This window comes from Aquila chrysaetos, chromosome 5, assembly GCF_900496995.4.
Source record: "Aquila chrysaetos chrysaetos chromosome 5, bAquChr1.4, whole genome shotgun sequence".
Classification (NCBI taxonomy): Eukaryota; Metazoa; Chordata; class Aves; order Accipitriformes; family Accipitridae; genus Aquila; species Aquila chrysaetos.
The window spans coordinates 48983986-49227778 of NC_044008.1; the positions used below are offsets into that span (position 1 = coordinate 48983986).

Consider the following 243793-nt stretch of genomic DNA (forward strand, 5'->3'; position numbering starts at 1 on the left):
AAATTAGTTGTCCAAGCTCAGGTTGAGGTTTGCTGCTGTTACTCTTATCAATGGAGACTCATTATAACACCTCAATATTAATTCATGTTGCGTGTCATTTTGATGTGAAACTACTTTTTGCGCTGAAATAAATACCTCCTTATGCATTCATAAATATTAACCCCACAGAAAGTTGGTTACTTAGTACAATACATTCCAAAGCAGCAATTCTATGGTTCATAGTGTTATGCATTTATCACGTGCAAAGTTTAGCTGAAGCTGAGAAGTTTAATGTCTATGGCATTTCTGTGTACCAGTACTAAATACTTTGTAAGCCACTATTAATCCTATGAGTAGCTTGGGAAAGAATTTGCAGTAAAAAATATATTATCAAATTTAGTCCTTCTTTCTGTTTGCAAATTGCTTGAACAGATTGTGAGATCTTATTTGTTTGCCATCAGTTATTCTTTATCAAATATTATGGTGAGGAAAACTGAGCCTACTGATTGATCACAAATTGTTTGCTGATGTTGTAAATATATATATAAATATAACATACTCCTGTACATATAACAATTCCATATGCCATCGGTGTGATCCATCACTTCAGAAAATAATATTAAATTCCCTGTGCTGTAATCTTTTTCCAACACAAAATGTTACATTTCTCTAAAATCACTTTCCACATACATTCCTATCAATAAAACTGTTTTTCATGTGGATTCTACTCTATCTAACCACTCGGAGTCTGTCTGTTTAACCCACAGCGACAGTGTCCAATCTAGTGTCAATCAGATCCATGCTGGGCTGGCAGTCTCAGTGGTCCATGTGTATATAGCACTTACAGGGATGACTGGATACATACCGTACTGAAAAATCTCTTTGTCATTAAAGCTGATCTAGGACCTTCTTTACTCTTGTTTACTCCTGATTGTACAGCTTAAGTCTGGTAATATCACGTATTGCTTCCATCTTTTTATTCACACTGGTAAATCATATTAAATGGGGCCTTCTTGCAGACGGTCCCTGTATGTGTACATCTTTGGTTGAAGATAGGCGGTAACTAAAGAAGTTCCAGATTGCAGCAAACCATGGATTCTTGTCCCTCCTGTCATATTGAATACCTAGATATTCACTCAAGCTTTTACTTGAAGTAAGGTCTGGGAAGAGTTGAATTCCCTAGAGGTTGTGCTGAGATTTTTAATTTAACTCCGATTACTTCAACTAACACAATGCATTCACATTTGCAGGGCAGGAAAAGCAATGCTTAAATGAAACTTAATCCCATATTTTGAAAATCTGCAAATGATTTGAACTCTGTTACTTGTCACTTTGGATTTCCTTAAAGAGTAATGGCATGAAAAAACAGCAAGCCACAGTATTCCTTCATAATTTGAAAATATAACATTACAGATAATCGAATGTAATTGTCCAGAGGTTCAAGGAAGCGTTTCCACAGACAATAATTTATGTAACAAGAAAGAAAACCCCATTGTCCACTTAGAAGGGTTAAAGGTGAGGAAGTGGGAATATAAACTATGCTATGCAATCAAATTCTTGACATAATTGCATTTGGGTTTGTGTTTTGTGTGCAAAAACCACATAAAATAATGTGTTCTAAGAGTAATATTAACTTTAAAGAAATCTTTCTGCATGCATATTAGAAAACATGAAAGAAACTGTGCAACAGTTCAAGCATTCAGCACGTTTAACCATTTATGAGTTATTATTAATATTTTATTAACTATTGCTTAAAACAACAGGGAAAAATGCTGCTCACCAATTCAGAGAAAGTAAGTGATCTTTAGTTTAATGATTTAACATATAAGCTTTATGAAATTATGAAACGTGCTGGTTGCTATGGTACACATGCATTTCTCTGACGGAATAAATGGAAAAGTAACATAATACACATTGCATTCTCTTGCATGAAGAATATCATTCCTTTTGGATCCTTCTGAGTCTGTCTGACTTTTTTTGTCTTCTACAGATTTAATTTCCTATCTTTACTCTTTCTTACGGAATAGTATTCTTTGCTCATGGTAAAAATGCATCCAGCAATTGAATCACCCCCTTTTTGAAAGTGGACAACCTTGTGATGCACTTTTTTAAAGTATCTGTTGTGTTTACAGCAGTTGAACTGTGACAGATTTTGAAAGATTGTGAAAAAATATTGCTATTTCTGCCAGCAGGAAGTGTTTCATGAATGCAAAAGCTGTACAGAAAATAGAGCTCAAATTCATACTGTACAGGGTATTTTTACCACCTGGTATATAATACACTATACATCATAATCTCTCCCTAATTTCTGTTTTACTCTACAGGATATACACTTTCATGAACCATTCATAATAATAATAACTAAAACAAATAGTGGTTGTTATTCTGACTGTGATTGTTTTAAAATGTCCAGTAACTACAACAGATCGTGCTGTTTGTTTGTGTAGACTCTGAAACAAATTCTCAGTAAAGGAGGTACAACCAAAGTTACTGGAACATATCAAATAATTTGTGTGCCTGGAATACTAAAATCTGATTGTAATCTAAGAGCTATAAAGTTGGTAGGAAAAAAATCAGAGGACAGCATGTAATAGTAAAGTCATTTAAATGTATAGACAACTCAGAAGAACCTGGGAATATTACAGATAAATGCGTTAGCTAGGAAAGTCCAAAGGCACACCTTTGGCAATGTGTACAAATCATCAAATCCAGCTAAAGAAGACATAAGCATATTCTTAGCACATAACTGAAGAAGAAAAATAAGTGTTGTATGGGTGAATCAGTTCGGGAGAAAAATGCTGGAAGTAGCATGCTAGTAGCAACAAGAGATCATTAAAGTTCCTGATAGTTTTCTATTAAGAAGCCAATTTGCCCCAAATCAGGCATTTCTATTTTTTTACCTGAAATTTTTAGTATGCACAAATAGGACAATCCCAGCAATTATGTTTCAAAAGGGGGAAATGTTTCACTGGTGGAAAATCTGATCAGGACCAAAAAAAATCACAGTGTGTGAATGAAAATTCATCATCAAATGGGGATACTGTCAGTGAGCTTTGGTAGGGCTAAGGGGGAAGCCTGAATCTTTCCTATACAGGTATAGATATAAGTATAAAATACCTAGCACTAAAACTCGTGTATGAGCCAAAGATTGAGAGAACCATAACAATGAAGAGAGGATGTCCACACAAAAATAATGTAAATAACCTGTAGAACTGCCTTAAAGAAGTGCTTTAAGACAGGCAGATGCAAAGTTACTCATCCTGGGATGCAGAAAGCTGGCCAAAATACATTAAGATGAGACCACATCTTTAGAAGACAGCAAACATATATATCCTTCAGGCCAAAGTGTGTCTTGGAGATATCTAAACAGGCTGTAAACAAGCCAACTCATACTGTATATACCAGAGCTACGGCAAAACAGAGTCCTAAACAATCTAATTTATCCTGCTGAGAAGTTTGATAAAAACTAACTGGAGTATCTCTGCGATGCACTACTGTCCATGATACTGATGTACTCATACATTTGTAGACATGACTTTCACATCTAGAAGAGATTTTTTTTTCAATGATGGGTTGTTTCTGCTTGTTTACTAGACTTTCTTAAAGTTTTGTACTAGTTCCTCTGTTCCTCTAGCCAAGAAGATTGAAATAGGTAATTTTCATCTTCAGAAAACTACCCCAGTTTTCTGCTTCTGCTAAAACTTTGTACAAGGCCTGGAATCTGTACTGGCATTATGGGTAACTACTGTTTTCTCTGTGTATTTATCCCTTTGCTTTGTACATGTAAAGTAGTCCACATGCAGACACAGAAAAGGCTAACTTTTAACAATGTTTTCCCCTGTTTTCTGCTATCTCTGTGTGTGCTTAGAGTAGAAATATTGACCTCCAGTTATAATGCTAGCATCAAAGTTCTAATTCAGGTCTTCTGTCATCTAACTTGTCAAAGTGTAGGTATTGCCTCTAACGTGGTGGATATCTTTGTTCTGAGATCTTAGCTGCCACTGCTTTCATGGTTTTCGTCAGATAATATTAATGTTTGGTGGGTATATTTAGATCACATGAATCAGTTCATGTCTGTGCTCATTTGGGTTTGTAATAGCAATTGTAGAACAAAACATGTTTGTAGGCTTGTTTACCTTTTAAATATCTCTCAGTTCTTACACGTATCAAATTATTTTCTAAATTTGTCTCTTGAGAGATGCTTTCTCTTGGTGTCTAGTTCACTAGGGTAGCTGATTTGTCTACTGCAATGGAGTGTTCTTGTTTAAAAGGTTTGAGAATAGAGAATTTAGAGAATTTTTCTGCAGTCTGCACTCTCCTGTGGAATTTTGGCAAGAATCTTTTAAATTAACTTCATGTTTAGGCAGGTTTTATTGTAAAACTGGTCATATATCAACACTTACTATTTGGATTATTATTAAGTGACACCATCTTTTAAAAGAAGACAGGATACTTAGTTGCCCTTTCACTGGTATTTTATGCCTTGAATATGAAATAAGTTTTGACTTCCACTTTCGTACCCTTTTTTAATCTGAAGTATTATCACAAGAATAACAAGCCATTGTGTGTTATTATCTGCTTGGAAACAATTCTGCTATTAATGTCTAGTTGTATTCTGCAATCTGAAGCAATTTCACTTGCATTCACTGAGCCTGATTCTCTAGGGCTCCGAGTTTGATATAATCAGAATAATATTTCATGACAACTTTGCTTAAGGGTACATTGTGGTAATTAACAGTAAATAAAATATACATTAAGAAAGAAGCAGACCTTTCAATTTTCTTTGCAAAACTTTATTATATTCCCTTTTTTACAGATATTCTGTCTTCTGCTTACTTTACACATTTAGGTTAATGTTGCAACTCTAAGAACCACACAGTTCAGGTTTTCTTAAATGAAAGCTGAAATTTCCAAGCATTATTCTGGAAAAAGAATCAAATTGTTTTTCCATTGTATCAGAGCACATAGAGATTCACTTACATGTTGCCTATTCTAAGTTGGAATACTTTAAAGGTAGATATTGTTCCACCATGACAAGGAATAATATTTGAGACACTGAAACAGCTAGTGTAGCTAGAAAGTTCAAGAGAATGTGACTATGTATTTCCTGATGCCAACAGGGAGTAGTAATGAGGGAATAGATATTTAAATAACAGACCTAAGAATTCTGCCATTCCCACTTAAAAGTATGGAGATACTAAAATTTTCTACTTAGAGATTAGATCGTCTGTGGGACACCTGTTTCCCGGTTACAGTAGAGGAGGTTTTGATTGGTTTGGATTACTCTTAAGACAAATACATAGGTTCTAAAGCAATGCACAAAAAAGGTCAGATACATTTGGCAGGAAAAAGAGCACATCAGAACCAACACGCAGTGCAGAAAAGATAAACAGTGCCATGCAAAGAAGCTAAGGTAGCAGGACAGGGTCAGAGACACAAAGCTTGAACCAGTGTATCTGCAGTAGAGAGAAAGAAAAAAAATGCTTACAGGAGATGAAGAGTCATGGGGCAAAACTAAAAAAAGAAAAGGGGGACGGGGAAACAGCAGCACCTAGAGTGCTTAAGAATATTGAGAATTCCAGAGAGCAGGAGGATATCTGCCATATGACCTTAACTGCTTCACAAACTCTTGATTTAAACTCTCTGCAGGAAAAAAGGCTGCTATATTTGCAATTGAGCTATTAGATCACAAACCAATTCAATTGCAGCTCAATCACGGGACCAGCTGCAATATGAGCCCCAGAAACATTGATAATATTACAAATATTACACTAGAGAAATGTAACTGAGAGCTGGTGATATACAGTATATGTACTCTTGAGTCCTGTAAGCAAAAACAAGCTGTTAATAAGAAATCTGTGAAACAAGTAACATTATCTCTCGGAGTCTGTTACAGCTGACAGGCAGAAATACCTTGCTGAGCAAGAGCGTAGCATGAAAAAGAGCAATTTGCTCACCAAGTGCCATCAAAAATACTCCAAACTGAAAGAGGGAGGACAACAGCATCCCAGTATGATGGGGATCATCCACTCTTCCAGCAGCCTTAGTAAAACAATTGAAGAAGGAACAGGCATATCTTCAAAGAAAAGGTGTTGTTACATCTTTGGAAACAAGCACAGTGTGGATCTGCCTCCAAACAGCGGTGACAAAGTTTTTTGGTATACTAGAGGTTGGCTTTGGCTCAGAAACACTTAATAGTGAAGAATAACATTGCTCATGAACAGCCTCTGAGGCGCTCTTGCCTGCTTTGCTAACGTTCAAGAGTGACTATTTTCTGTTAAACTATACAAGCTCTCCTGTCTCTGACAAAGTTTTCTTCATCCTGTGGTAAGTACCTACAAAAACAAGTAACTATGGATGCTTCCAGGAAGCGTTCTAGTTTACACTGAACTTAGTATAAACTGAAGGAGGCACTTTCCAGGTGTTAAGATCAGAGCAGATAATAGTTTCATTTTAGAAAATGGAAAGGGCAAGGAAAAATTTATGCAGTGCTATGACATCAAGTTGCACTGACTTCTAACTAAGAAAAGAAAGAACACAAGGCATGAGTGGAGAAAAGCTGATAATAAGTTTCCCCGCTTTGGACTGTCAATTTGTCCACCCAAACCCTAAGAAAGGTACCAGGAGAAGTATCACCACAAGAATTAAAAGCACCTTAACACTCCAGGCTCAGTTCACTTTCTTGTTAGTGATTTGCATCCATGTTGCTATATCCAGGGTGAGTGTCATCCACAAGGCTGCAAAGCAGGGCTCTTCTAGCTTCTCTTGCTGGAGCCCTGTTGAACTCCATGTGGAAATAAATGCTGATTGAAAAGTATGAGCCGGACTCTAGTCTCCTAGTTCTCACCTGAGAGAAGACTGATGTAATTCCTGCTCCAGTTAATGTTATTTGTACGTATTGAAACAGTATTGGCAGGAAAATAATCTTCTTTTCCTGCTTCTTACACCCCCAAATAACTTCCAACTTAGTAGATCAACAATGAGAATTCAAATTCACTCAGGCAGAGAACAGAACTAGACCTGGATCTCCTACATACTTCAAAATTTACCTAGCCTTTAAGATACTAGAAGAGGAAAGATTGACGAAAACGACTCTGGCTGATTTGTGAATCTTATCCCGAAAATACCCCCAAAAACTATGCAGCAAAGATAATCCAAATCGGTAACTATTTGAGGGAACTAAGTGAAACTGCATCTTTGTTGAATTTAGTGCATGCAAAAAAATAATTCACCCAGGATTTATCTACAATTATGTTTAAAGGGAACTAAGCGTAAATTCCAAGCAATTTAGTCAGTGATATTATAAGACAGACACATGCTCACAACTTGAAACAGAGATATTCTCAAGAAGTAGCAGGAGGGGGGGGAGCATTCTATTTTCCAGTAATGAATGTTCAATTGAGATCATTTATGGGACAGTAAGGGAAATGCAAAGAGTATAGTGACTGACAGTAAAAAGAGATTTCTGCCCCATGCGGTCACAGTATAATTCTGCAAAGGCGACTATAGGATACAAATACACAAGCTGACCTGGCTCTAGTAGATTCAGACAAGAATTGTAATCAGAAAACTGAAGGTGCTACAGTCTACTGAAATGCCCTGTTCAGACAATGTCACACTGCAGTGAAATGTGAATGATTTCTTGCCTAATGGGAATTTCAGCAAAAGATATCTTCTCAGTACCCCCAACACCTTCTGCAGAGTCAGTGGGAAAGGCAGCCAAGAGAAGGGTGGTGATGCCAGAATGGACAGAAAAGGACCCCTCTCTGGCAGTACTGGACCATCACAACACGCAGAAGTTTATAACACAGCCTGCACTGAAACTGATGTGCTCGAACAGGATTCTGTTTCCTCTCCACTGACTGTAGCCCCTGTGGTGGGTTGACTTTTCCCGGCTGCCAGCTGCCCACCCAGGAGCTTGCTCACTCCCCTCCTCAACAAGATGGGGGAGAAAATAAGATGGAAAGTCTCATGGGTCGAGATAAAGACAGGGAGATCACTTACCAATTACCGTCATGGGCAAAACAGACTCGATTTGGGGAAAATTAAATTAATTTCTTGCCAATTAAAAATAGAGTTGGACGTTGAGAAGCAAAGCCAAAAAATACCTCCCGCCCCCCCCAGGCTCACTTCACTGCCTCACCCCAGACTCCTCTACCTCCTCCTTACTCAGTGCTTCTCTGATGGGCTCAGCTGTGCCCCGTGCTGGGACGGTTGAGGAACCGGCTGTGTCCGGCACCGGGCAGCCTCACCCCCTCCTCACAGAGGTGACCTCTGCAGCCCCCCCGCAACCAAATCCTGGAGATGGAAACCCAGCACAGCCTGGAGGAGGAGGAAGACTGCACAAGGCAGCTGAGCAGGGTAGGCAAAGCCAGCGGCCTGGAGGGAGAGGTGCCAGGTGCGCACGAGCGAGCAGGGCTCCAGCCAGCCGGCCTCAGCACCCACGTCAGGCATGGTCCTTCTAGCCGGGTCTGGTTCATGATAGCAATGAGAAAGAAATCAAATGCAATCGCAAAATGGTGGCCAACAGTGAGTCCATTCCCCAAACCAAAGACAGAACAGGCAGCCTTAGCGCTTCGGCTCATTTGGAAGAGTAGCAAGAAGCGGGATTTGGAAACTTGCAAGACGCCACCAAGAAAAATGAAAGCAGCAACAATACTGAGGCAAATCCCCCACCACAAGAAATAACGTAGTGACAGACTGAACCAGCAGGCATGTTTTTACAGGAGAGAGTGCCCAAGCAGAGTGAAAAGGGCTGTGGAAAAAGACTGTCCCTCAGGTGGGCTCTGGGCTGGCAGGCAGAGCTCAGCAGAACGGCGAATGACAAAAGTGGCAGCACTGGATCTGCACGGGCCACTGACGGAAGAGGAAGAAGAGAAGATTTTGGAGGAGATATCGAAGTCAGCCCCCACTGCTTATGGCTTGAAGCCAAGCTGCTGTTGCAGAATCTGAGAAACAGGACTGTCACTAGAGGACTCCCAGCAGAAAAAAAAAAAAAAAAAGTATATATTAGCATCCTCATCCCCTGCACAAGTATCACTTTCCTCTCTAGCAATCCCCTTCCTTATTTGTAGAGGAACCTGTATCTGGAGAAGGGTGTGATGATTTCCTTAATAGATTATGCTTGAAGATAAGATGCAAAATAATTTCTCTTCTATATGCTTTAACTTCCGTTTATTTCCAAAGGGAATATCGAGATTCTGAACTCAGGTTAGAACCACCCAAATCATCAATTTAGTGGCTTTTTTGTTTGTTTTTTTCTTCAGTGAAAATGACAGTAAAACAAAGACATTCGGACTAGACATTATGTTGCAACTCCCCAAATATGAGATTTTAATAAACAACAGCAGCAAAACAGAAGCTGCAAAAAATGAGCTTAAATTTACACTTAAGTTTCAAATTGAAAGCCAACTATCTCTGATGTTGGCTGAGAAAGAGAGTATTCTGCAAGGTCATCATTGCAAAATGTGCGACGACACAAACCAGAAGATTTCTGTTTCACGCCAAAGTCAAAACCTAGGGCTTTTGCCGATGAACTTGGACCCCACCGGGAGTGAACCTGAGTTGTCTGCTCTAACTCTATTGCAGGTGCTAAAGATGAGCAGCGGCACTTTCAAGCGGCGGTTCCTCGAGGGCCTGGACAGGACCTGCCCGCTCCTCGGGAGCCAGGTGAGCCGAGGGAAGCAACCCGTGGGCACGCGTAACGGGAAAGTTCGCCAGGATGCGGAGCGGGAAAAGTAAAAGGATTTACTTTTCAGAGGAAAATCTCTGTTTGATACCCTTCCCCGCAGCTAAGCCAAATGACTTCTTTATTGATCGCTGAAGAGCATTTGCAGCGTCGGCTGGAGCCGGGGCGGGAGGCGGCTCGGGCGGCTGCCGGGTTCCCCGAGATGCGGCCGCGCAGCCCGTCAGGGAGCCCCGTTACGGCCGCCGCCCCCCGGCCTCGGGCGGGTAACCACCGGAGGAGCGGGACTGGGTTACAGCCGGGGGCGGGGGGGTACTGCAAGGGACAAAGGCGGGGGGAGAGGCCCGCGGGGAGGAAGGAGGACGCGGAGAGGGGGCACGGAGGAGAGCGGGGACGGGAAAGCGAAAATAAAGAGGCCGAAAAACGCCGAGCGGTGAGCGGGGCGGGGGGGGCGGCCGGGCCCCGGGCGCTCGGGGGCAGGATCGCGGGCGGGGCGGGTGGGGGCCCCGAGGCGGGACGGGGAGGGCGGGCAGGTGCGCGGGGGCGGGCGGGGCCGCCCGGCGGACAATGGGGCGCGCGGGGAGGGGGCGGGCGCAGGTGCCGGGCGGGGCGGGGCGGCGGGGCGGGGCGGGGGTGTGAAGTGCGGCCGCACGGGGCGGGCCGCCAGCCGGCCAGCCGCGCCGCGGAGTTTGCTGCGCCGCCAGCCGCGCCCGGAGCCGCGCTCTCCCCCGCCGGCCTGCCGCAGCCCCGAGTAAGTGAGTCGGTCGGTCCGTCCGTCCTCCCTTCCTCCTCCTCCTCCTCCCCCTCCCGGCGCCGCGGAATTGGCTGCGGCCGCCCCCTCCCCGCGGTGCCGTCGCCCGGCGCGGAGCCGGGATGCCGAGCGCTGCGCGGAGCTGCGCGGGGCGGGTCTCGCCTCCCGCCCATTGTTTGCGGCGCCCCGAGGCTGGCGGGGGGGGGGCGCTGGGAGCGAGGTGGGGCCGAGCTGGGCCGGGGCCGAGGTGGGGCGGCCGCGAGCGTCTTCACGGGTGTTTCCGTGGGTGTTTTCGCCAGCCCCGAGCTGAAGGGCTGCCGCGGGTCCGGCCGGCGCCCGCCGCCGCTGGTACGTGTCTCTCCGCCGGGCACTTGGGGCGGTTTGGAGCTCGGGGCTGCCGGTGCCGTTAATTCTTCTCAGCTGTTTCTACTTTCCAATTATTCTCTCAGCTGGAGGCTCTGCCCTTCCTACTCGGTGGACTGAGGAAATATTTATTTATTTTAAACGATGTTACCCCGTCTCGGTTGTCTCGGAGCGTAAGCGGGTGCGATGTTAAAGGTCTCTCTCTCCGCAGCATTCATGAATCCCCTTTGCCATCATAAGGCATGTGCATCTAGAGCAGAGTAAATCGGTGAGGTATATGAGGCAAACGTGTACTGTCTGCCAGTGTCTCACTGAACACAGGCACCTGCGAGCACCCTCTCCTCTTGCAAGTCCGTGTCCTGATCACTTTGTTCACTGCGCCCACAAGGGAGTATTTCTTTAGCTGTGCAAGGTAGCGACGGTTCAAAATATCTCGTGTAAGAACTGGTACAACTCTTGACTCTAAAATGTTCTTGTGCATCAAGTGATGCTGGGTGTTAATCTCGGTGGACCCAACGTACCTGACCGCCTTGAATGCTTTTTGTTTGATGGTCCTTGATGGACTTACTAAGTGCATTAGTCTGCCGAGGCTTAGAGTTTTCTAGCCCCTGGGAGCAGCACATTCTGCGAACACCTCTGTCTAATGTGGAGTTTGATTTCAAAGGGAAAATCCGTGGTACAGAACTGGTGTTGTGATTATGGAAAGTGATGTATAATTTCTTTGAAGAAAGAAGAAATCTTGAAGTGATTTATAAAATGGAATATAAGGTTGTTTGCATTTTCAGCCATTTAATCCCTCTCTGCTGTGGTAGCAATTTGTTTTCATTTTCCATTTTTATTGCCCTTTCCCTAATGATTTTCTATTGATTGAATTCCTTTTCTTTCCTATCACTGTGGATGTTGGTCCCTAATCCAATTCTTAACAGCATTTGTAACTACAGTTCAGTTTATGCCCTCGTCTTGAGGAAAAGAAAAAAAAAATCACATAGGCAGTGCCCTTGCTCATTTCACAACTTTGAATTTACAGGATTCACACAATATTGATCCCATTATTGTTTGTTTGTGTTCTCTATCAAATGTTAATATAACTTGGCCCATTTCAGGCAGGTCTTGATTGAGAAGGTGAAATAAAAATGCGTTGGCTGCCTTTAATGATCATTTTAGCTACTCCCATTGTGTGTTCTCCAGTTACAACATGGTGTGAGTTGTAAGTCTGTATATATCTTTTCCCTGCCCCCCCCCCCAATATTTTTCCTTTTCACAAAAATATTTTGTAGTCAGCAAGCCCATTTTTCACATAACTCAGATTTGGTTAAATATGGTGCTAAAATACATAGGATTGCTATGACTTTTTTCCTTCCCTGAGGAAAAGAAGAAAGGAGTTAAGATGTGTATAAGGAAAGGTTTAATAGACAGTGGAGAAGCAGAGATTTCTTTCTTTTGGAAAAGAACCCTTACCAATGTTTATTGAATTTGCTCGTCTGCATGAAGAAAAGAACTGTTGTTTTGTTATCTAGCAGCTGTAGGAAGATTGACAGCTACAAATTGCAAATCTGTGAAGGATCTGTCCATGACACAATTTTTAGTTCATTTAGATAGTTATCCTACACATCTTGTCATTTGCAAAATTATATAAACAAGATCAGTAAGTTTGTGGAGATGATATAAATGCAGTGAATATACTGTAAAGATTTTGAAGCTCTTTGGGATAATTAGCAGAGCATGGTCTTGCCTGAAATATGACATTAATACAGTTAATTTAAATTTAAATATGAACACACCATTGTAAACATTATACTATAAAAAAGAAATACATATTTTGAAACATGCTAGCTCTGTCAGAAGAACGTTAAGTGTAATAGTCTTTTTGTTAAGATAAAGAGAACATCATTGATGTTGTGGCGTGCTTTGCATTTTTAAACAGAATCTAATGAATTACAAACATTCATTACGCTACAGGCAATTGCTGAAACTTCTCAGGACCCCAAAATAGAGAGTTATTTGTATACTGATACTTGCATGTTTTCTGGTTATGGTTTCACTGTAAAAACAGAAATAAATAAAAAAGCTATTGTTCTGAAATTAATTCTCTGCTAGGTCCAAATCTTTTGTTGGTCTACTTCTATCTTGTAAATTTATGTTTAAATACCTCAGTGTGTTCAGGTTATGGAACCTTCTGTTAGGAAGTGTGGGAAAGCTATGGGAGGAAGCTGGGAGCAGTCTTTGTTGGATCTTGGAAGAGTTAAGGACATACAATCTGCTATGGAAAGTCAGGCTTACCAACTGTCTGAGAGAAGGTAGCTGAAATTTTCAAAGGTCAAAACGAGCAATGTGTTAATTTTAAAGGATATCTTGTATAAATATTGCTTATCTTAACATGTCAAGATGCAAAAAAATAAATATTTCTTGGTCTGTGGTTTTATCTAAAGTTTACTTTAACAATTCACTCTTTCTTAAATATGATATTTGTAGCACAGTTCTTCTAATCCTATTCCATTCTCTGTGGATTCGAGAACGAACCAGTGGAAGTGGGCTGTATTTATAGGCCCAAGCCATCTTACAATTTTTGAATGCCTCAGTTCATGACTGTTGTTGGCACTAAACGTTGTGGACTGTCACTTTCCAAAAATGGATTTCTTTGAAACATGTGGGTCTTTGGAGTTCAGTTTCATTTTACCTCCTCTTTGGTTCCCATTTTACCTCCTCTTTGGTTCCCATGTGTGCATGGCAGAAGTGGTGGTCACGGTCAGCAGACAGATGACATGGAGCTCATCACTGCTGTCTGCGTTGACCACCAGCACCGTATTGGGTCAGTACAGATAAAACTAGGTGGTTCCTTTGGGGATGTGGATGGAGTAGGAGGCTGACATCCTCTGCTGTTCACCAAGGATAGCTACTGAGAATTTATTACTGAACTCTGCTGCTATTTACAACTGTTTTGAATTTATTTTTAAATACTGTCTCTTAATCCTTTATCTTGAGAATCAATTCCTGCTGTGGCACTATATTTTTAAATTAACTCAAACCTGAGTGGATTCAAAATGGAGGAGACCCTTTTATAAATGACAATGTTAATGACAGATGACAAAATACGGGTACTGGAGAATACATACCAGTTTATCTGTTGGTTTGTGGTACTTTCCATGCCATACTACAGCTACATTGATTATCCCTAATACTTCAGGTGATTCTTCTGGAATGAATTGCAGTGGAACTGAAGTGGGAATTGCAACAGAGTGTACATCGGCAGGAACTCCAGGTCATAAAACAAGTCCTAGGTTTGATCTGAAGTAATCAAGTATTGTTGATCCTCCAAGGAAGTGCTTAATGCTCATCTCTTTTCCAGGCGAGAAAGCAGTCAGTAAGGATGTCTGTTACATAGGGAGTGAAGCTTTGGAAAAGTCTGTGTCTCAAATTATGGTGATGTTGTGGATGATTTAATTGCGAAGTAGTGTAAATGGTGTATAGAAAACCAGACAAATACTCAAAATGTAATTATAAATTAAAATAAGAGAAGAGAAAAGAACGATGCAGTATTTCTGAAGGCTGATACCTGGCAGTGTTTCTGGGCTAGAAACAAATGTTATTCTATGAAAGAACTAGGGAGTTCTTTTTTTTCTGATGGTATAAAACACCTATTTCTTCCCTTGTAAGCTGAAGATCACTTGACTTTATCATACAATTCAGACATTGGAGACAAGCTTTCTTTGTCGAGGAAGAGTCTTTGTATTTCTCAGTGTGTTCTGCTCCTGTGGCAGGCCTGCGAATGCAGTAAGTGCTTACGATGCTATTAGCCAAGGGACTGCTCCTTTAGCTCAAGTAGGAAAGATCTCCACCTGGAAGAGAGGCTTTTGAGTCCTTTCTTCCAGAGTAGGAGTTCCTATCAGTTTTGCAGTAGTATTTTTAAGCAGCTTCAATTACATATTCTTAACTTTGTTTCACTAATGGGAGCTCACCTTTCAGTCTCTCTGACCTTTTTCAGTGAGGTTAGCTTCCACTGAATCCACCCTGCCTGTTCTGTTAGGTTGTAATTCCCTTTATAAAGTCAACTTTTGCCTTTCTTTATTCTGCCACTTCTGGTTTTGATCATCTTCTCTCAGTTCTCAGAAATATTTCATATTCATTAATCCTTACCTTTCCCACTGATATACCACTGCTGTCTCCCCTAGTCTATCCAAAGAAACCAATTCCTTCTACTCAAACTGTTTGGTTTGCTCACTAGCTCTGAGATCTCTTTACACCTACAACTTTTTCTCCCACTTCAAAGCTAGTCATGACAATGTGATAGCACACATTTTCTTTCTCCAGCTGTAGCATGTGTCTGTAACTAGTATTATGTTTCTGAACTTGAATTTTCATGCTACTAACACTGCACATGAAGTTGTCCCTGTGAAGAGTTCATCCTGACAAGTAGTATTAATATGGAAATTGGTGATCCATCCATGTTCTTGAAGGCCAGCCGAATTGATGCTTAAGGACTTGCATTCTGTGTGTGTGAGAGCAGAACCATTGTGCAGATCATCTAAGAGATGTACGGGATCCTAATTTTCTTTGTTAAAATGTTAACTGGCAAACTGCTGATAGATTCTGTTTGCCTCTAGAACAAAAGGAAGCAGTCTTCTGGAGTTAACAGCCTGGGCCCATTTTCCTTGCTAGCCTTCCAAGGCTCAGAATTCTCTCTTGAGATCTATTCCCTTCTACATATCTTAGTTTTTGTCTACAAGAGGTATTAGAAGGCTCTTTGTCAGAGCCTGAAGTACAGAATTCTGCTTTATTGCAGCTGCTCTAGAAAGGAGTAGTCTAGCCCTGCATTTTCTTCATGGCTGGTAGTTTCTTGCTAGCTCATGATGGGAAATATTATTGTAATTCCAATACTAGCCAAATTTACAAGATCTACTTTAAAAATGCTTTAACCTCATTTATTTGTTGGTGTGGGGTAAGGAAGAGAGCAAGTTCTTCACATGCAATGAAAATGTCCAGTACGAAGTCAGACGTAGCCAACCTGAAAATGTCAGATCATAAAGTTCAGCATTTTTGAATTGGGGTTGAGGTGAGGGAGACCTACTTATACTTTGCCATTTCAAGCAAGTATTGCTTTTTTCACTTTCCCATAATTCAAAAAAACAGGTGAATGAACCTGTCTAAGGCTGTAAAATTAAAAAGAAAAATCACCTTCGGAAGGGAGGGAAACCAACCATTTCACAAAGCAAAAGATCACGATGGGACATTTCAGCTATAAACAAGAAATTACACAAACATTATTAGCATGAGAATGTGGGTTTATAGTGCAAAGTCTAATGAAGTGCTAAGTCCCTTTTTGTTTCATACAAAACATAAAAAGTGAAAAATCTAGGATATGAACAGCAGTCACAGAGTCAAGTATCCAAAATTTTTCAAAACTAGAACGTGTGTTTTCTAGACGGTCTCCAATTAGATCTCTCAATTACATGACATTTTTTTCCAAAAATTTTTTTGTGAAGTGCCCCGATCAAGAGATCTTTGAGTTATCCAATATCCATCCTGTTCTGTGTGTCACCCCCCTCCATTTACTGATTATTGTGACCCTGCTATGAGATCAGATGTTTTAATAGTCAAATCTATTTTCTTACAGTACTTCACAGCTTTTTAATGAATTTTTGAGTAGCAGTACCACCCGGGCTCTGATTGAAACCCTGTAGCCGGTACAAGTATTAAAGCTTTTGCAGGTTGGATTCTAGGCTGTCGTGCTGGTCACTGAAGAAACGAGGCACATGCAATTATTGGTCGTATCTGTTGGATCAAGCTTGGATCAAGGGCCATTCTTTGCATTTCTGTTGTAGAGACAGGATTAGAATCAGTTCTCTAGAGCAACTTCCCAACTGCATTTATCAGTCAAATTTTCCTTCAGTCTTGTGTCTCATTCACTGCAAACCTCTCAGCTTTTACTACAAAAAAAGGTTGGGGATTGCCTATAATTCCCCCCCCCCCTCCGGTGAGTTGATGTGTAAGTCTTCATTACGTTTAGACAAGAGTAAGCAGGCTGAAACTATGAGCAGGCTTGTTACTCCCTGCTCGTGAATGCATAACACTATAATTTTATTTTTTTTTTTAATATTGCTTCTATGTTGCTTTGTGTTAGTACCTTCCTATGCTGTTAAAAGAGGTAAAGATGTTGTGTCTGCTTCCTTAGTCTGTGAGCAACCTTTGAACCTTTGGATCACCAGGCAGGTTTGTGCCACCTGAACTAATGAAGTGTTAAGGAAAATAGCTGGTTCTGCTTGAACTATGTTAGTGGAGAACATGGTATGTACTTTGCCAGACCTACCATTATTCTATTATTTTCCCCAGCAATCTTGGATCCCATTCAGATCTGGAAAAGGATTCCAATTCATTCATCTAAAGTCACATCCTGATGACTGGACATCTCTTTTTTCCACAGCCACATGTTCTTTGCTGTAGTACCCCACATAAATTGGACCTGGTTTCTCGTTCCAGAATGTTCCACTGCTCACCTTCATCATCCCAGTTTTGTTTTCCATTCCCAGCCGCCTTCTCCAGACATCTTGCCCAGTCACTGATTTCTTTTAATGGCCCCTTTCCTCCCCCCTCCTATACAGGTTCACTGATCTCAGTATTTCTTTATTGCTCTCATTTTCACTTCCCACACAATCTCACTTGTCTGCTCTATAGTCTCCTTACTGCTATTCTATTCTGGTAGTGAGTCAACTCTTGTTCCCATTTGAAAACTAACAAAACCCTGCTCTTTCTCCAAATTGTTTGTGGCTGTGAGGAGAGAAGCATTACCTGCTCGTTGCCTAGGTAGCCAAAGCTGTGCTGGTTCCACCAAACTGGGGGAAAAAAAAAATCTGGGGAGACTTTTGCCATGTCCCTGAACATTTAAGATAAAATATGTTGAACACATGCTGAATTTTCAGAGAACACAGCTGTTAAACTCTAAACCCCTACAGAGAATTTCACACACTTACAAAGTAGACAAGCTTTTCTTCTTCCATGTGAAGAATTCATCTCTGTCATTAGGACACGTTAGAAGTGTTATTGTTTTGATCAAATGTCAAGTCTTCCCACCAATGCAGGAAAGCCTTCAGATTTTCTCAGGAAAACATGGCTTGTCCATGTTAAAGCATTCCCATTTTCTCTTACCAAACTGTGAAATTTTGATGAGGCATTTATTGAAAAAGCATAAGAAAAAGGTTTTTTCTTTCCCCTGTGTAAAATGTCAGCATAATGACACTTGTGCAGAACTATACCTAGCTGTACTTATTACAGCATCCTCTAATAGGAAATGTCGGGCGGCCCTGGGTAGGCACACAGCTCCCATCCTACCGTTGACACATCCTGGGTAGTCTGGAATATTTTTCTGTGTGCAGAACCCCAGGCCTGCTAGGATGTGTCTGCGCTTGCACTGTGCAGCACTGCGTTGATAGGAAAGCCAGTTAAGTAAGAAAAACGGTGTGAACTAACACAAGCAGAGTGCTCTACTACTCGGTCTTCTGCATACGGAGTAGCTCAAGAATTCCCACAAAATACTTCTGTACACAGTATACCTGTGAGTGTCTTGGAGGATGAAGCTGGACACTGAAAAGCAATTATGTCTGTGGGTATGCAGCTAGCATATCTATAAGTGTATGGGTGAGAGGGAGAAAATATGTGGTAATGTTGGCATTAGATTTCAGTAGCAGTCGAACTTAAGATGACTGCATTACAATTGGAAGAGATATATATGTTGATGGATAGATGCAGAGAATGAAAGAGATTGCTATGTATTTAGGTATTTATCTTCTTGAAAATAAGATGGAGTGAAGATAAAATGCAGCTAACTCTTAAAGCACTGCAATCTGAGAAGTAACACTGTTCTGTAACCATTTTACCCTGTAGAAATATTCACATACGTGGTTCAGCTCATTATCTGTGAGTATGGAGTTTCTGAAGACGGCAATTAATTGTCAAATGGGGATTTACCTTGTTAGGCTTTCAATTGTTTAAAAAAAAAAAAAGTTTTACAATTTGATATTGTATGTGTTGAGAGGAAATACATAATTTTCACGGGGCTTTTTGCTTTGTTTAAACTGCAAAGGTAGAACTTTTCTTACTTGCGTATTATTTCAGTGTGCTGTGAGCATCTAACATACGTACTCGTTGAGAAATTGTTGAAAATGCTGTTACCACTTTGCTTTCTGGCAGACAGTCTATAATCCAGTTTGTCAAATGAATTTTCTTGATTGCCTTGCAGCATATGCAAAGTACTTTAAAATGTCATAATTACCTCTCTGAAGAGTTGGGGGGGGGGAGACAAAGACACAAAAGAAAACAGGCAAAAATTCAGCTTTCTATTCTTATGTGAGTATGAAGGAAATAGTACTCTATAAAGGCAGCACAAAAGACATGACAGAAATGTTATAATGAGAGCAATCAAGTCCTTCAAAATGCTGGATACTGGTTGTACCATTGGGGTGGGGGAACAGATTGCTGTGTAAAACATTGAATGTGTATTTGGTTTTAGTCAGCAAGCTAAACTTAAACTAACAAATGCACTTGCTGTCTGACTTTCACTTGAATATAAATATTTGAGTTGTCAGTGCTGCAGGACTTTTAAATGTGGAGTGCTTGCTGAAGTCGATGGCTGTCCCTCTGCCGCTAAGTCCGCTGTTCAAAATTGCTATAAAGATCAAAAATTATTTATTTCACTTCTACTACTGTGTTATTTAATGTATTTTAGAATGCATGTAAACAATTGTCATCTTTGGCTTTCTACAGAATTTACAGCTTACACTGACTTTGTTACCTACCCCAAAGCAGGGAGAAATGTTTTTCCTATGTATTATTATGTTTGGGTTATAGGTTGTCTTTAGCTATTGTTTCTTCAATGCTAATTTATATTCTTCTTACCAAAATCATGCTTACAATATTTGTCAGGAATCTGTGGAGGGCAAAGATATAAACTCTTAGCAAACAGACAGGGTTTCACAGAGAAGTGAGAAAACACTTTTCAGGATTCATGGTATGAATTAAGCTGCTAGTTGATTAGCTTTTGCAGCTATTTTTCCAACCACTCAAGAAAGGCCAATGTGTGGTCCAATAAATCTGGAGATCTTAGAGGCTGATATTCCTGTATCTTAGCCTCTCAATTTCTAAAATGTCAGTACTGCTTATAAATCAGAAGATTCTGCTTGGTGTTCTGGGCAGTGTGCCTTTGAAGCCAGGCTGGAGGGAGCACCATGATTGTTGCCTTTTGGCTGAAACCCCTGAGAATTGTCTGGAGGAAAAATTCTGTTGTGTGGGAAAAGACCTTCTCGGTCTGTTGCCAGGAGGTGTCACTACAGCTCAGGAGTAACTATTTTGTCCCTTGAGACAGACTAATAGTTTCAAGGTCTCATGTAAGTGCTGGTGTCATCAGGTGCAATAATGTTCTGCCCTTTATCATATGTCTGAAGAAGGAACCCTGAAATTGTGCAGTCTACTAATTAACATATAGACAAGTAAAGAGATGATGCTAGTGTGTGCTAAATGTGTTGTCCCTCAAAAATATCCTTACTACATTGATGCTGAAATATGCATGCAATGTGATATGTGTACATCCTTTCTTTGTTGCTTACACAGAGCTATCTGATGCAGTCGTTTGTACTGCCTAGGTCCTGTTCGTCTCTCAGGGTTGTAGTAGAATCTCAGCAATCACTGATCAAACGTATTATACTAGAATTAGCATGGCAAGATATCTGTTGAAAACCACGAGGGTGAAAGTGTCAGTCTGAAGGAGATGGAGCCATAAGTTGGTTTGAGAATCATATCCTTAAATGCTACTGATACTGCTCTTTCAAAACAATTTAAATCATTTATTGTAATGCATGAGAAGCTTTTTATTCTCAATCAGTTCTGCACAGCATATTATATGTATTTTATACAGCCTGCTAATGAGCTGAAGACTTGTTAATTATATGTGTGTGGAATGGCATAGCTGCTGAATTATGCACATTATTTTTCTTTACAATGAAGCCTTCCTCTTAACTGTATCTATCCTGGTTGAAAATGTACACCTCTGGTTACTATTACTAACTCATCTACTGTCACTTCATTATCATCAATCTTAGGGTTTTGGTGGTGTGAAGAGTCAGTCTGAAAGCTGGAAGAGTTGGCTAGGCAATAAAATAATACTGTTTAAAAGCAGCTTTCTGTGTCGCATGAAATACCTGTTGGGAGCTTTATATCCACTGAAATAAAAGAAAAAAGTTTAATAAAGGAGTGTAAAATCTGTAATGGTTCACTTCATTTTCTTTCTTTGGCTGTGTGGTTTGTAATCATTACAGTTTTCCTATTTAATATTGTGCTCTTGATGTGGAAAAACAAATAAACAACAACCAAAACTGAAGCTATATGTGTTATTTACAGTAAAATATTCTATTATACCAGATCAGTGTTGTGAGAATTGGAACTTAAGCAGAGATAGGTGCACTATTTCCTTACAAAGATTATAGAATGTAATGGTAAAGCTGATCAGCTGTTTCTTACCTTGGATAATTCCAGAAAGCTACAAAAATTTGCAATACTGGTGATACCAGTTACTTACTAAACAGCATGTTTTTATGTAAACTTAGTGTCTAGTATAGAATTTAAATCATTACATGGAAATAAGATTTTTTCGAAATCCCTGTGTCTATCAATTATTCATGTTAATGAATACTGATATCTAGCTCAGTATCTGTTGAATGGGGATGATGTTTAATTTGCATGTGTTGGGGTCATTCTCATAGACCTAGGGGAAACATGGATGATGAAAGCCAACTGGTATACCTTTGCTTTTATCGAGAGCTCTAACCTCCATTCATATTTACTCTGTGAGGTTGCTGTTGAAGTCTGGCCAAGTAGTGCTCTTCAGCGTATCTGTGTGATCAGAACAGTATGAGTGTATCTTTTAAGCCTCAATTGGTGAAAGATCTGCAAAAAAAGTGAAAACCTGTATGGAAAACTTGCAAAATTGTCAGTTGGACATTAGGCATCTCTGTCACTTCTTAATCTCCCCATGGTGCTTTCAAGATTCATTCTGACATTTAAAGTGGTGGTCTTGATTTAGGAGCCTTAAGTGGCTGGAGATCAGCTTATGTTAGCAGTTTTCTCAAGTCAGTACCACACTACCAGTGTTGGAAGCTTCGGATGTTCTGGGACTTGCTGCTTGAGTATGTGTCCCTTAAAGAGCACTTTGATTTACTGTGCTCTGTCCTCTTCCCAAGTTGTGGGCTATGAGGTCTGCCCCAGGCTGATGAAATACTCCTGCATTTGTGCAGGTGCTGTTGGAAAGCAGAGGTAGTTTAAACCAGGATTTCTATCACGTTGAAAATTATGAACTTAAACAATGTCATGATTGCAGCAAGACTGGCAGGCTGAAAGTCTGAACTGCTTTTCAGTGGCAAACATTGATGCTTTCAAAAAAAAAAAAACAACCAACCAAACGAACAAACAAAAAAACCCCAACAACAAACACCCAAGCAAACAACAAAAAAACAAACACAAAAAACCCACCCCCAACAAAAAAACTCTCAGTTTTCAGTCTAGAAAAAGTTGGGCTTTTTTTTCCCTGAAGATCATAGTGTTGTAAAAGTGAAAGATTTGTGGAAATTGGTAGTGAAAAGTAATTTTGCTGAAGATTTCTAAAACTTTGTGGGGGAAGGAGAAGGTAAGATAAGCAAAGCTTTAATAGTAATATTATACATGTAATAAAAGGAACCACAGCTTTATGTGGTATGTTGTGGTTTTGAGGTTTTCAGTTAGGTGAGGGAGTTGTATATGGCTAAAATTAAGCAAAAGAAAGTCATTGGACTGTCTTGATCACAGGCCCTGGCTACATAAATCATTATTACCTCCAGCAAACAAAGTGTTTGTAATACTGTCACTTGAAAACCCGATCAGAAATTGTGTGTGTTCACACTCAGAGCTGCATTAGTGAACTTCAGACTGAGGGTTTTCTCTAGTTCTTGAGTATTTTTTGTGATTCATAAGCAACTAAAAAAAACCAAACCAAAACACAAAAAAACCTGCATTGTGTCACAGTATATGTGCATCTTGGACACGTACTCACGGGGAGAGGAACAGGTCCAAAGGAAAAAAAAAAATCCTAGATTAGCTTGAAGGCTTCTTCAGTCTTTGTTGTTGTTTATGCAGAGAGCGTTCAAGAGATTTCATTTGTTGCACTAACATCAGGTTGTTTCAAATAAGCCATGAAATGACTATTAGACAGATTATCAGCCTTAAAAGATTATGTGCATCTTTAATCTTAGGTGCTGCTGCAATATAAACACAATAACAATAATCAGCTTAGTTAAGTTCAAGCAGGTGGTCTAAAGGGAAAAGTGCGTTTTCCCTCCATCTTCAACAGTGGAACGTTGATTATGTAGGCAGAAATTAGGGAAATTGCTTAGAGGCGTTTTGAAGTCTTATGTTCTAGGTAACCAGGGTTGTTTTGTTTTTCTGGGTATTCTTTTAACCAACTGATTTCATGACATGACGAACTTCAATTTTCTTATCTTCTTTGTAAAGGAGAGTGGTGTATCATGGCAAGATGGTGAGTAGATTTCCCTTCCTAGCTAGTTGATGACCTTGCAGTCATTCAAGTTTTGTTAATGAAAACAAATTCTTTTTTTTTTTTTCTATCCCACACACAGTATTGATTTTCTCTTTCTGCCTTTGAAACACAGCACCTTTGCAAGAAAGATGACTCTATGATCATTTCCTTCCATTGCATGGAAAGTGGTGGTAGCAGTGGAGCTGAGCTGGTGGCTCTCAGTGGCTTCTTCATATTCTCCCTTGGGTCGTCTGGCTGCTACAGAGCCAATGGGGTGCTGAGGGTTAATCAGACATGTAACATCTTTGTAATTAAGAGTGAGGGTTAGGTCCAAAATAGCTTTTAACCACTGCACATTTCCCAGTAACTTGAGATTTGCCCTTCCATAATAGACACATTTTGTTTTCCTCAAGTTGTTAAATGTCCCAACTAGTTTGTTTCTTTGAAATAAATTACTTGCTTTACTGGCTGTTTGTAGTAGTAAATGTATATGCCAGGTTCTTAAAGGGATATTGATACTGTAACAAACATTTTTTATACCTGGAAATAACTGTAAAACCAAAAAAGGAAAATGGACCTGTACAATTACTTGTGGGGATTCAGCGACTGAATGAGTTATTTTTAAGTGTTTCATTACAGGGCTTAATTAACTGCTTGCCAAACTTTCCAGATGAATGTCAATTGTTCATAAACAATTTGGAGTACAATTTATTGTACTGTCTTGGAGAAAATTCATGTGACCAAGAAAGCGAGGTAAGCAATCATTTCTGTTGTCATTTAAAACTATTTTCCTTTCTGCGGAATTCTTTTGGGTGTTTTCTATGACTGGTATAAAACCATGATAGCTTTAATTTTGTCAAAAGGTATTGTTATTAACATTTATGGCAAAATTCTATAATATATGGCTACAGAAGTAACATATGAAAGAGGCACAGTTTTAAGACTTGGAAATAAAGCCACAGGAGCTATGGTTAACCAGAGGTTTTCAAAAAGCCTTTTTTGGTTTTGTTTTTTTTTTATTAATGTTTTAAACCTAGCTTAGAAAATTACATGGAAATCCCTTGACTTACAGATCAAAAAAATAAGAGGCATGAGATGCTGTAGTAGTAAACTCTGCTACAGTTGACGAGATCAGTGTTCTGGGGTAGGGAATGGAGGAAGGAAGTGGGAGGAGAAGGAAGCCTAAAAGGCTGTTGCACAATCTCCATTGAAGGTGGTCTTTCCTGCATATGGCTAAAAATTCCATTTTCACCCCATGTGTTCAGAGGAAAGCTTGTGCAATTTGCATTTCTTGAATGCTCACTCTTCCTAATTTACATCCAGACAAGTTGTTTCTACATTATGTGGCTTTGGAACAACGCTTAGAAGACTATTTAAGTCTGAATATTAAACTCCCCACAAAGTTTCAAAGTAGGAACCCAGGAAGAATGACTAGTATGTTATAAAAAGCCCCTTCGTATGCCTGAAGTCTCTCTATATGGCAACAAGATTATTTACTACAATATTATGAGCTAATTGATTGATTTCATCTGGCTGAGATGAAAGTACATTTACGACAGTGCATTTTCACACTTTTTGCCATGACCTTGTTTTTGATTCTTCTTTATGGATTGTTCAGATAGAGGTGTCAACATGGTGTTACATTGCAGAGAGCGCCAATATTTAAGAAATGGGGGGGGGGGAATCTTTATTTTCTTTCCCCATGCTGTGACACAAATAAATTGCAAGTGGACTGAGCAAGAGACTGATTCCACTTGAATTGTGGTTGAAGGAGGGCATTTCATCCTTCTGTCTCATGTAAATCCAATTTGATGTTTTGGAAGTGAGATGCTATTTACCCTCATAAAAATCTGTACTAGTTTTCCTCATTGCAATAGGTTTTGCTTATGATAATGTACAACATACTATGTATTTTGTCACAGATTGATTTGCTGGGAACAGAGTGGAAACATAGATTAGTGAGACAATGTAAAGATTTCACACTTCCGCTGCTTCTGTGGCGTTTGTGTTTGAGATAAATGACAGATGCCAGGACACCAATTCTCGTCCTCCATTTACACTTTCTCTAGGCACCAAGGAAAAGATTCAGAAGCCTAAACATAGACATCTAATGCCATTTTAGATGCTTTGGGTACCTGAGACATCTGTCAGGGCTAGCAGGTGTGACAGACGACTTAATGCCTCCTTTAGCAGCAGTTGAAAGCCATGGTGGGATGCCCTCAGGCATCTAAAATAGCACTAGATGTCTATGTTTAGGTACCTGCATTGCTCCTAAACTCTGTTGTAACATGAAGTAAATCAGGTAAAGATGATTTAAACAATTGTATAGGTATGTTTGTATGTGTTTAAGAAATTACCTGGGGTAATCTGGTAGTGGAAGTTGGTGATAAAAATGAGATTTAAGCTAAATTTCCTTTGTATTAGTTTAAATTGCTTTAAAAATTGCTTGTAGTACGACCTCTATGCAAATTTGCAATTGTATAACAAGTGAGGTGGGGGCTTTGTTTTTTAAATGATCAGTTACAAAGCTCTAGATAATCACTTATATTAAACTTGGTGTGTATTGAACTACTGAAGTTGCTGCTTGTAAGCTAACTAGTGTCCAGATGATATCACTAGATGCAGGGAGATTTCCAGCAGCTTGAATAGAAAGTGACTCTTTCATCTAACTGGTGCCATTGTGGAGATAAGACCGTAGTTTGTCCCCCACAACATTGCGATGAGGCAGAGCCTTTGACCAGGGGTGCGCGTGGCAGTGAAGCCGTACGACCAGCGGTGGTCTTGCTTTGCTGTTAGAGTGCCTTCACGCACCCAGGCTGGTACCTGTACGCTGCTGTCGTCCTTCAGCTTTTATCGCAGACAAAAATGCAGGGATTGGGAGAACTGCGGTTCAAGTTCTTTCCTGCAGCAGATGAGAAATAAGGAACCTGTCTGCCACCCCAAAGACTGTGCCTTGGATGTGCTGTTAGTTTAGAAGTAATGGCAGCATTTCTTGTTTTGAGGCGTTTGGTAGCCAGGTAATGTAGGTATTAAATAGATTCAATAAATTCTAAAAAACAGTGTTCTGGAAGTGGTAGTTACCCATTGAGCTCTATGATCAAAAAGAAATTTTGAGTATTCCAGTATTATATTATGTATTTACATTCTCCATAGTTAGTGTATAGTTAAACAATAAGGCACAACAGGTATTAATCCCTTTGAAATATACTCCTGATGTCGGTGGTATTGTTGGGAATGAGCTGAAGGGTGTGTTACTTTACTTCAACTACCTGAGTGGTACAGTAGTCTTTCATGAATTCATTACCTGGGGCCTCTCATTGCTATTACGAAATGGTAATTTAAATAAATAAAATCCTCAAGGAGTTGCTCTTCAATTTACAGGGGATTTTAGCAGAAGTTTGGCATCACTGGTAGCTAGTAAGGAAAATTATATTTTACGTGCTGCATTCTGAAGATGTTTGCTTCATTCGTATCAAGTCTAGCATGTGACACGGTCATAGCTACCAGAACTATCAAAACTACAAAGTATATACACAACTGCAGTCAGTAGTCCAAGTAACTTTTCCCATACATGCTATCCATATTTTATTCTAAGCAAAGCCAGAAATAATTTGTGCTTTAAAAACAGCTAGAGTGGTGAAAACCATAATGCAGTATAAGCCAAATTTTTTTTTTAGAAAGATGGAAAACAAATTACATGAACTATTTTTTTAATAGCGCTTGACGCTTTCCAGTATGGAATGTCTAGTTAAACAGTATGTTATTACAAAGTAGGAGCAGACTTCTTGTTTCTTTTTTTTTTTTGTTTAATATGCAATCACAGTTAGTACAAGATGTTTTTATTTTTAAAATATGGAAGTGTATATATTCATAGGTTTTAACATCTGTTCTTTTCCAATTGTTTTCTTACCAGCTATTCTTAAATATTTCAGAGAAAACCCAAGGGCTTATTAAAATTTTAGTAAGAAAGCTTATTTTTTTTTCAGGGCACTCAAGATGTTACCTCTAAAGAACTATTAGTGAGTTACTTCTTTCTTTTGACTGTAATGATTGTATAATTATACTTTGTCATAAAGAAGATCTACACAGGTTCATTGTTTTTCATCTTTTCTGGGTAAAGGCTAATCTTGCCCTGGAATGTGGACAGATGGGAATAACCACTGTAAGCATTAGTTCTGACTATTTCTGTGCAAAAATTAGTTCTGTTTTTTATCTTGATTTTATTTGGGGGAGGAAAAAAACCATTAAAAAAACCCCAAAACCAACTACCACCAAAAAACCCACAAACCAGTCCATACGTGTCCCACCATGTTCTGGTTGCTGTCTGTATAGTGATAAACTGGAGAACAATGACACAGAGTACTTTCATAGGCTGGAAGTGATGACTGTAAAATTGACATGGAAAGAGAATGCTGTATTATGAGATTTCACAATTAAGAAGCAGGCAAGAATGTATTCACTTGTTATATATTCTTTTTCTTACGGGGTAATATCATGCCAGATGCAGACTTGGGAAGGGTCTTTTCTGTTAGGATCACTGGGATCTTTTTCTTGTCACGTTCATTGTGGGGTATGATCTCTTTCCTAGAGCTGTTTGGAATATTTCTTTTAATTGGTTATTTACACATGAATATAAAATACAGACAAAGCCTTTGGTTTCTTCCACACAGTGTTGTTTCTGACATTTAGGCTTTAGTGCTAAAAATGTCATTTTTGTTTTAGGATTGAGTTATCTGTATTTTGTGGTAGGCAAAGGAGGCTGGGGAAGGGGGTCCCCTTGTGGAACTGGCTTGATAATGTCTGTAATTTGCAGTTATTTCTTATCCTGCTTTTGTACTGTAGTGCTCCAGCATTTCATTAACATGATTTAAAAAACATAAAAGCAAAGTAGCCTGCAATACTGTGACTTGCACAAGTGCGAAAAATGTAAGATAGAAATTTTCACATTAATGGCAAATAGAAATATCAAAAAATTTTGCAATATCTCATAATGAATGGCTAATCCAAAATAACTAAAATAGAACAAAATGTATTTCTTACCCTTGTGAGAAAACAGTTAACTGAAGTATAAGGCTTTATATATCATCCTTAAATTTATTTATTTAAGCTCCACTAGACAGCAGATACTGTCTTGCTATTTATTTATTTAAATATCTAATCCTCTCTTAGTCCTACTAAGCTCTTGGCTGCAAGTTTCTCCTGTAGCGAACTCCCCAAGTTAGTAATGCACTGTGCAAAAAATACTGTCTTCCCTCAATTTTGCATATTTGCCTTCCAATTTTGTTGTATCTCTTTACTCTGTAAGAAATGTCTGACTTAGCTTCTCTGTACAATTTATTGTTCTGCATAGCTTTATTATAACAGATCTTGTGTATTCATCTCTTATGAAAACTAGATATTCCTAGTCTTTAAAGCCTTCTTCCATGCCTCTAATCATTTTCATTGCCCATCCCTGGACCTCCTCAATGTTTTCTAGTGTTGACTCGGGTAATTGCGTTATTGTATTTTCAATGTTTATCCTATTTCTCTATGTACTAATACTTTTCCCCTGCATGTTTGCAGTTCAGATTGAAGCTAATGTGTAAGCAAGACTATGCAAGAGATAGTTCTAGCAAATGGCACTGAACCTCCTTTAAAAAAAGGTTTTAAAAACTATGTGCAGCAAGCTCTGCTGCCTTTCAGATCTTCCTTGCTCCCTCTTCCTTCTGATTTCAGCCAGGACCCAAAAGCACTTACCTCCAGTGCAGAAGGAGGGAGCTAATTCTTGATTCTTGAATCCTACACCCTGGGGGTGTCACTGGCAAGTCTACCCCAGTGCAGTATGGCAGCTGCAAGTGAACTGGTATACTGCCTAGGAGCTGTCAAGAGGAATTGTCCTAGTCTGGCTTCTCTGCTTCCTCCTGCTCATAAACCCATTGTGAGCTACCTCAAGGACTTAAAAGTATGAAAAACTGGCATATGAAAAAAAAAAAAAAAATTGTTTTTTTTTCCCTTGTTCATATCTCTGAACTGGCTTAACTGCAGAGGTCATGCCAGGGGAGGGCTGAATAACCTTACTGATAACAGCTAGTTGTTAAAGCTTGCTTGTGTTGTCCAGGTGCACCCAAAGAGCAGTCCATATTGTTCCTTCTGCAGTGCCTTGCCTTGTGTTTGAGCTTATTAATTTGCTATACTCATTTGTGTTACAATTTACCATGTCTTCTATAGAGGCAGGGTAATTCATTATGTCACTCTGCCTTCATCTCTTTTTGCCTTGGTAACTGCACTCTGGGATACTTAGGAAGTGAAAGACCTAGTAGAATATTTACTGAGGGTCTGGATAGTAAACCAGAAAACTGGTTAGATCATTAAAACTGGTGATCATTAAAATCTGCATGCTTTCACCTACTGACTCAATTCACTGGTGGGGTTTTTTGAGTTTTGTTTTGTTTTTCCTTCACTCTTTCCAGAACAAGAATGTAACATCAGTTGGTCTGCTCCTTTGGTGTAGTTTAGACCTTTCAAATCCTTTCTGAGCTGCGTAAGTAGCAGAATTAATGCTTGTAAAACTTAAAATACTTTGTCTTTCAGGATGAGAGAAACCAGATAAGTGGCAGAATTTTATTATAGACTACCTGAGACCTGATTAAAGCCAGCCAAATCTGTGGCTGCAGAAACCCTTTGAGAGGGTAAGCAGTCAAATCAGTTTTATATGAACCTTAAAACCCACATTTCAGTAAACCAGAAGTGCTTTTTTGTAGCTGTTGTGTGTGAAGTGAGTTCAAAATAATTACAAAAAAGGCCACTGTAGCATATATACTGACGCATGTCAAATTAATCCTTTAAACTGGTTGAGGGCTATTAAAATTGTTCTCTGCTTTCCAAATCAGATATTTCTTTCAGGGAGAAAAAACATAAAGGGCTGAAATTTATTGAACGTAATTAGCCATAGCTTGCAGTGCTAGCTATTTGCTTTTCTTCAGCAAGCTCTAATTCATTCATTTACCCTATACCTGATGATATTACAGATGCTGAAGGAACTTGTGAGGAACTGACATACTATTAAGTGCTTGAGTGGTGAGATGTTTTGAAGCATTTAAAGAAGGGGAAATGTAAGAGGAGAAAGAAATTCCTGAGGATTTTTACAATTATGTGCATACGGGCATCCTACACAATCCATCCTGTAGTGTTCTGATGTTGTTTAACTATAGAATTAATAACTTGGCACACTTCCCAAGAGACATGAGAGTTTGTAAGAAATAATTCTTCTTATGGCATGTTGCTGCCCTTTCTAAAATTGATTTTAAGATGCAAGATACTATACATTATTCCTGCTGTAAGTGTAAAATTATTAACTGTTGGATCGTCATATTTTGACAGACATACTGTTATTCAACAGTTCCTTTATATTAAATATGTGTGTAAGTGTATATACAAACACGAAAAATCTGAATAATAATTGTGAGTAATATGCTAGAGGCTTTCTTTTGAATTTGTCATTGCAATATTCATTGAAGTAGGGGACACATAAAAGCATTTTCAGCCTTTGAGTATGAATCTTCCATATTGTGAGTAAGTCTGTGTGAACTGTGTTTTATTTTGTACATGTATGTATACATAGTACCAGTCTCATGGAGAAAAGGATGAAGGTCTTATTTTAAGCACAGAATAAACTCATACTTCTATATGGCAAGAGTGGATGTTAAGTGGGGAAAGGAGCCATATTTGCAGTAGGGGAATAAATATTCTATTCTTCTAACTTAGTGCACAGAACTGACCTTTCTCATGACTACTTAACTCACTGCAGAAGTGACTTACATGGTCTACAGGGCCTGCGTAACATACACTCTGGTAACCAAGGGTGAAAATTTAATGATCAACACGCAACACCATGTACTGCTTAGAAATGTAATCATTTTTCCATGTGCAGGTCTTGAATTTTTTTTATCAGACTTCCATAGGACTTATTGATCTGCTAAAGAACTAATAAAGAGAATTTAGATCCTAGACTAAAATATGGAAACTGTAGTCATACACTTTGCATGCAGTCAATAGGTGCCCTTCAACATCTCCTCTATTGCTGAAAGCAAGTGTGCAGTATAAAAGAGTCCTAACTCCTCTGCTTAGAGATTACATTCAGTACAACCTAGTAAGGAAGCATATTGATAGAGGAAGGGAGCTGAATACAAAGAGGTTACAGGTGTATTATAAGGTCAGTGGTTATCTCTGCAAAGCACTGCATAGCATCTAGACTATCGCACACTTCATGTCCTCCTTTAGGAGGAAATTATATGGTAAACATAATTTAGGTAATGCCTGAAGACAGCAGATCAAAGTCATTATTGACGTAAGCAGACACAATCCCACTGACACGTCCATTGTGATCTGTAGTTTTGAGGCTTGGTATTAACTCTAAAAGGAGCTAACAAAGCCAGATGAGAAGAATGCAGGACAGCACATGAAATTGATTTTTGACAAGTGAAGAACTGCTCATACTGGAAGAACTCCACGTACACATTGCTTCTTTTTCTTCAGCCTCACGTACAGCAATGCTCTACCATCAGCTTTCTTTCAGGTGATAAATCATTTTGAGGTCTCATCTACTTACTGACTTCTGGTATATGTGGAATGAGGTAGCAGAATCCATCCCAGGTAAACCTAATTATATCTCTCTGTGACTGTGAGAAATCATCTCTTTGTCTCAGAAAAGATTGCGTGTATCTAAGACAACCCTATGAAGCCACAGAAAACCCAGGGAGGGAAGAAACAAACTTGCGTGCAGAAGCATAGTGCTGCCATATTAAGGAATTTGCCCATCCACTTAATAAGGAAGGAGAGAGGCACTGGCAAGTCTCAATGTTTGTGTCTCCTCCTTGTTCTCACAGTAACTTAGAAACATCCAGATATTGTCAGAAATATGTGACCAAATGTGTCCTATTCTAAGGAAATGTTCAGCAAATGTGAATTTGGGGAGACTTTAGGTCTTCATTGAGAAAACACTTCACATGCCATAAATCTCTGTGATTGTATTTGCTAAATAACTTCTATGCTATAGAATAGCATAGAATATAAAAATCAGAGTTGAGATCTTACCTTTAAGGAGAATAGCAAAACTGACTTCAGTTGGGTCAGTTTTCACACTGAATCTCTGGAGTGCTAGAAAGGGAGAAAAATAGTTTCTAGGGGAAAAAAGCCCATACCCAAAGGCAGTACAGAATTTGGAGCTGATGGTGATCCAGTCTTAGTGTTTTAACAATTGCTAGAGTTCTCTGATAGGTCTTCTTATGTGTTTTCTAGAGATTTTTTTTCCCTTTTTTTTATTTGCCTTTGGCCCTGTCACTGCATTGTATTGAGTGTAGTCTGATGGAATTGTGCAACTTGCATGTTTATTGATTGAAATGAAAGTTGAGTTAAAATACAACTGCACAGATTAAAACATAGTATCTTAAATTATTAGGATGGAAATTCTTTTTTTTTTTTTTTTTTTTTTAAATCAAGAGGTAGCTTTATCTTATGCCTCTCTCCTATCTGTCAGTTGTCCTCATGCTCCCATGGTCAGTCATCAAATGCATGATCTTTGGTCTACTGTTGTGGAAGCAAATTGTTACATTCAAGGGACAAAACGAACTGGTTAATATTGTCAAAACATCTGTCAATTTTTCACATTAGGTGCAAATTAAAAGAAATATTTTGCTAAGCAGAGCTGCTAATAGGAGCTATATTAATAATGAAAGATAATTTAACAGCATGACTGCACAAGCAGAACAAGCCTTTGAAAAGGTCCGAACTTATGACTGTGACTGAATAAACCCATTAATTCCTTACACATTTCCATTCTCATTCTAGGCAATCAAAATGAAAATATGCAACTCCTTATTATAGGAAAGGAAGATGTGCTGTATTCAGAATATCACAGTACATACATGGTTGCCTATAAAAAGTCATGCAGACTGGGAACACCGTATTTTTAGATCAGAAAAAAACATGTATTCTGTGGTGGATATTTTGCTTACAGAACTCCCCTTACTGATTGTTTCTGGTGCATCATGCTGAAAACATTTAACAAATTGGAGAAAATAATTAAAAATTAAGAAAAACATACTGTCTTGCTGATTTCTGATGTGCAATGAGGAAACAAATAAAACTACCGAAGCGTTACAGCTTTTGTTCTACTGTTGATCAAACTACTCTTGCATGTTTTACATGTGCTAGTGTAAGATTGGAGGAGTCACTCAGATACATATATACTTGAGAAGTGCTACTGTGATATGTTGATTTGTCACTTTTTTTAAAAAGTCTTTGTAGACAAGTTCTGTCATTAGGTAGTAGACCACAAAGGATGGATCTTTCTTAAAAACAAAAGAACTCATGAATTGCTGGGGCTGGATTTGCAACGAAAGAGTAGGGGTAGATAAAGGGACCTGTAACTGGTTCTCTAATCCTTCATTGTCCATTTCTGACCTGCTTTAACTGAACCAAGGTCCTAAATGACTCTGCATAATTGGGGTCTGTGTTGCTATTCTCTACCCCAGCTATTCTCTCAGTGTAACGAGGGGTAAAAGTCTAGTTCAGCGCTTCCTTATTGCTGCTTATAGCAATTTTACAAATGAATGGGAACTCTTCTCTTGAGCTCTCCTGCCACACCAATACTGAAATATCTGATAGAAGTTGCCTGAATACTTGGTAGACATGAATAAATTTTATATGAAGGGGAAATATGGGGAAAGAAAATGGAGGATAAGAAGGATTACTTTAAGGGGAGAAATGAGGTGTAGGGGAGTAAAGGAGGCGTAAGGAAAAGAATGAAAAATTTACAATTGAGGAAGAGAAGATAAGGTGATAATGGGAGGCGATATACTTTTTAATGAGAAGTAGAAAGAATTCTACGCTGAAACCTGTAAAGTGAAGGAAGGCAAGAAAAAAGACAAATTGAAAGAGGATGGTCATTTCAGTCTCTTAAACTAATAACTTCTCAACCTCTTCCTTTAAAGCTTCCTTTTAATGTCAAGGAGATTAGAGAATACATCGAAAAGACTTGCTGTGAAAGTGGCTGACAGCAATTGGGAAATTCAGAGTTAATGCTAACGCTATCTCTACTAACTGTTGTACTGCTTTGTTACTGGGGTGGCTTGCATTTGCTGTCCAAATCTTTAATACAAGATATATTGTGCTTCCTATCAGAAATAGGACACAGTACCCAAATTGGTACACCAATTACTTCTCTTATCCTTCCCTGTTTAGACTGCTTCAGGTACTTTTAAATGAGAATTTCTGAAATCTTGAAACTAAACCTCTAGTTGTTAGACATGATACTTAAGACCTTGCATAGGGAGTAACTCCTTTTCATTCTGCATTTGATAGACACTTCCCTGCATAGATAATAGAATGGCCCTGAATGAATGCATATAGGGTTTTGCCTCAGGGAGGACAGCAAGGTTAGGTAGATGACTCTGAGTATGATCCTTTGTCTATTGACATTATTTTTAAGCTCTTCTTCCTCAGGCTGTGGCAATATGTACTAAATAAATGATAAACACCATACCTAATAAAGCGCATGCTAACTATTTGAGCTACAGAGGGTGCTTCCCAGGTAGTTGAGAGGTCTGTGTGCATGAACAGTTTATTTGGGGCGGGGGTGTTATCCTGTCACTAATTTTCTCAAACAACTGGTATTCGGGTACTCAGCAGTGGAGATGGATAGTATCTAGTTTATTTAAAAAATAAATCTAAAAATTACTGCAATTCACTATTACACTGTCTGAACCACCCAGCTAGTATCTTGATCCAAAAATGGGAGAAACTGCTGTTTTTCTGAGTAGCTGTATTGCTAGTCCTTAAGTCCTGTCACAGCAGTTTGTCCTGGCAAACCATAAGATTGGTAATGGTAAAAGTGCTAATTTCTTCTCTGATCAAACAGATATACTAACTGATTAAATACTCAGTAAGACTCTTCCAAAGGCCAGTTTTATTGCTTACTTCCAATAAACAGAAAATAAATAGTCTGGGATATAACCCCATATAGCAAACAACTTTGTTAAAGAAATAAAAGTGGCTTGATTCCAGCTTAAACTGTAAGGAGAATATTATCTGTATGCAGAATGTGGGTGTCCTTATTTTTTGATGGATGCCAAAGCAATTAATGTAATTTGCTCACTTGCCACTTTTAGAGCAAAAGAGAAGTTTCGGATGAAACAGTGATAATTGTGTTGTCCTCATTCTGAAATTGATCTATTAAACTGTGAGAGAAAGCCTGTCAGGAGGGTCACTTGTAGAAAAGAAGCATGTTGACCAGTTCAGGTTTATGCTACAGGGAGAACCACATATGAAGATGGAGCTGAAATGACTTCTGAGTCCAAGAGGATTGATTAGTCCACAGACTATGCCTTCCATGTTTAATGTTTCATGCTGTAAATATTTATTACTCTTGTATTTTGTTTATTGTTTCTAAACATAATGAGGTTTTGTAATATAAGCAACCACCCTGCTCTGCCAGCCCCAAAAGAGACAGTGAGTGCAAGGGAAGTGTCAGGAGAAACCCAGCATGCCTATGATGTGACACTTGGTCTAATACATTGCCATGTTATTCCTGCAAAAGTTTGCTAATTAGTCATTAAACTAAAGTTACCCCTACGATCTTGTCAAAAATGTCACATGAATAACGTTCATTCAGAACCAACAGACAAAGATAATAATTTTTTTCAAGCTGTCCGCATAATGTTGCATTATTTTATGTGGTGCCTTTCAATCTCTGTGCATAGTACGTGCCCTTTTTAGCAAGTGGCGTGAACTAGATTTTAAGGGGGGGAAACAGTCCTAGGACTTAAGTGCTAGAATGACAGACCCATGTATAGCCAGGGTTGTTATGTCACTACGTATCCTTCAAGTGCTAATACATTTTACAGTGCTCGCTAGATTGGGTGCAAGATTTGTATAGGGAAGTGTCTGGAGCAAAACTCTGGGTCAAAAAGTCTACGCTGGGTATGCTTAGGTTAGAAAGAGATGGCATACATTTCACACTGTCTTCTGCTGTACCTTCAAAAAAATTATTAGATTATTTTATATGGTACTGTAAACAAGCACTGCTTAGGAGGAAGGGGGACATATGTACCAGCCTTGTGACCTAGCTGCAGGGAGACTCCGGCTGTGTAGAGACTGAGTAGCAGATGCATGGTGTCTACACTTAATGGAATTTCTCTCTGGTTTTAGTGCTATTTTTAACTGAATTAATAGCCAGTTAACTTGCCGCAAGCTACAAACGTTTGTAGTCTGCCCTAGGGGACAGACGTTTGGAGAGTCCCCAGCATAACCTTTAGAGAGATGTTAACTATTCTTAATTATTTGGCTGTTACTTAAAAACATAAGACTTGCTAGACCACTGAGAATCAGCAGGCACCTCTATCTGACTGGGCATGCACGGAGCTCTTGTGGCCAGCCAGGAGGTTTTTCTCTCCACAGACTTGTGACCAAACCTCTTTCAGTGTTACCCAGCTCCAGTTTCAGGGTCATTGTCAAAGAGCACTGAACTTCCCCAGTCATCTCAACAAAGTCTTACATTTGGCACGGCTTTGTGTACTTTTTTTTCTGTGAGAAGTTATGTTTAAAGTTCCTGTCTCCCAGTGCAAAGTTTGGCTATTCCCTTAACTGTGCCTTTACAGTGCTTAGCAGGGTGGCTACATTTAATGGGTTGACTATGGAATAACTACTAGCTTCTGTTGTTTGTTGGGGTTTTTTGTAAACAAAAACGGAACACACACCAAAAAAGAACCCCAAAACTACTCAAACCATCCCCCTCAACTGTCATCAGTTGAGGTAACTTTTAACGGGGGTTCTGTAGCGTATAGCAGCAAGCAGTTACTGTATATCTATCCACTTTTTCTTTGTTTTTCAAAAATGAATGTTGTTAAATGTTAAATGGTGCAGCAAAGAACCATAGACATATTTGAGGAGTAGAGAAAACACCTGCAGTGAGAAATTTGATGAGCCAAGCCAGCGCGTTTTATCAAAAGTTTATTGGGAGATAACTTAAGATGTCTGAAATTGTCATAGGCAGGAAAACAATACACGGAAAGGGTACCATAATTCAATGAAAAAGGACAAAAAAGTTCATGTCTGAAAGAGGACTTTTTGTGTTTGGGTTTTTTGTTTGTTTTTTTTTTTAAATAGTGGGTCTGATTAACTACTGAAACAAGATATTGACAGATGCAGTGAATTTTGTAGGCTGTGGTGGTGTTGGTTTGGAAGCATATGCTTGAGAAAGTTCCCAAACTTTTAAAGCGAGTAGGCTACTGTCAATACTTTTTAATTCTTAGGGATGACCCTTTCCTTGAACTTGTAATTGAAAATACTGAAAGGATGTTATAATTAAAAAGAAAATCCCAGTCTTTGTACACTACCCAAGCATCACTTTGTCATGCCTTGTAGATCACAGTGCAAGAGCCATTGTGTTACTCAAATTAAGGCCTAGTTTAACTGCAAAGCAGATATTTTGGTTATTAGACTCAAAAGTGAATTAAATGAAGGTCAGATTTGCATAGCTAGTGGTCTTTCTGACTTTAAACTCTTCTAAGATGAGGAGGAGGAGGAGTAGTACCTCTCTTAAATCAAAGAATTCATGAGAATTTGAAAGTTCTAAAATCTAGGAAGATCTAAGTGGAATGACTATATAAACTATTTAATGTTCGCTTGGCCTTAGTTATCAAGCAATTGAGAAACATGTCGGTAGCAGCCAGGAACTCTTACGGTAGAACACGTGTGACTGAGAAATTGAAAGAGATCATCCCGGGGGTGAAGGTGGAAAAATCAGCCACTATTGAGAAGGCATGGAAGTGATCAGGTTTATATGGGAAATTTTCATGTGAATGAAATTTTCTTTTTTTTTTTTACTGTGGTATTTTGAGGCTGATTCCACAAAACTTGGAGGAGTAAGAAACATCATTTGTCTCTTCCTTTCAGTCTTTCATCAAGAGGAAACAGGCTATTCATGTCTTAAGTCTATCTGAGCACCTGTCAATCAATTAAAATTCACAGACAATCTACAGACAAAAGCATTTCAGCTGACTCCATGTTGCTGAGTATGCAATATAGTGATGCAGTTGGTGCAGTCAATTTTGAGAACTTGCTTGTGCAGACAGTAGCTTGCCAGTTTTCTGCTTTCTTGCCTTGTGCCTTTTAGCAGTATCCCAAGGGTATGGCTATGTCAATATTCCCTCCCCTCCCGCCTTTCATCTTCTGAAATAGCTGTTAGTTGCTAATATGCCCATTGTGAATCACCGGAGATGCTGATATTCCTGCCAGTCTGTGGGCTCTTGCACACACCATGCCTTTCATCCAGTGGTGGTGCCATGGTGGACAAATGCTCCCTCGCCTGCCCTTCACTTCCAGGAAAGCTTTGGTCCAGCAATTCTGTTCATAAAAGGAAAACTGGTAGCCAAATTATTTTTTATTTTGAGAGCACCTCTCTGGTAATAGTATTTCGCTAAGAAAATTGAAACTGAAATTTTTATTTCAACCTAGTTTGTTCTTTCTTTTCTGTTTGACCTGTATTCAGGTGAGATACTGGCTTCCTCACTGGATTAGACTTAAGGGAAAAAGTTGACGGCAGCTGTAACTCACATTTTAAGACAAACTGGATCCTAAAAACTGCTTATGTGAATGATTGACTGTTGTGGTAGGCAGGTTCTTTACAGAGATTTAGAGATCTGCTATTGTGGAAAAATTGTGCCTTTAATGTGTAGTAATATATGGTAAAGCCAATATTTCTCAGTGCTTTCTGTATGCTAAATGTGGTGTCTGGTAGATGGACATTAGGCCCTGTGATTTGCTCTTTTGCAGTTTCAGCAGCATCTTCAGTGAGAGCAGGATTAGGTCCTTTGTGCATAATCATTTGACTATTTATCAAAAGGCTTGAGTAGTCATTTGGGCATCTGGCTTCAGCAAATGGTTACGGAATGAGAAGCTTGCAATGCATTTCCAATATTTCTTTCAAAGGCAGAGTCAATTTATCATTAAGTGACGTACTGTGCTCTTTACACAATTACCCTTGGGCCTCAACCAACAGCCATTGAGTATGTGGAGAAGCTCCCATTGACTTTAATTAGGGATGGCCTAGTTGTACACTGAAGAAGACTTAATTGCTGTCTAAAGCTAAGGCATAACAGTGAGAGGTACTTTATAACTACCAGAGATAAACAGATACTATTAAAATTATTTGTATGTAAGTAGGAAGTACAATTGTCTGTATAATTCTTCTTACTATTTTTATTACCTGTTATTTACTAATAAATAAAATAAACTTGCATTTAAACTGTTGAGTAACTACACCGTGACTGTACTTTAGTATAACATGAGAGTGGTGCTGTCATACTACCTGATTTTAATTTTTAGAGATTGAACCCCAAGGCATTCTTTTCTTTTGTTTTTGACTGTCTTTGTATTAAATTTAAAAAAGGTAAAATGTGTGTATCTCCAGATACTTCTAAACATGAACTTTTCATTACTTGCATTATTGCTTTTAATGACACTTTTTTTTGTATTAGAAATGTTAAAGAATGGCAATAATTTGCAGTGAAATGGAAGAGACTGGTAATTCAGAGTTCTCCGAGTCCTCTGAACTAGGTCTGGGACATACATTTTGGATACCATAAGGTCTTCCTCGATTTAAATTTTGCAGGGAGGAGACTTTTTCCATGGCATATGACAGTTGAACAGACTGTGGGGTCTTATGCATGTTAAATTCCTGTTAACAATTATCAGAATTACATGTGCACATTCTGATATTAATAAACTAGCTGATACTGCCTCAGATAGCTGTAGATTATTGCCACATTTTATACTCTTGCAGAAATGCCTCAAACTTCTCTCAAACAGTACCTGGTTCTCCAAAGTGTGCATTCATGTGGAATTGTATGCAACCAAGAAAGGAAAACTAGATAGTGAATGCAAAGAATAGAGTGGCATGACCAAAGCAAAAAGCAAGCAAAGTTATTTTTGCTGCAGAGTTACTGATTAATAAGTTCAGAGAGGGCATAAATCCACCAGGAAGAGAAATTATGCAAAATGGGAGTCCAAGCCCAAATTTTTAGATTAGTGGATGAGAAACAGCATGTATGAGATGTTGCATTAAACTTGTACATGACTTGGTTTAGGAAGATTTTTTGGTTGGTAATAACGGTTAGATTTTTGTCATTTGAGTCAAGAGGAGGATAGATTTTCCCTATTGTTGGTTCAAAGGATCTGGAGCAGGGTAGTTTATTTGTGACTCATTGGGGCAGGTATGGTAACCTCACCCCCAAATGCAGAGGTAACTATTCAGAGACAAGATATGGAAGAAGAAAGAGATCCAAAGTTTGAACCGTAAGGTTCTTGTGAACAACATACTGAAGAGAATTAGAGGTAGAGAGAGAATCAGGAGAACACGGGGACAAGGGAGGGAAAGCTGTTGAAGAGCGTATGATCAGTGCTTTAAGCCAGGTCTGAGGGTGAAACAGGTGGCTCAAATATTGACTGTTACTAAGCTTTTTGCTAGGAATTGTGTTATACTTCTAGGAAGAGCTGGGTGTATTAGAAGACAAAAGAGCAGGACAGATGTGACCTATTGGGTAAAATGGTATGGGGATGGCAGTGCGATTGAGGAGGAGGAGTTACTGGAGCAAATGGGGGATAAAGTATGAGTGATGAAAAACTTAATGTCTTGTTGATAGGGAAGATGTGGAAAGCAACAAAGGATGACACAAGGAAAACCAGCTTGTGTTTTGCATATATTCTCTGAAGAAATCGTTAGATGCATAGATAAAAGAGAGAGAAAAGGTTACAAAAGAGACAGAAAAGGTTTTAAAAGAAAGACGAAAAATAGCATAAAGAAGTCCAGGATGACAAGCATAGCATTCTGCCAGGGCAGAGAATTAGAGTATTTTAGCTAGGAAGATGTTGGAGCTGAAGGGCAAAAAGACTTCTAGAAAAAGATGTCAAGTTGGTCGGTTCTTTCCTGCCCAGAATGCCCACAGCAACACGTAATGGTAGAGAAAGCAGATGTTGTGGATGAACTGGGCCTGTATGTTGGCAAACCAGGCATTGCTTTTGTAGGGAAAGAAGAGAGTTGTGGTTAGGAGTACAGCCTGGAGAAAATCAGAAGTTCACAGAAATAGACCTGAAGAAAAAGAGAAGAGAGAATCTTTGGAGCAGAAGAGAAGTCAGCATTGTGCATAGGCTGGAAGTCATTGCACAGGTATGTATGAAAGAGGGGTAGCCACTGGGAAGTGTTTTGGATATGAAGAGACTTGGTAATTTTGTCAGAGCCCTTCCAATTTGGGGACATGTTGCATGTTAACACACACACCAAAAAAAAAAAAAAAGAAATGTAAAATTGGAGCCACTTTTATGGGACCAAAAAAGTAGTTGTGTGTTGTAGTGAAGGTATATTTATTTAGTACCTCTTGGCTATGTAAAATTGCTTTTGGATTGTTTTTAGGATTCTTCATAAAACAAAGACTTATTAAATTTACTTGGCAGCTGTGGGGTAAGATAAAAAATTAAATAAGCTGTGCTTGGTTGGGTGCTTTTTTCCTGGGTTTGGTGTTTTTTGGGGTTGGTGGTTTTGGGGGTTTTTTTGTTTTGTTTTGTTTTTTCCCCTTTTAAACAGTCTTTGGCAGTTCTCCAGCTTTTTTTTTAAACAGATTAGACTAAAAAACAGTGATCACATTTAACATCTTTGGAAACTTTTGATCATATTTGGCTACTATGAATTGTAAGGGGAAGTGTCCCAGAGTCCAGTCTGTGACCTAATTCAATGTAGGTTTAGCGAATGAGGTCTGCTGTCTGGGTTAGACTGTGGCTGCAGTGGTAATTAAGGCACTGAGAGGTGGCACAGTTTCTCTTTTATTGTGTGACATGGAGAGTGTGCTATACTGAGGAGTGTTAATGAGAAGGGAACTGTACTGACTGAATTACTGCTGTTGAGCCTTGCAAACTAAAATAATAGAATTCTAAATAATAGTTAAGTTTTTGAAATGTCACTCTACAGGGATTTTAAACATGAATGGCTGCATTGGCAGGACAAAAATATTTATCTTTTTGGGGAGGGGGTACGTTTTTTTAATGTGATACCTCAGTGTTTTTATTCAGCCTCAGGGGAGTCTCATCGAATTTCCCTTTTTCCTTCTTTGTCCCATTTCAAGTCATTGCAGATTCTTTTTCTCTACTCAAAGCAGTTAGCAAGACTATAAACCATGGTTTATGCACAGGGAACATGCCACTATTTTTTTCTTATTTTGCTGGGGGAAAAAAATAAATTGATTTCCTTTCATTCGTTTCAGCAGTTCCTTAATTCTTTTCAGCTTTATTTGCTGACAGTAGTTTTGCTCTCTCTGCTCCTGAATGTGATACAGCAGTTCAGTTAAACTTCTCCATCCTCATGACTGTAGTTGCTGGTTTCTGCATCCATCTGTGGGGCAGCATCACTCTGAAAAGGGTGCAGGCAGCCTCTTCCAGCAGTACCTGTCTGAATGGTATATGCATATTCCTGTTCACTCTCCTCTCTTTTCATGTCTAAAGAGCATGTCTTCTGTTTCCTTGTCACTTGCAACAACTTCTCATATTTTGAATTTGTTTGGATCATGCTTTATTTTTCTCCTTGAGACTGTTGTCCATTTGTCCTACTGTAGTATGTTAGATAAAATATTGTCTGGCTGTCAATTCCAGACATTGGTGTTCTAGAATAATGACCAGATTAGTCACTCTAATATCTGAAAGTACTGTACAACCACTGGAAGGTTTTTTCCGGAACTGGTTTTTAGAACCAATTAGTCACTTCCACCCATTATTTTAATGAAGAAGTTAAGATTTAAAGAGCTTTTGTTCAATTGGTGTGACTGACAAAGCAGTTTTCTATATACACTATTCAAAATAATATGCTACCATTTCCAGGTTCATATGTTGACCTGCCATCCTTGATGTTAAAATTGGAAAAATAAAGCAAATACTACCTTATAAATATGGACCAGTGTTTTCAGAGGAATAAAAGTAGTAGGCAAAGTATACACTAAAGAGGAATTATCTAAAACAAGGTGCTTGGTGGGTACTTGGTATTGCTACCCATGTAAAAGTATCCTTTTCTGTAGAGTTTTGAATTCCTTACTGAATTTTGAATGTTGAAATATATTCCATCCTCAGTAAACTTTATTCTAGGGCTATAACTTCTTTTTTCTGGCAAACTTTGACTATTTCAGCATAGCTTAATTTTGGATACCTATGAGATTCTCCTGAAAATTTCAATTTCAGTCTTTCCTTTTATTGGAGTCTTAGCTCAAACCTCAGATAAGTTACACATTCTTCCGTTTCATTTGTCATCTTTACTTTCTGACTGAAAAGAAATATTTCATCTCGGTTTTGTTGGTTTGGGGTCCCCCCCCATTATATGCAAGGCTCAGATTTTTGTACCAGATTTACCGTGTCTGCCAGTGTTGATTGAAGGCTATATACTGCTGTTCAGACCTGACTGCTGTCAACTTAAGTGAATGCTTTCTTCAAATACAAAGCAACCTAGAAACTTCTTTGATGTTAAAAAGTGAAACTTTTAGCAAAGTGCTTTAAGTGAAGAGGTTGTTAAGCTGGAACTAAGCTAATGCTTTGTGATCATAAATGTGATGTGTGGAGTTACCGTTTTTCTTCAGGTTGTTCCCGAGTCACTTCCTAAATGCATTAAGGGCAGGCTCAGCACTACCATTTGCTGCTTCAATGCAAATGTTCATCTTGCTTTGGTGAAGTCAGGATCGGTAGCTGAAATTGTTGGCAGAATGCAGCAAATCAGATTTCTAGTTTACTGTGGATTTAATTTGAATTAAATCTAAACATTCTTGCCTCTTTTCTTCTTATCTGCCTTAGCAGTTTGATTGTCTTTCAGCAGCCTTTAAAAGTGTTGTGTGCTTTCTTCTTTGCCCATCGGGTCTGCCTATTTTACTTCACTGTTAATATTATTTTTAAGCCCTCTTTTGAAAAGTTTCTGTTATTGCTGTAGATTGTTTTACTCATAGGTATGTTCTTATGTTGCACTTTTCAAGGGGAATCTATTTGTCTTCACATAGAAATACAGCCTCTGATTTGTTTACAAAAGAGAGGAAAATACACTAAACACTTGAGATGTACTTACTAGTGGTCACTTAAAAGGAGATTTTTGTCAAAGTTGATTTGGTTTGTGCTTAAAAACAATAGTTTGTTTGTTGCTTATGTATTAGAAATTCTAAAACGTGAGACTTGGGCAAATTGAAAAGCTGCCTGCAAGAAGCAGCTAGGTAAAACTGAAGCTAACAGAAATACTTCTGCATTGCTACGACATTTAAATAAAATTGCATTGAGTGTGTTATGTTCTGTTTATTAAGGCCTGAACCTGTAAATATTTGTGCCTATACGTAACTGTTTATTTGAGTAAGGGTTCCTATTTGTGTGTATATTGGCAAGAAAAGGTTCTTGGATATTATAAAAGCTTTACAGAATTGTGGTGCAGATCTTGTTACCTTTATCAAAAACTTTTAGTTCTCTGTTCATGAAAATATAATGTAGTATGTGGCCTAGCTTAACATGTGCTAATTGTTTTGGATTCTTGCATTTTTAAGGGTTAATCTTTTCCAGATATGAGTGAGCATCCCTTGCCCTGGAAAAGATTTATCACAGGACAATTTCAAAACTTTGTAACTCGATTTTTCTATTCACTTGGCTATTTTGTTCTAGGCGCTTAAAATGCAAGGGGCAAATATAAAGGCAGGCTCACTGAATAATGGCCTCCAGCTCCTGAAGGAAATAATTCTGAAGACTATCTAACTAAAACAAGAATGGGATTTTAGGACTGAGTGAACACTTCAGACAGCATATAATTCAGAAGGGGTACCAGTGAGGAAGGAACAGATGTCATCAAAGGGAGGTGGAAAAAAAAAACAAACAAGGAGTGGTGGGAGTGTGCCACTGAGGAGCTGGGAGAGTGATGAAGTGCCTGATTATATCAAAACATTTGAAGATAGAGCTGTAGTATACCTTAGTAGCATAATGTCTCTGTATGTATGCAGCCTTCATACTAAAAATTATGTATGACCTATTAAAAGTGAGAGAGTTTATAGAATGCCCAGCGGAAATCCATCTAGAAATTCAGGCAGTGAAGAAACAATCATCTGGAAATTGCCTGATCTAAGGGAGATTAAAGAAAAATGTTTTTTCAAAGGAATTGGGATTTGTTTTTCTCTCTACACAGGCCCATTATGCAGGAAAAGAGGTGAACCTTAAGTCCAATAAAGAGTAATAGTCAAGAAGGCTCACACTGGGCTCTTTCTCCTCACCCATTTATCAGCTGGCTGTAACCAACTAAGCAATGAGTACACAACCAACAAAAAATGTTTTCAGCCTAAGACTGTGAATGTTCAGAAAGACTAACACATTTACTTAAAAATGGAGAAAAGCACTGTCCTTGCAAGCGTGCCAGTCAGTTCTGGCCTCTAGAGTTTCAAAGGATGAAATTGTCATGGGAGTGTTGATAGTTGGCTCACATGATACTTTAAATGCAAAAGTCTGAAAATTGTGTTAGCTGTATCGGTCAGTGTACTGCTATGCCTATGTAGTGTAAAAAGGAGGTTTTACACTGAAGAAGGAATGTGTGCAAATAGCAGATTTCTGTTCAACAAGTCTCCCCTCATCTATAGATATATTTTTCACTCCTCTGCTTTGGCAGGGTGGGCAAGAGGGAGACTGTTATTTATAGCTGTCATCATGCCGGATGATTCTGGGCACGTAAAATAGCCTAATACCCATCTCTCTTCTATGTCTGTCAGAGTAGGTGTTGGTAGCTGTGTTGCCTTTCCAGGATCCACCTGTAAAGCCCTTTCTTCTCAGTTCATGCCTTTAGTGACATTGAAGACAATGGGGGTTTAATTGCATTGTTTGGGGATGAAGCAGCAGCTCAGAGTAACCAAGGGCCCCGTGGGTCTCAAAAATCTGATATTGATGAGACTGGAAGAAACTAAATTGACTTCCCTGGTTTAGTTTCATTTTGAGACCTAGCAGCCAGTGGATGGGGGAAGGAGGTTGGGGAGCAGTTAGGGGGAGGGAGAGATCACCTTGTTAGCTGGTTACATCTGAATATTTTTGAGGGACAGTAGGTATGGAACCATATATGGCTGTTCTTAAACAAGTACCTTTCTACATGGAGCAATACTTGAATGGTATTCACCACTGAAACTACTGTCTGGATGCGTAAACCTGGATTTCTATGGAGGTTCTACTCTGGTTTGTACCACACTTAGAATTTGTTTTATTTTTATTATATAAATGGTAATAAACTAAACTAGAAGTAATGGCAAAAATGGATGGTAGAGAATATAAAACAGTAGCAGTGTGGAAAGCTAACGTTACTTCTGGCGTTTACCCTCCTGAGCTTTTGATGCTTTAAATGTGCAGCTTTATCATTGCATTAACACAGTTTTCTTATTTGACTCTTAAAAAGAGTAGGATAAAGTTGGCTATGCATATTAATCTAAATTAAGATAAATATTAAATATTCACTACTGAAATGGTAGCTGAAGTATAGCATATTCTACTGAACTCCACCCCTACTTTTCCATGGAAACTATCAATTTATATTGGGGGCCAGGGGTGGTGGTGGCATTTGTTTAAGAAATAGTGTCTTTTTTTTTTTTTCCCCACACAATTTATGTAGGTAACTAAAATACAATGAGCTTGAAAAACATGTATGTAAACACATCAAACAATGTTGCATTACTTTCTCCTCACAACATTACAAGCAGGTCAAAATTAATCTTGCTTGTGTATTCCAAACTCATGTCAGTGGATTTTGGATGCTTAAAGTATGCAGGGTCAAATCCCCATTTCAGTATACAGCTGAATACAAAAATATCAGTTATAATATTAACAGCCCTGACACTAATGGGTGCAAAAACATGACAGAACACAAATTTTCCTTCAGTCTTTTGATTATATTCTAATTCTTTTAAATTCTGTGACTTCATTGCAGGTTACTAATGTATTGAAAATGATGGTCAGCATCTGTCTTGTCTCTTTTATTGCTAATCAAGTTTGATTTGCAATAGTTTACATTATAAATTAGATACTACAAATAAAAACTTTTGTCAGATCTGCATGGGATCTTCCACTGTCTGCTAATGTTTATGAACAGAAAATTAAATGTGCATAGGCTTTTGGCTATACGTTAACACCAAGAGGGATCCCAAGAAAACTTGTCCTTTTTATAGCATAGAAAGCCTAGTACCTGCATAGACACATAATACCTGAGTGTAATTCCATGAAACTTGAGCAGGTAAATAGAAAATAATCTAAGAGAAAAATGTTAATTGAAAAACAACTTACGTGTCCCTATATAGTTTACAGTAACATATGAAATCCAGAGCTGCATGCAATATTTTAATGAGTATGTTCTTTTAGAACAGAGTAATATATTGCTGTGCTACTATTTTATCAAAATGCAAGACTTATGAGAGGAAATAATCGCTTTTGTTTAACAGATGAGTAAATAGTGTAGTGAATACCTACTCTGTCATCAGGTGTAACTAATAAACCTGTAGCAGACAATTATCCTTACAGGTTTTTTTAGCACCTTCCTTTTTCTGTTAACACACATGAACCTAGTAAATTATAAAGAAGTTGAACTATGACGAAGGGGGAGGAAGCTGAAAATACTAAAATGCATTTTCTTCTTTTGCTCCTAAGTAGTAATGAGAAATCTAATAAATAGTAAGAAATGGGAGACACTGTTGTCATGTAATCAAGCTTCACAAGTCATGAATAATCATCTCAAAACACATTGATAGAAACCTTTATTCTTCTGAGTTCTCCAAGATACCTCAGTCTACGCAATTTTTAAAGTGATTTTTACCATGTTAGGGCACTGCTGACCGTCATACTGCATGTCTGTGCAAGGTCAGGAGGGGATGGGGGACGCTCTCCCCTGTAGTCTTGCGGCAGTTACTTAATCAAAGCTACTCTAGCCAACAGAAGTAAGCTTGCAATGGGTGAGACATGACCAGCGAGGAGACCTGCACACTAGCAGCTCCCTCACAAGGTGACATAACCCTTTCAGAGCTGCCGGTAATCTGCAGGGGAGACTAGGTGATGTCCTGCCTCTCCAAATGCTTTGTGGCGTGAGCCTAACGGGTGCCCAGGCTGGGATCTGGGTAGGGGACTGTGTGTGGGGTCAAGATCCTAACTTTCCAGACCAACTCTGTGATGTGTAACCGTAGAAGTAAAACTTGGCCATGGTTGGAAACTTATACTAGTTCGTGCCCTCATTTTTGTACTGAGAGGCTCACTGCAATGTATCCTACATTAAGATTTGCAGCTAAATAACGTTCATAAATACTGTTGGAATTGGTTCAGGGGCAGAATTGGTTGAGCAGTCACCAGTGAAAGGAGAGCCCTGTGCCTTGAACCATGAGGGATAAAACTAAATGAAAGCGGTCCCTCGGGTCCCCAGCGTATGAATGGAATTACAGAAGTCACAAAACAATATTTTTCAATCTAATTATTTTATTTTCTTCCTGAGCACAGATTTCTAAGCAGAACTGAATTTAGACAAAATTGTTTTTCTTTCTGTGGAAGCAGAGCTGTATTTTAATTTCCAAGAAGGGCAGATATATACTGGTATTGTGGAAACTCAAAGGCTACTTTTATAAAACTAACTACCACTTACACGTGAGTATGTAATCTTTGAAGGCTGCATTTACTCAAATTAAAGAACAAATGATGCACATCCAGAATTTTATTCAGTGCAGTTTTGATTGCTTTGGGATGTTTATCTTCGGCAATAAGAGTAAAGTTGATCAGTACAGCCCAGAAACAACAGGTTTTTCAATTTTATCAGCAGGAGAGCTTTGTTATGGGCAACAACTTTAAAAATTATCTCAAGAGGTGGGATTAAGCTGGGGAAATGAAACTAGTTAAACTGAGATTTAATGAGGTTCAGGTAAATCAAAGACAGGAAATTATTGTATTCTTTCAGATTATGTAGCAGGTTTGTTCTTGTAATATAGAACTGGAAAGAAACACAACTTCGTCTGAATAACCTTGTATTCTCTAAAAAGGTCTGCTTTTATATTGTGACATATTAGTTAACAAAAGCAATCATGCAAAAATAGAGTACATTAATGCTAGCCAGATAACTTCTTATTGTGTACAGCTGTACAGGAAACAAATACAAAGTTAGTGTTTAAATTTATCAGATATTTTCCATTAACTCTCTATTTAACAAATGATCAGCTATTGTATGTAATATCCAATCTCCAGAAGTCTTAATGATCGTGGATGTGCACAGTAAGAGATTAGCATAAAATTAGCACTGATGCAGCTATTAAAGAATCTCAAAAGATTCTGATACCCTGGTACATAAATTGGGCTGCAGAATATATCTGAGCTTTGTCAAAACCCCCAGGCTAGCTGAGTTCGAGCATACTTACATTCCCGTGTGGTGTAGTCCCTGTATTCCAACCCCCTGTTTATTACTTTGTACTAATCTTCAAATTCAACAAAATAATGTATAAAGCTGTAGGGGACATGCTCCCAGCTGGTGCATCTTTTAGGATCAAACCTTAAAAAGGATGCAGGTTGCTGAGTGAGTCCTGGGCAGGGGATACTAAGTGTTTTCATATCCATATTTGCTTTTTGAGCACAATGCTCAGGAGGCAGGGAGGAGGGATGGGATTTGGGGGGTGTCCTTGGTTGGGGGGGGGGGGGGGGGGATGTTTGTTTGTTTGTTTTTAAATTTTCTGAAGTTTGCAGTTCTTGCAAAGGTATGCAACAGTCACATTGTATAATCATGTCAGGGTATCTAAGTATATTATGGCTTGATGTTGTCTGGTACTTACTGTAAATCCATCTTTTTAATATAAGAAGCAAATTAACTATTTTGTGATCATGTCCTGCTTCCAGTGATTTCCCTCAACCCTGCTCTTGTCAGAGGGTCACACTGAATTGCAGCTCTTTACCCTATTTCCTCACTCTACTGAATGCTTCAATTTTTAAGATATCTAACAGGACTTCCAGGGAGCCAAGCATATTTTTAAAAGAATCTGTTAGCCCTGTAGGGAATATTGTCACTAAAATGAAATATTTCCAAGACGAAGCAAACTCTTAACATAGTCTGAAATTAATTCTGAATCTTTTCAGCACCAGAGTTTGGGATGATGTGTTTTCTTTCATATTCCTCCCCCATCTCTTCAAACTGGCTCGTTTGTCCCTACTGGATACAACTTCCTGCTACTTGTAAAGCAGTAATTATCCTAATTACGCTTCAGCATTTAAAGCCATCTTCTGGAAGATGATTTACAAGAATTACATAAAAGAGATCTATATACAATGACACACTTGCTTGTTTGGCCTGAAGCGTTTTATGTTTTCCAGCTTAATCGGAATTCTTATGATGAGTAGAGAAGTTCTAATGAGTTTCTGCATGAGCCTGAAGATGCATTCAAAATTGTACTTGGCTAGTTTTTTCTCTATGAACAGCTGAGGTGGTAAAGCAGTCCTTTATTACTCTGACTTGCTATAAGGTATTTATTGTGACCATTTGAGATCACAGTTGTCACCAGTGTGTGCAACAGTTTCCACTAGTTAAAGAGTTAAAAATGAGAAAATACTGAGTGGAAGCTAAAAATAGTATCAACAACAACAGGCAGATTTAAACACTGGTGTGAACCAACATGGGTTTCTTTTTTTCTGAGAGGAGAATTCAAAGAAAGTATGATAATGAGATAATCTACAAAAAGCACTGAAGGATTTCTACCTCTGCTTTTTGATATCGCACAGGTGAAGCTGGGACACAGATTCAGACCTCTGGGTGGTGGGAGGGGAAAGAGCTGTGTGATTTTTTTGATGAAGACACTATGGCAGCATTTGGTTCTTCTTTCTATCTGTTTATCAGATACAGTTATCAGAACAGCTGAAAATGAGTGGTGGGGCAAGATATGGCAGTAGTTTGATTTATGCACATTTGGAGTTTTGTAGTCAAACCCAAGATTAGTCTCAACTTTGTTCTTCATGTGTATCTTGGAAAGTTGGCCATTGACACATAGGCAACATGCATAGTAAACTGATATTCCAAGGTAACATAGTAATGAGAGTCATGATTCAGTGAGCTTGAATCAATCCTGAAAAGGCCATAGGAACATGACAATATGCCTGATGATTTAAATTAGAAGCCCATTTCAAAACACTCCAGTCGTAGATAGAATGCTTTCAATGCAAAACATATTCTGGGTAATTTTCTAAGCTCCCAAACTATAATTCTCATACTATTTCTGAGATACAGTGCTTACTATGGTGCAGTACTAAAAGAAAAGGACAATCTTTAAAAGCTGATTACTCTTTGCTCTTTCAGAAGTCTCGTATGAAAATTTAGAGTGCATCCCAATACCATTTTACTTATTACCTCTCTGTATACACTACTAAGAATATGAAGCATTAACATACAGTAGGTTAATATAAATTTAAAACTGATTAGAGAATCATTTAGGAGCTTTGCTTCTCATAGTTTTTGCCTCTGCCTCTAAAATAGTGACGGGAAAGTGGTTCAGTACAGAAAATCTGGTGGCTTCTCGTGGTAAGACTTATACCAGAAGTGATTGTAATGAAGAGGAAAGTAATTGAATCATCTCTGGTAATATATTCTACTTTCAAAATGTTGAGATTATGATGAAAGGCAATCTAGTTCTATAAAACAGTTAAGTATTTTCTTTAGATGAAACAGGATATGCCAAGCTGTTCTATTAAGTGAAATGCCCTCCTCAAAGGCCTTACTATGTGTTAATGCTAGCACTAGGGAATGGCTCATAGAAAAAATAAAAGATTGGCTGATGCTTTCTTAAAATATAACTTTCAAGCATATAGTGCCTCAGTTTTTTCTCATTGCCGTTAATAGTGGAAAGGGCATTGTGTCTAGTTTTCACGTGATGCTTATCATCAAATATTAAACCTTTCTTACAGGGCAGATTTTCTGAACAGGTATTTTAAATGAATTTATAGAACTACAGAAATACTGCAGCTGCTGACCCAGCAGATGCAAACTTTCACCTACATTTCAGTATTGGTTGAAATCCCATTCTTCCCAACTATGACCTTAAGTTACTGGATGGGGACACTTCAGAAACATTTACATGGTGAAGTTGTGCTCTTGACTGAGTTTGACAGCTAGATGTTCCCACAGCAGGCAAGGACGATACTCCTAATTCTCTATTCATATTAATGCCTCTTAATAAAGAAAAGTTTGCAAAGTAATTGAGATGTAAGTGAGCATACAGATTTCACAGATATGGATTTCATATGGACACACATCTAATGTTTTGAGAGGCAAAATGTAAAAGGAGGACTTTTGTCTATAGGAAGACTTATGAGCACTAAATTGGTTTGGAAAAGGACTAGGTCCTCTTATTATTATGTGTGCAATATTTTTCAAGTCAAATATGACCTCAGAAACTTAACAACAAAATTGCTTTCCAATTCCTTGCTCTTTAGCTTGCTTTCATGCTCGTGCATATTATTTGCCTACGGTGGGTCAAAGTGTCTTGTATTGTGGAAAAAAATAGACAAGAAGTAATGAATTTTCAGTTTATGCATTTATTTAGGAAAATTAAGACTGAAGAAGATTGCATGGCTTAAAGCTTAGCTAGTGGTCAGCATAATGGAAGGTGAAATGTGATATTGACTAATGCAAAGTAAAGCACATTAAAATAATTTCAACTGCTCATAGAGAGTAGAGGCATGTAATTAACTGTAATCGCTAAGGAAAAAGGCCTAGGTATCTCTGTGGAAAGGTCAAATAGATATCCCTTTGAAGTAGAACATGGTGGTCAGGAAAGTTCATGAAGTTGGATAAGCCTAGAGACTGGGATTTTAGAAAATAAATCTGAAAATATTGTAATTCCCTATTTGGAATCAATTGTTTACCACAGTTTTAAATGCTGTATTAGGTTCTGATCAGCCATTCTAAAAACGATATTGTGAAGAAGATAAGGATTGGTGGATTGGTATTCACTGCTGTAGGATATCATTGTAGCAAAAAGCTTAGCAGGATTCAAGAACGGATTAGACGTTTCCTTTTAAAATAAGAACACCCATGTTTACAAAAAATAAGATAGAAACATTTGTAAGAAAAATACCCTAAAGCTTGAAAGACTGAGAAGTCAGCCACTGACTGGAGGAAAGTAGAAAGCAATTTCTCTTAGGACAGTTTTTCTGTTGTAGGATTTCTCTTGCGTTTACTGGAGCAACTCTAGGAAGTAGCATTGTGGACAATAATATTAGTGTTGTTTAGCACAGCAAAGGTTGTGTGTAACTCTCTCCTTCCAGTTTATGGAAGATGTACATCTACGACAGTATTCCTTGTGATGAAAAATACATTACCTTGACTGGAGATATATGTTTACATTTAAAAAACAAATTTAAGCTTGCATTCTTCATTGTAGGGATTATCAGCACAATCAGAGGAACTCACAGAAGGAGCTCATGTTCCCCAGTGGGTTTTGAGGCCTCTTGCTGAGGGTTTCAGTGTTACTAGCACTATAGTTGGACATAAATTTTAGCAAAGAAAATTCAACAAAAAATAGTGTCAACATGAAATCACGCAGCATAGATCCTAGTAAGACTTTTTTTAAAAATTACACCTTTCATTTCTGTAAAGTTTTTCAGAAAATCTTTCCCCTTGTTTCTGTTCTTTGCCACCAATTTTATTTTTTGCTAGACTTATTTTAATTTTTTATTTTTATAAAATGCGTATTTTTTTAATTTAGGTGGCAGCAAAACTGGAGACACAAATGCTGTATTGATACTTTTTTTACTTGAAAATTTTAGAAATATTTCTGCACTTGATTATTCTTATTGAACAAACTATTGTGGTGGGTTGACCCTGGCTGGGCGCCAGGTGCCCACCAAAGCCGCTCTATCACTCCCCCTCCTCAGCTGGGCAGAGGGGACAAAATATAACAAAAGGCTCTTGGGTCAAGATAAGGACAGTTTAATAAAGTGAAAGCAAAGAAAAAACAAATGATGTTACTCTCTACTTCCCATCAGCAGGCGATGTCTGGCCACTTCCCGGGAAGCAGGGCTTCAGTACGCGTGGTGGTTGCTCTGGAAGAAAAAAATGCCCCCCTTCCATCTCCCTTTACTTAGCTTTTATATCTGAGCTGACGTCATATGGTATGGAATATCTGTTTGGGTAGTTTAGGTCAGCTGTCCTGGTTATGTCCCCTCCCAAGATCTTGCCCAGCCCCAGCCTGCCATTGAGGGAGGGGGCAAAAATGTTGGAGAGCCAGCCTTGATGCTGTGCCAGCGCTGCTCAGCAGTAGCCGAAACACTGGTGTGTTATCAACTCCTTTCTAGCTACCCATGCAGAGCACAGCTCTATGAGGGCTGCTATGGGGAGTATTAACTCCATCTCAGCCAGACCCAATACAACTATGAAGAGACAAAGTTTTAACACTTCTTTATTGTCCTGTTTTTTCCCCACAACCTAACTCTTCATTTTTGAAAAAGAGAATTAGTGAGTGTGAGCTTGTTTCGTGATGTATGGTTTGTCTGTCTGGAAATAATGTCAGACCACAGAGCGTTACACTTTGTACCCCGGGTCTGTCTCTGTCACCATGCTAGAGCAGTTCAAACCCATAAGATTTGTTTGAGCTACAAGTTCCATTGGTGTAAAGAGTCCTCAGCCCTTCCCTGAACATGCCAACCTCCATACGTAGAGACCAGATTTGGGGAGAGGTGGGAAAGCACAGATGCAGCTATTCCTAAGTGGTCTACGGTCCCCATAGGAACTTGATGTATTCAAACAACTTCAGGGATGAGACCCAGGCCAAGAAAGCGCTTGCTCGGCTTTTGTTTCCACCCCAGCCCCCTTTCATGCAGCACGTTTGGCCTAGAAGGCTTCTGCTGTAATAAAACAGTGGCAGCTTGTATTCCCCTAACTAGTGTGTTCCTTCCCTTTTACAAAATCTTTAGCTGCATGTGGCATCAAAAGATAGGAAAAAAGTGTCGTCAGTGAACAAACTATTTCTGCTTGAGACTGTGTGAACTCATTAATAACTGGGCCTCAAAAAAGAAAGTGGACATATTTTATTTGCTTACACTTTTCTTGTTTTCTTCCTGTGACAAACTACCTGTATCAAAATAGAGATTTTTATCACTTAGCATTGCATATGGAGGGAGGGTGACTGCTTAAATGATCTTTTATAGTGCTTGTGTTTATTGTATTCATTCCTATTCAGTGACACCCCTTTTTTTGCTGAATTAGCTTTCCTGGAAACAATAAGCAATACTTCCTGTCAATCAATTGGCAGGAGGTGTTGTTTCCAGGAGTGCTGATTAAGCAACACATGGAACCAGATCCTATAGGAATCACTTAGAAAAAACATTCAGGAAGAACATTTTATGAAATTCTTTTGGTGGCTTTGAGTTTTTAAATGAAACATGAGGGAAGGACACAAAGGATGGCAGTGCTTGAAAGCATAAGAGAAATAAGATAGGAATGGAGCCTGTTGCTATAATTTTTCTCTCCTGTTTACTCTTACCTTGTGTAGATCCTTTTGTCTCAAAAGTTGAAATTTCCCATTTCCCCCAGAAAGCTGTAACGGATTCATGTTGTTGCTTTTTCTTTTAATGATGTTGTCATCTTTCTGGAAGTCTATCAGTATCCTGATAACATCACAGCTTGACACCATGCCAGAAATCAATGATGCAGAATTTTTGTAACTTATTTTATTACATGCAAATACACAAGCTGTGGAAGGAGAGGCAGCTGCAGACATTATACACACACTCCTGTCTTCCAGAAATTTCTGTTCCCAACATCTAGTTCCCGGGAATTGCTTCCAAATATAGAGAACAACACAGAGAATAAGTCTTCTATCTGCCACCAGTTTTATGTTAATAATAATAATTAAAAAAAAAAAATCCAACAATTTGTCTTCATAGAAACTAAAAATTTTGCTCACACTATCAAAGAACTCAGACCTGTGTATAATAGTACTTTTTTAATTCCTTAAGACTGAGATTATGTTCAGTGTGATATTAAATAAGGACAGCTGTATGGAGCCCCACTAGGAAATTGCATCTAAATTATTCAGTATTGTAGCCATGCTCATCTTCTTTCAAAGAGACAGGTGAGATCCTGATCTTACAAATTGCTTACTGCTTTGTGCCAACTACCTTTACCTCCTTGCCTTTAAAAACACATACACATTTTTGTGTTGCGCTCAAATTACACTCCTTGGACATACACACGCATAAAGTCTTTTATCACTTGTATTTTGGCTTTGTGCCATAGCTGCTCAAATAATTTGAAGTGCCGCTCAATATTGGCACTGGTCTGTAATCAAGAAAGCACTTGAAGGGAGCACAAACCGAGAATTCCCAGGGTGGGAGGGAGATCATGGCTGTGCAGGGGCAGGGACAGGGCAATCTGTGGCAAATTCAGGTTTGTGCTGACAGCTCTCAGGGGAAGGCAAAACAAATGGAGATACCAGAATTTGCAGCAGGCAAAGGCCGTTGAACATAGCAACCAAGAGAAAGCCTCTTCCACCATTTCTCTACTCTCAGTAATTAGAGGGTTTTGCTTTCATGAGCTGGGCAGCTGGAGCTGATGAGGCTGTAATTTTTTGTGTGAGTAGGCTAAGAACTTGTCATAATCCATACCACATTTGTATTTCTTTAGCAGTTTAATGGAGTGGGATAGGACATAAGACTTTCTGGGGGTAGGGATGGAAATAGGAACTGTTTTCTCTTTAGCATCATGCTGAAGTGGCTTATTATAGAAGTAAAAATGCCGGGCTCTTTGAGGCTTGTGAAATTAAGTGTGGTGAGGGCTTTTCTGAAGCTGAAGAGTTTGGAAAATACCAGATTTCTGAAGGTTTTATTTGGACATGCAAAGCTTCCACTAAGTAGATCCTTCAGTAGCCAGGAGGATCACTTCTGTGGAGCTGTAAGTTCAGCATAGCTGTAGCTGAACTGCAGAGGGGCTTGATGCCTGCTGCGCTGAGAAGCACGGAGTTTTCGAAAACTGATTTGTGAAGCCTGTGTAGCAGAGCTCCAGACAATGCAAATCCACAGGCCACAACCCCACCTGCTATTCACTCAAAGTGTAATTAATGTGAGTTTGGAAAATCAGCAGTGTGTTAGACTTCAAAATGAGGTTGATAATGGAATATTGCTTGTCTACAAAATCAGAGGAAACAAGGAGCATCTTCTGCTGAATAAACACCTGAGGTTTTAATTTTCTGCCCTTCTTATAAAGCTAATGCCTTTTCCAGGTTTAAATTTGCAGTATCAAATAAGTTGCAATTGCCAGAAGTCCTGGCTGTTAAAGTATTCAATAAAATCCTGTAAAATTATTGGAGTGAACAGAATTTTTTTTAAACAGGTTATATGTAATGACTACATTATTTACCCTTGCACAGGGAGACTTACTCTTTTCATAGATCAATCATTTCTTTTTGTTTCCTTGGGGGAGAAGAATAATTTGTGTTTGTTTTTTGTGGAAAAATCAGAACTGTTTCTCACTCCTTGGGTAAAGAAGAGCTGATGACAAATTCATGACAGGTCTGGCCTTAAATGGATAAGGACCCTTGGCTTTTTATTGGGAACTGAGGGAACCCAGAACTAGCCTCCAAACCAGGTCCTGATACTGAGTGATAGATGGTTCTGTCTGAAGTGCCTGCAGCTTCTCCTATGCTTTCCCTGCAGCGACAGAGAGAACATTAATTTTCTGTAAGTGTATTGCTGCAAATATGACTTTAATATAATTCTCAGATGTTTGAGTAAAACCCTAATGTCTTCCAGTAATTCTCTTCTAAATTCTCTTCTATAATCCTGTGTCATTGATGATCGTGGACGGTGACAAATGCCAGACTGTGTTTGATTGCTGTTTTCTTTGGCTCCTGCCTCCAGTTACCTTACTGGTTTGGATAATGCAATATTCCTTGTTAGGCTGTTCTAAGTTTATCATCCTTTATATAAAAGCGGTACAGGTGCTTGATGGATAGGCATATCCAACAGTAGATCTAGAGAGCTGCTAACCACCGGGGGAGGTTGAACATAAAGCTGGAAGCAGTGACCACTGCAGCTGAAGGTATAAACAAATGTGTGCTTGTGGCTTATACGTGCATGGTTTTTTCCCCAAACCATTACTTTGCTGAAGCTAACATTTTTTTCCATTCGTTTCTCCTTCACATACTTACTGCACAGATATCTTGGTATTGCTCTTCTGCTGCATCACTAGGCTTCATTTCCTTTATTTACACTTCCCATTACTGAAATCCAAATCATGACCCACGTGCCTTTGTAGAGTCTTAATGTCCCCTTGGTTCTAAAGTTGCCCTTGCCTTTCTGTTCCTTCCTGTACATGTGTTTCAACCTATGCTTTGTCTCCCTTTTATTCAGTTTCTGTAACTGGAAAAGTAAATGTAGAGGAGGAGCAGATTTGCAATGAGGAAGTTTATCTGCTGTGATTCTTCTATTTTTTTTTAGCATCCCTGCTGGGGAAAAATACTCGAAAGTGCTGCATTTGTGGCTTTAAACAGTGTCCCGGATACCAAGAGAACACTCATGTAGTCACTGATTAGTCTCTACTAGCATAATTGAATTTGGATTTGTAGGAAATTTTGAAGGCTTTCAGGAATGGTAGTTGGCATTAAATTACTTTGAACATCAGGAATACAAGCAAGTGCAGCTGACCATTTGCCATTATGAAAAGCCTGTATAAGCAGTACAGCATCTGAGAGGCACTACTTTGTGAAAAAAAACATTAAAGGGAACAGATTTTCAAATGCAATTGCCACTAATTTCTTAGCTGCTGGGCAGAAAAATAACTGGAACTAAATTTCTATACGATCATACTTAAAATTTCAAGTTAGCAGCCACTGTGAGCATATTACTTCAGAGAATTTAATAGTAAATGCTATTTTGATTTTGGCCAAAGAAAATAATTTATCTGGCTTAATAAAAAATGCTGTACATTTTGCTGTCTGTGAAGAGGAAAGAGACACTGTTTAGTTACTGGCTTGTGAAGATTGACTGTGTTTCTTTTATTATTAAAATAGTTTTGCTGTTGGCCTGTAGAATTCTCTGAATCTTCTGGTGCGGATTGAGCTATCTAAAACAAATTGTTAATGTGATTTTGTTTTGGGTTTTTTTTCTATATTGAAGAGGACCCCTTGAATATGCCAAAGTGCATCCAACCTGGTTTTTTAAATGGATATTGTCAGAACACCCTTGTTCTCTGCTGGATAGGCTTGCATGTTGCCCCACCTTTTCATTTCACATCCTGTCATAGTTGTGCGATGAGAGAGACAAGAGGGGAAGCGTATTGTCCAGTGGGCCAAAAGACTTGTAGGGAAGATAGCAGGAAAAGCTGAGTAGACATATTGCTGAGATGAGGTGTAGCTCCCCACTAAATTTGCTTCTAATTTTTGTAGCAACTTTTTCAAGTGTTCCTTTTTTTCATCCCTCTTCAGACCAGAAGAATAGGGGTGAGAGAGAGGGAATTCAGACCAATATTGCCACCAAGGGCATGGCTGTGGTGCAAGAAGAGAGGGTCAGAGAATACACAGAGGGCCAGATGCTCTCTAAAGATATTTAAAACAGATGGGGTTCATGCTGTTTGGAGACGACATCTTTTTTGTCAGTGGCAATTTCTGTCTTTCACACACACGCTCCCAACACACCCACACATACACCCCCCCACACCCCCCCAGAGGCAGAGTCAAAAGGGAATATATGGGCCCTGCCAGGCAGAAGTCAGAGCAGCCCTGAGCATTGACAGGTGTCACAATGCTTTACGCTGTAAACCTGCTCATAACTCAGAATGCAGTAAAGGCTGCATTTCATTAAGAAAATGAATGTTTAGAAAGAATGAAACAGCTAATCAAATTTCTAGTAAGGGAGTGTTCCCTTACTACATGTTAGTACTGACAAAAGAGGATGCTTTCCTTTCCAGAACTCCTATGAATATTTCCAGTTTTATGGCTTCATCTCTTAGGAGTAGGTGGGGCTCTTACCTAGATAACACTGGCTTTTTTCATTGGGAACAGTAGAATTGCAACTGTTTTCATATTTATCCAAAAGAGCAATGTCTTTTTTTTCCTGTTCTTGTGATGTTTGTCTTGCCACTGTTTTTGTTGTACCACAGTGTCATGAGATTAAAGTCCACCACCTTGCTGTTTACCGTAATCCTAATGCTGGTCTTGATATTTCTGAATGCCTTATAGACATTGTTTTCTTGGCATAGGACTGCTCCCAGAAAAATGGAGCAATCATGCCATGGTTGAATACAGGTTTCAGTCCCTTAATTTCCGTGAGTTGGCAAACAATAGCCCTTTGCAAATTGAGATGCATAATTTAATTCAAATCCTATCTTCTGTAGAATTGACATGTACTGTGTAAGTACTGCAGCTGATAATCTTTCAGAAGACAATTCTGTGACTCTATGGATGGGTGTATTAATGCTGTCACCATTCTTCTACTGAATAGTGTCATTTTATGCGTGTAGTCCTATCGCTTTTAATTGAATAATTTGATGAATGGGGAGGGAAAGAGCTTTCTTCAGGAGAACTAAGATGGTAGCATCAGGAACATGGATTAAGCAATAGTGCTTCAGGGTTAGGAGCATTAGACCTTAATATTCGTGTTATTGCCACTGAGATAAGTATCTGAAGCGAAATTCTCAAAGGTTTGCAAAGGTTTTAACCACACGTGCCATTCAAATCAAAGGGAGTCACAGAGCTAAAACCCCGTGTAATGTTTTGAGAATGTATCTCCTGGGTGTTAATTTCGTCATCTAAAATATATAGCATAATGGATAGTTGCTGCATGAATACAAAGTTTTAAGTCCCTCTAGGGGTTCTGCTAAGAGCACAAACCATGAGAGTGTATCTGAGTTGTTTATGAACAGAAGCAGAGTCCCAAGAGTGATACACAGCTATAAATTCACTCCAGTCTGTGCCTATCTATTGTTATTTGTAATAACAGAGAGAGCAGTTTTCCTCTAAAATGACTTCCTTTAAGAGCTTTAACTGAGGAGCTCTGCTTGAAAATCAGTTCTGGTAGCTGAGGAGCTTTGCTGAAGAAAAAGACTCCATTTTCTCTATCAGTATTTGTGTATTTTATCACACTTTCATTTTGTATTTAACATAGTTACTTAGTCAATTCACATGACTGCCATTTATTTGCAAATAACTTTAAGAATGTATTTTATTTACTGGACCTTATTTGATAATAAATATTCTATTAAGCTGATTATATGTTTTGTTAGAATGTACTGTAAACACACAAGCTATAATGACATACTTGAGACCTCTTCACACAACCAAAATGTTGTGTTGTGTGTTTTTTCACTAAGAAATAAGGGATGAAAAGCCTAATGAACTTTGAGAGGATTCAGTTGCATCCTTTTCCTGACAGCAAACCCAGCTTAGGCCCAGTCAAAGCAAAGGAATAACATATTGCAGAAGACAGATTTGATTTTTAACCTTAGAATTTTCTACAGCAAATTTCTGAGGAGTTTTTATGAACACAGAATTTTATATCAGATCTAATTTGTATTAAAATGATCAAATGTTATTGTAGCTGTCATTATAGTGACCTAAATAGTAGCATATTATTACTCTGTGTTATATTTAGATATAAAAAAAGATACTGTATTTATTCAATGTGTGACAGTACGCATGAGTGCTGCTTAAATTCGTAACACTGGCTGACAAGCATAGCTGTGCAGGAAGGAAAGCCGTGCTTTACCTTGGGGCTGTGGACAGGGAGTGGGCAACGCTAAGCAGCTTCGTGAAACATCAGATTGAAAAGTTAGTAAAAGAAGGACTCTTAGTAGCAAAGAAAGCTTATAGTACTCATGACAACACTGGTCTCTTGAGTCCCTCAGAGAAACAAACTGGACATCTTACACATTGCTTCTGTATTTTAGGTTAGTAAGAGGCCCTGATCTTTGTTCTTAACCTGCACTGGTTTTGGCCACTGGAAGAATTTGCCACTTCCTGCATTTTACGGTATTTTGGGGAGTTACAGTCCTGCTACTATGTTTTACTTGTTGCATATACGACACTGTGGACACAGTCTTGTCCAGCATAATTCTTCTGATAAAGCATTTGGATCACCAGCAATTGGCCTCTTGCTCATTTTGTACCCTTTTTGGTTTTTTGCTTTGTTGTTTCCTTTTTTTGAAGGGTTTACTGAGCAGTACTTTACGCACGCCTTGGGTGTGTGAAGAGGTCTCTCCCCAAACGGCCAGAACTGGTGCCTCTGAGACGGGAAGGACTGGCTCAGAGTTTCATACCTTTGAGAAGTGTAGCCGGTGAAGCATGCACCCTGAGGCTGCTGGGGCTGAAGAAGGCTGGGTGGCCCTGTGTGGCAGTCCTGCCTGCCAGAGGTCCGACAGCATGTGCCTGCTCACCCCTGCTGCGTGGGGCTATTCTAGGTTATCAACCTGCATAAGAAAATGGGGAGGGTGAATCCCACCGTATACTTATTAAAATTAAAAAACCCCAAACCAAATAACAATTCCTGCCCTCCTCCCCTCAACGAACAAAACTAAACCCACCAAACCTGCAGCATTTTTTTGAGATTGTTAACTGGGATCATACTGTGGGGTTTTTTTAACAAAGAAATATAGTCATGTGGTGGGTTGAGCCTGGCTGGATGCCAGGTGCCCACCAAAGCCGCTCTATCACTCCCCCTTCCCAGCTGGACAGGTGGGAGAAAATATAACAAAAGGCTCTTGGGTCAAGATAAGGACAGTTTAATAAAGTGAAAGCAAAGAAAAAACAAATGATGTTACTCTCTACTTCCCATCAGCAGGTGATATCCAGCCACTTCCCGGGAAGCAGGGCTTCAGTACGCGTAGTGGTTGCTCCGGAAGGAAAAAATGCCCCCCTTCCGTCTCCCTTTACTTAGCTTTTATATCTGAGCTGACGTCATATGGTATGGAATATCTGTTTGGGTAGTTTAGGTCAGCTGTCCTGGTTATGTCCCCTCCCAAGATCTTGCCCAGCCCCAGCCTGCCATTGGGGGGGGGGCAAAAATGTTAGAGAGCCAGCCTTGATGCTGTGCCAGCGCTGCTCAGCAGTAGCCAAAACACTGGTGTGTTATCAACTCCTTTCTAGCTACCCATGCAGAGCACAGCTCTATGAGGGCTGCTATGGGGAGAATTAACTCCATCTCAGCCAGACCCAATACAAGTCATCAAGGCCCTGTTGTCAGCAGATGTAAGAGAGGAGGCTTTAAATTCATTCTAGGTCAGCAGCAATAGGAAATTTGTGTGGTTTAGAATAGATATGATTGTGTTTGGACTTCAGTTTCATCAATACTAGAGTGTTTGGTAAAATGTATCTCTTTGGTAATTCTTGAAATTCATTTAACTTACGATTCTGTGAAGTCACTAGTTATCAAAGCAAACTTTCTGTTACTGTGAAGCTCCATAGTAGGAAGCAACTCATAAATACTTCTGTTCATGTTTTCTGGCAGTTGGTTTTGAAAACTAACTGAAAAAGGTTCCATTATCTCCCGGTTATTTCTTCAAGAAATGTTATTCCATTGAAATAAGCAAGTGGACCTAAAATATGATCTTTTCAAAAACTTATTTTGGACTGCTGTGTTTAGTTTGGTGGAGAGAGAATTTCCTAAAGAGGTTTCTGTGATAGCACCAGAGTTGAGTACATGATGTAGGTAGCAGCTCTTTTAAGCGGGTGACTTTATTGCACACATAGCAGTCTTTTTTTTTTTTTTTTTTCCCCTCTTGTGAAGAACAGGGAATAGAAAAAGTATAAAAACAGTAATTGAAAAGGGCAAGTTGGCATAATACACATTGCAGTCAAAAATACATGCAGCGAAGTTTCATATCTATAGAGATATTCAGACTGTGCAAAATCAGTAAAGTGAAAAATGTGGTAGGTTTTTTTTTCTTTAGTTTTTCAAACCAGAATCCTCCTCTGTAAATTCAAAGTGCCTAAGCAACCAGTACAGGAGCTATTCTTTATGTCTTGGCTCCGTCTTGCCTAGGATCTTGCTTTTTAAAATTCTAGTTATTCAAAGGAGGCAGCTCAGACCATTCCATCACCAAGATGCAGTCAGCAAAAAAACATTCAAGTCAGCTAAGTCTTCCCATTCACTTCAGTGCTTGTTAGATTGGGCTGCATGGCGCTTGGCATCTTGCCTTTATCAAACCCCAAAGGCAATTAAATTTCATGAACTTGTAGAAATCACATAATCTTTAAAAGTAGTACTTATTTTCAGCTGTGCAGTATTTCTACATACTCACAGCCTTAATGCTTTATTGCTCTCTTCTTACCTGCTGGCTGTTGTAGAGGAAGCCTTGACTGCAGGCCACCATAGAATTTTTAAAGCGTGTATGTCTTGAGTATCTCCACCAGTGAAGTCCAGCTCCCTCATTCCTATGAAACTTACTTTAAGTATCTTTTTAAAAAATAAATAATGTGATACTAGAAAACATCTGTGGGTAACAATATTATGTTATAATACAAAAACTAATCAAAGAGCTAAGTTACCCTTGTTTGTTTCAGTAGCACCATGTTTGGGTGAAAGCTGTGTATTTAACAGGAGAGTTAAGGCGGCTGCGGTCTCTCCTGATACTGAAAGCAGCAGCAGGTGACAGGGCCTGTCCTGGCTGTGAGCACCCAGCCCTGCTGCTGCCTGCGGGCAACTGGAAGTCCGGGGTCTGCAGCGTGGCTTAGGAAGGAAGCGGCGCTTGCTCAACCCCGTGCCTTGGCTATTCGGTATGGAATGGGGCTTAGTGGTCGTGTTCGGTACTTTTATGTAAGCATGAAAAGCAGTTTTGTGGAGTTTGTTGGTTGTGGGGGTTTTTTTGTTGGTTGTTTTTTGTTTGTTTGGGGGTTTTTTGTTGGTTTTTTTTTTTAAAAAGTCCTTCAGCATCTTCAGGGTGTGAGGGAGGAAGTGTCTGCTCAGTTCCTACGAACTCCTGCGAAGTTTGGGAACTGGGCAAAGCAAATAAATTGGATCCTGGGGTTGATGACTGTAAGACCTGTGAAGCCAAAGCTGTGCAATTGATGTGTGACACTGAGAGTTCATCTCTAAACCATTGCATTCAGATTTACTTCTCTTAATTTAGGCCATTAGCATAGTGAGAAAGGTTAAGCTGACTATTATGAATAGCAGATCTCAAGAACATGTGTTCCAAAGGCTATTTGAAAGTCTACAAAATGTGCCTTAAAGGAGCCAATTCATAAAATATTATTTGGTCTGTTTCCATGGGATTCTTCAAGTATTTCCCACTGATAACCATTCTTTGTGTACAGTTTCTAAGACAGTTTTCACTCTCTTGGAGTTCTTCCACAGTCTTTTGTGCTCCTATTTTTAAATAAGCTTTTTTTTTCTCACTGCCTTTCCCCCCCCCACCTTTTCTTGAAGGGAAACTCCTTTTGAAAATCTGGGAGGAGACAACAGGGAAAAGCTTGCATCTCAGCATACAGTGACTTCTGACCTTAAAAAAAAAAAAAAAAAAAAAAAAAAAAAAAAAGTCATGATTACTTTTAATTTTTTTTTTCCCAAAACTTGCTGGCTATTGCATGATAACCTTTGTTTTGCCCAAACAATTTACTGTTGAGTTGGTTAATGAAAGCTTCCAATAGTATTCAGTACAGTTGACAGTGCAGTGATTGGCATGAAGCAGGAAATGAGATTGTACAGCAGACCTAAAAAGTGGCACAGCATTTGCCAATATTCAGTCTTTTGGTTCATCAAACTTAGAAAAAATATTGTTCTGCTCTAGTGCTCATTTCTTTCACATGACACTAAAATCTTAAAGAAGGTAAATAACTCATCATGGTTTTTGTTTTGTCTTGAACAGACATAGTAGTGCACGTCATTAATAGTGTTGTTAAAGCCATAATCTAGATGGATATATAAACAAAATGACAGAAAAGAGATTTTTGAGAAATAGTCTAAGCATGGGAGCTCATTTCCACAACAGGAACTTGTTCTGGAAGTAAATATTCTGAGGTATTCCTGTAATTTTGTAACTGAATAGAAAAGTTATGTTTGAGGAAAATTATAGGGTTTGTCCAGCAGTATATAAATAATGACTCGTAGCATTCTATGATCTCTGCGATATGATTTTTTTAATGTAAAGAAAGTATCTAGTGTGCAATTATACTTTGCACATAAAAGATGCAAAAAAATTGCACATCTAAAAATTTTACTTTTTAAAGATCTCTCTTGCCTTTTTTTCTTAATTTTTACTGAAAGGACGCAGAAAGATTTACCCCAAATATGTTATTTCCTGCTTAAGTGTTGACTATTAGCACTTAATGTTATTTACCCAGGAGACGTGTTGTATGGTTGTCATCTGATATAAAGGCAGATAGTAGTTATAGTTAGAAATGGCTGCCTGCCATTCTGTTTAAAAGAAGAACTTGTGTGATTTTTCTAAAGGGCTTAAAATCCACATTGAACCAACCTCTAAGGCTGGCAGCGTCAGTATAGAAAAGAGAAACCAAGTAGGTTTATTTAACAGTTTAATCTGCCTAAAATGTGTGTGTCCAATTGTCCATCCCCTTGGAATGAAAATGCTCAGAGAACAGGTTCTGAATTCATTCAGAGTTTATCATCGAGATTCTGCACATCCCTTAAAACCTATTTAAGCTAAAAAACAGCAGGAATGAAAGCAATGTTTGCTCTGATTAAAGATGGCAAAGGTTTAGATTTTCCCAGGAAGAGTACCGGAGTCTACCCTGATTTGCTAACTAGCGTTCTATATTTTCTTCTTTTATGCAGAAATGATCTCAAATATGCATAAGACATGTTAAAAAGTAAGTTTGTGGTAGGGTAGATGTTTGGAGAGGACAGAATCTTGAGGTGTCTAGTATTAATATTTATACAAAATTTAAGTCTCCCTTGCAATTTCTATCAATATTAAGATTTACTGCACTTTCTTTTCCCCTCCCTGGTTCTCCTGGAACAAAAGGAAAATCATTTTATTTGTCAGTGATCGTTTTCCCACATTGAACAGTATCTCACACTGTGAAGTTGTCATACTGAAATTAGAATCTAGCCTGAAAAATATGCAGTGAGAGCAAGCCTGGAAAAATCTATTTTTATACTTATTCTAATCAGTTAAAGAAGTATGACTTAATCTGTGATCCATTGATCATAGGTAGCCCAGTCCATAACCAACAAATTCACTGTATGATTGTGCTTAGAAAAATTAACCCCATTTCTTGCAAGTAAGCAAACTGTGGTGGAAATGTAAAATGAATAGTCAAAGCTTAGGCTAATCTTCACTTGGCTGTAAATGAAGACCATTGTATAAAATGGTCAAAAGATTTTTGTTACATTGACTATGAAAGCAGTGACTTGAAGTATGCCTACTGTTGAAATGTCTAGATATTATCTGAGAATAATCAACGTTATTTGAGAATGAGAAAGAGAAGTCGTAAGCTTAAAAAATTGCTCATCCCCACAGGACACTATTTGACTAAATGCTGACAGTTTTTTCTGGTATGTTATTTTTGATCCATAAGTTTTGGTTATGGTGCTGTATTGGTGTAGTGGTTTGGATATCTCAGGTTGCCACTACATTAGCATTTCAGTTTAGAAGCACACTTTTGAAGTGAATCTGCTAGTCGTTCTCCATGTGCTTCGATTTGCTGATAGAGCAGCTGTGAAGTGCAAACTGAACATCTTTTGCATGAAACTAATCAGAGGATGCACTGCAGGAGTAGACCTTATGCCTTCTAGCTTCTAGTTGGCCTTTGGTCCATGGGACCAGACTAGAATGACTCACGTAAACCAACCCAAAATATACTATGTGTAGATAGTAGGTTCTCACCACAAACTTCAATGTCTATAATTCTGATTTCCATTATTAGATTGTACTTTCTCTGATTCCGCTTCCATGACTCCAGGTGCACCGTAAATTTGTTCCATGGTTGTCTTCCTCCTTGGAACATGCAGGGTACCAGGAAGGCCACACTGAAAAAACAACAGATGTAAAATCCCATGGCAGTGTCTGTGAATTGAATACTTAAGGTTTCTTGTTTCTCTACAGCTTAAGGAATAAAAAGGCAGAAAGTAGGCTTTTATCAGAACAAATTTTGTTTTGATGAACATTCAACTTAATCTTAATAAACAGTTTTGCTGGATCTTTTTTAGCAATTCATCCAGTTACATGTCAAGTTAAATGATACTCAGATGCAATAGTTTCATACTGATTGCACTAACAATAATAGAAAGACTGGAACTTTTGTAGAGTTTCCTTTAACTATCTGAGTCTTACTGTGAAGACAGTGATTTGCATGAAGTGTCCTGATCTAGTCAGTTCCCTGGCTTTCATAATGGGGGCATATTTGGTTGCTTGGTTACCCATTTGAGATGACTGTATTTCAGATAATCATTGATGGAAACGTTACCCAGAAGGTGAGTGAGCAGCATGATGCAGATTTTCAACAGGCCACAAATGTAAAAATAGATCTATGCAAGCAGAAGAGAAATTGTAATAGATATATGTAATTTACATATTTGCTCACACTTACTGAACACGTTTACACGCCATTTGTATATGACACTTTGTTGTTGTTCTTGCATCCTTAAGCTAAAAGGAAGTAGAAATTACAGAAGTGTGTGCTTTAGATCAGCAGGCATGGTGATAATGGATATCCTGTAAGATGTTGAGAGGAGAAATCGAGAAGGTGCATAGAGAAATCAGACTCTTGTAGCTGATTAGAAATCCATTTATTCTGAAGTCTGCAGCAGCTCAACCAATCTTTATTTTGTAAGGAAAAGTTAATTTGTTTATAAAACATGAGAAGTGCAATCTTGAGTATGTGAAATAAAAGATTCATTAAAATGTTGTTTCTGATGAGAGGTGCCAGCTGTTTGACATGACATGGTGCAGCAGTTTAAGATTAAGCCTGCTTAGAAGTGAAGTCATGCTGTACAATACAGTGACATGGAGTGTTTAAATGTCTGACATCTGTTTAATCCCTTTTTTTTTTTTTCTTTTTAAGAAAAAAATTCCATATTTACTAAACACAGCTTGCTAATTTTGCTGTTACAATGGAACTTCCACTGGGATGACTCTAAAGAATTAAGGAGAAACACACAAATATTTCAGGTGACCATTTTAAACTGCTTTTGCTCCATAAAAGCTAAGAAAACCAGTGTGTTCAATGCTTACGATAGTGGCTTTTTCTCCCTGAAGCTTAGTCTCATAGGTCTGAGTGGATATTCAGACAGCAAAGGAAGCTTTTCTTTGATGGCTGAATAGAAGTGCTTGAAAAGATGAAGCATGACCAGAGGAGGAAAATTTTAAAAGAAAACAAACTCAGAATAAATATGATCAGTTTAAAGGCAATCTCAAAAATTTTAGAGATATCTTCAGATATCTCTATCTTCTCTATCTGGCCCATTAAGTGCCCATTAATATTTAAACACTTTAAACTTCAGATTATTTTAATCTGAAATTGATTTAATTTAATTTATTCTAATTTTTAAGATGAGATACAGAAATCACTGATATTTGCCCAGAAATACTGATCATGAATAATTGGAGAGTCAGAATGGCAATTTCCAATGATTTCATAAGGGCTGACTGTTTATAGTAGCAACTCCTATGTTCTCCATACAGGTCTGAGTCTTACTGTGCTAAGCACTGTGGCAATATCTAGCATAAGATACTCTTCATTTGGAAGATTTTAGCATCTGATGAAGACTAAAGGCAATTTATAGGCATAATAAACAAAATGGATGTAAAAGGGAGAATACGATAAAAATGCTTGTGGCTGTCAGCATTTTTAATTTTTGGAAGGGAGAGTTACCAAAGCGTGGGGGACAACCTAGCCATGACTACAGGTTAGTATTCTGCAGTATTTCCAGAAGATGAAGTTGAAAAGGCTTGTTTTCTTGCAATTCTAAGTATTCAAAAATATACATTATTCCCCAAATTATCAGAATTTTGCTGGGTTTTTCCCTCAAGATACAAGTTGTTTGCATTCCAGCTTTTGAGCTTTTAGGGTATACTCTGATTGTTTTCAAGCTCTTGTCTCAGAACTACAAGAGCTAATAATTTCATGTTTGGCTTTTTCTTGAGGGGTTTAGGATTTTATTTTTATTTTTAAGAAAGCAGAGGTTCTCATTTAATCACTTGTCTCCAGGATCTTGAGATTTCAGAAGAGAACTAGATACTGCAGACCTTGCAGTAAAACTGAAATTTAAGAACACAGAGTCCAATTATCCCCAAAATCCATGAAAAAATATTCTGGAAGAGGATGAAGAGTCAAATTCTAGGGATGGCCTTACATAATATAGTATATGAGGTGATAGTGTTAGATCAAAACTGGGATGTATATTCTTTTGAGCACAAACTTCTTGAACTGTAGCCAGTTCAGACGGGTACAGTTTGATTTTGTCACTCACTGGAACTGAGGGATTTCTTGTTGGCAATGTTTGGATAGTTTATGTCTGCATTCCATTTCAGGAAGGGATGAAAACAGAAGGTGGTATAAGTTGGAGCTGAATATAGCTAGCACAATCCATCATCTTCAAATATGCCTGGATCTTTGTGACCCACTTTTGTTACGTTAATCTTTTTTATTTTCTTGTTTAAAAACATGTAACAATCTACTGTCCTGGTTGGCATGTGATACTTTGTTTTCCTTTCAGTCTGTACCAAGGTAGGAAGAGATTTCTGTTAAAAACATATGTCTCTAGTCATTAGAAACCCTACTGCCATATAGCAGCTATTTAGTGTTTTAACTGCAATAGTATTTCTGCCTTATGGGTCTTTGTATTGATTTTCCTTGTGGGAAATTTAAGCCCATCATTCAAGAGTAAATAGTAGAATCAGCTGTTTACAGAGCGAAAGAACAACTTTTCCGACATTAGAAAGGGCAGCATACGCTGTGCCTGGCCTCCTGCTAGTTTTATTGATACAGTTTTGGAGAGCGGTGGCTTTTATGTGCAGGTATCAGGGCCAGCAAATAAAATGACTTTGCAAGTGCATCTAACACACGCTTTGCATTATTACATGACCTGGAGTATAGATACTGCATTGGGTAGTGCTGCCACTGGGGCAGGTGACAGCCCTACTCCTAGGAAAAAGAGTTTGGTTATAACCGTGTGTGTCTGTGGACAAAGGTAGTGTGTTTGTCTTTACTCCTATTTATGATGCAAAATTCTGATGTGTAATTTAGAATCAGTTCTTGTTATCATTACATAGCTAATCCAGCTCCACAAGTGAGATTTTTTGTTTTGTTTTGTTTCAAAATGTGCCTCGTGGGTTCTCCTCTGCTTCCGAAAGCAGCAGTAAAACCCTCATTGACCTTAGTGGAAGAAAAGGTGGACTAACGTCAAGTGCTTGCTCTTTTCTAAATATACTGTCTTTGTGAATCAGTAGAGTGGCAAACTTCTGCAGTGATATAATAGTGATAATCTGCTTACCAAATAAGGAGATATAGAGGACAGCAAATCTGAAATCACATTCTCCATCAAAATTCTAGTCCTGTGGCAAGATTCCTGATTTTGGCAAGTATCTGGAACTTTAAAGGGGGTCCTGAAACATTTAGTTCAGCAAATTCCCATTAATTATGGTAGAGCTGCACTTTGCTGGCCTTTCATAGAATTAGGTTGCTCTTATTTCAGTGCTTATGTATTGAAGATTACCTATATGCAGACTTCCAAGTTTTAAATATTTTGCCTTTTTGTATTGCAGCAGAACATTTAACAGATGTCATTTGTTTTCCATACCAGTGTGGTAACAAGCATAGGCCATCATTTTTTAGTAAAGGAATATTAGTGTATTTATATATGTGTGATATTAGACGGAGCAGTTTTCTTTTAGGAAAAGCACGCTTCACTTTTGCCATAAACTCTTATCTTATTTTAAAGCCTGAATTTACCCATAATTCAAGTCATCATGGAAGAGACTTTACCTGGGATTTGAGTCCTTTGGGCTGTATAAAAATAGGATTATAGAACATCTGGCTGCACAGTAGGAATATTTCACTCTGAAGTACAAAAATAAAACTACAAAAGATAGAGAGAGAAACATTCCTGGCAAGAAATTATCCTTTCTTTATGTTTCTTGTATCCATCAAGCACTAGCATCTTATAGATGGAAGGCAAGGAGACAACGAAAGAAAAACAGAGAGAATTAAAGAGCCACATCATATCATTAATACTTCGGCAGTTTTGACAGCCATGAGTAGCAATGAAAAACACTGCTGTTTCAAAGTCTGCAATCAATAGGGAACTCAGCAGGTCCTCGAAGTCAGGCCCTCAGTTCAAATTCACAGAAAATGAGCATCCCACACTGTTACTGGATGATGATGTACTTAAGAGCAGAAAATTAAAATGATCAAATGTGTTTATGAAATACTCCCCATAGAATTTATTTTTTAAAGTCTATGACTAGAAATGAGAGGTTTTTAAAAGAAAAATTTTATATATATATAAATATATATATACATTTTAAAAAAAGTCTTGAGTTCCAGGAGTCATTTGTTCATATCTTCTTTAGTAATTTTCTGTGTCTCAGTTGAAAACCCAAAGGGAGCATCTACTAGAGCTGAATTTCTATCTTTTTCTATCAAAAAGATATCGCAAAGATCTGTGGTCTGCTGTATTTTCATTAGCACCTCGTCAATCCAAGACTTACTTGTCATGACAGTTGTTGATAGCATAAAATAGTAGCTAATGTCTTGGATATTACTTGAATATCAGTTGTATGGCAATGGAGCAAAGAACCATGTTAATCATTACAAAAATTATTGCTTAATTCCAACATAGAAAGCACTAGAAAAATGTGAAATATTTTAAAACTTTTAATTAAAGCCTTGCAATACCCATTTGAATTGAATGAGTGGTATTTTTACATTGTGAATAAAAAGTATTTATCAGTAGATGTATGAGATATACAAAGAGATAGCTAGGTAATATATTTCATAATTAGGAAGGTATTTTGTGCCTCAGAGTTGCACAAAAATCTGGTCAAGAAAGATGAACTTGCAAATGAGATGTACTTAAGATAATATAGCCTAACAATATCATATAACAAAACCATTGAATATGCCATGATTTAAATAATTTATTTAAAGAAAAATAATGGACCAATTCAGTTTAGAGAGGAAAAAAAAAAAAAGTCCACCAAAAAAAAAAAATACTCTTTGTACTCATCTATCTGTGAAGCTGAGCATAACAGCCCAGGCTGAAGACATGTTACATGTGAGCTTGAGACATGAGAGCAATGCAGGGATTAGCTCCCTGGTACATGTTTTCTTGCCTGTTAGGATGACATTCACCACCTTTAGCTGGTACATGTATTTAAATTTCACATTCTGAAGCTTCACTTGCAGACAGGCCTCTGGTCATACTATTTCCCCCAGTTGGTTTCCTTGCTTCTTCTGCTGTCCAGATAGCAAAGAGAATGAAATGCTGTAACTCAGTCTGATAACACATGGCCACTCTTTTTCTTGCAGAAGTCAGTATTTTCTATGTTAAGGTACTGCAAAAGTGCAGAATTAGATGACCATTTGCGTTGAGTTTGCTAATACTGCAGGGACTATGATAAATTATTGCTTCTGTTTTTAAAGTAAATTACTCTAGAATCGGGTCGTCTCAGCATTTGTGCCTGTACAGTGCTGGCTGGTTTTACCAATTGTCTACTTTGAACGAAGGGAGATTAGAAGCTATCAGCAGGTGTTTATGTGGTGTTCTTCAGTGCCTTCATTTTTACGAAGTGGGAAGCTGAAGCTGGGGTCTATCATGTTCCTCTGTTGTTTAATGTCTACTGTCTTCAGGGAAGGAGGAATGTGTTTCCCAGTTTTGTGTTGACAGCACCGTATCTATGAAACATGTCAATTAAATAAGTTGAAGCAGTCCTGTGTTTATCTCTTCTATGGCTGATGACAAGCTTTTGACTCACAACCACTTCCATTTGACAAAATGAGACCCACTACTTCTAAGAACAGGAATCTCCAGTAGCTTGATGTTCAGCTTCCCTGCACTGTTATGTTTGCTGCCTGCCAGCAACTGCTTGGGCATAATTCAGCCTAAGAAGGTTGCAGAGAACTTCAGCAGAACCAGCATTCCTCTTTGCATAGTGATGCTTCAGTAGTACAAAGTGAGTCTTAAGCAAAATGTCTTGCTCATTTTAGTCAAGCCACCATTATTCCTGGAATAGATAGGATCTTTTAGAATTATAAGGACTTTTATGTAATTTCTTTCAAATTGTTTGACACCTTTACAATATATTAAAGACTTGCTAAGAAAGACAATAATAATTTGTAATAGATGTAATACCTTCTTAGCAAATTTCCTTGCCATATATTTTAATTTTCCATGATGTTTCACCCACGCTACTTAGAGAGCAAAATCTAAAACTGCTGTTGTGATTTTAAATTCTTTTCAATTGAAGTTGAAAAGGTAGATTTTTCTTCAATACTAAAAGATGGCAATTATCTTGAAATGTTCAGACTGAATCTTGCTGATTATTACAGTGATCAGACTGCATTTTAATGCAAGCATAAAGTTAGCATATTAAAACACTTTTTGGGGATTTTAGTTGTCTTAAAATACTAAATAAGAAACAGAAAAGTGTCTTTTTTTTTTAACATGGGCAGTTTTCATTATTAAGCTTTTTCTTGTAGAAGTGTTAAATATTTAGTTAATGTACACATTGGCCTGGATGTCTGTGTAGATATATACATATCACACCAGAAGGGTTTGTGATACATCGATACAGTGATGAAAAAATATTTTGCTGTTTTTTCACTTATTCTCTCTATATTAATTATTTTCTATATTATAGAATCGTAGAATCCTAGAATGGTTTGAGTTGGAAGGGATGTTAAACAGAGCTGAATGCAGTGCTCCAGGTGGGGTCTCACAAGAGTGGACTAGAGGGTGAGAATCACCTCCCTCAACCTGCTGGTCACGCTTCTTTTGATGCAGCCCAGGATACGGTTGGCTTTCTGGGCTGCAAATGCACATTGCTGGGTCATGTTGTGCTTCTCATCAACCAACACCTCCAAGTCCTTCTCCTCAGGGCTGCTCTCAATCCATTCTCCACCCAGCCTCTATTTGTGCTTGGGATTGCCCTGACCCATGTGCAGGACCTTGCACTTGGCCTTGTTGAATTTCATGAGGTTCACACAGGCCCACCTCTCAAGCCTGTCAAGGTCCTTCTTGATGGCATCCCTTCCCTCCAGCATGTCAGCTGCACCACACAGCTTGGTGTGTTGGCAAACTTGCTGAGGGTGCACTCAATCCCACTGTCCATGTCGCCAACAAAGGTGTTAGACAGCACCAGTCCCAATACTGACCTGAGGAATGCCACTCATCACCAGTCTCCACTCAAACATCAAGCCATTGACCGCAACTCTTGGAGTGCGACCATCCAGCCAATTCCTTATCCACCCAGTGGTCCATCTGTCAAATCCTCCCTAACACCATGTCTCTCCAATTTAGAGACAAGGATGTCATGTGGAACAGTGTGAAATGCTTTGCACAAGTCCAGGTAGATGATGTCAGTTGCTCTTCCTTTATACACCAACGCTGCAACCCCATTGTAGAAGGCCACCAAATCTGTCAGGCAGGATCTGCACTTAGTGAAGCCATGTTGGCTGTCACCAATCACCTCCTTATTTTCCATGTGCCCTAGCATAGTTTCCAGGAGGATCTGCTCCATGACCTTGCCGGGCACAGAGGTGAGACTGACTGATCTGTAGTTCCCCAGGTCTTCCTTTTTCCCTTTTTAAAAATGGGGGTTATGTTTCCCCTTTTCCAGTCAGTGGGAACTTCACCAGACTGCCGCGACTTCTCGAATATGATGGATGGTGGCTTGGCTGCTTAGTCCGCCAGTTCCTTCAGGACCTGTGGATGCACCTCATCAGGTCCCATGGACTTGTGGACCTTCAGGTTCCTTAGATGGTCTCAAACCTGATCTTATCCTACAGTAGTGTGGTAGGTTGACCCTGGCTGGATGCCATTCTATCACCACTCCTCCTCCTCAGCTGGATAGGGGAGAGAAAATAGAACAAAAGGCTCGTGGGTCAAGATAAGGACAGTTTAATAAAGTGAAAGCAAAGGTTGTGCGTGTGAAAGCAAAGAAAAACAAATGATGTTATTCTCTACTTCCCATCAGCAGGCGATGTCTGGCCACTTCCCGGGAAGCAGGGCTTCAGTACGCGTGGTGGTTGCTCTGGAAGATGAAAAGCCCACCCCAACCTCCCCACCCCCCGCTTCCGTCTCCTTTTACTTAGCTTTTATAGCTGAGCTGACATCATATGGTATGGAATATCTGTTTGCTTAGTTGGGTCAGCTGTCCTGGCTACGTCCCCTCCCAAGATCTTGCCCAGCCCCAGCCTGCCATTGAGGGGGGCAAAAATGTTGGAGAGACAGCCTTGATGCTGTGCCAGTGCTGCTCAGCAGTAGCCAAAACACTGGTGTGTTATCAACTCCTTTCTAGCTACCCATGCAGAGCACAGCTCTATGAGGGCTGCTATGGGGAGAATTAACTCCATCTCAGCCAGACCCAATACAAGTGGGCAGTTCTTCTTTTTCCCAGTCCCCACCTTTGCCTTCTGTGACTTGGGTGGTGTGGCTGGAGCACTTGCCAGTGAAGACTGAGGCAAAAAAATTGAGTACCTCGGCCTTCTCCATGTCCTGGGTGACCAGGTCTCCCATTTCCTTCTGAAGAGGGCCCACATTTTCCCTAGTCTTCCTTTTATCACCAATGTACCTGTAGAAGTTTTTCTTGTTGCCCTTGACGTCCCTGGCCAGATTTAATTCTATCAGGGCTTTAGCTTTCCTAACCCGATCCCTGGCTGCTCAGACAATTTCTCTGTATTCCTCCCAGGCTACCTGTCCTTGCTTCCACCCTCTGTAGGCTTCCTTTTTGTGTTTGAGTTTGTCCAGGAGCTCCTTGTTCATCCATGCAGGCCTCCTGGCGTTTTTACCTGGCTTCCTCTTTGTTGGGATGCATTGCTCCTGAGTTTGGAGGAGGTGATCTGTGAATATTAACTAGCTTTCTTGGGCCCCTCTTCCCTCCAGGGCTTTATGCCATGGTACTCTACCAAGCAGATCCCCAAAGAGGCCCAAGTCTGCTCTCATGAAGTCCAAGGTAATGAGCTTGTTGTGTGCCCTCCTCGCTGCCCTAAGGATCTTGAACTCCACCATTTCATAGTTGCTGCAGCCAAGGCTGCCCTTGAGCTTCAGATTTCCCACCAGCCCCTCCTTGTGGGTGAGAAAAAGGTCCAGCATAGCACATATAATGATTATTAATGATATTTATCTATAATTATATCATTATAATCTTACCTGTTCTAATACTAAGGACTTCTCTGCTAGGGAATGTTCTGTGGAATAGGTGAAAGCACAGCTGTTCCCTAGCTGAATGTTCTTGTATCTGCTAAGCTTCTCTGTATGAAGGGTATTTACTGTAGACAGAGATTATTACATGGGATTTTTGTGCAAATTGGTAATTTACAATGCATGAAAAAATTATTCTTTCTACATTAACTATTAGCTACTTAATATAGACAAGTTTTGGATTATTTTTAACTATTTATATTACAACATTTCACGGAAGTCTAACTGGGATTGGTGTCCAAATGATGTAGTTAACTGTAAAGTTGTACTAAACTATGATCCTCACTTATAATTGCTTAAAATGTGAGTCATAAAGATCGATGGGATACAAAGATACCAAATGACCTGTTCAGAGGCATATTGGAAGCATGTGAAATATCCAGTAATAGGATTTTGGGTTCCTATAACATGGTTCAGTGTTGTAGGCAGGCTCCTCTTTGCCCTAGATACAGAAAATGTAGTATTGGCCTGTGTTGTATACCCACAGTTTTTTGCAATGGCTTTCTGAAAAAATGAGCCTTGTGAAAGGATACTGTCTGCATCTGTCTCCTTCTACCCTAGTAACTTCTGAACCAATGGGCCAATTTCAGTGACATTAAGCAAAGAAATGGAGAGCTTCAGGGGAAGCTAGTTCTCAGTTCTTCAGGTGGATAAAAGAGAGACTCTGTGGCACTGAGCAAAAAGCTGTGGAAGGAGTTCCTGCTCAAAAGACAGAGGCCTCTGTTTCTTAAGATCTGTGCCCTAACTTATGGAAGAGATCAGTCAGCAGTTGCACCTTACCAAACAGATAGAAGTTGAAGACACAAATCTGCAGAAAAACAGATTGCCTTAGCTGAAATGCTCAAAACTTCACTTCATTTTTAAGCAAATTGAGTGTACATATTACAGGCTGTTTCAGCCAGATCCTTATGCAGCAGCAGAAGGGAAGCCTGAGCAAAGATGTATTTCACGTGTTGCAGGTCCAACTCTCCCTTATCTTAGAGTAGTGACCAGGGCACAGGCTGTACCATTGTAATGCTGCACGTAAGGAGAAGTAGAAGTTTCGTCTTTTGGAGTTCATGACAACTCCAAGAAGAGAAACATGTGGACACATGTGGCATGGAATAAAGAAGAAAAGGGCACGTGGACTTATCTTAAAAAATTACTCAAAAGCCGGGTAATCCACCCAAAATGACCAGTCCTGAAGCTCCCGTTAAAACAGACGTACATAGCCTTCTAGAACAGAGCTGCTGTTTCATGTTTCTACAGAGAGGAAAAATTCCAATGATGAGGATATATTAAACAGGTGATCAGTACTGTGGTGAAATGGTCCTGGGACAAATTCTCACCAATATGCTGAAGTGCACTGGAGTTGAATGAACATTTTCCAGGAGAGAATCTGTCACATAATTTAAAGAACTATAAATTGGAACTGCTCAGTAAAATAACCAAGGAGACTCTTAACGCCCAACTTGTGTCCCTGTGTTCATTTTTTCCAGTTTCTGTATTAATCTAGTTAAGTGAATATCCCAAAGAACTATTTTACTCACTTATAGAAGTAATATTAATAGGGAAAATGTGTGTGACTAAGCAGGTAATAAAAACAGCTCCGAAGTAGCTTCTTCAAGACAACCATCTAAATTATCATTAACAGTTCCACCACTTCTGTTTTAAGTATTTGTCAAGAAAGGCTTTAGTATCATATAACTGTGTTCAATTTATTTATTTTTATCCTCTGCTGTTATTTGCAATTAAATTCTAAAGAGAACAGACGTAACTGTTCAAGGGCTGAGTGCTAATCTTGTATTTAAAAGGGCTTTTTTCCTTGGCAATTGAGTAAGTTCAGCCAGACGTAGGATGCAGTAAAATTTCCAGAGCATCTACTCTGTGCCATAGTTTTTTTATAACTCTGCTTTTATGGTTTTTAAATCTAGAAATGACATGTTTTACATCAAAGAAATTGTACAATTCAGGGGGATACAGAATGCTAAAAAGAACTTGCTGCAAAGTTGAATGCATGTTGCAGTACTGATACCGCAAGTTTGCTAAGTGTTGGGGAAAGATGTTTATATGTGAAGTGGATGTCTCTGTTTCTTGTATTGTTCTTTCTAATCTCTTCATCAAAACTTTTTGTAGTCATACCAATGCAATGTTTCCAGCCTGGCTGCAATAACCATCACATCATGGTGTATGTGTCTTCCACTGGTCATGTCAGAATCAGTTTACAAATATAGTTACTTTAGTCTTCTCTCCTCTTTTGTCTTCTGTAAAGGCACTATGCTATTATATCTGTGGCCATCCATAATTATGTAAGCTGCTGTTTCTAGTACAGTTGAAGTATCATTAACAGATATTTTGGAAATGCCTAAAAAGTGGTAAATGAGATGATTTGATCTTTCCTGCAGTCCCTTTACAGTTACAGACTCTTAATCTAACATGGACCTGAGTGGAAAACTATGAGGGAATTAAGTTGCTGCCAAGAGAATTTTTGTGACATCCCCCCACCCCCCCATTTCTAACCAACTTATATCTGCTAATTTTAGAAGCGTCCTGTGGTATTTGTGTCTGTCTTTTTCTTGAGGCTTTGGCTCTGCAGGGAGTTGCTCAATAACAACTATTTCTAAACACTGATTGCAATCTAAACATTTTGGTTAACTTGGGGCATCTCTGAAAGTACGAACAGGCTATAGGTGTCATTTACAGAGGGAAAGGAGACAGTGGTACCATCTTTTCTTTGCAAAAGAGAAGGGATGGCCTGGTAGCTTAGAAGTGAAGATAGTAATTGCTCGTAACATCTAGACTTCAGCATCTGATTCTGTGACTGTTTCAATGTTTTGTATGGAGGCAAGTGCCTTTCAGAGAACAGCTGGAGGGACAAAAAGCTCCATTCCTCTGTGTTATCCTAACATGAGGTCTCAGCTTGTTTCTAGGCCCTGTCCCAAGCCAGGAAAGAAGGCACTTCAAGATGGGCTTTTTCCATCCAGCGTGATTGCCCTGAGCACTAGCCTAAAGAAAATAATGGAAGGAGCCCTGTCTGCATTTCCAGTTTTATGAATGGCACCTAGGCTGCCATGGGAGGCTGGCAAGGCCAGCTTGAGAAGTCATGCTCTGCCTGACATGCAGTGCGAAGAGACATCACCATTCCCAGAAGTGTGTTTTCATTTCTGTGTCTCTGGACTGATTCATACTGGGACAATCCCAGCACAACTGGAACAGTCTGTGGGCTGCACTAGTTGCTCTGAGCTTGCTTTTATTCCTGGAACTGAGGACCGACAGGCCTGCTGACTGCCTGCAGGGCACGTGAAAGTTGATGGCATGTTAGCAACTCAGAGCTTTGCAGACCTGCTGTGGTTGGTTAGCCCAGCTGCAGTGCAGCATTGTATTTAGAAGGGGTACGTGAGTATTCATGTTGAAACTTGGCTGATGTCTCTTCTTGTTACAAATATTTATTGTTACTAATGTTGCTAATATTTAGTATAGATATCCTTGTTTAATTCGTAAACATAACTGTAAGTTGTGAGTGTAGACATGTGAGCTGATAAAGCCCTCAGCTGAACATGTTTAGGTTGAAAGCAAACTTTGTTGTTGTTGTTGTAAGGAGGTCAGAGATGCAGTATCCTGTTGTTTCAGAAGTGATGCCAGATCCCTAGATAATGTCTGCCCATATGAAATGCAAGATGCATCTGAGCAGGGTAACAACAAAGTGCAGCAGAGATAAAGAACTGACGTGGTTTGAAAGGGATATCCAGTATCATTTTCTGAAAGACTGGATAACATTAGTTTTGAGCCAAACAGGAAAGATAGCAATCTTTTTTTTAAAAGATGTGACCATGTGCTTAACAGCTGATCAATTTGCTACAATACAAAGAATTAGTAGGAGGAAATTAGGAAGAGTAGAGAAGCTTTGTTGGCTAATCCATGGGGGGTTTATGTGCCTTTCTAATTCAGATCTCCATTTTATATTACTCTTTATTTCCAATTTATTGCTCTTTACTGTGCTGTTACCTTTATTTCAATATCATTAATTCATTTTGATCTTAAGCGCAGTTGGTTGCAAACTGCTGTGTCTCTGTTACAAATTGATTTGTCCTTTAAAAAAAAAAGGGAGACAGACAGAAATGTCAAACTTGTTTCACAACGGAAATGTTGAATGTAAGAGTTGGCTCCAATACATTGTCTACCCAGTGGTTCTATGAATAAGTGTTTATAGATTGTACTGAGCTTTCTAGCCAACTCCTAGTGTCTCCTATAATTGCTACTGTAGGAAACAAAAATGTTTGTCTTGAAAAACCAAACTCTTCATTTGAGCTGTGTAAAGCTGCTATTCTACTTTATGTGTAGTTTGCTAAAGAACAATAAACTTACATGTTTAAAGAATATAGGAATACAAGATTGAGTCACCACGAATTTCCTTCCAACTCCAGTGATGGTTGATAATAACATCCTGGTTTATTTGACTTCTTTTAGGCCCCTTTCTGGTTTTTGCTATCTTGTTGGGGGTTGGAAGGGGTGGTCCATATATTGAGCTTGGTGTTTTTTGGGTTTGAGGACATCTTTTTCTTTTTTAAAAAATGTTCTGGGCTTTTTGGTGAAATTCATGGTTTTACTCAGAAACCTCATATCATCTTCTCTGTGTCTACATGCATCCTTTCCACTGTTTCTCCTGTTAGTAAAAAAGGTAGAGGACATTAGTTCAGAAGAAATGGAAAAAAATAATCAGAGAAAAATTGTAACTATATTGACAAAAGTAAGCATTTGCAGCAGGCAAAGTAGCCAGGAACAGCTATAAAAGGTCTATCTGATAGGCGTTAGAAGAATGTGCAAAAGCACATACTTGTGTCTAGCATACAGGATCATGCAAGTGATGAATTTTTTTTTGTCATTCGCATTAAGCAGCTGCATGTGAATTGCTCCATATTGCTTTAGCTGATTGATATTGGTAATTGCCCTTTGAATGTATTAATATGGGACATATGCTAAATCTTTCAATAGCTCAAAGTTATAATCTCTATAAATAAAAGAGTTACTAAATGGTACACAGACAAGAGTCATTAAAAACTCTGAAATATATGCTGTAGAAGCTGGCATTGTTCTACAGTGCCACTCTGCTGCTGCTTTTTAAATAACATGGGTCCTAGCTAAACACACAAAATGGTATACAGTAAAAAGAGGGGAAAAAAATAAGGAAAAATTGTAGACCACCTGCTGATGTGTGAATTGGATAGCAATGCAGGAAATGACATGTGTTAAATTACTCTGATGATAGAAGAAAGAAAAGTTAGAAAGTAAATAATGTATTTTAAAACACTGAATTAGAACATAGCATGTGTTCAATTTGAAATACAAAAGCTGAATTCAATGTAATATCGGCCACTGACATTTAAAGTTTGAACAAATGCAATGGTTCTAAAATTTAGACATGAAGTAATACTCGCAGCATACTGCTATAATGTATGCAAAGGATTAAATATTATACTTTATTAAATTTGAATCACAAGTCTGAAAATCTTTCAGCCTTAAAGTCCATTTGTGTAGGAGTATGTGTGCATGGATGAGTGTACTTCTACATATGAAATACAATCAGATTTTTCTAAAGCTCCATGGACAATGCACTTGTTTCATATGCCAAGTGTCAGATATAGATCTTTGTGCTATGCTTTTTATACACAGGAAAGGTAGTTTTTTAACTTTACCATTTGTATGTGCTATTCAGCACAAAAACTGGAAGGAGAATTCCAGAAGCTAATACAGTCATTCATGTAATGTGATTCCCTCTGTTTATATGATCCTTTAATTGAGACATATTGCTGTGTATCAAAATGTCAAACTCCTATTTTACATTAGAAATTTTAATCGCAAAAGTTGGCAGCTTCTGATACCATGTCACTAAAGGAGGCAGTCTTGGTCATAGCAAAACCTTTCTTCAAAGTCTGTTTGCTAATATGTTATGGTGAAATTTTAGTGGGATGGAGGTGGTGGGACAACACGTGACAAAAACAGAAGTTTAAACTGGGACTTGCTTAGGAAGAATGCATTTAGTGGCCAGAAAGCCCCAAATGCTCTTTCAAGAATGAGGGAAGCTTTGGCTTAAAGGCTACTCTGACTCGGGTCTGAACTGAAGACTAGAACTGATAAGAAATTAATAACAAACCTTGTAACAATGGAAAAAAATTATAATAATCCATATGAAGAAGTCATGAAACAGAAAATTGAAATGGAAAGGTAGAGCTATCAGGAGAAAAGATATAGTTGATATAGCTACAAAAATGGGTAAATTAGGAACAGATCACATCCTAGCTGTGGTTTTGACCTGTTAGTAGACAGAGGTGACAAGATCACCCGCAAAATGACGAAGTGCGTTTACTATTTATTTTCTGTACTGGGAAGGATGCAGGGTAATGTACTTTGATTACGTAAAGAAAGCAAATAGTTTGAAGTCACTTAGTAAGCAAGGAAAATATTAACCGTCATTTAGGTCTAAACAATTGATACAACATCTGTGGATCGGCTATTTGAATGCTCTATCCAGTTCAGAGGTCCAAATTTTTAAGTGATGCTGCTAAATCAAGGAAGGTGCTGAAAAGAAAGATAAGGTGATTATAATGTTTCCTCTCCATGAGAAAGACTCTTTATTCTGTGTATTTTTCTCATCCAGGAGGTAAAATCATAACAAGAATCATCAGTTGGAAACTGAAACATAATAAATTCAAATGAGAAATCATACAGAAGGTGAACAGTGGCGCTGATTAACCTTGAACAAACCCAAAGGAGTGCAGAGGTTTTCCAGCTCTCAACAGACTGAGGTCAGGACTAGGTGCCTTTTTGGAAGGTCACACAGAAGATTTTAAGCTCAATACTGGAGCAACTAATGAAATGTAATGACCTGTAGTATACAAGAGGTCTCATGAATGCCTCTGACTTAAAATGTTCAAATTTGTTAATCTTGGAGGGGTGAGGGAAGTTGAAAGTCTGTACTGGTCCCTATAAGACAGTGGGCCAGAGCTCAGCCGTCAAGCTGAAAACCTGGTTATGTATGCTTTGTTGAAGGGAGGCAGCGGGGGAGGCTGGCACAGGGGCTTGGGGGATGGCAGCCCAGGGGCAATGCCGTGCCACGCTGGCACCGCAAGGACAATAAGCAGCTGGCATTTTGAGGTGTGAACTTCAGAAGCCTTTCTCTTAGTGGCTGTCCCTCGGGGTTGCTCCTGCTCTTCTCCGACTCCAGCTCTTGGCGTACGGAGAGAGCTGCTGCTCTTATGCATAGCTGGAGTCCTGGAAAACTTTAAAACAAACATCTGCCAACAACACATCATTTCCTGTGGTTGTCCTAGCCATGAATTTTTTACATTGCTCTGCCTTCCTTCTTCCACATTGCTAATCTCTGATCATGCTTCTTTCTCTTCTCTTATTCACTGGAGTCCGGGTTAGCTTTAATGTAGAGACCAGCTTGCACAGCTGATCACTGCACCTTTTTTCTTTCTTTTTTTTTTTCCTTGAACTGTATGGAAAGACTGGGTCAAGTTGTTACTCCTGCGCTGGCTAGTTATGCTCAGTATGTGACATTCCTCTACAGTTCTGATTATGCCACGTCCTACTTCATTCCTCAGGCTGTATGCAGAGCCAGATTTGCAGTAGTCTCTTTTTCCTATGCCTTGTTTTATTCAGACAAGCAGATCTGCCCATCTTTTAAATGTTAAGTACTGACATATCTAGAGCACTAGTAATCGGGCTTTTTACTGCTGTCAGCAGCTAGTATCATCTAACACTGTTGTGCGGTGCACCCAGCAGTAAGAAAATGAGGAAACCACAGAAATACAGCTGTGTTCCAAGTTACTCTTGTTTACTACTGCATATAAACACGCATGGCTTTTCTATTTAGATACGCTGTCTGTCTCTCCAGTATTCTGGTAGTTTCTACAGCAGATCACAGGAAGAGCACTTTGAATTGTGTAAACAAAACTGATTTTTCAGTTCTAGAACATTAAATGATCCAAAGTGAAGATTATTTCTGAAAAATTAATATGTATATAAATATATTTTTGTAAGGATTTTTTAAAGCCAAAATTAAATGTTTTGAGGCATTTGTACAAAAAAGTTTGGAAACAAACAGGAATCTTTGACTGGATTCCAGTTCTTCTAGCAAAGTGGTGAAGAAGGTACTCTCCACCCCATTGAGCTCGGTGATTTGATGCTTAACCCACAAAACAGAAAGAAAATATCGTCAAAGAGACTGTGCAATTCTGTTTACACAAATACTGGGAGCAAGTCTGGGATGGGTAGGAGGAGGAATGATTTTTTTTTTTCTTTTTATTTTTTCTCCTCGGGAGCTTGTATCTGAGAAGGAAAGGTGGATTGACACAGAGAGTGGTGTACTGAGAAATGCATAGCCCTCTGAAGTATTGCACTTTTAGCATGAGACAGTGTAAAGGCTGCTTAATAAACAGAAGGAAGTGGGAAACTCATAAAGGAATAAATAATTGAGAAGCAGGTATACCAAAACAGTAATGATAACAGGGCTGTCCCAAGGAGATGGAAAAGCAAATTGTAATTTTGATACCATCACAAAATTATTGAAATACAGAAACAGTGGTGGGTTTGGTGGGGGTTTGGGTTTGGGGGGGGGGGGGTCTTGGGCAGGGGGGGCAGGAATGCAGAAAATATGAGAAGTTTGTGAATCATTCAGAGGTTAATGTTAGTCCACTGGTTGTACTGATAGCTTTAAAAAGGTATTACACGTGGAGGCTTTTATTGAAAAGGTGATGAAATTGTTGTTTCCTACAAAATGTCCATGTTTCCTTTCATTAGTGACAGAACATGTAGGGTCCTGCATCACAATACTCAGCTCAGGAGGGGACCTGTGCGTCTTAATTTTTTTTTTTAGTACTGTAATGATCTGGTCTGAGATAGCAATTTATGTTTAGCAATTCTGATTTAATTTACAACTCAGCTAGAATATAATTATTTTCTGATTATACTTTAGATTTTGTTATAAAAGATTGTTTTTGAAGTTTGTAGGAAGAGGAAAGACTCATAACTTTTTATAGTCAACATGTATTTCTAGAAAACTGATTTTTTTTGCTAATGCAGAGTAGGTCGTGAATTTTTCTGAGTTTTATTTATCCTAATGTCAGAATTGATTCTAAGCTGAAGATAGGTAAGGGTTAATGGATTTCTTTATAACAGATTTTAAATCCTAATGCCTGCACAACAGAGTTCTGTTAATTTGTACTGATGACTGAAAGATTTGCAAATTAGCTAGTAAATATGATTTGAAAAAACACAAACTATGCATCATAAAAGTCAATGCAGTCATTGATTTGGATATTTATTATAAAGCTACTGTATTAGCAAACATAGAGAATAAAGACTTATGAGACATCAGTTTAGCACCATGTTTCTACTTTAAGCAGTTGTTATATTCCTGTACCTCTACTAGTGCATATGTTGTGCGTTTTTTCTCTTGAATACTTGCCAGCAGTATCCCTGAGGGACACATTCAGCCTTATGGACTTTCTGCATCCTACAGGAGATGTGGAGAACCAAGCATGCCTCCTGTGTGTTGGCAGCTCTCACCGATCTTCTTGTCCAGGCCTTCTACTGCCTGTGTTGGGACTCCGAAAACTCCGTTGCTCTACCGTGCAACTTCTCTCTCTTAATTTAGCATTAATTTCATATATTTAATATACTCAGTTCCTTTTTTTCCTTTGTAAATCTCATGGGATCTGTGATAGCATTATCGAGGCCACAAGCCTTGTCCTTTCAAATTGGCTGTGCCAATTCAAAGCAGATGCTGTATGTATCTCTGGTTTTGGGGAGAAACGTATCCCTGGTGGCTGAATAGCACATTTATCTGCTAGGCAGGAGACATCAGACAAAATACTAGAACTCGTGCACTGGCTCCTCAGGACTCAAAGGTACAAGCTCAGGCTTTATTATCTTACGAAAAGCCCGCATCTGCTCTGGTGTACTGTGTATCAGTATGGCTGAGATCTTCATCAGAGGAGGTAAAGAACAGGTGGATTTTCAGAGGCAGACCCTTTTGAAGTACTCCTCTTCCGGGGCACAGTTCCTCTCCTCTCACTCTGATCCTACTGCTGTGTCTCTGTCCGAGATCATTCCTGGGGGCTGGTGCATGCTACAGTGCTAGGAACTGTCGCTGCAGCTCCTGCTCTGAAGCTAACTGCTGCTGGCACAAATTCTCGAGATAGCATAGACTCTTACAGAGTTAATTCATCACTGCAATCATATTCCACACGTTAGCCTGCAGAAATGAGAAATCACAACACTGGCAGACGTGTTTGCTGCTCAAAAACCTGATTTCATGCTGCTCTTCTGGCTTAGTCTTGCCTCTGATGCCAGGGTTGCAAGTCCTGGACTAGCAGACTCGTATACTTACCCAGGAACTAATGGTGTTTCCCCAACCTTGTACACCCTCTCTATCTGCTTACTGTCACAGCTGTCTTGAGGACGCCCACATGCACCAAGAGCAGCAAGTTGCCTGTTGCACTTACAAGTGAACTGTTTTTGAGAGCTATCACTGACGAAAAAAGATGGAGAGATTGCTATAATGTAGCTTTAATTTTTTTCTTCTTTAAACTGGTGCAGTTTCTGTATTTACCGATAGAATCACAGTAAGCAGGACAAAAGGCAGCAGTGTTGCTCACTAGTGGCTTGTTCATCTCTGTGTCTCTAATAAAGCAAAGTTCCCTGACCTGCAAGGTCTTAGGAGACTGTGAAGGCTCTAAAGCTGATGCTGAGTTTGGTGAAGAGGTGCTCCTGTCACTGCGTGAATAGCTTTATACCTTTCTAATTACCAGTAGTAGAATATGTCTGTGGATAGTTACTCAAGAGTTAGGGCACAGTTATTTATAATAACTTGTAATTTCTGCAAGAGGTATTGACTGCATGCATGTAGCTTGGGGTCTTTGGCACATAAAATTCTGCAGCTGAAAATAGAAGTAGGTTGACAGAGGCATTGGTTCTGTATTTCACCCTTTGTGCTCTCAGGGGGAAAAAAACCCAACAAACCAAGAGAAACCTTGGGGGTATGGCTAGCCAAATGTCTCTGAGTTCCAGTATGAGAGACTCGTGCATGTGTATTTAAATAACAGCATGATAAAAGAGTATCTTGTCATTTTAAAGCTTTTCTTTAAGCAGGGAAAAGAGAGCACCAATTTTGGGGGGATGATTCTTTTATAGCAATAAATATCTGAGTTACCTGAGGCACAAGTTTACTGTGGGTTTGGGTCACTGAAGAAACTTTACTTATACCACTGTGCTGGGTGCAGGTGGCAAGGTGCTGGCAGCAGGGGGGCTGCAGGGTCAGCCTCTGTGAGGAGGGCGTGAGGCTGCCCTGGGCCGGACACAGCCGGTTCCAGCCGGTTCCCCAACGGCCACACCACTGGCCACAGCTGCGCCCATCAGAGAAGCTGGTGGTGCCTCTGTGGAAACCTATTTAAGAGCAGGCAGAACCCCACACAGGTGGTGAGGTGTGAGGAAAAAAGTGTGAGGAACAGCCCTGCTAGCACCTGGGTGAGAGAAAAAGCAGGTGGGGGGAAGGTGTTTTAGTCTTTTTCTTTGTTTCTTACCATCCATCTCCATTTTAATTAGCTATAAATTAAATTAATTTTCCCCAAGTCATGTGTTCTGCCTGTGATGGTAATTGCTAAGTGATCTCCCTGTCTTTGTCTCAAACCATGAGCTTTTCCATCTTATTTTCTTCACTGTCCTGTTGAGGTGGGGAATGAGAGAGCGGCTGGCTGGCTGGGTGGCTGGCAGCTGGACAAGGTCAACCCACCACAACTAATTTGTTGTAGGGCTCTAAAATGTTCTGGTTTTGCATCAAAATATGTTCATGGTTTCTGCTGGCAGTACAAAGAGTGTTTGGGTTTTATGACTTCATTCAAAGCAACACAAAAGGAAAATGAGTACAACTGGAAAATCCTTATGCTGCCGAACTGTTTTGGGGTGAGAGATCACAAAGGGAACTGCTGCCTGGCTAGCGAAGCTGCAGTTTGCATAGAGGAACGGGTCTGTCGTATTGGTTGCAGTCCATGGGGGAAATTGCTGTGTTTGGATCTGGGTCTGCTCTGTAAGAGATCAAACCACAAAGTGTCTGGGAATAGCAGTGTCAGAGAAGCATTTAACAGCAGAGCTTGCTTTTGTCTGGCATACTTGAAATGGAGTCAGGGACTACCAGTGATAAAAGCAACACCTGTTGCATCTGAAGAGCCACACTTATGTGCCCGAACAACGTATCTTCTCTGTGAATTGCTGCTGAGGGAGGCTTGCAAGACACACTAATGGTTTCCTCCAGCACTCTCCCCTTCCTTGGTCCAACTGAGTTCATTGGTCACTCTTCAGCACAATACCCAGTTGCAGAAGCTGAGAAGCAACTTTAGTCACAAGGATGAAATTCACCCTTGTGCAACACCCAAGTGGAATTTTAGGCCTCTCTTCACAGAGCTGAACTTAACCCTGGAGGCATAACAACTTCACAGGTAATGCCAAACTTCTTTCATTTTTCAGACTGTACAGTTGTTATAGGGAAACAAAGTAGGTAGAAACTGAGGGATCAAAACAGTAAGCTATGGACATGGCTATTACATAAAAAAGTAGTTAATAGTGTTGCTATGTACATGAGTTACAACTTCCTGATGACTCAATAATATAATCCCTTATTTAATTAATAAATATTTTGAAGAGTATTACAATGTTTGTCACTTTTAGGCTTCTAATAGCTCCCTAGGGATAGGACAGCTAGTTAGATGAGCAGATCTTCTTCAATTAGGCCCCAATTTCACATCAGTATAAGAGCTTCTATGTTGCAGATATTACATATACAATTCAATCCATGTAAAGGGAGGAATGGCTAGTCTGCGTGTGCTTCCTGTTGATTTGCATGGAAAAAATGTAAGGATTAGAGACAAAACTTGTAGAAATAACTTTAAATAACTTTACCATTCATGCAAGTGTCTCAAACTTCTTAATTTATGTATTCTTGATAGATAAACTTGATTAAAATTTTCAATGTAGGACTTTGAATTGTATAAACAAGCTGATTTATTAAGTACATATTTACATATTTTAGTGAAATTAATGTCAGTGGGCAAAAAATATTATCACCTACATTTGAATATGTTACTCTCTTAAAATAATGTTCATTTTCAAAAAAGAAGTGGAATAGCAAGAGACATGGTGTTAGCAGTTAGTAGATGCTAGCATACCTTTTATTTCAGTAATGCTAGCCTTTTCCTGTTCCCCTATTTAAAATGCTGGAATTAGATTACTAATGTCCCTCAAAGGATACTTAAACTAATCAGGAAATATCTGAAAGAGCTTATCTCCTCCCAAAAGGACCTGATAGGGTTGTCCCATCTGCCATGTATTATTTGCAGTAGCAAAAAAGCTTCAAGGACTACTTAACGAGAAAGGATAATGGAATCATATATATTAATGGTCAAAGCCTGAGTAAGAGCTGATGCCCCCTAAAACAAGTTCTGAATATGTCCTTTGGGAAACATTTCCTGCACAGATGTTTTTTTAAAATGTATGAGGAAAGTGTACCAGGCAATACCACTTCCAACATTAAGGGGCTCACATGCGCTTGTCAGGTAGTGAAAGCCAAATCCTGAGACCTATAGCATCCACAGCCTACAGCTTGTACCAGTTTCATTAAAGGTAGAAGGTTTCATTCCACCTAGATAACCAGATCTGATCGCCTTGTATATCATAAATCACTGCATTCCACTTAGTTACAGCAATATGAGTTTTAATAGGTATCTTTAACTGAAACAAATTGCTAAACCATACCCAATCCAATTTGCTAGTGAATGCACCACTCCTCCTTACAGTTTCTGATGGTTAACTTAAGAAAAAGGGAGCTGTATTCTTAACTTTAATTTGCCTTGTTTCAGCTTCTAGCAATTAGTTCTTGTTATCCCTTTCTTCATGGTATTAAAGAACCTCTTTGTAACAAGTATTCTCTCAGTTATGGTCACTTCTCAATCTTTTTTTGTATAAACTTAACAGATAGAGCTCTTGGAATACTGGAGGCCTAAGACCTTCTCTCCAGTCCTCAAAACATTTCTCTGGTTCTCTTTTGCACTTCTTGATGAGTTAGGGTTTCTTAACACTGGATTCCTCTTCTTTAAGAGGAAAAATATCTAGTTCTTTAAATACAATTTTTTTTGAAAGCAGTCATCTCAGACTCCCACAGTATAGACTTACCAGAACTGATTATCATTTGTGTTGACTAAACATAAATAATTTTCACCAGAAAATAGGGTATCTAAACCAAGAATACTCATTCTGGAGTAGTGGATGTTTCATGACGTTTGTTCAGTTCTGTTCTGTTAAAAACATTTTTAGACAGCAAAAAAACATCAAGATTGCAAAATTAAGCGCTCAAAAGGTAACAGATCCTGAAACAAAGATTGCCTTATCCTACTCCTTTTCCTCTCCTCACCTCATGCACACTTAAACCCTGCTGCTTCTCTGGGCACTAGCAGTCAGCACTACCCTAGCTGTAGATCTGGCACCCCGTTTTACACAGGCCCCTTCCAGAATCTCCCCAAGACATGCCCAGTGTATATATCTTCAGATTATTTCGTTTCCAGAAACTAATATATCTCCAATGATCTTATACAAATAAGATCTTTCAAAGGTTTTTCATGTAGCCAAACTTCCATTTTCTTAGGAACAACAAAAGGTACATCCTTAAGCATAATTTAATTTGGGTGTTCCCACGCCAAAGCTCTTAATTCAATAATTGTTTGAAAATGTATTTATACTGTGACATATTGAAGCAAAGTATTTTCAAAAAAATTTAGCTCTGGGCATGAGCCCAGCATAGAAAATGTCTCTTGCTTTCCCAAATACAAGGAGTAATGAGTTGAAAGACCTGGATCACTTGGGCCTCCAAAACTAAGAATCAGCTGCATATTTGCAGATACAGAGCCATAGGCAACAAGAGAATTTTAACACCTGTGAAACTTAGCATTTTCTAAGTGAACTGACAGCAAATGAGGTTTTTCAGACTTGTGTCTTGGGTATAGACACCAAAGTCCTTTACAGATTTTGTCATAAGTGTCCTGAAAAAAACTCAGAAATTCACAGAATCAGCCTTGTAATGAAATTCTAGCTGATAAAGTACAGATGATTCAAGGTTTTTAGAAACCACTTGGCTTCCTACAGTTCCTTAGTCATTCATTGTGATTTCATAGGACAGAAAAAGAATATTCTTCAAAAGGGAAACCGTTGATGGAGTCCCAGATGAAATACATAATTAGAACACCCATAACATATACAGTCTGCTGCTCTTTCACCGTTTGTCTACTTCCAAATTGCAATTGGTTAGTAAAGTTATTTTCATTTTTTTAATGTGTTTTCTACATTGTGGCAGTCAATTTGTTCTTTCTCCTTTCTTTCAGATAGGTTTTAGTACACTTTAACTGTGAGAGTAGTAGGAGTTACCACAGAACATTTTAAGGAATGATATCGACCAATTAGTCCTGATAATTGTCTTGATAAATAACAACTGGAGTCACAGAACAGTGACCAGGTTTGTAGTCCAGTATCAAAAACCGTGAAAAAATTCCAAGCTTTAGACAGGGATGTATTTTTTTATTAATTCTATTAATAACTTATTCAGTAATTTCCATTACAAATAGGATTTTTAAATAAAGAATTCCAAAATTATTAAGAAGTAATGTCTGAAAATTGATGAGTGAAATTACATATTTTATTAGAGGTTTCAGAAAGTACACTTTTCATTTACTTGTTTAAAACATATATAACCAATCAAAAGGCTTTATTTGTCCCCTTACTGAATATAACAAATGAGCATCCCCTTACAGAGGAAGTCAAGGAAAAGCAATTCTTGGCATCAGAAGTTGGGAAGCAATGGAACTGTGCAGAATGCTTCCATTCTACAAAGCCCTCCTTGTGTACAGGTATTAGACTGCCCCTGTGCAGAAGGTCCTGTGATGATATAGTTGTGAGGTATGTCTAAAACCATGCTGCTGCTCTCCCTTTGTAATTTGCTTTAGCTGCCAAGATTTTCTTTTGCACTTTGTCCTCTAGCCCTTCAATGATGGGCTAGGTGAAATATGACAAACCTCTTTTTTTTTTTTTTTTTTCCCCCAAGTTTTGTTTCCTAGGCCAGCGTGTTACACTTTAACTGCCTTGCAAAGGTCACATACTTCTGTTTCTTTGTGTAGCAAATAAGTAAATAGCTTTCAGCATTCTTGAAGCCACAGCAATGTACAAACTTGTTGGAAACCAGTGAACTAAAAATTATATCTAACTGCGCTGTTGTGAATAAAGATTTAAAGGACTGAAAATATTATTAATTATTTCAGTGTAATGTCTTCATACTGAGATGATTAGGATAACAGGTTGACCAGGTATATTTAAGTTTTGCTCCCTTATTTTTAGTATGAGCTTCTCCTGAAGAAGTTTGAATTACGAAGAACAGAATGAAGCAAAGATGTAGTTTGCATACTGAATTTACCTAGCAGGTAGTTCAAATGTTTTCAGGAGAAAATTTGAATATGTATGGAGGTAAGTCAAGGTGAAGGCTTTTGCTTAGAGCAAACCACAAGTGTCAGTAGAGTTTTAGAAAATCTATATATATTTTACCCTCCATTTTCTTCTTCAGTTCCATCATCTTCTGTACAATTGCTGCTAAACTGTGTTTTATTTCATTGAGAAAGGTAGCTTGGGATTCTAGCCTGAGTTTCCCAGCCTGATTGCAAATACATATAGAGGAAGTCTAACAAAAATGAGTTTCAAGGTTCTCAGTTCTGGTCAGGTCCTGGTAGTTTATCCTGATGATTACCCTGTGATTGCCTGGTGTCATTTGAGAGGTCTGACCCATCTGCTACAATCGTGCTACACCAGTGCAGCTTATGTGGTAGCCTTGAACTTAGCGTAAGTGTGATGAGGCAGGATATGAGTGTGCATATACAGGTAATTTGGCTGGTGTTGCAGCCTGAGATTTTCTGCACACCCCTCTGCTTCTCTGGTTGGGGCAGAAAGAGGAGAATCAATGAATTCTATTGGTAGTGCTTTCTGTGTCCTTAACCAAACTGCAGTGCCTTCATCCACGTGCAAAAACTGTGAGAAGCCAAGGTATCCTGTGGGGAGGAAACTGTTGTGAGATATCCCAGACTCCTCCAATGGTTTACTTTCATAAAGGGACTACTCAAGACACTTGATTCTTACTCGGATCCTGTTGTGATTGTATTTGTTGATGATGTCTATATATCTTCATATTTGCATGTGGAGAAAAAGAACCTTAAAACCATACACGTAAAGATACAATATAGCTGCCGTTAAAGCTTTCTTATTGGGGGAAATATCCACTGCTAGCTGATCGTGGCATTTGTCTGTTTTCCTCCTGCCTCTCCAGCATCTATCTGTTGCTTTTTTTTGGCTGTTCTTCATAAGCCTAATTTAAGAGATGATGCCTTTAATGGTGCTCAGAAGGCACCTGTCACATGTGGGACACTACTAAGTGTAACACATAATGATGATAATCAGCCCCAGAACTTGAAATGATGTGATAGTAAATGTGAAGCCTGTAGATTCCCATTTCCTCTGAAACCTGTCAGTTATCTTTAATCTTTAAGTAGAAGAGCTGAACTGTAAGAAGAGCTTCATGTGAAAGATACAGAACGGAAATGAATGCCTGGCTATTAGAATGAATAGGTGTCTAATATCCAAATTATTTCAAGGATATGAAAAAAATCTGAAAAAAACCCTGTTTACAAGTCCATTTTAGCAAGACTCTCTTATTTAGACTCATGGTACTTTATCAGTGCCATATATACTAAAACACACGCAAATGTGACCCATATTATGATTTTGCTGGTAATTATTTTCAGTTACTTTTTAATTACACATAGCCCTTTACTTAAGCAATTTTTAAAAATAGAGATTTTTTTTTTTTTTTAAAAAACTGGAAAGGTATCAAAAGGAATAAATATATTGTTCTGCAAATTCAGCCTTTAACATAATGTGCAAACCATTGGATTAAAAGCAGTAAGTATCACAGGTCAACTGCGCTCACTAATCACTGCCTCAACAAAAGAGATTGACTTTGTTGCTAGCTGGCTGCAGTAAGAATAGTAAATCACTTCATAGACTTTATATTTATTCAGTTCACAGCTTGATCACTGCTGTTTCACCTTTCCTCTGAAAAACAATAATGCTCTTCCCTTTGTCCAGGAAATAGAAATTGCTCATGGAATCTCCTAACTATTTGTTTTAAGTGAATGAGCAATACAGCTTATGCCCACTGGTTTCTGAAATGAAGCGCTGTCATAGCATGGTGGTTGCAATGAATATTTATATTGAAAACTGGGGGGGATTTTTGGTTGGTTGTTTTTGGTTTGGTTTTTTGGGGGTTTTTTTGGTTTTTTTTTTTTTTTTAGACAGCCTCTGACAGATGATTGTGCTTCGTTATGTGTTACAGTTTCTGTACTTTGTTATCTGTGAAGACTGCCATAATATAACTTTGCAGGTAGAACTGTAGGCAGGCATCATGTGAAAGATGAGCCTCCTGGGATACTGATTGCATTACCATGCTAAACAAAATTGCTGTAACAAAAATGTTTAGCCAAATCTCTGTAGGAAAGGGTAACATTCATTCAAATGCATTTTCAAAGGGAATCTTCTGAAATGGAGGAAGTACCTAAATATGCCTTTGAAATAACTAAGTATGGAGACAGAAGATGAAAAATAAGTGTTTGTTGACATCCTGCTTCACTTTCAAGCTGTAGAGTTTTAATTTTATTAAGAATGAAAGTGATGCCCTAAATATTTATTGACACCAGTATGTCTCTGTGACAAAAAGAAAAGTCTTTCTTTCTAGAGCCAGGTTTGGAAAGATAGACTTGGAGGAAAAATTGGGCCTACAGCAAAGAACTGTCATGCTGGGGCTGTGGGACATACAGTTTCTGTGGGAGCGATATAGAGATGCAGGCATATTCTTGTTGGAGCAAATACCCTTCTCCGTTGACTTCGTTAATTCAGGCTCATGTCTTAAAAAAGGAAAAGGCTGCTTCAAATGTGAGCTACAGACAGGTAGGTCTGTAACACCGAGTTTTGTGACTGCTAGTGCATCCTTTTGTAGCCAATCACTAGATAAAAATAAGTTTAAAAGCTTTGCTTTGATTGTGGATGTTTCTTCTCTAGCTCTTAACCTAATAACTTCTGAGTTATAATTTGAATGTGATTATTATCATCTAGTTATGTGATCTGACTCTTGTAAAGAGGAAGAAATGGCTTTAATTCAGAAGTATTCCAGCTCACAAAATGTGTTTTGAAAGGTGCTGAATCCTTGCCTGCATAAATATTTCAGACCCTGTTAACAAAGTAACATACTGCTATTAAACAATGAAATCAAAGGTTTGTGATAGTACTTTGTAAATCAGTGGCAAGAAAAATGAAAGTACAACAAACACACTGTTAATTTAAGCCAGAGTTTCCAAAACTATGTCACACATACAGTTGCATTTAAATGTGTATGTTCTAGACATGTAATTAAGTTGGTTGTGGTACAGCTAATGAAATACAAGCACTGGTTTTCACATACGTCATCCTGAGCATTCGAACTTTAATATATTACTGTGCTTAAGGCAGGGTCTTGAAATACAGGGGGGGAGTTGTTATAGTCTGTTAGTCTCAAACATAGGAAGGCATAATATTGCTGTAAAATGCTATTTCAATACAGAAGTGATAAAAGAACAGCTGTTAAATTAGCTATTATTTTAAATGATAAATTATAGCAAATCACTCTTCTAAAATAAGCAAGTAATAGCCATTCATAAAGTGTCATTACTATTGGGTTTTTCATGCTTTTTGTAATCACCATACTCTTTGTGATTTGCTCTCTAAACTCTTTTTTTGAGCATATAGAGGCCCACCCCTTCAAAGTTAGGGTTGCTGATTTTGATGTCACAAAACACCATTTCAGGAGCTGTCCTTTGGAAAGAGGTTTCTCTGCCTTGATATTTTAGTGTACTTCCAGGATCCTGACTGATTGGCCTATGAGTTGCATTAAATTCATGTATTTGGTAGTTGGAATGTCTGAAGTTTGCATCCTTTTGGAATAGAGGCTAGGTAGAGATGACAGCTAAACAAGCTGCATTATTTTGGAAAGGGCTAATTCTTGGAGAACTGAGGACAGTTTTGTTGTGGAAGAGACTACTAATACTTGAATGGAAAAGAATACAGCTTCAAATAGGTTCAGCTGTACCTGGCCTGAGGTATTAGCTGCTTCATGCTGACAGAGAGAGCATAGCAGAGAACTCTGGCATTTTACCACATACATCTGTAGTAAATGAACCAAATGCTGGAATCATTTTATATGGCAATGAATAAACATCTATTTATTTATATATCTCTTTATAGATATAGAGAGAGATAGATATGCTTATATTTAAATGGTTTTTAAGAATAATGTGGAACACAAGTGCATAGGATGTTTACAGGTGTGTTATAATGAATATTTAGACTGTGATTCCTACAGTTTCTCAGGGATCATTACTAACTCCAGCCTAATAAAAGCATGCCCAAGGAAAGAAAAGCATCCTTGGAGGACAGAGACAGACCTGCACATTCCTCTGTTCTGCAGTCCTAGGCTCCTCTCCTGCTGTAGCAGTGTGTAGGTGTGCTGAGGCAGAGAAGAGCTGCTGTGTGAAATCCTGTACCTCACTGATGTTGTGACTTTACAGTGGAGTCCAGATATTCTTGGTTAAAGTCTGCCTTTGAAAACCACCCCTTTTTCCCTAGCGGGGTGATAACCATAGCCAATAAAAAGCTTTGTCTAAAGGGAAATGAGGGACTTGCTACTCTCTGGGTGGGAAGAAAAAGTAATCTATAAAATGTTTCCATGGTAGTGGTTTTCTATCTCTCTTCCAGGCCTTCAGAATATTCCAGTTTAGTGATACCTGTTATCTGCTTCTACTTCTTCATTTCTTCAACTAATGTGCATTGAAAATGTTCGCTTATCCACCTGGGCTCAATGGAGCTTTATATACCATATGTGTTCCTGTTAAAGGCTGAACTTATTTTTATATTACTTCAGGTTTTCAATTAACCTTGCTTCCATGTATTTCACAGCATTAAAAGCAGTTTAGTGTTAAACAGAACTTGTGTCTCCTCACATCTTCCCTCTTTCCCCCATAAAACTTTAAATGCAGCTTTTCTATGCTGTATGAAACCTTATGATATCTGCGTTATATAACCAATTTGATACTGCATTTACATTATTTCTAGGAAATAACACCAGTGGTAATTTTCCAGTGTTTTACTCCACTGTTAGATGTACTAGCCGGTGTTGCTACACTGAGCTGCATTCCTTCAGTAAAGCATGGACATCAATTTTTATTCAAGGTGGATAGGTAGATGCAGCTTTTTAATGTGTGTGTATACATCTAAAGAAATAAAAAATACTATTATTTTGGAAAATTATGTTAAATTCAATGCATTTACATGGAAATAGGTGAAGAGTTGATTCATGAAGGAGAGCAAAAATAGTGAGAAATCCCATTCTAAAATGTTGTATTTATTGCTACTGGATTTCTTCTGTTGTGTCACACGTATATTTTACACAGACTAATCTAATGGATGTCTAAATTAATGAGTATTTTATGGTAATCCAGTCAGACAAGCTGACTACATTAAGATGTAAAATTAAGCATTGGGTTCATAGTGAATTTTAGGGCATTATCAGTTCAACCATTTGTTACTCTTTATCATCTCTAAATTTTTGAAAGTACTTATCAATGTTTGGTCAAGATTAACGTTTCTCTTGCTAAGGCCTTTGTCTTTGTTGTGCTTGATACCATCTGTGACATACTACTTAGTAAGCTGAAGTTATGGGTGCCATCACAGACCCTTGTGATTTGCAATATGAATTTCATCTTTAGGGAATCAACAATTCTGTCCTCTCAGCTAATTGTTCCCCTCTGAATGCACATTTAGATGTCACTTGAGAATATCTTTCTTAAAGGTTTTTAACTTAGAATTTTTACTTTTTTTCCTTATTCTTGCTCCTTTAGTCTCAAATCCTGACTCTGCCAAAACAGTGTAAATTTCATCTCAATCATTAATAAGAAAATATCTTCATCCAAAAACATCCATTCTCAGTGTCTTACAATAGTTTACTTTCACTAAGCTTTCTGGACCTAAGTGTTCATATTATCCCCAAGCTCTCCTTTGCTTCCCAGGACTATAAATTTATCTTATATAAATCATAACATTAGCTTTCTCAGGCGTTGTATCAGCCATTTGTCTGCCAATGCTTTGAGGGGCTTGCTGCTGCCTCTGCTCAAAAATATATATGCTGAAATCCTTCTGCATTACCAGAAATGTGATAGGATTGCTAGCATGCATCTTTCTATCCCTAGAATGGACTCTTGACCATGAAGAAAATGGAAATTTGAACCCAAATTATCAAATGTTCATGTCCTCACACTGAAATGTGTCCCATGAATATGAAATATTTCACACATTTTTCCTCAAAGTACAAATCATAGGATTTTTCTGAGATAAAAAGCATAGTGGGACAAATATGCCATATCTTTTAGCCAGTTCAAGTGTCGTGTCTGAATGAAAACAAGATATTCAGAGACCTTCTATGGATCTGCAATCATTTTTTAAGTGCTGCAGCTCCATGGTAAATTAAGCTCATCCACATGTCAAGTTCTATTCATCTGTGACAGACACCTTGAGAGTTTTAAATAAAGACCCACTTATGACTTGGTCTAGCAAGGGTGGAAAATGCTCAGCGACTTCTTTGTTGTCTCTCCTCCCTTGGTCTCCTTGCACAAAAGCAAGCAATGTTCCTGAATTGATTGAGTTCAGCATCTGCCTTCTCTCTGAATCTCTCAAAGCCATCAAGACCACCATTCTTATAGATACTTTCTTTGCTTGTTGCTTTGTGCAATAAGGCATTTCCAGCAGAAATCCTGTGACCAAGCTGGCCTCCTCCATGGTGCAGTCATTCTTTTTTTCACTTCTCAATTCCATCGGATGCCTAGCTACTATAATTGAAATCTTCACCCACGGTCCTAATCTCCTCTTCACCACCTTTGACTCATTCCTCAAAGCCTCTTCTCCCACCACAATTTCTTTCTCTGAGAAGGATCTTGACAATTTTTTCCCAGTGAAAACTGACAAATATATGATTTTCATCTTCATAACTCCTCCTTTCACTCATTCCTCTGTTCCTGAAACAGTCCTCTAGCCTGTCACAAGTTATAAAGTTTTCCAGCTGCTATCATCCTCTGCTCATCCACTTTATGCAGTGGCCCCATCTTTTCCCTTTTTTCCTTCAGTCTGTCACTCTCTTCTTCCTCTTCTCTCGCACAATTCAAGCTTGCCTTAGTCTTTCACTTCTTCAGAATGTCCCAGTGCTTACCCCACCTGCCCATATAATAAGCTCTCATCCCTGAATGCATGGAGCACACTACAGTCACTGCCATCTAATTCCCACTCTTTGTAGTCAACAGGTGCTGCTCAAACCAGTCTGTAATAACTTTCTCCAGTCCAGTCAGAGAATCGGTACTCCACCTTTGACCATGTGAACCTATCGGATGTTTCAATATATATTTAACTTTGATAATCTTACTGTAATCCTTTCTTCTTTTGGCTTCCGTGACACTATCCCTTCCTGTGTGTGCTCTTTGGTGAGTCTGCCTTATCAGGTCTCCAGTTGCAGTTCACAGGAAAGTCAGCTTTTTACTTCCTTCTCAGTTTATCCATGAGGTATCTCACATGAAAGCACAAATTCAGCTACCATGTTACTGAGGCGGATTAGGAGCTACGTGGACCTCTGTACTTCAAGCCTGCCTCTTCCTACCCAAACTAAAATCTAAGTCTGTTTCTGTGTAAATATTGAAGTGGTATCTCAAACAAACATTGCTAAAACATTGGTCCTTGCTCTTTCTGCAGAAGCCCTGCCAGTTACTCTTTCTCATGATGTCTATTAACAACCTATCACCTCATCTGTCACCCAAATTCATTACCTGAGCTTTGTCTTCAACTGGGATTTCTCTTAGCCACCACAAATCCAGCTGGCATGTAGTCTGACATGTGGCCTGGCCATCCTTATAGGCTCTTAAATTTCTTGCACTGTAAATTTTTCTCAAATCTCAACAAACATAATCTTACCCAACTCAAATAATGCTGTTAGAAACCTTGTTTTCCTAGTTTCTCTCTTTTTTTGGTCATATTGCTTTCTGACAATAACACTCAGGTGATATGCTACTCTCCCTTTTCTCTTTTAGGCAGATTATTTGTCCTTTCTCTACTCTGTGTCATCTCTCAGTCAGTATGAAAACAGCAGCTTCAACCTCAGTTTGAGTCATGATGTCCTTTTCCTCCTCAACTCTTGTTTTCAAGCCAGGACCTTCACGCTTTCTCCTGTCAAAACTCTTCAGACACTTCTGCAAAACTGGTTCTTCAAACCTCTCCTCAAAATGTGCCTTTGCCAGGCTGCCTGCAAAAAATACTGCTTGTCATAATGGCTATTATCTTCTTTTTTTCTCTTACTTCATACTGACCTATTGCCTTTTGTCCTCAATCCACTGTATAAATTCTTAGAAGTTTTTTCCACTGTGCATTTAGCTAGGGCTAATACTGTGAAGTCCTGGTCCATGAGTAGAACTCGGAGGTGCTGTGGTAGAGTAAACAGTACTGAAGGGAACAGTAAAGGCCAGGAGGAATTGAAGTCATGGCTATATCCCTGCAGAATGGGCCTGGCACGCTATTCTAACAGTTAATATTTTTGGCAAAAACACAGATATGGAAACTATGTCCATGGCCAGATGTGCACACAGAGCTGCCAAAAAAGAGTAGTATACACTGTAAGCTATGCTTTTTTCCCAAATAACGTACACAGAGATGCTAGTCCTTACCTTGGAAAAAGTGAAACACTGAATAAATTCTGGGATCTGCAGCTATGGTTTTGGGGTGATTTAAAATATTGTGAGCTGATGCTTAACCAGCTAAGTCATTCCCTCCAGCACCCTTTTGTTGTAATCTTCCTCCAAAGATATTAAAAAAACAGAAACCTTGGCCAGGTTGTAGTTGATCTAATTTATAAAACATTTTCTGAATATTAAAAGCTAGGGCAATGCACTAGTAGTTTTTAAATTGTGTTAAATATACTGTAAACTCCCAGAAAGAACCTTTCATTGAAGATTATTGTATGAAGATTTGAAGATTAAAGTGTCTAGATTAAAGATTAATGTGAAGTTCACTGGGAAATTGTTTGATGTATAAGGAGCTATATAGTATATTAATTGTGCACTTTTCAAAACTGCCTGAGGGAATTAGACACCCAGTTTTCTTACATGTCTTTGAAAATCTCACTCTAAGGTATTTGTTGTTATGTAGTGAAAATGGTAATATTTTCATTGGAAGCTTGAGTAAAAGAGGAAAGGAGATATGTGGAGACCCTCTGTATTCATCTAGGGCTTGATGTTAGCTCTTTTCAGTTTTTTCCTGTTTTGAATTTGCTCTGTTATTCTATAGAGGCAACTTGGATTTGAGTGCAATGAGTTCATAAAACTGGTCTGACGCAAGAACACTGCTCCACCTGCCTATGTGTTTCTTGTCATCAGTTCCATTTTTTCTTTGCTTTCACTTCAAGATAGTTTTCATGTTCTCCTAAACAGAAGTAATTTGAATAATTTTTATAATAACCATGTAAACCTTAATGAAACAAATGTATACATGTACATATTTGTATTTACAGTATAATATGCATTAATTAAAAGTAACTAGCAAAAATAATTATATGTTATACATGTATTTTGTAAAATAATCCTTTTGCTAGAGTTTTTCTCAGTCATGTTTTTTTGTACAGAAATTTCAATACTTTAATGAAAGAAACGTTCCACATATGGTAGAAATTACAAGTTTGCTTGTCCCTGAAGTGCTGCAATACAAATAAGCTGTTAAATGCCAACTCTGAATGTTATTTTTCAGATGTTAAGAGAGATAATCCTGCACTAAAACTATTAGGAGGCAAATTTATTTGAACTTCAAAACCTCTTTGATCTGAAATGAAAATGAACTGTGTATGAGTGTATGCTTCATTAATTCAGGGTTGGACAATTGTGTGCATTTTTGTTTGTTTTTTCCATGAGGCGTCTTTCTAATGCAGTTTATTAAAACTAATAATGCAGCACACTGTTATTTTTCCTGGTAAAATCTGTTGCATTGCTTTCATAAAAGGACAGTTTCTCTATAGACTGTACCCTGTGGGAATCAATATTCAGGTTCACAGTCACTCAAAAAGTCAACGTGCTGGTGTGTTGCATTCAGATCTATTTTAGTGGTCTTATCATTAAACCTGCAGTAGGCATTTATAAAGTAAGGCTTCCATGGGTACTGGGAAAGTGTGATTAAAAATAATCATCTGTCTGATGAATATTTTCCTCTGACTTTTGGCAGGATCACTCATCTGAATTCGTGCCAGACTCTACAGGAACGCGGATGCCAGCAATTTAAGGATCTTCACATTCGGTCTCAGTGGTAAGGTCTAAAGATGCCATAGTAAACCACATTAGAATATTACTGTTTACTGTTATGTTATACTGAAACTGAATCTGTGTGAAAGATGAAGTACTTCCCCTTGACCAATGCAAGGATAGAGAGATATAAGAACATATATTGACCTGCAAGAGATTTTGCTCAGGACAGAAGTTCTGAGCAATTTTCATCAAACTAAAATCGGAAAGGCTGTTTTTATTGTCCTCTCTACTAATGTAACTGCTCTCAGAAGGTTTGACATTTCACATTTTGAAGAGTGTAACCATTTACAGAAGGATGGTGGGCAGGCTCCAAAGAGAAAGTAAAATGCACAAAAAGAAAATTCAGTAATTTCCTCTTGCTGAAAACTTGAGTAGTAAGTTTTAAAATTACAAATTATTTTCCCCTCTAATGCTACCTTTGTTGTAACTAGTCTGATTGCTCAAACGTTGAGTCAGATTCTCAAATACTGCTGTGGAGACATTGTGAAGGGATGTAATCTGTCTGCATCTTGAAGCTCAGAATTTCAGCTGCAGAGATAAATTCTCTGCTTTGGTAAAAGTGAAGAGGAAGAGGGAACAGCTGAGTCCCACCATACTTTTGCATCAATTTGGAATACATTTTCTAGAAAACTGTAGTTGGGTAGTGTGGAGTAGCACTTTAACAGGAAATCACGTTGGTGTGTAAGTGTTCAGCTTTTGGGGGAAGAAAGATCTAATTTTTAGATTATAATATTGCCTGTGATGATATTTTGGTTAAAATTATTCTCACCATTATGCCACATGCCACATTAAGTATTTGGGGACCTGGGGAAGTAGGAGGCCAGGGGAGGCATACTGCTGCGTGCTATACTACTCCATTTAGCATTGACTAATAGCCGCTGTTAGAGGCAGGATATAGACAGCCCTTTGATCTCACCCTGTCCAGTCATGCTCATGTTGGTTTTAGGTCACTGTGATACAGATGTCAAGTACCACCACTTCCAAGTCCTGATGATTCCAGGCTATTGAAATATAAATTTTTTTGAATTAGATTACACCACAAAACCTAGAACTCTTCTGACATGGAAACAAAACCTGTATTCAGCATTCCTCTAGCAATTTATTGTCATTAACCAAGTACTTCAATAAAATCTCTGCTTCAGTTTAAAGATGTATTCAATAACAATAGCATTCCTGTCCAATCCTGCTCTTTTCACACAAAAATGAGCATAATAATGTGTTATCATAAATCCTTAAGACAGATTACATTTCATTATTACTGGGTAATTTTTCTAATGTTGGAGTGTCTTCCTAATAAAACACAGTATCTCCCTCAGAGCATACTGTACTAATAATGCCCTTTATTAGAAATAAAGGAATACAGCATTCATATCATGTTACTTGAGTACATAACCAAGGTGCAGAACAACAAATTATCAAGGCAGTTTTGTAAGGAAATAATATGATCTTAATAAAACTATTCTAAACTTTTCAGATTATTGTTTGACACTACTAAATTCTGTATGCACTGTAAGTTGGAGAGCTGAAAGTCAATGCTGTTCTGACAGTCAGAATTCATGGAAACTAGAAGTGACTGGTACTGAACTATAGATCTTTTTCCCCTGGAAACAGAAGACATTAATGACCTAGTAAAGGAAAGCAAGAGACCCTCATTTGTTGTGTCTTAACTAAGTCAAATAAAAATCCATTGCAAGTCATCCATGGCCCAGCCATGTGACAAAACTCCCATTCACTTCAGCAGGAGCAATTCAGGTAACGATCATTTAAGCACTGATATAACTGGTTTTAGCTAAAGTTCTTTAGGATCTAGGGGAAAAATTTGACCAACTATAAACACATACAGGGAAAGAGAGAGAAAGTTCCATTTTCATGTTATCAGTAAATGTGTAGCGTATGCCTCAGAAGGATTAATGACCTTCAGGGCATACAGTTGACCAGTTCACTTGTTCCACTGTTACAGAGACAAAAAATAGTTCAATATTCTGTACAATTAAAGGAAAAGTGTGTGTATATGCACATGTGTGTCAAAATGAGGAAAAAAGAGTGTTCCTTCTTACTGCACTTCTTTATTTGACCATCCCTTCACACTTCATTTCAGCCTTTATATGTTTTTTGTGTTCATACTTTATTATATTTTCTTGAGGCAAGAAAGGTTTTCAATGAGAAGTTGATGAATGTCCATATTAAATTGGATCCCCTTTTTTAATTAAGTTCATCTAAATTTAATTTTGCCATTTTACCTCAGTAAACTCATTTGACTCCAGATGTTGAATGTGCTTTTCCTATTCCTGCTCTCACATAATTGTACCTGTAAAAGATTTATGACTTAGAGAGGCATTTCTGAACACTTTTGACTGTTTTCAGCATATGTTTCATGGATGGCTAGTGACATGACCAATTGGCATCCAAAACAACACTGCTCTGCACCCAAGCTTTCTTTTAATAGGATGTTACTTTTATTAGCTTGAACTTTAAACAAATAATCAGTTTAAAAGAAACATTATCAAAGCATTTCAAATGATAGAGGGATATTGTGTTCTACAGAAATTTTAAAAGTGAAACAGAAGTCTTCAGAAGTTATAAGATGCCATAAGAAAAAATATAACTAAAAATTACTCTGATTAAAGCAAACCCCAAAGGATTTGTGGTTTTGGGGACCCCTTCCTTTCATTACAACTGTGGTGGTGAATTGTTTGGTGCTGTCAGCATGGTACTTGAACTTTGTAAATATGGGAAATACATACTCAAGTGCTTATTGGTCTTAAACATTTCAAAATGCTTTTACTAATTTTGCTAACATGAGCAATGACTTTGCAGATTAGCTATCACCACATACTTTTCATATCCTGTCATGACTTCTGCATCAGTGTGAATGGCTCTTATTTTAAGAATTACCCGGAATTTGCTCCTTAAAACTGGACTTATTGAATAACATTGTGTGTAACACATATAAGGCATTGTATCATGAAGGCTCTGGTTCTCATCAAAGAAACAGATACCCCAATTAAACTTTCAGATAATATTAAAAAGAGAATAGTCCAATTGTAAACAAAAAGATGGTTGTATTCTTTTTTTTCTTCAAAACAAAATCACTTTCCTTTAGATTTTTTGCTGATCTAAGCACTTTTTATATATTAATTTGAAATATTTATCCATGCAGTAACCGAATCCAGTTTTGAACATTTGTGTCAAGTCAAGGCTCATAGGATGCAAACTGCTCTAGATGTGATGGGCAATCTGTCACTCCAGGTTTGTTTGGAGGTTTCTTCATAACAAGTAGAATTACCAGTATGAAGTATCAGTAATGCTAACATGAATCAACTTCTCTGTTTTCTTCATTTCTGTTCCTACAAGCCTCCGTAATATAACTTGGCACTTACTAAGGAATTCAAAGAGGTGTTGTTATTCCTGTGGTCCATGTCTTAGGAAAGTGAAGGAGGAAGTGAACCCAGTAGGTCGTGTTTGCACAAGAGATGTCAGTGTCAAGGCAGGCTCTGGAGCAGTGTCTTAATGACTTTCTGTAGGCAGTGGAGGAAGTCAGTCAGGGGAGCTTCCTCAGCCAGAGCAATACCGTAAGCCCTGGAAATTTGGCTCTTCTTTTGTGCTCAGATCATTACTTTGTAGTGAAAGATGATCTTCTAGTGAAAGTCTCACTTCTGTGAGAGTTAGTCTTGGGAATCTTTCTAGTAACACATTTTACTACCTTTATTGTAGTTGATCTCTGTTTCCTAAAAGGACTTTTCTCCATTCATCAATAGAGAGTGCAATTTTGCATCATTTTCATTTCCCTCAGTATTCTTAGTGATGCTGGGTTAAAGTAATTGCAATACATAATGCAATGCAAGTATACACTTATGAAAGTTTTAGCAAAGAAACTCAACTAGTTCATTTAATTTCTAGCAAAAGAAAGAAACAAAACAATCCTCCATTGCGTGAAAAGCTTCTGAGCTTTAAAGGCTTCGTGTGGGAGTCTGGATAGGACCCAAACAAGGAACCACTTCAAAATGACAAAATGGCACAGTTTATGTTATTGTTAAATTGTCAAGATTTGCTATTTATTTGCTGAGATGGTAACCATACAGGGCGTTTTCAAAGACACTAACTAGAGAAGGGTATGTTAAACCTCCAAAGTCTTAAGAATGCCTAATGACTGCCTGCCAATACATCTGAATCCTGCTGTGTAATGGGGGAATGCCTACCATGTAAATATAAAGGGGGTTATTTAGGAGACCCAGTGAGCTGTGAATTATTGCCTAGGTTGTCACAAAAAAAAAAAAAAAAAAAAAAAAAAGGAAAATGAGTTGTGAAGAGGAAAGAACGTGTACTGAGTTCTGAATAGCTTTGTGAGACTTTTTTTGAGATAGATGGGGAAACTTATATATGCTTTCTGCAAAAAGAGATATCTGTTTTGCCAGATTGCAGATGCACCAGGCACCTAGATTACTGTGAAAAACCCATTAAAGAAACAAAACTGGGTTATTTTTATGCCTGACAAATGCATGAATCAGAAGATAATAATATTTGTCCAATAACTGAATTTAAGATCTGTATTGATCCAGCTTCTGCTGAAGTCAGTGGGAACGTTTCCACTGGTTTTAATGGGACTTGGGCTGGACCCTTGGAGATTTAGAGTTAAGAGCTGGATTGACAGGAGAGATAGTAGGGAATACCTCCCAAGCCCCATTGTATTGTGCATCATTAGCACAAAGCAATTGAAATTATAAACTTGGAAATACTTTTTAAAAAAAGTGTCAGTGTGCTGAAGCTCATAATCTGAATCCTGAATGAACAGTATGCAGATCTGTACTGTGTACTTCTACAAGGTTACAAGTATGCAAACAAATCTTTAAAAATGGGAAAAATTTCACTAAATTATTAAGTTTATCTTTCTGTTCCCCTCAGGCACTTTATCATAGACTGAGGCAAAAAAACCCAGGGTAGTAGGATATAAACAGCATGTTGTTTCTATTATATTAAACTCATACAATATCCGTATTTTCTGTTCTGTTATATAGTAACAGGAACTTACTCTCATAATCTTATCTCTTTAAATGGAGTATGTGAGTTCATAAGTATGGTGACAGAAAAAGCATAGGAAATGAAAATAACTTATGTCAGCTGTGTTAATTTTTAACAGCTAGTTCCTTTAAGCAGATCAAGCTGGAAATATTGTCTTGTTTTTCAAAATTGTCTTTTCAAATTAAAGCTTTTTTTTTTTAAGTCCGGCTTTCAGCAGAATAAATAAGATTTTATACAAACAAAGACTGAATAAAAGGGGAAGACTGAGACCACGGGAAAGCATATTTTGTTGGCCTTATTTTTCAATTTAAAAAGTTTGAGATTTTATTGCTGAAAATGAACAGCTGAAATTAACAGGAAAAGTAAATGTTTTTTCATCTACATTTGGAGGTGGAGTAGAATTCTTCAGATCTCAGTAATTGTTGGTAAGAACTTTCTCTGCTGAGCTGAGTGCTTCTAAATTAAATGATTTGTTTTTCAATATGAATAAGATTTTCTTATCAGTCAGCTTACATGTAATCAACTTAAATGCAGTTTTAGAAAGAGATGAACCATGGCAATGTAATTCTCAAGATGAGAAATTAATACCTGATGAACGTCATTCTTCTAAGATAAAAAATAATGCATTACTTTAGCTTTTTTTTTTTTTTTTTTTTTGCCCTGGTGATTCTGTTAAGTGGCAGTTATGGGGTGGGTTCTTGTTACACAGAGAATATTCTCCATATAATGTATACACATACTTACTCTTCTTGTACCATAATTCCATTAGTAGCGAAATATCCTCAAATATCTTAAAGGTTTTACCAATAGAACTGTTTAAGAACACTGAAAATAAATTAAAGATGACAAATTAGGCTAGTCAAAAAGGAAGATGTGGTTTTGAACAAAAACAATGGTAGTCAAATGTGAAGTATGGACACATACTTCAAACCACTACCTTATTTTTGTTAGGTTTCATGTGACAAAAGTGAATGTGAAACAATAGCCTGAAAGTAAACTTTGGCCCCAAAGAGGAGGGAGATATTTATGCTAGTAAGACAAAGTGAGGTAGTACAGAGGATTTGGTGTTAAGCTGAGTTGAATTTCCTTAAAATAGACTGAGATGACAGCACAGAGTCAATGAGAGATCTTGGAAGGGACTGCAGGCAGTTGTTTGGGTGCCTTCCATGCAATGTGGGCTAGTCATTAACTGTAGTGTTAAGAGAAATAGAAAAAGTGGTGTTTGGGACAGAGTATAATATAAAAGCAGGTCAGCATGAAATCTTATATGACACTGTGGTGCTTCATCACTATATGTTACATGTGCAGGAGGGACCTTTTACCAAGGTCCGAGCTAATGGCCCACTGGATCTCCATGTTATGGAGTGACGGCACGTTACTATATCCCATAAAAACAGAATAATTCTTCATTCATGAAAATTATTAATACACAGTACAATAAATTCATTAACTAATTTCTTATTCTTTTTTTTTTCACAGTTAGAGTGCAAACAATAAGCAGTAATTTAAAAAAAAGAAAAAAAAAACCACAACCAAAACCAAACCACAAAACCCTACTGGTCCTCCAATTGTATCTGCTACATGCTAGTGCAGAATTACTAATGAGAACATATTTAGATATAAATAAATCTTTTATCCTCTTTATAACTCCACTGTGTTCCTACAGTGAAGTCATCACACAGAGCTGCTTATGGGTTGAAAGACTCAATAGCCTCTTTTATTTATAATAAATATTGTATACTAATGTTAACAATGTCATTGTGTGATGTCTCAATAGAGGATTATGACTTCATGTAATGTTAGCTTGATGTCTCTTCTCTCCTGTAATGGAGTCAATTTTCCTTACAAAGGAGATGAGAATCACTTATTCACAAACCTTGTAACAAATATTCTATGTACGTACTATGATAACCCAATATTAACGTGGTGCAATGAAGCTCAAAGCCAGGAAATACAGAGTTATAGTTCAGTGCTTAATCTTAATTTAATCCTGTTGAGTGCACTGAAATACACTTTAAAGTTAGAAATCCATATTTCCCCCAAAATAGTATTTGAAGTGTGGGTTACTGCATTTGGTGTAATTCCACATATAGGTATATGGAATATTCCTGCAATGTGCATGACTATAAATAACATAATGATAAAAATGATTTTGTGGCACATAGCTAGTGCAAAGAGAGGATAAAATATATTTATATTAATGAGCAAAGAGTAAAGCAATCTTCCATCATCTACCAGAGACAAACGGCATGTTGGGGAATAGGGACCCATCTCAAACAGCACTTATGCACATGCTTAACCTCAATTATGGCGTCAGCGGGACTTCAGTGCAATCTTAAACACCAGGGAGAAAAAGGAACTAATGCATTGGCGTTAGACTCATGTTTATATAATAATGCAAAATATTAAGTAAACTATAGCACAGTCATTTGTGATGCATGAATATAGATATCTTGTAATATTAACATAATACAATTGGATGCTTAGCTTTTGAACACCTTCAAAATTTATCTGAATGCTCATGAGAGAACTTCAGGCTAAGATGAAAAGCATAAATCCACCTAACAGCTAACAAATAATTCACATAACTGTCTGAAGACATGTTCAGAATACAGGATTTTATGATAACTAAAGGGCAGAATATTCCAGCTCTTATGAAAATACCAGTTCTTATTAGTACAACTTTGCAACTTAACATGAAAAATAAAATTAAACAAGAATTATTCTAAAACAAAACTCAAATAGAAACTGAATCCAAAAGGTGGAATAGGACACATCTGGTAGAAAACAGTTTCAGAACCAATGCTACCATCCCAGTTTTGCACATCTCTACAAAAAATAGATGTCACATTGTATAGGCCAGTGCAGGTACTGAAAATACATGGATACTTCTTACGGAGAAAAGAAGGTGTGATACTTGAGAAAGAATTATTTCTCACTTAAACTAAACCTTTGTCTATATTTTCATCAGAATATCACTTCTAACTGCAGTGCAATCCTGCCTGATCTGTCTGGAGATCTGCAACATGCTAATATTTTTATCTGTTACAAATATCTTATTCAAGAGCTATTATTTCATTTAGTAATTTTAGGAACTGTTAGCTAGATTGTCTTTTTTCTGACAGTATAAATTTGGAGGTATTCCACCCATGTCAGCAGTCAACTTCACATTTACACCAACGTATCTGTAGAGGATTAAGTGTTTGTCCTCTAGTCTATATTTTTGAAGTTTAACTCCATATTCATAACTGTATTTGGAGTTTCCTTTTATTTTCATTAGAGTATGTACTAACTAGGAATAATCTTAAACTACAAAATTATGTGGATTGTGTTGGAGTGAACAAAACAGAGGATGTCTGCATGACACCCTCTGGCTGAAAGAGATGATTGTTTCCTGTGTGCACAAAGGAAATTGGTTAGGAATCCCCTGATATTTTTGCCTGTAGTCACTGGGATGACATGAGCATAGGTTTGAAACGTGTGAAATGAGGGGAGCAATGAACAGATGTAGTTTCAGCTTGTTGACAAGGTGGATGTCAACAGGTATCATTTCAGGCGCAGTGCACAACACTTTTCGTGCTCAGGTGGTGTAGAAGTGTTTACCTGTGGAATTTGTTACCTCTGTGGTGATAGTTCAGCTAAAAAGATCTAGGCTTTGTCCAAATAACTCTAAAAAGACAGGCCTGAGTCTGTGCAGGTCTCACTGTAGGATTCATGGCATCTTAAAAATTTCCATTACCTCTGACATAATTTTGTGTTACTTTACTTCAGTGGGGACTGTTCACCTGCTTACAGTCAAGAATGTTGTAAATGTCTGCAGGTTCAGAGCATTTGACCATAGCTCTTTGGGACACTGCACTGTGCTCAGCGCAGGAGGGGTCAGGCATAACAGTGGCTTGAAGTTTTAGCATGATGTAAATAATCAAGAGAAATGTGAAACTCTAAACTTCAGCCAGCTTTTGAATGATCTTAAATGTATTTATAAAACTGGAAAACCACTATTTTGATGTCATTTTCGTAACATAAAAAATTCTAAATGGATTTTCCTTTGAACTTTACAAATATCTGCTGAAATCATGTAACAGTCCAGCACAAAAGCTGCAGGTTTTGAGAATTAAAAACGAGTGAAAACAGGGATTTTTGCTTTATGAGACCATATTTCCAGTTTATGGGACGTGTTTCTAACTGGACTTCCACCTATCATAACAAACAAGGGCCAAAACTTCTTCATCTGTGAGGTAATTCCCCATTTGTGCAGGTTCGCTCTGGTCATCTTGGTGGACGTGAAAGGAAGAGCCTTGATGAAAAGGCCTGGAGCTCTTGCCCACTGGGTCTTGGTTCTGCTGAGGGTCTGTCTAGGATTGCCCCTATCCCGCGCTGCCAGGCTGTGGTATGTGCAGTAGCCATTCTGCCTGGCAGCAGTGTTAGTGCTGGGCTCAGATTACAGCCTGACTGCACAGCCTCCCTGCAGTGAAAGGCGTGCATTAAAAGAGTCCTTTTATAACAGATAATTAACTTCATGTTTAATTATATGTCCAAAAATTGTCTGAAAATCAATGTTCCAAAAATTAAAAATTAAAAACTAATTCAAATTTTTTAGCTGCTGTCACCACACTCATTAGGAAAATCCTCCAAAAAATTGTCTCTCGAATAAATAAGCCTCCACTTAAATAAAGGGGCCATATTTAGATTGCAGTTCAACATGCAGGAGAATCTTGGCAAATGTTTTCAATTTGGTATGTTATAAGAATAATGTCAGTGGAAAGGCTACTTTTTAATTTTTTTATCTTAAAAAATGGAGAAGGAAGAAAGTTGGCTTTGATAAACAGAAAGGCAGTGCTTTAAATAGCTAGAGCAGTGATAAGGCAAAGAGCTTCTAAATAAATGAGGCGTGAAAATTTTTTTTTAAACTCTAAATTAAAGTTGTGTATTCACCAGAACAGCTTTAAATTTTGTGAAACAGGACAGCAATATATTTTACAGTTTCAAGCAAGGAAGCAGAGTCTTGCCATAATAGAATATGTACTACATTCCTGCGAAGAAGACAATATCTAAAATATCAAATTTTTAAATCAACTTTTTATCAAACAATATCTAACAATATCTAAAATGCTTTCACCTTGACCAAAGAAATTCTGTAAGATAGAAGTAATTTTGATTTTGCCACAATAAAAGAACATCAGAATTTGAGTTTGATAAAACTGTTCTGTTGGCTGCGAATTTTGCCTTTCAACTGTGTTTGATGTGATGTTTGATTCACTTTGCCAAAATATTTCATGGCAAGTATTGCTATTAAATCTTTTATGTTGCAGATATTTTTGTCAACAGACACACAAGGATTGGGTTTTAAGTGGAGTTAATCACTGAACTTGGAGAAGAGAAACACTGGGGGAGTACTTCACTTACACAAACAAACCACCATGCAAGCTTCAGCCATTTCTGTAATTATTACCCTGTTTTCAGAATAGTGTAGGTAAAACATAAAATCTGGCTCCCCTTCTGATCTCTATTCATGTTTAAGGCTTGTAGAACCTATTACAAGAAACGGATAATTAAAATAGAAAAAGCCATGTATTTGCTGCAGCTGCTGGTGTATCAAATCTTTTGAAGTCTACTTCAAGCAATTATATCTGAGCACTTCTTTTGGAAGCCTAAGAAATAACATAGAACTTTCTAAGATATCATTGTTTTCTGACTCTTTCAATTTTTTTGTAAATACTATATATCATTACAATGACAGATTAAATGTTAATCTGTTTTGCCTTCAAAAAACAGACCTTAAAAGGAAAAAGGATCCCCATAGAATAAAGTAGTGTCCTGCCTTTTTCCCCCCTGTACCCTCCAGCGTGTCCAAAACAGTCACATTTTTAAATAATATTTTTAATTGGTGTTTGTGGTTTCATTTTACTATTTGATTTACATTGTAAATTTGGGCATCTCTTAAATGCAAAGGTAAATATATATATTGCAAAGGTGTGGTTCAGTGTTTTTGTTATTACTGTGCACTCAGGTGCATGTAATCACTGAGCATAGATTAGCTCTGTAATAGGAACTGCTAATAATTGTAGACATTTGGCAAGTGATCCCTTTCCATACCAGAGAGGAGAAGTAAGGGCATACTTGTACGTGGATAATACTGAGTAATATTTAGCAGATATTACTGTGGTATTACTGAAACTCTGGCTTATAATTCTTAAAGCAAGATCTACCCTCCATCACCAAAAGCAGTGAGGTGTGGTAGTCAATTGTGATTGGGATGTGGGAGAGAAAATCCGTGACACAATCCAAGATAAGAAATAGATCATAGCCTGACAACAGGGCAGCTCTTGCTACCTAATGAAGCTATAGTTCCTAATGAGCTTGTCGTCCTGAACCATAGAGGATAATGGATCTATGCAATTCCGGACTCGCTTTCCCCATTTTGCAGAGCCCAGGTCCAACTGGGAGGCACTATGACATAAAAGGATGACTGCCATTTCCTATTGCTGACTCTTCAGTTAAAATGATTTGTCCTTGTGTTTCTTATTTTCCATAGTAATCACTACCATAACTCTGTGTCCAGTGGCATTTGACTGTGAAAGTGACACCCACGCTAGGGAATATGTCTAGAAAAGGAGCAGACAACATGACAACTGTTGCTAAAGTAGCATCATTCCTGATGGGTTTGTAGCACTCTATCCCAAATAGGGACAAAAACTTACAACATGGACCAAAAAAGTCAGCAGTCTTAGGCCGTGCAGTTTACCAGGGTCAGCTACAGACCATCTCTAGTTTGGGTTTTGAATAAGGTGGTAGGCGGTGGTCCTGTCTTCCTTAACACCTGTCTGATCAGAAGGACCATGGAGGGCTGAAGTGCAAGGTGGAATCCCAGGTATTGTTTAGGAACTGGTGGCAGGGTACAGCAAAGCATGCTGATGTTCATTGCCTTTCTTTTGGTATGCTGATGGCTCCTTGATGAAGTTGGCATGCATTAGACATGGCTAGGCAGTGCAACATGAAAATCCCATGTGTGGATTGCCACATGTAATCTTTGTTCCCAGACAATGAGGGTTTTATAGGAACTGCTCTAGTCTGGCCTGGCAGCACCCAGAAATGTTAGTTTTCTCCACTGCTCACTTTGGCTGCTGCTGTTCCTGCTTCAGCTATGAGCCAGTAGACAGACCCTGCACCAGTGAGCTCACTATACAGCTGCAGGCAAAAGTCAGGCAAAGAGTAATCCCAGTAAGATTATGAAATCTTAACCAATCCCAGTTGGTTATGAAATTCCTGTGCCAATTCCGCAGCTACCTGGAGATGACAGAAGAGACATAACAGTGACTCTTCCAAAATATATGATTTCATGTCTTGTTATTTTGAGGGAGGTGGTGTGTCTACCTTAAACTTTGGGACTGTGTATAAAAGGGTATAAATAACAGCTCTCTGAGCCATTTTAAACCTTTTAAAATTTGTATTAATCACAAAGAATTTCTGTCAAAAAAAAAAAAAAAAACAATCCTTCCAGTAGAGACATGTCTGTTGCAAGTACTTAAAAATAGATCCCTGAACTGAAATTTCCAAATTAAAAGTTTTATTTCAAAATAAAACATTTTAGCACATGTTTTTCCTGAGGAAACTGATTGATTAGACTCTCTGCTAACCTGTTTCTGCTGTAAGGGCAGTGCATGGTGTGGGAAGCTGGTTCTTCCCATGCAGTAGGTGGCTCTGGGAGATGGAGCTGAAGAGCAGTAGGATGAAAGGAAAGACCCCAACTCATCTGCCCACCTACCAACAGGAGCTGTGGCTTGTGCAAGCCCTGGGGCTTTAAAGAGTATTTCTTTTGAGGGAGCTATCCATGGACTCCTGCATCCTACATTACTTTGTTGTGCACAGAACAGCTGTTTGTATGGCCTGTGTTATACAGCAGAGCCTATGTATTTTTAAAATAAAGGAGAAAAACAGTCCACTTTACTAATCAGTCCCACAAGCATCTGTTTTGGGGACAGTATAAGGGCAGAAATAAGAAAGATGATGCAGAAAATACCTGGTTATTTTTTACCCAGAAACATTTTCCTCCAGGTACACAATGTGGTCTTCAAAGGCTTACTTTAGCCCAACTGGGGATGATACTGGAGTACAGGGGCACAGCATGTGGCCAAGGCTCCTTCAGCTGTCACTTCTGTGGAAGGAGACACTTGTGAATGTAAATCCCTGGATTCAAGTCTTGAGAAGCCCAAACCAATCCAGCAGTGGCTGGGTCTTGCACCCTTGTGACTCCACAGAAATCAAGGCTTGAGTCCATCACCAAGACCTGTTACTGTTGTTTTCATTTTTGCCTGTATCATAACATTCAGATGTCCAGCAGATACAGCAATGCCATGCTGGCATAGATAGGTAAGGAATATTTTTCTGAACAGAAGTGGAAACAGGTGCTCTGTAATGGCTCTGTGTTACCTTGAAAGAAGAGACAGAGAAAATTCAATGTGTCCCTTGCCTGTAAAGTCCCTCTGAGGCTTTAACTTTGTGCACATCAAAAGGTTTTACTCTCCAAAAATTACTCCTCAGTTAAAAAGAGGAAAGGTGCCCTTTGCTACTTTTGCCTAGAGCCCAGTATCTTCTGACATTCCATAGCAGCTGTGGCAATGCTCTGCTTAATGCAAAGAACATCTGGGCTGCCTGCAATTCTGGGGGAGAAGTGTCAAAAGTGTCATAGACATCCTTGAGCAAAGAAGGATCTTCACTTTTATTACACAGAAGTGTCAAAAACAGCATTATTGAACATCAGGTTGCAATTTGACACGCAGACTATAAGTCTGAATAGATGTGACAAAACCCCTTCTAGGAAATTGCTACTTAACATTATTTTTTCATAGTTTCAGATTAGCATTTAAAGAAAAAGAACAAATAGGGAGCAGCTAGGTAACCCTGACAATGAAAGATCCTAGCATTCTTTTTTTGGTGCTTACTTCACCACCTCATTGCTGTCCACTGAGTGACTGAGATTGATGAAATCATTGTCATCATCAGTGAAATGTGCTGCATTGATCCAGCTTCACTCACAAAGCCAGCCTATGTGATGCAGCTAATTTGGCATAATTGAAAGTTCCAGCTCCAGAAGGTCACTGAGCTGGACTCGGGACACTAGTTATCATTTTATCCTTGGAACAGGGTCAGCTCTCCTGATCAAATGCGATGGCTTTGTGTCACACTCTTAATTGCTTCTTCATGGTTTGTGTAGGATAAACCCTGGCTTTCATATTTTGATTGAATTTTTATGGTGGACAGGAGATAATTATCACCTTTTTATGCTAATTTTTTTTTTTTAACTCTGATTAGACCAATATATGGGACTGAACTCTTGTTTCTTACTCAAGCACAGTTCTACTAAGAAAATATTCGTATCAGGACAGCAAATGTCTTTAGACAAGGATGGCAGTGTGATACACATCATTAAGTATTTAATGTACAAAGGAAAACATGGCACTAGTTAAAAGTTTGTTGGAACAGTGATGAAGGCAATGTTCCTCTCTTCTGTTACCACATCTCTGTTTCCCACCTTCCCCTCTTTGTCCATTTTCTGCTGTTCTCTCCTGGAGCTTGAGTGCTGCAAGATCTCAGGCTGAACAAAGTTTGAGACCATGGAGTTAAGTAAACTCAACAGTCACACACAGAGAACAGAGGAGTCACAAAAAGACGTGCAGACAGGCATGAAGACTGGGTTCTCAACTTCTTAGCAATGCCAAGTGTTTCAGCTGAAACTCCTCTGAACAGGGTCCAATTTCCTGATGAAAGGTTGTGCCTTCAGGAAAATGGCCATCGGGCCATTTGCTTCATGCTTTAAGATGGACACCAAAATCCCACACCACTTTCAAGACGCATGGTTTATGTAAGCAATGCAGTATGAATATGCATGTGTAAAAACTGTTTCTCATAAAGAAAAACAGTCAAACACTGAAGTATTTGGAAAAAAAATGTTTCTTTATGCTTTACAGAATCCAGTGGGCAAAGCTAGGAATTTAGGTAGGTCTTACAAGCTGTGTAATTGCTTTGTTGGCCCTTTGCTCACAGTGAAATTAGCAGCATATCTTTTATTTCTTTCCCTGTGTTTGCTGTTAACAAGTCAGCATATCCCAATAGCTCCCATTACTTCCCATTCCAAGTGCAGGTCAAAATGCTAGCTTTCTAACAGTGAATGTCATGTGTTATTTATCATCACAGAAAAAAGTACTTGATAAAATTTTTGCAATAGTTTCTTCTTGCTTTGTTATTCAGATAAGGGGGGTTTTGTGTTTTGGGGGTGTGTTGGTTGCTTGGGGTTTGGGGGTTTTTTGGAAGCTTGCCTTCTACTAGCTATAAAGCAAGCAAAAAAGAAAAGGCACCAAAATGCTAATGTACTGATAAATAAGGTTAAGGACAGCTGTGGTACTCTTGTGGGACACTGGCTTGACATAACCTTTTTGCGGTGGATTGGTATACCTTAATTTCTGAGTTGTTCAAAAGTGATTTGTGGGGAAGGACTTCCACAAAGCAAGCAACATAGAATTGTTACAAGTTCGGTGATATAACATTTTTTATTACAATGAACAACACAATGAGTTAAGATAGTTGGCTTATTGACAGAGTGTAAGACACACAAAAAGCAAATAAATCTTTCTACAAAGTTTAAAAAAATCTAGTGTTTGGACATATGCATAGAAATAGGAGGTAGATCTATATCAAATACATAACTCTTTTCAAAAATAAAGGTCTAATCTAGGCCAAAGGGAAATGACAAGCCATAACGCAATAGTTCTGATTGGTTTATGTTTTGTAAGTCTTTCAAAAGTTTCATCCTAGCAGCTTTTAAAACAAAACTTGCAGTTGACAAATCCCACTGGACTCCTATTTATAGTATTCTAATTTTCAAAGAAAGCAAATCAGGCAACTGTTTTTAACATGAATAATATTGCTCCCAGCATTCTGCCTGCAGCCCACACATTGTGGGTTTTGGCATGATCGTGGCAATTAAAAAAAATAAACAGCTCTTTTTAATATTTTTTTATATATATAAGCTATTGCAGTCAACGCTGACACAGCTGGCAAAGAAACTCAGTGAAAAGTAAACATTCTGCTCAAAATGTAATATAACATATTGTTGTGTTTGGTTGTTAAAATGTAATCTTCCTGAAAGAATATTTTAAAAGTAAGCTTCTTTTTTTAAAAAAAAAAAAAAAAATTCTAGTATATTGATATCTGATTTTAAAAAATAACCTTTTAAAACAATGACACTTATGATACTGGATATTTCAGTCAACAGCTTATTGAATTTTTAAAAATATTCTTACTAAAAATCAGGAAAGAAAATGAGGTATGATGTTTTATCCTTCACCAGAATGTAATAGTCTGAGCAAGTAAAATCAATTTCTTTTAATAAAATTCTGTCAAAAGCAGGAATAATAAATGTCTTCAACTATTTAAAAGGAAGAAAACTTCCAACAGAATTAAGATTAGTTTGTGACTTGCTTCAGCAACAACGAAAGATTGTCTAGTTCCTTGACCTAATTACTATGAGCACTTATGAAGTGAGATTGTAGAATGGTACGTATTTCACTAGAGAAAACAGGCAAAGATGTTTCTTTTAGGTAAGGGCCATAGGTAAATAATTATCTGTCGCACATGTCCGGAAGTTTTCAAGGTACTTTTAAAATCATGACTTTGTGTGATTGCTTATGATTAAGATGCTGCACTTCCAAGATTTTATTCCCTGTTGGAGGCAAATGCAGAGGTAGCCAAGCAGTGCAGGGTGCATGCAGGATACTTGGTGCTCTTTGCAAGGCTCAGGAGGATCCTTAGCAAGAGCTGGGTGATACCTATGTGTTGCAAAAACCCCCTCTGCCTCAAAGTATGCTGCTGTTCACACGACAGCTTTGTGGGAAGTGTGCGTAAATAAACAAATGCAGAAAGCACCTAGTATAACCATTGCGGAAACTTGTGGACATATTATAGCTACATGCACTCCGTACTGCGTGACAGCTCAGCAGTTATTGAAAATCCTGATTGATGTTTGCTGGCCTGACATGTAAGAATGAGATGTGTCGTTCTGTGCTAACTGGGCAATGGAACAGTATTCTGTCCCTAGCCATGTGAGTGTCCACCATAAATGGTGTCCCTGTCAGCTTGCCTGTCACACTTCAATTACATTTGAAAGGAATTTTTGAAAAGATCCAACTTTTCCTTTTACTGAATACCAGTACATCCTTGGTATTGGGGTCTTCCAACTCCCAGTTTTTTCTCCTTCTCTCAGACTGAATTATTAAAAGGGCAGGTGTGCTGCAAAATAGGGATCTGCCCTTTTATAATCTAGTAAATAGCCCTCTGGGTACATAGTTGGAGTATGTGGATTTGAGTTTATAAAAGCAACTGAAAAGATATTTTTAATGCGTATAACATGGGATGAAGAGAAGCATTTAAAGTTCAGAGCAACCTTCAGCAGAGAGGAAAATTAGCTGGTGAATCCTATTGTTGATCTTGGAATGTGTTTCAGGTGTTAGGCGTGGACTTCATATTGCCCTCAGAGCAGTTAATAACAACCAAACAAACATTAATTCTGCTGAAGTCAGTGGAGTTCTATCAGTGTGAATCCAGGGTGTCTTGTCACAAAATAAGTTCAAAATAATCGTGCAGCAAAAGCAGTGTAACAGAAACGTTCTAAGGCCTGATTCTCCAGTCATTCTGATCTGTTACACCAGCACAGCTGTGACCAGGACAATTGTGAACTAAACTTATTCTCTCTGACTAGGATAAATATAATGCAAAAGATTTTGATTACATAGAGATTGTTTCCAGTGGAAATACCACAATTAAAAGGGAGAGAGCTTGGGGGGGGGGGGGGGGGGGGGGGCAGCAGCTAATCCTGGAATTTTTGTCTAACTAGACTTTTAACAACTTGTGCTCTCTCTGTTCCTGGAGATGATCATACCTGGTGTCATATCGTAAAAATAACAAAAGACTTGGAGCATGATGTATTTTGTGTGAAAACTCAGTTACCCTGATCTGATCCTCATATAAGAAAAGAGGGGAAGCTTTTCCAGATTCAGGAGGTTTCAGTACAGCCTAAACTCTTAGAATATGAGTATTTGCAGGCACCCCACATCAAGTTTTCTATTGGTTCCTTAATCTCGATAGATGCACCCTATACAGCTGTCCCAATGTGCATGTTGGTGGATTTGAGAAGAGTCATATACTCCTGACTGGGGCCAGTGTCTTGCTGCTCTTACTGACTTTAAGAGCAAGCTCCTTGCCAAATGCAAAACCCAAATGTGATGATTAAATAAAGTGAACTATGTTGTATCAATCAATTACACTATAGACCCTCTATGATCAGAACAAATGAAAATTTAATGTGCCCCTCTCTACTATTGGCAGTACATTTGGTTTAGGCTTTTGGAGCCATTGATATGCGTTTGTCTGCTCTCTGCTAGTGTTCTTCGCAGCCTGCATAGGCCTGTACGCAGCAAAAAGTCATCTCTAGTTGGTATAGTTCTGAGGAGCAGATCATCACCTGTACCTCTGCCCTGAGGCTTCTAGCTGAGCAAGTTGGAGCTCCCTGTGTGACTGTTGGTGTGCATATACCCATGACAGACAGCAGGCTCTGCATTTCCAGTCTAGCCCAAAGTCAAGAGGAAAGAATTTAAGTCTTTTTTGATATACAGCACTATGATTATTATTATGGACCCCTTATTAGGCCCATGTAAAATTAAGTTGTTGATGTTAAACACAAAAATATCCAAGATAATTTTATGTCCATTCATAACAAAAGCGGTGGAGGGGTAAGAAAAGAGGGATCAATGTTTGCTTAATAGAAAAAGACACCATCTGTAGGGAGAAAATTGTAAGGTTTTTTAAGACTATTACAAAGACTAGAGAATAAAAATAGAGTGAGTTGGAAAAAGCAATAAAATCTGTAAACATTAATTCATAGCATGCTTTTTTTGAAGTATATGAGATTTTTTTTCCACAAACCCACTAATAGGGTTCTAAAAATGAGTGAGAATAGCAAATTGCTTTTTCCATCTCTGGGATCTATAGCTTCACCTCTACACTTGAATAAAAACATTTACCAAGAGGCAGATACTTATTTCTTTTGTTTATGCTCAGTCTCAGGAATTTTTCAGCTGAAATCAATAATTAAAATGTTCATTAGCCATTGTGTTATAAATTCAACTTTGTTAAACACAGATATATATATATCTCAGATAACTGAGATATTTATGTCCAGATTTTTTAGCCAAGTAATAGAACTTGGGAGGAGAGACAATGTATAACTTCATATTTACTTGGTAGATACTGTATTCACTAAGGAGATTCAAACAGTTTGGTATCTTTTCATTTTCCTTACATAATAGAAAGTAGTAGTTCTTAAGAAGAAACAGATTCACACACGGTTTATTTCAAGTGTTATAGCAAGCATGGGCTTAACGTAAAAGCTTCTAAAAGATCACAGAAGAAATGTACTAAATGATTGCAGGAAGTAGAACTGGTGCAACCAGAATTTCAAACACTGTTCTGAATGAATGTAAGTCTCTGATTAATCAAAAATACTTATAATACCTACCTGAGGTTACATATGTAGTTTTATATATGCATATGGAGCAAGATGATTTGGGTGTGTATTTGAAAAGAGAAAATGAGACCTTAGCATTAAAATACGTATTTTTGGCTTGTAATATCTCTACTATTGTCTATCTATTTCTTTACTGTTGTCTATTGTCTCTACTGTTGTCATTGGTGCTTAGGAAAGAGAAGTGTTATTTTAAAAATTTCATAACAAATTAGCTGAACACCATCTCTGTGTCAGATGTACAAGGTATCAGCACATGAACCGATTTTCAAAAGGAGCGTTTGAGCGCATGTTTTGGATAGAAGAGGGATCGTGTGTTCATACACAGTACTCTGCCATAGAGGGGCAAAGGTTAAATAGACCCACACTTCTGTTCCTCTGCTTCCCGTGGCGCTCTGGCCAGGAATGGTTTTACTGCTAAGGAATGAAGACATGGTTCTTGCTTGTTAGGCTCTTGGGATTTTAACGCTGAATATAGTGAAATAAGCCTAAAGCTTTTGGAAGCTTTTCTTCAGATATTCACAGAAATATAAATCTGTTTTTATTTTTCTGAAATTTCCCTTAACAATTCCACGCTATCAATTACTTCGCCCTGATGAAACACAATGTAATTTCCTCTTTTTGCTCCCTCTGAGCATCCCTAGCTCTAAAGTGGAGCTGCGTATCCAGCTGGCAAGGTGCTGACACAGGAGTGCCACTGCTCCAGCAGACTGCTGCTATCCTTTGCATTCCGCAGCAGTCCCTTACTGAGAGTCAGTCAAGCTCTGCTGGATCCTTCCTTCCAGCCACAGATCTAAATCCATGAAGCAAAATAGTTCAAAATACTATGTTGCTCCCTTGCTCTTGTCTTTACACCAGTGGTGCTAGCTCGAAGTACTTCATTCTCACACACATCTCTGTTTTTCACTCTGTGGCTTTTCTGATAAAATGCCTTAGTTTAATGAACGCGTGAAATGCTGCTCTTCTCTGAAACTCTCCTCAAAGCAAAGTCTGCCGCGATACCACAAGAAGTCACTTACACCTAGGGACAGCAAGGTTTCTGTGATAGCCAGAATGAAAGGTGATTTTTGTTAAAACCTTTCAGATTATTTTGGAATCATTAAACTGTGAAATAGCTATTTTGTTAGCTTACAATTTTTTTCTACACATAACATTTATTCCTTTTCATCATTCCCTGTTTTTGCTTCTCATAGCTATTTGTTGCATCTTGCTTCAGATGAAAGTGTAAACTCTGAATATGCCTCATATCTTCTTGCTCACTGGCCTAGCACAGTGAAGCCAATGGTAGCATCCACATCACTTCAAATAATAGTCAGCCCCCTCAGAGAAACCATAGGTAAGCAATACCCTTCTCAGTATGAACAGTCACCAGGCATAGGTACAGTTCATACTGTAGTACAGCATATTTCTTAGGAATTCTATTCTGTGGACTGTACTTTAATATGCATTTCTTAGGATAAAGCTATTATTCTATAGGCCAAATTAATACGTCCACATTTTAAAAGGAAACTAATCATCTGGATTTAAACACTATGTCTTGTGTTTGCAAGAGTGGAGAAAATTGAGTCTAAGAGGAAACCCATGATTATATATCCGGTGTAATAAACACTAACAACAAATTTCTACAGGCTATCCAGAATCTGCAGTAATATGCCCTCTATTTAGTTCTCATTTATACATAATGTGATAATACAAACAAAATCCTTATAACTCCAAGAGTTACAGCTCCTCTGAGTTGTGATCAGAACTGGGCCTTTTGTTTGTATTGACACTAATCTGCCAAAGTTTCTGACTGACAAGGAGCTCCTTGAAGTTTTGCGAAGGACTGGAGGACTGAAAGTCCGCTGTACTTCTGCGGTCAAAGGCACTTTGTAGTCAATGGCTCCTTGTAAAAAGCAGTGATGGGTTGAATTTTGTATCCTTCAATTAGCTTCTGGTTAGATTTCTGTAAGCTTCTGGAAGGATAATTTTTAAAATATATGTATTTCGTTAGAAGCTGAGCATGCCAAAATATGCCCTTCTCTGCTTTATTTGCTGTTGCAATTTGGAAATAAGTAGTGCAGTTAAAAACATCGGCTATTTTGAGGCTGATAAAGGATGTAAGTATTATGGAAGAACAAGGTTATTATTTCTGTGTGTTTTTCATTTAATTGCCAAAAAGTTTAGCCAGAATGAAGAAAAAAATATTCATACCGTGTAGAGACTGAGAGATGAGTGTCATTTTAAATACTCATCCCCCCTTTTTTGTCTCAGCTATAAAGAACAGGCTTAGTCTAGGGAAGGAAAGTACAGGCCTGGTATACTCAGCTGTATTTTCAGAATACTGGATACATTGTATGCAGCTTGGCATACACACCAAAAAAAAAGCAAAAACAAAAAAAAAAAAGTAAACAGGGACTCTAACAATAATTCACAATTAATAATTCTCAGCTAAAGGAAGAAGGCATATCTGGTGAAACTACAAGATAGGAGGGATACTGAGCTCCTGCTCTACCAGATGGAAAGAAGATGGGTTTTGGACCTACCATGGCTTTCCACACTTGGTCTGGAAAGTGCAATGCTGTGTGTGAAACAGCCAGTTTGCTGGTGCGTTCCCATGCCAGAGTCTCTCTTGACACTGCTCAAAAAGGAAGACATTTATTTAAATGAGAATAAGAAGATAAGACCCCCAAAACATGGTCAAATCCCCCTATCTGTTAGTCTAAATATATTATAAATATCACAGAAACTCATTAGGACAAGAAAGATCTCTTTTTTTCTGACTCAGTACAAACCCTGGGCAAGGAAAGGTTAATCCTGCACGTTGATGCCCAGTTTTCAGTAGGGACTAGCTACTTCCAGCCTAATTTTGTCTAGATTAGCCCACAGGGACCTCTGTGCTCATAGAGCTGGACTGCTGCTTGTCCAGCAAAACTCAGTTAAGGTTGCAGATTCTATGGGGGGGGTACTCGTCATAGGCCACTGGTCAGGACTGGGACTTTTCAGTATTACAGTAATACAAATAATACATTACATTAGGAGGCTTTGAAAGAGAAATGTTTGACTGTATTGAGCAAGGAACGATGTTTGATGTACCTCCAAGGTGGCAGTCAGTGGGTGAGCCTTGCAAAACTCAGCTGCTTCTCTCTTAGCAAGTTTCCGCCTAATAAACAGTGCCTTTGTTTTCTGTCGATGTGGGCTCTGATGCCTTAGATTTCCCTTTGATGTATGAATGAATCCAGTGCTTCAAAACAAAACTCAAGCTAGAGCTGGAAAAGCATAGAGGGAGAGAAGAAAGAAAAGGAAAATGTAGTTTTGAATATCCACATTAATAAAGCTGGTGAAATGATCTGTATACAGATAGGATGATTGTGTACTTGCTGTTTGTCACCATTTGGGGCAGCTGAGGCTTGTGGATATACCTGAGATTGCATGAAGTTTTTTTCTGTTCGCTAGCACCTACATGTATATGAGCAGTGGCAACATAAAACAATAAAAATTATGACCTCTGACTCACTGACTAGAAATGGTCTGATTTGCATTGGTTATTTGAAGCGTGCAGTTGTGCAGACAGTGCATGAACAGCAACAGCGAGCTGTCTGTAAGCAGCTCAGAGGCAGAACTTTGTTTACGCAAAGTGTCTATCAAATTACTCAATGCAGCAACTAATTCAGGTGAAAACAGTAATCTGGTCTTGGACAAACTGCAAGCAGGTAAATGGGCCGAAGACAAGGCTGCTGTGGCCTGTGTATGGAGGGGGGGGAGCAACCTGGCCTCTCCTGGCAGGGAGGGAGGATGCTTCTTTCTTTGCACCTGTCCATCCCATGGCTCTTGATCTCTAAGGATCCTTTAACTGATTGGTTATCTCATACGGAAATGGAAAAGAGGGGATATGCCCTCTCTTGCTATTGCATGTCTGTCTGTGTGAGAGAGAGAGATGAGGCTGTTTCCTGGGTTCACAGTCTGGTGAGGCCACACAGGGCAGCATGCAGGACAGGCTGCCCTTCTCCTTTACGTCTCAGAGTTGTGAAACAGAGCCCAGCTATACTGGCCCTCAGTTTGTCTAATAAAGTTGTGTACTATAAATGGATCAGCCAGTTGGGACTGGAACCACAATCCTCAGGGAACCTTTCAACAAACCTGGTTTGAGTTTCAAGTTGCAGTGAAATATAAACCAAGGTGGGTTTCATGCGGTTTCAGGTTTTGTTGGAAACCTTTCAACCACCTCTAGTCAGTAGCTGTTGCTTTTTCAGTTGCCTCACTCTAATGTATCTCTGGTATTTCTAGTTGAATGTGCTTCAGATCAAGGGCAGTTGGAAGAAGGGGTAGAAATAAAAGCCCCTAGATGTGACTCAGCACACTGGGAATTGAGAAAGAGTGCAGGGGGTGCCCTTTCCGTGTTAAATTCCTCTTTTTGACCCCCTTCTTGTGGAGTTTTACCAAAACTTCATTTTCATATGGAGATTTTTGGACTGTTTAGCTAACTGTGATAATAGCACTACAGATCACCTCCTAACTGGCTGGGGCAAGTGGAAAAGGAGCCCTGCAGACTCTGTTTGGCAAGTGGACAGGAGACCTGGAGAAGCAGTTGGATTCCCAGCTGGCCCGTGGCGCTCGCAGCCGGGAAAGCAGTCTGCACACTGCCTGCCATGGAGCCGGGAGGCAAGGAGGTGCTCGGCTTCCCAGCTGGCAAGAGGAGTGAGAGGCCTGGAGAAGTGGGCTGCTTTCCGTTTGGCTTCGCAGGTTGAATGAGAGGCCAAGAAATGAGGTTCAGTTCCCATTAGCCTGTCTGGTTCCTGATTTGCTTCCTTTAGTTAAAAGAGGCAGAGAATACTGATCATGTTTTGCCAGGCACAGGATTGAAGCTGAGTGGCATGGAAGAATAGAGACTTAAATAAGCACAGCTCGCTGTCTCCACATGCTTTTGTCAGTTCGTGTAACAGCCTTGCTGCCAGCAACCTTCCTTACTAAAAGGAGGAAAAAACAGGGGTCACTGGGAGGTGATTGTGCAGTTCTACGTTTGGTACTTAGGGTTGTTTTAAATTATTGCAGAACCATTTATATCGGTAGAAACCCATTGTTAGCCTAGGCAGCGATGGTTTAAATATTTAGGAAAAGATTAGTATTTAGTGATTCCTTCCCAGGTATATTGGAAAATATACTTAATAGTTTGCCTGTTAAAAGGTTATTTAAATACATCACAGGTATTTATGTGCAGACAATTCAAGCTTCATCTCCCCTGAAAGCATATTTTTAGTATATTAATTTTTTTTAATACATAGTAGTTAGGAGAAGGACAACAATAGATCTTCTGTTAATATGTGGCTAGCTCCATTTTAAAACCTGATTTTTATTTTTTTCCCCTCATTGCCTGTACTTATTCCTTTGGAATTTGTGGCCTGTTTTTAAAAATCATTCCTGATTTCTGTGCCAGTCTTCACTGCAGTTTGTAATAACACACTGTAATTTAGGCAGCTCTCTGAAGTCCCATGTGTAAAGTTATCTGTGTAGTGCTTGCATGATCAGAATCCAAGACAGCCCCATTTTCACTGAGTGCAAGATATTAACATTTTAAAATTACTTCAGATCCATGATTCAGTAAAAGCCAGTGGAACCTGAACTTCAGGGCTCTCTGCACTGCAGGCAGTAGCACATCTGTTACCTCACTTGTAACACAGTGCTAATAGCCAAGCCTGTGGCAATGCATACTTCAGCTGAGGAGCACCCAAAGCCTTTGGAAGGCATGAGCAGCCTGGGCTGAAGTTTGTGCTGATGCAGCTTCCCTCTTGGTATCTGAGTCAGCCAGTGAGTCTCATCCAGTGCATTCACAGGTGCAGCTTTAAGTACACGTCTGGTCCCAGAGTAGAGACAGCATGAGTTGCTTTTGAGTTTTACTATGGATTTTTAGCAGATAACATCCATACATGTACATAACCAGGGCTCTTTTTATATTTGAACGCCCTTTATTGTAAGCATACTTTGAAACTGGTCTCCAGTCTCATCACACCACAGCCAAATCCAGGGCTGTGAATGAACTCATGAATGCAGTGAATTAGTGGGGCACTCCTAATCTATCAGCACATCTTGGGAACCATGTGTATCTAAGGTCGTGTCTCCAGGGCACAACACAGGGTTCCATGAAGATAATCCAAGCTAGTTCAGGTACTACAAGCAGTATGACCAGCTTTCTCTGGCAGTCCCCTGGACTTGTTAATTGCATTGTATCATGTTATCATTGCTCCATGGGTCCTGAGTGGGCTGCTGGGCCCTAATCTTGGGGGATGAGTCACTGGTGAGGCGCTGTGAGTTTATTCATCAAACCCCAGCATCTTGAAGCTGTTTATCAAGGAAAGCTGCTCAACCAGCTAGCATCTTCTGAGCCGTGGAGGGGTACTGCAGAGTGCCTCAAAATATAACACTGTATGTGGCTAAGCAGAAACAAAAGAAAGGTAATATACTCATGACTAAATTACGGATAGAAGGCCCAGTAATGAGGAAAAACCACAGTCCAAAACAGGCACTCTCAAGCCTTCGCTGAACCTCATCAGTATATTTTTATTGAAACGCACAACATCTATGAGGTGCATGAGCAACCTGCCCTTTGAAAGCACTTGTGGTCACCTTTTTTCAGGAAGCCAGCTCCAATGGCATTTGAGGAGAGAAGAATGCATTACGCTACATTCGCTCCACTGGGGAACTGGCGTCCTTGCAACACAAACACAGCGCAAGAGATTCCAGGGAAATTTATTCACCACGTTCCCACTTTGCACCCCAAGCTGGACTCACCCATCCACTTGGCGAAAATGGGTTTGTGTAACTCACCACTTTCTCAATGCACAGCTCACCTGCATAAGTAAACATGTATTTGGCCTGCCTTTACTGTCACAAAATTCCACTTTTTCCATAATCAGTTTTAATCATAGTATTTATAAGTTGGTTCATTTTACTTTTTTTTAATAACAGTTGATTGCCACGTTATATAGGCAATAACCTATAAGCTGGAATTGTTTTACACTCATAAAGGTTTAAAATAGCAAGTCTAATTTGTTTATAAAAAAGTGATAAAAAAAAAGACAATGCCCCATGCTGAGACTTTGTACACCACCTTTCATTCTGTAGTACATCTTTATAGCTGTGTTATAAACCCCTCGTAAACGGGTTTTGTAGTAAAAGTGCTGACACAACTTTAACTATAGAATCTTGAACAGCAGCAATGCAATAAAAGATCAAACTGTAATGCTAGAATATAAAGAAAGAATCATGATATGCAAAAAAAGAGCAAAAGGTTTTCAGAAGTAGTGGATCCTAATACAAAGATCCTAGATATGTACAAAAGAAATAATCTGATGAAGTCTTAAACCAGCCCTTGGAACATTTATCATTTGGCTTTTAGACTGCCTGCCCAGGAGGCACTGGGCTGTTGGTATACATCGATCAGGTCCAGAGAACTGCCGAAGCTCAGATCACTCTAGTGGGTTTCTGTTGTCTACTTCTGGCATGAACAGCTGACTGTTTGTGAACAACAGTCAGTTTGCACTGCACTAAGCAATCAGTAAACTAGGGACCTGAGAGAAATACGCTTCTGTAAGGGGTCTTTAGTGAGACAAATCCAGTGTAAGACATTCCTGCAGCAATGCAAGCTAGTTGCTGTCCATCCATGTTCTTGACAGCAGCTAAAACAGCATCCAAGTCAACAGCAGCTGTCTGTGTTTTAAGAGAATCCTTCTGGGGTACCATATGCCAAACAAATTTTTACTATTGATTCACATTTGTCAGATTAAAGGTCTGTTTGAATTAGTGGAGATCATGAGGAAAATTACGAGTTTACCCAAAGAAAGATATATAGCAATTGCATATTGTAATTGAAATGCTTGGGGGGGCCCTTTTGAAAGTGGTCTGACTATGTCAGGTCACTTTGTTGTTGTTCAGCTTGGATGTACCTGTAACGTAGTGTATCTTATGCAACTGAAAATCAATTTGTTCTCTCTCAATTCTAAGCTACCTCTCAAATTAAGCCCTATAAAACATTTCAAATAGAACAAAGAAAGCTGGCTGAAATAATATTTCATCTTCTGAAATAAGGATTTGTCAAAGCCAGTCGCGTTTCATGTGGCCAAGGAGGACACTGCTCATTTGAAAGGCTATTGAGAATCTGAGAGCTCATAAGTTCAAGTCCATCTGCTGCAGACTGCATGCACTACTAGCTATTACAGTAGCTTGACAATAATCTCAGCATCATCTTTTATTCCAGTCACAAAGGGCTGTCAAAAACCAAATAGTAAGAATTACTATAAACAGCAATGATTCAGTCTCAATGGCAATGGCTCTCTATAATCTAGCAATGTAATCTACTGCTTTACCCTTAAATTGGATATAGCATATGAAGTCCGTCAGCCATGCAGAAAGTGAAAATGTATATTGTCAAGGCCTTTGCTGTCTGCGAAACTGCTGATGAAGAGTCACAAAAGGAGTTTTAAATGCCCTAGAAGAAATTCCAAGTAACATTAAAGTCACAAATAGCAAATTTGACAACTCCCTCTGGACTAAGAAACTGCCTTCAAAAGTTTTATATTAGCTTCATGCATCATTGTTATAATTTATTAATGTACAATTTTTAGTTTTTTCAGACTGCATGGCTAGGGAATGGTAACTGTAACTTCTTTTTCATGATAAACAGCTGTTGAATGATTTGCCAATATTCCCTCCTCTTATAATTCAAAAGTGCATGCATTGCTTTTCATATTTCTGTTTCCCCAAAAGCATAATAAGATACTATATTTATGATTTAATCGATGAAACCCGTTCTCTGTGGATATTACTACATTGTTTAGTTTGCTAATGTGCATATTTTCACCTAATCTATTAAAAATCAGATATTATGGCTGCATTAGGGCATATACTGGGTGAAAGCTATCTTTAACACTTTGGCTTTTTTAGTATTCAGTATTTCTCTGGCAATTCCTATTCATCTTTGATTACAATCTCAGGAGCTTGGAAAAAAGAGACAAAATTGATAGGCAGTAAAAATACAGAATTTTGAAAAGGTCACCTGCTAGCAGGATTAAAACTTTGATTCCACCTGCTCATTATAAAGAATGTACCAAACATGAAATGGCATAACTTGAATCTGTTCTTCCAGCAGCCAATGGTTTATATGACTAGCAAATGCCATATATCATTCTTACGGCAGTCTGTGTGCAGAGAAACTTTTGCCCTGTCTGGGTATTGAGTACACCAACAGCTGATGCATGTACTGTTCTAAGAAAGGACGTTTGAGATTGTCCAGCCCCTGTAGCTGCTGAAATTTGCAATGCAGGTCTGTTCCTACCTCCTGCAAGTACAATGTCTGTCTTGCTGTTTTGCATCTGAGTTTCTCCATGACCCGTAAGACACTATTTCTAGTGCCCATAGGTGTATAGTATATGCTTGATCTTTTGTTCATCTCTGTGTAGCATGACAACTAAAAGACCATGGCGTTGTTTTTACGAAATATGTTTGAATTATAGGATCTTTAACTTAATCATACAATAAAACTCAACACTGGAGGTATTTGCCACATTCCTTCAAAAGGAAAGCATTGTTTAGTTAGAGACCTGACTAAATACTTTAAAAGTTAATTAAATGTAATGACCTTCTTAATATATATTATAGGCAAATTCTTCATTTGGTCTTAAGCAACTCTCAGGGTAGATTCAGGTAAGCGGGAAGAGAGAAATCATTAGGGAAAAATCTACAATTTTCTATTAAATTCTACCTGCAGTATTGTAAAGGCTAGATAGTTCATGTGTCAGATTATTCCCACTAAACTCGGTGACAAAATTCTTGATTTTATTTCATCTTTTGTGTACCAGGTATTATGAACAATCTGCTTTTTGGTAATAGTTATTTGAAATCCTTATCTCTGTTCCTGAAATAGAGTGCTGTAACTGGCAATAGTTGATCCATGGTATAGTGTGATTTAGCTGCTGATAGAAAAATGTAACACTTTTCTGCTTCCCTGCATCACTGCACATAACACTTTCTGCTTCCTCTTGTGCCTCCCTCAAGGATGGATTCTTGTTGTATTCTTGCAACCCCTTACTAGTGTAAGGAAGTTCAGGAGATAGCCCTGAGGATTCTGCATTACAAACCCTGTTGTTTGTATACAAGCTCACATTGCCCTTAAATATGGAGCAAAATTTATCTGTATCAGAGAAGTGCTAGAGAATAAGGCTTGAAAAGATAATTGAAGGAGAAATGGAGTCACTGCATAAGGAAATATGCAGTGGGAATGTGTGTGCAATATGAAAAGGGTGGCAAATATTTTTCATTATTTATGTGCTTGTTTTTAAATAGCTTTCATTTCATATCATTACAAAAAATGAAAGGTGGAACAACCCCCACTTTTGGGGTTTGACACCAAGTCATTGTTCTGTAAAAGCCGTTAACTAATATTCCCATCCCCAGGCTGTTCCCACACATATCATTACAATGATACTGGAGAACAAAGATAGACGTCATTTTGGCTTCTGTTCTGCCATAAATGATACAATTCAAAATGTTTCAAATTGTTTGGCCAGTACCTTAGATCAGTACAGTAACAGCATCTTAGTAATTACCCAGGGACAGATAAACTAATGGCATAAGCAAATGTTTGCTGTGTAGGCATTTAGGCAATGGTACTAGTAAGTTATGATAAAATAATACTTTGTTTTCATGGCAATGGCCTCAGGAGTTGCTGTGCACCCTGCAACACCATCCTCTACCTCCTCACTTACCTTAGTGCATCAGGTCTACTCATTTAGCATATACAGTCAAGGCATGCTGTCATTTCTGGCCAGAGTTCATGTTCTGTTTACACTGACCCAAATTTGAGGTAATCCCATTGATTTCACTGGCCCAACAGTGATTTAAACTGAATGAATCTTCCAGAAGTTTATCTTCAGATCAGGGACTTGGCAATGTTGTAAAAAATCCTTAAGATTTATATGGATGTTGCATCCATTAACACTGTGTCTGGACTCAGCAAGTTTTGGTTTTACTGAGAGATTGAAGTGAGTAAGCGGGAGAGGAAAGATACCATTTAAATTTTATTATGACTTCTTAGAGACTGTGTCTTGGGTGGGGACTACCCAAATCTGGACATAGCATGGAGATCATAAAGGGTTTTAATTATGTCCCTGTAAAGCATCCTAGTCAGAAATGGGATTCTCCTAACACTCCAGCTATGTAAGAAATTAGTATTTTTGTTTTCTTGAGGATACAAGTAAATCACAGAGAAGCCAGTAGAGATGCACAACTGAATTAGGACAGTTTGGTGGGGTTTTGGCTGTTCATTGTCTTGGACCTCATCACTTCCTTTCTTTCTAGCATATGTTACTACTTTGGAGGGGCAGGAAGCACAGCCTGCTTTGTTATGACTCCATTCTGTTTCTGTTTTAGAAATTGCTACATCACCAGTGGATACAAAAGAAATGAAGGTCATAATCTGTTCACAATTGCAAATTAGGTAAAATGACTGAAACTATTCATATAAAAGAAGGTGGCTTTGGCCCTATAATAAAGTAATAAAAAAATTAAAGGAAGTGATAGGGAGATTCAGATATTTAGATGACTACCTAGAATTTTTATCTGTATGAGTAAAAAAAAAGTCACATCAAATCTATTTTAGTGAAAATAGGATGAGAATCTGATCTTAACTGACACGAATTCTGTAATCTGTAAACTAAATTATTCCTTTACTGTCAAAGGAGCATCTGACCTTGCCTCCTTATTTCAGCTCCCACCACTCTCCACCCACTTCCTAAGTCAGACAATGCATAGTTCACACCTCCACATAACTGCAGATACAGAATGTGTCAGGAATACCCTTACTGCATTTCTGAAACCCTTTGGCAAGTATCTGTCACACTTTAATACCTGTATCCTTCTCTTATGATCGCAGAACAAATAATTAAGTGCATTAATTGGTATTGTGACAATGCTTTTATTTAAATATTTTTAAAAGTAGTAAGTAGTGCTTTAAAGTTCTCCTTTGGTTCACTCCATGTTCTTCTTTGCCCTCTCACTAAAATCACTTTTGCTGCTTACTCTTAATTTATTTTCTTCTCATCGACAGTGCTCAACCTCCTTACTGTCATTCTCATATCTTCATCCAGTTCAGTTTGATGGCTACTGCTCCTCCATATAGACTGCCTGTGCTATGCTCCCAAGTAGTCAGAGCTGCTATATTTTGGCAGTGTGAGCGTGCACATTTACAGTATGCTCCTTGGGAAGGCCAAGATGAACTGTATTATCTGTCACAGGCAGAACTGGGCACCTTTTGATCCAAGGTTATCTGGGTATCCAGCCTCACAGGGCATTTGAAAGCAGAGGAAAGATTTACATCAAACATGTGGGCACTCTCAAAGTAATGATAGTTCTAAGGGAGATGAGTTTTCTCAGACAATTCCTTCTTCCATTCAGCTTCTCAGTTCTGCCTGATTGAAGTGTAGCCACCCATATGGTATGAAGATGTCTGGCTGGGCATAGCTGAACACAGCTGGAAATTGGTTCATCTTTTCTCACTTACTTTCCAGAAGTTCATGCTGTTAATGAATAACCTGGGAAGAATCCTGGACCAGGTGAGGGCTTTGAAGGTCAAGAAACAGATGCTTAGGAGGAACCCTCATTAAATACAAATGGAGCAAAACTTTTCGATGAGTTAAATTAAAAGCCCACATAAACATCAGGGACTAATTAATGGTGCAGGAAACACAATAACTGCCTCTTTGTACATGTGATGCAGGGTGCAACCACACAGCTCACAGCATTATAGCCAAGATCCTGTTCAATGAATCTAGTATTCAGTAAGAAACCTTAGAATAGTCCCTGTTCTTAGCTTTCCACATTAAGAATTTTATTTGTTTGGCGTGGACAGCTGAACCAATACACATCTTTGAGTCCTTTTTTAAGCTTTGTATCAATGCTACAGACAGGATAGACACTGACCATGCCACTGGGAGGAGGTTTGGAGAGTGACTCACTGTTTTATTTCTAATTTGGTAATGTATCATTTTTCCCCCACCTGCACTAGAGTGCCATTGCAAGCAGCTGAAATGGTTGCCTGAATGAACAGGCTGATGTCAGATTTCCAGAGCTAATTCATGGAAATCTGCAGTGTAGTCTTGGTTCTGGAGCATGAATCGTGCAAGAGAAAATATGATCTCTCTCTTAACTGAATGATTTTTCTAAGAACCATGATCCAGAAAAGAATGTCACCTAGTTACCCAGCTATAGGCCTGTCTGGTTACATCTCATGATCTCCCCACCATGTAGGCAACAAGCTGTGAGCCAGTAAGTGTGGTTTCAAAAGCTGTATGATTTTTGAGCACTTTGTTTCTTTCCCTATGGTTTTATTCTAGGTGAGTGCACATGAGCAATTACAATTCTTTCTGCAGATAATTGGCACTAATGGTATTCTTAGTTGTAATTATGAAACAGCACTTTGACTGCTTGTACAATGGCTGTAGGTACAGTAGTGTCAAGAATCCTCTAATCTGCTTTTAAAGCGATTCTTTCAAGCTAAGCTTTCATGATCGCTGTACATTGTTTTCCCACCTTCTACCCTGTAAAAGAAAAGGAAGCATCCACTGGAGTGTGGTGGTAGTCATTCACAGAGTAAAAACTATTTGTTCATCTTAAGTGAATGTAGTTCTCATATTGGTTTACTGTATACATTACTCTGACTGTAACTGCTTTACTACATTTCAACTGCCTATTTCAGTAGGTATGAATCACAGAAAGTACTGACAACTTGTTAGATTTGGGCCTATAAACAATCCTTTGGTTTTAACCAGGCCTTTGGAGGAGAAGATACAAATAATACAAAGTGAAAACCCTTTATACTTCTTTCTCAACTTACCCTGAATAATGCCCAAACTAATATCACTTCTTATTATTTCCAGTTGTTTTACACAAAGACTGTTATATTTTAAGGCCAGAATATGTGCAGCATATGTTAAGCTATTTATAGATTTACAATTACCTCATCAGACAGAATCAGGCAGATGGTAAACATTACTACTAGGCATAAGTACATTTAGAATCAGACATTTAAATAAATTCAGATCTGTCTCAAGCTTATTTAAAGGGTTTTATCTCTTAAGCCATTTGAGGTGTCTGGTTCTGCTGAGTATATTTGTATCACTTTCAGATATCAGGCTGTATGACCAACAGCCTATAGATAGCTGTAGAAATCAGATTACATTAATTCTTGTTTTTTGAACCTGACACAGGCAATTGAACTAGTAAGCCAAATTAATGTGAGAATAAAGAGAATAAAACTTTTAGATTGAAAATGACAATGGCTGACTTCTTTTATGGTGTTGAAAGAATATACATGCTTCAGGGAACATCAATTGGTCTCTCTCTAAAGCTGAAAGACTTCATATAGAGATTAAAAAACTGACAAAGATACATGCCAGAAGGCCAAATTATAATCTTTCAACTTCAAAACCTCAGGCTATGATGGCTTTTCACATGAATCTTACAGAAGAACAAAAATAAGAGTTCAAACTAGATCTGAGAATTGAGTGAGCACTTTAGTTGAATGTGATTAAAGTTCTCCCAGACTGCTTAAAAACATCTTTAGGTTCTTCAAAAATTGTTATTTTTAGGCAATTTAAAAATATATGTACAGATAAAGGGTGTTGACAAATGAAACCAAGCAGTCAGAAGAGCAGACTTCATTATTTGAATTGAACTACCTGGGTTTTGGGCTTCTCTCTTTTAACTGTCAGGACTCATTTTCTGTGTTCCTCCAAAACTCCTCACCTGATGCACTGTGATACAAACCTGTTAACCTGCTTTTCCTTTGGATGGCAGGGAAAGAATACAATTATCCAAATTCTACCCTGTTACTACAACGCTATTCCAGAGCAATGCAACGAAAGTCAAAGCAATTCCTTCAGAACAGCTGCACTGTAGTGGAAAACAGAATTTGGCCTGAGGTGTCTTCAAGCCGCAGTCTGGCCCAGGGGTCCAAAAATACAAACCAGAGGAAATATGAAATGATGTATCTAGAAATCCACTCTCTTAAGGTAGATAGCATCCCCCCAAATGCTGGCTGCAGGAAGATGGGTGACTTCGAAGTCAGTGCTGCTGTAATATCCTCATCTGTGCAGCAGCTCATACAACAGTGTGAGCAAGTTCCCAGTGGGAGCTTGCTGATGCCGTTGGGCACAGTGTCACAGGCTGCAGGGAAGGAGCCCTTCCAGCAGGGTCCTGGCACCCAGCAGGCACAAGCTCACAGCTCCTTGTCAAAGGTGGCTATACCAGTCCCAACCCTGGCCAGACCCAACAAGCTACTGACACCTGCTAGCATTTTTCTAAAACTTTGGTTGGGTTAATCTACAAAGTGCCTTGAACCACTACCCCTGGGCACTGAGTAACAGAGGAGTGCTGTGTGAGCCAGCAGTCTAGCCCACAGAGCTCCTCTATACTGCCAATACTGGGAGCATGGAAAAAGGTTTGCACAACCTCCACCTCCCTGAAACAGTTCAGACAGTTACATCCGCTATGTCCATCTGTGCTACCACAGACAGTCCTCTTTGTCTGCTTCAGATAATGTATTTCATGCTGGTAGCTGATCTGTAAAATGGATATCCACTAGGACATGCCCATGGGCTGGAGGTATACCCAAATGAGCATTGAAATCTCCCAGCCTTTCGAGATACCCACTGGGTTTTTTCAGTGCTGGACTTCACTGTTATGTTCAGGATGCACTCCACTCTCTACTTGAGGTGTAATGCTTGCACGTGTCTTACTTCAGGTATTTTCTTGGACTCTAGTTACTCTTTAAAAAGTCTCATTGGTATCTGAGAATTATTAGGCATAGAGTAATTCTGCACACCTAGAAGAAAAGTTAACAGTGATGTATTTACAACCATTTCTAAAATGATTATGGTAATTTGCCATGGTAATTGCCACATAACTGCTAGGGAGTAGGATATTTTTTTTCAATTTGCTGTATAACTGTATTCTAGAATCTAAGCTTTATCTGTAAGTCTAAACCTTTAACTTTTACAGTTGAAAAATAAATCTTTGAAACACTAGATCTATCTCAGTGTGTAAGAAGATAGCGAGCACTGTTGTGATTGTACAGGGGTTGGTTTGAGAAGGGTAATGAGAAAGAAGACCATGAGTGGGACCACTGCCCTATAATGCAGCAGTCTCTGCATCTCTACACCTTACTGTGGATACCTGCAGAAGATTATCTTTAACAACCATATAGAATCATAGAACAGCCCAGGTTGGAAGGGACCTTGAAAGATCATCTGGTCCAACCTTTTGTAGGAGCTTAGATAAGATTTTCCAGCACCCTGCACAATCACATCTTGAAAACCTCCAGTGACAGGGACTCTACCACGTCCTGTGGAGGTTTTTCCCCTGAATGATTGCTCTCACTGTAAAAAAATTATTTCCTATATAAAGATTAAATATATTTGTATTATATATTGATACAGACTGCACAGGACACAAAGCCATCCTAGACACCATGTGGACTTCCACATTCAACACCAGATACATATTACCATCACTTTTTCTGCACATTATGAAATGACAAACAAGATATCTTTATTTGGTCCATGAGTGTGTTAAATCCTAGACAGAGTTGAGTCTGAATACAAATAATCTTCATACTGCAGCAAGTGATAAATGTAAATTGTTTGTCCAGCACTGTCATATCTATCAAACTCTATTGTTAAAAATACAAAGTAGAGTTAGTATAGAATGTACTACTGTGTTTAGATGTCATGCTTGGTTTCTTTAAAGAACTTACAGGTCTGTCTTTGGATATATAGAATTGTCTTGGGGCTTTAGGCCATTTTATTCCATACAGCATTAACATGCTAAACCTAATCTCTGCTGCCAAAGACGAAGAGTGAATGTAACTCTCCTATTGCAGGTGGCTCAATCCTCATTTCTTGTTGTTTGAAATTCACTCTGGTCTTCTATTGCTGTACTTTGAAACTTCCCCTTCTTCTTCCATTGCCTTTTTAATAACTGAAACCATATCAGGAGGGGCAAAAAACAAATTAATGAAACTTCTACAGATAAAAGAAGCAATAATAAGCTTACCTTCAAAAAGCTGCCTGATAGTACAGATAAATCATGGAGAAATAGAAAGCATAGTGTAGTCTAGCTAATTATAAATGGATTAATACTGCATGTAGTCAAACCCTAAATATTTGGTTTTGTGATCGCAGTAAAATGCAATTACTTCTACTGCAGTTTGTTACTACAGAATCAATAGGATCACTGTACGAATATGTAGAAAGCTTTGAGAGATGTAGTTTAGAGAGTCATGTTTTACAGTGCTCAAGTTATTTCTGATAAGAATGCTGCTTTTTCTTTGCTGGTAGGAAAGATCTTGCTGAATAACTATATCATAATTTCTTTCTTCATGTAAATATGCAGTCTTGATTTACTAAGTTGTCAAAATAATTGTTAAATGTAAGTTAATCATTTAGGTCCTTGATGTGTTTAGCCTGTTTCTTATTAGTTGCTTTAATTTGGTTTTATGTAGTTAAGAGCGGGCTACTTTGATCTGAGATTGCGCTATTTCATTCAGTATCTTTAACTTCTAATGAGTGTAATTTTAGCAATAATAGTGGTTCCTAGCCAAACTGTTGTATCAAAGTCTTTATAAGGAAATAAAGGAATTCACGTTTGTGAAGAGAGCTAATCTTAGTTTTCTTTATGAATCTGGAAGAGAACGGGGGGAAGTTACTCTAGTTGTCAGTAAACTGGCAAGGGCCATTTTATCTGAGCTTTTGAATAAGAACTCTGAAGAGTACAGAAAGGAAGCTTTCTGTTTATAGATTCAGAAGTTTTCTGAGGAATGCAGAAAAATTATTCATGGAGAAATTGAAGGAAAGATTTGTATTTTATCAAGTAATTATAAATACTTAGAGTAGTGTAGTGTAGTGTCTGGACTATATTCAATACAATATAGTTTTGAAGCATCCAAAACCAGTAACTGTTTTCAAAGGAGTTCAGCTCACTTCTAGATCCTTAAGTGAGTGGAAAGTTTGGAAATTTGGCCAGTGGTGTCACACTGAGAACTTCAAGTGGCTACGTGCTTTGAAAAGTCTCTCCTTAATCTTGTGCCAAATGGGAGGTGAGCTCTTTTGATAATTTGGCCCAGGGTTTTGTAGTTAAAAGTTTGGTTGTGAGTCCATTTGGAAAAGTGGCCTTTAATGAATTTCCTAAACTTATTTCCTAAGTTTTCTCTATTACCAAATGCAGCGATGGGAACAGGAAATCTTCTCTAACGCTAAGATTTAAAACTAGGGATGTTGAAAAAAAGTTGTATTTCTTTTCAGTTTTTCTTACAAGATACACACTGGAAATGAACTGTTCCAGTAGGGGCAGCAGTAAGATGCTGTGGAATAATTTTTAGTGTACATTACTTTCTGAACTTCAAGGAAAACTACTTTTTTTTCACAAGTATACCGGCTCCATGCAGAGCATAAAGCATAAATCAGGAGAAGAGTTTGCGTGTTTCGTATGTCAGCTGCAGACATGTGCAAGAACAACTTACAGAAATTCTGGAACGTGAAGCCAGAAAATATACCTTTTGCCTCCAGCAGAAATGTTTCATTCTAAATGAAAATTGGTGAGAAGAGACGAAGGAACAAAAGAGCTACAAGCAATCTCTTCGCACTCTGTCTGCCGCAGAATCCAGGGAAAGTCCCTGGAGATACAAAAAGATATTGCATATCTTTGCCCTATGCACAGCCTTTTGGTTGCTGCTGCTGAAATTCTTGGTGCTATCTTTTTGCCAAAAAAGGTCTTGTACAATAAAAGTGACTTCCTGCTCCCCTACTCACCAAAAGTAAGATTGCTTGATGTTGGCAGAAGAAAGCTGGTGCTGTGCCATATAGCCACCTCACATATGAATTATGTTATACTTATATGATGCAATGTAGATGACACAACACTAGCTGTGTGCTGAAAAATGTAACATGGCATACACATCAATTTTTAGCAAAAAAAGCCTGATGCCATTTCATGGTACAGGTGCAAACCAAATGTTTTTAGTGATAAGCAAACCCGCCCTAGTTTTCAAGGCTGTATGGTAACTCTAACAGCAAGGCTATCTTCTGAATATATTTCTGTTTCTATTTCACTGATGATATTGGAGTCGTCAGAAAAAGGAAATACTCAGCCTGCCGTAAGGATAAATATGTGACAGGAACATGTCTTGCAACAGAGAGATTTCACAGCTGAAGAAAGTTGAGCACAGTTCCTAGAGGCATGGCTTCTTTTCAGAGGCCTGTAGACTACAAGACTACTGCTTCATGTCCCAGTAAAATGCACGTGCAGCAATAAATTCAGCCCTAGGATTGGTGATTCTGTTAATTGAGATTGGCAGGCACAATGGGGCTATGATCACAGTCACATTAAATGATGCATACTGACTGGACTGAAAAAACACCCACATTAGGACAACCCCCTAGTGACATTCCTCATTTTTAAGGATATCTGAGAGGACACCAGTAAATGTATTCCTATGTTTCCATCACGATTACTAAATAAGCTAATTAGAAATATTAAATGTAGGCTATTTGATTGCTAGAGATTTAACAGTACCTGCAAATAATTGTATGAATAGGGGCATGTGTTAGCCTGCCATAGGTATACAGTAAACAGAAACTTTGCAGGCAATATGCAATCACTGAATTTTAACTGGATAAGGAATTAATGGCTATATTTTAAATGGTCATCAAGGAAAACATAGACTGGTTTGGGAGCCCATTTTTTTATGTACTTTGTTCCATGAGGAAACCTGAAGTGTCCTGATGGTTAGAATAGGCTTCCACATGAGAGTTTTTCCAGTGCATTTTTATTTAAAACTCAAGTTATTGGGTGACACCACAAGCAGATGCATCTGTAGAATTTCTGAAGGGGTGGAAATTGCAGCACTAAAGGCACGACTGTGTGATGGTTTGGCAGAGGGGGAGGTGGAAACCTCTGAAGCTAGCTTTGCCTGTGGAAACAGTCACAGGAGGCCCGCTCTGAGGCTCAAAGCAAAGTACAGTTTGACATACGAAGAATGCACATTTCACTAAACAGAAATGCAAACTCTATACTAATACATCTTGCTCGAAAAAATACAATTTGCAGAGATAAGAACAATAAAATTACAGATAATTTATTTGGAATGTAAGGTAAAAACAGCTAATGTTTCATGATATTTAGGTAAATATCATCAAACTAGTTAGCTGTGAGTCCGCACAGTATAGCTACATTACAGGATTTCTCTACAGGAAAAAGTAATTTTATAAATAGATCAGTGTCATTTCAGCGTTATTACTTGACAAGTGCAGAAATTTGCAGAACAAACGGTAAATTCTCAAGTGATGGCAATCCCATTCCCTGGGAATGTGCATTACAGCAGACCCCTTGCCGCATGATCATGCAGTGACTCAACCTACTGCGCAATATTTGTTTTCACTCTTACTCCACTCTTTAGGGGAAAGGGTCAGCACCTTTTGCAACTTTCGGTTATCCATAAAATTAGTATTAGATGACCATGGCAGTGCCCAGGGCTTCATGAGCGATCCACCACTGCACATCTGACTGTTCACACCACGTGATGAGTTGGCCGCAGGTTGGACCCCAATGTCAGCTGGTACTTGTTGGTAGCCACAGCCCCTTAGACCCTCACAGCCAAGGTACCAGTGTCATTCTGGGGATAAAGATTCCCAAAGATGGGTCAGGCTAAGAAGGCTGGCAGCTAAGAATATAGCATGTACATAGTCTCAGAGGCTATCTGTCAGCAAACCTGTGTGGGATCTGGGATCCTTCAGCAGGCTCTCTGTTGAGCCCAGGGACCTAAAGTTCTTCCCATTCCAACATGGCCACAGGTGGGGAAGGACCTTGGCTTCTGTAACACAACATGAATGTGCTAATGTTGGGTTTAGGATTACAATTGCACCACAGAATAAATTAGACTGCATTGTAAATTAATCTCATGCCTAATTTCAAGCACAAAAGTAATCCCAGAGAAGATTTCAGTGCTTTGCAGAACTGGGGTCTTAGAGGTTTGTTTTTCTGGGAAAGCTTCTGCTGTTTCATCTGTAAAGTTAGCTAGATTAACTGATGCGAGAACAATGGAGCAACTATAACTATAACTTACTCCAAGTAAGGACAGCAGTGCATAGTGCACAATCAAAATGTGATCTTTGAACACCAAAGTGATTCTGTCGGGGCTAAAAATCAAGATGTTCCCATCTTTCCCTCTCCCAAAGAAGATAATTCAGAAGAAGCCAAATGTTTTTGCTTCTGCCTTTCTCCAGGCTATGGCCAAGCATGAAAAATTTTAGCATAAAAGATTTTTTGAAGGTGTTTTAGAGTGTGCAAAGTGACAAGGTAGAATGAAAGTGTCGTCTCAGCCTTAACGCTCAAGTCTTTATTAAGGTACATCTTGAATTTCTTTTTTAATTTCTGTTAACTGTAAAGTGTCAATGTTGGAGTTTTAAATTATAAATAAAATGTTTGGTTTGACATATTTAATAAGATCTCATACCAACAGCCTGTCTGAATTGTTAATAGTTACCATAGCAACTTCACAATTTTTCTATCATTATTTGCAGCCTTTGGTCACATCATTTTAAAAGTTTGGTTTCTGTGATAGCATAGCTTAGTTGCAAATTTATTCATACCATTCTTTTTTTTTAAAGGGCTACCCATTTCTGTGTCTCTGCAACAGTGTCAAAGTTCCTAGCAGTTAAAAGCAAACTTGCTGTCACTTTTACAGCATTACATAGGCAGTGGCTAAAACAGTGGTTTGGGACTAAGGAAGAAGCAAGATGAGTCCGTGGTTGATAACTAGCTTGTGGTTAACTTTGATAACTTTGAAAAAGTCCCAAGTCTGAACTGGCTGATTATCAGGTTTAGGCTTTAATGTCTACAGGTTTAAATTTTCCATCTATAAATATTTAAAGAAACTGATAACTCTTTGTATGGATAACTGCCTTTTTTTTTTTCTCTCTGTGCTCACTGTTTTGTATATTAAAGTAGATATTTCAGAGAAAAAAACTATCTTCTGTAATGTAGGTACAGCACCCATTTCATGTGTTCCTCACTGTAACCTCCTCTCTGGGTCCCTCTGTTGGCTCTCCGGCTATCAGTTCAAGGTCCACCTACCCAAGATAAGATTTTTTTTTTTCTCTCTGTAATGTTTCATGGCAGTTGAGATATTTTTTGATACTCAGGACTAATTGTCACAGGTGATTGAAGGGGGGAGATTTTGCAGTAATTAAAAACCACATTTGAGGTGGTTTTGCTAAGCTACTTTTGTCTCTGGATAGTTGTTTCATGTCATCTGAGAGACTTCCAGTTAGTTGACCTTTATGGGATGTGTCATAGTCAAGATTTCTTTTTCTGGGCTTTTTTGTTTTGTTTTGTTTTGTTTAAGGTGTTGGGGGTTTTTTTTGTGGGATATTATTGGTAATTATGATGCATTGACTGAATAAGGAAGCATTGAATAATTAATCTGTGAGATTTACAAATTTTTCTTTGGACATATGCCAACTGTGAATGGATGGCTGTAACTAAAAACAAGTATGTGAAGCAAATAAATGGCACAGTCAGTAAGCTTTTCTTCCTATTTCACCTCAAATGATCCTTTCTTTGGCTCTATTCCACTCCTTGGGGTGACAGCACACTCAATCCATTTAGGTTTTATATTTTTCAAAACCCACACACCCCCAAATGTGTTATTACTTACATCTAAGTAATACAGTTCTATATGCATACTGCTTCTGGCGTGCCCTGCAAAATCCTTCTGTATTAATTTACTCTTGCCTTTTATTCTGTGTCCTTTCATCTATGCCTGCCATACTCCAATAATGACCTCAACATCCATCCACCTCTTATCTACTCCATCCATTTCCCTCCCAAATATTTTTGTGCTTTTTCACAAAATGATCACAATGTGGATGTATAAAGTCTTCAACTTAGCCACATGGGCAATATTATTCTAATGATCCCAGATTTTCTTTAAAGCTATGACTTAGCAACATTTAACCATTTTTATAAGTAGGAATGTGTGAAGTCCCTAAATAGTTATAAAGGCATCATATTTTCTTTGTATTTTTTCTCTACACGTTTGTCCACACAGCGGTCTCTTGTTTGTGAGTCTTAAGGTAGGATTAAATCTTTTAAGAAGCAGCAATTGCCTGGCACATCATGTCTTCCCTAAGACACAGAACTAATAAGAAATATAAATACTTTCAGGGCACCTTCTCTGCTATACACAATGGCAAATATTTTTTTTTTTAAAAAAGCTCCTAGAAGCATTTGAAGGCAACTCAAATGTCCTGCATTAAATGTACCTGTTAGCACGTCACAATAAACTTCCATTGCTTAGCTGTTTTTTTATTGGCGTCGCACTGACACATTAGATAAAACAAAAACCAGACTGAGTCCCACTTTACCAAGATTATCAGTATTGGAAGAGCAGTCAGGTACTGCTTCTTAGAAGAGTATGGTGCTGGAGGGAAAAAGCCCAGAACAACCTTGAACTGCATTGCCTGTTGCTCGCTGATTCTGTTCCTCCCCTGGCAGAAGTCCATCTCAGCATCATTGCAATCTACCAGTGGGTGCTGCTATGGACACGGGCAGAAAAGAGCCAAGTGTGAGATAGAGAAAAGGCAAAGACAAAAAAAGGGAAACCCTTGACCGAAACAAAGAGCAAAAATGTGATGGGTGCTATGGGTACTAATGGAACAGCTCTACAATTTCAGTTTAAGTCCTGCCACAAACAAGATTTTCTACTGCTCTTCCAAAAGTGTTGAAAAAAACTCTAGTCTTTAAATAGCTAAATGTTACATCTGCAAATCATCAGTGGAAATAATCCATCTGTAGTTTAAAATGGAGAAGTATTACCCTCATGTGTTTCAAGAGCTCAGGCTTTAAACTGTTTTACTCTACAGCTGTATTCTAGTCCTCCAGAAGAACAGCCAAGAGTGAAATGAGACAAATGAACTCGAGTTTGGTTTGCATGTATTTTGTAAAGTATTTCCCTGAGTAGAGACACGGAAGAGTATCTGAGTATTTTAGCAGATCTGATCTTCTTCCTGAATATCTTCATTCTTACAGCTGCTCTCCCTTTAAAATCCTCACACAGGAAATACTTTCCATGTCCGTTGAAATCTGTTTCCTTCTGCACCCTCACTCACAAGCCCTTTAAGGGATTTGTTGGTTAAAAGACTATGCAGTAATTACTTTTGTTGCTACAGTACTGTGATAGAAGAGACTGCACGTAGCTCCCATACAGATTCACCACAGAAAAGTACTGTTCATATTCGAGGACATTTTGAAGATTGTTTTGCAAGCGTAAAATCCCACAGAGCTCCATGTATCTAGTCTTGTAATTTTGTGTCTTAAAATAGCTTTGACAAAAAGAAATTTGACATAGATCAGCTGGCCTGTGGCACACGGGAGAGGACTATCAACAGTCTGTTCTCCCCTGCCCCCAGGTAAAAATAAAAAGACGGGGCTAGAGTAGCAAGAACAGTCTCAGCTGCGGACACCAGCTCTGCGGAAGCCATGGAAATGGGCTGAGCAATTACAGAGAGCTGCCTGAGAGCCACCAGTTCCCTTCGGCTGTCCTGTGCCCCCAGCCCCATGCCAGTGGGCCCAGGTGAGGTGTGGCAGGCAGAGCCTTGGGGCACGCTTGGCCCGCTGGCCTTGCCCAAGAGCTGTGGTGCTGCACCAGCCCAGCTGTCCTGTACAGCGTCACCGGCCAGACGTGACATTTTGCACGTGAGGTCACAACACAGTGCTGTGAGAACCTAATGGCAGTGGGATGGGTTCGTGGGAGCGCGTGGGAGGGATGAGGGGAGCCTGCGGGTTGTGTCTTGTTCAGCTCTGCCTGCGTTGTAGTCATTTCTTTGAGCGATAAAGAGAAGAAAGTCCACATGTTGTAATTCCAACTCCATGTATCCAAACTCCTCCACAGTACTATCATCCCAGCGCCAGGCAGCATCCAGGGCTTTCCAAAGCTGAATTTGCAGGCAACAGTCATTTAAGCACTAACATCTTGCTAGGGCTAGTGCTAGTGCTGCCTTTGGGCTTCTCTAACTTTTCCCCAGGGGGCTAACCTGGTGCACAGCTAGTGCTGGATCTGAGGAGCTCAGGCATGGTATGAAGCAGCGTGTGCAGGTATGCAGGACGTACCAGCAGGCTGCACGGTGTGGCACAGCCTGGCACAGCCCTGGGTGCCTGCTGGCGGTTCCTGGGACAGCTCCACGCCCTGCTCTGTGTGCTGTCCCAGGGCGTAGCTGTAGGGTCTCCACTGTGCAGATGGGGCTGGCAGTTCCCGCAGTGCTTCAGTCTATTTTGATCTGAAATTGATCAGTGGTTTTTTTCAAAAAGGTGTAGGAAATCGATTTGCAAATTAAGGTAAATCAAGCTGGCCTGCTACATTATCCATCATTTTGTGAATAAAGTAGACATATATTGATTTACGTTGTATCTTCTGGTAGCTCTTCGCAACTCAAAACTCTATATGTGACTGGATAGTAGGTGTCCTCTTCTTGAGGACATAAGTTCTTCTTTAGGCTTTTCATATCTTGTCGTGTTGTTGATTGCCTTCTGTCACATCCCTTCATGTTACATCAATTCCTGTGCCAATGTGACTGAAGGTCAGCAAAATAATATTACAGAGTGGTAAAACTAGAAGGCAAATGTGCCTGTCTGTGGATGAAATATTGTACCTACTATCAGCTCAGATAGTGAACAGTCAGTCCCAGTTTAAGGCAGATAGTTAGGATTCTGTTATCTGCTAAAAGTGGGTAATTTTCTCTAACCTTGAACTATCCATGGAGACTGAATACCTGTCCCCTCTATCTCTAATTGGTGCACTGCTGATGTGGCCAGTAGTTTTGTACATTTTCCCCCATCAGAAAAGATAAAGGAAAAATAGTTATTGCGTAACAATAATCATTCCACCTCCTAGCCTCAGCTTTCCAGGAAGGGACTGAGCACATGTGCAGTACAGTCCAGGCAGCATGAAGAAGCCTTAGTGTAAAGGAGGGGGAATCTGTCCCTTTCTGCTAGTGAAAGAACAGGAAATTGGGCAGAATGGTTATCTTAAATGCATGCTGGAAATGGAAAACAGTTTGCAATGATACTTCCACCATTAGGCCTCATTCAGGAGCAATCTATAACACAAAAGTCATTTTGGATTATTACTTACTTATTTTTCTGCCATGTGTACATTAACCAGAATTTTTAACATGTGCATGGTGGGTTCTTTGGGGTTGCATTACTTTCTTTTGCCTTGTTTTGGGGTGTTTTTTTTGGGGGGAAGGTGTTTGGCTGGTTGTTTGCTGTGGCCACGAGTTTGAAATAATGCAAACAAGTCTAATAGACTTGTTGGTAGTACACATAGGTCCCCATGGCATAGGGCCAGTGGGCAGCCCCCTAGCCCAACAACATCTAACACCACACCTTCAGAAGTCAGACTATTTTTCAAACTTAGTAAAATCTAATTTCAGCCCTTCTTTCCCTCAGCCAAAACAGACTTCATAGAAACCTCCCACTCCACATGCAGTCCCTCAGCCTTTATAGGAACCACCTGACCACTTTCCACCTGGACCTGATAATTGAAAAGAGCTGGCTGGCCCCAAGCACTGTGGCTCTTTATGAGGCAGACCACCCCCAACACACATGCCTTTTTCCTCAAAACAACATATGTTTTTTCGAGGGGAAAGAAACTTTTAAATGAAAGATGGCAAATGTTATAAAAAATACCAAGCTCCAAAAACTTTTATATATTTTTAGAAGCTGTAATGTCTTCACAGATGTTTTTTGGAAAGTAGACATATGCAGCATCTGTGCATACATATCCATGTACATAGAGGCACAACTGCTTGACCACACTGGTCAGGTTCCCATGAGGAGATATCAGGTAAAAAAAGCAGAAATTGTATAATCCTCCTGGTGTTTCAGACATATAGATGTGAACCTGCTCATCTCTTTCCATTTTGTACTGCTCTAATACAATGTCATGAAAGGGTTCAGAGAGATGGAGTCCAAATTATGAAAATTTGATGACCTGTCCCACTCATTCCCTCTGTTTCTGACTCTTCTTAGCACTATCTTTCACGGCACCAATATGGATTGGGAATGCTGGTTTTAGGTACTAAGAGCAGGATATCAACTTCCTTTTTCTAACCTAGTGATTTTGCCATTTCAGCCTTAGTGTTCTCCTCTTTGTATGGACTTTCATCACTATGAGGAAAAAAAGCCCCAAACTATAATTTCTATATATAATTTGTAAAATAGAAACATCCACAGTTAGAAAACTCTCGGAGGGGTTCTGACCCTGGTAATAGTCTGCTAAAATACCCAGGAATCCAAGAAAAGGACAGGTTTAACAAGGCCATTTGCTAAGTCTAAGAAAAAAGAAAAGGCAACTAAAAGAGAGCATGCAAAAGTCAGTTAAAATCACTTCCAAAGTGCAAAGAAGACAGGAGGTCAGTAGTCAACAAAATGACATTTTGGCTGTAAAGAGTCTTTATTACACCTTGCTCCTGTATCACATGAGGAATGCTAAGGGCTCTTTTCAGTGGGAATGTCAGCTTTGCTTCTCTCTCTCTTTTTTTCACCTTGTTTTAAGTGCCTCTCTGCTGTGATTCTTCCACGGAGGGGCCTTGAGTTGTCCCTGATTACTAGCTGATATAACTTTGCCTCACATCATTTCTTTTCTGGACTGTGAATCCAGAACAACCTTGAGGCTATGTGTGAAGATTAAAAGATTTTTCTCATCCTTGTTCCCCTTTTCCAGTAATCTAATATTGCATGAAGCCTTATGAAGGTATCACAGAGCAGACTTCATTGGGGTGTCTTGTCTCTGTAACAGTAGCATTTGCTAAGAACTAACTGGTAAGAGAGCAAGTGGGAATGTGACAGAGATCTCCAGATAATCCATACTGGAACATCTTAGTTCTTTTTGCTGGCGAAGTCAACAATAGCCAGTTGTTCCTTTTTCTTTCTCTTTTTATTTTTTTTGTTTTTCCTAAAGGAAATTAAATGTAAAAGATATGTTAGCACGGCCTTAAAGCTGAGATTTAGACATGTTTTCCAGTGTTATGATTCCCCCAGCAATTGTAATTCAACTTCACTGCACATTCTACTGTAAGGCATAAAAATTAACATCACACTGTATACAGCAGAATATATTACTGTAGCACTCTGTGAAATACTGTAGCAATTTGAGAACAGCATTAAGTTGTGTCTACTCCAAGCTCTTGAATAAGTGTGTAACTTTAAGCATTAATATAGAAGTTATTTGGTTTTGGCTTATGTTTACAGTCCACAGTCCCAGGTTAGCAAGATTTTGTACTTACACGTAACTTGCAGCACATGATTTTTTATTTTTTGTTTCTTAGGGATTACTCAAGTGCTTAACATCACATGCCAGCTTAAATACCAACCTCCTGAGACCAAGGCCATTTCCGCTCAGGGGTTATTTGAGCAGCTGCTTATATCTTTTGAATCTTCCACTTTTCAAGCAAAAATTTCCCGTCCTTGGTGACTCTTTTTTATTACATTTAAAAATTAATTTTAATAAAGCTTGAGCAAAAAATGGTTCATTGTTTTTGAGAATGAGGTGAAGCAAAAAGGTCACTTTTCCCATTATAAAAATTGCATGTGACTGTTATTGAACAACTCAAAAGCCACAGCGGTTGGGCTAGGAAGCTTACATTTGGCAGGAAGTCAGGTGTTTGGGGGAAGAAGTGCCTTCAACTGTTCCGGTAAAAATGTATTTTGCTTTGCTGAGCGCTTGGAAACCTTTGCTCACTCACACTTGGTAGTCCTTTAACAGCGGCCTTCTTTCTCTGCTTATGTTCCAAAAGCAAATGGGCTCCATGGCTAGTGAACAACGAGTCAATTAATGACTTGGGGAAAATATGATAAATTTATGTACTGGAAGAAGTAGAGATGTGTGTCATTGCACCCACTTTTACTACTTTTTCAGCTCTCCCTTCCACTCTTAATCTACTGTGGCATCAGACCTTATGCTAAGTATGATTTTACACTACATAACCACGCCTGGCATGTTGCTCCCACTAAAAGGGTATAAAATATTATAGAGTGAAAGTTTCTTGAGATTTAAGCCACTGCTGTACTGCTCTAACAGACTGAACTTAAAACTACTCTTTTATTCTGCATCAGTAAACTGTGTGGTAACTCAGAAGCACAGATATGGTTGTAGGCAGTTTGTAAACTAGTTAATGATTTTGTACTTGGTACACAAGATATGGAAGCCCAGGTTTTTAGAGCAGAGCTTATTATTGCAGCATGTGGAGCCAGCTGGTGCTCCGCTGAGAGGACTGCTGGTTTCTGCATCTTTTATTATCATAGAATACATACTGCAGCCAGAAACACCTCTGCCTGGACTAACTTCATTTATTTTTCTGGCCTCTTCATTCTTGAAGTGTATGAATATCCTGGGGAATGTGCACACATGGCAGCTAAGACAGCTGTACATGTGAGTAACACTTGGTTGTTAGTCATACTGTCTGTTGCTGGTAGAACTGGTAGTGACTGAGCCATGCTGGGCCAGCAGTCTCACTAATCCTCTAAAGGGTTTTCCTCTGCCTGCGCAACATGGATCAGCCTCCTGAGGCAGCAGGAGGCTTACAGCCTCGCGGGGACAGCCCCACGGCCTCAGTGGCTCTGAGGACACGGAGCGAGCACAGCCTCTGTGAAACTCGCTGCCGGCTGTTTTGCAGTTATAACCTCGTGCGGGCCTAGTTGCAAAGACCAAAGATGAAGGAAGGAGCGCAAGTGTTTCTACAGAGAATCTTATTGCAGTAGATGCAGGACCGTAACCGTGAAGGCACAAGGCATGGGAATTGTTGGGTCTCAGTACAAGACAACATGAACCCTTTCCCATTTGCAAAAGCAGCTTCCTCTGTAATGATCAGCAGCAAACAAATAATTCAAATATTTCTTCATGTATTGTTTAGGAAATTAGAGCATTTAATATTAAAATAGTGAAGTGAAACATTAACAGTTCTCAGTTAGATTTCTCTGCAAAACATGAGGAGGAACAGGCAAAGGGTTTCAGCAGTGTTTTAGTCCCCCAGTGAACCTACAGACTGCAGAGTTCATGAACAGATGAAAAAATAGTGCTTTTCCACAGTGGAATACAATGTTTTTGGAATTACAATAGCATATGAATTTAATATCTCTAAGAATAACACATTTTCATTACTGGGTGGATACAGAAAATCTGGATTTTTCAGAAAGGGCTGAGAACATGACACAGTATAAAAGAACAGGCTCAGAAGGACGTTTGTAGAGCTACAGGCACTTTCCTCTGGAGACTCCTCAGAGCTTGCTCCTGACAATGCTGGTAAACATGATTAAATAGATGCCATTTTGAACCCTGTTAAGGCTGATAAAGGTAAATAATGATTGTGATTTGGGTTGTTCACAGTCTTATCTGCGGTAGGCAACCCCCAGCCTCATATGCCAAACATCTGTTTAAAGAGCCAGGTGCTCCAACGGCTCCCAGCGCTCATTGCTGGGGATGAGCCGAGCACGTTAGGAAAAACTTTCCAAGGAAGCTCTTGCTGTGGCACCCATATAGCATAGAAAGGAAGGCTCCAGATTCCACTCAGCTTTCCAGGGGACAAAATTAGAAGAGATAATTATAGTCAGGCAAAATAGTTGTGGATCCAGGTGAGAATAGTTTACAGCTTTAAACTCATTTTTTTCTAACTATTCTGCAATCTCTTACACCTGCATTGACTGACAGAAAATTGTTCAATCACAGCATCCTAGATGAGATTAGTAATCCAGTTCTGGTTTGAGCAAGGAGTTGCCACATCATCTAAGAAAAAAAATTGTGACATTTGTACTTTTATCATGGATTTTTGCACATTTCTGATGTTCAAATTATTGTTCCCCTCTCCAAACTAGTATCAGGAAATCATGACCAATAACATTGTCCAAAAAGTCATGTGGAGTTAAAATTGCATCTCCACCATGTCTCGAGGAAAGCTGATGAACCAGAGTCTTTTGACCATGTGTATCAGTTCTGTTAAAAGCCAGAGTACTTGCAGGCATCTACTATTAATGTACTTCTGTGGGTTAGGCATTAAACTCAAGTAGTACCTCTGCATTGTGGGTTTGAGTCTTTCCCTTAGAAGCTTTTTTGACATCACTTGTATTTTGAAGGGACTCCATCTGAAAGATTTCTTCTAGCAGCATTTATACTGTAAGTCAATGTTTATTCTGTGGAGCTCTAAAATGCATTGATATATACAGATTTTTCAAATTTGTATTTCTTATTAGTGTTGGAAGTGCAGTGAGTGGGGCAGACTCGAAATCATTAGATTTAGGGAGTCTTCAATATTCAGACCCCTGAATAAACAGCTGCACTCTTCAGCAGATTATTATAATAATAAATACAGTTTTATGGAACATCTGTGCCCAAAGGCCTCTTCAAAAGCACATTTAAAATGTTAGTGTATTGCAATCTCTTCTGCTTCTCATCACATTGCTTTAGCTGAATTGGGAAAGAACTGCCCACAAAATAGTCCTGCCAAAATGTCACAATAATCAGAGTTTACAGAGAAAATGGTAAGGTAAGAGAATAATGGATGAAATATATATGATTACAGAAAATTCTTGGTTTCCCTATAAACAACACTATATCAGTGTAAACTGCCCCAAAATATTGCTAATGTAGGCTTAAGGCTGCGATGTAATGCTCTTGCCTTGCTGAGAGCAGGACAGCTGGCTGGAGAGCAAGCAGGACAAGGGAACTGATCTTTCCTTTCTACTTGGCATTTCTGAGACTGTGTCTGGAATATTGCAGCTAGTTTTGGAGTGCCTGAGGACAGCAGGGAGTCCAATGGAGAGCCGCTAAGATAGTCAAGGACTGGAACAGACAACATATGAGGGAGCTAGGTTTGTTTAACCTGGAGAAGAGAAGGCTCAGGGGGATATAATGTCTTTCACTACCTAAAGAGAGATGGAGCCAGATCCTTCTCAGAAGTGCACGGTGAAAAGACAAGAAGCTATAAACACAAGTTGCAACAAGAGAAATTTTCGTTGGACATAAGGAAATAATTTTTCACAGTGAGGGCAGTGCAGCAGGGAGCAGGCTGGCCAGAGAGGCTGTAGGATCTCTGTGCTTGGATGTTTTTAAAACACAGCTGGACAAATCCTTGAGAAACATGATCCAACTTTGAAGTTAGACTTCTTTTGAACAAGAGTTTGGACTAGATGATGATCTGCAGTGGTCCCTTCTAACCTCAATTTTTCTTTTCTGTGATTCAATTCAGTTAAGTTACAAACTGACCCCCTTAGCTCTACACTCTCTGACATTCCCTGAAGTGGCAAAGCTCCCCACAAATTGGTCAATAAATGAAGTGTCAAAAATTACAGAGAAGGAAACAGCATGAACAATGACCACGGCATACATTGTCTTGAATGCCTGCATTATCTGCACACAGTCCAGGGGTTTGTGTAACTAGTTGGGAGCTGTGTGACCAGAATATGAAGACTGAGGTATTCCTGTCTTGAAGGAGTACACTTCAAATTGAATCCACAGTGTCAGTAGAGGTGCACAGGATTTTTTTCACCAGGGGACTGGCAGCAGAGTAAGGCCATGTTGGAGAATGGTTTCTCTAGGGCTTACCAAATGGAAAGGTGGAAGGCAGGGTGAGACTGATGAGAGGATAACAGCCTGCAAGTCCAGGGTGATGTGAAGGGAGCAGGCTTGGCATTTGAGCCTATGTAGTTCTCACTACCTGCAGCTGAGATTTGATTCAGTAAAGAGATGTTAGACTTTATTCCATAGTACTCCTGATAAATAGTAAATGTTTATTAATTCCATAACCTTATGCTAAATGTTGTGATACAGATTGTATTGGGTTTGCATGGCAAGGGGAGCTCCAGGGGCAGCTTCTGTGAGAATCTGCCAGAAGCTTCCCATTTGTCCAATGGAGCCAATGCCACCCGGCTCCAAGACAGACCCGCCGCTGGCCAAGGCCGAGCCCATCAGCGATGGTGGCAGCACCTCTGGGGTAACATATTTAAGAAGGGGAGAAAAAAACCTGTGCAATGGCAACTTCAACCAAAGAGAGGAGTGAGAATATGTGAGAGAAACAGCCCTGCAGACACCAAGGTCAGTGAAGGAGGGGGACAAGGTGCTCCAGGCACCGGAGCAGAGATTCCCCTGCAGCCTGTGGTGAAGACCATGGTGAGGCAGGCTGTCCCCCTGCAGCCCAGGGAGGTCCACGGTGGAGCAGATATCCACCTGCAGCCCGTGGAGGACCCCACGCCGGAGCAGGTGGATGCCCAAAGGAGGCTGTGACCCCGTGGGAAGCCCGCGCTGGAGTAGGCTCGTGGCAGGACCTGTGGACCCATGGAGACAGGAGCCCACGCTGGAGCAGGTTTGCTGGCAGGACTTGTGACCCCACGAGGGACTCATGCTGGAGCAGTCTGTGCCTGAAGGACTGCACCCCATGGAAGGGACCCATGCTGGAGCAGTTTGTGAAGAACTGCAGCCCATGGGAAGGACTCACACTGGAGAAGTTCATGGAGAATTGTCTTCCATGGGAGGGACCCCACGCTGGAGCAGGGGAAGAATGTGAGGATTCCTTCCCCTGAGGAGGAAGGAGCAGCAGAGACAATGTGTGATGAACTGATCGCAACCCCCATTCCCTGTCCCCCTTGTGGGAGAATTTGTGGGAGAAATTGTGGGAGGACAAAGGAAACTGCACAAGGCACAACTGTTGTTGTAAGTTTGCTAACTGCACAAAGGCACAATTATTATGAGCTTGCTGAAGAATGCACAAAAAGTAGAACAAGGTCGGGCGTACGTGACTGATAACAGGAGGGCGATGTGACTGAAGACAGAGTGCAAGACAGCATGCAGGTGGAGGAAACTATTTGCGTGATTAGAGGACTTTATCCAATTAGACTATTGTTTAAGCGCGTGAACGGCACATGTTAACCAATCAACAAATGGCTTATGCGTGAGTAGATACTAGAAACATATATAACCGAGTGTTGCGCAGTTAATAAACGGAGAAATCGTTTGATCCACAGTATCTGTGTTGGTCCGTTTTCTTCCCAGGGCGAGTCCCTGGCAATGTGTAGATGTGTCGTTTTCCCTAGATTGTCACAGCGGAGGAAGTGCGACACCCCTGTGCTGCTGAGGGGGAAGAGGTAGAGAAAATCAGGAGTGGAGTTGAGCCTGAGAAGAAGGGAGGGGTGGGGGGAAGGTGTTTTTAAGATTTCATTTTATTTCTCATTATCCTACTCTGATTTGATTGGTAGTAAATTAAGCTAATTTTCCCCAAGTTGAGTCTGTTTCGCCAGTGATGGTAGTTGGCAAGTGATCTCTCCCTGTCCTTATCTCGACCCATGAGCTTTTCATTATATTTTCTCTCCCCTGTCCAGCTGAGGTGGGGAGTGATAGAGTGGCTTTGGTGGGCACCTGGTGTCCAGCCAGGGTCAACCCACCACACAGATTTAAGTAACAGGGAACAGTTAAGAAATCTTAAGAGTTAAGAATTCTAATCCTTTGTTGCCTGATGTCCAAGATTTAAATTTAGAAGTACTTGCTACTCTCTGAGAACTTGTGGCACACTAGTGAGCATTAACTCTGTTGTAATGATGATTTGGGGTAGTAAATATAAAAGAAAGATGTAGGGGGGGTACTTCAAACCCATCAGTCATGCCTGACTTTATTCATACTGCTATCTCTTTAGCTGCTGTAAATGAAACTCTTTATAGTTTTATCATGCTTCAGGTTGCACTTGTGCAGCCTTCTTTTATGCATATAAGGATGTAAATACTTGGTTTTCTCTGAGGTTTTGCTGCTGATAACTACCTACCAGCTAATTTGTTTGAATCTTGACTTCTAAAAATACTTTATGACAAGAATATCTTGGTGGAATAGTGCAACCTGTCAAAGTTTTTGGTTCATAGCAACATTTACTGACTTTTCGTTACTATTTTTGTGCTATACCCATGTTAGTAGCAAAATCACAGCGCAAGCTTAACATCTTATCACTAGAATAAACTCTGCTAACTATCATACTTGAGACTGAGAATTAAAGAAGAATGCTTATAATAAGAAGTGATTTTCTAGCAGTCAGTTTTAACTGACAGTGGGGAATGTTGCCTGCTTTCAAACATCATGTCCAACAGTGAAGTATAACTTAAAAATATTTTTAAATTGTCGTTGCTAAAATGAAGTATTTCTGATCAGCAGTTAAATGTGTGCCTGTAATTCATGATGCATATGCCCAAGCTAGTATTAAGCTAACTAGATATGACATAAACCTAAAAGGGGCTCCAAACCCCGTCAAGGATTTGTTCCACTGCTACAGATCCCCCTAAGCTGCCACAACACTACTGTTGGGAATGCCTGTACCCTAAGCAATCTCATACATAGTTTGTTACATTAAGACCAGTTTACACAGTTTCTGTCAGGAAAAATAAAGATAAATATACTATGATAATGCGTCTACATTGCCAACATTTTTAACTGAGTGAATGAAGTTGGTTTTAATCAAAATATTCATGATTTGTGGAGTCTCTGGGAAAAAGAAAAGGTAATTATAATTAAGGCTGGATGGGCCAGCCTCCATCAACTTACAGATCCCATCATAACAGTATACCTTGTAATCTTAACTGAAATAAATGCATAGGGCTCTCATTCTGATCTGGTAGCCTTTGACACTGGCCTTGCACTAGGATAAATAGCTGCAGTGGCAGGGGGGTGATGAGTTAGTCTCCCAGTATTTTTTGATGGACTGGAGTTATACAGGACCCATTAAACCAATTAGCTCAAGAGCCTCTAGTTCACGGAAACGTCCTTTACTTTAAAACATAGCTAGGTGAAACTATTGCTTAAACTTTTTAGTGTTTACTTAGCTACTTCATCCAGTAAATCCCTAATAAAGTAATCACAGTGTGATATGCACAGGGAGGAAAAACATTCCCTTCATAAACACAGCAGAGAAAGAACTAAGATATCTAAAACTATTACTCTGTGGAAGGTTTGGGTGGGGGTTTTGTGTTTGGGGTTTTTATAAAAACACAGCACATTCCATGTGGCAGCCTGGCTGTTAGGAAGCACTATTGGACCTTCCACTGCAGGATACAATATTTTTAAACATTCAGATGAAAGCAAACAGGGTCTGAGGTTCTGCTGTCTCACTTACAAGTTCAGCTATAGACAAGTAGATAAGCTTTTGCTTAAAAACGATGGCACGCCTGCTGCCTCATTAAGTATAGCTAGTATAAGCACTGCATTAACTGACTAATGCACAGCAGAATGCCAAATGGAGTCTAATCAGAGTGGATTCCAATTTATAGGAGAGATGAGCCAGTAACTTGAAGTTGCCCTCATCAAAGAGTGCTGATATTGTCGTTAAATCTTATTTACTCATCTCTGACGTTAAATTATAATCTGAACTATGTTGTTTTCTCTGTTTTTGTGAAGGGTTTCATCAGATATGGTTTGAAGGTACTTAACAGTTTTAATTGTGCTTCCTTGCTGAAAACTGAGCTTATGAACCTCTGATCATAAAACAAAAAGCAGTGTCTCTAGGAACTAGCAAAGGTTTCTGCTTTAACTGCATAGTTAATGCACTATGTTGCAATTGACACAAGGTACTTGTATGTGTGCACACTGTGTACATACAATAAAGAGTATTAATGAAAGGGAAACGTCTATAAGCAGAGTGCTGGAAAGGACCAGAAATATGACACCCATCTCAGACTTTATTTTTGTCCTGGTGTAGTATTACCAGTCACCCAAATTTGTCAGTTCATAAATGGTCCCTGTAGCCACAGATATTGAGAGCACAGAATACCTCCTAATGGGTCACGACAGGCTGTCAGTTTTCCAGTAGGAAAACTTGATTAATCTCTTTTTACATGGCACATTATGTTTGCATTAGCATGAGCTGTTAGGCAGGCTATGTTGTTATTGCCCTCTTGAGCTATTACTCAACGATATATTTAGTGCAGCTTACGTGCAAACTTTTACGACTTGAGCTTTACCTTTCGTTGAAAAGGTCATGAGTTCATTTCCCAGTGAGAATGACTTTTCAACCCACTTACCTGAAATACAGTGTTGCCATTTTTAGCTGCACTGCCATGTTCATTCCACCAAAGAGAAAAATATCTTGGAAGAGCACTTAGAAATAAAACAAAGAGCTGACCTTATCATATTCTGCTTTGTAGGGGCTTATCTGGTATCTGTGTAAATGGTCCCTATAGCCACAGCTATTGAGAGCACAGAATACCGCCTAATGGGTCACGACAGGCTGTCAGGTTTCCAGGAGGATGCTAATTGATTATACAGCTTTCAGACACACAATATGTTCATCCAAAGCCCAGCATTCTACCTTTTTGCATCGAATGCTTTTCAGCCACACCGTGCTGGTTTTTATGGTTTCAGAACCAGAAAACAGATGGAGGTGCATTTCAGGATTTTTAAAAAGTATATATTATTTGAACCTAAATTACGTGTTTTTACAGTCAGCTGCTGTGAAACTAATTATAAGGAGTCTATGCACATTCAGTTCTGCTTCTTTAAACATGCAAATAGCTCCCTTGTCATTATTATGGTTCAGTGAATAGGAACAGGGGTAAGGAGGGAGTTTAGCTATTGATTTTTGTGGGGCAGGAACTTCACTACAGAGCTCTCCCTTTTCTGACTTGGGTGGATATTGTGTAAGACCATGACAGTAATTATCCTCACCTCTGCTACTTCAGCAATGTTTAAACCTGGGCTTCAGGTTCCCTAATTGCAAAATGGGGATGGTGATCTATGCATTCTGCTGAGGAGGGTTTAGGCATGATGAGTAATTTTTGCATATGTGCCAGTGGTTACTACTCAGGTGAACAAGGTGAGCAGCATACTTAATTACTCAATGTGAAATAGCAGACTGTTATATTCTCTGACTCGGTATTTCTTAGCTGTGTGGTGCCAATGCTATCCGTTGCCATATACAATCAAAAGATGCTGCAAATTAAATACAATCATCATAGCAGCCACAACTAACTGAATTCAATTTGCATGTTTTTCTGATAATTTCTTCCAGGGATTTGTATTTTCAGCAGCACCTAACTTTATCATTAATTCCACAAACCTGGCATGGACTAGAGTGCACGCAGAATTATTACTGGTCTCTAATAGTGGAGCAGGCAATGGAAACCAAAGCCTATCCCTGGCTGAGATCCCACACAGTGGGTCTGCTCCCTCAGCTGACCTGTTGCATTTTTCAAGTGTTGGGTTTTCCAGTGTGAATTTATTGAAACCAGAATGGGAATTACTGACCCAGTAATACCCATTATTGGAAATGAATTGAGAAGTTTCAGTCATGCTAGAGAGTACTGGTACTGCAGAATGTCCTGGTTTGCCTGCCTGGAGAAAGCCTTTCATAAAAAGTGCATATATTTTAAAATCTCTCACGTAAACTAGGTATTTGTAGTGTTGACTTGTCACATTTCTTGTAGCACAAAAGGATGTGGCACCCATGTTTTCTCCATGAGGAGGTAAAGAGCCTTCCCTGAGCCTTTGTGCAGACAGGCAGAGAGCAGTGCAGCCCAGCAGCCCTTCCTGGTGCAGGATTCCTCAGTACCAGACCTAGCTGCCATAGCACAGGGAAGCTGTCTAGTGTATCTGCTTGCAAGCTAAGGGAAGAGCAGGTTGTCCTAGAAATTAAGGATTTGTAACCAGCTTCTTGATGGCTAACTAACAAAGTGTACGAACACAGGTTGAGTTCTGATTCGAAATAGTGTAGAAATAGTATACACAGATTTAGATTTCTTAGTGACCATTTTTTCTGTGCATCAAGCTAAAGGAAAGTGAAAGCCTTGTGATAAATGTACAATACAGAACAATAGTTAAACCTGAATAATAAGACCATGTGGTCTTTCTCTGAATCCATATTACTAAATGTTCTGAGCTTTGTCTTTTGCATCTGTTTATGTCAGCTCTGAGCTATTGCCTGAAGGAAGTCTGATGTGACATGACACAATGCAATGTTCATGTCACCTGGTAATGCACTCTGAAAGGGACCCTGATTTTTTGAACGTGTTATACTTGGAGACTATTAATCGCGATGCTTAGCTGCTGTATTGTTTTGCTGCTAGTCATAGCTGTAACAAAAGCATCCAAGATTTTATGGCTAGTACAGTTCAGCTTTAAATTTATACATTCTATAAATGCCATAATACTGTTATTTTAATCTGTAAATCAGGTTTGTCGTGGGCTATACATTAAAAATGGCTCCTGTGTCCAATATAACTCCTAGCAGCCCCAATTTTGGTGGATAAGTGTTGATTTTAGAAGGACTCTTATGCCCTGAGCTCATCATACTCCTGACTGCCACAGAGCAGCCATGCTATGGAAGATCAAGAGGGAAAAATATTTCTGTTAGTGAAGCCTTTATTCTTGGCAGGCATTGAAACTTAGCTGGATTTTCAGTTCTACCATTCCCCAGAACCAAGACATCAGTCGTCTTTTTCAAAGCTGAAACAAGTGGGAGTGGTGGGACCAGCCCAGGCAGTTCTGTGCTATTTCATGAAACTCCTTGAGCTCCTCCACAAGGAGCTGTGAGGCTGGGGGCATGCCACGAGCACCCCCCATGCTGGCCAGTTGCAACCCAGCTCCACCCTGAAAGGTCTAAGCAGAGCGCTAAGCCCAGAGAAATTAGCTTTATTCTAAGGCTGGCAACAGTACCTCAGCATTGCGCTGACATTGGTACAAAACCTTGGGACCAGGGCTGGCCTGAGTGCAGCCAGCCTACAGTGTAAAGAGCACTGGTCTGAACAGAGTGGCATTCAACAGCAAAAGGAAAAAACCCACCCTTGGTAATTTTAGATGAACATGGGGCAGAGGAGAGTCAAAAAGGGCAGTACAGGAGCCACACAACACAGGAACCTCCTGTGGCAGAGCTCATAGGGAGAGGGTGAAAATTTACCCTCCACTTGCAGGAGCAAAGCCAAGGAGAAGAGATCTGGATACCAAAAGCAGGGAAGGAGCCAGGGAACACAGGTTAGCTAAGATTTTACAAGCTGCCTTTAAGCCTTGGCACACACAGTGCAGCCACCAGTGGCTGCCCAGCCACAGCAGTCAGTGGGTGAGCACGTTGCCTGTGTGCTGGGAGATGGGACCCCACAAACAGCGACACTGGAGACCTGCAAGAGAGGAGGCTGGCAGGAAAGATAGCAAATGGGCAGCTGCAGTATGAGGATGTGTGTTTGCTGGTATTTGATTTGTGTTGTCCTTAGAGAGTGTGACATCCAGGCGTTGCTGATAACACTTCCTCTTGGTTCCTTGTTTTGGCCCATCATTGTCTTGACACTGAGGTCAAGCTAAAGAGCAGCAGATTGAGGCTTCTTGACTTAGTTAGATGTCATTATATCTGAGAAAGGCAATGGGAAACATATCACAGTGTGTGATGCCTGCACTGAGGGATCAGTACTGCCAGAGCTGAGCAAGTGGCTAGTGTTCCTTTTTGCCATCAGATGTAGCTGAATGTCAGCAGTCGTTGAGTTTCTTTCAGTTGTCTCCATGAGTATTTTAAGATGCTCCTGAATTAATTTTGCATACTGTCCGTTCAGAAGAGAAGATTACTTATGAAAACAGGCTAGTTCATGGTGAGTTGGTGTGAATCAAAAGAAGCATTGTTGCTCACAGGTATGAGTTGATCATATATTTTCAAAACTTCCAGGAAGCCATGAATTTTGGAAAACTTTACTCTGTCTTTTTCTGTTATTGATGCTACTCCTTTTCCTGTCTTGTCATTAAACAGCAATTCTACCTGGTCAGACTAGTGGCTTTACATTCTTAATTTTTTTAAAGGAAAAAGAAAAAAATATTTTGCAGCTGGTGTTTTTTCAGATAAGACTTATGGAAATGGAAATGCCCTCACTCCCCTGCAAAAGGAAATATTGGGAAACAAAAATTAGCGTAATTTTCCCTCGATTTCCCAAGTTGTACATGGCCTTATTTACTAGGGAAAAGTTCCACTTAGTCTGATTGTTTCCTTCCCTAGAAGGACAAAGAAGGTGTTTTGCAGTTCCTGATGAATGTTGCTCTGGTCACAGCTGAATAGAGCAGGACACCATTTATTTGAGCAGTGAAGCTAATCCTGTTATTCAGGACAAGGGCCCTTCATCACTCAGGCTGAAGGGAGATTCCCCAGACCTTGATTCCTCTCCCACACATGCTCACAAAGCTGGGGCAGTGGCAGCAACAGGGCTCCCTGGCAAGGGCTGGCACCAGACCCGAGCCAGGTGCTGCTGCCTGTACACATAAGTGATTCAGTGAGAAGCAGTGGGCATGGGACCACCTTCCTTTCTGCAGGTCTTATATAGTTATTTTCCATTCAGGCACTGTTTTCTGCCTAAAGACAAAAGCAAGTATTTTTTCCTATGTAATTTCATCAGTTTTCCAATTTAGATATAATTTCAGCAGTATTGAATGCAAAAAAAGTAGTACCTTTGGGGTAGCCTGTTACTGGGAAGGAAACAAAACCCCTGTTCCTAATGCAGGACAGATTTTAGATGTTTCAAACTAGAAAAGAACCTGAGTTACCTCTTTGTAACACATTGAAAAATAAAAATCTGTGCATTTCCAGTAGCCTGCATTTGCAAAGGTTCTGATTATAAAATGTGGTGGTAATAAAACAGATTGTGCCCTGCCTGTGCACCCAGTTCTTGAATGCTTTATGATTGTTTTGCCTTCTGATGCCAGCATGCCTTAACCTAGAAATCTTTCTCCTCCATCCAGATTTCAGAGCAGGATGTAAGACATGGTAGATAACACTATTAACTCGATTTACACAGTAATCTCTCCTTGAATGTTTGAGTAAGAAACATGCAGATCTGTTGTGTGGTAGTTAGTGAAAAATTTTGAATAGGCACATGTGGTGTTTGGCCAGAGAAGAGAGTGAGAGAGAGCGCAGGAGTGCCAAAAACCCAAATGTGTGCATGCTGGCTCACAGTGTGAGGAAGCATGTAACCTGCATTGCTCTGCTCTGTAGTCGTTATGGTCAAAACTTGTTCCCTTTGACTTAAGTATAATTAACAAGAGCAAAGTTTGGCCTCTGAACTGCAGAAACCCATGCGTGGTAGTCTTTTTTTAAATCTCCTCATATCTGTATTTGTGGATAATTTTGGTATTTTAACACTGTATATTTCTGGGCTCTATTACTGGAAGATGTGTCTGACCTTAGCCCTCTAATTGTGCAGTAATTAGCATCTAAATACCATGCAGAACTCCCTGCAAATCAACCAATTGGAATATTAATTCTTAATCTAAATATATCCTAAAAAAAATGTAGACGTGCAAATTCAGTCAGTATGTCGTGGTTTAACCCCAGCCAGCAACTAAGCACCACGCAGCTGCTCACTCACTTCCCCCCCACCCAGTGGGATGGGGGAGAGAATCAGAAGGAAAAAGGTAAAACTCGTGGGCTGAGAGAAGAACAGTTTAATAGAACAGAAAGGAAGAAACTAATAATGATAATAATGACAATACTAATAAAAGGATTGGAATATACAAAACAAGTGATGCGCAATGCAATTGCTCAGCACTTGCCGACTGATGTCCAGTTAGTTCCCGAGCAGCAATCCCCCCCCCAGCCAACTCCCCCCAGTTTATATACTGGGCACGGCATCACATGGTATGGAATGCCCCTTTGGCCAGTTTGGGTCGGCTGTCCTGGCTGTGTCCCCTCCCAACTTCTTGCGCCCCTCCAGCCTGTTTGCTGGCTGGGCATGAGAAGCTGAAAAATCCTTGCCTTAGTCTAAACACTACTTAGCAACAACTGAAAACATCAGTGTGTTATCAACATTCTTCTCATACTGAATCCAAAACATAGCACTGTACCAGCTACTAGGAAGACAGTTAACTCTATCCCAGCCAAAACCAGGACACAGTAGAAAACTGTTTTCCCTGCATCTGATATTTCTGTGCAATGAGGTGGTTTGTATTTTGAGTGTATCCATAGTCACAGGAAAGTGGTTCTGAAACAGTGTGAGAGATCTGATGCCTCCCACTTAGTCTCATGGGTTCAGGCCCAGAGCCCCAAATAGTGTTATTCTGTATATACACTCCAAGAAAGAAAATCAAAATGTGCATCAAGTCACATCTTAGATTCCATTATTGACCATAACCATATGGCATATCACAAGTCTTTTTTTTATTTAGTAGAACAGTGTTACTGGTAGTGATACATTTTATCTAGACAGCTTTGTGACAAGTTGTAGTCACAAGTACCAATCTCCCAGGATATATCCAAGTAATGAATAATTATAACTAGGACTCCTCATCTCACAGACAGTGAAAAGGTTAGCATGTCCTTCCCACTACCTACCCAAGAGCTAGAGGAGCTCTCACCTGGTGGATGGCCTGGCTCTTCATGTAGTCCGGATTCAAAGAATACCATGTCTGCTTTGTTTTAGTACTGGAAAGGCAAAATTTAATCCAATAATTTTATGAGCAGAGAATTTAAATTCTGCATTTTAGTTTTGATTTTTAAAAAGACAGACTTTTCAACTGTTCAGACTAAAACTATCAAAGATATTGGAAAGGCAGGACACGGAGGAAAAAAATTTACCACGAAGGGGAGTCAGCCTCAGAACAGATAGTGCCTAAGGGAATTTTCCTCACTGAAAGCAAGGTCAATTCAAAAATCTACACTTGAAAATTGAGAGAAAACAACACAAATGTCAAACTGTAAATAAGAATATTCTTTTCTATTTCGGGCATATGTTGCTATTTTATCAGGAGACACACCTAATATTCATTACCATTTACGTAAACTACCTCCCCCCCAAAGCTGTGCAAATATATTGATCTATATGTACATTATGATAATCAGCAATGTTTGGGAACTTTGGTCACTTTAATAATTGTTGTATTTAATATATGCAAGACTGAAAGCTTTATGTCGTCAGTAGCAAAACATGAAATACTGTATGAATTAGGAAAAATCCAATAACAAACAGCAGGATGCTCCATGCATACATATCACTGTTGTGGTTATGAGCAAATACAAGACTGTACATGATTAACCACGATTTATTCTTACTATAAACTCAGCAGACAGATGCAGAAGACATACTATAATTGCATACACATTTCCTCCCAGAGCTTAGAACCAATAAAAATATGGTAATTTTGTATAACTTAAGACACATTCTTTACCATTTTTAAATAAATAATAGGGTTTTAACATGCTCCCATTGTTTTGCTTTTTCAGTTTTTGAAATAAACTGTGTTTTGAATGCTGATATGTAATGAATTAGAAACAATATTATCTACAGGGACACTGATACTGTTGTGGAGAAAGATTTTCTGAATTAAACTTAGCAACATATAGGGTTTTTATTATATGCAGTCCTAGCTATTTTAACACTTTCTGGTTTATCCAGTATTCAGAGTTTTCACTGAAATGGTTTTTTTACATCACATTTTGCCATCTCCGGAAAGGATATTTTCATTTGGACAAAGTGTCTCTGAATAAAGACAAAACAAATATCCAAGCCAAAATCAGCCTCCAGAGCTCAGAAAGTGGATACAAATTTTTACAATAATTAAAACTACGGAAACATCAATTGTCTCAGTGTTATTTTAAGCTAAACATTTCTATACAGAGTCCAAAAGTGTAATAAGAGTATATCTAAATATACAGTTAATTGCATCAAAATAGCACATCCATCTGTGAGCTTTGTTCTAAGCTTGCTGAGCGAGTTGAAAATACAAAATGTGATCTGCAAACCAAGCAAGTTACTAAGTAGCTGTGGAAAACTTGTCTAAAGAAGTTGGTTTGCTGAATTTTCCCATTGCAGTTCTCACTGCTGCCGTAATGAAGCAATTTCAGGACAGTCTCAACAAATTCAACCTCTACCACGTAAATTATTATATGAGCTTGACCCTCTTCCCTCTCCTTTCCCTCATCCAATTTCCTTGAAGATTTTGTCCACTTGGTAAGGTAAGCACCTCTTGAATATTCATGGCCTTGGGCCAGTGCAGATGAGAAACTTTCATCAGCCATCCATGTCTTTCTGCTGTGACAAAAAGGATCTCTTCGCAAGCCATTAGTGTGAGCCTTCTGGAGTCCACAAAGTTACTTTTTTTGTTTGTGTTTGTGAGCTGGGAATCCAAACAAATAAAATGGAACATAGTTGCTGAATACTCAGATCTTTAGCTGGAGAAAGCCAGTTTTTGTCTTTGGTTTTCCAGTCTGATTAATCCTTTTATGAAACTGAAAGCTGCTAACCTCTGTAGCTGGATCACATGGCAGCGCTCTTTGTCTGCCCCTCTAATGCCACAGTGCACCTTCAGGAAAGCCTGTTCTTCGGGGAGGGTTAAAGCAGGTTGCCTCCACAGATCACTGTAATGTTATATTTTAATTATGGTTTGCAGTGCACTTCAGACACTCCAGCAGGACTGCCTAATTAACAAGGTTGTTCAGCTTTCACATAGTATCAATCAACTAGTTGCTGAAAATGTCTTGATCTCAATTTTCTGAGATTAAAGTATAAACGAAGGACACTTTGCTCCATTGTTACTAAACTAAGGCCCTACCATCTGGTTTGCAAATGTGATATTAAAATCTCTGGAAAAGTCTGAGGCCCCAACTCAACAAAGCAGTAAGCACACGCTTTCCTTTGAATATGTAAGAAGAACCATTTATTTCAAGGGAATCACATGCTTAAGGTTGAATGTATGCCTAGGCATTTTCTTTTAATCAGGATTTCATAGACTCATTTTGAAATACAATACCAAACTTTTCAAAATAGACAACAGTGAACTAACCTATTTGTAACATTAGGGAAATCATAGCTTAAATAGCTTAAATAAATTGAATATCCCCAATAGCTTGTATCATATAAGGCTTAGTAACAGTGCCTGATAAGATAATGTAATTTTAATTCAAAAATCTTCCACAGTGTTTTATAGTTAGAGTCAAACTGTTAAAAAAGGTAATTGCAAGATAAACACAGAAAAGTGAGTGAAAGAAAATGGCAATAATTAGAAATCATTTTTATCCAGATTATATGATATCCAAACATGTACTTTTAATATCTATTTGAAACAGTGAAATTGTGTTGAGGATTGTTATTCTACTAACACTCCAGTGATGTTTTAAGTAGATTCAAACTAGGTTTGAGCTGAACTATAAAACTTACCTCTCCCTTTGCCCCTCCCAATTTGCTCCATTATTTGGCAAATTCTTACTTGTGAAATAAAAAAATAGATTATTTCCCCAAAATCTAGGAACAGTTTGCGGATTTGCCATTAGCCCCAAGAGGCAGTACACTGGATCCAAGGATGTGTGATGATGCAGGAAATCAGTTTGGTTCTGGACACTCAGTTGCTGTAATGGGGTGTGAATACGCACCTGCCCTTTTCCTGGCACAGGTCTTGCTCCGCAGTGGACCTTGCTGTGGCAAGTCAAAGCTTTGCCTGCTCTCCCCCAGCAACTGCTCCATACCATGCAGGCCAGGAGAGAAGTTGCAGAGGCAGTGGCAAAAGTAGCAGCCTCCTGCAAGGACCACTCCTTCTTCCCACTGTAAAGCATTGCATGGAGAGCACATGCAGTGGAGACAGATGATGCTTTCTCTGCAGTGCCATCACTTGGCATTTGCAAAGGAGAATGTGATGGCTGCGTGAATGCAAAACTGTGGATTTCAATACTAGAAACTCAAATTCACCCCTCTGCAAAGAGCAGGAGTAAGACCTCGTCCCCACTAACATACCACTTCAGATCTGTTGTGATGGCGTATGTGTGAGCTTAAGTGGTGCTCAGGGACAGATTTTACTCATAAAATCATAAATGGATTTCATTAAACCTACGTGATCTTTAATATATCAGACATAGTTGAGCCTTGGGAGTTAGGAAAAAAAAAAAAAGAGAAAGAAAAGAAGAGAAAAAGATAGACTGGTTCATTCCCCTCTCCCCCAAACATGTATCATAGATATTTCTAAATCAGCACTGAAAAATAAGCAAAATTAGAGAAAGAGCTGCATAAAAACAAGGTGAAGTGGCCTTCCTGGGAAACAAAAGAGGTTAATACATGTATGTAGATGTAGTTTCAAATCAGCAATAACATTTTTAAACCTAATTAAAGAAATATATAATCCTCCCTCTTTGGAGCCCTCAAGAAAAGCCAACACATGAGTCCATGACCACAGAAGGCTGAGTATTCAGTGAAGCAGAATAGAATATTGTCTTTAATAGTTTCACTAGTTTTGAAAATAAATGTTTCGGCATCCTTTTACCTTCAAACACACTTTTTTCCTTTAAGTTACATCCATTGTTGATGTCTTGCAAGCCTAAAGCAAAGGCCAAATGCATGTAGTTTCCTTATTCTTTGTCCTTATTCTTTGAACAAGTTTTTACAGGCGTAGCGTATGTTTCTATATTATGTTGGACTTTAAAAAAATTTTAGATAATTATTCCTATATTTAATGCATGGTTTTGAAAGGAGAGCTTTTTCTTATGAACACTGATATTTTATTAATGTTCTGCACATGAATATTGGAGCAAGTACTGGCAGTTGTAATGTGCTGAATAGCTAGTAACTATTTAGGTTAAAAAAACCCTTCTGTGTTTCTATAGTGTGGTTATCTTGAAAAACCATGTAGTGGTAAAGCTTTGTGGATTAATGCCTTTGAATCAGCAAAGCTGCTTCAGATTAGCAATTCTTTTAGCTGGTGCCATTTTTTTTATTCTATATAATAACAAACATGATTAGCACAGAAGTACTATGCTCTCCATAACCTGTTTGTAATTGGGAGAATCTGCAATACGTATTCTACAGTCCAGCTCACATTGAAGACTGAAGTGTAATTACAGTACAGGCAATCTCATCTTTAGTAATTACAGCTGTCACCATCGATCCAGTTAACCAGGATAACTAACTCTGCTGAGCCAGAGTTGACAAAGCTTTCTGACTAAACCCAGATTGCCATGTAAGATTTTCTGTTGTGTTTTTGAGACTTTTTGGTTGCTAAAACACTGGTGCTTGAAAAAGTAGATAACAAATATTGTGGATTAAGGATTAGGAAGATGAAAGCAAAATTTGATTTCAGTTCATTCTCAGGATTGAAACTTGTAAACGCACCTTGCAAGGCAAACAATGAAAGTGCAAACCAAACCCTTACATAAATGAACTGGATGTAGAAGGGGGCAGGACTGCTTCTTGATGTACAGATCAGGGATGCGCTTGGTCCCCACAAGGACAAAGCAGTGCAGAGTAAGAGGCATTGTGTGCTGGAGGGCATGTCTGCAGTGTCCAGTGAGGGGTGGTGCAGGGAGCCCCAAGCCTGTCAGACCTGTAGCCTTATGTCTTTTACAGCAAAGGTCTTTTACAGTTCAGCTGCAGTGCTGTGCCAGCATAGCCATACAGTTTCCAGTTTACGTGTTAGCCTTGCCTCACTCGACAGCATTGAAATGCAGGAGTGTGCCAGCTCAGCTAAGTAGCAGACCCAGCAAGTCTGTGTCCTGCTGCAGCCCTCAGAGAAGATGTACATGTCCGTTCGATGCTACACCAAGATGGAATCCTTCCAGCCTTGCTGTGCTGTGACTGAGAGCAGAGTCTGGTCCAATCCCTGGACAGGTACAACCTCTCTCTTCTTTGTCTCTGCACACTGATTTCTTAGAGATGCTTTTAGGTACTCATCAGAAGTACGCCACAGTCTGAATCGTTTAAAGAGGAGAGAGACCTCAATGTGTAGGTCAAAGTCCTAAAGTGTAGGTCTTAAGCCTGGAAAGAAAATAAAACCCAGAAGACTTCTCAGTTTTGACCAGGAGAGGAAATATTCAGATGCCCCTTCAAAAGCAAATTAATATTTTACAGAAGGTTAGTAACAAAGAGTACAACTTCCTCCACTATACTGCATTAGAATTGTTTCCTCTTTGTTCTATAACCCCAAAGCAGCTCAAAACTTCCCTGTATGCAGCTTGACTAAGCCACTACTATAGATTCTGATGTATTACAAACCATTACCTTGCCACCTTCTTGGTTGTTGGCATTCCAGATTTAGGACAAGATTATGACATTTTGTGTAACAAGGTAACACTTCCTTCACAGGTGTCTGTGGTGAGTTCACTGAGACCACTTGAAGTATCAAGTACTCTTCTGTGGGTTTAGACTAGATTTTCAATAATGGAGAAGACTTTCACATTCTTTATGTCAGGCACTTTTCCAAACCCAAGCTGGACTGTTAAAATATGATGTAACTGGGCTGCCTGGTTTTTTGTAAAAACAAGTCATGAAGGTGTAAGTGAGCAACAAGATTTGATACTTGCTTCTTTCAGAAGGCTCCACTGTATTACTATGGTAGGCTAGAGGCTTCCGTGTTGCATTTCTGTGCCTCTGGCTTTTTAGGAGAAAATACAGGTTTTGAGGGGGTTTTCTGGTTTTGGATTTTTTCCTGGATTCCAAGAGTACAACTTGACAGAAGGTTTTGAACAAAACAGCAATTTACTGTTTTTCTCACACAGTTTTGTCTAGATCTCACTTGACCTTAGCAACACTCCAAAATATGCAAAATGGCCATTATGCCAGTGTTAGCAATGAGAGTGACAACTGTAAACTGTGAAGCTGGAAAGTTCCAAAATAGTTCACCATCAGGCTTAACACGTGTCAGGAAACTTCTTTCTAAAACGTCACCAGGAGAAACCAGAAGAAAGTGGCAGATCTTACTAAAATTTGTCTTAACTGCATCCCAGACCATAGTGATAGCAAGGCAAAAAGTGCCGTAGGTAGGCAGTTGTAATTGATGTCTTAGAGAATTTTTTTTGGAACACACTGGCCATGGAGAAATTCACCTTTCCGTGAAGAGACAAAGATATCAATTTATTCAGTATGCTGTAAGAGAGAATGAATCCACACAACCAAAATCCACAGCATCTTTCACTCCTCACTAAAGCAATATATAGGTACCTTATGTGCAGTACTTTGCTTTTACTTGTATTTATAGCCCCATTGAAGAAAAAAGTCTATTGGATGTACTCACTGTGGGACCATATATACTCCAGCATCTGAACGGGATATAAAATTATCCACCAGATGCAGTGACTGACTGTGCACTACGCATTCCTCTCTGTGTAATGTCAAAAAAAGTAAAATACAAAAAAAAAGAATTGTGAAGCCATGTCCCATCAATAATACAAGGTATTGTAAAAGGGCCATAAATTGAGAGGACAGCTTGTTGGTTTGGGCTTTGGTTTTGTTTTGTTTCTTCAGTGAACGTGTTTGTCCAAGAAAAACCTTGCAGTGAATCAGTGTTGTGGTGGTAGCTGTTTCTTAAGAAATGTTTTCTAGCTTTTCTCCAAGCAGTGAAACTAGCAGCCGGGTTTAATGAGTAAGTGTTTTAACATCCATTCAAGTCTTTTTGGTTTTCTACATTTGCATATAGAAGACTTCTAATAAGAAGGACACCTTAGAGGTGTGTTCACTGTCAACTATAAACTGTGTAGTCTCTCCTTCCCCTATTCAACCCTTTGTTGTATTGCTGCAGCATCAATCAGTGGGTCTTGAAGTCTTTGGGGAACACTGATAAATCTTACCAGACAAGAAGGATGGCAGCTGCTAAAGCATAGGAGCTAGTTCTGCTCCCATGGAAGTCAATGGTAAAACTCCCATTGACTTAAGCAGAAATTGAGGCATGCTTAGCACAACAGAATATCCTGTTCCAAACAGAAGAAACAGATGCATGAACTTGGTCCCTTTCTCAAATGACTGTACACAGCACAGTGATAGATTGGGTCGAAAAATCACGTGAAGGATGTGACAACACAGAGCTGAACCTGTGCTAATGTCATACTTTAGCCACCACCTCATGGAGATCTCCAGAACAGGTCAATTCCAACTAGCTTTATTTCCTCTGCTTTAGGTTCCCTTTGTTTTACATGGGCTAACCCTGTTCGGTGATACATTTTTGTCATGCTTGAGTGTTTACATATGCACCTGCATTTTAGACTTTTTCAGGTACATTCACTGTTCTACATAATGTTAGTGGAGCACAGCTAGCACATTAAACTGCCTCTGCAATACCATGCTCCATTGTGCATGTTTTCTGGCTGTACAGCTTAGCATGCATCTTTTATTAATATTCAGAATTAGATCTGTAAACATCTTAACAAATTCGGGGGGCGGGGGGGGGGGAATGTGATCCAACATCTCTTTGTTCAGGTTTTCATTAGAGAAAAATTCTATGACTTTCCTTTCTCCCAAAATGTAGATCCATAGCCTCTGTGAAAAAATACTGCCTTTCCCTGTTCTGCACAGCTCATTAGCACTTCCCTCCGTACACTTATTTCTGGTGCCATTTATTTCTTCTGATATCATATTATGCAAATGTAATACACAGCCTCGCTGTATAAATAAGAAGCCTTCCTTAGCACTTATTTCTTTTTTCAAGCTCTACAAAGTGCATTTCACAAGCACAGTTGCTCTAAAACAATTGCACGAATTGGATAACGGATTAAAAATATGTGTGAGAAGAAAATCCCCAAACAGTTAATCTTAAAGGTCACAGACTAAAGTAGTTTAACTTCATAAAACAGGACCCTGTGTCCTGCAGGCTGACCAGGAGAACCTTGGAATGTCTTATGTGAGGAGGGGTGAAAATCTTTGCATGTCTAATGGCAGATTTATGACTAGACAAGCTCTAAGGAAGTCTGTGGTTGTTTTTTGTAATCCTAAACACAGCTGTTTTGTTAATTGGAAAAACCTTTTAATAAAACTGAATGGTGGGTGCTTTTCAAGTAACCCAATTCAACAACTACATCCTTGCTTGAAAGCTGAAGCAACAATGCTGCTTTTCCCAATAGTGTACATATTTGGAAACAATTGTTCAGTTTTATACATTTACCAGGATGTGTCAAGATTAGAGCTGGATTTTTCTGCTCATGTCTAGCCTGGAAAAAATATATTTAAATGTCAGTCTCAGCTGACTCAAAACATTTTGCCTGACCTGAGACAAAGAACTTTATTTTGTAAGAGGGTTATTTACCGTTTTTCCATCCCAAAACCAAATGGATCTGTCAGTTTCAAAATGCAATGTCATTTTGGAACAAAAAGTCAAAATATTTCACCTAGAAAATGTCAATGAATAACATTTATACTTCTCTGATTTTACTCTTTTGGCCAAACTATTTTACAAGATGATCTGACTTTCTGAATAGCTTAATTCCCTCTGAAACTCCATATACGTAAATTTTATGTACCCTGAAAACATTTTCAACCTCCTCTAGTTAGCATGCAGGTACTGCTAAGATTTGCATTAACTTCAGTATCGCTCTACAAAGGCACATCTTTAAGTCGTAAGGTCTCACCCAGTTTGCTCACAGGGGTATGACCGAGGGCAATTGTTAGAATAGCTTGTCTGCAGCTGGGCAGGATCAGGCCCAGGTTAGGATTGCTTGCTTTCAGAATGCATGTGCCAGCTTGCTCTCTGACTCTGATCCTGTTATCTCCAGCCAAAGTTTGTTTTCACTCATATCTACGCACATTTAAGGCCTTATCCTGGAAATTCTTGCTCATGCCAGTAAATTTCATTGCCGGGAGATTCCCTCTGAAGGCAAAGCAACTGTTTCCAATATGCCCAGAAGTACGTGTGGACAGGATCAGGCCTATAATCGATACACAAACACTTGTGCAGTCAAGCATTGTATTTGTATATGTTAATCTTTTACAATGTTAAGGAAGTTGTGCTAGAAAAGCTCATTTTCCCTGAAGATTGTCAGCCTTAATAAGAACTAAGAAACTAGAACAAAGTCATCATGAATTCTAATGTATTTGAACATATGGCCCTAGGACCTGTTATTACCATATCAGTCAGATAAAGGAGTGGGAGAGTGGTTGCAACAGCACAGAAGGAAAAATGTTAACACAGCAAAAGGACTCTTAATTTTAAAGAAATATTCAGTCTGTGAATTTAGTTTCCAACTTTAACTCTTGTGGATAGCATAAAGTTCTTACAATTCTTGTTTAAATAATATTTTTGTCATTATTGTTGAAGCATTCCTTTTCTGTTTAAAATTGAGGTTTTCCTGTAAAGCTACCTTTAGAGTGAACGAGGGTGTTTGAAATACTGGATTTGCTGGTTGTTCATGGTAGGCTAGGAGGGTAAGTAAAATAATCTCAAGCAGAGAGAATTGAATTCAGATCAGAGTCCATTTCCAAGGCACATCTAAAAACCTAATCAGTTCATTTAGTCTCTGTCCTCTAGCTCTCAAATGTATATCAGCATAAGCAAACGTACAGTTCCCAGGTCTCCAAACAGCAATGAGCTGATTCTGCCAGTTGCATATGTGTGTGTGAGAGAGAGAGGGAAATGTATGAAACCAATTAATTATATGTATCTAGAGCGAGAACTGGACCTGGGGTTGCTACAAGCTTAGTGCAAGATTTAATCAGGCTTACCTGTAACTTAAGATCATCTAGAATTCCAGACCATCTTAGACACATACAGTGTGACTTTTTGCTGTTAATTCCTTGTAGGCATTATGGTATTTACAGAATTTTTTGAGAAAGCAAAAAAAGCTTTCTAAATGCGTTTGGTAATTTTATGCAATTTGCCGTAAGCATGGATGCCTGGCAGCAGGTTAGTGAGCCAGGGTAAGAGGTCTGGTTGAGTTTCATGAATGCAGATGGTGCAGAGCCAGGATGGATGGTAGTGTCTTGTGATGAACTACTACCACCATGTTCCAAAGCATATTGCACCATCTGGATTGTGATCATTTGAAAATTTCTTGGTTTATATGTCATTAAAACATTTTAAAGCTTTCCTTGAGTTTTATACCAATCTTCCTGCTAACTTTACAGCTGAGCAAATATAGAAACATTTGGATAACTGCTTTTAATACTTGCATTAGCTTCCATCAGCATTTTTTTGAAAAGGATTTTTCTTTGACAATGTTCCAGTGTCTTCTGTCTTTCCTTCCACAGATATTCACCTAAATTAGTTTGCTCAAGATAGGTAGAATTCATCCTGTATAGAGGACCATCACAAAGTCTATGTCATTTAAGTACCATGTTTGTCCTTGAAATAAAGCTGAAATGACATCTAAATGCAGCTGAGGTGCACAGGCTTTGAGATGGCCTTCTACATCCAGCTGTATTTCATCCAGCTTGCTGTTTAAGTAAAATTCAGGTAGAGAAGAGCAAAGAGTGGATTATTCCCTGATTCACTGGTAAAACTGAGAAACTGGGGGTAATCATTTTGACCAATGACAGTCTCTTTACATAAAGGACACAGTGGCAAAACAGGGCATTTAGGGTATTAATAAATTAATATTAATAAAATCTACTGATAAGACAATTACTGCATTGTACAACCAAGACCAGAGAGCAAGCTGTGTGGTTTTAGTTGTTATCCTATTATTACACTTTTTAAGCATTCATATTGTAGCTTCTGCAAAAGAAAGAAGAGGATGAGGCAGGAGCCTGGAAAGAGCTGAAGTAGTCCTTGCATTAGAGCTGCTTATCCCACAGCTACAGGGGGAAGGAGAGGTGATGGTGGAGTCTGGTTCCGGGTTTGCCGTGCTTGTTGGGGACTGGTGTCTGGCATCACCCTGGCTTTTCCAGTGTAGCCACATCTGTCACTAGAGAAGAAAACTTTTGCACTGAAATATGCTTGCCCAGTCAGCCCTAGCTTTTGTCAATAGGATTTTCAGTCCTATCTTTTGGTAATGGGATTTAGGTTTATGTACTAAGGAACATGATTTTAGCTTGGGAAGGGAAAATATGAGTTACTTTCTACTATACTGAGGGTTAGACTGAACAGCTAAGCACTTTCTTCTGTTCAGATTTAGTCCAATAGGATTCACAACAGGCTGAAACCTTGCTCTAGGAAAGACCTTTAGGCTACAAGCCTGTCTTCTTGCTCGTGACTCAATTTTGCAGTTAAATGTTAGCACAATGGCCATTGGTTTTGTTGGGCTTTTATTTTTTTTCTTTGGTGGCTGCTTTTGTAATGTACATTTGTGTCTGCGTAAAGTTTTAAGGAAAAATTTCTTATTACCCCACAAAAAAGGCAGGCAGAAACTTCTGTGGAATGCTGAATATGAACAAGCTTAATACTAAAACTAATTGTCATGTAGTCAAAAGAAAAGGATGGAAGCCTGTGCCTCCACGAAAATTTGTTAACACCTCTTGAGACTTGAATATCCCAAAGACCTGCTGAAAACTCACCACATACAAGTATAGGATGCTTTGCCAAAAGATTTTGAATTATGAATGAAGCAAAACAAGCTGTAAACTGTTCACTGACAGATCACATAGAGAATGAGAGGCTAAATTTGTGCACTATAAATTCACTATAATTTGTTTACTCTGCTTCAGCCAGTTTATAGGTTGTGCTGGAAATCTGCCAAGTCCTGGTACAGTTGAGGCTCAGTAATTCAAGAAGAAACCTTGTTACTGCTTATGATAAGAGGTTCTCAGTACTCCTCATGATGGAAAGTCAAATTAAATGAAAGTAGATCTTGATATACTCCACGCTGAATTTCAATACTACTTGTGGGCAATTAGGTCAAAACATTGTCACTGGATGCATGCCACCAATATGGCCTGTAGGCCAGGCTGAAGGGGTAGTATCGTATGTCAAACACTAATGTCCAGGAAAGAATGATGATACCTACACAGAAGCCACAGAAGCTAGAGCCTGATAACAAGGAATGGACTGGAATGTTTCCTAGAAGGTTGTTATGGGGCCACATGACTCAAGAAAACTGTGACCACAAACTTTTGAGAAATTTCTCTTTATGCCTCTGAATCATGCCTGGTCTCTGCACATACTGGAGAACAGATTGCTGAAAATACAGCAGAGGGCAGCAATGGAAAATGACCCTTTGAGATTCCACACTCAGTGTATTTTGCAAACAATAAACAGGCACAAGGTAAATAAAACATAAAAAGACCAGACCAGAACCAACCCTAAATAGATCCTCTAGGAGTAATCCTACAAAAGCAGAACATTGAAGCAGTGGTACAACTTAGAAAACGTCAGTGTAAATATCATCCTTTTCTCCTTATTCTCAGCCTTAATCAAATCTTCTGCTAAAAGAGTGGAGTTTTTTACTACAGATGTCAGGAAAAGGGGTGCCACAAATCAAATTGCCTCTGGGGCACTTGGAAGCCCAGCAGTTCAGTATCATGCTATTGCATGAAAAATACCATGTGGAAAAGGCCGTTCATTCTCCATTGTCTAAGCAAGAGAAATGCAGAAAGCATATTCATAGCAATGAGAAACAGAAATTCAGTATTTAACCCCCTTTCACAGTAATAATTGAAGAGGGTGTTAACACAGATGACCAGCTGATGCAGCCTCTGTAGCTCTGGTGGTTTTAGTGGCCATTTGCTGAGGAGCTACCCCAGTGTTGCTGCTGTGCCCTTAAAAATCCATTATTGTTAATGAGACAATGTCCCTGGTTAATTAAAAGAAATTAAGATTATTCTAACAATCTGATAAATTTCCATCTAATAAAGTTTCAAAAACACTCCTGTGTCTAAAACCCAGTTTTTTAGGGTTAAACAATTTTCTGTGAGTCAGCTAAGAGTAATCTCCTGCCACAATCAGAGCTCTGGATAATGGCTGTATTTCAGACATACATTATGTGCACTTTACGCAGATAAGTGTTAGAAAACGAAGTTGAAATAGCCTTCTTGTGAACTGTGCTAATACAGAATGGGAAGGATGGTCTAACTGTGAAACTTGAACAAAGGGGAAAAAGAGATCATTGGAAAAACTTAATTCGGAAATGGTAAGTGTGCGTGAGGGACACAGGAAGACAGAATTATTACTGTGTCCGAGCACTTCATGCCCTGCAGAAGCAAAGAGGGTAATTTGGATCCATTTTCATTTACCAATCATGCCTTTTGAAGTGATGGAGTTTGGCAAGGATGTTTATGACTTGTTTAACAATTACTAAATGAGCCTTTCTGTTTAAAAAAAAATCAGGCTGACTGTGAAACGGACTCACTTTTCTCTCAGACATGACTGCGGTTTGATTGTATTAGATTAAATGATGTCTTGAGACTAGCGTAGCCCTCAGAGAACTGTCATTTACAGTATTTAACATTTATTCAATGAACAAAGATTATGCTGATCTAGAAAACAGTAAGCAAAAAAAATCCTGGGTGATTATAAAGATAAGTGTACCAGTATTTGATTTGGAGAGCTCTGATCTGTCTGCTCTGACATGCAGTGGAGATTTACACTTCCTCCCAAAATGTTCTTTTGGAGATATTTACTGTACCTACAGCAGGCTTTGCTGAAACTGCATTCTGAAGGATACATGTAATGTGATTTGAAATCAATAAGATAACTCCAGCGCTTCATTTTAAAGATGAAACTTTATGAATTTTAAACAAATTCTAAGTAAAATGCACTCATGCTGCAAATATTGCATAAATTGTTCCCCGGTTTTATCTTGATTGGATGGCAACTTGTTAACATCAGTATTTCCCAACGTATTTGTTTCATAACCATATGAATGACAGAGGCAAATGATGCTTGTTAAATATATACATTGATATTTTTTACCTTCTGTTGCTCCTGGAGGCAATCTTAAAATATATGCCTCACCTTCAAATGTGACAGCTGTTTCGTTTTGTTTCTTTTTAAGAGCTTCAACCCATATTAAATTAGTCAGTCTTTGGTGTTACGCAGAAGCTGTCTGTATTTCAGGCTGCTAAAACAAAGAGTATTTTTTATTTAGCATATTAAAGTCATCATATTAAAAAATCAAGCACAGTATCATCTTTACAATATAAACGCGTGAATCATTTATACGTTTTTTGCTGTCAAATGATGTTTGACAATCTTCATATGATAATGAAATGTATAATTAATAATAAAAATGCCAACATCTGTTAGCTTGCTATTACAGACTGATTCTAAGTGTACTACTTGGAATATGTCATCATTAACTTAATTAATATTAAAATCCTTTAAATACAATTTGTTTTCATTAGTTGCTAATTTAGGTAGGTACAAGGCATACAGAGGAGGTTCTATTTTTTCCCTTTGTCAATAACCAAATTTCACAAATGCTTTTAAAACTGTTAAATTAATGTAAATTTCCTATTAGCAGATGAATCCAGTTAGATGAATGCATTGTCTTCAACTGTGACTCAGCCTTCGCCTTAGCTAAGTTTTCCTGTTCAGGGGACACCCCCACTCTGGGGAGGATGCTGGTTTGCCTGGTGTCCTGCCCGCTAACCTCTTCAGTTGTTCTTTCTGCTTTTTTGCTGCCAAAGTAAAACACATTCAAGTGCTCGTGCAATGCATAGCTGCAGTATGCAGGCCCTTGAGCTAATTTTATGCAGTTATACCATGACCATGTTTATAGCCCTGAGACACTCTCTTGCTCGTTGAGGAGAAAAGGTTCTGAGGTCAGGCTCCCCTGGAGACCTGATCAGCAACGGATGCCTTCACTGAATGAAAAACATTTCCCCATGAATTTATATATACATACATATACATATATATGTATACCTACACTTACATATGTGTGTGTGTATATTTAGTACATTAACACTTGCCAAGAGAAATATTGGACACTTGGAAAATTATATGGTGAACAAACAGAGGCTGTTGTAGAGAAGAAATTCCCATTTCTTCTATCATGCCATCTGCAGGGAAGGTCTTTACCTATGGGGCAAATTGTGAGGGACTGCAGAAAAGCAACCTATAAAGCAAGTTTGCCTATCTTTTAACATGCAAATTAAAGTCATCCTCCAGCAGTCTGAAAATGCCCTAAGGATCTTCAGAGGCCATCTGAAAGCTGCTACGCTTCTCAATAATGGGGGTGAAAACATCTGGCCATGGATGAAGATCTCCCAGAAACATCCCATTCTTCTGGTCGCAGCTGAATTGGGAGGCATTTTGTCATTTTTGTGCTTGGAGTCTGTTGGTGGTGTGAGTCCCTGTAGTCTTTCTCTGAAAAGTTATTAAGTCTGTTGAAAACAGCAGAGCCAGCAGCTCAGCACATAGATGTACTTCATTTTGCTTTATGAAACTGTTACCTAAATATTTGTGATAAATGATAATGGTTTTAAATAATCCCTACGTTTTTGCAACAGTGGATGTTGCAAATTTTCATAGGAACAATGCATACAGCAGAGATTGATTACATTCTTCTTGTCATGCAATTAAAGCTGTCCACAAAAAGTGCCCAGTTCTCCATTTTCTGCCTGGTTAGGGCTTGAGCTGAAATAAGTGAGAAGCCACATTTTTTTCACATCCTTTTTCTCTTCATTAAATTCTCTGTCTGCCATTCTAAGCAGCTCTGCTTTAGTGAATGCAATAGAAAGCAACTATTGTTTTTGTGGAGTTACAATATAAAATCCACAAGTTAGAATTAATGGATCGTAAAAAGACACTAATTATAAAAATGAAGAGAAAAAGGAAAACTAGCATTTATGCTGACCACACAGATAAGACAGCTTTCTTCCTGTTCAAAGTGATGTTAAGGAAATTAAAATCATCAGTGAGGTTTTGTACGTAATTTAGCAAGAAGAGCAATGCCATATTTCAATATGATCTGTAATAGTTCAGTCTCCTATAGTATCTTCTTTTTTGTAGCCTTCTTCTGTCTGCGGCAGAAAGAGGCTGATACCTTCTAATATGAAACTTTTCAAGCTAACCTGGTTCCGTTTGATTGGCACAAAGTTGGGGGTGCTCCCACGTGTAGCTCCGCTGGCCAGCCTGAGGGAGCAGTAACCTCCACGAGAGGGAAGGTAATGACCAGTGGTATGGGCTGAGGGCACTCATCTCTTCAGCCAGAAAGACTGGGACCTATATGTCTGTAAAATTCCTTCAACTGAATGTATTAGTCCAAATGCCTGTCGCTGCAGTTAGGTGAGATGAATTACATCATTTGTCTTTATTATTCATGTGAAGAGTGACTAATTTCTCCTAACATCACTGGGAGCTGCCTGTACGCAGCCAAGAGAAGTTTAAGACCCAAATAATTTGTAACAACTTTTATGAACATCAAAACAGAAAAAAAAAAAACAACACCAAAAAAAAAAACAAAAGAAATGGATACAACAAGCAGGTTGCTCCTAGGCTTTGTTTTCACATGAACAGCTTCTTTGTTGTATGATTTGTATGTGGCAGAAGGATGGAATAATATTTTCAGGCAGCCTGATGCTGTGTTATTAGCAGCAGGCCAGAGGTTTGGGGTTGGTTCCACTCCAGAAATTTTTAATACTGGATTGTAATTCAGCCATGGATATGAAGACTGCCTGATTCAATGATTACTGAAGCTATTTACTTTAATGAACTTTGGATTGGACTTTTTAATATGAAAATATGGAAAAGGAATGGTTTTTTTGCAATTAGTTTGGTTTTTTCCGTCCCAATTTTTAAAAAATCCCAGTTCTGGGCACACATTCTCTACTGCCTCCAGCGGTTTGTTACAGCCTGCCTGCAAAAAGTTCCTGTTCACTCCAGGCTGCCAGTTGAACTGCCGTGGCAATGCCTCCCTCCTTCATTTCAGCCAAAGCAAATCCTCGCCATGCAAAATGTGCTGACTTGAAGGGTTAGAGGTGGGAGGTGACTGTCGAATAAGCTCAGCTGGCTGATCGGAGTAAGGCATTACCTCCTGAACCAGAAATGGAAACATGTCCATGTCTAAGTGAACAGACCAGAGACATGCTGAGGATGTGTGATTCTCCCTGTGCCAAACCGCGTTAGTCCCTTTTCCCTCAGCCTCCTCCCTTCCATCACTTTACTCAAGTGGGAGTAGCTTGGTATGCAGCAGTTGATGTTGGGATTGCTACTGTTCCAGTATACATGTGCTTTTAAAAAAAATGGAGAAACTAAGACTAAAATTTGTAAAACCTCTGGTATTGCTAAATATACTTTTGGGTTATTTGATATATTACCCTTTAAACAGTTCAGCCAATAAAACATGCTCATTTCTAATGGAGATGAGCACCCTTTAGCTGACCACATACTTTTTGCAGAGGAGATCAATAGTATTTACTGAATTGCAAAAAAATGGATAAATACAGTATTCTACAGGCAGATTGTGCTGAGACTGCACCCTGATACCACTGAAGTCGAAATCAAAATGTACGGATTTTAATGGGAACAAGTTCTGATCCTTGAGAAATAGAAATAAGGACAAAGCCAAATCTTTCAGGTATTCTTCAAAGACTAAGTACTATAAAACATAACAGTTACTGTAAAAGAAAAACAATAGTAATAATATTCCTGCCACAACTGTATTATATTCTACAGCAAGTGGAATATACTAATGCAAATACAGTATTTCCATTGGCCCATGTATCCACTTTATCTCACACATACAAGAACTGCATATGCCTAATAATCTGTACTTTCTTAGTACGAGAGAAACTGTGTATGGTCTGGCTTCTTTCCTGCAGGAGAGAATCTATCCATTGCAGTTCTGCCACTGTAATTTTTACTTGTCTATCAAGTACCCATCATGAAAAATACAAGCAAAAGGGCTTTTTATTTCTACATTCTATATGCAGAAGTCCACAGCCCCTACCCTTTCCCTAGTCCAGTTAAGATTGTTGTATTAGATACTATTGTTTAATCAGTGATTGAAATGTAAATAAATCACATTTTCCCTTTGTGCTGTTAATGGTTATAGTGCATCTTCGCAGAGAGTTTTAGCACTTTAGAAGCCAATGAATAGTTTCTGTGCAGAAAGTGAAGCATTGCACTTTGAGGATACACCATTAGCAGTTCGAGGATATGTTATAATGCATCCTTGCAGGAGAAGGCCCATCACGTGAGGGACTGTAACCAATGTATCAGGTTTCATTTGTGGGTGTTTTGCAAACCACCTCAAATCTCCAGATTCCACTGTCCTGGCAGTTCCAGAGTATTTGTATGATTGTTTTATTTCTACTGCCTCATACTGTTCTGAGATTTGTTACTCTCTTTATATATTCTCATATAAAAAAACCTTAGTGTTCAGATGGAATCAACCAAAAGCATGCATTTACTAAGAATTCTCCCATTTGTCAAAAGTTTTGCTAAGGAGACAGACATTCAGGTGAGTAGGGCAAAGTGGACAGCCATGCCATTAAGAAATCTGCATTGCCTATTTAATATCACATTTGATCAGTGTTTGTAAAATACAAACCATTTGTAGTTCTATAGTTCTTCCCTGAACATACAGTCATTCCCAACCAATGCTGTAGAATAAAACATACCGATGGACTAGCAGCTAAAATTAGTAATTTTGAGAATAACTTCACCCTGCAGATCCTTCCTGTAAGATTTTCAGATCTGGCTCCCCTGGAGGCAGGTTTGCAGCATGATTGTGGTTCTCCTGCTAGAAACTATGCAATATTAAAATAAAGGGACCCCTAAATGACCCACTCCCACTCTTGGAATGCCCCATCACCCTATCCCCTTCTTTCCCTCCCAAAGTAGATGTAGCTCATCTATTTCTAATGCTGAATGTATTCAAATTGAAGACACCAATTTTCTAGGGCTTTTAGGAATTATCTCTGCTCTGAAAGGAGTCAGATCACATGCTTAAGTGGCAAAGGCTCAGCTATTTTGAGAGATGACACCAAGTCCTACAGAGAGGGGGGTGTGAACGCAATCGGGCAAAGAATAGGTACATCAGCGAGATACACTTGTGCCAGGCAAAGTTTCTGTCTGGCATCAGCTGTGTGTTGTCCCTCAGTCTCTGGACTCAAGGAATGAATCTTAATTCATCTGGTAATTGGAAAACCCCCCTCTGATCAAATTTTGAAAACCACAATCCAGTAATAGCTGCGTGGGTAGATGAGAGGTTGGACATGCATTAAAATAAGATTTCCTGGGTGTTTTGATGTTTCATAACAAAAGCAGCAAGCGTAGCAAACCACATCAAACTTGTACAGCTGAACCAATTAAAAACATCAGCAAGTCATCTGTGCACTGAAGTCCCTAAAGGTTAGTGAGGTGAATTATTTGCTCCTGGACTTTAAGGACCACCACAAGTTGGAGGAAACTGGTCAATCTTCATAAACAGGACACATACTAAGAATATTTTCTGTACGTCTGAGTTGGCATGGCAGCATGGAGCTGAAAGTAGAAGCAGGAATAGGGAGTAAAGAGTGCCAGTATTCATCATTGTGGATTTATTTATTGCTTTGCTAGGCTAATGCACACCCTTCGCATGAAAGTGGTATTAACTGAGGGAAGTATTCATCATCTCCTTTGTTTGACATAAGATATGAATCTGGTCTAAAGACTGCTTAAAGGAAATTATTTTTGAGGATTAAGTAAAAAAAATCTTGGTTTTGTTTCCATCAAGGCTGCAGTTATGGCCACAAACAGCTAAGTAGAATACCCTTTAGTTGGGCTGTAACTGACAGCACACTATACTCCCCTAGCTCCAAAGCTGCATCTTGGGCTACTCGCTTCTGATTCACTCACACACATCTAGCTTATGACGGCTATTCAGAGATCGGATAAAGCAGTTAGCATTACTGTATTTTTTGAGTCTAAACTTTGTGATTACAGTTTTCCTGAGAGAGTAATATTTTCTAGGTAAAGTATGCTTTACAATGTATTGGAATTTAACTACAAAGATATACACCTTCATAAGTACAGGCTATTAAAACAATTTACTACTATGTCAACAAGTACCAATATGTACATAAAACCAGAATAATTTGGTTTGTTTTAATGCACTGAGCCAATCCAGCAGTGTGTCGTCAAGTGCTATTGAGAATCACTTTGCACTAACTGGATGACATGACTGGAATCCCATTCACTGCACATCTTAGTTCTATTGAATGATCCAGAATTGAAATGAATGACTGACACTTTGTGGATAAAAGAATAAAGCGATTGTGCCATTCACACTGCACTGAGGGTGAAAATTTACTTTCATTATATTGGGTATTAAGATTCACTATATTAGAGTTCATTAAAGTAGGTGGGAGAATGGGACTCAGTGAATAATTAACAATAAGTCATTTATCAGGGAAATTTAGTTTTTCCTTCTGCTTGTAGAAAATCCATAAGCAGATCACAGCTGCTTCAAAAGTGTTTGCTATTCAAACCTATTTTAGAAATAGGATTTTTTTTTTTTTTACCAATTCTTAGCAGTTTTGATTGATTGTAATTTGTCTTTGAGGCTATAAGGTACTTGTTAGTCATGTAGCATTGATTAGCTATGGTTTGTCATATAGGTACATGATTATATGTCTCCCTCCTAGTTGGATGTGTTTGCCTTTTCCAGAGCAAATATCAGCATGTAGACATGCAAATGTAAATTTTTTCTTTACCAAAATCTCTTCAATGACACTTTGAAGGCCATTTACTATGAATGCTGGTGCCAAAAAAATGAGGTGCCTTGAATTTCTATGAAATGTAAACCAAAAAATCTGGTGTAAAAGTAAATCCATTTGAAATAATGACAATATTTGCAGGTATTTTTGCAGTATTGCACTTTCTTTACTAGATTGTATTGATGAATATTCAAATTTGAAATAAATTAGATAGACAAAGAAGCCAAATAGTCAAAAACAGTAAGTCTGACATGCAAGATATGCAACAGATACGCAAACATCTGCATTACAGTTTGCTGTGCTTTGCTACAAAAGGCATATTTTGAATACAGAGACCATGACGATATTTTTCACAACACTTTCTTGTGTTTATGGCTCCACTGAAGTCATTTTGCCATTAAGTGCAGTGAGATCAGTGTGTTACCCAAGACAATCGACCATTGTCCTTTGTAAAGGCCCGGTGCACAGTGTTCTGCAGGCTTCCTCCTTCAAATGGTAGGATCCCTCATGCCACATATTTAGCTTTCCTCTAGTAGTAAGTGCCGGTATCTGGTTTGAGATCAGTGGATTAAAAGCTTTACAGGAGTGCTCAGAATTATTATTATCTTAGTTATCACTATTTTTCAGAAGTATTTCCCAGGAGTGCAGAAACTCTGGGCCTCTAGATTGCAGGGTCAGACAATGCTGAGTGTCTGACACTATAATAACAAGAGAATTCATTCAAATAGAAATGGTGGCTGCCTCCTACTAGTTCTGATAGCACTCAGGTAAAGGAAGGATGTCAGAGGATGCCTGTGGGAAGAGAACCATCTCTAATCAAAAGCCATCCAAAAAGTCAATAAAAATAATTTCTCATTCACAGCTGAGAGAGGAAAAGGTGCATTTACAGTAAAATACAGATAGTGAATCCCATTAGCAAAACGGTACATGCCTCATACTTAAAAATATATAAAGCTCTCTTCGAATACCTTTTCAGAGCTCACGTTGCCAACAGTTATGCCTTAACTCTTTTATGTGACAAACATGCCAGCATACCTGGCAAGTAGCGAGCTGTGCTCTTAGGCAGAGGTGGATTGGGTTACAAGGAGGGGGCAGTGCCAGGAAAGTCTCAGGAGGGATGTCTGAATTATTTTTTAAGAAGAAAAGCTTCAAATGGAAAGTGTAACCCAATGCTTTCTAAATGTGGAGGCATGCTTAAAGAGCAGTGCTATTTGGTTTCTCTCTACTTTAGAGAAATTTAAATCCTCAGTAAATAAATCCTGCTCTTCAAGTACTGAACAAATGAAAATCACTTGATCAAAATTTAGAGAAGCTCCTGCTGCACTTTCCAGGAGCAGGAGGGATGGGGAAGGAGCCAAACTTGCTAAAGGAGAGCTAAACCTCAGCCTCTAGCATCAGAGATTACAAGGAGCTAGATTCTGTCCTTGGGTCAAACTCAGTGGAGCCCAGATAGCCTGGGTGCAAGCTTTGAGCAGAGCCTCACCTTCCTGGAGGAAGATCACAGCCAAAGTGAATGCACTTTCCCGTAGTAGAAACAGCTGCTTTCAGAATAAACGTCTTTCTCACTTTGAAGCCTACACGCATGACAAGCATAGGCTTAGCAAAAGTAGACAAGGGGAGAAGGCCAGGAGAACAGAAAATTATTGGAAATTTTTTAAAGCACCTACTGTATGTGGAAAAATTCTTTCATGTTCTTGTGCAGTTGTGATCTCTAAGCACAGGTGTGAGCACAAACACGTTTCCCCGCAGTGGAAAGTGTCAGCATGAGAGAGGAAGTAAAACTGTTCATGCTGATGAAATGCTCTTCTAAAACACTGCTGGCTGGGACATGGTCTTAAAATATTTTTGCTTGAGTATGATCAGGTCTGTGGTCAGAGAAGTAGCAGGGATGTGGAAGGGCTCATGCAGAGCTGGTCAGGCCTCTTTCAACAAACAGTTTGGTTTACAGTTTCTTTTTTTTTTTTTTCTGGAAAATGTCCATCAAGCAAAAGCAATCCCAGTCCAGCAATTCAGCCATGCCTGTTCACTCTGAGGAGTCATTGGAGCAGAGACTCAAACCTGCATCAGTGATGCCGAAGGTGAATGCTCAAACTTGCTGGTCTGTAGAATCCATCTCTCATTAAGTTTAATGGATATTTAATTATTCCTACAAATTGGAACAGCTCAGGAGTGACACAGAAATCCTCCTTTTGAGTGACCAGTTCCTAGTAGTTAGAACACATATGTAGGATGTAAAAGTTCAGGTTTTGAGTCCTTGCTTTGACCCATTCTAGGCAGACTTGAGACTACGAGGTGAAAGATCCTAACCATGAGGCTTACTGGCTAATTAATTCATTGTCAGGCCTTTTCTCTGCTCTTTTAGGCAAAAAAAAAGGCAGAAGATGTAGTTCCTCCTCATACGGTAGAGGATCATTTGGAATCTCCCAAATATCTGATAGATGGAAAATCTTTTATGCTCCCCTTGTACTAGGCAGGAGCACAAGTAGGTGCTTCAGGTGCAGGGTAGCTAGGACAAATGCAAGGTCCCATCTTGCAAAAACCATGCTTACACATCTGGGATAAACTCAGCTTTGTGTAGAGGGCTCAGAAAATGGCTTCTATACTATTTGCTTCATCTTTAAAGCCAAATAAGGGTTTAACTTTTTCACAGCAAGATCTTTTCCCCCCATCCCATGCCCCCATTTTACCTTCAATAGCAATTCTCTTCATTATTTTATCTGCTATTACTGTCTAAGATGAAAGTAGTTGGGGATTAAAACCGGGAAAGAAGATGCAGAGGTATATAACAGTGCTACAAGGCACACACAAACTAAACTTACTCTGCATCCTCTTATGGCCCTTAAAGACTATTGAAAGAGGGCCAAAAGAGGTCCCACAAGAGTAAGGGGCCTTTAGTGTATTCTTCATGTTTCTCCCACAGATAATTTGGAAGAAATACAGCGTACGTTTGTATGCCCCCAAAGTAAAATTACAACCAGCTGATGGAACTATCTCAGCAGCAAGAACGAGAGTCAACTCAGAAAGGCAGGGTTTGTTGCCAAATAACACAGATTGTTTATAATGAATATAAACAATTACACTGCTGACCAGATTCCCAGCACACTTCCATCCACAGAATATACAAAATACTGCGCTGGCACTGGTCTTCCAAATATTTGCCATATATTGAGCATTTTCAGTGAATGAAATTCAGTGGAAATGCAACAGAGGGAAATCCACACCACACTATTCCCATTCCCCAGCATTTTTTGTTCCACATACTTATTTTTGCCTTTCATATTATAATCCTACATAAGCAAAATGCTTCTTGATCTACCGTGATCTCTCCCTAATTCTTTGATCCCACAGTGAATTTTTCTTATCTTCTCACGTAACAAGTTTAACATTGAGCACAGACAAAGAAACAAGGGGAGATGTTGTGGGAGCAAATATCATCACATTGCAGCTTCCTCAGCCATACTGATAATTCTTGCTGGTTTTCTTCTTACCTCTTTCTCTGTCACATCTCGGTGCAGATCTTGACAACATGACCTGTCTTCCCAGAGCTGAGACCATATGTAGATTGGTGATAGTACAGAAGAAAGGCTTTCCACTGTAACATTCACCCAAGTGGACTGAGCCTGGACGCCGCCAAGCATTTATCTGAAAGCAGAAACTTAAGAGGTTTCTAGTGCACTGTAAAATTTAAACCCTCCTATGGGACAGTATTGAGGGAACACAAGCGTCCACAACAAACAAGAGTAGAATCTTGCAAAAGAAAACTTCTTTCAAAGGTCTAGTGATAGAAATATATTATGTATGATGTTAACACAGGTAATTTGCAAGAAAGGTCCATAAATCATCATTTCAATGGGTCGTGAACTTCAAACTGTGCATTCACCTCAGCAATTTCATTAGAGCAGAATGACCTTATTTCCTTACAAAGAGCAGTCATGGTGCTAATTCTAAAGTAACAAATTGTTCTTTTGTTTCAAAACTTATTAGTACTACCATGTGGGGAAAAAAAAACAAGAAAAGCTGGACTTCCCAGCATTGTCCACAGAGGGGAAGTTGAAGAATGATGAAGATGGTGGCCCACTCACTGCAATTTGCTGTTGGCATCAAAGGAATGTGTTTTGCTGGCAGATGATAAGTTGCACTAGTTATTACTGGAGTGAAAAGCAAACTCCATGTATACCAGTTTGGAGCACAACTTCTGTCAACTGCTTACAGATCTCAGTACTGTAGTTCCTGAGTCACGATGAGATGCGGACACCTATTAGTTGGTACCAGTCCACATGATGTCAACTTGCAAAAATAATATTCCTTACCCATAAATGCCTCTGACAAAGTTTTATAAATAATAAACAAGCTGATGTTTCCCAGTTGCTCCTTATATAAAATAATCATAGAATCACACAGAATAGCTGAGGTTGGAAGACACCTCTGGACGTCATCTGGTCCAACCCCACGGCTCAGAGCTGGATCAGCCAGAACAGGCTGCCAAAGGACTGTGTCCAATTGGGTTTTGAGCATCTCCAGGAACGGAGACTCCACAACCTCTTGGGCAACCTGTTCCAGTGTTTGACCATACTCACAGTAAAAAAAAAGGTTTTTACTTATGCTTAAATGGAATTTCTATTTGTGCCCATTGCCTCTTTTCCTTGGGCACTGGTGAGAAGAGTCTCGCTCTGTTTTCTTTACATCCCCCCCATCAGGTAATTTACACACACCGGTAAGATACCCCTGAACCTTCTCTTCGCCAGGCTGAACAAGCCCAGCTTTCTTCTTGTCTGGAAGATGCTCTGAGACCTTAATCAGCTTCTTGCTCCTTCACTGGACTGAGCCCAGTATGTCTATGTCTTCCTTGTAATGGGGACCCCAGCACTGGATACAGCACTCCAGATGTGGTCTCATCAGTAAAATACATGTGTTAACTACTGTGTCCTTATACTGTATTCACATATAGTCCCACATATCTTCCTTTTTTTTCCTTAGAAAGCTGCTCTTATCTCCAGAATGTTTTTCTTGTAAGAAACAAGAAGTAGTGTAGCACAATTACCCAAAAGATAGCTTTTCTCTGTGATTTCCTCAAACCATTCCCACCAACTTTATCATGCGTGTTAGGAAGATATGTGATTGGTGAGTTGTGGACTAAAGCTGCATCCGTCTTTCTAGAAAGCTGTATTTCTGATGCTGCCCCATCATCTTGCTGCTACCCCTCTCCTTGCCCATTTCCACCTGCCATCCCATTGGGGACGGGCAGTCAGCACCAGGCCCTGAAGTTCTGACCCTCATCTCAGCTAAACTTACTCTTAATATTGAAGAGGTTTCCCAGTTTTCAGTTTTATTGAGTGCAGACCCAGTTGTGCGCTTACCAAAGCTGATGACATTGACATTGACTTTATCAAAAACAGGACTGGGCCTGTGATGCTGTGATTAAAGTTTCAGGTGGAGGTACAAACTCTCTTGAAAACAATGAACTGTCATACAATATTGAGTGCCAACCAATCAGTCAAGTTATTTTCTTGGGTTCCGTGTAAAACACTGTACGGCCTTGGGTATAGCAAATATGAAAACTAATGATAAAGTATGATACATTTGAGTCCGGCCTTGAAAATCTGCAGCTACTGCAGCTGTGGGTGCCTTACACTAACTACATCCTGTTTATAAACAGCCAGCACAAAAATGTCATTTTTCTGATTTGAAGCCGTTTGCTGTAGCCAAATATGTATTTCACGATAACAAAAGTGTCTTAGCCAGTTAGAATTCCTTTCTCTCCCCCTGCAGATAAACAGTAATCAGCTCACCCATTGGTGGCAGTTGCTCAGTTTGTGTATGCAGCTCTGTCTCCCTCCTGCTATGAATATGCAGATCTCTCCACTGTCATTAGTTCCTGAAGTGCCTCTGCTCACCCTGCTTGCTGTAGCTGGCATTTCTGAGCTGTTTGGGTGACAATACCACAGTTTATCACCCTCTGCTGAAGACAAAGATAACTTTTAAATGTATATAAGAGAAAAAAAACATACCATGCCACAAATGAAATAAAGCTCACTATTGAATTTTGTGTCTTAGCAATGGATTTTCAATGCTAAGAAAGAGTGGTAAGAAAACACCTCTTACAGATGGGTGGCTCTTATCTGTAAGGACTGGCTCAGGCAGTAACTTTGTCCCATGCCAATAAGCCTGGTGTAGTGCGTTTGCAGGGCTGGGCCCGAGTAAGGCACATTCTCAGAAACTAAGTTTGTTCAATGTATATATGCACAGGCTCTTGCTCTCAGTATAATAGTCTGCCTTCACAGCACCGGCTGGTGCTATGCCTTCTATGTTGTTCTGGTTTATTCTTTAATAAAAGATAGTTTAGCAGACTGCATTAAGTTCCAAAAACTATATTTGTGTTATTAAGAAAAACTTGAATCAACAGCTCCTTGGTGGCTTATATGCAGACTGCATGAGCAGGTTTGTGAAGGGTGTATACATGCTGATCTTGCAGAGATTTACATCTGAGTGTAACCTCTCTCTCTCTGCCCAGGCCCCCAGTAGTCCCAGAGAAGTGGCAGTGAACCCACAATATCAGTTAAGAAACCATTACTTTGGTTTAAGACATCACTGCTTTACTCTCCCCAGCTACCAGTCCAGTGTCAGAAATTTCCCCACATTTATTCAGCAGAATGGTCTCCAAGACTTCTCCCTGTTTTTCCTCTAGGCTGTCATGGATTTAAAACTACATTGGATTTAAAACTACATTATATTTAAATAGTTTAAGCAGGTGGTTAAGCCAGCTGCCTGATTTTGCCTAGAGAGCACAGGGAAGAGGCACGTGATCTATTCTGCCAACAGAGTTATGGGGCAGCGATGGTTGGCAGAGGGGTGGTAAAAAGCAGCTGGGCCTGGTAATGGGCATCAGCACGCAGGAAGGGATGCGTGTGCTCAGCCTGAGCACCTGGTCCTCCACCAGCACTGGTGCTGGCAGACTTCTCTGCCCAAGCAGAACCCCAGCGGCTGCCTGGGACAGGTTTGGAAATCCTCTGGTGTATCTCATCACAGGACTGGAAACTCTGGTCTCAATCAGGAAAACTGCTCAGATCATTAATAATTCCAGCCTACGACAGTGGGCCTTAAATGCATGTTTGAGGCTTAGCCATCTGCAGATGGAAGGGAACATGTCCAGGGAATTTAACTAAGCCACAGGACTTTGCACTGAAGCAGCTACTGGACGCTCACACAGTCTGCTCCATCCACTCCTTGGCGGGACACAGCGTCTGACAAGCAGGTGGTAACAAACAGCTTGAGGAAATTGCTGCATCTGCTTTGTTAAGTGAGCATGTGTCTGAGCCCTGAATCCATCTTTCAATCAAGCTTTTATGGGAAAATGTCGTCCTGAAAATGATATTTCTGAATGGGACCCAGTAAGGAATGGATGGAAACATAGGCATGGTTTAGAGTGAAATCAAAACAAAAAAATCAAAGCGCTGTAAAAAAGTCACACCGTGCTGAAAGCAATCATAATTGCACCAGTCAATTATGAAACTATAAACTGAAGTTTGAAACTGGCCAATCTCCTGTCTAGTTTCACTTGCAAGGTTGAGTCTAGCTTGAACAAAGAAAATCAACAATAAACCAAAGAAGAATCATGGGGAGACATGGATCCAGTGTTTACATTGCCACCCCTTTTACTGGGCTATGACAAGAGAGATACTAGAAAAAAACAAATTGTAAAATACAATCTTATCTTGCTATTCCCCTTTCAGGATTGATGAGTAATAAAAGCAATTAGCCAGAAATGTTTTTAAAACTTGTCAAATACATTATTTGACAAATATATTCATAAATCATGCATCTAGTCACAAACTGCGTGAGCTCTGAAAACTACCTCATCATTTTAAAACAACTTGAAAATCTCATTTCATCCATTGATGAATCACCTGCCTGCATTAGCAATAAACTGGCACAAGCAAGACAGAGACATTTTTATCCTTCACATCATATGAAGTGCATTTCAGGACACTTACACTTTGCTAAATTTGAGCAAAGGCAAAAAAGGCACATGTGTATGTGTTTTGAGACAGTGGATGCATACACATAGGTTTGGGGCAATTCTCTACATCTGTGCAAGCTCCCACTCTGGTTTCTCTGCAAGGATTCTCCTCTGCATAGGGAGCTGTGGAGGCCCATAGGCACAGGGAAAGCGGAATGTCTCCTCTGAAGTGATCCCCAGCCAACCTGCAGCTTCTGAATGTGGAAAAGACCCACTTAGTCCTTTAGGCACCCCAGAAAAAGGAATTATTATAGGTCAAAATTTACATTCTTATAAACTGCAACTTTAATCTTAAGCGGTCAGGTAGCTTCATGCAGACAGCTCATGCAAAGAACCTGTGTCACCTCCAGTAACTCAAATGTGTCTCCTTTAGAAGAGGGCCCTTCCTCCACCCACCCAGATGGCACTCACTGAGGTTGAGAAGCAAATTGCCCTCTCAGTCACCTTCCTCCCTCTTGCTGTAGGCCTTGAGCACAGCTGAATTTGATAAAAGTGGGGAGAGCTTTGTCATCCATATTTATTTAACTGTCTGTGTAATTGCAGGAGTGCTTGTCCTGCACACTTAACTGACAGTGGCTTTCAGACCTGGTGGATGCTTCATCTGGCAACTGTTTTTTGCCTTGTATACTGCTTGTGACCATGCATTGTCACTTAATTAGGCTGAAATTAAATAAACTGATCCAATCCAATTCTCTAAGGTTATGGACTCATATCTGTGTGCTGGACTGTAGTAACTGGTTGCTTTGCATTGCCAGGGGATGTAAATTGTGTGCTTGGTTTGGTGCCTACACAGCGTGTACTGAACTCCTGCATGCTCCTCAGGGAGTCCCTAAACTGTGGCCAAACCCAGCTTCACCAGGTACTTCTCCAAAAGAAAAGTTAAATTCTCAGTTCCTTGCAGTCTAAAATACAGTCATTCACGATACATCTCTGAATCACAGTCAGTTCATGGTGCTTCTATTATCCATTAACAGTAAGCTGATTATACCTCTGTGCTTTTTTTTGCCATCTACTCAGCAACATTTGCAGATGAGCCGGCTGGAAGTACGATGTCTTGGTGAGGGAGAAACAGTTCACAGACATGTGCTGGTTTTCACACAAATTTCAGCTGGAAAAGATTTGGCTCGAGGAAGAAGGGAAAGAGAGGAAGAAAAAAGAAAAAGAAGTCCTTTATTCAAAATGAAATATCCAAAAGTATCGCTTTTGGTGCAGAGCTGAGTGGGAACCCACTACTAAGCCTCAGAAGCTGCTGCAAAATGGAAGTATTGCCTGCTGGATCATTTTCTCCATTTCACAGACTGAGAATGTCAGGTCTTAGCTGAAAAAGGAACCCAAGTCCTCCCATCTTGAAGTCAAGGTACACACTCTCTCTTGCTTTTTCCTGAGCATTGTTCCAGCTCATCTCTATTAATTCACAAGAAGCCATACCATATATTAATAGACAACTTGGCCTTGGAATTTATTTTGCAGGAGATTTTGTTATTGCCTCATAAACATAGAGCTCTCTTAAATTGTCATCAAAATACATCACCATAAAATTAGTGAAGCAATAGAAGAAAAAACCTACAGGACTGCTACAGCAAATTCTGCTTCAAGTATTATGCTGCTCTTCTGTGAAATTCACTGTACTTGCAGGGATCTAACAGCTTTGCCATATTCTTTCACTGATACGGTAGTCCGAAAGAAGCAATCATACTTTCAGCAAAAGATGATTTAATTTCCATGGGACTGTGGGCTCCAATCTAGTAGGACCATCTTAACTCTTCTTATATGCAGCCAGCACTAACTGCTGTTCTTCACTACTTTGCACCTTAGATAGACATTTATGTCTGAGTAAAGTAGCGGTAATTTATATCTGAGTAAAGCAGGGCTCTTGATTTGGAAGCACTTTCCATGGGTGCAAATGACAAGCCCAAGGCAGCAGCAAATTCATCCCAGGACATACAGTTAGTCCGTTTCAGGGAGGAAGGGAAATGAGACTTTCATTATTGTGATCTGTACTGGGTAGACATTAAAGGCTGTGTGACACTTTGCAGGAGAAGAAAATTTTGGTTTTGCTCAGCCACGGTGCCTCGTTTCCTACATTTGGTGTGCAACATGCAGTGCAAGCAGGGAGCACTGCGCAGGCCGCAGGTGGAAGCATTTCCATGAAGCTTCCTGCACCTCACTTTGTGAAGGTTTTGGGAACCTCCCAGATGTGCAGACACAGATGATGTTATGATATGAGCACTGCAATTCTTGGTAAATAAACTGTTGGAAAATGGCAGTACCAAATTAAATGGCAGTAAAGCTTTTGTTGTTTCAGTTTTATGCAGGTTTTAAGACTGAATCTGTGATGAACTGCCTTGTGCATGCTTGCACCAAAATAAAGAAGGTAGCATGGCATATAAATAAGTTTAGCATTAGACCAGTATCTTTTTCAAATTGTGACTCACTAACAGAGTTTTACAGAAATTTGATTACAATTTTACTGCATGAAGGACTCTTTGCATCTGCTTCACAGATATTCACCTTTTAAATTTTATTTAATTTGTATTGATTTTTCCTGCACTTTCATAAGCAGGCATCACACATCTGAGCACACAGAAAAATGATTACTTAAGTGATGATTTAAAAATAATGGATGTACATTAGCACATGAATGATTAATTCCTTTTTGTGAGTACAAGCATCCAGGCTATGGCTGAGTAAAATATTGATGGTACAAAGGAAATGAGCTGTTTCTTAATTTAGTTTTGTTCTGGTAATGTGTAACTAATGTTGTTTCCTTCTAGCAGTATGCATTTAGTGACCCTTTTAAATTTTAATACCTAGTGATAGCTAAACTAATAGCTTCATGGGATATATGAGGGGATTTTGAAAAGATGCAGATATAGTTTGCATGCATTAATTTGAGACTCTCTGTAACACATTTAATACAAATAGGTACTACAGAAGAACCTAGATAAAGTCTCCACACACAGGCTGGCATTTCGCTAGAAAGCTGAAGCTTTTTTTGCACAAGATGCATTGAAAGGTGGAGTTTTCATTGTCATGTTAGTCTCATGAGGCTGTGGCATATGAATCCCAGTTCATCAAGGCCTAATGCTCTTGTGACGCACTTGAGAGTGTGGGGATTTGTGAGACTAGCACAAAATGAGAGCAGGACTGCTCTTACCACCTGGTGTCTGGGCATATGTTTACATTAAATGTAGGGGGACCTGAGCACTGAGATTAACATTGTGCTGGAGTCCTACAGCCCGAGACAGATACCTACGTTGTGGTTTCTCACTGTTCCCACAGCTCTTGAGGTGTTTCTGGAAGTTTGTGCCATGACTACAGCATCCTTAAGTGTTTTCCCACATATTTGCTGGGAAATGCCACAGTGGGGAGAAAGGCACTGAAAGGCAAGCACAAATCACATGGTCTTGCCCACACCTTCATTGCAGAGCATGGCAGGCCAGGCTTACCCATCCAAAACTTAAACCTGGTGCCCAGTCAAGCAGAGCAGTATGGGCTCAAAATCAAATAGAAATGTTTTAAATACTCTATAGATGTGGCTGGGCAGCAACACATGTAAGGATACAGGTTATGGCAGAGCACAGCTATAGGCTTTGACGTTCTCAGGTGGGAATACAACCTTGTTACTCAACGTTGATATACAGACTGAATCACTGGCACTGCCTACCCACTGCCCATCTGTTAGAATGGCACTTTGCCCACCGACGTGGTGACATGCCAGGTTTCATTTGAAGTAGGTGCCTTCTAACAATGGGTTTAGAAAGCAGCCTGTTGAAGACAGCAACTGACACTTCTTTCTTCAATAGGCTATTTTTGGAGTGGGAACACTTGCTGGCAGCATGTGCAAAGGGCCTAAATCGGCTTCTGTTAGTCAGCTGCAAAAAAATCTCATTTGCTACAGTTACAGAAGGTTTGGGCTAAAAAGTAAAGCAATTGCTTCCATTTGCACTCACTGGCCTCACATGGGTATGTTTATTGTGGCTACTTAATCCCACTTTACCAAACTGCATGGCAGTTTGCAGGTGAGAAAGGAAGAGGAAGAAGAGGAACAGTGTATTGCTTTTGGGACAAGAAAGGGTGCTTTTTTGTTTAATTTGAAACCATGATCCTTTTATATTTTCCACTGCTGCAATGGATATTACATGGTAATCCTGCCAGGACATTTTATTTCTGAGGAAGAGTTTGAGGGTTGGTTCCCCAGGATGACATTTGAAAAATATAGTTCACATTTTTTTCCTTTGCCAACTGAGAGAAAAGAGGGATCTTCATGCAGTCCCAACAAAAATCAACAGGCTTTCTGTCATCAGGTCTTTTTGAGAGGGTTTTGAAGATCCGAGGGAAAAGATAGACTTTGGCTCTGTTGAAAGTCCATGGAGGGGTGTATATCAGAGAGCAAGTTAATGCATGCAGTTCTCCCTGGTGACATTCTGGATACAGGATCCCTGAAACGTGGGCAGGGTGTAAAACCGCACGGCTTTAAGAGCAGCCCAGATGGCCGGCAACCCCAGGAACACATGCACATGTGGTATCCTGATCCTTCTAGGAAGGATTTTGAATCTAAATTGTCAGCCTGACATCAGCACCGTGATATTACTGATGGGAGGAGCGACAGATGATCCACCTTGCAGAGAGCTATTCTCCTGGGTCTGTAGTAAGGAGTAGTATGGCCTAACATCCCTCTTCTGACATGTCCAAAGCTCACCTGAGCTTGAGTCCTGGCAATGTGATGTGATGGGAGTGCGAGCTTGACCATGGCTCTGACCTGCTCTCAGAATCACCTGTCACCTGGCTGAGCATTAGACAGTCTGCTTTCTCGCCCCTCTGCCTCTGCTGTCTTCCCCTGCCTCCACTCCCTTCTTCATCACTCTGCCAGGACAAAGCTCTGTCCAACCTGGCAGTGCACTCTCAGCCTGGGGCAGTGCAGGGGGACTTGCCAGGTGGCAGGGTGTCAGCTAAGCCTGTGCTTCATGCAGCTGGGTCCCCTGTACTGCATATGGAGAGTGTTTCTGTATGGTCTGGCCACGCGAGGAGGTAGAGACCTCTCCATCCCTCTCTGGTTTGGTGTTGAGCTCTTGGCCTGATGCACGTATATGGCTAATGATGACAGGGAGAGAAAGCACCAACCAGGCATTCTCCACCAGCATGCGAAGTATGTATGCACAAAATAAGCAATCGCTGCGATTCTTCTGAACACAGGAAGTTATTCAGGCAGCATCTGAAGTACTCAGATAAAATACCCAACTCTGAAACAGCTTTTGATAGGAAAGCTGAGAATAACCTGTAGTTATCTTTGGCTACTGGACAGTAGAGACTTTATTATAAAATAATTTATTTGCTGTAACATGGCTGCTAAAACCCTGGCACCTTGTTATGCAACTAATTAAAAAAAGCCAAATCTGTAAAAGAAGCTGGAAAACTTTGGCTGGAGCCACAAATACTGTTTCTTCTATTGCTTCCCAGATAGAGAACCACTTTTTGCGCCCTCCTCTTATCCACAAAGACACAGAAAAGAGCAGATCTGTAGCTAACAGCCACAGCAGCTACAACTGCATCAATCCAAGCAGCAGAGGGAATAGAGTGCCTGCAGCAGTCTCTGTGCTTTGCCAAGAATGGAGATGTCATGGCTTACTTTTTTTGAGCCACGTCAGATAATAGTGTTGGCATTCCTTCCTGAGCCTGTTTTTCCAAGTCAAGCACCGTCCAGAGGATTTAGTAATAACTTGATGAACACTGGTTACTTCTTTGTTGTATATTTTTGCTATGTTAATTCTTCCAGTATGTGCTGCAAATAGGAGATTTTGTGGGATAGAATAGGTGCCACTGCTAATTTATATTGCCTCGGATCCAAAGTGCTTTCTACACTTTTGACCCCACACACACCCTTCTTCTAGACCAAGCCTCCTCCCTGACAGCTCCTTTGCATGACTGTTTCCTGCATGACTTGTCACAGACAATGGTATTTCCCCAGACTTCGTGGAGCTTTGCATCGCTTAAGATTAGTGGGCTGACATGCAGGGTCATGCAAGCAGCTGGCAGACTGTGATCAGGGAAACAGTGTGGAGATGAAATGGGCCACCTATCTCATTGTCACCTAATGTTACCTCAAAGGTGAAACTATGTCATCTTGCACCCACCAAAGAAAAGTAGTAAGATGTGTCCCAGCATCAGTAATACGACAGTGGCTCTTGGACATGGTGCACCATTTCAGTTGCTGATGGGGGGGAAGGAGTACCAGTAACTCCAAAAGATTAAAGCCACCTGCACTCACTTTTGCCTCTTAGTTTTGATAATGTGGTATATAGAGAATAACAATTGTTTGTACTCACTCACCTTCTGTGAGTGGAAATTTTTCTTCTGCACTAACATGCAAAGCACAGAACAGAGAAAAGAAAAGCCTTTCATGGATAGCTCTGTTAGGGCTACTCGGTAGAAAGGATTTTGCAGCCCACAGCTAGCACACAAGAAGGAACACTGAGAAGGAACAAAGCTAGAAGTCATTTTTTCAAACAAACTGTAATATTAGATAAGGCCATAAATGTTAAAAAAATAATTAAAGGTATTCACCTATGCCTCAAGAACAAAATATCCTAGGCTAAAGTCAGATACTGAGATGTCAAGGGGCATACACTAAACAGAAACTCAAGTTAACATGCCAAAGGCAGCAACTCCTTTCATTACTGATTGTGTGTGGGCTATGAACTTTCTCTGTGTGTCACAGAGGTAAAAGTAAATAGTTTGATCACCTTTCTTTAAAACTAGGATGAGAGTCTACCCTCTTGCTGGGTAGGAATGCACTGGAGAAATGTGGTAAGGCTTTATTTCAGAGTTCAAGCAGATACAAATTTACAAGCAGTTTGTTTACCTTTCTATTCTTAGTGATTACTGGTATTAACTATTTTCTAAGCACCTGCCCTGCCTCAACCATGAATAATGTCTGTCTGATCCTTTAAAACTGTTTTACTGTCACCCAAATGAGGCAGGTTTTTGGCTCCTGTGCCAGTGTTAGGCTGGACAGCTGCTTGGCTGTGACAGCCCAAGGAGCTACCTCAGGCTTGCCCAAGGGAGATTCAGACTGTACTAAATTACATTCTTAGAGTCTTATTTAAGGCCTTAATCCATGGAGTTATATTTGGTGGGACAGTGAAGGAGCAAGGTTTGTGTGTGTCTGTGGATGCATCTGTGTGAGTCTATACGTGCACACATGCCTAATTGCTTTTTTTCTGTAATACTAAAACCTCCACGACTATAAAATGTCATCAGTTGGTACCTGTGGTCTCACCTTTGTGTAGGATGTGATTGTTGGTATACGAAGCCAAGCTGATTCATGTTGGATTTTATGGACTCTGGAATGAGTAATGTGATACTAATCTATAGATAAACTAATCTGCTGGTATTTATAACCAGTGTGCAATTGCCTCACCCCTTAACTACAAGTTTTGAGATGTGACAGTTACAGTAGCTAGTAGCTTTACTGTAGCTCTGAGCTGTTTGGGAATCTGTATGATTGGCTAATTTTCTAAGGGAATCTTTGATTTACTTTAAAGAAAACATCAATCTTGTCTTTGGTCATTCTTACTGGTAGGGAATAATTTTTCTTCTGGGCCAGGACATAAAACACTTACAGTCTGAGCCCAGTGAAGTAAATTAAAAGATAAAATTATCGTCTCTTCCCATCCTACATTATCTTATAATTTACACATAAGTAACAGTGAAATAATAGAATGTTTTCAGGCCTGTTCCCATTCTGAAGGTCACTGGGTCTCCATAGGACAAGGGGGACTCATCACACAGAAGCAATTACAGGATTAGGTAATCCCCTAAAATGGGACTGAAAAGTGATTTTGTGTACCAGAAGTTGCTATATATAATATAAATAGATAACATTAAGTGTCTTGTCATCTTGTGATTATATGCCATGAACCTAGATTTGTTACTAATATGTCTTTTCATCTGTCTATGCCTGAAAAAGGCAGCACATTTTACTACTAGTGAGGCAAAGGGTAGGCAAACACTGCGGATGGTGAATCTGTACTGAGTAGCAGTATGACAAATGAAATACTGGAAATTAAAATTGTAGGCTGTGAGGAAGATCACCTATTAATCTTGGAAGTATGCCATTAAATCTAATTACAGTATTTTGTTGATAGTACCTTCGATGTTTGAAATGAATTCCCCATCAAATGATAGGTGATGTAATATACCTAGCTGAAAAGCTAATCTTTGCAGAGAAAATGGAGTTTTCTTGTTTTCAGTGATTTCTGTAGACATGTAAAGTGCTGAGGGGAGTTAGCAACACCTACCACTCTATACCAGACCCCAAAGGGCACCATGGCAATGCCTTCAGCTTGGCTTTTCTGTTCCCAGCTCTCTACCCTGTACAGCTGTCCCTCTCTGGGATTTTTTTTTTTTTTTTTACAAGATTATTCTTTTGCAAAGACTGGGAATTAATCCCATTTTACTATTGCAGTGATCTTTGCAGGAAAGTGCCATGGCCAGAATTGTTGGCCTGAAAGAGTTGGTTTTTCACAGTTAAATCTGATGGGGAGTTTGCAGGCAGGAAAGACCAGTTTTACAAGACTGTGCCCAGCTATGTTTATTGCTTGAATCCCTTTTATTAGCTTTGACATACAGTCATCCAGATTTCACTCCAAGCGCATTTGACGTAGTAAAATACACAGGACAACACATTACAAACATTGTGTCTATGTCTTTTCCGTCTTTGCTGACACAGGGTTCTCTCTGCCAGCCCCACAGCCTCAGCAGAGGAGGAATTTCTGGCCTTCCGCTGCCTCAGGTTCATTTGCGCAGGATCCCACGTGATCCCCGCTGGCTGACCCACACAGTATACTGCCAAAGCACAAACAAAAATATTTGTTTTCCAATTATTTTTATTAATTACTGGCACATCTCCTCTACCTCCCCAGAGGTAGATGGGGGAATTGGAGAGCCAGCGTATTGAATTTCAGTCAGACTTTTGCCTAAGTGGGAACTGAAAGCAGCTATTAGATTTGTCACTTAAATATTCAATATAGAGATAGTGTTCTGTATGCTTATCAAGGTAAACTGATGTCAAGATGATCGTGGGTGGGCATGGAATAGCAGTGTGCACCCATTTCTTACACCAGCTGGAAAGATAAATGACAAGAGTGGAAGCATATGCACATGCTGATCCTATACAGAGCCAGGATAAATTTGCCAAGTTCGGATGCACAGCCCATCAGTGTTAGCAGAAAATTATCGCTACGCCTTCAAGTGACAGGCATACAACCTGAGATTTCTACACATCCCTCTAAATGAGGAGGCAGATTAGAAAGATATAAAAAGAGAGAACAATGACGTTAAACTGAAGTTTTGACAGTCAGAAATACTTTAAAAACAACTCTCAACACGGTACCCAAGAAGATGCTAAAAGAAAGAGTTGAAACTGTTTTGTGTCTTCCTATATTTTACAAAATGCTAATAGCTTAAAAGCACCTCCTGTAATTTTCCAACAACTGACAAGGGTGGAAAGCGGGGTTTCACATCATTTGGAAAATATGAGAAAATTATTTTCTTTCTTCTAAGCATTATAAAGAACTACACTTATGTGCTACCTGAATTGGATACTATTTACAGGGATAAAATTACGATGTCTTTTCTTAAACTTACTACTCTTTATACAGTACTTGACTTATAACCAATTATTTGCCTGTATCAACACAGCGCAGGCCTGTTACATTAGCAATTTGCTATTTTTAGCCTATTGGTGTAAATCATGAGCAACAATGCCTCACTTCTGACTTGCGTTGATACTGCTACAAGCTCAGGCCTCAGAGAAGGAAAACGGTTGGCTCGGTTTTATTGCTTTGCCAGCCAACCACTGGGATTTTCACCTGTATTTCCCCAGGCAACAAGGTTTAGAGTGATTGAACAGGGATCGGATCTAAATGCACTCCGGGCAGATTAAAGACCCATCTTCTTGGGACCTGAACCACGGGGTGTGGGGGTGAATAAGTGGCTACAAATAGGGCAATAACTACAGTAAGGGTTCATGGAGGCTGGATGCTAAAGCCGGAACAGTAGGCATCCATCTAACAGAGGTGAGCATTAGAAAACACATAATCCTGCATTGTGCAGACTAACAGTGGAATACCGTAATGAGCTATCAGTTTCAGCTTATGTGGCGTTAACCCTATTCTGGTGATGAGCTGTGAAGCATTATAGTTTGAGCTTCCTATTTTCTACATTTATGTTCTTAGAAGTCCAAAGGAGAGAATTCTTCACCGATCGATAGGGATGAAAAGCCTCTTTTTTTTGGAAGTTGTTCTACATTTATTCACATACTATACATGCCTGCCCTGCCCTGTGCAATGGCTCCCCAGATATTGAGAAGGCACAAAGGCACATAAAACCAGAGCTGTATGAAAGTAACTTTTCTAGGTTGTTAATAGAAACTAATATTATCAGACAGACTAATATTTACCCCTGGTATAGGAGCATTACTCATTGAATAGTACCTTAAATTGTCCAACTAATTTTATGCACTCATAATAAATAAATTCTGTTCTTTTTTATTATCAAGCTTCATTACAGTCAAGATAAGTCATAACATTCGCACTTTGCAACTCAGATTTAAGGACAGTGAATATAAAAACTGTTCATGTCTACTTCATCAGAAATTACATATCTGATCCATATTAAATCGGCTACCAATTCCTCCATACAATGCCATGCAGTAGGCAGATGTCTGTATGCACTGGTGAAATGTGGTGATTTGGGAGGGAAAAAAGAGAAGGAGGAGGAAAATATTTGGCTAAAATATAATGACTCTTAGGATATAACATCATCACATCCTGGCACTGCTGTGATTTGACCGTCCTTCTGTAACTGATGTTTGCTGTTTTTATTGGAAATGACACAGCTTAAATGAACATGTCCTCAAAATATAAGTTTCACATTTCATTCAGAAGCCATTGTGTCCATGCGCTACTGTGCTGAGTCACTGATTCAGCTCTCGCTCAGGCAGAGGGAAACCATCAATACCGTTTTCCTCAGCACTTGGTATTTCTGAGGGATGCGCCGTTTGAGCAAACCTTCCTGGGCGACTGTGCTCTGAAGGTGGTTTCCCAAACGTGCAAACTGCCCTGCACCGTGTGCACTTGCACTTTCTTGGCAAATCAGCGTGTGGCTGAAGTAGTGATTTTAATGAACACTTCTCTTGCTGAAACCAATTCAGCCTTGCTTATAAACCCAATGGAGGCATTCAAGCAGAATGAAATGTCTAGTTTAAACACATATTAGTTTAGTATTATCCATATTTTAATGAAGCAAAAACTTAATTTGTTGTTCTAACAGATGGTGGTTCTTTTATCTGTATGTAAATTCTGAATATTTTGCTTACATTTTCAAATTAGGGAACAAGTGTTGCTTAAGTCTGTCAAACACTTAGAGGATGAAAATTCCTTTAGACAATAGGAATAATCCATAAGCTATACCTATGAGGTAGGGTGAGTAAGTGCTCTCATTACCATCTGGTGCACTGGGACAGTCTCATCGGAGGCAAAGCAGGTCCTCGGGCATTCCTGGCTCTTGGGCTGACAGTCCGTTTTATTGTGCCTCTGTACTTTCAGATTCTGCTGATGTGTTTCTTTTACAAATCAATCATTTGAGGGGTAATTAACATTTAAAAGCCAGGTTTCTTCTAATTCCATTAGTATATTTGTGACAAGAAATGTGTTGGCAGAATCCAAAGGTTAAGAGTTACAATGAAGAACAAGTTTTAGGATAAATGAAAGTTAAGGCCTAAAATAGCCTGACAATACCCCATTAATCTGCACACTATTGACACAATAGTGGTCTGTTGTGTCAATGAGGATTTAAGAAGCTTTGCAGCACATGTTAGTGATAGTTTATCATATCAATAGGAGCCTGCATATATTTGTGTTTAAAAACCTGTGGCTGTGTAATTCCCTGACTGCACACATATTGTAAGTGCACGTACTTTAAATCCTTACATAAAGTGGTTTCTAGCCATGCAGTAAATTTTGAAACTGTAATAAACTACCATATATAAGTGTAGACACAAGTTATTAGTCTTGGCTATACCAAAATCCTCTAATATGCTGTACTTCAAACTGAACCCCTTTGCCCTACAGGAATGCGATCTGATTCTCAACATTGTGTCATCTGTCTAATTGAAGCAGAAGGAGACTTAAGCCATATTAATCTCTCATCCTGATATATGGAAACCTTGAGTCAGCTTGTGGCTGGGACGTATAGTGGGGAAGAAAGGTCCCTTGCCGCAAGCATTCCCTCTCGGAGCAGAGGGGAGTGTGCAGCCACAGCCCAAGCAGATGCCACAGGCTGTGCCATGCTTCCCATGCCCCCACCCTAGGGATAACTGAGCAGCATTGCTGAGTAATTTCTACGTGCCAGTCGCAAAAAGGATGTATCGAATGAAAATATGGGTGGCTCTTCTAGGACTGCATTTTTTCTGGCTGGCACCACCATCAGGCATTTAAAAATCCAAAAAGCAAATCCCACATTTGTAATGCCCTGGTGTGGGTAGCTTGCACCTAGGTGCCCGTACTCTCTGTAAATCCACACGACAGTGGGTCTGCTCCCAAGTCTTTGACTTCCAGCGAAAAGGCCACAGAGTTATTCTGTGAACCGAATCCTTTTCTTTGAGGCACTCTAAGCAATTTTGTCCTTAGGTTGCAATTTGATTCCTAACCAAGTGAGTAGTCTCTATCGCAGCATTTTCATGCAGTGTGCAAATTTTGATGGTTTTCAGATTAGGGCTGTTCCTGAGAAAGAGAAAATAATGTCCTTACATCTTTAACCAGGCAGCAGCTCCTGGGGTGCAACATAGCCACGCTGTGTTTGCTGTGAGGAAGCCCATAATGATCTCGCCTTTAGCCTGTCACCACCAGGAAACATCAGAGAGAGACAGCCAAGGGACTGAGTTGCCAAAAACGTCCTATTCCCATGGCTGAGAGATTTTGTTGGCACCATCTCTAAAGAGAATTTACTATGGGCCAAATCCTGGCGCCCTTGCTTAGATGAATCAGTTCTCAAGAGGCAGCGCTCCCGCTGCAAGTGGTGCGTGTGTAAAATCCTGCAGGATCAGCCCAAAATACTGCTCGGGAGTATCAAGCACTCGTCTTCCGGAGGGGCAGGAGGGCTGTGGGGAGCGACCTGCCCGAGGACTTGCTGTGAAAGCGGTGCACAGCAGAGGGGCAGGAGTTGGGGAATTGCATGTGAATGACAGAGATGTTTCCCCAGCAAAAATATTTACATTATCTTGACTCAGAATTTTTCTGATTTCCCATAAAACAAGCACAGATGATACAGCTTGGCGAGTAATCCCTTTTTTTTTTTTTTTTTTTCCCTTGCAGGGGTATCCAAAATATTTTGTGGCACTTTAAGCCTTAATTAATTTATCTTTCATGTGAAGAAAAATGAATTAGTGACAGCTATTTCCTGGACTTCACTTCTAGGATTAAACCCTTTGTTTCTGGAATATCCGAGGGGATTTTGGACAGGCACTTAAAAAGATGTCATTTCAAGGACACCCCCCCCGCCCCCACCACCACACGCCAAGTACTCGGCTGCAAAATTGAGTCTCGTTAGCCCGCAAAATCGCATTGCTCGCAAGGACTTTTTCTTTCGAAGTAGAAATGAAAATTTCTGTATTAAGAAGCGAAGGGTGCGTCGGCGAGGACCAAAACGCCTTCCTGATGGCTTCGCCCCGGCTGTTTACCTCCGCGGCCGCGGAGACGGGATGGGCACGGGGCCGCAGCCGGGGGGGGGGCAGGTTCGCCCAGGTGGTTCGGGAGGGGTGAAACTACGGGCGAAGTTCGCCGGAGCTCCGCGCACGCGGCCGCTCGGCGGCGGGAGCGGGGCCGCGCCCGGCGCTGCCCGCGGCGCGGGAGGGCGGGGGCGGGGGGCAGCGGCCGGGGCGGTGCCGCCCCCGCCCCGCCATGGCGCGGCTCGGCGCGGAGCTCCGCCGCCGGCCGCGCTGTCGCCTCCTGCGGGCCGCGCTCGCGGGGCCGGTGAGAGCCGCGGCGGGGCCGGGCGGGACCGCGGGAGGGGGAACCGAAAAGTTGGCCGCGATAGCGGCGGGGCGCGGGCCGGCCGCGGGCGCGGTGTTTGCGCGGAGGCGGCGGGAGGCGGAGCGAGGCCGGGCGCGGCGGGACAGCGCGGCGAGGCGAGGGGCGGGCGAGAATAAATCCATTAAAGGAGGGGGGGGGAAGACAGGCGGGAAGGGGTGGGCTCTGCGAGGCGCGCCTCCCCCGCGCTGGCTCGGCACCGAGCGGAGCGCCGGGATGGGGCGCCCGGCGGGGGACGGCGGGCGGAGGAGGCAGCCCCGCCGGCGGGCGGCGGCCGTGGGCAGCGGCGCGGCGGCAGGTACGCGGGTGCGCGGCGGCGCTGCCGAGCGGAGCGGGCGGCCGCTGCGGGAGCCGGCGCCGGCCGGAGCGGGGGGGGGGAGCCGCAAGCGGAGCCGTTTGGTTTGTCCCCGGCGAAATCGCCCCGGGGCACGTAGGGTGAGTTCGGGCTGGCGCTGGGTCGGGGGCTGAGGCGGCCCGGCCCCGGGGGCTCGGCGCTGCCGGCGGGGCGGCGGCGCGGGCGCCCAGCGAGGCGTGATTTACGGGCTCCCCGGCAGCAGCCGGGCGCTGGGAGGCAGAGGGAGCTGTGTTTCAAGCTCGCCATCAATTATGGATGGAAACAAATACTAGAGTCGGTTCTGAATTATCCCCGTGCAGAGGCAGGGATAGCTCCGCTCCGTCCTCGCCTCCTGGTGAAAACAATGCTCTGCTCAGGTGTAGAGCGGAGAAACTTTTTTTTTTTTTTTTTGGGGGGGGGGGCAGGGGGTGTTTCAGCACTGCAGAAACCGATACAGCGGCTTTCGGGGAGTAATTAGAAAAGGTTTAAAGCCTTCTTTGTTATTTATAAGCGCTGGATGGAAATGAAAGGTCGCAGAGATATTTCTAGGTGGATATTACCCCTGTGTTTTCAAGGATTGTGGGGTGGTTGTGCTGGGGTTTTTATGATTGTCACTGTGTTTTATCTTGTGAGTTGAAAAATGTGATTAGGTATGCTTTAGGTTGATGTATTGAAAATACTGTAGTTCCAGTGGATATCCCACTTGTTAGCATGAATATAGCTAGTCTTAAATTAGTGGTTTTTTGTCAATCTTTAAGTTGTTTCTTACTCCTGGTCAAAATGATGTCTGTATCACAGGCGTTAGCCTGTGAGTAATTTGAGCAAAATGCAGCCCTCGGTGTGTAAAGTCATTTGTATTTATGTGTGTGTGTGGCTTAGAATACATTTACTTTTGAGCATAGCGGCAGCAATGATGGTTCATAATGCTCACATATGTGGCACTTGCTCTACAGATGGTATTGTAGCTTATCCATGTACACACACACACGCTTCACACATAATGTGCAGGAATTACAGCAAACTTCCTCCAAAATACTGATCGGTGCTCTGCAAATGTGTGTGGAATTTTTTTCCCCCGGTTGTTTCCTTTTGGGGAAAAACATGCATCTTTATTGGGATACCTTTGCGTTCTAAGTTGTTAGTCTTTCCTTATTGATGTTTATTAATTCACTTAAATATTATTTGAAGGAACAGCTTCCTAGTGTCTCAGAGGCTTTTACTGCTGGTCTATTGCTCTCACATACAAATACTTTCACAGAGAATTTTCTGAGGTTCTCTCCTTTTCCCAAGTCCAACAGGAAGCTCATTGTAAAGCTTTGCAATCACTTTTGTGGCAAAAGAGAATAGACGTTTTTCCTGCTTTATTCACACTATAAAATTCTATGCACCTCTAAAGTCTACTTAAGTTACTGTTCAGTAAATTAAGCTGTACGTAATCATGTTTAATGTAGTAAGTGACAGGCATATTTTGTTATGTTGGCAGATATTGTATAAATATTTGCTCTGGCTTAGATAAATACAAATTGCCAGTTGAGTGCTCTGATTTTTTTTTTTCTATATAATCCTGAACTTTAACACTTTTAATATTAACTAATATAAAGCTCAGTTGTTTTAAAAACAGGAAGAAAAAGTTTGTAGTAAGAATTTATTAGCATTCTGAATTATGTAGCTCAGATTTGTTTTCAAAAGGACAGCCAAAAAAGTATAACCCAGAGGCTCTAAATTAGTTTATTTAACCAGCTTCTCGCTTTCATCTGCACCTTTAGTTACAGCGAACAGCTACCTTCCTCCCTCATATCCTGCAGTCTGTCACTACCTGTTATCGTTTATGGTTGAGATGCAACAAAGATAGCATCATTTTCTAAACGTGCTTTGTGTGATGCAGGAGTGTGTGCCAGGAATACAGTGATGGCCCTGTCAAAGCTCTACAAACCAGCTGTATGGCTGCGGGTTTTTTCCCCCTAGCCCCTTGCGTGCCCTTTGAGCTGGACCATCTGAATGTCTCTACCTCTTTTGTATGGCTGATCCGAGCCAACTATTAGAGCAGATACTTTAGCCCTTTGAGCTGTCGTAACTTTGATGTAGACTTACAAAGAGCACGTGTTCAGATAGAATACTTAATTATACATGCAATTAATTCTGACTAAATTGGTCTTCGATCTGATCAGTCCTGCCGTATGAGATATGTGAACGTAAAGAAAAGTATGTCATAGAAGCTCACTTTGAAGCATATATTAGGCATTTGTAATAACATACTTTCTGGTCTTAGTACAGCTGGTCACACCTGGATTGTAGCTCTTGATTTTTATGGTTTTTAAATTCTTTTAAAAACATTGTTGCACTTAACATAGGATTGAGCATCCCTTGAAGTTGGGTGAAGCCCAGTTAGCTGGACAGAACCTGTATAGAAATGCTGAAATGCTTTGGCTATGCTTCCTTCTAAAAAAAAGAAATCTGAAGTCAAGTGGAGATCATACATGAATACAGTCAGTTTTCATCAAGTGTCATACAAGTGATATGACAGAGACTGTTTCGGTCCTAGTCTTTCTTTGTAAGACAAAGAAAACGGTTACATCAACGGCTTCTGTGCTTGTATAAGCTTATGTTGAGCTTACCTATGTTGCAGTCTCTCATATTTTTCAAGGAATACACTACGTGTTTGCTTTGCTTACTGAACAGAGGAGGTAGTGGTTGATTACATACTCGTGTGTTAAACATACCTATAATTCCAGTTTGAAAAATTCAGATGTCTTTCAATTGGATAAAGTAATAATTTGCTCCATGAGTAATGAAGAAAAGATGGAAGGCACATTACTTGCATTGGGTAGTACAAGTTATTTTCAGTCTTAGCAGCTCTGTATGTAATTAAAAGAGTTCAAATGTTGCTTTCATCAAAACTGCTGTTTGGACAGATGATCTCTTTTCTTAAGCATCAGATAAGCTACGGCAGTTACCGTTAAAATCCATCTAAGCCATTTTATTAAGTTGTTACTTGTTCTGCGAATAGCTGCCAGCCTCGAGTTCAAAAGAAAGTAGGTTCTGATTTGTTCCCATGTCACATGGAAGAGGTGTGCAGTGAAAAATCGTATTACTGCCCTTCCGATGCTGTTTTCCGGAGCTCTGTGTGTTGTCTGCCATACCCCACTTTCACTCGTCGTGGCTTGACAGTAATGATAGTATAGCTAATATCAGAAGTTGGTTCAGTTTATTCAAACAGGAAGACTGTTGAATTGTCCCACTTCCAAAGTCAAATGTTTGTGTTAAGCACAGAGATCAAATCTGTAGTGCACATACATAACATATGAGTAGTGTTTATTTCCCTAACTTTTCTATTCCATTCGGCTTTTGTTGGCTAACCCAGATTAGCATTTTAACAACCCTGAAGTGAACTTCTGCCATTCTCCCTGCTTGGACAGTGTGTGTAGACCATCCATCATCCTGTCCTTGGCCACAACAGGCTACTGGCTCCATAACCATTTGGAGCTACTCAGAAACCATCCGACTGTGAACAGCACAGCTGGCTACAGCAATTTTTTCTTCCACACCACTGGCAGCATTGTCTGGCTATGGTAACTAAAGTTAACGTCCAGAACATGAAGTTTCTTTAGTTTTGGCACCCCAGCCCCACTGCAGCTCAGTGGGCACACCTGCAGAAGGGCTACAAAATGGCTGCAAGGAGTGAAACAACTGCTGGACTCTTTCTTTTCAAGGCTCCAGTTTGGAGACAGCAACCTGTTGTTTGGAGTGAGATTACATTAACTCCGTACTTACTCGAGAGGGAGCTTGCTAGCTGAATCCTGTGCTCTTCAATTTGCAGATCAGGGTGTGCTTTGAAAGCCGCCAGCTAAAGAAACAGAACTTGCCGCTTTAACTTAGCCACGCAAACTGCCAAAGAGCACAGAAAGAAATGGAGAATTTCGGCTGTGTATTTCACACATTCTTGTAGAAGTCTTTTTAGTTCCACAACGGAAACCATGTGATTTCACAGGATCTGTGCCCAGACTCTAATACTTGCTACAGATGCTTTCCTTGGTTTGTTTTGCAGATCTATGAATGCAGTAGGAAAGAAGTCGTTACAGGATTTATTGTTTTAATTCGGACGTGTGCTATGAATGGCAGGTAACCAGCAGGTGAATGTACTTGTGGCTCTGTGCTAATTTTACTTGTCGAGATTTTTGCATAACTTAAATAAATTGGCCTAGCATGGCTGTCTGTCATGTGTGAGCCACAGCTTTCTTGCTAGAAGAGAACTCTTGCTTTCAAGAGCAAAGGAGGTCAAGAGGTGTTACCAGGCAGGAAGGGGCTGGGTGGAAGTGGAAGAGCAAAGAAGTGGTGGTGGAAGAGGAGGAGCGAGGAGCTCAAGCAAGGAAGTGACATTTGTTCTGTCCAGAATGGTTACAAACCTTGTAAATGAAATGGGTCCCTGGACAGCTTTGATTTATATTCTCCCACAGCAGATTGGCCTTGGTCTGCCTGACCTTGGTAACATTATAGAGGTCGTATTTGCACACAGATACTCTTCTTGCAAAAAGGTTTGTTGTTGCTGCTGTTTTGTTGGGGTTTTTTTAACCATCGCATCTAAGCGCCAAATTGCAGCCCAGGTTTCTAACTTGGTAGGCGCTGGATAAACGCAGAATAAAAAGGATGGATCCTGTTCCCCACAGTGGATGGTTTAAGAGAAGAGACAGCAGATGGGTACAGTCAGGCAGTGGCCTCTAGAAGCAGGAGAGCTGCGTTGGCCTGCATAATCAGCAGCCGTGTTAGTGCACAAGCCGCCTAAACATAGCTGAGCTGCGTGTGTCGGGGAAAGGGGGCACACGTGCTTGTAGGCATCAGAGGCAAAGGAGAGCTTTGAAGAGGGCTTGGGATGAGAATGAGGAGTTAATTGGCAGATGCGTGTTGGGGAGCTCTTCAAGTGCATGAGGGACAGCAGGGAAGCAAACAGAGAGGTGCTCGTCTGGAAAGGTAACAAGTGAGCAGGGGGGGACCAGCATCACAGACTGGCTGCCCACCAGAGGTAGGAGTGAAACCTCAGAAGAGATGAGGTGATCAGCTGGTCACTCAGCTCAGCTATTACTGCAATAATAGGCTTTTCTTAATGTGAGCCACATAGTTCATCTCTCTTATGCCAAATGGTCCTGACAGCTGGGTCTCTGCTTTCCCAAGCAGCAGTAAGGTACCAGCTCACACCTCTGTTGGGTAGGACCTTCCTCAGAGCTTTACTGTGGCATGAAACAAAAGGTATTTCCCTTAAGTGATGCTGCTGTGCTTCCCAGGCGTGTTTATGGATGCTGGTGGTCGACAGGGACTGCAGCAGCCACAGCAGCAACAGAAAATGTTGCCGCTATTTCTGTGTATGTCCATCGTGACAGATGCACTTTGGGGTCAAAAGAAAATTTGCACGCTTGTATTTCAAGCCCTTGTTTATATATCCCTCTACTTGGGTACCCCCTTCCCATGTTGTGTGAGCATTTCTGTGTCCTATCGGGCTGTGTAACCATCCTGTTTGGGGAGACTATGGAGAAGAAAAATGTGTATTTAACTTACAGAAGCCTCAGTGTATAGTTAAGGATACAGTATTCAAATTCTAGTTGGTGTTTGAATGTAGCCCAGTGTTAGTGAGGGAGCTGCGACTCTGCCTGTTAGTGTAATGGTAGTTAAAAATGAGGGCTGTAAGCAGTCTGCATGTTCCCAGAGTGGTGCAGCACCCAGGTGTTAAATATCAGAGTACTGCCTCGTGGGTCAGGGGGGCTCAGTGCCCTGTGGAAGCAACTTGAGCCAACCAAGCTGCAAGGCAGGAGAGGGCCCTCTGGCTTTCCAACAGTTGTCCCAGAGCCAGCATTGGCACCCCTTGCAAATATAGCGCTCTTGTGTATTGCCACCTGGAGACGAGTGCTGAAGAGAAAGGTAAGGATAACAGAGGAAAAGCAGTGGTGTGAAAGCTGTCAACAGTGTGTGAACAATGTTCCCAGGTGTCTCATGAAAGCAGTATTAAGGGGGGGGAAGTCATCTTGCAGAGTTGAATGGTTTCTTTCAATTTGCAAACTTCTGCTCTCTGTGACAGTTTCTTTAACCCAGCACGTGTTTATAAAAGATTAACACTGAAAAACCAGTAATTTGGGTTTGCTCAGTAAATCGTATTTCCTTCATAAAGGAAATACTGCGTGGATATTTTTAGCATTATGTAGGTTTTTTCTTCAGTGATAACCTCAGAGAAAAATAATCAAATCCCATGCTTTGGGGATTAATCTGATTCCCTGCAAGGGTACAGATAGAATATTTTTTTTTTGTCTTGTGTACCGCTGGACAGGTTTTACTGTGAGAGTGGATTATGGCTTTTTCCTCCCCCTAAAGCATCAGGTTTTCATCCTTGCCAGAGACATAACAAGCACGGCTCGTGATTGAACAGTGGTCTTACGTGGCCAACTATGCCAACACAAACCTAAATGTACTTGGTGCAGCTGTAGAGGAAAAATAGACCTGCAGACATGTATAGTGTGGGGGTCAGATATGATTATTTAGTCACATTCTTACACTGGCCCAATATTACTAGTGATAACACAAGGATTTAGGGAAACATTGCAATGTATTGGGGATCTTGGGAGGCCGGTGTGGAGGAGAGAATGGGACAGGCTGTAATGTAAAGCTTTAAAGCCCTAAGTCTCATTCCCTGATTTGCCACAGATTTCCTTTTGACCTTGATTCAAGCACTTGCAGTCCATATGTTACTGATTTGAAATTTTTCTTTTTTTACTTGTAAAGGTCTGATCCATGGCTTCTTTGTGGCTCCCTAGTCAAAATGCCTAAGTAGTGTGATGCAAATACTTCCCTGCCTTACAGGATGAATGTTATCATGAGGTGATGTAGCCCAAGTGAAAGACAGAGGGGAGGGAGAGCTGGTGCCCAGCATGGCTGCATCCTGTTCCAAACAACTGCCGAGTATGGGCTCTGCAGATTGCGTTTGGCCTGTGGAAAGCGAGCAGTTCTGTGATGCAGAGAATTCCCCAAACTGATGTGGTGCAGCACAGGGACATGCCCAAGCTTGGGACCCAGAGCAGGATAGCCATGGCTGCACACTGCACCAATCCTGCCTCCAACCCCAAGCTAGCAACAGTATGGGTATAATTTACCTAACTGCATTTATATCAGTTTAATAACTTCAGCAGACTGTAGGGCAAGGAATCAGCTGGATCAAATCCTGCACTAATACATCTGATTTTTAAATAAATAAAAATAAATTTTTCACCACTACCCCTCTGTGTTCTTGATAAGCCAGCTGCTCCCAGAAGACCCTCAGCACAGGCACCTCTCAAGACACCTCTGTCCCTCTGACTGTCCCCAGGGGCTCACAGCATTGAGCACCGATGTTCCCCCCTCTTGCCTGTGGATATGTATGTACATACATTTACAAATACACACTTGGAGACTACAAAAGCAGCAAATATAATAATGTGATCCAACTGTTCAGTGCTAGGCTAGAAAGAAGTGTTTTTCTGCCATTATGTGAAAATTTAGCGTGACTGGAACAGAGTCTGCATTTGATTAGGCAATTTAAGAAATGTAAGAGACCTCATACTGTAGGGCAGTGCTGCAAAACAATTGCTCGGAACATGTTCTAAAATTGGTTTGCCTTCACCAGATTTCCATGTGTTTCTGCACGACATCTCAAATGAAAATATGAGTAGTCACGTGGCAACTGACTACATTTTGGTATTATGGTAAATAAAAGCAGCAGTTTAAACAATTATCCCAAATTCTGAGTAGCCTTTGAGATGAAAAAACACAAAACTCTCCTCCTGTTTACTTTCCAGCTTGGGAAAGACATTTCATAACACATCCTTTCACTGGCATAGTTAATCTCTAATGCTTAACAAGATAATAGTAATCATTAACTTTGAGCTTAGGCTTCTTCCAGGTTTTCATGCCTGCATTTTGTACATGTAATTGATTGTGCCCAGGAAAGTGGCAGAGCATGTGCTTTGCATATACAAATAGGTAACTGGGTGGCCAGCTACCAGATTTGTCCATGCAGAAAACCCCAAGACTAGTTAAAAGCGCGTTGTTCCCCAGTCTCTATAGGCAATATTCCTGTGGGCAAGGCTGGCTGGCTGACTGACTGTTCCAGCTCTGAGAACGGCATGCTGATAATACCAGCGCAGTGCTTAAGAGGCTCTGATGTGTTTCTTGCCAGTTGATAGTCTTCTCCTGTCTCTCCCCTCACATTTTCCAGCAGCCATTTACTTTCTCTTTGAAGTGAGAGCGGTGGCACGCAGCAGCCTTTTCCCCGGCAGCAGCAACTCAAGCCAGTGAGCCCCATGGTCTAGCAAGGCACAGCACTGAGATGCTGGAGGGATGTTTATAGCAGGGGAGAGCAGTGGGTGGGAAATGATGCTTTCTGGGGTGCGGTTGACAGCAACCTTGTCTGGGGCACAGCCTGTTGAAGAGCAGATGTGCTGTCTCCACAGAGCAGATCTCTTCTTCAGCTGTCCTGCTTGAGGCGTATTCTTTCCCCCAAACCTCCCTTCCATTTCAAAACATCCCATTCACTTCATCCTGTAGGCAAATCCTGACCTCCTGGGCTCCAGCCACGTCTCGAATGGGCAGTGCTTATCTCTGGGATCAGGGCTGGAGCACTGCTCAAGGTGAAGGTTGCTTTCTCCACTGCTGGGAGACAGCAGGGCTCGCAGACAGGAGACCCAGGGGTGCTGCCAGCAACTCACTCTGGCTGTGGCGTCAGCTGGACTTGTGCAGGTTGTGCCCGAGACCTTCATTACGGCCTCACCTGCAAATACTGGTTTCTACCTGTCCCAGAGCTGCCTTATCAGATGATGCCTAATTGTGCTGAAATGAGTGGCAGTTTTGCTATGTAAATCACATACTGTAGGCTTGCAGGAAGAATGCTTGCTTACTTCGCTTATGGTGCTCACCCACGTTTGTAGCCAACCCAAGATGGAGGAAAAGGTAATATACTTGGGTCTAGGTTTTAGGCTTTTGTTCAGGGCCGAGGGGGGAAGTTTGGTTATTTCTAAACCCACATCCAAGCCTATATGTACTGCTGTAAGTAGTTAGATCTTCAGCATTGTGGTTTAAGAGTTGAGTGCTCTGGTTTTCAGGATAAAGGTATTTTAGACTAAAAAACACTGTGGAAAAGCACCAGGCACCTCTGACACAGCTGTGAGCTGGAGGTACTCAAGAGTTCACCCTGATGAGCCACAGCTGCTCTCCCCAGCACGGTAGCATTGCTTTCCTTGTGTTGGGGTCGAGGCAGGGGTAGGAGCTGGTGCTACCAGTGCTGCCCACGGCCAGGAATTAATGGAGGATCAGTGCTGAGAGTATAAAACAAACCCTGAACATCACTGTATTGACATTCTCTGCACCAGTCCTTGGACACTTTCACAAATAAATTTAGTATTTCCTAGGGCAGTCTCAGCTGGGCACAAGCAGTTTGAATTAATAAAATGCAGGCCTGCTAAAATGGTGAATCCAGAGCACTGCTGAAGTTAAAGTACCTTGCACTTTATCACCGATAGCTCAACCCTGCAAACTTTCAAGGGGAACAAGTCCTGCAGGAGCTTTGTAAAACAGAACAGATTCAACCATAGATGGGAGCTGAAATCAAAGGTTGGTTTCAGCTGGAGGACTTTTGTATCACCCTGGTAAGGGAAGGTGGTTAACATTCACTCTCAAAAATTAACTTAAAATAAACATAATTGAAGCAATCACTTACAGTTTGCTCAGCATTTTATTTCCTTTCTTGCTGAAGCTACCTTGTGTTAGAGTAAATTTTTGTTCACAGGAGATTTTAGCCCTCAAAGTGCATCTAATCAACCACTAAACACTTGCATCATTAGAAGTCACCCTATCCATTTTGCAAGTGTTCTGTCAGCTTGTTCTAGAGCAAGAGGGGTGCGCTTTCTGTAATGTTAAAAGCCTGCAAACAACTGAAGTGTAACTAGCAATACCGTAAGCCAATTAAGATGAAAGCTGTGATACTCAGTGGTAGGGTTTCATCACTTTAATATTAAACTATCTTTTTTTACTTAGGCATAGATCAAGAGGTGTTAATGCAGAGTCCTTAAAAGAAATCAAGTATTATGTTAAAAATAACAGACCTGTTATTTGCATTTTCATGCTCAATTAATATCACACCTCCAAATGTCCTAATTTTTTTCTTCAGAGCTGCAGATTTTAAAGTTGTTATAGAAAGTAAGGATGGCTACATACTGCAAGTTTAAATTTGAGCGTACCTTTATAGGACAGAAACAGTTTTTCTTGTCTATTTATTCATACAAAATCATGCTGTAAGTTTCTAGAAAGGACTACAAGAATTAAGTATGTTTCTTTTACTATAACCACAAATATTTTCCTGTGTTATTTGATAATTAGACAAAAGAGTCTGTCACCAAACTCCACAATATGAATTTATCACATCATAGACAATCTCTGAGACTCAAGTGTACAGTAAACCCCTGTGTCAGGCATTGCCTTCAGGAACCTTACTGAAGTCAGCCTTCATTAGAAGAAACACATTTATACTGGAATGCCATTTGAAAAAAAAAAAAAAAATTAAAAAGAAAATCACAGTTACATTGATGCAGGCTGTTGTACCCTTGTTTTGGGAGGACTTACCACACTGAAAAGCAATTGCATCATTGGAGAACCTGTGTGTAGATATGACCTAAAATGGGAATCTAATCCTCTGCTTCTCATAATAGATACTGATACAGATTTTTAAGGCAAATGTTGCATTCTATGTGGAATACTTTCTGGCTTGTAAGCAAATGACTCGTTATACCCATTTCATGCAGTGAGACATAGAAAAAAGGACCAAGACCAAAAAAATAGAGGTAGGGTAAAGAATTGTTTACTGCCTTTCTAGAGTTCAAGCCACCAGAGCCTGGGCCATGCTGGTCTTATATTTTGACTTGGATGATACAAAAATGCTGCATTTCATGGTTTGACTACCAAAACACACTTTGGCCTGGATCCCCCAGTGTGTGGCTCTGCTCTAGAGTTATTTTATCCCGTGCACAGCAGGGATAAGGCGGTATTCTGAGTGAATATTCTGGTGCATCCATGGTTGCCAATGCATACATTTCTACAACAAGTCTAGGGCACCACTGAAGGCAGCCTGTGCCACCTTCACATATTTTCTTCTAAATGTTTTATCTTCTCAAAAGATTGCCGTGCTTGACAAACCAAAATTCAGTGACAACCTACCTTTCTGTACTATGCACTAGTGAAGCGCAGCTCCAGCCCCTGTACCAGCACCTTACTGGCAAGCTGTTCTCTCTGCAGCTGGCTCAAGAAGTTGAACTTTTCCCACCTGGTAGCAGTTACCATCAGGAAGTAAACTCATGTGTGAATCCTTAGCCCCCTAAAATAGAGTCACTGCCAGCATACCTTTTAACTTCATGAAGGCCAGAATTTGAACCATACCCTTTTCAACCTGCAGTTAGTGGGCCATAAGTGATTTGTACATCAAAAGATAATCCCTGAGGCAATAGTAAACAATATTTTTAGCCTTTTTACACTAGTCCTTTGCATCAAAAAAAAAGGCAGGGGGGTGCTAAACACAAGTAAGTTCCCATTCAGAGACTAACATAACTTTTATTTGGTTGCAAGTGAAATCTGTTACTTGCTGTAACCCGGCCAACAGATCTTTGTTGTTTGAGTAGTCTTCTGGTTAAAGAGCTTTGGAGCACTGATTTGGCCAACTGCTCAGTGCCCTGAAGCCGCTGTCCGAGGATGCACTGTGACCCTCACGAGGGGCTTGTCTCAAGGGCTGAGATGAGTGGAAGTTGCTGAGTATTGCACAGGATCTGCTTTGCTCTCGGTCAGAAGGAGGAACTGAAGTCTCAGTTGTAGGCCCCGAGAAACTTGCTGAGCATCTGTGAACAAGCAGCGGTAAAAGATTTTTTTGTTTTAACTTTTATTTATTATTAGAGTGGTTTCATGCTCAAAATTTTGGAAGGTACCATCACAGGTATGCACTAGTTCGTGCATTTGTGCTAATTAGTGCTGTCAGGGAGCCATTTACATGCAGGAAGGAGCAGAGGACAACAGGGATTTCCTGATCTGTCAAAGTCCAGTCACTTGGGATTGTGGGAAACCACATCACATAAATTGGCTAAGCTCAGCATATTACTAATGGGTTCTGCCTGTCCCCCCTCAACATTACGGTTAATGCATACCTCCAAGCACGGAGGAGATCCTTGATCTCACCTAACAGCCTGATTTTGCCCTGTGTCTGGTGGAGAAGGAAGATGATGTAGTCATTTCAGCCTTTTCATGCTATGTGCCTTTTTTTCAGCTTTTATTATTGCAACCCTTTTCTCCTTTGCCTTGCCAAACTCTCCACAAGTGAACTAACTTTTAGGATATATCTTTTGTTCTGACCTATCTTGAACTTCAGCCTGGATTTGCCATACCACACTCCTGTCTGTGCTTAGCATTTTGAGAAGCATTTATTGTGTTAAGGAGACTTTTAAGTCTTTTGGGGGGGGTTGGGTTGGTTTTTTGTGGGGAGGGTGTTGTTTGGGGTTGGTTTTTTTTTTAGTGAGTAGAAGGTATTGCATCAGTCTGGTTTGAAGCTATTTTATGTGTTGCTTCTCTCCAGCTGGCTGAATGCCCTTTCCCTTCCCCCCTCCTCTTTTACGTGGCAGCGCACAGAAAGATGATTGATGGAATGTCACCAGTGCGTTGTCAAAGGCTGGAGTAGATTAATGGGCAAGAAACACCAGCCTGTTCCCCTTCATGTGTGATTGTTTGAAGGAGGGCTCATATTTTAACAGAAATTATATCCTGCTTCTCTGGATTCCCCCAATCAGGAATTGAAGGATGGGATTCGTATCTGAAATTGAAAGGTGCCAGTGACAAAGAGCCAGTTTATTACTTGGGACAACTGCTACCTTCCACTTGACCAACAGCCCTCGCCCTGAGGCCTGTTTCAGTCAGGCTGCTGTCGTCTTTACCGATGGGGATTTATGCCACCAGTTAACGTTTATACCTCTGTTTCTTTGTATTTGCCTACACAACTAGTTATGGCATAGACCAAATGGCCGGAAGATCTCTGATCTGTTACTAGCTTTTCCACCTGGGTGACGTTGGCCAATTTGCCTGTGCTGCAAGGAATGATCACGCGTCACCCAGAGCAGCTCAGATCCTTTGACAAGGCTTTTTTGGTGGTTGGCCTTAGTCAAAAATTCAGTCTTGATCTGTGCCTCAATTCCCCAGCTGCAAAACAGGGATAGCAATATGGTAATTTCCAAACATTGCACTTGCCGTGAATTGTTTCCTTGCAGAAATGCTAGGAATGCAATTTATAAGAGAAATTAATCAAAGACTGGTCTGAATCTGAATCCTGGCTGGGGAAAAATAATCAGACCCAGAGTATGATGTTTTCTGCATTTTCTTGAAGGTAGGCATTGCCAGCATTTCATAATCAGCTATTTTGGTCCAAACAGATACTTCAGCATTGTTATTTGTAGTCCCCAGTAGTGGCCTCCGTTAAAAGGTTTGAATGTGGCAAAAATTATGTCTTTCACACCAGCCTATCTGTATCTACCAGAAGCATACACCTGGCTGTCATAAACCCCTGTTCCAAGGGCTAGATGGAGCCCATTTTTTCTGATTATCCAGGGAACAGCTGTTACTCCAAGTTTATCCTCTTTTCAGTGGTTCTGATCTCAAGCCTGTGTCCAACCAGCTAAAAGGTGCATTTAAATACCTCTTGAAGCAGGTGCATTTCCTTTTCATATGTAGCTAGAAATCAGAGCTACTGTTCATTTTCTTCTAATGTTTTAACAAGCAAAATAATAAAGAAATCTGTACTTCTTACCTGGCTGGTAAGAAGTGATTACCTGTGGTTTGCTGATCCAGTGCAGCTCTCTGTCTGCTTTTTCGCTCTTGTCATGACAGAGGTCTGTGCTTCATGCAGCTGTAGACATTTTCTTTGATAGGGACTTGTGACAGGTGATGTTTAGTTAAGAGATTGCTGAACATAACTATTCTGCCTTTTATGTTCTCAGAGTTCACCTCTGGAGTATATTCAGAGGTTTGGGGTTTTTTTGAGGAAAACATAAATACGAGTTTGTTTCTGCTCTGGATGCAATCTCTAGGGAGACACATCCTGTGGTTTTACATTTACAAAACTTTGCCTTGTTTTAGGGAGCATGATATACCCCCTGAAATTTGAATCTAATTGAGAGAAGTGATACTCTCTTTGTTTACCTGGCATTTTGGTCGCTTCCTTTTTGGTTTTGTGACATTGTGATTTTAGGTCACAGTTTTTGTTGGCCAAAACACAGCAAATTGCCCTTTTGTTCTCTGCAGCCATTTCCTCCAGCCCAGAACACAGTATCTGCCTTTGTAAGGCAGGTTACATTCAAGTTTCCTATTTGTTGCCCCAGTGAATTCTTCCTAGACAGGACACTGGAAGGAAAGAGCAAAAAAGAAACTTCCTAATACGTGCCCATGCTTGATACTGGCAGAACTTGTACAGGTTGCAGGCTGTGTGCGTTTTGCAGCCAGGCCAGGTTCTCTTTGAGTCATGATGTGTGGGCCATGAACAGCCTCATCTTCTATGCTAACTAAAGCCTACATGGCTGGGAGATCTTCTTGCTCTTTGGCAATTTGTATTCATTTGTTCTCCAAGAAAACGAGGCTTCAGGGAGGACTTTTACTAAGCACCTTACAGATGTTACCGTGCACTGACTCAACGTACAGTTTGTGTGCCTCCCCTTTCTCTTCTTTCACTGGGATGTTAGTGGGTTGGATACTTGGAGTCTGCTTTTCTTGGAAAAAAGACACAAAAAAGAAATTGTGTAACCATTAATGATTTGTTATTGTGTCTGGGAGCCACTGTGCTGCAGGACTTTGCTCTAATGGTGCTTTCACAAGAAAGAACTAATTTGACTAACTTTATTAATTCCAGTTTGTTTTAAGTTTGCTCATCAGTAATTTAACGCAAGATGCTTCAGCTGAAGAGGCCATGTCAGGACAAGGAAGAGCAGAGGGAAAGTGCCAGGAATCATTAGTGTTTATTAACCACTGCACTCATCAATCTTGACTAAGAGCACAGCCCATTCGTTCTGGACTGGTGGACTGAGATACAGAAATATCATTAACAGTGGAAAATGCTTCTTTTGAGGTCAGTCTGTAATGGACAGGCATTCAGACAACACCTCCACCCCCAAATATTATCAGCCTTTAAGTTGGTGTCCTCACAGTCCTGCCGGAACTGACAGAGCTCAGCAGCCTTATGGAAGGAAAAAGCCCTGCCCCTAGCCAGCTGTAGCATCAATTAACAAATACAGTATTTTCATCCCCAGTAAACATTACTGAAAGGTTAAGTGTTGTTATGAAGGGGTTTTTTAATTGCTTTTCAAATTATTAAATGATTAATACTTATGTGCTTTGCTGGATCAGGCCTGGCACTTTGTGCTGGCAATGTGTAAATCTCACAGCAATTCTTGAAACATTAAAATGAAAAGACTTCTTTTTTTCTCTTTAGACAAAGAGTTTAATAACCAATTTCAGCAACTGCAGGACATCGAGCTGGTGACTCAAAGCTGTGACCTGTGAATCGGGGCTGAATGAATGCCTCCAAAAGGTTGGAGGAGGGAATAGTACTACATTTGCCAGGTTTCTAATGAGAAATATGACCCCTGCCCAGACCACTTGTGGTCATTAAGGATCGCATTTCACTTTGAGATGCGTTTTCTTGCATCCTACCCAAATTGCAACTTGAGTAGTTACATTCTGCTCACTAAAATATCCCTGCGGCTTAATTGGAGAAGTTGTTTCCCTTCCCCTCTTAAAAGCTTTGTTGTATAATGTTGTGGTGCTATCTTAGTATGTGCTGTATAATCTATAGAGCACACACACACACAAAACAAGCCCGCCGTGGAAGTCTCTGAAGTTGCTAGCTTCCTACAGTAACAAATAGAATTAGGGGGAAAGTGGCATCTTGGGAAACCAGCTCAGCGTTGTGCCCCCATTTGAGTCTCTTGCCATCCTTGCAAAGCATGGGACAAGCACTGTCACACTGCAGAGGCAGCATTTTCGCATTTACTGTGCACATGTGTAAATCACTGCACAAGGCAAAGCATCAAGTGTCTGGTCCTAGACATAAGGTCTTTTGCAATGAGCATGATAAGCTTAGTATTATGATGGCACAGCCTGGAAACAAGCAATAACTTTAAAACATGGCATAGATGTTTAGACAGATTGTGTATGTCATGACTTTTTGTGGATAAGATTTAGGTATTTTATGGGGAAAGGGTTTTATTGGATGACATTCAGTGATAGAGGGGATGGAGAGAGATTGTAGTTTAATTAAAATTCTAATCCTAAGTTTGACAATTTTTCTTGCCAGGTCAGCAGCCTGCACGTTCTGTTTGTGATTCCCGTGAATTAAATGGGCTGACAGGCGTCAGCTTCTTCGGAAATGCCTGTAAATCCAGCTAAAAATTAGCAAACATCAATATGTTTCAGAGCAGCTTTGAGTAGGGATATGTCACGCAGCAGTTTTCCATCAATGTACATACAGGAGCCTTTCATAAGCACCAATTTAGTCCACTGCTGCCAGTGCTCAAATACAAACAAAAAAACCCTTCTCCAGTAGGAAGTCCCATTTACTGTCCTGTGCTGCTGAAATCTCACTGGCGTGTTCCTGTTTTCCAGGTAGTTAAACAGTGTTGCCACGAAGGTAGTGCTCATCTTTCACCAGCCATGAGGCTTCCTCTGCTTTGTGCCTCCGTGATGCTAATAAGTCTGTCCCAGTGCCAAGCTGTCAGCTTCCCTGAAGATGAGGACCCTATTAATGTTGTTGACTACCACTGTAAGTAATCTGCAAATGGTGCTAACCACTGGGGAAAGAGTTTTAATGTTTGGGTTTTTTTCTTTGGGAAGTTAAAAAAAAAAAAAAAGTCGTCTGTTTCCTTTCAAATTGAAATGTGTTTACTGGCTTTGTATCTTTAATAGAACACTTAATCATTTTCTTAAAAAAGCAATCAGAAATACAGCAATAACTTCAGGAAAAAGAACATTTGCTGACATTAGCCATCTTTTTCTCATTTATATTCAAGACATTACTCAAGGAATTTAGTTTAAACCCTTCTACACCTAGTATATACAGCTAATCAATGCCATATATTGATTCTTTAGCTCTATAATCCTGAGTGATGGTGTAGCCCATTTTTACTTGCAGATTCAAGGCAATATCCAGTATTTAGAGGACGCCCTTCAGGCAATGAATCTCAGCACAGACTGGACTTCCAACTGATGTTGAAAATTCGAGACACACTTTATATCGCTGGCAGGTAATTTTCCTTCACTCAGTTCATTAGATTAAAATTCTTTTCTCTTCTGGTTTTGCATTTATGTGTAAAATTCATTTAGAAAAATCTGCAGAATATGATAAAAATAAGAATTGGGAGAGGACTTCCCAGAGAAATATACCGTATCTATGGCCAGTGCATGAAAATTGGATTTGAAGGCTGCAGTTACTGTAGTTACGCTAAACCAATGATCAAATACTCTTTTACCTCTTTTATATTACTGCCCTGATCATTTTAAACTTGGACTGACACATCAGGGATGGTAGGAAGTGAGTATAGCACACTTGAAATTTACAGTCCGGATTAGTCTTCAGCAGAATGGAAGGACAGAGATGGATAGCTGGACACTGTAGGTGCTGTCTAAGGACCATACCAATAAAAATCAAAACCACCCCATGTTGCCCATGACCAGTCTTCTCCGATTTGTATTAAACACATAATAAATCCATAAGCATTTCATAGAAGTTTCTGGTCTAACAGAACACTCTAAAAATAGATTTAGCTTATAAAAAATAAGGCAAATGAATTAATGAATTTACTTGTGTCTTTTTGCAAAAGGGACCAAGTTTACACTGTAAACTTAAATGAAGTTCCAAAATCAGAAGTCACTGCAAGCAAGGTGAGTAGATACAGGTGCTGGCAAGGGAGAGGTATTTTCTTTGGTTTTAATTTTTTTAAGATTTTTTTGTGGAAAGGAAATCTAATGTTCTTTTCTGGTTTGATTTAACAGAAATTAACATGGAGGTCAAGGCAGCAGGACAGAGAGAACTGTGCTATGAAAGGCAAACATAAAGTAAGCTTAGCACATACATCATAGAAAAACAACACAAATATATACGTGAAGTCTGTGATTAATACATCTTACTCTCTTTTCAGGACGAATGCCATAACTTCATTAAAGTCTTTGTTCCAAGGAATGATGAGATGGTGTTTGTCTGTGGAACAAATGCATTTAACCCTATGTGCAGATACTATCGGGTAAGAATATTGAAAACATCATTAATCTGTTACTGGGTTTGCTTGCACTAATTATGCTATAGCAAATACATCCAGTGTGATTGGAGAGTGCTTCAAGGTGAAATAAAAACAGACAGAAGCCAATGTGCTGAATTAAGTTTTGTGGAAAGACAATGTTATACTTCTGTGCCAGTGTACAAAATAGAAATGGCACTATCACCCATTTATTTTTCTTCTCTAGCTGAATACCTTAGAGTATGATGGGGAGGAAATTAGTGGTTTGGCAAGATGCCCATTTGATGCCAGACAAACCAATGTCGCCCTCTTTGCTGGTAAGAACTTTTGCTTGTAATGAGTCTAAATGATTAATGACACCAAAGGAGCCAGAGAGCTTTTAAAGCAAGCACAGGAAAGCTAAAGGTGTCATGGTGCCCCTGCTCTTAAATTTTTAAAAGGGCCTCCAAAGGATTAGAAGCTGACCTGTTAATAAATAGGTTACAGCGCTTTGGGGAAGAGTAGCAGGAAAGAAATGGGGAAAAATACAGGCTAGTCAGAATTCTGTAGATTATTAAAGGCCTCTTAATGCCACGTTTTCAACTTCTGTTTTAGATGGAAAATTGTATTCAGCAACAGTAGCAGATTTCCTGGCAAGTGACGCTGTTATTTATCGCAGCATGGGGGATGGATCTGCCCTAAGAACAATAAAGTATGATTCCAAATGGATAAAAGGTAAGTTGGGGGAGTATTTTCCCATACACATGGCAGATGTAATTTCAGTGGCACAGAGGGTCAGGTAGCTCACAGCCAGCATGCTTTACACGTATGCTACAATGTTAGCATATATGCAGCTTTCCATATAGTATGATTACGACAAAAAAGCAGTTTAATACGAATAAAGCAAAATTTTTGTTAAATACATCAGTGAATGAATCTGCAGTAACAAAATACCTTAACTGAAATGCAATTTCTGTGAGGCCTTTTTACAGGCCATTAGCCAACATTAGAGACTTCAAGTTCATTTAAGCTCCAGCGCACCCATATTTGGACATCCTAAAGTATCTGGAAGACTGGAGCTCATGTTAGCTGGTATGGACCTGCGGAGAAGCCGCCAAGTCACACAGCATAGTCAGTGTCGTATGCTGATTAAGTAGTTCTTTGAAGTAACCTTCTCCTTACTCTTTCTTACAGAACCACACTTCCTCCATGCCATAGAATACGGGAACTACGTTTATTTCTTCTTCCGAGAAATTGCTGTAGAGCACAATAATTTAGGCAAGGTAGGTATCGTCACAGCGAGCTGTCAGGTAGCCATGAGTCGTAGCAGAATGAGATCATCCTAAAACAGCGTCAGTAACAAGCACAGTTTACAATACGAAGTAGGGGCTAATACAGAGTTCTCACAGTTTTCCCATCATTATAATTTACGGCGGGGGGCGGGGGCGGAGCAGAGAAATAGAACAGTGCATTTTTCAGCCAAAAAGTTGTTCCTGTTCTCTGTGCCTTGCTGTTGGGCAAGCTCGCTACAGGTATCTTTTAGTGTTGCTGTGGCCTTAGTGTTGCTGTTGCCTTAACACTTGTGGCAAGTAATGGAAAGTCTGAGGGTTTTTTCATGCATATTAAAGAAACAAAAGGAAACAACACAAAAGAAGAGTTTCAAAGAAGTTTCTCTAATGTCCCTGGATATTGAATAATTCAGTCATGCCAGTACAGAGTATAATACTCATGCCTCACCGTGGAAGGATATTCTATAATAAATTATTAAGTCCTTTACACATGGTTAATTAAAGTCTTTAAATCTCACTAACAATATGATTTTGAAGGGAAAAAAGGGTGGGGACAAGCTGCAGAGTTGCATTTGCTTGGTGATAGGTTAAGATGCCTGTGCACTACGAGCTAAACACTGTTTGCTTTCATCCTTTCTGTGCAGATAAATGGCAGCTTCCTGTTAACAAAATTGTCTTTGGTGTTTCATTAACAGCTCAGAAACAGGCACTGTCTTCCTTGCATCTCTCAAGCCTTTGTCCCTTTTCCTTTTGGTTTTTTTTTTTTTGCCCTTCACAGGCTGTGTATTCCCGTGTGGCTCGCATATGTAAAAATGACATGGGAGGGTCCCAAAGAGTCCTGGAGAAACATTGGACATCCTTTCTGAAAGCTCGGCTCAACTGCTCAGTTCCCGGGGATTCATTCTTCTACTTCGATGTTCTGCAGTCTATCACAGACATAATAGAAATCAATGGAGTCCCCACGGTTGTCGGTGTATTCACCACACAGCTTAACAGGTGAGAGATGAGCAACCTTACATCAAAGGTAGTTCTTTGGTTCTCTCTTACACTGAAATTGGTGCCATTGTAGTCTGAGTTCTTGCAACTATTTTTCTAATTTTGCAGCATCCCTGGTTCAGCAGTGTGTGCTTTCAGCATGGATGACATTGAGAAAGTCTTTAAAGGGAGATTTAAAGAACAAAAGACTCCTGACTCTGTTTGGACAGCTGTACCTGAAGACAAAGTACCAAAGCCAAGGTAAAAGGTTCTTACTCATGATGCCATTATATCGTCCTTGTAAAGAGCTACCTTAAATCAGCTGCACTCTTGAGTGTCATGTCAGGTAAAAACCAAAGCAGAGCTTTACACTTCAGCCATAAGGATGCTCATTAGCAGCCTGCCGTCTCTCATTAACTAAAATATCAAGAGGAAAACAATGTTGCTCTCCTTTCAGACCTGGCTGCTGTGCAAAACACGGCCTAGCAGAAGCTTACAAAACCTCCATTGATTTCCCAGACGAAACACTCTCCTTCATCAAATCTCATCCTTTGATGGATTCAGCTGTTCCCTCAGTCATTGAGGAGCCCTGGTTTACTAAAACACGTGTCAGGTATGACATCGTTCACAAATAACGCATGTGAAAAGGAAAACCAGAAAGCACGCTGTTAATGATACACCTTTTGGTCTTGATAGATACAGATTGACAGCAATTGCTGTAGACCACGCTGCTGGACCCTACCAGAACTACACAGTCATATTTGTTGGCTCCGAAGCAGGAGTAGTACTTAAAATCTTGGCAAAGACGAGGCCTTTTTCTTTGAATGACAGCGTGTTACTGGAAGAGATTGAAGCATATAATCATGCAAAGTAAGTATTATGAGAACACCTAAGCTCTTCATCTTGTCCTTGGTACCTAGCTAAAACAAATTATGGTAAATGAAAACCAACTCATTATCACCAACATCACCTCTTGTTTGTCATTTCACGGTGTTCCCTGTGTTGAATAACCTGAAAATATTTGGTCACTTGCCATTTTGCATGGGTTGAGTGAACAACCTAATTCCACTCCAGTGACGTCAATGATACAGTCTAATTCTTCCACAAATAGATACACTTCTTCCTGAGTATGACATGTCAGAACTGTCTGCTGCTGTTAAAAAGAAATGATGTGAGCTTATCTTGAGGGTTTCTCAAGAGTGACCAATAATGTATAAACTACATCTAATCATTTTAAACTTGTTTATTCTTGCACAAAGAATTTGGGAATGGAAGCGGTCCAATTAGACTTTACAGTCGTCCAATACAGGACTTTGGTTCTGCTCTGTTGAGATATTTATGCCGACCGAGAGAACAGAGAAAATGGATTTGGATTTCTTTCCTACATAGTTCAGCGAACTTGTCACCTAGCTGTAAATAAGAGCCAGAAGCTGGCATTTGATAACCCATAGGTTTGTTTAGAAATCACTCAGCAAAGACCAGTAAGTTACACTTATATATGTAAAAAGTCTCTTTTCAGCATCTGCATAGACAATAAATAAATAAAATGTTTGCAGTGTAAGCGTTGCACAAAGTACTACAGTTACTAAAATAATGGCCTCCCATTATTTTTGCTGACCAGGTGTAATGCTGAGAGCGAGGAGGACAGAAGAGTCATTTCCCTTCAGCTGGATAGAGACCACCATGCTCTGTTCGTGGCATTCTCCAGCTGCGTCATTAGAATTCCTCTGAGTCGGTGTGAGCGTCATGGGTCATGTAAAAAGTACGGCCCCGTTCCTGAACTCCCCCTTAAAGGAAGGGCACCAACATCTCTTAGGAAGGAAGTAAAAAAATGCATGATTTTTTGGGGTTTTTCTCTTGCAAGGGCATGTATTGCTTCACGGGACCCGTACTGTGGCTGGTTAGACCATGAGGCATGTGGAAGGGTGACACCAGGCATGCTGTAAGTATTCTTCTATGCTGTAAGTATTTTTTTTCAAATTAGCCCAGCATCTCTACATATGCTTTATAGACCACGTGAGCTCATATCCTATGCCTGTCCCCTTGCACTCAATTCATAAATCTCCATTATTTTTTTTTAAGATGTTTTTTTCAGTGTACTGTATATGTAAGAGAACAGAATGCTGAAGTCTGACCTAATTCTGCCATTTCTGGGTGAAGACTTACTTTCAGTGGGAGTTTTGGGGGGGGACAGGACGGTGGAGGACAAGCAGACCCGTAGGAAGAGCAGTTGGAGGCAGGAAGGCAAGAAATTGCTACCTGCAAACCTGAGCAGCTCAGAGAGGACAGTAGACAGTATGCTGCCCCAGGCGTGCTCACGGCCAGGGCACGGTCAATTGCAAATATGAAAGCACAGGGTTCACAGTGGGAAAAGAGTAAGATTTTGCCTCCACGCTGGAGCTTGGGTGATATATATGCATACCAAAGGCATTTTGCACAAATCAAGTCTGTAATATACAGTGCACATTAGCAGCTGTATCTGAAAAAGAGGCCTTTGTAGCAGGCCAGTGCAAAGTTTAACTAGTATAATTGGATTGTTGTATCTAAAAACAAGAGCATGCCCAATGCAAAAGATGTGATGAAGTTGCTGAAAAAAAGGGATTTTTTTTTTTTTTTTTCCCTATTTCTTGGCATAAGCAGGTATATAGAATTTTAAAGCCTGGTTATATATAACTTGTTCATTTTGTAAAATAATTTTGGGGGCCACACACTAGCTCTTGTATGTGATTCCATTTGCTACTTCCAGAAAAAAAAAAAAAATCACCATTTGTTTCCCTACTAATACTGTTAATTGCAGGTTCTCTTTGTTTGTTTCATACAACCACAGCACCGGAGGATATGTACAAGATGTCGAATACGGCAACACAGCCCAGCTTGGGGACTGCCATGGTAAGGCATAGTCATTGCTGCTCATTAATAATGTCTCAACAGTAGTCTGTGGCCACACCTCACTATGGATGTTAAATTTATGATGAGCTTTTCAGTAACATGGTAAACACATCAGCTAGTGTTACTGTGGATGTTCACAAAGCTGAGCTTTTTGGTCCTGGGTGGCAGAGTTTTGTCTTTCTTTCACCAGTTTACAACTGTTTGGGGTCTACAGCAAAGTATTGAAGAATTTATTTTTTGTAACCAGTAATATTTTAGTTTTTATTTTCCATTACTCAGGTTTGAGATCTTTTGCTTTCTTTTTGTTACTTTTTACTGATTACTTGTTCCTTTAATTCTTTTAGAAATTTTGCCTACTACAGCTACACCAGATTACAAAATATTTGGCGACCCAACATCTGGTTAGTTTTTTTTAATTTTTTTGAATTAATGACCTTTACTTTCCTTCAGTTCAGCATTTTCAGCCCTTTTTTCCTTCCTTTTGCACAGTTGGCAATCCTCCATTTTTGTGCTTTTACTCATGTTCCCACTGATGGTAAAGATAGTCAGACTCTTCTCACTCAGCACTTCACCCTGTGTAGCCGCATGTTAACAGCTCATTATTTATTGAGACATCTTTTATTAAAGAGCCTGATTAACATAGATGACATCTTCACTGCACGAACGTCCACTAAGCTTTTACTCTTTATCCCCAGCCATGCATTTGTGAATGCCCCTATTGGTCATCTCTAGTAGATGAATGGCAGAATTTCATCATTTTCCTCCTTACCTCTCCTTTCCTCTTTTCCTTCTTTCCCAGCAAGCTTTTTGCACAAATACACATTTTCCAAAATGTGTATTTCTATATTTTTTTAAATGTTTTAAGCAGTTTATGCTAATGGAAAAAATTTAACATCACAAACTATGTAGCTGAATGAGGACTTGTGTAGACAAAGGTGGCTTAGAAAAAACTTTATGCATTGGTGTCAGATGGACTTTCGCATCCTTTTCTCCTTCAGTGATTTTTCTAATAGTGTTTTCACCGTCAGCCCCTACTGTTCAGGGAGACAGGACCCGGTGCTCCTCTGTTGAACTCAAAAGCAGAGCCTGTGTTGACTTTGACAGGAGCAAGACTGAGCCCTTATTTTCCAGTCTTTGCTCCCAGAACTTGGGCCTCTGCTTTCAAACCAAGGGCACATTTCTGACTGACAAATATGAAAATAATCTGTTTGTATGTTAAATTTATAAGAGCGCAACAAGAACATTATTTTGCCTTTTGGTTTCTGATATTTGCACTTCTGTAACTTGACAAGAAGTAATGTTTGAGACAAATATTTCCCAGATAAACTTACCTATAACGTAAGTTAAGAGACTCACTTAGGAAAGCAAAAAAAAAAAACCCAAACTGCATTACCTGGAAATGCTACCTTGCTTGCACGAGTGTTTATCAACTGAATTTTCAAAGTGGTATTTTAGGACACAGATACAACCGAACCTTATTTTCAAGTCCTGAGTGAGTGTGTATTTGATGTACATTTCTCAGTCAGATCTCAAGCCATAGACATTCATGCCCAAACCTACTGGGATAGTGAACACAAAACACAAAGTAGACGTTGGATTGTAAACCCAATGTGATGTGTTTCCTCTTCATGTGCATTTTCATGTAGGCTATGGTGGTTCTGTTCAGCAAGTGTACTACAGAGGAGCCAGAATCTATGCAACATTGTTCTTTAGGAACCATTACAAAATAGGGGTTAAAAACATTCCTTTCATCCCCACCTGTAGAAATGGCTCATTCAGCAGTTCATGGTATACCATAATAGCACTAATGGAGCTGATCTGGTTTCTCAGGTGTAACCTGTCATGAGTGTGTATCTTTCCAAGTAACTTCTTTTTTTTTTTTTTGAAGATGTTTAAAAGGCAGCCAAGTGTGTTGTCTCCAGTGAAGAATATAAGTAGAACAAGTTGTGCTTTTCACCTCCACCAGTTGCTTACTTTAACTTTTGCACTGCTTTCATGTTTGACTTCTCTGGCTTTTTGGCTAGCAGCTGTTGATGCTTTAATGGGTTTTTTTTTTTTTTTTGTACTTTTAAAGTTTTGAACCAACTGATTTTAATCAGCCCTCTGTACTTCTGCAGAGTGTAGGGGGTCACATTTTGCTCTGACTGTAACTCCCATTAAATACTGTCTCCAGCTATAGCTTAGATGTGCCATGAAACAGTGAGGAAAGCCTGACTGTAATACACATTAATAAAAATCTGTTTGCCACCACAGACATGGAGTTCTCCTCAGCTTCCATTACCACAATGGCAAGTATCCCAGTTATATCACCTAAAGTGATTGGTTCCTGGAAACCTAAAGTGACTGGCTCTCGGAAATTTGTAGTTCAAGATGACCCAAACACTTCTGATTATTCTGATCCATTATCAGGTGTCCCAAAGGGTAAGGCCTTACCAGGGAATACATTGCAGCTGAATGGAAACCTGATAGTCTCAACATTGTCTAAGGCTTAAATGTAACAGCCATGATAGTTGGGCTGTATATTACACACATTTCCTGTGAGTATGCAGACAGTGCAATCATGTTTTTCATACCTACTTATCCAGTGTACAGAGTGCTGCTTAGAGGTTATAACAGGAAACACAGATAATAAGCTCAGCCTTTTATTCCTGGGGTGCTCCAAAGCTCCCATTAAAATCAGTGGGAGTTCGGGATGCATTAAAAAAAATTACATTCACGACTTACCTGCGTCTGGTGGTTGTTTTCAAACCAGTCTAGTTTGGATAAGACTATTAGTCCTCATGAATGGCTGCTTACAGGAGCTTAATGGGTTTTCTTTTTTTCATCTGGTTTGGGGGTGGGGTATTTTTGGGGGTGGGGAGAGAACAGAAAACAAAGCACAGCTCCATGACAGATCCATGTGTTAAATGGGGCATATCCCAAACTCTGCCTGCCTGTAGCATGTTTCTGAAGAACATGGGTCAGATCTGAGTAAGGGTGTGCTGAATTTTTATTCTCTGGCTGTGAGCATCAGTTTATAGATTATCTCAGTACATAGAGACACATACGCGTGTTTTAAGCCAAACAGAAAAAGAAACATATTCTGAATGTAATTCATCTTTCTGTAGCCATTCTTTCAGCTAAGTGAACCTTTGATTCGGCTCTTACAGCAACAAAGACTTTAATTCAGTAGGACTATTGCAGTCAACCAACGAATCAAGAAGCTTCCAATCCCATAACCAAAACTTAACGCAAGTCTTCATCAGTACACAGCATAGCCAGGTGACAGGCATGTTTGCACAATTCTGTATTTCCTGAAAATCTCACCAGCCAAAAACCATTTGTGTTTTATTACCATTCACCGAAACATATCAGGTTTCCTATCAGCCATTATGGCAGTGCATTTGTCATTTTAATTTGTTGCAGTTATTTTCTGTTTTGCTTTAAGTTTTTGTTATCATTTGCTCTTGGTTCTGAATCACATTTTGTGTCATAACTATTAGTGAACTTTACTCATGTTTTCCTTCTTCTTCTGCACAGTGCCATTAAAACCTATAACCCTGAACATTAACAATGTTCAAAGGCCTTGCCTCTAACAAAAATGAATCTGTTCCTTCCCTCTTGCTCTTTCATTTTAACATCCCTTGGGATAGTTAACAGAATTACTTTCATTAAAAACTAACATTGTCTTAGCTGCAAGATGTCTGTGGTTGCTTTAAAAATCTCAAAAAAACAAAGGGAGCTTGTTAATACACAAATAAAAAACTAATCCAATATTCAACTTCTTGGTCTAAGCTAAAAGTTCCTAAATTTTAACATTCTCTAATAACTTAACCTTGCAAGTTGTTTTTTTTAATGTTACAGAAGTATTTATGTTCATTATTGACTAAAAAAAGAAAAGATAAATTAGTGCTCTAATAGAATGACATAATCTTGAACTTCAAAAATTGTACACTTATATAATGCAAGGTGTGCCACTCCAAGGCTAGCAACCTGTGGATATATTAGTTTACAAGTTTTGCACCGTATTACATTAATGTGGTTATAACAATGCAGTATGTACATTATACAGTTTTACACAACATTTGCATAATCCTGTCTCTCTTTTGATACTGATTGATGAGTTGGGCAGAAAATTGAGAGAGAAATCCATCCATGAGTTATTAATTGCTGTCTGGCCCAGTAGCACCTTCTAACCTCAATTTTCCAGCAGAAATCATTAATGTTAATAACATACAGGCCCTATTTGTGAGCCTTAAAGGAAATTTGGGGACAGGCTAAACCAAACGTAATATGGGGAGAGAAGCTTCGACAAGCATTCCTCATTATCAAAGAAAACGGACAGTCTTCATTTAAACTGATCAATGCTCACACAGTCATTTTTATTTATAAAATTACTTGCATTCACCAGTGCTGTGGATTGCAGGACCCGACTGAGTTACACTAACACTAGACACAGAGCACTTACAAACACTTAACAGACACTTCTCTGAGGGAGGCTACCTTCTTCTGAAAAGTATCAGTATGAAGTACATGTAGACTTATGATATACTGCATGTCTTTTGCAGGTGTAAGGTGGGAAGTACAATCAGGAGAGTCCAACCAAATGGTACATATGAATGTCCTAATCACTTGTGTCTTTGCCGCTTTTGTCCTGGGAGCCTTTATTGCGGGAGTGGCCGTTTACTGTTACCGGGATATATTTGTACGGAAATCCAGAAAAATACACAAAGATGCAGAATCGGCTCAGTCATGTACTGACTCCAGTGGGAGCTTTGCTAAACTGAATGGGCTGTTTGATAGTCCCGTCAAGGAATATCAGCAAAACATTGATTCACCCAAACTTTACACAAACCTGTTGACTAGCAGAAAGGAGTTGCCACCAAATGGTGATACAAAGTCCATGATGATGGACCACAGGGGCCAGCCTCCGGAATTAGCTGCGCTTCCAACTCCTGAATCTACACCAGTTCTTCAACAAAAGACTCTGCAGGCTATGAAAAGTCAATCGGACAAAGCGCATAGTAACCTCAATGCTTCACGAAAGGAAACCCCACTAAAAAGCCCTCAGTTTTTTCCTTCCAGTCCTCCACCCCACTCTCCTCTAAGTCATGGACATATTCCTAGTGCTATCGTTCTTCCCAATGCTACCCATGATTACAATACATCTTTCTCAAATTCTAATGCGCACAAGGCAGACAAAAAGATGCAACATATTGATCATCCACTTACAAAACCATCCAGCAAAAGAGACCACAGGAGATCTGTTGATTCCAGGAACACCCTGAATGATTTTCTGAAACACTTAAATGAAACTACTAGTAATCCCAAAGCAATTATGGGAGATATTCAAGTGGCCCACCAGACTTTAATGCTGGATCCAATGGGAAATATGTCTGAAATCCCACCTAAGGTTCCCAACAGGGAGGCATCTTTATACTCTCCTCCATCAACTCTTCCGAGAAACAGCCCCACAAAACGAGTGGACGTTCCCACCACTCCTGCAGTACCGATGACCTCTTTGGAAAGGCAGAGAGGTTATCACAAAAATTCTTCACAAAGGCATTCAATATCTGCCCTTCCTAAAAACTTAAACTCACCAAATGGTGTTTTGTTATCCAGACAGCCTAGTATTAATCGGGGGGGGTACATGCCTCCCACGGCAGGCACAAAGATGGACTACATGCAAGGGGCACCTGTCAGCGTTCACCTCCAGCCTTCCTTGTCCAGGCAAAGCAGTTACACGAGCAACGGCACCCTTCCTCGTACAGGAATAAAGAGGACACCCTCCTTAAAACCCGATGTGCCACCAAAACCCTCATTCGTTCCTCAGACAACTTCAGTCAGACCACTGAACAAATACAGTTACTAGGACATGTCCGTGCTAAAAATGAGTGTGGCATTGACCTGTACAGGTTGTAAGATGATGTTGTGGTAGACACATAAGACAGAGACTTGCTTGTTATTAAAGAGAACAGAGTGGCCAAAGAAACTGTCTTTACTTCAGCAACATCTGTGTCTTGCCACATGTAGCTATAGCAAGACTTTGTGTACTTGCTAAGAGCAAACACAAAACAAACAAACAAAAAAAAAACAAAGGAAAGTGCTGGTCATTACATTTCTTTTGTTTGGAGCTGAGGAGACATGTAGCACAATGGGGTGGGGGGCTACTTTACTGTTCTAAATAGCTAAAAAAAAAAGTTATTGGGAAAAAAAATCAGTAAGCAAATACTTGAAAAATGGGTTCCATTTTAGACTGCCATTAAGTGTGGTCCTTCCCATTAAATGTGAACATTTTAATATGTATGCATTCACCTTGCCTCTTGCACAAATGTCAGAAAATGGTAATGTCTCAATGAATATCTGGGTTAATAATCAATTTGCTGGAATTCAGTCTCTGGCCCAACTGTAGCATTAATTTTTTTTTTTCTCTCCATGTGTGTGGCATTTTGTTTGTGCCACAGATAAAGCTGTGCGTGTGTGTGGATGTGTGTGTGTGTGTGTACCATACACACTAGGATGTACTTAGATTCCCATTGCATCTTTTATGCTATGGAATTGTTTACATTGAGCATGACTGAACAAACAGATGACTCTGCCTTCTGCAGCCCGTTGGGTTCAGTTTGGAGACGGCTAAGGATGAATGGCGCATCTCTGCCAGCCTTCTGAATGATAACGCCTTGATGAAATAGTCACCCAGTGAAAGAGTGCAGATATGTTTAATTCCTCATAACTCTGTTATGCTGCTATTGATTCAGAGCTGTGCATTTCAAATCTAGTGTTTTGGGCTGGAACGGGGGAGTTTTACTGTGTTTCCACAGTGCCTCCATCCAATACCTGGCCACTGTGAACTTGAGCCCCTGTACTTCTCATTCATTGAGGGCAGCTAATAATCAATTCACTTGGCAAAGGCCTGTGTAACTAGAGAAGGTTACGTTTTTGTTGCATTTAATAATGCCCTACACGCTGATAGACTCTTGTCAATAAAAAAGAAGAAACATTAATTGGCCTGGCAGAAGCAGTCTGTGAAAACTCTACAGTAGTGCAATCAATTTGTTTTTGTTGTGTAATGTAAGGTTTTTTCCAAAGTCATGCAGGTAATGACAATATTCTGTAAATATTATGTGTGAGTTTACCTGAATCTGTGCATTTTGTGCCTTATTCATGCAAATGATAAAAGTACTAAAAAAATAAATAAATAAATCTGTCAAGTGTTCTCACTATAACACATATCTCCCGAGTGCCAGTTGTAAAACCTCTCAACAGCACCCAAAAAAAAGAAGAAAGATAAAAAGCAAGAATAATTAATGGTAACTAAAGGCAGCCTACAATCCAAGACGACAGCAGCATTAAATCACCTTACCATGATAAACATTCCACTCCAGCTCTCCGAAGGATCAAACAGTTATAATGTGAAATCAAATGAGGTTTCTAGGGTAATGGAACACCTGCTAAAGTTGTGTAAGCTATTTAGTAGGTTTTACAGTATCCACTTGCAGCTGATGTTCAACACAGATGGCTATTTTAGCTTGCAAACTACACACTACCACATTGTTTATTGAACATAACTATAGAAATAACCATGGCAGAGGAATATTCATGAATTAGCAGGACAAATAACTGCAATGGGTTTCAGAGACGGTGGAGATTTATATTACGTGTTCAAAGGGGAGAAAAGGTTAGTCACTGAAAACTGGATCTCTGTTACAGAACAAAGGATAGAAGTAGTCATTTTTTTCTTTAAGGCTGTAAGGCACATTTATTTCCTGAGACCTCTGGATTCAAAAATCAATGATCTCTCTTCCTAAACACTTCTGTCTTGCAACTAAAACACTACAGATTAATAACTATTAAAAATGTACTCAGTTGTCAAAAGACACAAACTGATCCGAATTCACTTTACAAATATTAATACAGACTTGTGTGAAACCGAAAGATAAGTGTATGTGAACCCTGATAACCTCCTGTAACATTGTGCTGCCTTGTAGATGGTAATGTGAGTTCTCTCAGTATTTATGTTGAAATCTCTAACATTCAACCTAGTCCTTATTCTGTTAATTTAATAATAAAAGATGCTTTATCCATTTGTGCAAAGGTAAACGCAGATTGTATCTTTTTTAATGGTACGGCATAAAAAAAGTAACCCTTAAATGAAGCTGCTCTATACTATAGAGTACTTTAACATGTATAGATATCTTGTAAACTTGTATTGTGGATGTGTAAATAATACGTTCTTTGGGTTTTTAACACCGCATGTAAAGTCAAAATAAAATATTCCAATGTACCGAGTGTCTAATTTCATTATTAGTCATTGTTTGTGAGATTACAATAGAGGAAAAAGTCTGCTTGCCTTTAATAGTTCCATGAAGAATGCACAGAGACAGCTTCTCGTCAGCCTCACAGGGGACTTGCAGAGCTGGACGGCAACGCACACAGGTGTCCTTCTACTTTCATTGCAGCCATATGTTGACATATATGTTCTTGAGGGAGAGTGAGTGTTTGTAGATGCCTTTCGGCTTCCTGAGTTAAATATAAAACATCAAAGTAACTGGCATGCAGTGGTGGAGTGTAATGCAGAGTCAGGGTTGCCCATATGACACACCAACAAGATGCACTGAATTTGAAAATACATAATATATGCCCATATGAAGCCTTTATTGGAGCTTATTCCAGGTTTCAGCTGGGCTCTGGTTCCTGTGAACTTTTCTTGTTAAGGTTAGAAAAATACCAGGTTTTTTGCAAATACAATACAGTTTTGAAAGAACATAGTGTCTTCCTTCTAAAATGTAGGCTACAAAAAAAGATAATTGCTGGCAAAATTAATTGCAGACCCTACATAGCAGGACATTCCTAAATACTTACTAATGCTTAATAATTAAAATTCATGTTTCAGGCAGACAATAAAGCCCAACAGAAATATACGTGCCATATATTTAGTATGTGCCAACATCACACGTAATTTTAAAATAATCAGGGTAATTTAGTATCAGAAAACAAATATAGCGTATTCTTTTAATTAAAAGTTGATTTTAGATAATGGATAAAAACGATTTGTTATGAGATTATGCTGTCAAGGTATTAATCATTTGAAATTACTGTGCATGTTATAACAATACAATGGCACCTAGTTGTATCTTACTAAAAAAAAAAAAAAAAAAAAAAAAAAACCAACCACAACCTTTTAAAGGGAAAAGAAACTCGGTGCTAAAAAAAAAAAAAAAAAAAAAATCCCAAATCTATAATGGCTCAATATGTATTTCTTCTAGTGCAGAAACAAAGTTAGATTTCTTTTTATTGATGTGGAGGTTTTTTCATTGGATATCCTTATAGATGAAATGAAGATTCAAACACGTACAGCTGTCATATGCTGCAAGCCTGTGCTGCTTTTCCACGTTAAAATTAACTATGCCTTTGACCTAAAAGTGTCAGCCAGTATGGCTAAAGGTGTTCTGTCTGTGAAGGGGCAGTACCTTTTGAAGCATACCTACTTAAATAATTTTCAGTCAGGCATTAAGGGCTGTAATGAGAAATTACAAATAGTTATTTTAGTGACATAGAAACGTGCATCTACAACACAAATGATGGAATGGTTTTGTCCAGAAAATACCTGTATTTATTCTATCTAAAAGGTGTCAAGTGACCATTTTCCACAGTTACTTGGTTTGGTCTATATTGACAGAGCCTTCACTTGAGCAGAGTGATGCGGTAGCTGGATGGGTCTAGCCAGACAATCATCTTTCCCCACAGGCTCTGCCGAGCTACATGGTGGGTGCAAACACCGCAGA

At 39.5% G+C, this 243793-nt stretch overlaps 1 protein-coding gene across 14 annotated transcripts; it reads left to right on the forward strand.

Annotated features, from left to right (window-relative positions):
* The first annotated feature begins 10392 nt into the window (after positions 1-10392).
* On the forward strand, positions 10393-242292 carry SEMA6D (semaphorin 6D). 14 transcript variants are annotated; one of them, XM_030014926.2, is made up of 20 exons: positions 10393-10415; positions 104149-104229; positions 227270-227426; positions 227796-227907; positions 228484-228544; positions 228656-228718; positions 228802-228903; positions 229124-229214; positions 229492-229611; positions 230071-230159; positions 230944-231161; positions 231270-231401; positions 231598-231753; positions 231837-232010; positions 232762-232902; positions 233005-233082; positions 233938-234029; positions 234374-234430; positions 236283-236450; positions 238577-242292. In XM_030014926.2, the coding sequence occupies exons 3-20, from the start codon at positions 227318-227320 to the stop codon at positions 239878-239880; spliced, it is 3267 nt and encodes a 1088-aa protein (XP_029870786.1). In that variant the 5' UTR covers positions 10393-10415; positions 104149-104229; positions 227270-227317; the 3' UTR covers positions 239881-242292. The 14 variants fall into 14 exon arrangements, with proteins under 14 accessions (XP_029870786.1, XP_029870781.1, XP_029870788.1 ...); XM_030014921.2 differs by lacking the exons at positions 10393-10415; positions 104149-104229 and adding an exon at positions 210144-210192; XM_030014928.2 differs by lacking the exons at positions 10393-10415; positions 104149-104229 and adding an exon at positions 210414-210547.
* Positions 242293-243793: the final 1501 nt, after the last annotated feature.

Excerpts from the sequence above, each read along its gene's own strand:
- SEMA6D (XM_041123777.1), top strand. The coding sequence starts at position 216,269 with ATGTTCCCAGAGTGGTGCAGCACCCAGGTGTTAAATATCAGAGTACTG. Across the intron at positions 230,160-230,943 it reads AGCACAATAATTTAGGCAAG|GCTGTGTATTCCCGTGTGGC; the intron begins GTAGGTATCGTC and ends TGCCCTTCACAG. Across the intron at positions 234,030-234,373 it reads CCAGCTTGGGGACTGCCATG|AAATTTTGCCTACTACAGCT; the intron begins GTAAGGCATAGT and ends TAATTCTTTTAG.